The 212337-nt window shown below is 40.6% G+C and overlaps 8 protein-coding genes and 6 non-coding genes across 18 annotated transcripts; 7 read left to right on the top strand and 7 right to left on the bottom strand.

The window, feature by feature from the left end:
- Positions 1 to 8082: 8082 nt before the first annotated feature.
- Positions 8083 to 32123, bottom strand: LOC133420282 (uncharacterized). 2 transcript variants are annotated; one of them, XM_061709940.1, is made up of 11 exons: positions 31982 to 32123; positions 17248 to 18665; positions 15868 to 16112; positions 12527 to 12732; positions 12278 to 12432; positions 12041 to 12144; positions 11783 to 11843; positions 9852 to 9940; positions 9374 to 9493; positions 8930 to 9030; positions 8083 to 8795 (listed from the first exon to the last, which is right to left on the bottom strand). In XM_061709940.1, the coding sequence occupies exons 2-11, from the start codon at positions 18635 to 18637 to the stop codon at positions 8273 to 8275; spliced, it is 2994 nt and encodes a 997-aa protein (XP_061565924.1). In that variant the 5' UTR covers positions 18638 to 18665; positions 31982 to 32123; the 3' UTR covers positions 8083 to 8272. The 2 variants fall into 2 exon arrangements, with proteins under 2 accessions (XP_061565924.1, XP_061565923.1); XM_061709939.1 differs by lacking the exon at positions 31982 to 32123 and adding an exon at positions 21919 to 22347.
- Positions 32124 to 37197: 5074 nt separating this feature from the next.
- slc3a2a (solute carrier family 3 member 2a) lies at positions 37198 to 42242 on the bottom strand. The gene is made up of 11 exons (XM_061710351.1): positions 42141 to 42242; positions 41194 to 41411; positions 40927 to 41111; positions 40031 to 40204; positions 39807 to 39898; positions 39580 to 39719; positions 39197 to 39306; positions 38351 to 38553; positions 38194 to 38265; positions 37882 to 38101; positions 37198 to 37768 (listed from the first exon to the last, which is right to left on the bottom strand). The coding sequence occupies exons 2-11, from the start codon at positions 41400 to 41402 to the stop codon at positions 37629 to 37631; spliced, it is 1545 nt and encodes a 514-aa protein (XP_061566335.1). The 5' UTR covers positions 41403 to 41411; positions 42141 to 42242; the 3' UTR covers positions 37198 to 37628.
- A 4188-nt stretch (positions 42243 to 46430) lies between these two features.
- Positions 46431 to 46502, top strand: trnam-cau (transfer RNA methionine (anticodon CAU)). Its single transcript has one exon. It is a non-coding gene; the product is annotated as a tRNA-Met (tRNA).
- Positions 46503 to 47428: 926 nt separating this feature from the next.
- Positions 47429 to 54766, top strand: snx15 (sorting nexin 15). Of its 2 annotated transcripts, none has more exons than XM_061709988.1 (7): positions 47429 to 47649; positions 49211 to 49367; positions 49806 to 49921; positions 50102 to 50378; positions 50477 to 50650; positions 52121 to 52318; positions 54277 to 54766. In XM_061709988.1, exons 1-7 carry the CDS (start codon positions 47551 to 47553, stop codon positions 54414 to 54416), a joined length of 1161 nt encoding a protein of 386 aa, XP_061565972.1. In that variant the 5' UTR covers positions 47429 to 47550; the 3' UTR covers positions 54417 to 54766. The 2 variants fall into 2 exon arrangements, with proteins under 2 accessions (XP_061565972.1, XP_061565971.1); XM_061709987.1 differs by having other exon boundaries at positions 50474 to 50650.
- Positions 50860 to 50947, top strand: trnal-aag (transfer RNA leucine (anticodon AAG)). The gene has a single exon. It is a non-coding gene; the product is annotated as a tRNA-Leu (tRNA).
- On the top strand, positions 54051 to 54132 carry trnal-aag (transfer RNA leucine (anticodon AAG)). Its single transcript has one exon. It is a non-coding gene; the product is annotated as a tRNA-Leu (tRNA).
- A 12346-nt stretch (positions 54767 to 67112) lies between the features above and the next one.
- Positions 67113 to 81617, top strand: prox3 (prospero homeobox 3). 2 transcript variants are annotated; one of them, XM_061710445.1, is made up of 6 exons: positions 67113 to 67451; positions 72121 to 73961; positions 75240 to 75353; positions 77002 to 77114; positions 77819 to 77924; positions 80051 to 81617. In XM_061710445.1, the coding sequence occupies exons 2-6, from the start codon at positions 72123 to 72125 to the stop codon at positions 80222 to 80224; spliced, it is 2346 nt and encodes a 781-aa protein (XP_061566429.1). In that variant the 5' UTR covers positions 67113 to 67451; positions 72121 to 72122; the 3' UTR covers positions 80225 to 81617. The 2 variants fall into 2 exon arrangements, with proteins under 2 accessions (XP_061566429.1, XP_061566430.1); XM_061710446.1 differs by having other exon boundaries at positions 72121 to 73962; positions 75247 to 75353.
- Positions 76443 to 76516, bottom strand: trnai-aau (transfer RNA isoleucine (anticodon AAU)). The gene has a single exon. It is a non-coding gene; the product is annotated as a tRNA-Ile (tRNA).
- Positions 76804 to 76877, bottom strand: trnai-aau (transfer RNA isoleucine (anticodon AAU)). The gene has a single exon. It is a non-coding gene; the product is annotated as a tRNA-Ile (tRNA).
- Positions 81618 to 83445: 1828 nt separating the features above from the next.
- On the top strand, positions 83446 to 95642 carry tmem179ba (transmembrane protein 179Ba). Its single transcript, XM_061710737.1, has 6 exons — positions 83446 to 83576; positions 86434 to 86592; positions 89657 to 89853; positions 91089 to 91226; positions 92331 to 92409; positions 92799 to 95642. Exons 2-6 carry the CDS (start codon positions 86497 to 86499, stop codon positions 92988 to 92990), a joined length of 702 nt encoding a protein of 233 aa, XP_061566721.1. The 5' UTR covers positions 83446 to 83576; positions 86434 to 86496; the 3' UTR covers positions 92991 to 95642.
- Positions 93189 to 93270, bottom strand: trnas-gcu (transfer RNA serine (anticodon GCU)). The gene has a single exon. It is a non-coding gene; the product is annotated as a tRNA-Ser (tRNA).
- Positions 95643 to 97907: 2265 nt separating the features above from the next.
- On the bottom strand, positions 97908 to 105635 carry brms1 (BRMS1 transcriptional repressor and anoikis regulator). Of its 2 annotated transcripts, none has more exons than XM_061710736.1 (10): positions 105518 to 105635; positions 101441 to 101681; positions 101261 to 101351; positions 101066 to 101193; positions 99946 to 100025; positions 99683 to 99779; positions 98535 to 98624; positions 98386 to 98450; positions 98270 to 98309; positions 97908 to 98189 (listed from the first exon to the last, which is right to left on the bottom strand). In XM_061710736.1, the coding sequence occupies exons 2-10, from the start codon at positions 101673 to 101675 to the stop codon at positions 98182 to 98184; spliced, it is 834 nt and encodes a 277-aa protein (XP_061566720.1). In that variant the 5' UTR covers positions 101676 to 101681; positions 105518 to 105635; the 3' UTR covers positions 97908 to 98181. The 2 variants fall into 2 exon arrangements, with proteins under 2 accessions (XP_061566720.1, XP_061566718.1); XM_061710734.1 differs by lacking the exon at positions 105518 to 105635 and adding an exon at positions 102420 to 105498.
- An 847-nt stretch (positions 105636 to 106482) lies between these two features.
- ppp1r14bb (protein phosphatase 1, regulatory (inhibitor) subunit 14Bb) lies at positions 106483 to 129667 on the bottom strand. Its single transcript, XM_061709873.1, has 4 exons — positions 129075 to 129667; positions 109598 to 109681; positions 109482 to 109514; positions 106483 to 109390 (listed from the first exon to the last, which is right to left on the bottom strand). Exons 1-4 carry the CDS (start codon positions 129267 to 129269, stop codon positions 109322 to 109324), a joined length of 381 nt encoding a protein of 126 aa, XP_061565857.1. The 5' UTR covers positions 129270 to 129667; the 3' UTR covers positions 106483 to 109321.
- A 12238-nt stretch (positions 129668 to 141905) lies between these two features.
- On the top strand, positions 141906 to 210995 carry plcb3 (phospholipase C, beta 3 (phosphatidylinositol-specific)). Its single transcript, XM_061710650.1, has 34 exons — positions 141906 to 142620; positions 162120 to 162206; positions 186298 to 186366; positions 187596 to 187730; positions 188036 to 188115; positions 188198 to 188251; positions 188487 to 188565; positions 190136 to 190236; positions 190397 to 190560; positions 191212 to 191358; positions 191765 to 191922; positions 192393 to 192475; positions 192614 to 192698; positions 193681 to 193831; positions 193911 to 194009; positions 195353 to 195420; positions 195505 to 195601; positions 195771 to 195855; positions 197652 to 197776; positions 197948 to 198102; positions 198941 to 199102; positions 199187 to 199286; positions 199383 to 199487; positions 199635 to 199729; positions 200617 to 200740; positions 201111 to 201152; positions 201264 to 201373; positions 201482 to 201591; positions 203065 to 203224; positions 203302 to 203378; positions 203557 to 203646; positions 203733 to 203790; positions 203903 to 203989; positions 206194 to 210995. The coding sequence occupies exons 1-34, from the start codon at positions 142522 to 142524 to the stop codon at positions 206497 to 206499; spliced, it is 3747 nt and encodes a 1248-aa protein (XP_061566634.1). The 5' UTR covers positions 141906 to 142521; the 3' UTR covers positions 206500 to 210995.
- Positions 210996 to 212337: the final 1342 nt, after the last annotated feature.

The following is a 212337-nucleotide window of genomic DNA, read 5'->3' as shown; positions in this document are numbered from 1 at the left end:
CATTTCGATGCTGAACTTGATCTTTTTGACAACATTTTAGATCTCTAAGGTTTTTGAATTACAGCCTTCAAAAATGTCACTTTTATTTCATGTCTTTAGTCTGAGCTCAAACCTCTTAAATTATACATTTTCTGTTCTAAATTCTGATTTGAATGATAGATTAATTATAGTTACTGTATATGGCCAGATCAAACCCTATTTTATTTCTAGATTTCCATCATTATTTCTTAAACAAATCGAAGGACTCAAATGACCAAATTGGGATGTTGTGGAGATGTGCATCCGACAAATCTGAACCACATCTGTCTGACGACATCATGTCAATATGGACACAAACATTTCAGAAATGTTTTCAGCACTTTGTTAAATCTATGTCACCAAGAATTAAAGGCATTTGAAAGGCAAAATGTGGTTTGCCCTGATTATAAGGTGGTCAATAACTATAGGTGGATAGATTAGATATTAAGAAGACATAGATTAGACAGGGTAAGGATGAAGATGGTCATAATAAAAGGTGATAAAAAAACTGTACACATGGTTGTGTGAGATATCATTTATTACACAAAGAATCCAGGATATACTGTACATGAAAGATGGCATTAAGTATCAACATACCAATACAATATACACAGATGCAGTTGCACAGTGGAGTATAAGTGATTTCCTGAACTCTTTCTGGCACCAGCTGAGTGTTTGAAAGAACTATTCAATGATTTTTCTAGTCTTATGAATGAAGCTGTTAATGCATAAAAACATCTCTCAAAAGGTATTTACAGCACAATAAAGGTTTACAATGCAAAATTGTACCAAGGGGATATATACAGGGCATCTTTAAGAGCTAATCTTTATTTCATCGTGGTTGGTACAGTATGTTACATAATATTTTGAAAGGATTCAGAAAATCCAGAGGAGCAGTTAATGCTGAAACATTGAACTCTTCAAGATTTCAGTGTGCACTGTGTGTGTGGGGGCATAAAGTGCAGCAGGAACTCAGTTCATTACTGCGTTTCTCCACTGGCTAATCTAATTTCAAATGGACTTGGGTAAGATGGAAAACTGGCCTGTCCCCGATGGTTTGTGAGTACATTGGTGCACATCTCAGGGATCACTTGGACTGCTGGGAAGACACCATCAATGATGAGCAATATGTCCAGGTTTTGGAGCAAATGCAATCCTGGTGACAAGATCTTGCTTATTTCAGCAAGACAAACAACATTCTGCTTATACTACAACAGCACACCTATTTGAATGTGCAGTCTCGGTGTTAAACTGTCCCAGACCTGTCATCCACTCAATACCTCGCTATGATTTCTCATGAAATATAAAGTTTAAAGGATTTATTCATCATTGAATATACATTTTCACTGATATTTTGTACAAAATACCTTCTTGCTCTTATCATACATTTGTTTTACTTACAATATTATCTGAATAAGTTGTGAATGGCAAGTTAAAATAGATTAAATGATTAATATAAGTAAAAAGGAGAGCAAAAAAGAGAGAATGTTCTGGAAAAGATTTTATATGGTGTGAAAGAAGGGAGGATTTCTCAGCTGTAAAGGATAAGATTTGATTACAGGCACTTGAAACGGTCCTTTGTAGTACTGCTTTGTAAATCTGGACAATAGACTATTATACATTTATCTCGTGAGCCATGTGATACACGGACAAACTGCACTGCCTCTCCGGTCCTAAGAAGTTAAACCTTTTCGTTTCATTTAGCTCTAAGTAAAGAGGACTAATGATAACTTTGTCAAACATTTTCTAACTAGTACTTGCCGGACTAGCTCGGGTCCTGACATTAGTCAATGCGCAACTGATTGTTTCTCAACTCTTGTTTGTTCTCTTATCAGTTTCAGATTACAAAGTCTGTGTCTGACAGTCATCAAAGGACACATTCAACTCAATCACATTTGTGGTACAAGCAAAATTGTACATGCCGATCAATAATTTATTCCACTAGGACAAAATACTGACTGAGTTATCCCAGATTAAGTTAACTGGACTTCCTCTCACCTTTACTACCTTTTCAGCGCGTGCACTCATCTTCCCTCTCTGCAGGTCCAACAGTGCTCCAGCAGTGTCTCAAAGGTCGTGATTGCACCAGACGCCCGTAGTCACCCACGCCTCTCCCTCCGAGGCAAAGATTGTGCCTTTGAATAAATGGGTCAACCACAGCGTGCCAAGGTGTTACATCACCGTCGCTGGTGAGGCCAAGCCACACTAAAAGAATATTTATGGGTCCCTTTCCTGGCTAACTCATTCAGTATGTGTCAAAGGTAAGGCTTCTGCACCTGAGAGCGTGAAAAAAAACTTCAAAAAGCTGTTTAAAAGGTTAGACAGGTCATGGTCCGACCACATGGCCGACTACTGCCGCCGTTGCACTGATGTCCAATGGGCTGATGTTGTTCCTCTGCCTCTGTGCTGAAAGTGAAAAAACAAGTTTACCGATATTAGACCGCTGACATCATAGTATGATGTTTATCGGTGTTTGACCAGGAATGTAAATAAGGCAACAGATCAGCTGTTATCTACATTTTGCTTTCAGCAAGTGGAGCTAAATGTTAAGAACAAGCTGAACTATGAAGATGTGTTTCTTTTCTCACTTTTTTAAGAATTTGATGTTCCCAAATATTATGTATAGCCTTCTATGTCTAGGTCAAAGCCACATGTGGACTATGTCCCATGTGATAAAACTTTAAGACTTGATCCTGACAATACAGTGGGAAGTAAGCAAATAGCTGACTTCCCACTCTATTATCTTGCAGTGAGATGATGTGGTTTTATGATTCATCAGTGTGTCAAGAGGACACTATTCTCATGATGTGGAAGTTAAAATAAAAGACTGTAGCCTTGGAAACTGCTCATGTCTTATTTTATTCACTTCAGCTGGATTGTGTTTGACTTTTTCCGTCAACTCTTCCTGTCTTATTTCTTAATTATTATGTTAGAATATATTTGGAGGAGTTCACTGAATGGGAAAACACTAAACACACATTAAAGTGATGTTTTGATAACAGCTTTGAAATTAGATTTTGTGAACATGCCTCAGTCACAAGGAGGGTTTAAGGGTTTTCTGATGAGTAGTGCTCAGTTTTTGTTGGTGTCTTTCTTCCCACGCCATCGTGCTCCATAAGTTGTTTATATACTCTTCTTTGTCCAGTGTTCGACAAAGCGAGCGGAGAGCCCTGGCCTGTTAGGTTACATGTTGCAAGGAATTCAAGGTTCCAACCCCAAATCATGACACTTCCACTTCTGTGCTCCACAGAAGGTTTGAGGTTCCTCTCCTCTTTTTTTCTTTTTTTGTCTATGCACAGGCCTAGTCTTTGTCTGCATGTTCAGTTTCTTTTTTTTAAACTTACATTTTTATTATTTTTTCACAAGTAAACAAACAAAACAATACTGCAAACAAGTTACATATTAGAATAGCAATAATAATAAAATTAACAAAAACAAACTGTCTGGAGATGATCCTCTATTCAGTCCACTGTTCCATTCGGCATTTGTTCAGTTGGTGTCACGTCTCATGTAAGTATTCCATTTTTCCCAGTTCTTCTCAAACACATCCTCTTTGATCCTTAAAGGATATGTCAATTTTTCCATAACACAAATTTCCTGGACAATTTCCAACCACTGTTCTTGTTTCGGGGCATTTACATTGAGCCAGTTTCTTGTGACTGCCTTTTTACTTGCTGCGAGTAACACTTTAGTCAAGTACAGATCTTCTCTTGTTACAACCTTTCCAATATTCCCAAGATACATCACTGGGCAAGTATTTGGGATTTCATATCCCAAAATATTTTTAACTACTAAATTTACATTTTGCCAGTATATTTTAATTTTTGTACAGTTCCAGAAGATGTGTGCATGGTCTGCCTCCACATTCCCGCACTGTCTCCAGCAGTTTTGTTGTGTGGCAAGTTGTCTAGATTTTATTTTTGGTGTTATAAAATATCGAGTTAGATTTTTCCAGCAGAACTCCCTCCATATTAATGAGTTTGTGGACGTACATTGTGTCTCGCACATGTGGTACCATTCATCCTCTTGTATTTGGATCTTTAGTTCTCCTTCCCATTTTGCTTTTATATAGAGGGTTGACTCCCCTCTGCTCTCCCCCATAGCTTGGTAAAAAGCAGAAATGGGCCGAGACCCCTTCTGTTTGTATGAATCCACAATGACTCCAATCACCTGCGTGTTCAGTTTCAATCTTCATTTTTAACTGCAAAGCCTAACAGACATTGGCCTTGGGAGCGATATGATGTCCTTTTTTATCACGTTGTTGTTGTTGTCTTAACTTCAGAGTGTGACGGCGTAATTGCAGGGGCCTTTTGGGAGGGCATTCCTAAGCATGTCACAACAGTGTCCTGACTGAACTAGCTGCTTTCATATATTGTCAACACCCTGTCCGGATAGAAATAGGAGAGCAGCACTTGTGAGAAAATTTGTAAGGGCTACGATTGAGGCACAGCTTCAGTCAGTCAGTAGGGAATGACCACTGCTCAGTAACCGTCAGACCCCCCTCTACTCTCTCCCCGTTGGTGTGCTCTCGCTATGCCTCTTTAGTCTACCCCCTAACGCTCTTCTGTTCTTTAAAAAAATAAAAAGCTATCAAACAATCCCAGCTACTTCTGTTCCTCCTTTTATTTTGAGAATTTGAGAAGAGTGAGATTACGAGGGCGTTGACTCACCAGCCGTACTGCAGCAAAACTAAAGGTCACTGAAGTTTAATCTGCTTAATATCAACCTGTTCCAGATCAAATGTTAAGATAATGCTTACCATGGTTTAATTATGTATAAAAGAGAATGTTGTCTGTGCAGATGTACAAAGGAGGAAATGTATCTACCAGAGGCAGCTCACAACCTATCACAGAGGTGGGAGGTGCAGTGATGGGAAGAATCTGAGAAAAAAAAAACAGACTTCACAGAAAAGGAGGGCAGTCAAACTGTGCTAGAAAATCTGGACTTTTGAAAGCAGAGGGAGTATTTCAGAGGAGTATCCTCTTTCAACACCTTTGTTCACGCTTATCAGGGACACAAACCCAATGATTAAATCACAAATACACATATTTGTTTGACCTGGAAATCTGTTCACTCATGAAACTTAGAAGAACAAAATGCAATATTAGGAAATAGTCTGCAAAAAGATCATCATAAACATTACACTCACAACCACACAAACAGAGTTATCAAATCTGGAAGATAACCAGACATTTACCATCTTGTTAAACAGACTTCACCGCCCAAATAAACAACGGACCTGATAAGTTCAGGTGAGATAACGTTGGGACAAAGAAGTTAAGAATTCTTCTGCTCCTTCCAGTTCGCTTATCGGGCAAATAGATCCACTCAGGACGCCGTCGCCATAGCTCTACACTCTGCTCTGACCTATCTGGAGCAACAGCAGAGCTATGTCTGGATGCTCTTCGTGGACGACAGCTCTGCATTCAACACAATAATCCCAGACATCCTCATTACAAAACTGACCACCATCGGCCTACCCCCTCTCACATGTGCCTGGATCAAAAACTTTCTCACTAACCGACCCCAGACTGTGAGATTCGGCCCCCACCTGTCCTCCACCCACATGCTGAGCACCGGCGCTCCACAGGGCTGTGTGCTGAGCCCCCTCCTATACAGCCTGTACACCAATGACTGCAGTCCGAACCATAACAACAACCTCATAGTGAAGTTTGCTGACGACACTACGGTGGTCGGACTTATCTCAAAGGGGGACGAGGAGCCTACAGAGAAGAGGTCCTGAAGTTGACAGCCTGGTGCTCAGAGAACAACCTCACTCTGAACACCGGAAAAACCAAGGAGATCATTGTCAACTTCAGGAAACAGAACACCGACCCAGCCCTCCTCTACATCAACGGCCAGAGAGTGGAAATGGTCCACACCTTCCGGTTTCTTGGCCTCCTCATCTCCGACAGCATCTCCTGGTCGGAAAATGTCACCACCATCCCCAAAAAGGCTCAGCAGCATCTGCACTTCCTGAGAGTCCTCAGGAGATACAAGCTGGACCCCAACCTGCTGCTGACCTTCAACCACTCATCCATCCAGAGCCTGCTGTACTGTACTGTACTGTATTACAGGTATGGCAGCTGCACTGCTGCGGACAGGGAAAGGCTCCAGAGGGTAGTGAAAGCAGCGCAGAGGATTATCGGCTGCCCCTTAACCTTTTTATGTTATTTATATTTCTTGTATCTGTTTGCACTGTCTTGCACTGGAAAGGTGATGCTGCTTTTAATCTCACTGTACCCATGCATAGTGACAATAAAGTATTCTATTCTATTCTATTCTATTCTATTCTATTCTATTATATTCACATGGCAACGATAAGCAAGACATTTTAGTAAAATACGTCATTTAAAATCAGAGCTGTCTCTCTATCTTTTTGTCAATATTCATGAACGCGATTGCAAGGTTTGTCTGTGGTTTTCTGTCATCATACAGTCATGTGGAAAAAAGAAGCTACACCCTGTTTAAAGGTTTGTCAAGAAGTTAAAAAAAAAAAACGTGGTTAGACGGGAAAAGGTGGCAGAATGAGAGGATGGGTGCATGAAAGAGGTGCACGACGACCGTGTCCTCGGTACAGGGCACCTTCTCAGCCATGTCAGCTCTCTGGCACCCTGACTTCTGAAGGCTGGTCCTGACTTGCTGTTGTGGTTGGGAGGAACCATCCTGCTGCGTGACCCGGTTTCAAGCCAGGCTTTAGCTTTTGATCACATGGCCTCATATTTGACTCCTGAATACTTTGATTGAAGGAGGAGCAAATCTTTGTGAACACGTCTCCATCACATGGAGGGTTTAATGTGTTAAGTACGAGGTGCTTGTTTTGATTTTGTCCAAATGAGATGCGCACTATGTCCAAGCTCATTCACTTCAGAGACATTTCTGTCTGGCTTTGTGTAAGCTTTTTTCCCATTATTATGATTATGATGATTATTATTATTATTATTATTATTATTATTATTATTATTATTATTGTTGTTGTTGTTATTCTCATAATGGTAAATGAGCTCTGTATGCAGTGCTGGCTTTCATCCTTCTTTTTTTCTGTGAATTAGAAAGACTGACCTTGGAGGACATCCTCTCCTGTGGAGATTTTTTTTCTCTTTTTCTTTTTTTTAGCAGTTTTAATTTCCACTAGTGTATAAACTTTACACTTTTCAGACACTTCAAACTGATGGACTTGTTTGGAAACGGCCTTATCCTTTTTGTGAGAATGATAGACAACAACTCATTTGATAAGAAAACCTGTCTTTGTAAAATTAATCTTTTTTTAATCTTTTAATTCTTCTTTCATGGCGTATGTAATAACTCACCCTCTCAGTTTGTTGAGAAGCAGAAACCCTGCTCCACCTCTCCATGTCCTCTTAGTTTTAACTAAATAATATTAATTACATAATGTCTGGGTGTTATATAATTTTGTGATTTAATAAGGAACAGATGATTTGACCTACTGCTAAGTATCCCTCCACACTATGCCTCTTTCCTGGCATCTTCCACGATATTGTCTCACACGGATAAGGAGATGCACACACATCACTGCCATGGCCAAGGTAGTTAACCATCAACTGGGCAATTCTGGCCACTCAGGCACCTGTAAGGCAGGAAATGGGCTCCTACGGTCAATATTAGCCCATTATGGTGTTATATGAAAACCTTTCAACAAATTGTGCGTCAGCCTTTTTTGGTTACGTGGATGACGGATCTTAGTGAGGTACTGCTTTAATTTCTTAACTTAAAATTGATGATATTTTGGAATAAATGGATTTTGAACATTATTATTATTATTATAAATTATTATTATATTATATTATTATTATGGTTATAGTTGGAAGTTTAGGGAAATATTATTTACTAAGAGGAACCTCAGCTCGTTAAATGTGAAGCTGCAACAGGAAGCTTGTTAACGAATGCTCAAAACAAGGGAAAAAAAGTCTGGTCATATATAGCCATTGCTACATCTCATCAGATATGTTATATCTTTTTTTGTTCAAGCCATGTATACAGAAACATAAAAAAATAAAATAAATAAATCAGAGACTGGGATACAAATTTTATTCAAAATCCCAAATATAAAAAATTTAAATATTTGACACATTTAAGGACAAAATTTACAACAATAGATTTGTACCATCTGTTTCTTCAGAGTTTTTACGTGAGAAAAAAAGCAGTTTGATTAACATCTGAGTTTGAAAGCATATAGTATGACGTTGGAATTCAGATCTGTGATTATAATGCTTTTATTTTGGAGGGTCAGTCACTACTGCCAGCTGATCAGTTCTTTGCCCTCCGCTGACCCAGTTCCCAAATATTCCTTTCCATCTGGGATGCCGAAGAAGGTGCCGAGGTCTGAAGGGTGTCCGAAGGAGCCCCACGACTGGTGGAAGGGCAGGACAGTGTGTGTCTCTCTTCGGTTGGAGACGTCACCGTCAGCGTTATTGATAGGGATCTCATGGGAGGTTGGGGGAGCGCTGTTGCTGTAAGTTACAGCATCTAGGATACCGGTATTGCTTTGAGCAATGGGGTTGCTATTGGTTACAGAGTTGTGAGCATTGTCTGCATTGCTCTTGGTGCTCGGTGCATGACCAGAGGAGGAGAATGTCAGAGCCGGAGCCTGGGCTGGGAGCAGATTACTGCCCGGGCTGGGCATCAGGGTGGTGGGATGACTGAGGGCCAGGCGCTGCCTGAGGATTTGGTGCTGCAGCCGCCTGTCGCTCCAGTCGTCCTGAGGCTGCCGGTGGATCTTCATGTGAGCGTTGCGGGACTTGATTTTGTAGAACATTCTGGAGCAAGAGAAAGAGAAACGAGGAAATGAAACAGGAAATATTCACAAATAAAAATCATCTGTTTGCTCCCCCTGAAGCCAAACAGAGCTCTGGGTTTGGAAACGTCCTTTGATGGGACTGGTCTTACTCACTTCCCACACAGTTTGCAGGGGAAGAAGCTGGCCAATGAGGGCACGGGAACCACCTCCTCCAGCCCCGGCTGTCTGTCCACTGGCTGAAAGATGGGCGGCACCTGTAAAGCACGACCTCTCATGAGCTTGCATGCTGTGGTTGACTTGCTGAGCTGCATTCCACGCTGGATAATCATGTAATTCATTTAAGTCATTATACAAGACAAGACAAATACTCCGAATAGTCCTTATTGTGTCCCTCAGCGAGCATACTGCTTCTATTAGCTTGCTTCATACAGTTTTAGGGATATGAACGCACCGACAGAATATTACAGGAGTAGATAAACTGCAGCAGGACGACTTGAGCTAAAACTAAGTTTCAAAGAAACATCAAGGGCCTCTGACGCGTTCCTGCTAATATCAGAAAAAGTTGCAACAAAAAAAGGAAATATTCTAAAATCTTACATTTTTCTGCAGCGCCACATCTCCATCTTTATACTCCTCTTCATGCTTCTTCTGCTTGTCCACAAGCTTTTTGCTCAGGTAGTAAAACTCAACACACTGAGACACAGTCTTAGTCCTTACCTGCAACACAGAGCATCAAGCTGTACTGATTTCTGCACAGAAAAACTGTATGGGTACGAGCATGAAAGACACCACAAATGCCAATAGGAAAATACTACCTCACCTTAATGTAAACCTTTAACGTAATTATAATCACAAAGCCAGCAACAGTTAACTAATATAGTTGTGTGATTGAATATCACCTTCCAGATTCTTTCATTTTCCATAATATGTCACTTTTACCAGTAAAAAAATGCAGGCTGTGTGGTTTTGTGCTGCTGTTTATTCAAAATATGCTACTTTTAGGTGCTAGTAACAACAGATTTGAGTCACACATTCAGGATATATCTGACATTTGATGCAAGAAGGGTTGCTTTACCATCTTTGCAATGAGCGAAAAGTCTTTTCCATAAGTCCCGAGAGCTTCACTGAGAACTCTCTTTTCAGCGTCTGTCCAAAAATCACAGCCTAAAGAGAAAGGGAAAGAGGGGCAGGGGGAAAGAGGGCATGAGAAACAATGAAAATAAATACCTTGTCATGCATGACCTGCTGGGATGCAAAAAAAAAAAAATGCGAGGGTTCATTGACATCAACGAGTCTGAGGGCTTCCATGGTAGCTCTATCAACTATTTCTTCAAGTCTGTGCAAAGTTTCATTTTTCAGTTATTTGTGTGGGATGACTCGAATGGGTGAGTTACATGCCCAAGGACATGCATGCTTGCAGAGCGCTGTTGGGACCCTGGAGGGACCCAGCGAAGCGGATCCTGGAACATGACAGGAGTCTGAACTATCTAGACACTGTTTAGAGGGCCCACACTCACCTGGGGGGAGACTATGGTGTAAAACAATGCCTACTTTGTAGGGGATTCTCGGTGAGCCTAAACTAGCTGGGGGGGGCTGGATGTGAGGGAAAGAAAGTAGAGGCCTTTACAATCACTCCCATTGTACTGTACGTACAGAGGGAAGGGTCTCTTCTTTCCTCACTCACATTTTTCACACGGGTAGGAAAGCAGGAATACTGAGGTAAACGTAGTTTAGATCAACAAGTTGTAGTTGTTGTTTGAACCTTGATCATAACGTAACAATGCTTCACGTAAACAGATAACATGAGTATGTATGTACAGATGACATGAGATGGTCTCCGCCTCTAACAGTCGGTCTTGATTGAGGTTATAGTCAGGGATGTTTACTGGTGTACCCTTTTCTGTCATCTCAGACCTCCAAACCCATAAGGAGACAGATGGGTCTGGTTCTGCAGGTTTTTTCTCCCCCTTAATTAGTTTAGCTCAGGATGAGTGAATATTCAGTGCAATCTGTTGGGTCCATTATCAAGGCTTTTTTTATGATCTAGCCTTATATTTTTAATTTGTACTGCCTTGACGTGACTTTTGTTGTTAAATGCCACTATATACAAATAAGGTGAATTGAACTGAACTGAGTCAAAAACAAAGTTCCTTGGTCCTTAAATATCAATCTGTTTGATATGTGGGTCAGTGATAAGAAGTAGGAGCAGGCCAGCTGACAGTCTTGCCAGGGCCCCGGACAAAATAATCTAAGATGGGCCCCCTGCGCCCGGATCTCTCCTTCTCCCTCTTCCTCTCCTCTCCTTCTGCTCTTCAGGTTTTTATATAAGCTAATGGACGTTAACATTAGAGCTAGCCAGTTAGGTTAAGTTACAAGGTTGGTAAACGTTGGCTGCGCTGTTTCTTACCTTGCTCTACGCTGACTTTATTAATTCCAGTTTCACCGTCACCACCTTTTTAAAATATTTGTGTAGAGAATCTATGAGGCCTCTATTTTCTTCTTCTCTTCTTCTCTTTTCTCTTCTTTTCTGAGCACCGGACTTGTGCTGACCGGACATTTTGACCATTCTAATGGTTGAATTAAATGATAACATCAAATTTTGATCAGCGGCCAAAACCATTTTTGTGTTGGGGGTTCTTGACCACAAGGACAATTAGGAAGAAAACAAATAACAAGCTTTTATGTAACTCAAATACTACATATTTTTTCCACAAATAGGCATATTTTGAAACATTTTGAAAAATGATTCCATAATTTAATGAGAATTAAAAATAAATAAATAAAATATATATATATATATATATATATATATATATATATATATATATATATATATATATATATATATATATATATATATATATATATATATATATATATATATATATATTTCAGTTCTGGGCCCCCCCCCTACCCTGGGCCCGGGACAACAGACCCGTTTGTCCCCCCCTATCGGCGGGCGTGAGTAGGAGGGCAGCTACGATGAGGTCAGAGGTCAGAGGTTACCTGAATAGTGGTAGTCTCCTGTTGGCAAGTCCTGTGAGAACAACAGCATCTCCAATGTGGCCTGAACATGAGGAAGGGGAGGAAGGGAGGAGGGCAGGGAAAACAAACAGATGAGGCACGCAGCGGTGCTGAAGATGAAGACGAGTCAGAGAGGAAGAAGATTGTGCTTTGACACCAGCCATGATGTATGGGGGGGATGAGGAAGAGATGAATAACTGAGTGATAGCATAAAGAAAAAAGAATTGCATCACTTCTCACCATAGTGTTGCCCTGACGACGGTGCAGACAGTGCAGAGCCAGCTCGGTGTTACTGCCTCCTCCTGGCAGACAGCTGGAACTACACATGGACAACAGCTTCCCCACTGACAAGAGGAAACATACACAAAACATGAGGGGGTAAAGCAGCTAAGCTTTCATGAACTTTGCTTGTAATGCTGAAAAAGTCTGACACGTCTATCTTACACATTCAACAGGGGTTGGGATTGTATTATTTACCTTGGTCTTGCATGGGAGCGCTTTCGTTCAGCTCATCCCACGGTTTCCAGAGCAGCTCTTCCTGCACTTCCTCCGGGGGCCACGAGCCCGACAACCCGGCCTCCCCAAAGCAAGGAGGAACATCCGCCTGGAAGTCAGGGCCCACGTTAACGTGCCTGAGGAAAGGGAAAGAGACAGATGCCTCTTGTTAATCAGGTAGAAACTCTGTAGTGATGCTGGGCGTCTTCTGGAGTTAAGCATTTCACTCACGGCGACCCAAAACACTCCTCATCCTGCTCTCCACAGGCTGCTTCGTCCTCTCTGTGATGGAGAGGTGAGAGGGAGGAGTAGAGGCCTGTTCCCTGCCGGACTGGATTGAGGAGGGGCCGAGGAGTGTAGCGAGCCCTAATCTGAGCCCTCTTGGAGTGAAGGATGCTTGGAAATGGCATTCCAGTAAAGACTGAAGTGGGTTGTTGCTGTGAAAACACAAGAAAAAAAGAGTAGAGGTGAAATACAGAGAGATAAACAAACGCAGAGAGACCAATATAGAGCAAATGAAGATTTCAAAGATGAAGCATTTATTAGCACAGGGAACACAGGCCAGAACGCAGCTCCCGAGGCTCCAGCCTGCAAACATGCACAAAAGAGAAAAAAGGGGGGCCGGCACAAGAAACTACAGGAACGATGGATGATAGCCACAAGATATTTATAATAAATAAAAATGGTAATGGAGAAGAGAGGCAGGGAAAAGGAGAGGAGATGAAGGGTGAGAGGCACCGCCCAGCGGATCATGTCGGTGCCCTCCTGCAGCATAAGCCTATAGCAGCATATCTACCGCAAAGCTATATTTGAGACTAACTATTATAGTTTTGTTCTATAGCTGCAACTATGACTACTGACTCTAACACACTAGAGTTTACACTACCTAGAGTTTTACCAACACCAGCTAGAGGTTTACTAAACACTAACTATAGGCTTTACTAAACAGAAAGGTTTTAAGTTTAGTTTTAAAGGCGGAGGTGGTGTCAGCCTCCTTAACCCAGATTGGAAGTTGGTTCCAAAGTAATGGTGCCTGATAGCAGAACGCCCGCCCTCCAAATCTACATTTAGATACTCTAGGAACTACGAGTAAACCTGTACCCTGGGAGCGGAGAGCTCTGCCAGGAACATAAGGCACTATCAAATCTTGTAAATACTGCGGAGCTAAGCCGTTTTGGGCTTTATATGCAAGTAATAACATTTTAAATTGAATTCTGAATTTTACAGGTAGCCAATGGAGCGACGCTAACACTGGAGAGACGTGGTCTCTCCTACTGATTCCTGTCAGCACTCGTGCTGCTGCATTCTGGAGAGTAATGAAATCAGAATAATTTCCTCTCTCTGCCACAAAAGGTTCACAAAAGGTTCGGTTTTTCCGAAGTAGGAACAACAGCTCATCTATCTTGAAGACGAAAAAATATGTTTTTCACCGGCTCCAAGTCTGTGTTATTTACACGCTTTATCTACTCAAGATGTCTAAAAATAAAAACCCAGATGAAGACTGTGGTTTTGGAAGCCGTCATAAAGGTGGAGCAAACGTAATTTCTTGACAAACACCCATTCAGGCTTCCGCCCACTATGTCTGCAGAGCTCCCGCCTGCATGCTAACCAGCCTTCTGAGTCTTATAGAGCTTTTTTTAAATTTTTTTTTGCCTGAACTGAGACAGAAAACGTGCAAACCTGGCAACACGTAGAGAAGATATGACTTCTGACAGAGGTCGGTCAAGAGCCACACATTCAATTTTATTGTAGTTATTATTATTTTATTACAATTTTTTTATTTTTTTATATTTTTATTATTATTATCTTTACAATCGGACCTTAAAATGGTCACACAAATAAATATATATACATATATATATATATATATATATATATATATATATATATATATATATATATATATATATATATATATACTGTATATATAAGGCCAGTTAAAAAAGAAGAAGAGAAAAGACGTACTCTATCATGTAACTCAGGCCAAACAAAGGACTCATGTCTCTTTCTACCCATCAAGCCAGTTTCTAACTGTTTTTGTGGTAAACGCTCGCCTCATACATGCTCAGTATGTGACTGGAGTGACCAGAGATTACACAACCAGGCTTATAAACGACTCTTAAGAAACCCAGTTTTCAGTTTCACTGTCTGTTTATAGACAAAAAAGCAATAAAAGACTGAGAGCTGCTAGAACCAAACCAGAAAGAAGAGACTGCAGAGCAATGATGTGGTGGCCGTATTTCTGTCAGTCAGTTAAGTGTCTCTTTTTTAAGTTTACACATATATAGTGTAAACTTGAATAGCTGAGATGGGCTGGTGTGTTGTCAGATGAAACAGGAAGAAAGTCCCGTTGGTCCCTGGCTTGCTGTCAGCGTAACTCCCGGTAGATTATGGTCATTCATCCATGTGTAACAGAGCTGAAGTTTTTATTTAACTGAGGTAAGAACAGGCTGACCATATTATTGGTACAGTTTCAAATCCATGTCACCTACTATATATATATATATAGTAGTGTTTATTTCGAATATGAATCATATAAAAAAAGAAAGAAAATAAGACAATCGTCTTAACATGAGACATAACAAAGTACATATTCGAAAGGGAGTGAGAAGAAGTAAAACTTATAAACTCTCACCCCCTCTCCTTAAATATGAATAGCTAACACATGCGAACATAACATTATGCAAACATAATAAAAAAATAAATAAAAATAAAAAAAAATAAAAAAACAAAAACAATCAAAACAAGACAATAAAAACATTGTAGCAACATAAGCTACTGACTAGTGTAAGAAAATAAGGATAAAAATAGATAAATAAAAAATAAACACTGTATCATTGCACCCAAGCATTTTGCTCATCCCTGTACCTCTGAAAAATAATATCCTTGTATTTTATTAACGGTTTAATATTTGGACATTGCTTTAATTCCATTGAAAACTTGTTCCATAGCCTCACCCCGCTGACTGAAACACAAAAACCTTTCCTGTTTGTGCGTATTAATGTGACATTAAAATGACTTTTGCCCCTTAAACCATATCTTCCCTCATGAATACTAAATAATTTCTGTATATTTGTTGGTAACAGATCATTTTTTGCTTTGAACATTATTTGCGCTGTTTGATAGCCCACAATATCCATTACTACACCTACACCTTCACACTTTCTACGGGTAGTTTGGCCCATTATCAGTAACAGCGGCTGTCCTTTTTGTAATAAAGTCCATGAAATGAATGGATTAATACACAGTGTTTATTCCATGTGCCAAAAACGTCAGACAGGTGTTTCCATCTGAGCTTGACTCTCTCATCTAATGACCCAGCTATCAACATCTGGAGAGACTTCACCCTGGAAATAGTCGTGGCTGCTGGATGCAGTTTACGTTTGACCAGACAATACCAGAAATCATTCCCAAATGGTGAACGTTTCCTGCCTCCTGCTTCCAAGTTGACTTGTTAGCTACTGCTCTGTGTGCAGGTGTTGAAATGCTCTTATCAGTTATTTCATTTTGTACTTTTATGTCCATCGTGACATTTAAATCTTTCTAAGATTGGTGTAAGTGCCGTACTGTACCTGCAAGTGTGACTGGGGCAGACCGACTGGCTCCTTCTTTACCTTCTCCATCATTTTGGAAGCGTCTGTATTTTCTGCAGGTTGACGATTGTCAGAGAGGTGGGACGGACCAACGGGAAGATGAAGAGAGGCATGAAAGGATGGGCTAATGGGGGGACGGGGAGATATGGACGAGTGGAGGGATGAGCGTTGAGATGAAGAGGTGTTATTTGACGCTTCAGGAGACTGAAGAAGGTCACATTTGGCTGCAATCAAATAACCAACAAGAGGACATTTTTTTGAAAAAAGAGAGACAGTGGAGGACAAAAGGAGAATAAATAAATATTTGTCTGAATTTTTCATCAGAAAGTGTTCAGATGGGAAGAATAGCATCACTTTGGTTTTGGAAACATTGATCAGTTCTTGTGAAAACCCACAAAATAATTAAAATGTGGGGTAAATGTGGATAGGACAGTTATGACGTGAATATTTAAACTTTCAAATGATATAAAACTGCACAGAATACGTCACATGGTTTTACTCGTGACAGAGTGAAGAGTGAAACTGTCATTTGCATGTTGGAAATGAGAAACATCATCGCCGCACAACCCACGCCTACTGGGAATTTACATACGGGTATTAACGTGCCGTTTCTTTTAGCTGGTAAAATAAAATAAATGTGTATATGTTTTAAATATGCTACTGCATATGTCATTTTTATATTTAGAGAAAATTAAATACGGTATTAGGGGTTGCTCTGATAGGTTTTCTTATATTTGGGAACCTATTCTTTCTTTTGTTAATTCTTTGGCATCCTTGGAAGATTAATTTAATCTGATTTAACTTAATTACAGGGAAGTATGATATTGCTAACCATGTCTAATTTTTTTTTAGGGTTCCTCTTATGTCAGTTTATTTTAATTTTTATTTATTTATCTTATTTTGTTTTCTTAATTTATTTTTATTTTTTTATTTTTTTTTTGTAGCTGTTTTGCGTGTCCTGTATTTTAGTTTATTACTTTATTTTTCCTATTATTATTGTCTTCAGTCAGAGTTTGATTGGTAATCGGTACTTACTTTGGGACCTGTTTATAATTATGTATTTTGCAGTGTGTGTGTTTTGGGGTGTTTGTTATGTTTTGTGTCCTTATTTATTTTATTATTTTTTTTATTTTTATTTTTATTTTTTTTTATATATATTTTTTTTTTGTGTGTGTATGGTAAAATATAAAACGGGGTATTCTTTCGAACCCTTTAAAAAGAAATGTTTATTGTGTAATATAATTTACATGGATTACCCAATAAAGAAACATGTTTAAAAAAAATAAATATGCTACTGCGCAGTTTCAGTATTCTCACTTTCGCGCTTTCTTTCCATAAAATACCAGAACAGCACCGTACCTGCAGCGTTGCTGTAGTCGTCCCCGGGGCAGGACCTCAGGCTGCCCTCGTTAATGCCGGGGTCACCTAGCACGCGTGGAAAGCAGTGCGGCAGCACTGGAAACTTCCAGATCATCCCAGAGGAGGCGACGGCAGGCAAAGACGGAAAGCGGGGTGCGAAGAACTGAAATCCACTGACCGACTCGCCCCCCTGAGGAACCGAGAGCGCGTTCCCCACCGGAGCACCCGGAGAGTCCATTTTGGAGGGCGAATTGGACGGAGGAGGCAAAGGTGTGGGAGGAGGGCTGAGAACCAAGGGCATGAGGTGAGACGACGTGGGAGGGGACGGGAAAGATGGAAGAGAGGGATAACCGGGGGAGGACGAGGATGTGGCAGCAGGCAGGTAGGTGTCCGAGTCAAAAGCACAGCTTTGTCTTGAGGTTTCCACTTTCCCAACTCCGTACTCCCAGATCTGTCCGGAGGAGTTCCCACCGGGAATCATGGCGAATCTTCTCTTTCGCTGGGAGAGGAAAGCGTCGGAGAAAGAGTCCAGTTTCTGAGTGTACGCCTGGTTACTGACCCCGACGGGGGATCTCTGTGGAGCGTATCCTGAAGCCAAAGAGCGGGTCTCTGTTGGCTCTCTCCATCTGCGTTCTGCCTGAGTCGTGGGAGAGATGCTGAGCCATGGTCCCTCAGCCTCGGCCGGTTGGAGCTGATCCTCCCCCGAGCCACAGCTGGAGCCATAATCCTCCTCTCCTCCTAAATAGTTATCACTGACCTCTGAATCTGCCCTACAGTAATCAGCGCTCCCCGCACCACCTCTGTTATAGGACGTAGTTTGTTTAGTAAAGTGGTTCATGTTTCTGTCGTAAACTGGTTCACTTTTAACCTCTAAACCAGCGTGGGCGTAGTTATTATAGTTTGCTCTGGTCCTCTGTCCATCACCTTCCTCCACTGCAGAGGTCATTGTGTAAAATACATCATTTGTGTTACCGTAGCAATCAGTCTTACCATGGAAGTTGTCTGCAGGGCTTTCACCCTCCCTGTCATCCCATATTTCTTTTTTTTCATACCACGAGTCATCAAAATGACTCGTGGTGCCTAATCTGTTGTTTGCATCGAAATGGACTCCTAAACTAGTTTCCCCGTCCAAACTGCTACCACTGGTGCTTAGGAAGACCCTGTCACCCCCATTGCTCCCCCTCCTCGGTCCAAAGGAGGGATTTGACATCAACAGTGCGCCTAGGGACTCTTCTCCTTTACTCCCATACGGCTCCAGGGAATCCTGGGAAGGCGGGGCGGGCTGGCACCCCGCTTTAGAGCTCTGGAAGCAGGGCATGGTGAGCGGACAGGAAGTACGATGGCGATGGTGGAGGTTGGAGAGGGATTGAGAGGATGAGCAGTCCTCCATTATGGTGTGATTGATTTTGTTAGCGCACCTAAAGGACACAGAAACAAAACAGGATAGTTGCAGACTGCAGTTGAAGGGAATATTTATATTTTGGTTTCAAAATCAATGATCACTGTTTAATATCGTTGTGGTGTCATTAGCAAAACCCCACGCTACCACGATCAGCATCTCCAGGCTTCTGATCACCGGTCCTGAAACTACAACTCCCAGCATTCTTCAGTTCTCCACTTCTGTGCCCTCATCCCCTTCATCCGTCTCACCTGGTCTCATGCCTACTTTTACCCTGCACATTCCCCAGCGCTTTGTGTGATATTGTTTGGCTCACACGTCTTATGATCGTCAGGCTACGCCGCCTTACCCGTGTCTCCGTGATTAAGGGATTAAATCCTTCTTTACTTTCTCCTCACTTTTGTCCAACTGCTACTTTAAGAGGCTGATGTTAGATTGTTGACTAAAACTTTAGTCAACATTTTGTAAGATCCTATGTTTTTATCTGCACAATGTTGTCTCACATTTTTGCCTTTTTTGGGTTAACTAATATGCAGGTCTAATGCATCTTAAATTCATGAATATGAAAAAAGACTTACTGAGTTCAAGAACCCTTCATAGAGCCCTTGAATCCATCCATCCATTTTCTAACCTGCCTAATCCTACAGGTTCATAGGGGTTTGCTGGAGCCTATAACAGCTCATTACAGGTGAAAGGCCGGAGTTAGAACCTTCAATAGATTAAATTCATAACTATCAATTCAGCACCAAAAGAAAGGAGATTTGTGTTTGGTGTAATATTTATTTGTTGTATTTATGCTTCTTGGCAAAAAATCTTGAGAAGCCTGTTTATTTCCCTTTTAGATGGAGCCACATTTGTAGGAACATGTATTTGTGGGATGAGCAGCAGAGCCGAGTATGTGAGTTGGACCCATGAAAGATTTATCAAATCGTCCCTGCCAACGGCAAACAGCTTATTTTGCTGTTGCTATTGACTCCTGTGGTGGTGGCGGCAACTCGTGCACTGGAACCTGAACAAATCACCACAACAAATTCCTTGTCTGTGTTCAACAAACATGGCAATAAACTTATTTCTGATTCTGATTCTGATTCTGATGTGGAGGAACCTTATGTTCAGAGATGAGTCCAGATTCTGCCAACGACAGTTGCATCGTAGGGTCAAAGTGTGGAGAAGAAGCGGGGTACGCTGTGCTGATAGAGTACCATCTTTTGGTGAAGGCAGTGTGATGGTGTGGGGGCGGCATCTTCATCACTGGTAAACTAAGCTCGTCGTCATTGGAGGTAATCTCAATGGAGAGAGATATCAAGATGAGATTCTGAAATCTGTGGTAATCCCATATATCCACAGTCTGGGACTCAACTCTATCCTCCAAGACGACAACACTCTTCCCCACAGAGTGTGTTTATCAGAGACTACCTCCAAGATTTGGGAGTGGAGAGGATGGGATGGCCTGCCAGCAGTCCACTGAACCCTTGTGGGATCAGCTTGGACGTGCTGTTCGTGCCAGTCACCAACACAACCACGTTGGCTGACTTGTGGCAAATGCTGGTTGAAAAGTGGGATCCATCCCATAGCAGTGTGTGAGCAGACTGGTGACCAGCGTGAAGGGGAGGAGCCTGGCAGTTGTGGCTGTGTTTGGTTCTTCCAAACGATACTGAGGCTCAAGTTTGTTAAATGGATCAATTGTTAAATTGCCAATAACTGTTGTTTCTTCATATTTCAATCATGAAATCCACCAAATACCCACATCCTCAGCTCTGCTGCTCATCCCACAAATGCATGTTCATTACAAATGTGGCTCCATTTAAAAAGGAAATAAACAGGCTTTCCAACAGTATAGGATTTATTACCAAAAAGCATCGTTACAGCAATGAAATAATCTACCAAACACACATTTCCTTAGTTTTTGTGCTAAATTTAGATGCATGAATCCACATATACTATAAGTTAGTACTTAAAATAAACATTAAAGTAAAGAGTGCACAGCAAAATACTAGAAGTCTTGGAAGCAAGATGGGTACCCTTTGATTTTTATTTTATTTTTTCAAGAGTCTGGGGACACAATTAATTGATTAAACGCAATTAAAGAAATGTAATTATAAACTTCAGTCATCTGTGGTAGACAGTTTTAAATGCATGCATCTTGCATCCTCCTGATGGAGCAGACATATAGATAGCGGCATTAACAAGACATAATTTCAATCGCTGAATGCGAAATGTAAAAAAAGGAGAGAATTCTCACTTTTAAAAAGTTCACATTGAAAAACAGTCTCAATCACAGAGGGCTGAGAAGTGGTGGTGGATGAAGCATTTAGTGCTTTTGTTTTTCCTTTTACTTCACTATTTATTTATTTTGCCAGTAAATTTTAAGCTAACAAAAGGATCTACATTCTTGTTGCAACCAACAGAAAATCAGCTGCAATAAGCAAGAGGGACGTAGCAGTTTACCAGAGTATCATCCACACAAAAGTAGAAATAAACTTGCTTCTGAATTGTTTTTTTCTAGACTAGGACTAGACTGATATACTGAAAAAATTGGGTCCTAGCACCAATCTTTGGGGGACACCTTGTGATCACTCAGCAGGAGGCCAGAGCAGATACCAACGGCCTGAGATATGCTGGAAAGTTCTACCTGAAGTCTTTGTCTGCCGCATTTAGAACAAAAACTATCAATTCCCCGAAGAAATGTAACTTCAAATGTAAAATTCTTGGTCACGATTTATTGTGAGAAAGCTGCCAGTCTGAGGGATGGATGCCTTATTAATCAACTCAGATTCATTGTTTTCTGAAGCGTTCAGATTCTGTTTGAATGCTAAAATAGAACCTCAGCCGACGGTATCTGAAAAATAAGCTGCATCAAGTCGGTAGCGATTATGAATTTGTGCGGCACAGTCGAAAGAACAAAAAAGTCAAGAAATTCTGCAGGTCGAGTGACAATTACGCAGAGGTATTTCTGCAAGCAGACAACTTTCTGTTTAGCAAAGCTGCATCGACTTCATAGAGCTAACGCTTAGTGTTTCTGCTGTGATTGTTACTAATTTCCTTCTTAAAGGTTTTTAAATTATTAAAAACTTTAGATAGAATTAAACAACTGCTTTTTAAATTGCTTGGCATAAAAACTACAGACTTGTTTTATGTGTTTTATGTAACTTCTTTCCATTTTGAAACCACATTCTGCTAAATAGGACGGTGAGTGAGTCAGAAAGAGAAAGAATGAAGAATGAGATGAAGAGACGAATACACTGTATACATTTTGAGGTTTTGCTTATTACCCGTCCTTGGCGCTTAATTTCCTTTTCACAGGTGTTCTTCTTCTGCAGTTCATGTTTTTTGGCTCTCATTTGTCTTCTGATTGTCTTCATAATTCTCTCTGACTCTTTAGCTCTTTTTCTCTCTTCGGCTTCAAGTGATTTTCGACCTCTTACATAGTCCTTCCTACAGTATTTGTGTGTGTGTGTGTGTGTGTGTGTGTGTGTGTGTATGTGTGTCATTCTCTCACTCTCGCTCTCTCTCTCTCTCTTTACTGTGAATCCTTCAGCACAGAACACGGGCGCACACACACACTGTCTGTCACACACCGTGCCTAAAGCGAAGTGGACACACAAAACCAACCCTAAAGCACACACACACACACACACACCACATAGGCATGCACACATACGTACACACACACAGGCACACACCTACTTACACACACACACACACACACACTGACTTTCACACTCACACTGTTGCAGGTGTCAAAGAGGACCAGCGGGTAGTGATGTTGCCTCTCTGCCTTTGCGTCGTCGTGGTAACCACATCCTGAGGAAACAGACGCTGACGGATCTCCCTCCTTTCAGCTATCTTTATCTCTCTGCCCCCCCCCCCTCCTCTGAGCGCATCTTTCCGTCTCTCTGCCCGTCCTTATTATCGCACTACTATTTTTTTTCTCACAAACACCTAACTTTGTTGTCCTGCCTTTCTTCTTTTGTGTCTGAGTGCGTTTTGTTTTTATCACTTTCCTTTCTTTCTCTTCTCGTATAAGTTGTCTATTTTTTGGCGTAGCTGCATCTTTTTTTTTTAAGTGACCCATCCCTATTGTGAACGTTTATTGTTTTGTTTTCTTTGTTCTTTTGGGTGGGGTTAACTGTTCAGTCTCAGAGACATTTTACTTGTGGCTTTAAAATAATGTGTTAGTAAGCTTTTATTTACTTATATATTTAGGTTTAAGTGGACTATCTTTATAAACCATCCGTTCGCTGACCTCAGGAAGGTTATCTCACTATGTATGTGGCAGAAGTGTCTTTCCTGCACAGGGGTGGCGCTACACATCTGTGGATGTCCGTGTATGCGTCTTGGTTTGGTGACCTTGTTCATAGTTTTTTCGTTGTGTCTAGATGTTTACCATATCAAGATTCTCCGGCAGAGTCAGCTGACGGGAAGTGAGACAGAATGAAACAGGAAGGAAGATGGCGACAAGCGATGATGTTCAGGGAACCCTCTAAATACCCTGCAGCTCCACCCTCTCACCCGCCCACTGACAGGCACACATGCACACATGCACTAAGGCACACACGCACACATGCACACACTGACACGGCCACGGTTACACAAACGAGATAAGGAGAAACTAAAGAGATAAAATTACTTTCATCATACAACATTAAAGCCAATATTAGAAATATTCCTGCGTCATCACTTTACTTTGGGGTGAGTTCAATAGATAAGGTGATAAAAGCTAACGCCAAACAGCCAAAAAGTTCAAAAACTGCCCGACAGACATAAGATGGGAAAGACTGGACAGTTAAAAGGACTCTGGAAAGTAGCAAAAATTGCAAAAGCAGCTTAAAATGTTTGTAAAAGTCAAAAGACCGGCAGGATTTGTCCTTTGGTTGTGGTGTGGTTTGTGTTTGCTGGGTGAACGGCTAAAAACAAACAAACAAACATGGAAGATGCTGACATCGTTTCTGGTAAGAGTCGGCAACTTGGAGTCTCACCAGATTAAATACATGGAGGAAAAATATTCAGCTACCTTCTGAAATGTAACAAAGTCACAGTGCAATACTGAATACTAAGTACTTATATGTAAAGTGTCCCTGCAACCTTATATTTATTTGATTTATAAGACAGAGTATATGTATACTGTTAGAGGGAAAAATGCCTACAGCACAGCACAAATATCTCAGGGAACCGTCTACTTGTCCATCCATATATATTTTTTGAATCTCTTTAATACGACACAAATATTTGAAACACTGATAATATCAGAGGTAAAGTGGCTTATAATCGGTTATATTTTTAAATCAGCTTTTAGAAATCCCATACGGTCGACACAATGTTCTCCACTAACTGTCTCTACGAGCTGAAGTCGCCTTTGAGCAGACCTCCCTCAACACAAGTGGAAGTCTTTCAAGATGAGAATAAGCCATAGAGATGCTTGAAATGATGTTAAACATTGAGATGTAAGATTCCTGTGTTTTCTGTTTGTACCTCGACTAGACTGGAAAACATTCATTATTTTGACATTTGATGCTAAATGTTTTACCTGCCAACTAATGCACCGACCTCATCAGTGTAATCAATTGTTTGGTATTCAAACTGGACTGAAATGACCTCTGGACCTGCAGAGACGCTAAAATTACACCCCTACACCTGCGTTTCTTACATATTTTAAAGAAAGCGTTTGTAAAAGCTGACAGCTATATTTAGCATGAAATCAAGTACATGATGACAATCGGATCTGAAAAATATTCTGCTTGTTTGACGCAATGCTGAATAAAAGATATTTTTCTTACTGACTCCTTGGAATTGAGTCATTAAATTTGCAGTTGTAGTTTGCGATGCAAGACCATCGATTAAAACAAAGAATAGATATGCAAGATGACACAAATCAGTGCTGAAGAACTGAGCTGCTCCTCATACACTAAGAAAAAATACATTTTGTGACATTTATGTGAGATTTAAATGAATAAATAAATCTGAACCGTATTCACATATCCACCTCACACCTCTTCAAAGAGTATTTGAAAGGCCAGGTGTCACTCCTCTTGTCTTTCATGATCCTAGCAGCTGTAAATGAGAGGTGAGTGTGCGTGTGTTTGTGAGTGTCAGTGTCAGTGTGTGTAGGTGATCATGGTAATGTTGAGGTCATTTGTACAGTGTGACTACACCTCTGGAAACCTCATCATTAGCATCCTCTGCAGATATGTGGTGAAGACAGCCAGGGTTTGACAGCACAACCTCAACATTAGCATAGGTTGTATGCTAAATTTCAATGTTTAATTGCTAGATTATTTTATTATATTATTATTTTATTATAGTTTAACAAGTATGAGGGATTGAAGGTCAGCATAGAGTTTGAAATGTGGTTAAATGTCATTGTACATAATTATTTTGGTTAAACTGGTGTCAGTTCAGAACAAAGGTTAACAAAAGGTATTTCTAAACAGGAATAAAAATAAAATAATGTCCGTTTGAAGGCGGTTGAATTCATCCCGGTTACTTTCAAGTAGACTTGTAGTCAGGACCGCCTAAACCGAGACCAAGACACTACAGAGACCAGAGAGTATCAAGACCAGGTCAAGACCAAGACTAGTTCAGCTCAAGACGGAGACCAAAAACAAACCTAGTTATTTAGTCATCTTGCGTGAGTTGTAGAACATCTATAACACAGAGAAGTGGATGTCTGATGTTGAACTTACTATAAATGTTTTCATCCATCAGCTGAGATCAGATATGTGTGGCGACGAACTACCGCTATTTCTGCACTATTGGAGGATTGACTCCAGTACTTTTAAGGATTGATACGACTACTAACTAGTCCCAAAGTCCTCTAACAAAATAACCAGCCTCCAACACCCCCCTCCACCTCAGAAAAGTAATGAACAGTAAATGTTACTGATTTAATAGTAATTAAATTGTAGATGAAACGTGAATTTTAAATATTAAAAAGATACACATTATGGACTTGAACTTGCATTATTTATAATTATAGTAGCCAGAATACACGATATATCAGAATCATTGAAATAGACCTGATGCTTAATCAATCACAACGATATGCAAATGTTATTCAAAGGCCAATGATGCCATATATTTGTTCAAACAAGGCCGTTATAAACACAAAACTAATTAAATACAGACACACATGCAGATGAACTAAAACATTAAATCAAATGCAAAATACAAATAGTTTACAAAACTGTACATTAAACAAGAGGAAGAACTGATGATCAAAAGGTTCTGTCACCGTGGTGTGCAACAGCATCTCAATTATACGACTCCGAAACATGGAGAGACCGAGAGACCCGGGACTGAGACAAGACCAAGTACATAGACTGTCGAGACCGAGACAAGACAAAGACCACTAAAAAGTGGTCTTGAGAACTACAAGTCTACATTCAAGCTCAATCCAATTCATCCTGATAGTCCAATTTCATAAAAAACACCTATTTTAGGAACCTTGCATCAAACAATCACTTCACTGTAATTCTTGATCCCAGCAAACATGAGGCGACGGTGAAGAGAAAGAATAAAAATAAACAAGGATCAGAACGCGCAGCAGAACCAGGTTTGAAGTCTGAGATGACACTAATTCTTTCACTTCTTTGGCCATAAAGCTCTAGGAAGATGTTTAGTTTTTTTTATTTATTTAAACACTGTAACGACAACGACTTCATCGATACCAAACTGACTGTTGGCAGGGTGAGTTTCAAATTGAATTTGAACTTTTACAGAGTTCAAAAAAAGGAATCAGATCTGTGACAAATGTATACCAGAACAGAACTAAGAAGTTTATTTCCAAAACTCTGTTCATCTCCGTTCATCTAATGTGACTCCCATTGTGTTACTTTTCAGTTTTGCCACATATTGTAAAAATGTGCAAGACACGTTACATGTAATTAAAATAAAAACGTCCTTCAGATATTACATTTAGAGCTAATGCCATGAACACATCCAGAGAGACCTTTTAAACATATTTTTTTACTCTAAAATCTTGCACATCCTGACACGGCATGCTGTGAGTGAACATTTGCATACATTCATGTTTGCATGAGCAGGCAAACCTTGAGAAAAACGGCAGAATGAAAAATGTGTGAATGAAAGGATGTGAGAGGATGGAAGGGGGAGTGCAGAGGAGTGTGAACGTGGGGAGATTAGTCTCTGGTTTTCTCTCAAATTCAACGTAAAAACCTGTGGGAGCAGAGGAGGGGGAACGACATAAATGCTTCTGGACTTTTTCTCTGAAAAAGTTTTTTTTTTTTCCTCTCCGGGTCTCTCCGGCACTGAGAAAAGAAACAATCGCTGGCGGGAACAGTGGAACAACATGAATGAGAAGACTAACCAAATAACAACAAACATTGTTTATCCCAAGAATGAAACTGAGTAAAATTTGCCTTTTTGACTACCGGTTGTGAAGGGATTTAACCAAAGTGTTTGCATTAGAAACTCACAGCGTAATGGAAGATTGGAGAAAGTCGTAAAATCACCTAAAAAACATCATTTTTTTCAAAAAGGCAGAATTCTCATTTAAAGCCTTTTCAATATAACAATATATTCTAAATAAAATAAAAAGAAATAGTGTCCCCATTTTAAATTTACCCTAACGTCATACATTGCTTGTAGATGCACAAATAGAAGTTAAAAATAAGATTTGTTTGAAAAGAGGAAGAAGTGCATTGAAATGCCAAATGTCAAATATTGTAAAGTTGGGTATTATCCCCAAAATGTAAATGGTTCTCACCCTCAGCACAAAAGATAAAAGTCACATGACACTGTAACTTAAAAACGAGATTATAACTCAAATGTTCAGACCGCTTGTACGTGCCTGCGTGTACTTTTCTTTCATGTGAAAATTGTGCTTTCTGTCTGCAACAGTCAAGAGGAGCTCGCCGAGTGTTTGTAAAGAAGTCTATAAAAGCAGTTTAAAACAATAAAAGCAGTGCACACTGCCGTTAGTTTGCTTCATCACGTTGGAGCGTGTGCCGGGCCAGAAGCTGCTCAGTATAAAAGTGAAAAGTGTTTTAGTTATAATCACAACCACTCTGCAAAACCCATCCATCAAGAGTATTGTTAATGGCATTCAAAAGTCTATATGGGTACATTAAAAAAATAAATGAATAAATAAAAAAGCTCAACAAGCGAGAGACAGATGCTTTTCGCTGAATCTTTATATTTTATATTACTTCACAGTAATGTCTGTTTAATGCTACCGAGCACCTAGGTTCAAATGAGGGCGTTTGGGATTTATTTCGTTCTAATAAAGGTCACAGAGGTCAACAAGAAAATACTTTACAAATATGCACTCAATTTGTCCCAAGAGCAGGAACAGAGAGGAAGTGTTCATGTTCTCCTGTCCACACGTGGGATTACCATGACATGGATTACTGAATCAGTCGTGATCAGCTTGATCTTTTCATCTTAAGTGACTGAGGGGGGGGGGGGGGTTCTTCTTAAAAAAAATCACACCAAACTTGCAATATAAATATGTGCAATGTGAATTTAACAACGAGTCAGTTATTGAGCTTCTTCAAGAAATTCCCACTTGCAGCTCCACCTAAGTTGAGGTGACAGAAATGAAGCATAGAGCTTCATTCAAGAGCTGCGTTTACATTCTGATCATGGCAATGCAAAGATTTATCATAATTTAATAAAACACGCTCTCTAACTCATGAAAACCAGAAACTGGAGATGAGTTTATGATGGATTCAACCTTTTCCTTGGACAATCCCCAACAGGGTGGGCAGGAGTATGCTACGGTCAAACTAGCGATTAGCTTTGAGTTGCAAAATAAATACAAAAGTAATACAGTTTTTCCTGCACACAGAAACTGATATTGACAACATAATGTTATATAGTGAATCATAATTAACACGGGCTGTGTGACGAGTGAAAATGACTACATTTCTAACAAAAAGATGAACAGAGTAAATTAGGGATGACAATAGAGATCGCACGTTTGCTTTCTTTACAAAAAAATTATGTTAGTCACATTTTTCTGCAATCAAAATTAGAGCTGCATGATATTAGGAAAACATGCAACATGCAATATCATAGTTGAAAATTATAACGACGGTATGACTTGTGATATATAAATCAAGACCTCAGAGCATAATTCCAATGTCTTTTAACCGCTCACAGTAAATCACGTAGATGCAAACACTAAAACATGAAATTCATTATTTCTACCGAAGCAACATGGTTTTATTTTTCAAAAATTCATGCAAATTAACATCTAAATTGGCATCTGGGGCAGTAAGTTCTGCATGGTTGGTCAGATATGTTAACATTCAGAGAGCGAATGCAAGGCGCTTGGAAAATTAAAGAATGCATTTTTGCTTTTGCAGTCTTGATGTTTTCCATGTTGATACTGTGATGCCGATTAAATTAATTGAGCTTCATTTCCAACTTAAGTTTGTGATATATTCTGCAGCCCTTGTCGAGATACTGGTACCAACAAAAACGGAGAACACATGTTTGAAAATCTTCTTAAGCAGAAATCTTGAGTCATACCTCATGAATCCATGAAATATATATTTTTTCTGGAATCAGGAGATAAAATATAGGGTGTTTTGTTTGTTTCTTTGTTTTTTTTACTAAGAAAAAAGTGATGGTCTTGCATGAAAATCCACTCTAAAAGTAAAACTTTCAATCCTTTGAAAAAAAAGATACACGTAATAAAACTATTTTAAAAACACATGAAAAATCAGACCTTCTGCTCCCGTTGTCAAGCACTGATTTCGCCTTCATACTCGTCAATATTTTTTAATTTTTTAAATCATATCTTTAAGTATAATCTAAATATTGGCTATGATGATGCAATAAGCGAGTCGACCAAGGTTTGTAAAGTGAAAGCTTGCAGAAATATATCTTCAGGTCAAAAAGGTCAAAACAAGACATTTTAAAAACAGTTTTGAAGAGTTTGATTCATTTTCCAAAGTCATCCTCCGTCCACAAACTTAGCTGTGAGCACCCGCTCACTTTCGTGCCGGTGAGATTCCCACACTTTTACAGTGAACTTACTGTACAAACACCCCCGCGCCGTCTCCAAGTCCGCAGATACCAAACATCTCATTAGTCCGGTCACTGCAGATGATTGACACCACAAATAACTCGCCTCCAACTCTGGTAGTTGTAAACCAGATTTCCTAAAAGCAGCGTCTTTGATGTTTGCATGACTGCCGTTACACGCCACCATTATGGGATGTTGTCGATCAGTAAACAAAAATGTCGCTAATATGAAGTGGAGATTGCTTCATGTCTTATTTTTTTCCAGCTTGCAAGTCAAACTAAATTTAATGAGGATGAAAAGTACTACCAGAGAGGAGTCTGGGAGAAAAAAAGCCTCAATTGTAACTAGTACATATCGACCTTTGTTAAGTAATTATGCAAGGAAGACTTCAAGGGAGGCCGCAACAGCATTGTGTGAGGGAACTACATGTTTCCATGGTTGGTGACAAGGGAGACACTTTTCATGAAGATGCTTCACCTGCCACAGCTTCATGGCAAACCGAGTGACAAAACCGCCGCTGAAAAAAAAAGCAAGTTACGATGCATGTAGGAAACCCAGTGGAAAAAGAATCAGCGGTCTGTCTGAAGCAAAATCGAGCTTTCCAGACATCCATCTAAAAAAGCTGCACTGAACTCGGCGGCACCACTCCAACACTGAATCGGCTGAAAAGGAGCACGATTCTGCAGAGAAACATCAATGCAAAGGTCCCTGACAAACAGTTTGAAGGTAGCGGTGAAAATAAACATTGAAATTAAGAAAAAAAACTGCATTTGTTTGCAAAAAAAGACACTTAAGGCAAGATTTGTGGAAAATGTGTTAAAAATACACGACGACACCTTGTAGTATCTGCAAAGAGGCCAAACCCCAGTCTAATATGCACCAAGTCCTTAGTCACTGTTCGCTCACCTGAAGCTACTTAACTGGCCTTGAGCACTTTCATAAAGTTAGAAGATCTTTATTATCCCCCTGTGCGTAATTTGTTTCACAGCCTGCAGCCAAAACAATGTCGACAAGTGGAGAGAGACACCTCTAAAGGAAACTCTCACTGCCATCTTCTCTGGTTTCCTCGTTGCATCTCTCTCAAGAGTGTGGAGGCCAGAGACCAGAGTTAGTGGAGCCATTTAAAGGTGAAAACCTTTGAAACGGGACGGCAGCTTCACTCCACGCTGGTTCCTTGTTCTCGTTTTAATGCCGAGCGGGGACCGTGTTCGACACAGATGGTTTTAATTCGGGAACCGCTCGACGGCGCAGAAGCCAAACTTCTATTTCCTAACGTGAAACACAGAAACAGTTGTTGTCCCCATTCTGCCTCCAGATGTCAAAGAAGGTCACGTAAGCGAAGGAAGTCGAAAAATAGCAACAACACAGGGGCTGCCTCTGTATTTATGCCCACCTATTGTTGGATCCATCTCTTTAACACAATGCAAAGGCAAAACAAGTCATATCCACACCTCAGTAAAAATGCTACGACAAAACGTGATAGTTTAACACCGCTATCCAGTCAATGGCTCGTATGGTCACTTCTGATTCCCTCAGTGATATGAGGGCCTTTGGCTGAGGAAATCAAGCAAGATTTTTTTTTAAACGACACTTAATGTTTATCTGTTCTGGGTCAAGGTAAGTTAAAGCTCTTTGACACGTAATGGCACGTTTACAATGATTACAATCAGTAAAGTCAAGCGTGGGGTTTAAGGCCCCAGTTTAAAAACATGTTTGTGTGCACACCAACTAGTCGCGGGCAACAACAGTGAAATGCTACAAACCTTTTTGTCTACATAGACTTATCCACTCAGATTAAAGAACTACTGGTTTAAATCTCTGAAGCGTGTTTTCTGATTGTGATGTTGCATGAGAACAGAAATATTTGCAGCCAGCTCAAGTAATAACGCAGGATCATCTTATCATGAATCCTTGTCGAATGCTGAAGCTGTAGTTCCTTTTGTTGGCGTAACGTGCAAATATCAGGATCAATCAATGCCAAAACATCCCCACAAAATCAACAATGTCATATTTCCGTATATTAAGCACGTCTAAACTCAAGGTACCTCCAAAAATGTGCACCGTAATTTTAACCCTTTGAACCCTTGAACCCCCAGTGAAGAATCCAGAAGGCTGTAACACATCTCAGGATCTTAGGGTTTGAGTTGAGTTAAGTTGCGTATTAGAAAAACAAACAAAAACAGAAACATAAAAGCAACCACAGTGAATGATGCCCAATGAGCTGGACAAGAGTGCACAAGTGTGATAAAGGTATCATGGGGCCACTTGTTAAATTTCCTCAAGAGCACTCTTTTAAACAAAACTTCCCCGCTTCAACAAATAGTATAAAAGTGAATTCTTACCGATTAAGTTGTCATTACGAGGGCAGATGTGGGAGAGGCAGAGAAGTGTGTACGGTGCGCTGCTAAGGTACACACGTGTATGAGAAAATGGGAGGAGTGTGACAGCGGACGACAGAGATGTAGTTTCACCAAAGATGAGCGGCCCTGCCGTTCTTTCAGTTGATCTCTCAGCCTTTCATCCTCCTTGTCATAACGTCACCGCGCGCATGTGTGTGCTTATCAATATGTGTGTGTTGCGAGCTGCATCATAGTGATGCTGGAAAGAAGAGAAAAACACCACAGTGTGTGAGTTACACTCCAAACAGGCACTTACATGCACATACACACATATACAAACACACACTTTCAGTATGAGTGGGTGCTTTTTTTCTTTTCGCCCATCTCCTCCCCCATTTTTTTTTTCTTATGGTCTCCTTTGGTCTGTTCATACACACGTATGTAGAACCACTGAGGTATTGGTGAGCTGCTCACGTCAGATCCTAAACTCTTCTTTATTGCCTCAACTTGTCAGCTTATGGTTATTTTCAACTTGTCGGTGCGGTTCACACATACAGATGTTCTTATATTTTTTATTTCAAAATATTATTGTATAAATGAGACTTCCTTCTTTGATGAAGTGTAGGTCAAGAAGACCGGACAGTTGGGCTTGTTTTGATTTAGCCAAAATCATGGCACTGCCACCTCCGTGCTGAAAGATGTGAACTGTCTTAAGCTCAAATACAAACTTGTTCTTACCGTAAACAGCGTGCTCCTGAATTAAAACAAAAAAGGGACATTAACCTATTGTGGGCTATTTTGCACCAATCTCTTGAGATGAAATTTGTTGGTGCAATTTATAAAGGAGTGTATTTATGTGTCTCTGTTTTTTTTTTTCTTCATTTGTACAAAGTCTGACTTACATCTTGTGCAGCTCATTTATCTGGGTGCTCATAATTCTACTTTTAAAACTAGAATAAAAATTGTAAGATGTTTAAGGTCAGATTATTTTAGAAACATGATATTATTATTATTCAGTTCAGATGGTCGGGGCATGGTGGTGCAGCTGTCTCACAGCTAGAAGGTCCTGGGTTCAATTCTCACCAGGGACATAGAGGGTGAGCAATGCCCAGGACTGATTTAGGAAGGAGCATTGGGTGATTTAAAAAAAACATAAAAAGGGAAAAAAATCAGTGATTAAAAAAAGAATACTTTACAATGGAGAAAATATAACAGATCACCTTTGAACAGTCAGCTTGTCTTCAGAGTGCCACTGTCCTTTAACAGTGTCTCTAAACATGGACAAGCAGCAAAACCCAAATTAATCTGCTAAAGTAAAATTTGACAAATAAACTTCTGAAATGTCGTGTTTTGGGTAGACATAACTTGAACTTTGAGTGATATCTTTCAGATTTTATTCTTGTCCTTGAAAGCTTCTTACAGTGAACTCTTTAGGCGTTTATGTAAGAAAGTTAAAGAAAATCTTTTTTTTTTCTCTTACCCTGTCTGCCTACCTTACGTTGCTGCTCTGGGATGAAGCAGCAAGGAGTGCGCTGAATAACTGGGGTAACAGTAGATTAAGAAAGTTAAAATAAAGAGGGTTGAAGAAAGGGAAAAAGAAAAAAGATAGAAGCGGGTAGAAGATTTTAAAGGTTAGCAAGTATCATTCCAAATTAACATAATCCATTAATTAATTGTCTCTCCTTCTCAGTTAGAAATAAAAAAATGTACAAAAATATTGTATATTTACGGGAATAGTTACTGCTCTGAGCACGTTAATCAGAAAGGTGTCCAGCTCCACAGGTAATGTTTGAAAACATATGCTGAGTCATGTTTGGATCAAACCAAGCCTTTAAAATAATCCCATGAACAGAATACCGAGGGCAGCACATATCAACACAGAGTCACACACAAGCAGAAATGTTCATGCGTGTCGTTGGTTCATTCAAGGAAAGGATAGCGCGCATTAACAGCAGCTCAAGTGAACTGTTTAGTGGATGCTTTAATCTGTTAACAGAGGAGTCAAATCGTATATATCTTCACATCCTACACACATAATGGATGCAACACACACACACACAGACCCTACTGGCGTGGCATGAAGTCGTCCTTATTCTTATCTGGACTGATTTAACATGTAATGGTTTATAAAATTAAGCCTACTCAGCGTATTAACATACTTTGTGATTATACCAAATGTTCTGCACATTTAGTTTCCAGCCTTTAACTTCATACGGCTTTTTCAGTCTCAACTATGCCGCTTTAGTCTATTTGCCCGTTTTCAACAGCGTTCCATGAAAGCTGATAAAAGGTCATGCAACTTCATGTCACTGTGATGTAAAATGTACAAGTGTATGTGTCAGATTCAGAGTGAGAGTCGGTCATGAGTGTGCACGGCGGTGGTTTGGTTTCGCAGTGGCGTGGGGAGTACTCAGAGGTGCCGAGTTAGGCTCTGATTCCCGGTATCGTCAACTTCAAACCTCCCCTGTCATACCACAGCAACACGACGGCCCTGTATTGCAGCAGACCCTGAAACTGTGCTGACTTAAGTCTCACCTGTGAGAGGAACTCTGACATTTCGATCAAATGTCGATGGTTTTAACAAGCTTTTATCTTCTTTAGAGAGAGAAATAGAAAGCAACACACAAGAATATACAGTCAGATTGCGATTGTGTGCAGTTCCATCATTTTTAGTTTGGAGATTTGTGTATTTTGTATTTGAAATGACTTTAGCGATTACCACTGCATGTTTGCTGACATTTTGGGAAAACAGCTTCTTTCAGCAGTGGTGGCCTATAGCAAAGTCTCATTTTTAAGGTTACAATAAAACCTATGGTCTTTAATAATGTAATGTGAGTCAAAGAATATAGTTTAAAATCTCACTGCTGGTCTACAAAGCACTGAATGGTCTTGGACCAAAATAAATGCTTGATCTGTTAGTTCCTATGAAGCTCCCAGACCCCTGAGTTCATCTGGATCTGGTTTGTTGTGGTTCCAGAACCAGAACCAAGCAAGGTGAGGCAGCGTTCAGTTATTCTGCTCCTCACCGGTGGAACAAACTTCCTGTAGACCTGAGGTCTGCTCCAACTGTAGATCCTTTAAATCAGGGTTAAAAACATTAGTTTACTCAAGCGTACTCCTAAATTAAACTTACCTGCTGTACTCTACTGCCCTTATTTTTAACAGCTTGGGCTTTTTATTATTTTACTTCTTTTCTTATCTTATTCTTAATTTTTTCAATCTTGTTATTTACTGTCTAATTATGTCTTGCCGCTTTTAATGTCAATGTAAAGCACTTTGAATTACCTTGTGTTGAATTGTGCTATATAAATACATTTGTCTTGCCTTGCCTATTTACTTAATAGTAAATTTTTTCATCCATTGTCAAAGGTTTTACTATTAATTCCACTTCTTTTGCACGTTTTGCTCTTCAAGTCTTCAAATACATGCTTATAAATATGATCCTATGATGTCGATTAGGAAAAGAAAAACAGTAAAATATCCAAAAAGAGCCACACATTTATATTTAACTAACTGATGAACAGATATCTGTAATTTGATGCATCAGAATATAGTTTTCTTAATAGTTCTGATTTTGCTTGTAATTCTTGCAGTAAAGAATTTTAATTTGTCAGATTAAATTATTTCTACTTGTATTCAAGTAACAGCTATGAATTGTAGGTTTGCCAGTATTTAACAGCAAGATATTCATACATGCAGATGTATACAGATGCTTAAAGCACTCAGACGCATCAGTAGTAATACAGACCTTGTACATGATTGGGTTGGGACATGTACATGTGGAGTACTTCAAATGTATTTGTGGTTAATGAACCGTGTCATGTTGCATTCTGGTGTGGTTCATTCGAGGTTGTCTTGCAATTACATACAGTAAGGTGAAAAAGTCTGGTTTATTCATGGTTAAAAGCTCACCAGCTCTTGCAACATCTGATTTCCAGGAGTCACTAAACATATTTACACAATTGACGTTTAATGTCAGGAGAAAACCCATGAAGTCGGACGGTAAACCACGCAGCACCCTAGTAACAGTAATCATTTAAATAATCCAAGACAAATTTCTCTTTACTGAAACCCTTACCTTTTATGTCATGAGCAAAATCCCCTCATCACTTAACGCACATATTTTGGAAGAAAAAAAAAATAGATCTCTAATCATCCGATTCCCCAGTTGATAACTCAGAACAAAAACTCCTCCAGAACACACTGGAAGTCTACCGTTCCTTGGTTAGATCAAAGATAGGCCTGATTTATTTTCAAACTAATTGATATAACATTTTAACAAGAGGCGTTACTTGTATTAAGCAGAGGTGTCAAGTAACGAACTACAAATACTTCGTTACCTTACTTAAGTAGAAATTTTGGTTATCTATACTTCACTGGAGTAATTATTTTTTTCAGACGACTTTTTACTTTTACTCCTTACATTTTCATGCAATTATCTGTACTTTTTACTCCTTACATTTTAAAAACAGCATCGTTACTCTATTTCATTTCGACCTTTAAAAAAAAAAAACTATCCAGTTAAATTGCTCCATCCGGATAGAGTGAATTTGGTTGTGGTCGTTTCAGATGTTCTTGTCCAGTTTTGTTCTTACATCCGTTGCCTCAGATTTCTGCAACTAAACTTGGATGTACATTCCAATAAAGGTTAGGATAAATGATAACATGCCTCTGAAGTTTGACTTTTTGCAACACAATACTTATAAGCAACTAGTCATCATACCTCCTGCTCTCTGAAACACATGTTAATGCTCAATAGAACACATATATGGTTCTTTAATATATTTGCATTATACTAAGTTGCATTAATTTTCAATGGCTTTTGTCCTTAATGGCTTTTTTTCCTCCTTACATTACTTTTATACTTTGTTTTGAAACCAGTACTTTTACTTAAGTAAAAAACTTTAGTTGATACTTCAACAGGAGTATTTTTAAACTCTAGTATCTATACTTCTGAGTAATGAATGTGAATACTTTTGACACCGCTGGTATTAAGTGAGACTCAACTCTGAACAAAACACATGGCAGTGTACCAACATGCACTTAGAAAACCTCCAAATCTTAGACTGGCGATAATGTAGATGTGCTTCCGCTCAGCATCTGTGACACAGTTTCACACACCTGTATGTACAAACACGGAGAGCAGTAGACGTCTCGTCTGATACCATCTCTGCTTTAAACGCAGAATATAATTGACAAAATGGAGGAGTACACAAGAGTCAGTGCAGACCAGTTTATTGTTTGTTTTTTTAAACTGTTTCTGGAAGATTTTGAGTCACATGTTGATAAAAACTTTTTTGGATGTCACTTTAAAAAAAAAAAAAAAACTTTTAAAAAATTGAAGAGGAAAAGTAAAACCAGGACGTCTAAAAAGGAATGCCCAAAATAAAAATGGAATGCGTTTCACATCTCTGGCTTTTGCGTACCAAAAGGTGACAAGACAAAAAAAAACAAAAACACTCACTTAACACAGGTTTTCATGTGGATGAAAGAAAAAAAAAAAAAAACCTGTACCTCTTCATATTAGCCAGACTATTTTGACCCAATTCAGATTGTGTGACGAACATATTTCTATTCCTAAGGATTAGGATTGACTGAGAATCCTCCAACTCTAATCTGGAACAGTTTCTGCTGCAGTTTGGCGCCATCTTCAGCCCATAAAGGGGAACTGCAGGAGGACAGCTCGTCCAGGCCCAAGGGTGATTTTGTCCAGTTTAATTGAGGAATCTACCTCCAGGTTTTCATCTGTTGAAACCTTCACCTTAGCAGTTTCAGGCAGCTTTTCTCCCGCTGCAAAAATAAAAAAAAAGTTGGCTATGTTATAGAAAAAAGAAAAAAAATGTTGCAACAATACATGTTGAAGATTAAGATATAACGTTGCAGTGTCTGTTAATCCAACTTACTTGTAGGTGAGAGTAAAGGCGTCAGTGTCTCTGGCTGTGACCCCCAGTTGACAGCCGTTATGTATCTTTCACTCTGGTCCCACAATCGCAGGAAAGCAAGAGACGAGGCAGATGAATGGAGAGAGTAGTAGTCGCCATGGAGAAGGGACCGCTCTTTGCCTCGCAGATCACTGAGGGATGTGAACCACTTCATCACAGCAACCTGCTCTGTGCGATTAGCCTGTAAAATGTGAGATTTATGGATTTTAATTACACTGGAAGCAAAGCCATTTCAAAGCCTCCTGTTTCAACACTAGCAGCCTGAACACCTACCTCAGCAACCTCGTTCAACTCTTCTTTGGAAGGTTCTTTCTCTATGTCCCAAACCATCTTAGGTGATTCACCCTGAAACGGGAGGAGGAAAGGTTGTAATGTGCAATAGCTGTACGCCATGATACAACTCTTGAACATCTGGTCCTTTATAACCTACCTCTTGTGCTTGGAGACCAATTTCATCTCCATAGGTAAACACGGGCGTTCCCGGTATTGTGAACAACAGAAGCTGGTAGAGACGAAGCAGGCCTGGATTATTTGCCAGTTTAGACAGATGATCATTTCTGCTCGCACCGAGACCCCAGCCCACGCTTCTCTGCTGAGACTGAAGGGTGTCCATGGCCCTGATGCGCTCCACACCTGTAGTCAATGACCAGTTAAAACATGAGGAACATAAGAAAACTTCAACTTGGTTAAAATTGAATTTGGAGTTAAAAGAATGTACAAACATAAAACAATTTAAGAAGAAATATAAAGACGTTTATTTGAGGTATAATAAAGGGAAGACTGTTTTAAGATCAGCAGCTGTGTGTTTTTCTATTTCGTCATGTTGTTTTTGTATAGATATACGTATTATATTTATATCATAGTTACTGTATATTATATTTATGATAGAGCTTACATTTGGTATTAAACAGGTTATTTTTATAAAGATTATATATATTTATACAAATTAGTGTATAGTATAAAACACAAATACAGGTATATAATTTATAATTAGTTGTGGAAAGGGGGTGGGATTAAATAAGTTTATACTTCCTCCCACTCCTTTTCGAACATGTAACTGATATGTCTTTTGATGTGTTTTTTTTTTCTTTATGTGGTGGAATGCCCACCTGTATTTGTTTCTCTTATCTTTTTTTCTTGTTTTTTTTTTTATATACATGTTCGAAATAAATAAAAACGAACGAAATATGGGAATAGTGAAATAAATCCTCTAGTGCAAAAATAAAATATAAATAAGCACACTGAGGTAATATAGCATGATAGACTTCATCCCTACCTTCATTTTTGCTGCTGAGCAGGTCAGACAGGAGAAGATCTACACCAGTAGTATTGACCAGCAGAGACGCCTCCGGAGCTGAAACGCCGGCGGCGACACCCATCAGTACACTGAGAGAGAAAATGATGGCAGGTCACATCACAAGAAGCAAATTATTTTAGATCAAATTAAAAATAAAATCAGAATGTGGGATTTAATTTTGACTTGATTTAGATTCAAATTAAATTTAGAAGTTATTCCTATATCCCTACCACAAGGTGGCGCTTAGCCACCATTAAAACATCACATGTCTGCCAATTTTACAACTACCCCAAAAGGTGAAAAATGTTCTCTTTGAAGGAAGTTGCTCACACCAAAAAAAAAAAAAAAAAAAAGGCATTTACTTGGCCTTAGTGTCTTCCTCAGTGCGGTTGCCCTGGACAGCAGCCTGTAATTTGGGCCAGTTGGAGGCGCTGGAGGCCAAAGAGAGGTCAGGCAGCTTGATGCCATCAACTCCCAAATTTAGCCAGTACTCTGCTCCAGCCTGACGGAGAACATGAGCACGTTAGTGTCAGCAGTAACAGTAGATCACTGACACAGATTCAGTCAATACAGGAACTGGGTGACCCACCGTAACCTTCTCCATGATGTCCTCAATATTGTTGCTGAACCAGGGAGAAGTCCCTTTGTAGTCTGGGGTCAGGTCAAGCACCACAGAAATGCCTAAAAAGAAAATGGGAGAAGTTTGCTCATGTGATCTATGGTCGAAAATCTAGCAGATGCTTCCATCAACTACATCTAAGTGAGCCTTTTGTGATTCAGAAAGTCTGCACTGCTGTACGTTAAACAGCTTACCCTTCTTGTGGGCTTTCGCCAGCACAGACATGAGGGACTTCTCCGAGCCATTGGTGGGGTCGATCTCTTTAAGGTTCAAGGTGTTTGGCTGGTCAGCCTGGACAGTGTGGAAAGGACCAACAACCAGACCTTTGACCTTTAGCTGATTAATGCTATCCAGTTTTGCCTCAAGACCTAGCAGAAAACAAACAGAGAGGGGGTGGAAGGAAAAGATGTTATTGCAGTGTGAGTTTCACAGTGGGCTTTAAAACCATTAAAAGAGGAGGTGTGAATAGCAGCGGGGTTTGAGGGTTAACGGACAAATATGCCCTTTTATGTACCCGCTTAAAGCAGGAGCGTGTGAAATAATCCCATCCACACCCTCTGCTGGCCATGTGAAGTCCGAGCACAAGAAGGCCTTTCATGGGAGAACAATAGTCACGTGTGGTTTTTGGCAGTCTTCCCAAAGCTTGTTGAAAAGAAGAGTTTTCCCTGTTAACTCTCTTTAAGGATGGAACATTTTGTCCCAAATGTCCAACATGTAGCATTACAGAGGGGTACAAAGGAAAAAGGACCAACTTAAATGTTGACTGTTTCTAATGCATTAAAAAAAAAAAGTTTGGTTTTCTTGGAAAAAAAAAAAAAAGCTTGTTAACAAATCTGAACAAGTGACATGAAAGTAATGACAGATTTTTATGTCTTTGACCTTGAGTCACAGCATGCCAGTCTAGTCAGCAGTTTACTATCTAACCGGCTGATACAGGCCATGCTGAACTAAGGGAAGCCAAGATGTCACAAGACTTTTCATGTGAAAACGCTTGGTCAGAAACTGTATGAGCAATCCCTAAAAGTGTCTAAAGTGTCACCCACACAGAAAGGGTATGAAGATTTATTATAAAAAAGCAAATAGATTTTACCATCCATTCCACCCGAGAAGGCCTCAAGGTCGGAGATCTGATACAGGGGCCCTTCGTTCCACCAGTTCATCTCAGGGATGGGTTTGCAACGAGGGGCCTGGACGATGATCACGATGGCTCCGGCCAGCATGCCAACCCAGCCGAGCCAGAACAGGACGAGAAGCACCCAGCGGGTTCGCACCCATCTGGAGACAGACAAATGCACGTTTACAAATGTAGAAGTTGTCACTGGTTTCAATCTCCCCAATAATGTCTGCTGGCCCTTACCCTGGAGTGCCAGCGACCCTCATCAGTTCCTCCTTGGACAGGCCGGTAAAGGTGACCTCATCGTCAGGGACCTTCAGCTTCACGCTGCCGTTCTTCTCTCCACCTGCAGCCTGGCCATCACCTGTCATGGGCTGCTTCTCAGGGTCCAGCTCATTCAGCTTCACTTCCTCCATATCGATCTCTGTGTCCTTGCTCATGGTTCCTGACATGAGTCAGTGCTATAAAAACAAAACGAAAAAAAACAATAGCCTTTTCAGTTTCTGGACAGCTTTCAGGGTTGAACTGTGTTATTTTTAATGACTAAAAAAAAACTGACACGATGTTCTCAAAGTAATCTAAACAACTCATGAATCACGGTTAAGCAGTTACTGACTTGTATGTATTTATAGTTTTTATTTCGTGACACAGTTTTAAACAAACGACTGGGAAATTCAGCATTTCTTATTTGGGAAAAAAAAAAAACAGCCTCAACAGGTTGCTGCCTTTCAAAATAAAAGCCTAACACATTAATAACCAAGAGCTTAAAGGAAAATCGTAAAATACATTACTAAAGTTAGTCTAAATTGTGTTTCGGAACATGACATATTGTGAATGTATCAATACGCCACAGAAACGTGCGTTTAAATGTATTTATTTAACCAACCGGAAGTGTTAGTTAACCGGCTTGTCGGCTTTATCTCATTTCAGTCTTGATTTAAGTCATTTTCTCCGGGCGAAAACCCCGCTCGAGCTTTATCGACATGAACCAAGTCAGAAAATGAATTAACTACAAACAAAACTGCTAAAAGGAGTTTGAAAACGAGTGAAATGTGTTATTTGAAGATGATGAAATCGAGACGATCACTACGTCATCCGTGGATACACGTGTTGCTAATGACTCTCATGATCTCTATTTTCAGGTGACTTGGTGGGTGCCAGTACACTCGACGACATAAATTCCATATTACCTGTTAAAAGTAATATATAATCCGTCCGGGTTTGTTGCGTCTTTGTGGACAGTTTATCCGCTGGTCTGAACTAATCTGACAAAGCGCCGCTCAGAAAGTATTTATAGCCCCGCCTTAGCCCCGCCCACCGAGGAGCCGACCAATCAAATCTCTTCCCTTTATTCTCTTCCCAGAAAGCATGAACGGACGAATAAACATCATATCATCGCCATCTTTCAAAACTGAATGCATTTTAAACTTAATTTATGATCCAAACACTTGGATTATGTTATAGTCCAGCAGCTGTTCCTCTCAAACCCCCACACTCGTGTAATTTCTCAAGTGCGAATTGTACAAAATGTTCCCAGTGCCCCATTTACAGCGAAAACAGACCGCGATAGTCTTGAAGATAATTTAATCAGCACCATTAGTCGTAATGATTGATTTAATTTATCAAAGCTCCTAGAAAGACCTTTGAACCTTTGATGTATAGACATTGACTCTGTTAGTCACTGATCTAATTTAACCTTAAAATAACAATCTATTATCGCCCTCTGTTCTTCCATACAGACCTCAGTGGCCAAGTGGTTATCTTTGATTAAAGTGTAACAAACATTCACAGAACACATTGTGGCTAACATCTAAGCTTTACTCATGCTGGAAAATTGTCTCATACAAACTCTTGCAAAGGTTAAAAGATATGGACTTGCATTATACTTTTTCCCATAAAAATCTGGTTTGTTATTGAGCTTTGTGTTTTTTTGTTTTTACTCCCATTGCAAAGACTGTGTTGATGACAGAGGCCGTTGCATAATTTGACATAAATCAGACTGATGATATGTGATCCAATCTGAAAAACAATATCCTCTTGTTGCTGCTTGTACACTATAAAGTGTTTCCCAGCTGCTGTTAGACTTTACAAGAAATAAAAAAAATATTAATGTTCATAATGAAGTACGGTAAATTTCTGGCTCTGTTTGTGCAGTTTGCAGTACAATGGTTAAATTTGTCACCGCCTGAATGGTAGGATCTGAGTTAAATAGATTATTGTGTAGAATAATCATCTCAGTGAGATCTTATTGTAGTAAGGAGGATTGAGGTGAACAGTGATCATTATCACTTGATAGGATTTCGTGGCTTCAAGAGTAGGCAATCCAATTAATCAAGACAAGGGGTACAATTAAATAGCAGTAGTGTGTGAAGGATATGCATACTGGTTAGTTTCTTTCCTTGCTTACTAAATCTACACATAGTTCTCCCATAATTTGTGTCCTTTATTCTTCCTGTAAAGGATTTCCCTTGCTCATTTTCTATCTGCAAGTAAACATCTTCATGCAGCACACGTATCTACATGGATCCCACGTGTGACTGTACTCTTGCAAGTGAGTGCTTGCCATGTGTGTAAGTCGTCATTCAGTTCCAGTTCCTCACATACATTAAAAACGTGAGAAGTGTCTAATTTCACCCATGCTCAGGACACTCCTACTTGTCTTCTTGCACATTATGTAACTGTGAAAATGAAATAAAAGATGTGGAATCAGTTGTTATTTTACAGTCACTCATGCAACAGATTCATTATTATATCATATTACTGTAAATATGAATCTATATATATTTGGGTCTTGGCCAAATCTTAATCAGAAGATGGTTTATATGCTGAGTCTATTTTTAAATGAGTAATTCAGTAAGACAGCACAGACTTGTGTTTCAGGACTTAGGGTCTTGAAACAGAGCAAATGTCATTTAATGATGACCACCTAGAAGTTTCCTATAATACATTATGGCTGCTTTGTGCATTTGGCAGCTACATGTCTTTATTTAGACAGACGCTATTATCAGAATCATCCAAACGGGCGCGCTCAGGCTCATGAATATCTATCTGTGTACTGTGCGTGAGCACTAACAGAAGCCATCTGGTTCTCTTTTTATCGTGGCCTGTTGATCACACGTGAGCAGAGTCAGGTTGTGGCAGAGCTGCTGACGTGAACACGGTGTGCTGTTGATCTGAAGAGCATGCACTTCCAGCAGGAAAACTAGTAAGAGAGCTGCACGTTTTCTCTGGTATTTGTCATCACTACTCCGTTTTCCTCAATTTTTCAGTCGAGCCGAACAGCAGGACATTAAGTCAAAACAAGGGAAGAAGAAGAAGAGGGAGTGGTTATATCAAAAACCAGCTGTTAAGCAGAGGGAGGAGTCACAGAAATGAGGGGAAAGGGCAAACAGTGAGCAAGAAAGGACCTGGGCTATGTAAACATGTTTGTGAGATGTAATTGTAGAAGCTGCATGTATTAATGGAAACACAACAGTGTGCTAGAGAAACTCTATGCAAGTCTTTTCACTCAAGTTTACTGAAATGAAACCTGTTGTTTTGGTTCTGGCAATGTATTCAGCCCTGAGCAATGGAGAGAAGTTCATGGGGGACACAAATGAAATAATTCAGCGGGAGAGCTTTTCTGTGGTGCAGCCTGTGTGCTTTCTGTCAGCCCCTTGGCAGGAAGGTAGGTATCAGTCTGTAAGCCACTACACAGAGGAAAAGAGGCCAAACTGCTGCCCACTTCTTCCTGTTTTCTTTCAGACAGAAGCTGTTATTTCACAGAGACATAGTAAACCTCTCCTTTACCGACATAAAAACCCCTACTCTGTGATAATGCTCAAGTTGGTCAAAGGAAGTGCAAAAACAAATGTGCGAGTCAGCACACAAGATGTGCTTGTAATGCAGATTTTTAAGGAAAAAAACACACAGCTTCCCTTGTTTGGAGATTGAATTAGCTTCCATTCATTCACGACTCGAACCCTAATCCTCACCTTAGCCATTATCAGTTCATGCCTCACCCAGTCAATAAACTAGTATCAGTTCACCCATAAACTCTAATCAAGACCTCCAAAACGACATTGTACTATGGTACGACCAGTCCTCAGTCTCTAAAAGGTCATTGGTTATACCAAAAAAGGTCCTGATTAGGTTACAAAAACAAGAACATATATATATATATAAATATATACACACACACACATACACACACATGCACAGCCTCTCTAAATCCACATTTGATCCCCGGTGAGAAAGTTTATTTTAGAAAAAACACACAGCAGAGCAGAGCAAAGCAGAGCCAGACCAGTTCAGACCAGTCTGTGTGAGGACTTGCGCTTTCATCTCATTGTTTCAGGATCCCAGGCAAGCGCATTCGCAGTCTAAACAAGTGAACCGCAGGGAACCTGTGCTTTGATTTAGTCTAAAATAGGGCATAGCACTCGGCTGCCCGTCTATTGATTTGCTCAACTTTTGAAAGGGTTTCAGCATGTTTTGTTTTTTTTTCTGTTGGATTCCCACACACCAAAACATGTAGACTTAGGCAGTGTGCTACATTTATAGATCATTATACTGCTTTGATGGGAAGGGTGGGGGGGGCATTGCACAAGTTCATACAATACTCAGATATCAGTCATATAGTACACTTTGAGCCCTGCTGTGTAATTCTTGATATTACGTAATGCTCATAGCACCAGTATATTAGGTAGGCCAAAATTAACCCACACATACACAGTCTTGTCTTCCTAAATATACATTTTATAGTATTTCTGCTTCTAATCTTGCCTGCAGCATGTGGTTGTATCCGTGAATTATTCAGCAGCCTTCTTTTTTCTTTCTAATGTTCCCATCTTTCCAAATGAGAATGCGTGGCCTAGTTATCTGTCACAGAAAGAACATTTGGCAAGAGATGATGCAGAACAACAAAGCACCAATTAGTACACAAGTGCATTGTTCATTGAAATATGCCACACGTGGATAAAGTGTTGAATAAAATAATTCATAACTAAACTGTATATGCTGATAAACGTAATGTGTGTATGTGCTAAGCTTACTGTGAGTCTACTCTGACTTCTCACTGAAAGGAGCATTCTGTACCAGGCAGAAGATAAGAGGTTTCATCCTCCTGACCTTGAAAAGGCAATAAAGCCTAGTCTCACACACAGTGAGTGGTCAGAACTCAGCGGGGCAGGCTGACTTCTCCCTCTGCAGAGGACTATTAAATTCTGTCCCAGTCTTCTGTCCTTCTTTAACTTTTCCAGCTTGATCAACAGATCCGGGGTGATCAGCTTCGATCACAACAATTTAAAGGAATAACTAAATACAATGTAGAGCCTTTTTCAAATGGCAGAATATAGGCTTTCTTCATACTTTGACATAGCTCACATTACATTTCACATTTTATGTCTTTCCTTGTTACTACTGAAGATTATTCACCCCTCTGTACCTCTCTGCTCTCTTATTGTGGTATATATTGTGAAACTTCAAAGAAGCCGGTATGAAGCAGAGTGGCGCAGCGGAAGCGTGCTGGGCCCATAACCCAGAGGTCGATGGATCGAAACCATCCTCTGCTATGTTTTGGATTTTTTTTTGTGAGTTTTAATGTTTTAAGACCAAAGCATTTTCGAGTACTTATCTCCACTAACGAGCGACCCGAAATTAAACATTTACCTGATTTTCGCCTGCTACACATTTTCTCCCGCTATTTAGGAATCAATTACCCGAGAAAAGGGCAACAGCGGCAACCTGCCGGAAATAAACTCACACTTTTATGACTTGAAAATTCAAAGAGTGTATAAAATACTGATGTAAAACTCTTGGTACATGATTCGGTCACTGGGCATACATAACGTGGAAAATGATTAATCTTAGGTTTACAGCCAGGACAAACTGATAAGTTGTAGAGGTGAATGTTACACGATAGGAACGTTTTCTTTGTTTTGTTACAACAAACAGGCTGTGCGAAGCATTTTTATTCACTTTTCTTATTTTGGGTTCGTATTTGATTCAAGGTTTGTTTATTTGGAAGAATAGAAAAATAGATTTACTGCCGGGATATAAGAGCACAAAAATTGCATTTTCAATTTTTTATTGCGAGTTTAATTTATCTTTAGTTAAGTATCTAATTTTATAGCACCCCCTACAGTATTGTAACCTCACTGCATTTCTATAGGACGGAGACTAGAGTTGAAACCACTGAGGTTATCATAAAATCAGATTTCATAGAAAAATTGTTGGTTGAAGGTGTTTGTGTCAACTTCATTATTTTTATTTTAGGTAATACAGAACAAATCAAGTGCAAAAAAGATCACAATACAAAGTATAGAAATATTAAATAAAATACACAACAAATAGCAAATGTACTAAGAAACTTTAAAAACGACTAGGAAATTAAAATAAAGGTTAAACAACCTGAAAAGAGAACATTATTAAATGATAAACGCCAGACGTTACGTCATACGTTGATTCTGTCATGCGTAATGACGTCACTAACCAGGAAGTGAGTAGTCTGCCATGGAGAGGAGGGACTGAAATAATCACAACAGAGAAAACTCACCACAACTTTGTCACACTTCTGCTTTTCTCTCGCTGCAGTTTTCTCTGTTATCGCCGACAGTGAAAATGTCACGGAAACTCAAAGAAGAATATTATCGCTTCTTCACCGTTAGCGACCCGCGGACACACGAGAAGGGACACACCGAGTACAAAGTGACAGCCAGGGTTAGTTTCCACTATTTGTTCCTCTCCTTAAACATTCATTCACCAATACGTTGGTTCTCCTGGTTTAGCTTTAAAAAAATAAAAGGGATATGGTTTAGACTTTTCTTTCATGCAATATAAATATAATGCAATAATTCTCTTTCAGAAGGGTAGCCTACTATTGGACTAAAGACTAGTAAACACGTGGTTAAAACCTGGAAGGATGAATTTGAACCATCATCATTAAAGAGAGTGATCAGATATTACTGGGATGTTTGGTGAAATTAAATTGAAGAAAGTCAGCAGCAGAGGATTTACAGCATTGTTTGATAGTAACAGTATCTTAACAGTAAGAGCTGCAGGTTTCCAGTGAGTATTAATAAAGGTTGAACGCTGGAGTCTGACACATCCAAATTTACACTGATTTAAAGTGAAAATGGGCACATCAACACTGTGCAATAATAATAATAATAATAATAATAATAATAATAATAGTAATAATAATAATAACCACCAATCATATGCTGTAACAATGCACCTTTCAATAATCATGTCTACCTCATACTGCTGCACCTTTCACTTTTTTAAAACTGTATATGTTAATAAGAGCTGTCATTTGTCTGTTTACTGTACAGTGAGCGTAAATAACCAAGTCAAATTCCCCGTCTTGTTTGACCTGACTTGGCCAATAAACCTGATTCTGATTCTGATTCTGATTCTGGGTAAGAACAAATAGGAAAAAGTGAGGCTTCCATCATGCCTGCAGGGAGATTGTTATGACCTGTGGTTGCTTAATTTGATTAATTCCAGGGACTGTAATTATTATCCAGTACCTGCTGTATGAAAATACTGAATGACCAATCCTGGAAGGCATGGTTATATTCCAAGATGACATTTCCAGGATTTATCAAGCTCTAATTGTGAAAGATTGGTTCATGAAGCATGAAACATAATTTCTACGCATGGATTGACCCCCCCCCCCCTGGAGTCCAAACTGTAATACCACAGGAATGTGCTGGAGGAGATTTTACATAGTAGTTTTAACTCTCCCATTAAATATACAAGACTGTGGTCACAAATGAACACAGCTCTAGAATGAAATATATTTTACAGCAATGCAGAAGCTTATTGAAATCTTGCTTTAATGAATGCATGGCAGAGCCAAAGTTAAAAGTCGTTCAAAACTATATTTGAATGTGCAAATCCTTCTTTTTTACTGTCCTATGGTCAGGCAGAGTACAGAAATACACAATAGGCCTCTTATATGAGTCAGTGGTACCCAGTGAGCACTCAAGTGAAACAGAGGGAGAACTTGTGATTCTATTCATGAGCTCCAGCACCCCCATGACTACACTAATGCCCTGGTTTAGAAAGGCATGCATTCAAAATCAAAGAACATTTTTTTCTAAGTCAAGCCGCCATCACCTCCTCTCATGTTTATTTGGACTCTTACAAAGATTACCTCTCGGTGCAGGTGTGATGTTGCCAAAGATAACATAACTCATCATCTAAACTTTTCAGAGATAAAAAAAAGAAGATCTAAATTACAACAAGCTCTCCTCTTCCTCTCTTTGGTTTGCAGTTTGTGTCTAAGCGTCATCCAGAAGATGTGAAGGAGGTGGTCGCGTGGAGGAGGTTCTCAGAGCTCAAGAAGCTTCACGGAGAGCTGGCCTACACGCACAGGAACCTGTTCAGAAGACAGGAGGAGTTTCCACCTTTCCCACGTGCACAAGTATTTGGTATGTTGTGTGAAGATTGTGATGAGTGTGTGGGTGCTTTGTTTCACTCCAAGGCCTGAATGACAGCACTGAAATATTATACACCACAGAAATCTTTGCAAAATCAGAGCTGCTAATTCACTTGCAGTATGATAGGAATCTTTATGATTTATGGTTTTGTTATGCAGTTAGTCTCTTCAGGGCTTTTAATTAATTTGTGGTGATGATCTGCTTTTTATCATGAGTCTTGTGACATTTTCACTCTGGCTTCGGCTTCATTTGTAACTTGTGAGCAGTGAACATCTACAAATATCACAACCCAGAAAAGCCTTACTCACAAACAGTCTTCATTTAGAGTGAGTGACCTCTGCAGTGAGGAAGACGTTCAAATAATCCTGCCGACCTCAATCAGAAGTCTTGGTTAATCCTTGGTTATTAAAGTGTGTGTCTCTCTTTTAGGAAGATTCGATGAAGCTGTGATTGAAGAGAGGAGGAAGGCGGCAGAAGCCATGTTTTTGTTTACGACCACGATACCTGCACTCTACAACAGCCCGCAGCTCAAAGACTTCTTCAGAGTGAGGATACGCACAGATCAACTAACACTCAGAGCTTTATCATTAGTCTGTTATTATCTTTCTCCATTTTGTTGCACATTTTCTCTATTTCATCTACCGTAAAGCATCTCCTTCCATCCACACGTCCTCTGCCTTCAACTCTCTTGCAACTTCACCACCTTTTCCTTCCCCTTCTTTCAGGGAGGTGAAGTCATAAGACCTCTAGATGCCTCCCCTCTGTCCTCGACCGGGCCTCTGCCCCCCCCTCTCATCCCCCTGCCCAAGAGGAGGGCCTCGGACTGTGAACCTGCAGAGGAGGAGGAGGGAAGGGAGGCGCCCACCTTACCCCAAGATCTGGGCACCAACTTGAGCTTAGAGGTGGGGGAACCAGAGGTTGCAGCTGAGGCCTACAGCGAGATCGGAGGATCCCCGGGAGAAGAACGAGGGGAACTTAGTGATACAGACCCGGATGACCAAGGTACAGTATAAGCATCCAAGTTTGCAAGAACCTTTGTTTCCTTTCTTTACTTCTTTCTAAATGTATAGTCTTTTTTTTAATATTTCTTCTAAAAGCAGTTCCATCTTCTGGCCCATCTCCTGCAAAGTGTCAGCAATCAAAAGAGACCCAGGAGGAATTTGATTCACTGTTTGACTCTATGGCAGAGGAGCAAGTCCCATCCCCAAAGGAAGAGGGTCCTCCTCCGCTGTCTGATAATGATTTGGCCGTCTTTGATCCCTGCTATGAAAAAGGTAATATAAACCTAAATATTGATCTAATCTTGTAAAACTCCTCTCATTTTCCCAAACCTCCATGAATTAGATATCTCATGTAGACAGATGACGAAGTGTCTTGTCCTTTATATATTTATTTCTGCTTCGTATTGTATCTGCTGAAGCATCCTTGGCATGATGGTCTGGCAATCTCAAAGGAATTTTCAGACAACTGGTTGGGTTTATGTGGTAGCGTGGCCGAGTGGTCTAAGGCGCTGGATTAAGGCTCCAGTCTCTTCGGGGGTCTCTTCGTGGGTTCGAATCCCACCACTGCCAGAAAGGCTTCTCCTTTCAACTTCTAATTGTTTCTCAAGACATGCCGCCATGTTTGGTGATATGGGGAACAGACTGTGAACTGAAACTACGAAGAAATATAAAGTAATTCACCAAACTCCAATTTCACTTTTAATTTACAGATTAAAGTTGTATTTAGATTTTTTTTTTAACTACACTTTAAAGGTATTGTGACATCATTTTTAACATGCTTTTAACACTATTAAAAGTCTTGGCCAACATCCCTCAAATGTGTCTAAAAGGGTGTAACAAGAAAAACTTCACTCCAGTACTCCATTCCTGGCTTTTTATGACAGTGTTTTTTTGCGCCGTGAAAAACGCTTCCTTTCCCCCCTTTCCTGTCAATCATTGCCCCGCTCCTCCTCCAAACCTCCTCCTCCTCCAGCCATACGCTCACAGCGGCGTCGGAGAGTTAAGCCGGGAGCAACAGGCGAAGCAAGCATGCACGGAAAAGCAGCACGGAGAAGCAGTCCACCGCAAACAATCATAAAAATAAAGGCATGCAAGCAGCAGTGTCCCTTTATCTTAAGTCCAGTCAGTGGCCGCGGGTCTTTTTAGCAGTTGTCCTCCGGTGATGAGAACAAAAGAGGCTCTGAACAGCTCCGTGTTAAGCCTGATTTATGGTTCTGCGTTAAATCGACGCAGAGCCTACGCCGTAGGGTTCAGCGTACGGTGCGCGTCGCTGCGTAACCCTACGCCGTAGGCTCTGCGTCGGTGTAACGCGGAACCATAAATCAGCCTTTATGGTGCGCTGGAGAGGAGAGGAGGCAGGGAGCTGGGTGGAGGGGGCGGTGATTTAGCGGGCCTTGATGTCACGGCCCGCCACCAAACCACATGCGCCGTTTTTGCATAGTTATGCGGAAAATCCCAGAAAGCACACAATACACTGAATGTTAAAAGTTCGTTGTTTTTTGGGTGTAATTGATGTCAAAACACCCAACAAAACACAAAAAATCAAGAAAAATGTGTTTTTCATGTCACAATACCTTTTAAGTCTGGGTTGTCTGGGACAGCATTTGTCATTTCTACTTCAACAAGTCCTGTCCAGTTATTTTATTTTAACTATGAGATGGTTGCATTGGTTTAAAAGAAACCCCATCCTGAACAAAGTTTTTAACCTAGAAAATCTCTTTCTCTCTCTTTGTCCCATTTCAGACCGATCAAATTCCAGCGCTGACCACTCGGAGCTGTTTTCGTTGCCACTGCTCAGCCTGGATGGCGGAGACGAGGGTTATCTGAACCAAGCAGCCAAGGAGCTGACATCCGCCATGGAGATGGAGAAGGAGGGAGAGTTCAGTCTGGCCATACTTGGATACAGGACGGCGGTGGACATACTGATCACTGGAGTGCAGGGTGAGCAAGGGAGACCTGGGTGTACAAAAGAGTGACTGGTTCGGAGGAAATTGATCGGGTTAGGTAAACTGGTGAAATAGGAGTGATTCTGTAATTTCTGAATTATCGTCATCTTGTTATAAAGTCATGTCCATGTCATCGCTTCTTGAAATCAAGAACGTTACCTGACGGATCACCATGAAGATGAAAAAAAATCCAAATTTATCACTGTAATAATTTATTGACCACGTAGATCCAGACACGCTGTTAAAACACCGTAATCAGGAACTGTGTTATCTAACCATGTGACATCAATGCATTGCCAGCGCCCTTGTTTTATTCCTATATTTAATTTTTTACTTTCTTACTCCTGCGTCTTTCGTGTTGTCTTATTTTGCACCTTTATGTGGCTGAATGGTGGAAGGAGCTGCATTAAAGCTCACGTCTCTTTGGAATAAGCTGCAGAGTGGGGTTCTGTTACTGCTCTCGTTCAGTGCTTTTTTCTATTTTTGTGCAATTTTATAATGGTGAGATATAGATGTAAAGTGACCTATCATCAGAGACATAAACTGCTCTTCATAGCTGTCTCTGGCTCTTTGAATGACAGACAAATGGTCGTGGGAAGATGATTTAGTCATGGAATCAGAAACTGAATTAAAATCAGGAAATGAAAGTGTATGTAAAACCAGCACTAAGGCTTATTGGTGCCCTTTTGGATGCACAGTCAACAAAAAACAGCATATGCAGCATCAGGACAAAACGGTTGGTATGGATGTACAAGTTTACGATCAGATTTTTAGACGTCTAGTGTTGCTTCATCCTACATTGCGAGACTGGACAAAGGCATTTCCCATAGTAGCGTATATAAATAGCTCAAAGTAGCACAAAGGATTTTTATTCTTGTTAAAATATCACTTTCAATTTAATTGGAAAGTTTATTATTATTATTATTATTACTATTATTATTATTATTATTATTTTTTTTTTTTTTTGATTATTATTATTATTATTATTATTTAACTGGGTTTCCCTCCCCGTTGTGTCTTATGACGAGTGCATTCAGTCTTACTTTCAAAAACAGTGATATTTGTGTAAAAATCCAGTTTCTTACCCTCTCAGGTGACATGTTTAGTTTATCCCTGTAATTATTTCTCTCAATCCTGGTTGGAGAACACATGGATGTATATTTCAGGGCAAAAGCGAGTCACAACTTAACCTACTTTCCTCTAGGAGGACCCTCTGAGCTGAAAATCTGCTGCTTTAACGGTTGGACAGAACATTGAGTACAATATTTTAAAACAGACAAATAAAAAGTGCAACCTCTAAAGTAGACCTTGTCCATGTTAGAAACAAAGTTTGACTGACAAGCCATCAGCTTTTAAACAATAGTTTTTTTTATCAGTGTGAAAAAGAACATGAGTGCTAAACATGAGTAACATTAGTTAACATGAGTGTTAAATCGAATCCACCACTTCTTTCTTTTACATGTTCCAATTCCAATTTCTTAGCCATTGAGTGAAAAACCTTGAGTAACAAGTACAAACACTTTTTCATTCACAAACTCCTATTGACTTTATCTTAAATCCATTCAAGTCAAACACAAGAATTTGGCATGCTCCTACTCTGCAAACATGTCACAACTCTCCGGGAGGTTATTTGCAGTTGCTGTGCTCTTCACCCTCCCCTCCAGTTCTATTTTTAACACGCTAGCATTGATCCTCGCAGAGTAGCAGTGATTTGGTAGTTTGTGTGTGGTAGCGTGGCCGAGCGGTCTAAGGCGCTGGATTAAGGCTCCAGTCTCTTCGGGGGCGTGGGTTCGAATCCCACCGCTGCCAAGAAAACTTTTTCCAGTTTATAAATGTTCATGTTAAAGATAATAAAAAAAAAAAAAAAACACTTCAACTCTATACACAAGTACATAACGTGACATAATGTCAGATAATAGGACTAATTGTTCTCATGATTTTGTGTGTGTGCAGGAGAGCCAGATCCGGTTCGGAGGGACTCTGTTATGAGGAGGACGGCTCAGTATCTGAAGCACGTTGAAATGCTGGTCGACGAACACTCCTCACCCAATCACACGCACACACCTGCACACACACAGGCACAAGCGCCTTAAATTCACACATTGTCACTATATTGACACAACGTTCACATGCAAAAAGACGTCAAAGATACAAAGGAAAAAAATCTCAGGGCTGTAGCATACATGTACATATATCTTAAAAAACGCCCAGCTAAATCAATGAATACAAACCCAACAAATACCACTGGTACAAACACACACCCCTGAGGTACACTTTACACTACACACCGGCTCCTCAGCCGCCTCTGACATGTGAAAGATGTGTGAGACGAAATCAGAACATTTTGAAACTGGAAGTTACTGTTAACTTAAATCCAAAACACTTACTCTAACTATCTTTTTCATTTTTTTTAATGTTATTGAATACAGTAATGTGTATATATCAGTGATTTGCATTTTTGCACATTTTTTTGTTAATAAATATAATTTTAAGTGTAAAAGATATACGTTGCCTTGGTTATACTTGGACCTAACGGTGTGATCGCGACAACCGACAGTCGAGCTTTAAATGAAACTGTACCGAACAATACTATCTAGATTTGTTGAGATTTCATGTGCATCATAAGATTATAAACAAGAAGAGTTAGGGCATCGACAAGCAAGGATGTCCTGAAGTATGTGGTACCAGGGTGATGGGAAAAGATCCTTGTGTGCTGTGGGATGGGGTCTCTGTGGGTCGGGTCGGGTCAAATCTTTGTCTTGTTTCAAAGTAACATCCACGTGAATGGCAGGATGCAGGTTTTCAGCTGCAACAAAATTAGCAGTGGTTTAAATGTTTCTGCTTACGAGTGTACATTACTATTTACATGGACAAGATTGGAGGGTTTGTTTTTTTTAAGTAAAAAAAAAAGTTAGGGCAATATGAAACAAAGGCTCATAACAGGCACACACCCTGGACAGACACCGGTCAAATAACCATACATGCATCTCCGGGCAATCAATCCTACATGCATGTTTTTGGACTGTGGGAAGAAGCCCTAGTATCTGGAGAAAAAACAACACACGCGGACCCCCACAGAAAGACTCCTGCCAGGCCCAGGAGTCAAACCAGGAACTTTTTTTGCTGAGACAACAGTGCCGGCCTGTAATGAGCTGGGAAAGGCTCCAGCGGAACCCTGTGACCCTGTGTAGGATTAAGCAGGTATGGAAAATAGATGGATGGATGGATAAACACAAAGCCAAATAGCACAGATTTTAATATGTGCTCATTTTGAATTTAATAAAGGTTACAAATGTCAAAGAAGTTAAGAAAAAAAAGTCCAATGCTTAAAAGAAGAGTAAAACTAATATGGCATAATTGTGACATGACTGCATGTTAAAAAAAAAGTCTTTTAGAGGTAAAGATAGAGAGAAAATCATCACTTTATGAAAGAGTGTGCACTTTAAAGGTCTAAAATATGATATATTAAAACCATATTATGGCTTTGTAAAAAATTGTGGTGAATTTTAAATGTTCATGGAGAGCCTTTCTTCCTTGTCGTGCACATGGACTCAAGCAGGCGCAGTTCTAGGTTTTATTTCACCATTTAAACCCTGTTTAATGCTCCGTTCTCACATTTGGTTTTGGCCCAAGGTTGTTTTGGAGTGAGTTTCTGCAGGTTTCATGGGACTCGGCAGCTGCGTGTTTGACTTTTTAGAGTCATCACAAAATCACAAGATGTAAAAATTAAAACATTTTTCTGTTGTATAAAAAAAAATCACCTTAGAATAAATTATTTCATCCATCCACAGTATCTTTAGTCAAAGTGGATCCCTTTTCATCGCCTTAGTCAGGATGGCCTTGTAGCACCCTATAATGTAATAATTTCCTGATAATGTAATAACGCCTGAAAATGTAATAAAACCCAATAATGTAATAACTTAACCAATAATGTAATACATTTTTACTGATAATGTAATACCTTATTACATTATTGGGAATTTATTACATTTTTAGGTGGGTCTTTTTTTTCAAAACTGATAATGTAATACTTGACAGATAATGTAATATATATGTTTATTTTCAGTCCAGAGTTCAACATTTTGTGTTTTAAGAATCTAAGAATGTTATATACACTGGATGTGAAACACCAGAATGACTTTTGGGTTAAATTGCAGACTTTGAGTACCATACAGTCATACGCAGATATGCAGATACTCAGGGACATGCAACTACATCCTGTTCTTATTGGCTTTTATTACATTTTCGATTGAGTTAAGTGCAAAATGTATTACATTTTCAGGCGTTATTACATTATCAGGAAATTATTACATTATAGGGTGCTACAGGCCTTCCATGTTTTTTTTTTCTTCAGTGTTTTGAAATATATATAATAAATATTAAAATATAGCGAGCAAATTTAATAAGACCATCAGAAATAATTTAGTTTGGACATCTTGACCCTGTATTATTTGTAATTATATGCAAATCATTGCACTGCACTGCATGCGGTTACTGAGCACACGATTGTTGCTCAACACCAGTACAGGTCAGGTTCTCGATGCTTTTGCAGTAACTCTGCAGTTCCTGCGAGAGGCGCTGTTGGCCCTAGAATAATCTTCTGAGTTGATGTTAAAACCAGGTAAATGTCTTTTTTCTCGGCTGAGACATTTGGAGCGTTGGACATTAACATGTGGACAGAAGTAGAACAAAGGTACAGTGCTACACAGGAATGCATACATAACTCATTTGGTTTTGATTTTATAGCAGCATTTCTTGCAGGGACAAGCAGCAAGAGTCAACAAGGTAATTGATAAGACACATACAGAACATATAGATGATGTGATACCTTTAATACAAGAGTTAATGCAGTCTATTATAGACATTCACCAATAGAGAAATCTGAAATATTGTGGGACAATTTTCACTGGGATTGGAGAGTGGCTAGCTGAAAATAAAGAGAAAGTAGATCACAGCCAAACAGTAGAATCCCCTCTTTGGAAAGCAGAGAGGAGGGATATCTGGGGAAGAAGAAGAAGAGAAAAAAAAAGAAAACAACTGGAAACGGATGAAAGGTTGACGAAGAATGGAGGCCGGCCAGAGGAAAAGGCAACCCAAAAGGAAAATACGGGTTGTGTGACGAGGGTTTGCACAACTGCATCCGAGCAAACCACAAGATTTCTGGAACACTGAGCTACGGGCAGATGAGACCTAAGTGAAGTTGTTTTTCCTTAATGCCCCTTCAATGTTTGGCAAGAATAATAAATAAAAAAATCATGATACAAACATAGCATTTCAACAGAAAATATTTGTTCAACAGGCAAACACGAGGCCACCTCCCTGACAGCTAGTGTAGTCAAAGTTAAGTCATGCAATAGGACAATGATCCGAAGCACACGACAGCAGAATGGCTGAAATATACAAGAATCGAGTTTATGGAAAGTCAAAGCCCAGACCTGCTGTAGCAGTACCTTAAAGCAGTGATTCTTAACCATAGGGCCGCGGCCCACACTTGGGCCGCGAGCGCCATCTAGTGGGCCGCGGAAAAAAATCAGTTTTGTACGTGTGGGCCGCGGGGGCCGCGGGACTGCATAGTGAGCCAATGAGGAGAAGAAGACCCTCAGCTAGTTGTACGTGCTAGTTGTACGTGTAATAGTAAGAGAAATGGTGTGTATTTATAGAGAAAATCCTTCATTTTGCACAGAGTAGGTTTAGATCCGCCAGGATCAGGGATCGATTACTTGGGTCTGCGCCCAGAGCGAGCGAGCGCGGCGTGTTCATTCATCCCGACGCGTCCCCGCGGCCGGGGAGGTCGGTGCCGCTCGGGCGGCTCCGTCGTTACTGCTGAAGGATTGTACATGTAGATGTGTGGGCTGGACTGTTGTTCGGGCTCGCAAAAGCATCGGAAAGTGACTCTGCTGCAGCGGCCAGAGAGCTGCGGGTTCTGCCCGGCCGTCTCAGCTGATCAGGCTCGGATGAAATCCGACACGCGCAGTCCTGACAACTTATTAATGTAAATAAAACTTAGTAAGTTACTTAGTAAGTAATTAGCTTGACTCTTACAGAGATGAGAAGCTAAATAAAACTAAATATCGTTCCAGGCTCATCAATGAGCACCTTCTCATGAGAACCTGACACCATCCAGCCCAGATTTAAAGTCCTGACAGGAGAAATTAAAGCTCAGTTCTCTCACTGAACAACAGAAAGTGGGGACATATAAGATTATAAGGGGAAGAAAGAAAAACTGCAAAACTGTTCAATTGTTAAGATGTGTTTATATTCATTTATTATAAAAATGTGTTGAGACAATTAACAAAGAAAAGGGGAAATTCAAACTGCTGGTAAAGAAATAAAATAAGATAGCATTTGTAAAATAAAATAAAATCTATTTTATTTTTAAGAGAAAAAAATGTGTAATTGAAGTTACAGATGTTAATGGGCAAATACCAGTATGTACTTTTTTAATATAACAGTCAGATGCAGATGTTGATACAACTATGAGGTTACTTGAATATACATATATATATATATATATATATATATATATATATATATATATATATTTATTGTGATGTTCTGGACCTTCGCTTGAGTACATTTTCTCTAAATGGACCTCTTAAAGTTGAATACCCCTGCTATACAGTGTTAATATTGAATGGGCCGCGGGCCACTCTGTACTGAAAAAATTGGGCCCCAAGGTCAGAAAGGTTAAGAACCCCTGCCTTAAAGGTAGGGTATGCAAGTTTTGGATGATGTCACTTTTGTGGATAATTTGAATAAAACACAAAACTAAACAGTATGAAAGTGCATTTCCAAAGTGAAACCAGCGGCAGAAGCACAAAACCTCCCCCTGTTGGTGATTGGCTGGTTTACTCATGTGATGGACAGGGAGAGGGTAGTGACAAGTGAGGAAATATTCATTGTATGTGACAGAAAAAAGTGCACTAGGTTAGAGATCTTAGTCTACCTTTAATAAAGCTGTGCATTAGCAAATATGAGACTGAGGTGAAGAAGTCTGGGCCAAAATTCCTCTGCGGTGATTTGAGTAAATAATAGTCTTAGAGGAAACAATGTTATTTACATGGAACAAATACATTAAGAATAGCTTCATAAAGAATACAAAGTATGACGTGCATACGGGTTTTCAACCCCCGTCACTGGTTGGACTTCCAAGATTAAACAGATTTACCAAGATATCAAAATTCATGTCAGGTTGGGAGTGCAGAAAATGAACATTTTAGGGAGTATGTATGTGTAAGTGTACTTGTGCATATCTGTAAAGGTTTTATGTGATGTAGAAATGTAAACTACACACAGTGTTCACAAATTTACTTCAGTGTCAGTCATTTCTTTGTATTAAAGTAAAAAAAAAACTTTAGTTCTGTCAGTTTCTTGAGTTTAGATCATGATGCACTCCATAGTTTTATACTGAAAAGGAGTTGGTGGCTCTGCAGGCTGTGAATCGTAGAGGTACTTGGTATTGCGTGCATGTTTTTTTTTTTTTTTTTTTTGGCTTCATTTCTGTTAAAAAAAAAGAAAAAAAAAGTTAGATTCACTAAGATCAGATCATTTTTTACCATGTTTCCACACAGAGAAACACGTGACTTGTGGCTTGATAACGTAGCTGATGTACGACACATTACCTATACGGCCATCTTTTCATGCCGTTTATTAGCCGTCCACCAGCCGAAAAAAACAGAATCGTTTTGGCAGTGACGTTAAGTGGGGATGGATAGGGTTTGGTTGAGAAAAAGAGAAAAGAAATCACGGCCAAACAGCTGAATCCTTTCTCTGGAAAGAAGTGAGGGATGGAGGGAGAACTGGAAACACATGAAGGGCTGATGAAAAAAGTGGAAGCCGGCCAGAGGAAGAGGCTACTCTTTTTCCTCACCAGATGAGAGAACGGGGGGAAACACAGAGTTGGAGATAACATAGAGGATGGAGGAGAGGAAAAAAAGAAGTGATCAGATTAGAGGATAAGCAGAGATGATCCTTCCATTGTTAAAGGGGTGGAAAAAACAGACCCTCCCTTTTCCTCTATTTTCAAACCCCCTTGTATCTCTCACTCTCGTGCTTTGTTTTGACCATCACGGGGCGCTTGAAGTGGATGGAGAGATGGCATAGAAAGCAAGAGATAACATTGCTCCATCCTGTTACACATCCCTCTTTTCCTCTCTACCTTTCAATCCATCTCCCCCCTCGTTGCGGTGCTCCACCTGTGAAATGCAGAGGATGCGAGATGGAGAGGAAGAGACAAAGAGATGCGGAGAGAGAGGTTTGAAATCAGAGGGTGGGGGTGTGGAGGGGTGGGAAGGGGAGGTGTGTGTGGGGGGGGTGCTCATATTAGCATGCTGAGAGTGTCAGCACTCTCCTCTCTTTCTCTCCCTCTATCCACATCCCTCTTTCCATCCCTCCCTCTGTCTCTTTCTCCTCACTGGTCACTGCAATTATACCATCAAAACACTCCAGCCTGAGAGCATAATAGCTTCCCCGTGTGTGTGTGTGTGTGTGTGTGTGTGTGTGTGTGTGTGTGTGTGTGTGTGTGTGTGTGTGTGTGTGTGTGTGTGTGTGTGTGTGTGTGTGTGTGTGTGTGTGTGTGTGTGTGTGTGTGTGTGTGTGTGTGTGTGTGTGTGTGAGAGCATGTGAGATCACAAGAATTAGATGTGTGTGTTTGTGCATAATGTAGTGGCACACATGGTACGTTAAGTGTGCACATACAGTATGACATGAAGGACAGCTGTTAATGCACAAGTGTGTATGCCAAAACTGGATTTGCAGCATGTGTGGGTGCACACGAGTGTGTGTGAGTCCTAGCGGCTAGAAAAACTGCTTCTCCAACCTCTGACCAAACACACTCCAGCGAACCCGATTCATGTAAACGTGAACCGGGTCTATTTACAAGCACACAACCACACTAATGGATGCACACAGGCACACAGTCATGGCTCGGAGACACAAACCGCCATGACCTACATGCCCACTGGGTCATCGTTAAGCCAAACAGCGCACTGTGACACCTTTGTCTGTCCACACACACACACACACACGCACGCACACACTTTCCTGGTTTCTCACTGTTTTTATTTTTGTTCCTCCAACTTCCTCTCTCCTTTCTGTCCTCCATGTCTTCCCATTTTTCCTCTTTATCTGTCACACACAAACACGCTGTCCATCCTCTTTGAGCTAGTTATCCCTCTGTGTACACTCACTCCTCTGTCACCTTGCCCTCAGCTATTTGAACACACTTCTCTCTCTCTCTCTCTCTCTCTCTCTCTCTCTCTCTCTCTCTCTCTCTCTCTCTCTCTCTCTCTCTCTCTCTCTCTCTCTCTCACACACACAAACACACAGATTCTCTTTCCCTCTGTCTACCTCATGCTCTGTTCCAGCCGGTCTGTCTTAACACATTATCAGGCTCTTAAGGCCTGAATATTACGTGAAAAGTATCACCATCAGGTGACCCTCACACTTTTAAAAAAGCAGACTAATTTTACTGATTTAGTTAATCTGTCATCATGAGTGTTTAACAGCCTGTGGCCTTGTGAGGTATGAAAACATGAAGTACATCATCACCTCCCATGCTGAAAAACAGATATTCAAAGTTCATGATGTGTGAAAAAGAGATAAGGACCCACATGTATAACCTAGGAATCCAAGGAATAGTCACATATGGAAATCCATGCAGTAATTACCCGCAAAAATGTAGTGATTACCAAAATAAAATTGCTGTTTACCAAAAAAAAAGCAGTGATTGCCAAAATAAAACAGCAACTAAGTATAAAGCACGAATGAACAAAAACAGTACATATAAGTAGACAAACTTGGTTTTAGTTTTGGAAATAGTGACAGGAAAACAGAAAATCCTGAATGAAACCTAAACAAATGAAATTTCCAAATAAGCACAAAAAATTTAAAGAAAAAACTAAGAAAAATTTGACCTCATGAAACTCCCTTAAAACTACTCACACTACACTAATAAAAATATCTCATTCCAGGCCCATGTCTTGTATTCAGTATTTTTGTATTAAAATAAAAGTGAGTTTATGTTACATTTGCATATGTTTATGTTCCTTAAAATCACTTTGACTATTTTATTTTTATTTAGGCTCATTGCACCAGTATTTTGTATCTTTTGCAAGGTAGTTATCGAAGAGTTAATTATCTTCAATAAATGTGAAAATGTGAAACTTTGCTGTACAAAGTTTCACATTTTCACATTTATTCATGAAAAGTTCTAAACATGTATAAAGAGGACCCAACCACATCAGTGAAATAAAAATAATAAGTATTTTAGGATTAGTATTCAAGGATTTAAGGATTCAAGGATGCAAAGATGCGGAAAAAGTATGAGTAAAACTTGTTGTATGTTATATTTTTTCCAGACAGATGAGACCAAAATAAAACTTTTTGATGAGATTATTAGGTAGAAAATTTAGATTTTTGATTTTCGATCAACATTTATAGAATTAAATATACTTGATTACATAGGAACCTGGTCATGTTTGTTAATGTAGGAGGCACTGTAGTATCATGGTTTGGGCCTTTTTGTATTTTTTTTAAATTGTACCAACCATTCTAAAATATGTAGACATCTATCTTTGGTACACCGAAGACTGATTTAAGAGAAATTAAGGCAACATTTGTGAATGTCCAAATCTTAATGTTAATCACATACAAATTTTGTAGGAGCTTCTGAAACATGCTGTTCAACCAAGAGTTTCTGATGTTTTGACATCTGAAGATATGTAATAGAGGATAATTTTTGTTCAAAGATGAATGAAGGATTAGTATTGCTTGTCTCTTTTGTTTAATGTGCATGCCCTCATTTACTAATGTGAAAGTCAGACATCGCTGAAGGTATTTTTCAACCAGAAATATAACAAAGACAGCGCAGACCTTCTCTGGGTGACAAAACGTGTCTCTTTCGCACTGAACATACTTGTTTAATTGACTTTTAATGTGAAAGTATTGATTCATTTAGCTTTAATTTGTACGTTTTCCTGACCTCCAATCCAACTTGGTGCCCATCTCTTCTGTTTTGTCCTCCCTTTCCCTCCCCCACCCTCTCTTCCCCTCCTCCCCCACTCATCCCAGTCTGCCAGTAGAAGTAAATCAATGAACATACACTTTATGCCATTTATTGATCCTTTCATATGTCTGTCCTCACCCCCTCCTGTTCACGCTCTCTCTTTCTCTTTCTTTCCCCACATTAGTCTCTCCCTCACCCCTTTCCTCACCCATCTCTGCTTTCCCCTTTGAATTAGCAACCATTTCCCCCCCTCTTTCTTTTGCTCTTTCAGCTCCTTTCTCTTTAAAGTATTCGCTGTGGGATATACTATTTATACCGCTGGCACCTTCATGCCTCTACTGAAGTGTGTTTTTGTGTGTAAGAGAGATTGTTTGATGTTAGTCTAAGTGGTTAACATAATACTAGCCCTCAAAAAGAGATGATGCTCAGGCAATCACACATAATTCACATGCACAGATGTATAATTTTATGTTTTTGGGTAGATTTTCTGCTCAATCTGAGCTTTTTAGTGTCCTCCAGCTTTTGCAGTAGATACATGTTTAATCTATAACATTGCATTCTCTCACTATCTAAACACACTCTTTTGTTCCTCGATCTCCTTCCTAGACTGATAAAACCTGGTATTATCTCCTATTTATTATTGCAGATGGAGCCATCATTTCATGACCCCGCTACCTCTCGTCCTCCTCCCTCTGCATATGTTTTTATTTATTCAGACCTCTCCCTCTTTCCCTTTTTTCCCTGCCCTCTCCTCCTCTCTGCATATTTATTCAGACACATCTCCCTCTTTTTCCTCTCCATCTCCCCCCTCTACTTTCTCTCCCGCTGCACCCGTGTGTCCAGCTTTTGTTACCAGCCTTGTTTCCATAACAACTGCGACCTTTCACTCAGTGCATAACCATTTTTAATCAGAAGTAGAGAGGGACAGAAACGAGATGAGACAGAGGGGGGTGGGTGAATTGAAAAGGGTAACGTTACTCAGGTGATGCACCAGATTGGTGAAAAACACAAATTTCCTCAGGGAGCAAGATAAAAAGAAGAGGAAACAACAGAGCAGAGTGAGCGATGGAAAGTGGCCTTGGTCTCATGTTAGAATCGTGCGAACTGTGTTCTTGATGGATTTACTGCTGAGATTCACTGCAACAGGTAATGATATGCTTCTGAAGTTGAAGCATCTACTTAAACGTGTTCCTGGATTCATGATGTATGCATGAAAACGGCAACAAAGACGAGGCTGATCAAGGACGGATATAAAAGACCATTAGAACACATTGAACAGAGTACTTTTGCTCTGTTCCTCCTCCCCTACTCCCTCAACCTTCTACCGCTCCTTCATCTCTGCCTCTCTCCTTTCTCTCTTTGGCGGTATACAAGCCTAGAAGCTGGCACTGACCCCAAACAAACCCTTCCTGCACTACTTCCTCTTTTTGTTTTGTACATGTATATAGGAGATTAATTAAATAGTTAGGCTCATGTCATTGATTATGTGGACTTTGCTCATGAATCATCTTTTCATCATTTTTATTCCGTTGCTATAAGATAAAGACATGTTTCTAATCTCTGCAGTAAAGTGGTGGAATCGTGGGTAGAATAAGTTATCGTCCAGCCCAAAGGGCTGGAGGTTCAATCCCCAACCACACTACATTGTAAAGCACTTTGTAGAAGGTTAAAAAGACAAATCCATTTCATAGCTCTTTGTACCGAAGAATCAGATAAATCCGGCTTTTAGTTATGTCTTGCTGAGTTCCAGACGCGGCACTGGTGTCAGCCTGTTGCAGATGTTCTGCAGTCTTGTTGTCCATTTCTGAAGGATTTCTGCTGGGAGTTCTGGGTATGATGAGTAACCAAAAGTAAGGTTTGTGTAAATGTGAGAAGAGCTGACTGTGATTTTAATCCCAACTAATGCACAGATCAGATGGGTTAAAAAAAGAGGACACACTGAGGAAGTTGAGTAGGATAAAAGAGAGTATTGTCTCCCAAAGACTATAGAAGAAAGACTGACTACAGTGCTTATTAACAACAGAGGACTTAAACCTGGACTTGTTACTGTGAAGGAGCGTCTCTGCAACCCGGATATTGAACTGTTGGCTGTGAGTTCCCATCTATGTTTCCCCCTGAGAAAGTGTATCTGGCCAATGTTCCTTTGATGTCATCAGGTAAATTGTTGCATGGCTACGAGCACAACACCCCGTTGTGTTCGTGGTAATCATTGGAGCTTTTACCCACAGCTTTCTGTCTGGGTAAGGTAAAACTTTCCAACTATTTTTTTCTTTTATTTTTTAAGGACCTTATTCAATTAAGGATGAATTGAATTGAATTGAATTGAATTGAATTGAATTGAATTGATTTGAATTGTTTGAATCTAATTGAATGGAATTGAATTGAATTGAATTGAAGGGAAAGGAAAGGAAAGGAAAGGAAAGGAAAGGAAAGGAAAGGAAAGGAAAGGAAAGGAAAGGAAAGGAAAGGAAAGGAATTGAATTGAATTGAATTAAATTAAATTAACTTAAATTAAATTAAATTAAATTAAATTGAATTGAATTGAATTGCTGTCATTGAAATTCCCAAAACATCACAAATGCATTAGAGTGTTGGCGTTGTTGCCTAGCAACGGTTGTAATGATGATGCTGCATGCAGCATTGGCAGGTAATACAGGTGAACTCTCTCAGAACACAGTATGGATGGAAGATAATGGCAAAAACAGTTCAGCATCTGGGGTGCAGAGGATCTTCTTTACATACGTATTTACAGGATTATATCATATGTTTCTAAAAAGCACTGCAGGCACTGCCCACTTCTGCCGGTTTTGTCCACCTGTATCATTTGACATCCACTTAGAGATGCTGGAGTCCAGAACATACTCCTGCAGCCACATCACCAAAAAAAACAAACAATACTCCTGCTGTGTCCTATTAGTGCTACAAGCTCAGTATAGTATAATTATGTAGTATTAAAAATACACTATTATTCAGCCATTCACTTTCAATACCTGCTTATTCCTGTTCAAATTCAAGGGGGGTCTATTCCAGCTCTCTTCAGGCGAAAGGCAAGGGTATACCCTGGACAGGTCACAGGTCCATTGCAGGGCTCGATATATCATCATGTTAAGAATATTGTTCAATTCAATTCAGTTCGACGGACTCCATGAAAATACTGTGGTTCTCTGTTTGTCTCTGTTCACAGTTTCAGTGTAGGACCTCAGAAAAGATTCCTGCAATGAGATAAAACTGTTAATGAATGACCAGCTGACCTTCAGAGGTGAAAGAAGTTGGTGAGAATATCCCGTCTCCCGGGATACCCCAGCTGGGGGTCACCACGGTGACACCGGAGAGGATGCTATATGAGGCAGATGGATGGATGGATGGATGGATGGATGGATGGATGGATGGATGGATGGATGGATGGATGGATGGATGGATGGATGGATGGATGGATGGATGGATGGATGGATGTGGAACATGTTTCCCCACTCTAGAGGAGTTTCAGCACTTCACAGGAACTAAAGTATGCTCCCTCTCAACCCAGAAGAAGTGTTTTAATGAAAAAAATATTTCTGAAACTATCATGAACTAGATCTGCCAAAAAAAAGAGGAAGTTTAATCAACTTGACATGAATTTAAATGATTGTTTGCATTGTTGTGTTCTCTTTTCAATGTGCATAATTTGTGTGTGTGAGTGTGTGAGTGTGTGTTTGCACACACTGGGGGTCATGCCAACATGGGAGGGAACGGACCGTCAAGTGGACAGCTCTCAGTTCGCCCGCCCACCGCGCGCCACTCCACACCGGGGCGCAGCGCGTGAGGTTGATGCCAGCCAAAGATAGATGGATTGACGGAGCGAGGAAAAACCTGCATAAGTAAAGAGAGGAGGTGTCTAAAGAGTGAGACCCCCAAAAAAACTAGCAGAGTTACAGAACAGAGCAAATACACAGAAGAGGAGAGAAGGGGCGCAGGGGGGAACCGCAGGAATCACGCTGCCGGGCTGGTTCCCAAACGTCCGAGGCGAGCGGACACGCAGGACCGGGGAGTCCACAGCTCTAGGAGGGGACGGACACCGCTGGAGCTCTGCTCCGGGACTATAGGAGGGAACGGACACCGCTGGAGCTCTGCTCCGGGACTCACAGTGAGTTCATGGCTAAACTTACAACGCGGCGGGAGGAATTCTCCCGGTTTAATGAGCTCCCAAGGTCAGCGTCTGCTGCGCCCGCTTCGCTGTGTTTATCTGGTCGCTCATGATGCGACATTAGTCCCCAGAGCTGCCAATTAGTCACAGGACGGACACACACACACACACACACACACACACACACACACACACACACACACACACACACACACACACACACACACACACACACACACACACACACACACGCGGTGCGTCAGAATGGCCAAAGCGGATTCCTCTCGCGTGGCAGAGCCGGCAGATGTTACCACGCGCAGGCTGCCATAAGCTTCAAACACGGGCTCCATAAATTATTTAAAAATAATAAATAGATGCACGGATAGACACATGGAAGGAAATAACAAACATAATCAAATCAAATTTGGATAACCAAAGTTACGGTAAACTAAATCTATATTTGATTAGAATGAAATTGAATAAGAAATAGTCTCTTCTGTATTCTCTGCAGTCCATTTTTACTCTTTTTTAATTTTCATGCAACAAAATACAATACAATTTGGCCCAGTTGTGTTTTTTATGGATGTTTTTGCATTGCAGTGATGTTTGTACACCCACCATTTATAATAACTACTTGCCATAATGTTTAGCTTCCATCAGGAAATATTTGATTGCAAATGTGCAAATACAACTTGTTGTAGTCATGTATTAGGCCATTTTTTCGTGCATTAGAGTTAGACGTGCATACATTATTCAGTATCCCCTCTTTCCCCCCTCCCCATTCAGTGACAGCTCCAGCAGTCCAAGAGCATCACTCCCGAGCCTAATCTAGTGGTTAATAGCTTTCATTTTCATTGCTCAGTGCTCATATTTTGTGCAGCTTTCTACTGGCTTTGAAAAGCTAATCTGACCCTGATATAAGCGCATTGGTTGGCCTGCCATCTGGGCTGTATTATAGTACAGAGGACAGAGCATTTGAATAATTGATATTTAGCTATTTATAGGAGGATTATTCTCTTCATGTTGCACCGGGGGATCTATCTCTTTATCTATCTATCTATCTATCTATCTATCTATCTATCTATCTATCTATCTATCTATCTATCTATCTATCTATCTATCTATCTATCTATCTATCTATCTATCTATCTATCTATCTATCTATCTATCTATCTATCTATGATCAAAAGCATATATTCTGCATTTTGGTTCACCTGCTGCTCAGTTGTCAGCCTGTCCTCACATCTGTCCTCTACTCATCTGCCCGTCTTTCTGTGCAGTGAGCTGTAGTGTATCCAACTGAAGTGGATTAAAGGTGTTAAGACTACTGTTCACACACACACTCTTTCGTGCACACACACTCACACACTCACACAGACGCGTATGCACGCAGCTCTCGCCCCATTCCCCCACCAAGAGGACCATTGACCATTGTTAGCCTTCTCTCAAGCCTCTTTCCCTTTTGTGTGCAAGTGTGTGCGTGCGTGCGTGTGTGTGTTTGACGGTAAACACTCAGATCAAACAGTGCTTAACAAGCTGTCTGAACTGATAACAGAGGGGAGGGGGGCGCTGGGGGTTGAGAAAGGAAGGAAAAAGGGGCGTCAGGAGGGAGACGAGGTTATGAAAAAACAGATGGGGGTGTGTGTTTGATGCAGGGAGCTGAGCTGTTATTTAGAAGCCATTTATTTAAAAAAAAAAACAGTTTTTCAAGCCTTAGTGGCTGCTGAAAAGACATGTTGAAAGTGTTAAAAGTGCTCAAACGTAAGCTAATGAAAGAATCCCATGGATAGTGTTCTGTAATTTCATCCACACTTTTTTTTTACACATCAGATTGCAATAATCCTCCTCTGTTAAATCTTAGATGTTTCTGTTGTTTACTGTCTCAGACGGCACATGATCAAGTGCCAGAGGAAGTGGAGAGGAGAATGAAAGAGGAGAGGACGATGATATGTGGCAAAGATCATGAGCCAGATGTTAACCCAGAGAGGTGCGAGCACATAGTCCGGCCCCCAGGGTGCTGACCTGCGCTGACACCCTCTTTCACGCCGCCGTCCATCGGGTTTCGGTTAAAGCTGATTAAAGCTGCAGCGGGCTGTTTCCCGAGTATCAGCTCAAATGTGGGGAGAATTTCACTTCTCCCTTTTTGTTTTTTCTGATTCTGGCTAAGTAGTGATTGTCATATTTTAGTTTTTAGCTCTGGGTAAGGTAAAAGGCAGCCCGTTTATATTACCATCAAAGTGGAAGTGGCTGTGATTGACCAGTGACCTGTTTTGCTGTCCAGGGAAGCGGAATTCATGTTCCAGTCATAAAATGATGGGCATGAGTGGTCAGTTCACTTAAATTACAATGGTGACACATTTTTGCTGTGCAAATCAGCATCAGCAAGTGAATTTGACAGTTTTGTTCAGTTTTTTTTTTGTTTTGCTTCAATCCAGTGGAGATAAACGGGATTTGGTTTAAACTGGTATTGAAAAGGATGTTTAAAACATTCCAGTTTTACTAGAATACGTGCAGTTCCTCAAATGACCACTAGAGGCAAGAAATAAACACATGTAGAGCCTGGTGGTTTGTGTAATCATAGCTACCTTTCACAACCAAGGCAACGGTATGGTAATATTAGATAAATCCATGAACTTATGCACGATCAGGGTTCTGTTTTCTTTTTTGTTGGTTTGCTTTTTGAGTGAAAGCCTATGCCGCTCGCTGTGACATTAGCTATGCAGTTAGCATTATCATTCATTTAAAGATAATATTGCTGGTTGGGCTGTTAACTGTCATAACAAAGTGCTGCGACAGGTTCTGGGTTTCCCTGGAAAGCTCCGTGGACAAAGCTTACATAGGCAGCATGACCTCCTCTAGCTCATCAGGTCCTTACCTAATGCAGGATCTGGACCTCCTATTTCAGGACCCTTCCAGATTCAGTAACCCGACTGCTGGCCAACGGGGAACCAATTAAGCCTGAATTATGGTTCTGCGTCAAACCAACGCAGAGCACACGCTGTCACCGTGACGCCGTCCTGAACCTTTCGAACCTATTCTCCGTCACTCCATTCCGCCGCGGTGCAATACCCCCCGCGAACGCTAATTCGCGATCTTTTCCTGAATGGTTTATCCGACTTTTTCCGGTCACAGTGAATCAAAGAGATAAGGACAACTATTGTGCAAAAAAACAAAAGAAAAAAAATCACACATACACGAAAAAAAGAGTGCTGAAAGTTCACGACTGCTTCAAAAAACTATTTCAAACGTTACGACGCCGTTACTGACAGTGAAATGTGGCACGTTACTATACACTGACATGATATCTAATTGCTGTTATCCAACCTGCCTCATTCTGAGTGAGTCAGGTCAGGTGAGTCAGGTGAGTCAAGTTTGAAATAGTAGTTAGCTGTTACTGGGAAAAAGTAACAGCGTTAATAACGCTGCTATTTTTAATGCTGCTATTTTTAACGCTGCTATTTTTAACGCCGTTATTCCCAACACTGTTAGTAACTAACTCATGGTAATTACGGTGGGTGTTTCTCCGCTGGTTTCCAGGCGTTCGTTCTGCCCATTCACCCGTCATGGCATCATACAGAACCTCAAAATTTAGGCTTCTCCTCAGAAATCCTACAGGTGACATCACAAAGGGCTTGTCCAGTTCTTCATACACAGTCGATGGCATGGAGTTGTTCCAGTAACGACTGCTCAATAATGCCATTTTAGCTCTGAGTATATCCTTATAATTCTTCTATTTTATGGTACTGCACTTTTTATTTTTATTTTTATTTTTTTAATCTTTTTATCTTTATATGGATCTTTGGTTTTTGGGGTGTTTGATTTGTATATGACAGTGCTGTGTGAGTGAGATGGAGATGTTGATTTCCCCGAGGGGAACCTCCCAAAGGGATTAATAAAGTCGTCTGAATCTGAATCGGAATCTGAGTATATCAACAAAATTCATATTATCTCCACTATACTTTTATCTGTTTGTTTCCAGTTTGGATAACCCAACCCTTAAAGCAGCACAATGTAACTTTTCCACCTTAATATAATATTTCCAGAGTCATTGTGATGGTACCTCAACTTCCAACAGGTTTAATGAACCTCTGTCATGGTCTGAGGGGTCTGTATCGCCTTCACTGGCACTATGTAACTTTGAGGAGCATGGTAGGAACCCTGCCACACTAAAAAACTACAAATATTTTACGGCTTTGACTGCTTTACGGCATACGTCACTTCCCCCTCCTTCCCGATTCGCAGTCGAGACGAAAGCTGGGTGGGGCGTGGAGCACAGAGCTCAGGTTGGTAGTGAGCTAAACGCGGAGCTGGTGTCATGGCCGAAGCAGCGAAAAATCCGAAGAAAATAAAAGTTTTAACAAAGAAGGCGAAAAAAAGAAAGCGGGAGAGTAACAAGCTAAATGCCCGGACAAGAATAAACATCGGCCCGGCGTTCACTCGCTGGCGTGAGCTGAAAGACGAGGAGGGATGTCCGACCGATGGGATTTATGGGGATAAAACAAGAGACAGAATTGTTATGATACAAATGTAAATGTAGAGTTCTATGTTTAATAAAAATCAAAATTATTGGAGCCGCCAAACTCAACAAAAGCTGAAAGTTACATTGTGCTGCTTTAAGTGTAGGAACCTGCATTTAATGAAATGTTTCGTGTGGTCTGTCTCTCTGCAGGGATGGATTCACCCACAGATCTTTTTGATGATTCGTCCCCTCAGTTACATAGTTTTGCTACTGCGGTAACCCCGACGGACATCCATGGAGTTCATCCCCCAGCAACTGCTGGTCACTCTGCTCCAGCCTTCAGACCCCCCGGCTTCCCTCTCATCCACCATCTCCTCCAGCCGGGCGGAGGCCCCCGGAGGGCCCAAGGAGTCTTCACCCCCAACCCCAACATGCAAAGGCACCTGGAGGACAGAAGTCTGGAGGAAGACGACCGAGTAACAGTTCGACCAGCAGACCAGGGGATGGAAGGAGGAGAGGAGGGGGTGATGGAGGAAGATGACAACCTGTTGGGGCTGAAGAAGAGGCAGAATGATGCCGCCCTTATGGCCGAATGGAGTCAGGACATCCTGAAAGTGAAGAGGATGAAGCTGGAGAGCCGGCAGAGGGACAGGGAGACTGAGGGGGCAGGAAAGAGGCGCGAGGGAGGGAAGGAAGGGAGGAGGAGAGAGCGAGAGGAGCTGAAAGAACAGCTGGAAGAGGCGAGAGAGAGACTGCAGGCCCTGCAGGAGAAAGTGTGGAGGGTTTTCGGAGAAAAGCACATGGAAGACGAGAAGAAGAGGAAGTGCACAAGTCAAAATGACGGTGGGGATGATGGAGAAGAGGGAGACGAGGGCATGATAGAGGAGGAGGACATCGCGGGAGGGATGTATGACGAAGAGGACCTTGACGGCGGAGAGCTGGAAAAAGAGTCATTCTCCCTGCTCTCCGCCTCCAATTTTGAAAACTTCCAAAAACGGAAAGAGTGTTTGCAGAAAGATGGAGCGGGGAGGATGGAGAGAGGAAGAGAAGCGGAGCTGCATGTGATGGAAGGATCGGGGTTGTGGTTGGACTGCGGAGGGCTGATGAGAGGAGACTGGGATGGAGGGATGGAAGACGAGTGCGAGGAGGGAGGCCAGAAGTTTGCCCAGGCGCTGAAGCTGGAACTGGGAAGTGCCGTGGCGCGAGTGATCGATCGGGTCCTCCGCCTCTACACGGAAATGACGGATACCACTCCCTCCTCTCCTCCTGCCGCCATCGCCTTCCACCCACCTGATCCGGGACACGAGGGAGAGAAGGAAAGGGGGGCGTGGATGGGGCTTCTGACAAGAGGAAGACCGGAGGAGACGACGAACGGGAAGGTGGAGAAAGCAGCAGGGCAGGATGGAGAGAGAGAGAAGCAGCTACAGAAGACGAGTAACGGGGCCGGCCTCCACCCCGGACTGCCACACCGCTCCGAGCCCTCAGATCAGGCCATGTCATTGGCCGTCCACAGGTCACCTGACACCCGGAAGGCCTTCTCACTCCTCGGGCCACCTCTCCCTGCTCACCTGAATCCCTCTCACCCAAACCTCCCCCTGCACCACCCCTCCCTACCCCGCCCTCCTCCTCTCCCTCACCCTCCGCTTTTACCCTCAGCATCACAACCCAAAGACCCTTCCTCTTCCACTTTCCACCCATCTTCTTCCTCCTCTTCCTCTTCTTCCTCTTCCTTCCCCGCACCCCCGCCTCCACCTCCTCCGCCTCTCCCTCTGCCTCTGCTCCACTACTCCATGCAGCAGCTCTTCTCCCGCTCACTCCACCACCCCCAGCTCCCGCACTTACCCCCGTCGCGCAAGGACTATTTGAGCTCTGACCCCTTCCTGGAGTTCTCGTCTCATCCCTCGTTCCCTCCGCTCTCCCTGCTCGGTCACCTGGACCCGCTGCTGGTGCGGCATGGGGGTAGAGAGAGGGAGCGAGGGGTGAGGGGAGACGGGGGCATCAGAGCCGGAGGAGGCATGGACGGAGCGGAGCTCTACCTGACCACCGGGGGAATATCCTTTTAATCAGCTCGCTGGAAGTCATTCAAAGTGAGATGTGTGTGTTCAATTCAATTCAATTCAATTCTATTTATATAGCGTCTATTAGGAATGGGTGATATTTTACCGTTCACGATAAACCGTCAAAAAAATTCTCCACGGTAAGAATTTGTCATCTCGAGGTAAAAACGATAAATTCCCGTTGATGATGTTTTTGTGTAAAACTGGAAGGAAGGAAGGAAGGAAGGAAGGAAGGAAGGAAGGAAGGAAGGAAGGAAGGAAGGAAGGAAGGAAGGAAGGAAGGAAGGAAGGAAGGAAGGAAGGAAGGAAGGAAGGAAGGAAGGAAATGAGCCAGAAAGAAAGATATGAGAAAGAAAGAAAGATATGAGAAAGAAAGATGAGAAAGAAAGAAAGAAAGAAAGAAAGAAATGAGCCAGAAAGAAAGAAAGAAAGATATGAGAAAGAAAGAAAGAAAGATATGAGAAAGAAAGAAAGAAAGAAAGAAAGATATGAGCAAGAAAGAAAGAAAGAGAAAGAAAGATGAGAAAGAAAGAAAGAAAGAAAGAAAGAAAGAAAGAAAGAAAGAAATGAGCCAGAAAGAAAGAAAGAAAGAAAGATATGAGAAAGAAAGAAAGAAAGATATGAGAAAGAAAGAAAGAAAGATATGAGAAAGAAAGAAAGAAAGATATGAGAAAGAAAGAAAGAAAGAAAGAAAGAAAGAAAGAAAGAAAGAAAGAAAGAAAGAAAGAAAGAAAGAAAGAAAGAAAGAAAGAAAGAAAGAAAGAAAGAAAGAAAGAAAGAAGGATAAATTCCCGTTGATGTTTTTGTGTAACAAACATGGCGGATCTGAGAGCGAGATAGATTTATAGTTAAAAAGGTGGAGTTGAATTGGTATTTTTTTATCGTCACTTTTATCGTTATCAGGATAAATGCCAGAAATTATCGTGATCAATTTTTTAGTCCATACCGCCCATCCCTAGCGTCTATTACAACAGAAGTTGTCTTTAGGCACTTTCCAGAGACTCAGAACATGACTTAATCCTTTTAGTGTATCTTCTACAGTCTAAGACCCGGTCAGATTCATTAACTTATCAAACTATTAATCACTAACTAATCCAAATTGATACAATTGCAAAGACTTTGAATATCTCAACATCTAAAGCAGATAATAACATGGAAATAAATCAGAATGCATGGAATGCAGAAATCACTGCATGGGCTCAGGAATTACTGTCTTAAAATCATGCGTGTTTGTGTGTTTAAAAGGACATGTGTCTCCTTAACTAGTCAAATGTGTACACTCAGGAGGGTTTATCTCCCTGCCACCTGAAGAAAGCCAAGCTGATGTTCTTCTACGCACGATATCCCAGCTCCAACACACTCAAGACATACTTCCCTGATGTCAAGGTGTGTTTTACCTCATAACAGTTCTCTGATGTATCAAATCCCTGATCTGTCTACACTCCTGAGATGTTTCATCCAGAAACCTTTATAACAGGTTCAGTACGAAACAAAAATGATTAGCAGCAGACACATCTCAACATCAGCTTTTCGGAGGTTATCTGCAGATTTCTTGGGCTATGAGACCAGAGGAAATCCGGACTTTTGTCTGACGTCTTTTCTTGTTCCAGCTGCTATGGCTTTGTCATGCATGGAGAGGTACCCAGATGCTGAAATAGATGAGATTATTTTATTTCTGTTGGCAGCATTAAACCAGCCTCTGATGACAATAAATGCCTTATAATTTTAGTTTAGTTTAGTTTATTTTGTTTTGGTCATTTACATTTTAAGATGTTTGCATATACACACTGTATATGTACAGTATACACACAGGTATAAATATATATATTATATATATGTACACATTTCCTTTTTTTTTTTTTTTTTTGACCAAAAAGGTATAGGCTGAAGCCTCATGGCTTATTTTGCCTATCCTTTTCAACAAAGGCAGACAGAAACAAAAGATACTAATAAGAAGAAAACGAAACGAACGAACAAAACAAAGAAAATAAACAAAGAAGAGAAGAAATAATAGATTAAAACAGTATTCTTGATTTGAAATGTGATGTGTTCTAGATTGTTTTATGATGTAGAAATAAAGAAGAAAAGAAATGATCAGGATTTGAGCTGCAAAACACTTTTATTGGGAAAGAACATTTTATTTTTACTGTTGGGATAATTTTATTGGTGTTGTATTGTTGCTGACCCATTCCTTATGTAAACTATTGTATGGTTTCATTTGATTAACTGCAATTTTACAGGGCTTTCTGGATTAATTGAAGCTGAAATAAAACTGCTGTGAAGTGAAGACATTACCTGTAGTTTTCCACGGTTCATGAATCCCTTTTAGGAATAATTAGGATATTCAACAAAGTTCAACACAAACTAGGGCAGTTATAGAGGGTAGGAGGATTGTAAATTATTATATGAAGGAGTACATCTGAGACCTCTAAAAGCCAACAGTGGTGCCACCCCTTTTATTAGCCAAAAAGAACGTGGCCCGTACGGGGATCGAACCCGCGACCTTGGCGTTATTAGCACCACGCTCTAACCAACTGAGCTAACCGGCCGGTGGCGTGCAGGGACGTCGTGTCGGGTGAGACCCGCGTGATATCGCACCGCTGCCCATCTGTCCCCGGATAGTGTCTTCATGGGGGGGTGACATTACTACACCTTGCCAGACTGTTGCAAGTCTGTGACGAAAATTAGCGTCTCCAGTTACACAAGTTTGAGATTTTAATTATAATGCATCATGTGGACAAAGTGAAAACGCACGCTAATAACACGTGTATTGTTAGACTGTTGAACTTTCTACTTCTCTCTGATCAATAAAATGTTCATTTATACAAAACGGAAGTGGCCCGTACGGGGATCGAACCCGCGACCTTGGCGTTATTAGCACCACGCTCTAACCAACTGAGCTAACCGGCCGGTGTTGCCATGGCACTGTCCAACTGTCTCAATCAGAAACCAGAGGTGGAATGAGCGGTCTTTAGATAGATGATTTATGGTTTGCAAACACGCTCATGACTCATTTTCCTCTCCTGTCGTCTAGTTTAACCGCTGTGTGACCTCCCAGATGATTAAATGGTTCAGTAACTTCCGGGAGTTCTTCTACATCCAGATGGAGCGCTTTGCGCGGCAGGCCGTGCGCGAGGCTCTCACCCGGTGGGTTTGGCTCTGCACATGTCACCTTTCACTTCTCTGCTTTTGCAAGTTCCTGACAAGGAGGGAGACAGCTGGCATGAAATATTTATATAAAAATATATTCAGTATGCTTTGCAAATGTGATATTGTGGATGTGTGTATTTCCTTATTGATTAATTTGTGTAAGCAAAGAGTGACATAAGGCAAGGCAAGGCAGGCTTGTTTGTATAGCACAATTCAACACAAGGTAATTCAAAGTGCTTTACGTCAACATTAAAAGCAGCAAGACAAAATTAAACAGTAAATAACAAATGAAATGAAATAAAATGATAAGAAAAGAGGTAAAATAATAAAAAGAACAAGTAGTTAAAAAGTAAGGGCAGTAGAGTACAGCATGTAAGTATTTAATTTAAGAGTACGCTTCAGTAAACAGTAATGTTTTTAGGCCTGATTTAAAGGATCTACAGTTGGAGCAGACCTCAGGTCTACAGGAAGTTTGTTCCACAGGTGAGGAGCAGAATAACTGAACGCTGCCTCACCTTGCTTGGTTCTGGTTCTTGGGACACACAACAAACCAGATCCAGATGAACCTCAGGTGTCTGGGAGCTAAACATAATGCAGGAAGACATGTAAATGTAGGGCATATTAAACAGGCACGTGTTTATAATTGTGCCTCATGGATGTTGAAACATTTGCATCATTGAGTGTGTTCATCTGTAACCCAGGGAAGGTGCACCTCGCCTGGGAAGAGAGAACCAGCTGCGTGTGGGTCGTGACACTGAGCTTTACCGCATACTCAACATGCACTACAACAAGAGCAACATCTACCAGGTGAGGTGCAACCAGTCTGTTTTTGCTTTCTGCATGATGGTGATGATGGTGATCAGTCACTGAGTGGGTATTTTAACATTGTGCAGTAGCTGTAAGTGCTTTTTAGGTAACACCACAAGTTAACATCTATGTTTTCTTATAAATGGTGAGGCCGTGTAATGACGAGGAGATGGCTTGGTCAGCTTTGAGCAGGATTAATGTGTGAAGCAGGTGATACATTGGTGTAAGAGCAGACCTTGATAATGACTGTTATACCTGCAAAATGAAATAGATAAATATTCTGTTTTGTAACTCAGTCAAAAAGTGGATTTATTCAAGCACTGTCCTTTATATTTGCTACTTTCAATCAAAAAATGTGAATATATCAGCCCATCGGATGAAGCACTCCTGCTTGATCCTGTTGCCATGTGTCCAGGTGCAGAGAGTCGCTGTTTTTTGAGTTATTATAATGCCAACACAATATCAGTATGAACTGAACTTTGTGTGAAACTGACAGGAAATGATTGTTATTGATTCATATCCCGAGGCATGAGGTCTGGACACCAAAACAAATATTGCATATTGTCACAGCATTTCATGAAACTGTTACGAAAGAAGTGACGATCGGATTTAAGAGAGGAACTAACCCCTGCAGAAAGGTCAGGGAGCTCTCATGGACATCCGAGTTCGTTTGACTCAGCTTTGTCTAAATTTACTTTGAAACTTTGATCTTGTTTCCTGTGACTGTTAACGTCCATTTTTTAGAAGCTGTCTGCTTGGATGTAGGCATTACAGCTGTTTGGTCAGGGTTAGGAATATAACCACATTCACATCTCCCACCTTCCCTGCTTTTGACGGTCTTTTAAGTCCCACTTTAAAAAACGTTTATTCTTGCAACATTTAAACGGTCACATCTGACAGAGTTGTTTACGTGTTGGAGCAGTTGTTTGCAGTGTGCCAACACTACCTTTGCACTAATGCCAACTTGGGTCCCTCTTGAGGGTCCAGAATGAAACACGTTGTGGTTGGCTTGTGGTTTACTGCTTAATTCAGTCATTAAAATCCCTCCATGAAAATATAGTCTGTGAGTGCTTCGGTTGATGTGTTTTTAACTGAAAAGATGTGTTTTATTTACTCTATCAAGTCTCGGTTGTCAAATATTTTAAATAATCAGCAGAGGATATAAAGGGTGGATGTGGATGTAGTTATTAGCCCTACAACCAGCTGGGTGGAGCCACTCAGGGGTCATAAGCCTGTGCTGTCCCCAAGCAGGGGGGAACGGGAAGGTTGTACGAGGAAGGACATGTGACGAAAACCTTATTCAGAACACAATTATCCGCTGGGGTGACGACAAAAAGGGAAAAGCCTAAATAAGTTTTGAGGATCTGCTTGGATCCCAAATTGTTTACATCTGATAAAAGAGATGCTGTCCACTTTTTATCTAGCTGAGGATGTAAAATGATGGGAAAATAATGAAAAACAAAAGGTTTATTAGATGGATTTATGTTAATTTTAAATTCTGTGGATGGTTTATGTTTTCCTCGTTTAACGAGGAATTAATAGATAATAAATACTGCAAGCGCCAAACAAAATACCCTGCTTGAAGTCGGGGCTGTGATAATGTAGACGCTGCTCTTGAGTTTGAAAAGCCACGCTCACCTATACATGTTTAATAACTTTAATAATCACTTTGGCATAACCCACTCTTTTAATAAGATGTTTTTAATGAATGAATGAAAGAATGAATGAATTGTCTTTATTGTAATTGTACCAGTACAAAAAATTGGCAGTACAAACCCTTAAAGTGCAGAATAATTTAACATTAAAGTATAAAAAATAGCATTCTAGCCATTCATCTAGCCTTTAGGTTACACACACACACACTGTAGCAGCTTAAGGAAACAAAACAAAAAACAGTAAATTGCAGACTCCCTTGCATTTCATTACTATAACACAGATGGACGTTTATAGATAAAAGTTTTGCGGTGTTAAGCACCGTTATAGCCTTTGGATAAAAATTGTTTTTTTAAGTCTGAGCCTTCAGAGACCTAAAGGCTCGGATTTTGCATTTTCAGTGGCTAGTTAGATTTTTGATCTAAGTGTTGCATTACTAATAAAATCTCTTGAATGCATGTGCGTGTGTGCAGGTTCCGGAGAGGTTCATCGAGGTGTCAGAAGTCGCTCTGAGAGAGTTCTACTCAGCCATCTGGACCGGGAGAGACAGCGACCCCTGCTGGAAGAAAGGGATATATAAGATCATCTGTAAACTTGACAGCCCTCTGCCAGACGCCTTCAGGATGCCTGGTTGCCCAGTGGGCTGATGATCACTTAGCTTTACTCTTTCCTTTTTCATGACATGCATGCTCAAACAAAAGTTCTGCTCAGTAAAGGGAAATCAGTGCAAACTGCGGTGCTGCAGCAGTAGCACACATTTTAACTGAAAGGGGGGGGGGAAACAACATTATTTAGGATATTAACACCTTTTTCTTGACATATTGTGCTCAAATCAACACATTTTTCACACGAGAGACCATCACACTCAGGGCTCCAGCGGGAGTCTTGTGACTGCACTTATGAAGACGCGTCCATGCCATTGAATTAAAGCAGGAATTCCTTCTCCAAACATTCCTGGGCAGTCAGTTGACTTGTGAAATCGCAGAGCTCCTATGCAGGTTTGATAAAGGAGAGTCGCTGAAGGGGCACACTGTTCCAATAATTCATGCTACGTGATTGTTAACAGGAGCTGGGTGCAGATGTGTCGCCCAAATCTGCGAGTATTGTTCACGCTGCGACTCTTGAGGTCACATGAGCCACAACAAAAAGATTCATTCAGTCACGAAAAGAACTGCCATATACCCCCACTTCCTGTTCATTTCCTTATAAAGAAAAGCTGTCATTTTTAGAAATCCTGCACCAAATCGTAACGAACATAATCAAACGTTAAATATATTTGCTTGCTTAAAATTACATGTCATTGCTGCCTTGCAAGTGAGCATTTTCTTTTCTTTACTTTTTTTTAAAGCCACATGAAACCGTCAGGTTTATTCTGAATCTTGAGTTTGCAAAATCAGACGATAAGATCTTTTAATGAATACTTTTTTTTATTTCCATGTAGGTAACCGTAAGATATTTTTCATGAGTTTGAGCATGGATCAAAGCAGATAAGTGTCTATCAGTGGGTTTCTTTCGCTTGTAAATGTATCTTCCTGTTCAGTATTTAATTAACCTGAACTTTTGTAAATGGCGGGACTATTTAATGGACATGTAATCCAGTTATGAGGGACAGTATATTGAATTTAAAACCGAAATTTGTCTTTTTGTTGTTTACTTGGTGTGCTGTTATGTTTTTGTATGATTCTTATGTGACGCTACACCTAAATAAGACACTTGCACAGTTGCTGTATTTGGACTTTTGTTTCCCAAAGCTGTTGAAGAAAACTGTATCTTTATCTAACTGTATATCATGACTCTTTCAACGATGTTGGATTTTCTCCCATAAATATTTGTGGTGTGAACTGAATCGCATGTTTCCCAGATTTGCCTTGTAACGTCTTACATTTCCGTCATTTTCTTTCTTTTATATTGTACATATTGCTTTCTTTACTTGTAGATCCGTGCCTCAGTCAGACTTTGGTGAAATTCGATGTTTAAAGTTATCAGCAAAATTAAAGTTATACCAGCTTTGTGTCATGACGTGTGAATACCCACTGACACGTGCACTCACAACCCTGTCGTTATCTCTTTTTACGCTGCAGCAGCACACACTCACGAGTACGGGGACAAGAGGACTTTTGCACACACAAATACTTACAACTTCACTAGTATGCTTTTTTTTTTCTTGACTCGTGAGCTAAACAATGTGTCCTGTCACACCGAATATGGTAAAGAATGTGTGCATGATCTAGAGTTGTTTCAGCTTATTAGGAGCTTTCAGTTGGGTCAGATAGACAGAACCTGCAAACACGGCCCTCATTTGTGAACATCTTCTGTATGAAAAATATTCTTCTGTAATAATTTAGCAGTTTTGGAAGAAAGAAATGGACAGTTGAGAAAGAAATTGTGTAAAGGAAAAGTGTAGATGATAAAAAAAGATTTTTCCATGTGGTATTAGTTTCCCTTCAGAGTATATCAGCATATTTTGTTTTTTTTAAATTGGTTGATATGATTTACACAACAAAGCTAAATGCAGTTTCAATCAAAACTCACTGCCGAGGCCTTTATGAGGAGCGTTTGTCACGTTTTCACAGGTCCAGGATTAGTGTGGATTATTTTACTCTGAGCATGTGACATATAAACATAGAAGACTCACAATCTGTTTAATGTACATATAAACACAATATACATGTATAATAATCCTACATACACGTGTTTGCTCAAAAGGGCGTGGGAAGAAGTACAACCTCTTTATTCCCACCCCCGATAAATTCCCTCATAAAAGCCAGATGCTTGCATCTATTTACAATGAGATTACTAACAAATAAAATAAGATTATGTTATAATTATCGTGACAATAACAATTACATAACGTCTCAATAGTCCCAAATTACTAATGTTATAAATTGTATATACATCACACACATTATTAGATTCACTTTCCTCATAATCATTAATCATAACTATAATAATAACAATTAAAGGTTTTAGATACCGGTATCTAGAACGAAACAGAACAAGAAACACAGAGGACAGGTAGACTGATTCTCAAATTTGAAACTCTTCTGTTTGTTTAAAAAATCCTAAACTCAGAACATTCTTGTGGATCCTTATGAAACAGAGAAATATGTACATTAACATGCAGTGTCATAGCTATGCATGCTTAATTCAGAATCACTGATTAGCCTAAGAGCCTGTTGTTGAACTGTGACGTGGGAGGAACATGCACACTTCTCAGAAAGCCCAGCCAAGATTAAAAACAAGATTTTTTTCGCATGTAATCTAATCATATTTCTTTGCAGAGATGAATGATTTAATGTTAAATATTTGAATGAAAAGGTACATTTCTCATTCACAAGAGGATCTCAGAGGCATTTGGTTTCATATTTAAAAAAAGAAAAAAGGAGGCCTGATCAGATGACAGAAGTCACAAGGTTTGAATTCTGGAGGGAAAAGCACCACTTACTCTCTTGCACACATGCAGACAAACCTAATTCCAAGATGACATGCTTCTAAACCTTCAAATAGCTCAACTTTTCTCCAAGTCATAGTCACCTGATTCTGGATTTCGTGACACACACACGTATGTAAAAATGACAAAACCATCGTTGATGGGTTTTCTGAAATAAGGGGTTTATCAAAACTTAATAAATCCAACTCTTCCCCCATTCACCCTGCTACTTTTCACATTTCCCACAACTTTACTCCGCCTCGCATCCAATCGATCTGCAGGCCTTTGGCCAGCAGTGTCCCAGTTTACCAGGTCCGTGGTGTGACGGGGAAACGATTTTCCACGCGTTTGCGCTCTGACATGCTACATATTTTGTGATGTGGCTCAAAAGATGCAGCAGATGCAGCAGCTGCATCAGAATGAAAGCCAGCGAAGGAGGGGATTTCAAACACCGACCTGTCGCCTCAGTCCTGCATGTGAGAGCACGGCAGCAGCTGGCAAAATATCACCGGAAATCCAATAATTTTACCTTCAAAATATAAGCGGGTCACGCCCCAAAGAGCAAGCAGGTGAGTCCTTAGCTGTTAGTGACTTTAAAATGTGGTTTTATTTTAAAACTAAGAAACATAATACAAGAACAATAAGAGTTGTATTCAATTTCCCTTTTTGTAAATCACCGTGAGCTCTGTGCACAGAAAGATTCGTGGCATGTGACTTCTACAGCTTCAGAATTTAGTTGAAATGCTTATTTTTGTAGATTTCTAAGATGACAGATGTAGGTAACAATGATTTGTTTTGTTTTTACTTCACTCTACCTTTATAAGCTATTTGTTAACTTGAATAAGATTTCATTGTTGCCCAGATCACTTTGTGTGATTTATAACTTTTTCTTAATTCATAAATAACCACAATTCACTGTTTTCTGGTGTGTAAAAGAAGACACTCCCCAGATAGCAAAATGTGAGTGAATCAACGTTGAAATATGGTTAGACAGAATCTGTGTTGAAGCTGTGTTGGAGTCTGGACCGCAACGAACAGAGTACGTTGATTCAACATTGATTACACGTTGGCATTAGAATTGGATGATGGATTGATGGTTTATCCACCATCAATCCTTAACCAAAAATCAACCTTTTTGACCATAATTTAACATTGATTTAACATCTTTTGCTATCTGGGTCAGGATGTGAGCTGTCTTGATGTCTTTTATGCCTCTGCACCATCCGCTTGTGCGGCAACTGAAGTTGCAGTTGGACCTTTTTCCTTAGAAATTTTTCTTTTGGTCGAAAAAGGAACATATTGCTAAATTTTTTCACCTTTATATTAATTTATCATCAGTGAAGGATTATGGAAATATATTAATATCCAAGGGTACAAATATGTTGTACTTCTTCCCACGCCCTTTCACTACTACTACTATTACTACTACTACTACTACTACTGTCATGTATATGTATATATATATATATATATATATATATATATATATGTGTGTGTGTGTGTGTGTGTGTGTGTGTGTGTGTGTGTGTGTGTGTGTGTGTGTGTGTGTGTGTATTTACTGTCCTCTGTGTTTCTTGTTCTGTTTCTTTCTAGATACATAAAACCTATAATTGTTATTATTGTAGTTATTATTATGATTATGAGGAAAGTGATACTAATAAAGTGTATGATGGATATAAGATGTATAACATTAGTATCTCAATAGTACTATAGAGACGTTATGTAATTGTAATTGTCACAATAATTGTAACATAATCTTATTGTATCTGTTAGTAATCTCATTGTAAATAGATGCAAAGCATTTGGCTTTTGTGAGGGAATTTATTGGGGCTGGGAATAAATAAGTTGTACTTCTTCCCACACCCTTTTACTTCTACTACTACTGTCATTAATATATATCTATAAGCAGTACTCGAGTTGTAAAAACAAATCAGGGGGGATGGTGGATTTTATCATATGGGGACAGATAATTTGTGCTGATTACAAATAATATAATATATTACAAATAATAGCACTGACCAAAACACCTGCAGAAATACTGCAGGAATGACATAGCAGCAGTTAAATGCAGCCTTCTGTAAGCTTTAAATATCCACTGGGCTTACATCTGATACATCAAAACACAAAAATAAAAAACAGTTTTCTTAACTTATCAATATGACTCTGTCCTTCACAGGATAAGTAAAATGGATCACTGCAAAAACTCAAAATCTTAACAAGAATATTTGTCCTATTTCTAGTTAAAATGTCTCATTTTAGTAAAAAAAATCTCATTACACTTAAAACAAGACTCATCACTGGAAAAAACAACAATTTTCACCTGTTTCAAGTAGATTTTTATGGAGCCCCTCTGGTGACATTTGAAAAAAAAAAAATAATGCGAGGCCACGCATTAATAACTCGTGACCACGAGATAATCAATGCGTGGCCACGAGATAATCAATGCGTGGCCACGAGATAATCAATGCGTGGCCACGCATTATGTATCTCGTGCCCACGCATTATTTTACTCGTGGATGGCATTATAACCTACTGTCTGGACTTCGTGGATGCAACTTCCTTGGTGGGATGGTTATTCATCATTAATAACGGTTATTATAGTCTATTTATATTAAAGAGCAAGAGTATTGTCATGGCGAGTGTAGTAATAACATGTGACATTTGAAAAAAATTAAATAATGTGTGGCCACGCATTAATAACTCGTGGCCACGCATTGATTATCTCGTGCCCACGAGATATTAACTCGTGGCCACGAGGTTATTAATGCGTGGCCACGAGTTATTAATGCGTGGCCACGAGTTATTAATGCGTGGCCACGAGTTATTAATGCGTGGCCACGAGTTATTAATGCGTGGCCACGAGTTATTAATGCGTGGTCACGAGTTATTAATGCGTGGCCACGAGTTATTAATGCGTGGCCACGAGTTATTAATGCGTGGTCACGAGTTATTAATGTGTGGTCACGAGTTATTAATGTGTGGCCACGAGTTATTAATGCGTGGCCACGCATTATTTTATTTTTTTCAAATGTCACCAGAGGGGCTCCGTAGATTTTCACTTGAAATAAGTAGAAAAATCTGCCAGTGGAACAAGATTTTTTTGCTTGTAATAAGAAGATCTTATCTCTGGCAGATTTTCCTACTTATTTCAAGTAAAAAAATTTTCTTGAAACCGGTGAAAATTGTCAAATAAGTTATTTTTCTGATGTTATTTTTCTGGTGATGACTCTAAATGTTGAAATAGCAGTAAAACCACATTCCTTGATGAAATGACATAAGGGATGGAAAGGGGGGATGGCAATTTTACAGGGGGGATGATTTTGACCGTTTTTATTTCAGGGGGGTTGCCATCCCCCCTCACCCCCCCTCAACTCGAGTACTGAATATATGTTTTATTCATAAGTAACTAGTATTTTATTGTGAAAGCGTTAACCGGAAGCGGCGGTGTGTGCTGCGGCAGCTTGACCAGACCCGCACACGGACGGGACGATGGCGCTGCCGGTGCTGCTGCTGCTGGAGCTGGCTCTGTACGCCAGCTGCTTCATCTGCGGGATAGTGACCGCCGCCTCCGTCACCATCGTCCAGGTGACTCCTCACTAAAACTCTCTCTGCAACACTCACACACTGCTATCTCTGCTCTCTTCCGGGTGTCGTTCACTGTGTCCTGAAAAGTTCACAAAAGAGAGAAAAAAAAAAACAGAACTAAGACAGCTTTGTAGTTATTTAACTTTTTTAAAAAGTATAACATTTACATATCTTCTTAATCATTACTATTACATGACATTATCATTACGCACATCTAGTTTGCGTTTTGTCACTGTCCAAACGGCGTAATTGATGTGACGCGTCAAATGTTTCTAGTTGTCACACTTCGGAAAGACACGCGCTTTCACTTTCTCCACATTTCCTGATTACAGCCTTTCCAGTCAGACCCGCTCCTCCTTCCACACAGTCTACTCAACCTCCCTGCAACATGCTGCTGTCTTAAACACTCCGTGTCCAGGCTTTAATCTGGACTTTCTGTTGGGAAATTCGTGTGCAAACCTTGAACGCGCACGAGTTATAAATTAATCCTGTGACTCTGACGCTCAGACCTGGTGAAGTTAGGTCTGAGTTGGAGACTGGTGATACCTGGTATTTATAGTAATTTTCACACTGACATCGTGGTATAATCACCTCTGTATTTTCCAGCTGAATACTCGCAACGTTTCCAGATTGGAGCAATATTGCATCCCAAGCATTCCCACACTGGAACAATATTGCATTCCCAAATATTCCCACATCGGTGCAATATTGCATTCTCACATCGGTGCAATATTGTATCCCCAGTGTGTACTTTTGCAAAGCATTGTGGTTTTCTTAAGATGGTCCTTCCCCTGGACTTTACAGTCCAAGGCCAGTGGCAAGTCTAGTGCAGGGGTGTCAAATGTGCGGCCCGTGGGCTGCATGCGGCCCGAGAGAGGTTTTCATGCGGCCCACAAGAAATTTCCAACGCAAAGAACCGAAATGTTAATTTACTAAAAAGGAAGGCATAAATAATTGCCATGAATCGCAGCATATCCGATAATACATTTCTTCTACAAATCCATCGTTATTCCACAAAAAACATTTTTTTAGTTTTCTAGAATGCATTTGCTGATTTTATTTCTTTGTAGACGGTTGTTTATTTTTATGAACTGACTACTATTATATATTTTCGCAGGAAAAGTATCAATGCTAAAAAAGATGATAGAAGATATTTATTCGGAGAATTTCAGTTTTGAATACGAGGATAGTGACAAAGTAAAACAGTTAAAAAAGAAGTGCTGACTTTTTCGGCACACTGGCGTAAATATCACTGCCAATTTTTAAAAATAAATACACTTAATTGTACTGGAAAAATCTCTAAATCACAAAGTAACACTCTCGGATGTAATAAGAAAGATTTTGCTTTTAATTAAATTTCCTAGGATTAGATAACAATAGTAAAAAAAAAAGAATTAGAGAAAAAAATTTCCGCACTGTTTTTGTTATTTTGAACGTGCGGCCCGCGAGAAAAAAATTGGTCAAATCCGGCCCGCCAAGCAAAATGAGTTTGACACCCCTGGTTTAATGTCTGGTCACTTACTGCTTTAGTCAGCCTGTATTGAATAAAGCAGAGCAATCAATACAAACCAACAATGATGAATAAATAAAGACATCTCAGGAATGGACTGGTGATCTGTCTTCCCAAGAACAGCAGCAGTGTTAACTGAGTAGATAGTTTCTCAATTGCAGCGAATAAAGATTGTAAAGGGGCCAATCCCACTGGACTGGTCATGAACCAGGTAGTTACGTTAAGGAAAATTAACTGAAACTGAAACTCAGAGCCTTTAACTGATTTACTCTTGCACATTTCAATTGTTGGGATTATTGTCTTTAATACTGTTTTAACTTACTGCTGCACTTTTTGATACTTCCGTGTAGAGGGCAACCGGGAAATAACAATTGCAGTTCATGGACTCACCGCTGGAAGTCTCTGTGTGTCAGCACCTGACCTGAGATCATAGGCTGCAAAAAAACAATGGACAAAGCATCAAGTCGCATGACCCGTGTCAATCAAAATGATCCCTCTGAACTATCAGCAGAAATGCTCACAGACGTTTACAGCAGAATATACCGGTTAACATGACTCCACTGGGTCAGTAAAACGGCTGGTTGCTTCGCTGAGCGCAGTAGGATGATGATTACACGAGGAAGTGATAACGGCTAGCTATTGGCAGGGCTGATCGTCAATCAATCATATTAGAAATAAATGTATTGCTTTATATTAATTCTCCTGGCGTGGTGTAAAAAAATAAATCACCCCCCTCAGAGTTGTCATGGATGTTAAATCCAATGACTGAAACCAAAACTGTTTTTGAACCAGGCTGTAAATACGTTTATTTCTGCTTTAAAGTTTAACATGGGAGTCGAACGAGACTGACTCGCTTTTGCACCCTCTAGTGGATAGTTGAGGTACTGCAAGGAAGTGAGACGGTCGACAGAAGAAATAACAAACTCCACCTCTAGTGGTACGAAGTGGTATTACAAGATGAGTTTGAACTAAATGGCCCTATGTGGTCAGAAGTGTTATTGCGACACAGAGTGACTTTAAAATGTATGCAAACACTTTCGTCCAACTGAAATTGAACTAATGCATTTATCTGGACTGAACTCAGCCTACAAGCTCCACACATTTCCCCCACGGGTTACAGTTTTGCTAAACCAAAGTTTTATCTATCGTATTGGTGTGTGGCATAGCAGGTGGAGCGGAAAAGCCCAATACTAACGAGCTAAAAGCCGACTTATCGCCTGGTGACTGGGTCACATGGTGTGGGATCAATCTAAAATAAATACATGCAAAAATTAACACAATTTTGAAAATGAATAAACATGCCAAAGTGAAATATAGGAAGCACTCAAATACAGCAGAAAGTGGTGCGTCTCATTTGTCTCTTTAGTTTTGATGATGTGAGTGAATGGAAGTCATATATCCAACCCCAAACTGACTTCACCAACATGCCTAGTTTATCTGGTGAAATGCCATGTGGTGTTTCCTCTTTACAAGTTAAACAGTAACGTAGTAAACAAATCAGTCGATACCTTCAACACTTAAGAGTTCACCTCTGCCTTTCTGTATCCCTGTCAGGGTAACTTTGGAGGCCTGTGCATGCTGTACGGACGCACCAGCTACAATGCAACAGCCAACGTCATCGTCATCCAGTCGTCCAGCTCTGCGTCTCTCTGCTACTTCATATCGGCCATATCCATCATGGTGGCGGTGGTGTGTTTCTCACTGTCTCTCTACTGGCTGTACTGTGTCTGCATCGAGGGAGAGATGAAAAGGTGACCGACTGTTATGTGTGTGTGTTTCCTCGAGCACATTTCCTGGCATAATTATACTGTCTATTGTTTTAAATGGCAGCAGGCACTGCAGAAATAGCAGCCGTTTTTTATTTTAACGGTAAAATCGCTTAGATTGTAGAGTAATGACACGCAGGAATGTGTGAGCATCAGAAGAAAAATCAGTCATAATACGTGTCTTGTTTCCCCTCGTTTCATCCCAAATGGCTCTTGTCGGGAAACATGTAACAAATGCAATTAGAGGAAAATGTTTGAGCTTTCAAAAGGCTCTCCGGAAAGAGGTCGACCCGTCCCATCTCAGGAGCTTCTAGATGCCCAAACTTGCTGGACTAAAAAATGAAGCTGCACTTCTTCTCATTAGGACAGAGGTTGACATTTATGCATTTAATTTATTTTGTATTCGAACAAAAAAAGAAAACAATCACAATCATCCGAGGGAACAGGGGCAAGGCTGACCCAAACGTGAGAACGCTGGGACCTGGTTGATTTATAACTAAATAATACAACTTGATAAGAATTAGGGCTGGGCGATATTTTAATATATATGATATATTTTCAAACGCGATATGGTACGAGACAATATCGTTTATATCGATATAGCTTTTTTTTATGATTTTGATATAACTTGTTTTGTGACTAATTGACTTGAATGTTTTATTTGAGATTTGCACAAATGTTTTGTTATTTGCACAACTGTCAACCTCAGTGGAAAAGTCTGCCTGTTACTGTCTACATTGTATTAATTGCACAGTGTATTTTAATTTGATTGTTATGCAGGAAAGGGATATTTGTTTTATTTTATTCAAGAAGCATTTTTATTCTATATATGCAGGTAGTTTATTTTTATTTCATTTGTTTTATACATTTTGATATTGTGCAGACCTCTGTTAATAAAGGTACCTGTGTGACATTTGGCACGAGGCTTTGTATTAAAACTGACTGTTTTTTTAAGGGTTTGCCTCAGAAAAAAATGCTATACTATAATGCTTTGGGGGAAACCCCAATTGTGTCACAGAAAAAATATCGATATATATCGAGTATCGCCATTCAGCTAGAAAATATCGAGATATGACTTTTGGTCCATATCGCCCGGCCCTAATAAGAATGCTCCAGAGTGGTGACTGCCCTTTTTTCTTTTTTGCCACGTCTTGTCTTTCTTTGTTTTTCTTCACAGCACCGATTTCATGGCTATTCTGTTTTCTTTTGGCCCCCCACAGAGAGCGCTTGTGGATGAACCTGATCATGTTCGTGTGCGGCATCTTCCTGTTCTTCCTGCTCATCTCGGGCTGCATGCTGAAGATCGGACGCGACTCGCTCTGCGACTCGATCATACACACCGTCCACAACGTCACCAGGTGACACCGCGCACACAAACACACACAAACACATACGCACTGGTACAGACACAGGCGTGCGAGGACACGTCTACTAAAACCAGAAGCTTTCACAGAAAACTCACAGGTGAAACTAAAAACAACATTTGAAACCCGGCGAGCTTCACTTTGGGTTTGCTGGGATTCCTGTTTCTCCTTTTTCATCTCTTTCTCTTCTTTTTTCATGCCTCCTAAACCGTCAGTTTAATCATCAACAGAGGCTTCATCTTTGTCTTTGAACATTTTTTCCCCCGTAATTATGTTACACTGGTCACAAGACAGTTGCAGCACTCCTTAAAGCGCTCCTTTCCTTTTTATCTGTCAGAGGTTAACCAACAAAGCACCATAAAGACATGTGTAATGCTGTTAAACTTTAACATCATGCTGTCAGCTCAGCTGAATGTGATATTAGTGCTGTTACAGAAGCTGTTTACACGGTAACGGCCTCGTGGACCAACAAAACTACAACAAAGAATGTCGGATACAAAATAAACACAGATAAAATCTTGTTGCAGTTGCACGCAGGTCAAGTTAAAACTCCTCCTTTGCCTTGTTGTTTCATAACGCTTCAAATGTTTTCAGCAGATCATTGGTTTTGGACTCGTTTACAGTCGCGTCATTGTAAGACGATCAGAAAGTAGTCTCGCTGAAATAAGCACAACCTTCTATGGATGAAGTCATATGTTGACTCAAACCATCAATAAGGATGTCTAAAAGTTTGTCATGATTATCAATATCACAGGGTAGTTTTCCTTGAACCTCCTGACCAGACTGCAGCTGTTTTGGATCTTTTATAAATGGTATTTTCTGGCATCTCTTCATGGTAAAGTTTAAACTGTTGCCGCTCAAGCGATGACAGGATGCGTTTGCGCGCAGCTATTTCTCAGTACTATCTGTCATTACTCGGTTATTAAGCGTTGCTCAAATGTTGTTTCCCCTTTCTTGATGCATGTGGTATTTCATAAGGATTTAGAGGGAACTTTGGCAGCTTGTGCATCATTTGTTCATGAAAACAAAACCTGTTTCTTTTATCAGCGTTTTTGATTTAAAGCCTTTTTTTCTCTCTCTTTCTCTCTGTTTTTCAAGCTGTGAGCAAGCGCAGGCTAGAAACTGGTCCGCCCCGCTGCATGGGCAGAACTTCTACAACAATCTACACAAAGCTGAGGTCAGTATTTCAGTATTTTACCGCACAGGTACGATAAACAGTTATTGAAATGCTAAACATTTGTAGACGGGCACCAGCTACGTAGATTCAACCTCAACTCCCTCATTTCATACAAGTCGACTAAGCAAAGGGACAGTTATTGTATATTTGTAAAAAGCTTGAGACAAGACATTTTATTTAAGTTTTTCCAAACTTTTAATCAGCTTTGCATAGATTGATAAATGCATGTGTAGTACAGTCACAAAGACGGTGTTTATGTCTCATTTTTGCAAAAGAAAAACAGCTTGATTTAGTCAAGAAGGACCAGCTGAACTCACAACTCGCAGCGTCATGTTAAGACGGTGTCCACCAGCTCTGTCCTGTCACTTCCCTTCCTTTATCCCTCTCAGACGGCGGTGTGGGTCAACTTCTTCTTCTGGCTCTTCATCGGGGTGTTGATGGTCGTGCATAGACGTCAGAGTTCAGAGTCGAAGGTGATCGCCGGCGGCTTCCCTGCGCCGGGCGGAGGGCTTTTTGGTGAATCGGATGGGACGGCTGCAGAAAGGGAGCCGTTTGTCAACCATCCCGCGAGGCCTCAGTGAGGACGGAGGTCAGCACGAAGTCATAAATCCACAGACAGTCATGAAAAGATACTATGGGATGGTTGGAAAACGGTAAATGCATTCATAGCATATACTCTCATGTATTCAAGCTTCAGGTGTTACCGTACATGGACCGAGTCGAGTTTGTGAATAAATCTTTGTTAGAGGGTCCTAAAGTTGACAATAGATATTATCTCCCGATGAGGATGGGATTTGAACCCATGCGTGCTGAGCACAATGGATTAGCAGTCCATCGCCTTAACCACTCGGCCACCTCATCCGGAAACAGCATATCAATAAATCCGTATCTGTGCAGAACCTCTATTGATTCTGAGAGTATATCTGAAGCCAGAAACAAGCACACAGTCCAAAGATTAAGTGTCGACACGTCCATTTGCCACATCTGATTTTTCTTTTTCTTCCAGTGCTTGTCTGTGAATTTGTTCACTCGGAGTGTTTCTGGTAATATTTTGTTTACACACCCAACAGGCATTTTTTTTTTTTTTATATCTATTACTCAGATGTTTTGATGACTGGTCTTTCCAACTTGAAGCTCTTTTTTATTTTATAAATCATTAACATTATTATTTTAAATTGTAAAACTCTACACAAGCCGCAGCAGGTCAACGTCGAATGTCTGTATTTTTAAAACCACTCTATGTTGCAGTACCACTTCTGGCCACACGGGGGCAGAGTTCTTCTCACATGCGGTCAGAAGTGGTATTTCTACATAGAGCAGCTTTAAACCTCCTGGAAAGATGGAGTCTTCTTCTCTGTGCCACTGAAACTAATTTATTTAGTCTTAAACTGCTGAAGTGATCAACATCTCCAAACGTCAACACTTGTGACAGCTCAAACTAAAGCAGTGTAGGAATTTACAAACCCTTGGTTTTTCTTCCTTATTCCTAAACCTTACTCTTATGTTTTGTCACCTGGTTCATACCTGCCAACACTCCCGATTTAAGCGGGAGTCTCCCGATTTTCAACCATTTCTCCCGCCCTGCTCCCGATTTGTAATTTCTCCCGCTTATCTCCCGATTTTAAAGTGGAATGAGTCAATGGTGTTTCACGTGTCGGGGTTCCTGCATGGATGTATTATATTAACGGCTTCCTGACAAACCTGGCAACCCAACCCAAAAGCACTGCCTACGTCCAAGCTCCGCCCCATGGAGCCGCCAATACGTCAACGTCGCCGCCATATTGGATGTGGCAAGACTGCGCTGTAAACTAATACAAGTGAATGGACTTATTTTCATAAAGCGCCTTTCTAGAAAGAAATTTACGTTTTACGTCTCATTTATTCATTCACACACGCACTAATATACTTGGGAAACAGTTAGGCACCAAATATAATATGTTTAATTTTCTCAGATGGCAAAAATAAGAACTTTATCGATCCCACAGTAATTCATGTTATATCAGCTATAGAGAACAAGGTAGTGCCGAAAAACAATATATCCCCCGTCACAAAAACAAGAAAAATAGAGAAACATATTCTCTCATCAGCAAAGCATTACATAAACATATTTTAAAATTTTCAAGTTACAAAATAACATATTTGAACCATTTTTCAGATTTTTTCAGTTATTTTATTGTTTGGAAAATGGTTAAAATATGTTATTTTGTTATTTGAAAATTTGAAAATTTGTTTTGTTTGAGAAAATGCTTTGAAAAAAAGCTGAGGGAAGAGTTGGTGGAGTATCAAGTCATAGCAAGCAGGGATCTCCCACAGGAAGAGAGAGTTGAAGGTTCTGGGTTCTTCTAGGGAAAGAGGAGAGCTTTACAAATCTGGCATCACTGATGAAGGCAAAGCTCTGCATCCCTCATAACAATGAAGCTCAGAGAGGTCATTCGGCATGGTGAAAAAGATCCTCACAGAAAACACGATGAGTATGGATAATTCTACTCTTTGCGCACTCCTTTCTTGCTAGATTAACCATACCAGCCCTGGTCACAAGTATGTTCCTCCAAGAAAGTGATTGAAGCTGCAAAGTCTGACATCTACAATTACAACAGGTCCTTGGGGGACAAAGGGAACCTGGAAAATTCTACAAATATTGTATTTTATTGTTATTAATACTAAACTTATTTGGCTCCAAGAAGGCTGTAGAATTATTTTGGGGGGTACATTTTAGCACATTTCATTGTAGCTATGGATTTAAATCTCATTAAAAGTTGCCTTGTTTATATCAGGGCGGGGATGTTGTGAGTGGAGCATTCCAACCGCTACCCCAGAAAATCTCCCTCTTTTTCACAGCCCAATGTTGGCAGGTATGCTGGTTGTGTGTTTGTAATAATTGCAGAATTATCATAAGAAGAAAATGCTAAATATAAAAATGTGAACCGTTTGGATTGTGATGATGCTACTAGATGCGTTTGTCTGGATTAAAAGTGGAAATACAATGACCCCAAATTTGTTCCTTGTTTATATTTGTAGGGACTGGAAACATAGATGTGTTGAACAATGTCGCCCTCTAGCGGTTGATGATGAATTGAACTCTTTCTATTTGTAGTATTGTGCTTTGTAATGTCTTACACAGGTGTTTTGAAAGTTTTGTTTGAGATGTGATACTCCTTACATCGAGTGCCATGTTGCTTTGTTATGATTTTATTCTGTAAGTGTTGATTTTAATAAAGTTGTGGTGCATACAATTTCATAACTATTTATTTATTTATTTAGAGGATAGGGATTTATTTAGAAAGGAAAATCCTGATCGATTAATTCTTGGTCATGTTATTTGATTGTCCCAAATGAGCCGAGAGCAGAAGTGAAACATCAGAACTAGTTCATGTGTTTATATAAAAAAATATCCTCATGTTCTGTACACAAACCTGGTTATTTCAGGCCTGGTTGTGGAAAACTAACCGATGTCACTGCTTCATTTTGAGTCTTGAACTGGCATCGATCACCGAGCGTCTTACAGGCAGATTGAAATAGACCAGCAGAGCTTAGACCTTCCATCGCAGCACACCTCTTTCCCTAAATGTCTTATCTCCGTGGATTACCTGACGTGACTTTAGCCCGAGGCAGAAGATAAAGCTCACTGAACAGACCGGGAAAGATGAGGCTCGACTAGACGAAGGAGCACAGGTGAGGACGGAGGATTGAGAGGCGTAAAACGAGTGTACGTGTTGGTATTTGAAAGTAAAGACTCGTCTCTTGTCTTGTAAGCCACGTCGCAGCGGCCACATCCACCTCCTGCACTTAAAACGAGGATTCCTTCTCGGAGATACCTCGTGCTTTTTGAGATCTACAGCGAGGGCGAGGGAGAGCAGTGTGGATAACGGTGAGCAAAGGCCTGAAACCCGAGTCTCCGAAGACAAAGACCAACAAGGCCTGAGATCAGTTTGACCCTGGAGTCGATGGTGAGACAGCGTCACGCGTTCAGCTTCGTCTCTTAAGTGCTGGTTAGAAAAACAAGCTGTGTAATTAGAGAGAAATGAAAGAGAAAAAAAAAAAGAGACCAGGCAGAAGGACCGATGGCAGGATGAGGATAAAAGAGAAGCAGTGCAGCAGTGGGCACTGCAGTGGACGGAGATAAGCCATGATAAACCTCTTTAAGCTACTTCAATCAACACAGATCAAATGTTCAGTTTTAAACCTGTTGATCTGTGCTGGACTTATAACAGCCAGCGATTGATTCTCTTGATCTGCTGTTTTGGCAGGATTGCTGTAGTTGACCGGAAACTTGCTACAAAACTGAGCGGAGGGCTTATGCTTCATGTTCTAGTAAATATGCTCTTAAACAAAGTGTTTCAAGCGTGTCCCGATGGGAAGCGTCCGTTTTGACCTCTGACCTCCCCGTCTCTGCCCAGGACATGTCTAGCGACCAGTGTGACTCGGTGGTGGTGAGCGTGGAGTCCCTTCTGGGCGACGCCAAGAGGATGCAGCAGCAGTGCCGCGAGCGCAGCGAGCAGCTCTCCGTCGCCGCCACGCAGCTACGGGTGGAGTCGGCCGCCCTGAGGGAGCAGTGCGAGAACACGCAGCTCGACATGGCCCGCATCCGCCGCCAGCTGGACGAGCTGCTGGAGACCAAAGCGGCCTTCGAGGCCAGGGAGAGGCAGGCTCGTAAACTCAGCAAGCACCTGTGACGCAGCGTCTCACCGAGATGACAAACAGCCAGGTCAAAGGAGGAGAAGTCCGTAAAAACACTGATGGGGGAGAAGGAAATAGTTACCTGAAAAACTGGTGTCACTTTCACCAAAGCAAGATTATTGTTCGTAATAGAAAAACAAACCTCAACCTTTTTATTAAACTAGTCACTCAGAACAGAAGTCTGATAGAAACATCTCACTGTGTGTAGTTTATGACAGATTTGAGAGGAGAGGAAGAACAAGACATGGAAAAGAGGCACTTTATTATTGCTCACATTTCTTTCTGGTGTATCTTGGCTTTTGCTGCTATGTGAAAACACAAGTGTCATTTTTTGTCCTTCTGTTAATGTAAATTAAACACTTTCCAAACTCGTTCTCATCACAGGTCTGTTACTCATTTTGTGGCGGGTGCTCCACACTGAGATATCTTTTTACTCACTATTAAAAGATATCTGTAGGTACCTGTTTTGAAGTTTATTGTAATAAAAAACAAGGAAATCTCAGTTTAACACGAAGTAGAAATAAAAAAACTTCGGGGTTTATTCTGATTAAAGTCGCAATTTCACTGTTGATGGTTTTCTTGTCAAGAGATCATTTGTCTTTCCAATAAATGTGCATTTATTGCGTCTGGGTTGGAGGTGCTAGAGATGCCTGCTACTCCCCTTTTGGCCACTAGGTGTCAGTAATCTTCACACATCATTACACCTACCGAGGCGTTCAGGGTTTAATTAAATAAAACGGCTCAAAATCTAAAGAATATCTGTCATTAAAGTAAATTAACCCACTCTTTTTATAAAAAGAGAAAATACACACACAAAAATCTTGTATCATAAAAGATAAAAACTTTAATTAGCATTATAAATCATTCTATAAATACACGGTTGTCATATCATTAAGAATGTATTTTAAATAGCAACAAATAAGCAACAGGGTGTCGGGGAGTGGGGGGGTTCAAGGCGCTACAAAAAACTAAAATAAAATAATCCTCAATAGTCTGTTGAGTTTCAGTCAAAGACGAAACCTGAACTGTGAGTAGAAGTAGGAACTGCAAAGTTGGTAAGTGTTTTTTTTTTTTCCTGCGTGGATCCTCCCGTCATCACCGCTCTGAAAGACAGGAAGGAGATTAATCGGAGTGAAGATGTTTGCAGCATGCTCTGCATACTAAATGCTCACAGTAGACTTACTCTCTGCTTTCTTTTTTAATGGTGACAGTGCTGATTTTGCCTAAAAACAGAAAAAAAAACAACCTTGACATGGATTTCTTACTCATTCAACCTCTGAGAAAGGTGAGAAACGTCACCTTCTTGATGGCAGTCCAGTCTTCGAGGATGTCGATGTCTCTCAACATGTAGACGATGAAAGGGCCTGTGACGCAGACGCCGTGTTATTCAACCGTCTGCACATCTTAACTTAACCAAACGTGCAGGTTGCATGACCAAAATATTTTACCTGAAACCAAAGCTACTTTCTTCTTTCTCTCTGAATGACCCAGAATGGTCTTTCTTTTACACTTCTTGCCTCTCATTTCATCACTCCATTCTGAAACAAGGAAAAAAGTGTGACCTGCAGACCTTTAGATCAAAATTAAACACATACAGTACGCCGTCACATGTCTGTTGTGGATAAAGTTACAGTAAAACTGTTGGACCTCTGCAAAGACGTAGGACGGGTGAAGTTTCTGCCACCGCCACAAGTGTTTTAAACTTAAACAAATTGACGCCTCACTTTTGCAAAGAAAACAGCGTAGGCATGATCATGCATCTTTCATCTCGTATGCAGAATTTCACATACTTTCTTTCAGAAATATGTGAAAAGCTTCAACAGAATTTTGACACAAATCTAAATCCAGAGGTGGGTAGTAACGAGTTACATTTACTCCATTACATTTACTTGAGTAAGTTTTGGGAAATGTTGTACTTTTAGGAGTAGTTTTGAATCACTATACTTTTTACTTTTACTTGAGTAGATTTGTGAAGAAGAAACTGTTACTTTTAGTCCGCTACATTAGGCTACGTTGAGCTGTTACTTTGCTTTTATCCCTTTTATCCGCGTACGGGTCAATCTCATGACATCACTGAGTGATTCTTTGGGAAAAATGTTTGTTTTTGCATGTTTTGTCACATATACTGTACAGTTCTGCCTGGTTAAAAAAGAAATGTACAAAGGCTTGAAATTTTGTGCTACTTGTGCTTAATTTATTTTTTTATTCTGTTATTATTTTATTTATTTTATTATTTATTAAAGTACTTGAATGTACTTTAAGATTATTTTAATTTAAGCTTTTTTTATTTTTTATTAATTTTAATTTATTTTATTGATTTAATTTGCCTGAAAATGATTATTTTGTACTTTTGTCTGTTTGAATGGTTGTGTTAAAAAAAATTAATCAGACGTTACTCAACAGTTACTCAGTACTTGAGTAGTTTTTTCATCAAGTACTTTTTTACTTTTACTCAAGTAATGATTTGGATGACGACTTTTTACTTCTACTTGAGTCATATTATTCTGAAGTAACAGTACTTTTACTTGAGTACAATTTTTGGCTCCTCTACCCAGCTCTGTCTAAATCTAACTACACCTTTGAGAAAGACTTTTACCTGAAGTGAGGTCTACGTTCTGCCTATCCTCCTCCAGTCTCCTTATCTTTTCAAGGAGCTCCGACTTCATGGCATCAAGCAGCAACGTCCGCTCACTCTGCAACAAACACACACGGTTCACACACACTACGCTGGTTTTGTCAATACAAGCTTAAAGTTTCAGTTGCAATACATAATTTATGCTACTAGATGGCGCTAAAGCACACACACTGGACTTCAGTAGCTGAATGACGTTTGTAATGTTTTGTGAGGGTGTGAATCACCTCCAGATGCTGCTTTGCTCCTTGCACTTCACATTCATGCTTGTGTTTGATCACCTGCAGACACAATTCTCTGTACACTCCTGCAGAAAGAGACGATGACGCGATGTTATAGACCAGGGGTGTCAAACTCATTTTGCTTTGTGGGCCGGATTTGACAAATGTATTTCTTCAGGATCTTATCTTGAAATGTCTTGTTTTTTTTCAAATTATGTAAGATACTTTTAATATCATTTTACAAAGATAAACAGAAACAAGTATGTTTTTTTTATATTTCGCTTTTTTATAGGAAATTTAATTAAATTAAATCTTATTATATCCGAGAGTGTTTCTTTGTGATTTAGAGATTTTCCAGTACAATTAAGTGTATTTATTTTTAAAAATTGGCGCGGATATTTACGCCAGTGTGCCGAAAAAGTCAGCACTTCTCTTTTAACCGTTTTACTTTGTCACTATCCTCGTATTCAAAACTGAAATTCTTCGAATAAATATCTTCTATCATCTTTTTTTAGCAGTGATGTTTTTCCTGCGAAAATATATAATAGTAGTCAGTTAATAAAAATAAACGACCGTCTACAAAGAACTAAAATTGGCAAATGCATTCTAGAAAACTAAAAAAATGTCGAAAACTGCTCTCTTTGTGGAATAACGATGGATTTGTAGAAGAAATATATTATCGAATATGGTGCGATTCATGGCAATTATTTATGCATTCCTTTTTAGTAAATTAACATTTCGTTTTTTTGCGTTGGAAACTTCTCGCGGGCCGCATGAAAATCTCTCTCGGGCCGCATGCAGGCCGCCCGTTTGACACCCCTGTTATAGACAGACATTCGTCTCTGAACAGGCCGGTGACACCATCCTGACTGATAATTTAAAAGTAGCATCATTATTTACTGCAAACATAAGCCACGCTAAAGTCCTAGATGACTGAAACTGAGAGAAAACGTTTTTTTTTTTATGATGAATTCAATAAAAACGTTCAAACTTCTACGGTACTGCAGAGAAAGTTAGGTCCCAACAAAGGTTCTTAATGGCATAGCAATCTCCTACATATAAATGTAAACAGTAAACTTCAAGCTCAACTTCATCTCCTCTCTTGATCTTTAAAACATTTCTTTACCAGCTACTTGCGTTCGTATCTGCATGTTGCTCTGTAGTGCAGCCAGCGGTTCTCTGTATTCTCCAGCCTTCCCCGTCAGCACCTCGTCCAGCTTCACCTTCACCTGACTCAGGCGCTCCCGAAACAGCCTGTGGACACACCGCACGTTAGACGGGAATTATTTAAAAACATCTGACGGACATTGATTTAAATTACTTCTCTTTCAGGTCCTGAAACTGTTTCTCCAGATCCATCATCTCGTCTAGACATTCTCCCCTCCTCCGCTCGCAGTCTTCATCATCCATCTCTTCATGAAGAACAGACACAAATAAGGGGCACTTATCATACATCTGTCTGTCATTGCTTGCTTTTAGTGGAACACTTCAAATTGTTTACCTGAACTCTCTTCTTCTTCCTCCTCCTCTTCTTCTTCTTCTTCCTCCTCTTCACTGTCGTCCAAGTCACTGTCCCTCTCCTCCATACTCTCCTCCATCATCTCCTCTCCTCCCCCACCCCCTGTTCTTTCCTTCTCTTTTGGGTCCTCCACCTGCCCGTTGGCCTCAGGGAGCTGTGACTCTCCTTTAGCTTCCATCTCCTCCTCCGGCTCCCTCACAGGGGGCTGGGCGGGCATGGCAGGCTGGAAACACAGTTAGTGAAACAGAGTTAGTGAACCACATCAGTTTGTCAGGAGTTTAGTTCACCCGATTAAGCAAAAAACAGCTATTCCCCACTACACTATTTACAATATTGATATGTATATATGTATATATATATATATATATACACACACACACACACACACACACAGGTATATACATACATACATACATACATACATACATATATATACATACATATACAGGACTGTCTCAGAAAATTAGAATTTTGTGATAAAGTTCTTTATTTTCTGTAATGCAATTAAAAAAAACAAAAATTTCATACATTCTGGATTCATTACAAATCAACTGAAATATTGCAAGCCTTTTATTATTTTAATATTGCTGATTATGGTTTACAGCTTAAGATTACGATTCCCAGAATATTCTAATTTTTTGAGATAGGATATTTGAGTTTTCTTAAGCTGTAAGCCATGATCAGCAATATTAAAATAATAAAAGGCTTGCAATATTGCAGTTGATTTGTAATGAATCCAGAATGTATGACATTTTTGTTTTTGTAATTGCATTACAGAAAATCACAATATTCTAATTTTCTGAGACAGTCCTGTATATACATACAGTGGGGAGAACAAGTATTTGATACACTGCTGATTTTGCAGGTTTTCCCACTTGAAAAGCATGTAGAAGTCTGTAATTTTTATCATAGGTACTCTTCAACTGTGAGTGATGGTCTGGGGCTCCATGCAAAATCTCACCTGGTGGGGCTTCAATGATCATGAGGAAGGTGAGGGATCAGCCCAGAACTACACGGCAGGACCTGGTCAATGACCTGAAGAGAGCTGGGACCACAGTCTCAAAGAAAACCATTAGTAACACTAGGGCTGTTCAATTAATCGTTTTTAAATCGTAATCGCGATTATGTAATTAGAACGATGTTAAAACGTGAAAATCGTAAAATCGATTTTTCACTTTTTTTTTCTTCTTCTTTTTTTTTTACCTTGTCTGCACACATATTAATGATCGAATCGGAGAGGCTCTTTAGTGTAGGAGGGGGCGTTGTAACATGCCACCGGGCATCCCTCAAGCCAGATGTGGTAGACCGGCTCGTGTTCCTTGCAAAAAACTTGCAAATGTGAATAGCAAATGTAATGACTGACATTACACACCTCTACCTCCTTCATGGGTTGCATTATTATTTAGCAAGCAAAGACGCAGTTTAGTTTAATTAGAAAATGTCTTGTTTTATTTAACTGGAAATATAACTTACTGTATGTTTGCAACTGCTGATTTGCTGATTTTTTTTTTTAGAGATAAAACTTTATATTTTTTTATATTTTTTAAAACTTTTTTTCAACTTATTTTACAGAGTTTTGCACTTTATTCATTCATTTTTGGTTTAATAAGAGCAAAGTTTGCACTTAAAGCCCAATGGGTCAAATGTTCAATAAAAAAACAGCATATTTGAAATAGGAATGGGCGATATTTTACCGTTCACGATAAACCGTCAAAGAAATTCCCCACGGTAAAAATTTGTCATCTCGCGGTAAAAACGATCAATTCCCGTTGATGACGTTTTTGTGTAAAGCCGGATTTATGGTTCTGCGTTAAATCCACACACAATGTACGTGAAGGAAGGAAGAAAACAAGGAAAGAAGGAAGGAAGGGAAAAAAGAAGGAAGGAAGGAAGGAAAGGGGAGAAGGAAGGGAGAAAAGAGGAAGGGAAGAAGGAAGGAAGGGAAAAAGGAAGGAAATGAGCCTGATAGAAAGAAAGAAAGAAAGAAAGAAAGATAAATTCCCGTTGATGACGTTTTTGTGTAACAAACATGGCGGATCTGAGAGCGAGATAGATTTATAGTTAAAAAGATGGAGTTGAATTGGTATTTTTTTTTATCGTCATTTTTATCATTATCGGGATAAATGCCAGAAATTATCGTGATACATTTTTTTAATCCATACCGCCCATCCCTAATTTGAAATCATTTCTTTGCCTTTTGTCAATTCACAAAATAATCGTAATCGGATTTTGAGAGAAAAAAAATCGAGATTTTATTTTTGGGCAAAATCGAACAGCCCTAAGTAACACACTACGCCGTCATGGATTAAAATCCTGCAGCGCACGCAAGGTCCCCCTGCTCAAGCCAGTGCATGTCAAGGCCCGTCTGAAGTTTACCAATGACCATCTGGATGATCCAGAGGAGGAATGGGAGAAGGTCATGTGGTCTGATGAGACTAAAATAGAGCTTTTTGGTCTAAACTCCATTTGCCGTGTTTGGAGGAAGAAGAAGGATGAGTACAACCCCAAGAACACCATCCCAACCGTGAAGCATGGAGGTGGAAACATCATTCTTTGGGGATGCTTTTCTGCAAAGGGGACAGGACGACTGCACCGTATTGAGGGGAGGAGGGATGGGGCCATGTATCGCGAGATCTTGGCCAACAACCTCCTTCCCTCAGTAAGAGCATTGAAGATGGGTCGTGGCTGGGTCTTCCAGCATGACAACGACCCGAAACACACAGCCAGGGCAACTAAGGAGCGGCTCCGTAAGAAGCATTTCAAGGTCCTGGAGTGGCCTAGCCAGTCTCCAGACCTGAACCCAATAGAAAATCTTTGGAGGGAGCTGAAAGTCCGTATTGCCCAGCGACAGCCCCGAAACCTGAAGGATCTGGAGAAGATCTGTATGGAGGAGTGGGCCAAAATCCCTGCTGCAGTGTGTGCAAACCTGGTCAAGAACTACAGGAAACGTCTGATCTCTGTAATTGCAAACAAAGGTTTCTGTACCAAATATTAAGTTCTGTTTTTCTGATGTATCAAATACTTATGTCATGCAATAAAATGCAAATTAATTACTTAAAAATCATACAATGTGATTTTCTGGATTTTTTTTTTTTTAGATTCCATCACTCACAGTTGAAGAGTACCTATGATAAAACAGACTTCTACATGCTTTTCAAGTGGGAAAACCTGCAAAATCGGCAGTGTATCAAATACTTGTTCTCCCCACTGTATATACATACACATACAGAAACACACACGCACACACATATATATATACATACACACACACACACACACACACACACAAACATGTATATATAGAAAGAAAGAAACACTCAGGTGAATTCATATGGAGCAGAAATGAAAGGCTTCCATCATCTTTGTAAAGCCGTTTACACAAATATAGCTCTTGACCGGAAGTTGGTCTGTTTTTCTACATAATATTCTAAAGAAAAAGGAAAAATAAACTTAATTGCCTTACAAAGCATCACAAACCGAATTATAAAACCATATGAATGCAATAATAACGTCAACATTGCAACCAAATTTAGATGAAAGTTTTTTTTAGTGCTTTTATTTTGTTTTCCTACAGGAAGTGCGTCGTTATTCCCCCAAACTTGACCTCTGGTAGCTTCCGTGATGTCAGAGTAAAATGGTAAACTATAACGAAAATAAAAGCGGTACTTACGCTTAAATGAGCGTTAAACATTGGTATTAAACGCACATTTAATGTAACAGTTCTCCAAACATTAAGTTGTGACCGTGTCTTATTTGAGTTTGAAATGAGCAGCAGAGCGGACCACAGTGAAGTCAAGTGTGACACAAGCTAACAATCACATTCATCACATTCAAACTTCTCTGCTGACAGGCATCTTTCTCCAAATAGGTCTTGTGATTGATAAAAAACCCACTAAATGATCCATCTGAACATCATTAAAGACACTGGAGTGTATTTCTGATGAGCTACTGGACTGCTGACGGATTAACCAATAATGATCAGTGCGATGCTGCTTGTAAACTAAATAATCAGCCTTTCACTTCCACGCAACAGCAAACAGATGGCAAAAAACTGCTCACCGCTTCCCGTTAATGAGCTGCAGAAAGTTGGAAGTTTGATTTACGAATAAAAATGCATTTTGAGGGTACTTCCTCTTCGACTGGCTCCTCTTCAGTTCGACACTTTGCCGGACTCGGAGATCCGTGAAATCAGCCAATCAGGGCCGAGAGCGAGTGTCGCTGCAGCCAATAGAAGCAGCCATCCCGCAATCCTCTGACCAATCAGAAGCTGGGAACATGTTCGGTCAGCCAATCACATGCCAGGAAATATATATATTTATATATAATATAATAAAATATTAAAATAAAATGTAATATTATATAATATAATATAATAAAAAATATTAAAATATAATATAAGATAAAAAACATTTTTAAGGCAACTTTTGTGATTTGTGTTACATCGTTTTGTTGAAAAGCTCCCGCACGGATGGATGCATTAATACAGCCGTCAGCTTTTCCAAGCACAGATTTGGGACGTTTTGCTGATCGCACTTTTCACGTGTGGTCAGGAGTACAGTACAATTAGGACCACTACATATATCTTCACTGTACGCTGGCTGATCCCGGATGCCTCCAACAGCACCTCTGGACAAGGTTAACATAAAGGGTTCTCTCTCTATTATTAAAGCTATTTTTATCATTATTTTCAGTCAATTTCAAAGAGGTATAAATTAATAGTTCATAGAGCTTGACAAAGGCCTCCCCAAAACCCCTTTTTCATGTGGATATATCAGCTACTATTAAATGGTGTATAATTAAAAGATTAGATCACTTATGTCCAGTTTAAGCTTGAGACTTGCTCTTTGCACAGTGAAATTTCTGCAGACTCTTAACCATTTACGATTAATTTGCTTTGCAGAAGACAAAAAGTCTCTCCAGTCTTTGATTATGATTAATCTTGTATTTTCAACATCACGCAGACTTCCTGGTTTAGGGTCATCTACAGCTATAAAGACAAGTGAAAAAACACAAAACGAACAATCTCCATTTTACATGTTTTTATTAAAGTTGCATAAAAGTGTAACAAAATTGGGCAAAAACAAAACCTGTTGTTGATATTGCTACATTTGTTTGTTGGTTTGTCTAATCCTTGTCAAAAAAAAAAAAATACCACCACTCCTCCAGTCTGTATTTATTTTTCAGCTCTTGTACTTAGCATCAATATCAATAATAATCAGTATATGTATTTTATCTTTTTTTTTTTTTTTTTTGCAAATTTCCCAAACAGTAAAAAAAAACAGACTTGTCAATAACAGTCTAAAAAGGTATAATCCAAACCTGGATTTAAAAATTAAAATCCACTCAAATTCAGCTACTGATTGAAGTTGCCGGGTGCTTTGTGAGCAAAAAGGAAGAAAAAAAACAAAAACAAAAACAAATGCTGAGTGCTCAATCTGGAAACACCACTAGAAGGCAAAAGCAATCGCACCAAGATGCATCTGAATGGATTTTTGTTTAACTACATGGTTATCCAAGGCCCGGCATCAAGAAGTGTCATAATCACAATAAAAACAGACCAGTAATCAAACGGTCGATGTAAATAACATTGTTGATCTAAACAGAGTCACTGTATCAAGGCCTACAGTAAATATTACACACTTCTAAAAAAAGAAATAATCTCAAAACAAGGAGCAACAGAAGATCCATGTTTCTCCACACGCTGTAGTTCTGCTTAGTAACGCAGTTTGCATTACTTGAAAATAACATTTAAAAAAAAAAGAAAAAGGAAAAAAAAGGTCTCCTGTTTTTTGGTTTGTGTAACATAAATAATACCTAAGGCAACATCTGTTTAAAAAAACTGAAGAAAGGGAAAAGAAGGATGGAAATGGATGGGAGGAGGAAGGAGGGGATACCAAGGAGAAATGAGAGCAGCAGGATGAAAATGGGACAGTGTGTGTGTGTGTGTGTGAGAGAGGCAAACGGCCACGGTCTGCTGTCACCGCAGGTGTTCTCAATTGGTCACAGGGATCACGTGAATGTTACTGCTCCTGCTGTCGGCCTGAGAGCTTCAGCCTCCGATCCGATTGGTCCAGGACCGGAGACAGATGGCCCCTTTTTGGAAAATGACTGGCAGCTGCAGCGAAGCTCTACGCATCCCGTGACAACTGTGGACCTGTATCACTCTCCGTCTCGGCACATCTGCGTTTGCCGCCGCGGTAACATTTCCTCCGCCTCCAGGATGCCCCGAGTGTGTGTGTGTGTGTGTGTGTGTGAGTGAGAGAAAGAGAGAGAAAGCGAGATAGACAGTGAACACAATTAAGCAGCTTCGGTTCGTAACAATGACCTCCCTCCTGTCCAGACATCTTCCTGGGGGAGTCAAGAGACATTGACAGGCAGGAGAGGAGATAATCTCCACTCATAATCGAGTTGAAATCATTTCCTTAGAAAAAACAAGAAAGAGTGAGGAGGAGATGACGGGTTGGGATGCTGTGATTTAAAAAAAAAAAAAAAAAAAAAAAAAAGGCAGCTTTGTTCTGGGTTCCCCTTTTGAACTGTCAGTGTATGTGTGACAAGAAGAAAAAAATCAATACAAAAACAGGAACCAGTCCTATACTAAAAAAACAAATCTGTCATACAAGAACAGCAGAATATACAAGCCCCACCCTTCCCCCAAAAATCACTCCATACTATAACAGATGCTGCTGTACATTATGTAGCAACATACACTAGTAGCAACGAGCAGCCCGACACACACGTGTGTGTGTTCGGGCCGCACAGCAGTGGCTGCAGAAGAGCCTCTTCTGACTGCTCTACATATTCCAGGAAAAGACATACTGATGATTCTGAAATCATTCACATTCAGCCTAAAAACAGAACCACTACCCCTCTAGCATCAGATCTTTTCTTTTCGTTTTAAAGTCTAAAACATATCTGGTCACACGGCCCCAGCAGCCAACCAGTGACTTGTTTTTTTGTTGTATTTTTCAAAAGGTTCAATCACCAGTTTCCGCATTGCCGTACTAAAGATATACCATACGTTACTCTTTGTGGTCGGAGGTTGAGATTTTTCTTCCCCAAAATGACACAGTGCAGATATTTTAACACACACATGCACTCAAACGCGCACACAAAAAGAAGACAGTCTTTGAACGCACCACTGCAGCATTGCCTCTTTTCTTTTCTAAGGAGGAATAATTAGCAAAAGCTTTAACAACCCTCCCCGAAATAGGTAATTAAAATAAAAAATAATCAAGTGAAGTGATCCCCGTGCCCTCAAAAAGAACCAGGAAAAAAAAAGCGAATGATTTGCGAGGCTCGAGCATTGATTAGGCTCTGCTTCTTCTTTCCAAGTCTCCTCCCTCGTCTCCAGCCTTCCAGTAGGTTTTTTTTTGGGCTGCGGCTGGCACTTTCTCTTGTACTTCTTCCCACCGTCACCCGCCCAGCTCTCAGTAATTATGGGACTCGACTCCTCTTCCACTCCTCCTCAGACAGATGGAGGGAGGGAGGGAGGGAGGGGGGCTGGAGGAGGAAGAGGAGAGCCATATGATGGCTGCAGGAGAAGAAAAGCAGGAGGAGGGGAACGGCCTGGATTAAGACGGACAAGTCTGATTTGATTTTTCTTCTTTGCTAACGTGACAAAAAAAAGGAGAAAAGTGACATGAAAGTCTTAATCCAGGGAACCAAAAGAGGACGCAGAGAGTGCAACTACTTTGTAGAAGCAGAGACCGGGTTTAGTTGTGATTCATTTCACGATCTGCAATAGAAGAAAGCAGACATTGAGAGAAAAGAGTGGGGTGCAGTAGGAAGACGAGAGGTGAGGGCTGAAGAAGAAGAAGAAGAAGAAGAAGAAGGAGGGGACATGTAGCACGAGAAGGGGCGTTCTCATTTCTTCTGAGGCGTAGAGAGCTTCTGCATTCCTCGGATCTTGTCAAGTAGCTCTGAGACGAAGTCCTGCACGGAGACAGGAAGAACAGAACACGTGAGGTGAGGGTTGGAAGAGGAGGAGAAGGGGATGGTGGAGGGATGGACGGATGTAAATTACCTCAGTAGGTTTAAAACACTCAACCAGCAACTCCTGTAAAAAAAAAGAAAAAGAAAAAAGGTGAGATAGTGGTTTGGTTTCATGCCTGCTGGTGAATCTGTGCACATGAGTCTTACCTTGACTCTGGCTCCCCGCTCCACGTCACTGGGCATGTCTAACAGCTCGTCCACGTCTATCTCCAGCTCTGGGATGGCCTCCTCCTGCAGAGACAAGACAAGTGTGAGGATCAAGAACACCAGAAAACCCACAACGCTCTCAAAACAATCTCCTCTGAGCAGCCGTGTTTGATTAAATGAGGCATCTTCCATTGACCGGTGCATCTCCCTGTATGACATGTGGCTGGTTAGTGTCCAGTCCTGAACACTAGAGGGCAGTGCTCACCCAGCACATGTTCACAGCAGCAAAAGGAGACAAAGAACACGTGAAACAGACATGTAGACAGCTTTTGTGAGCTTTGCACTCTGAGTTAAGAGGATATACTTTCAAAGACGAAGATCTATAAGAAAATATCTGCTTAAAAACAAACGTGTTTGTCTTTTCCCCATGATTTCTTAAGAATACCCATTTTTCTTCCTCTTGTTACTTTAAATCTTCCACCAGCATCCGTGATTAAACAAAAAGGGGTAGTTTAAATTTCCAGACAAGGCCAGCGATATTTTTATAAAGATTACCAGACAACAATGACACACTGAAGAGCAAAAAGGAGAACTGTAAACATATGATTAATGTATGACTCACTGACAAAGAAATCTTCCTGCTGCAAATTTTATCATAGAGACGATTCCCAAAATAAGCAAAACACAACCATTTAACTAAACAGACGGATTTCAAGTTTTGGCTCATAGCATAATCAAGAGTAAGAGTGTGAAATTTTGAGGGAATTACTTAAGATGGATGTTTCTGCCATCTCTATCCGGCAGCCGCTTAGCAACAGGAGTGTGAGCCGGAGGAAAACACCTGGTCCGGTCCAATATGTGAAGATTCATTAACGCTGATGTTGAATCACAATGTTCAACGTGTTACTTGGCGAAAGAGATACAGAGAATAGCCATTTGGCCTCTATTCTGGTTAAAAGATTACCAACAATCAAAGGAACTGCATTTCATTCAAATTTCACAACCGTGAGTGAAAAGTAAACTAACTAATGTCATCAATTCTCCCTTTTCCTGCATTCAACAAGATAAATCTGTAAGTTTGGTTTCTTACATATTTTTTCGGTCTCTTTTATAAGTAAGAACTGATGATCAGTGAAAAAAATTTGCAAATTAATTTGAGTTTTGAAGGCATCTTTTCTTTTTAAGGTGAACTTTTTCAACGCTATAATGACGATAAAACGTTAATTTATTCAAAACTAGCCTGCAATTCACAATTAAAACTGAAACAACGGCAGAAAACAAGAGAACAAATGTTCCAACTTTCATTTCCAAGTCGGTTAGTTGTTTCCCGTATTTTAGGAGGTGATTTTGAGTAAAACCACAGTCCCTTCTGAGAAATGAGCAGTTCGGGGCACGTGCATGCAGGCTCACACCAGCGTTTCTGCCTCCTTTCTGCAGCTCAATTGTGACACCACACTCATGTCATTCTCTAGGAATCTCACCGTCCTCCCCCTCGGCTGGAGTTGCCCACGCCAGCTGTCCCTGCACCTGCCCCAAACTGCCCTCTAACTCGCCACACAAGAGCGCACAACATGCTGCGTGTGCACGTTTGTGTGTCAGATTAACCAAACAGTCGTAAAAAAAAAAAAAACTCCAGCGCCGCTCAAACCTCCCACACAAAGATTAGAGAATTATAAAATGCGGCATTAATAGGTCTGAGCTGAAATGTGCGTAAAAGGGAGGGGTGCAAGGATTTAATTCATCTCAGGACGGCCTGCATGTGCGAGATAGAGACGGGAAGTGACAGACTTACTGTCAGCGAAGTACCAAGCACACACTTTTTAGTATTAATGCAAACGCAGTATCAACACACATAACGCTTATGTGGCAGGATTTAAAAGTTAAAGATATGAAAGAAAGACACAAAAAGGTCCAAATACATATTTGGAGGGGGGGGGGGGGGGGGGGGGTTACGTCTGACACAAGATGTGCTTCCTTTCAACCGCAAATGAGGTTAAAGGAGTGCGTCTGGAAGAGGGAGCAGCTGAGTTGAGCTGCCTGAAAGAAAGGAGGAGGAGGACGAGGCGGAGGAGGAGGAGGAAGAGGCGAGGGAGATGTTGGAAAAGGCCGGAAGACAAGCTTCAGTGGAGACACAAAGAAAGCGGGGAATCACGAGGGAGGATTTCCAAAACAATCATCCAGACCGGCTCACTGATACTGGAGGGGGTTTGACTGCTGTCGGCAGATGTGCTCTCGTATCAAACATGATGTTGGCAAGCTCTGCAGGATCGACAGCAAAGCAGTGTGGAGCGGTTCAAAGAGGTCCAGAGACAAAAAAGAAGGAAGATGTCTCACTCTGAACTGTTTTTAGGATAATTGAGTATTGTTTTTCTGCATTAAACTAACAATGGTTATGTTCCCATGAATGCTTTTCATGCATATTTCAATAACAAAATCTAAAAAGGGGGAAGAGAGAAATGTTTTTATGAAGTGACTGTTGTCTTTCTTGAAAGAGCTGATGCATAAAAAGGTTAGATAGACATCAGATGATCACTTGAGCGTATGGCTTTTGCTAAATTTAGACCACAGACATCTGAAATAGCCTTTAATAATCGCAACGTGAATGAACAGAAAATGTCAAAGACGACATCTCTCCACCATCCTGTCTCACGTGTCCACGGTCTCTTGTTTTGATTCAAACTTTGTCCTTGGATTTCTGTTTTCCTCAAGGAAACGTCTTCTATCGCAGCCCTGGGAAACGCTAACCTGGCCAGACATCCTAAGTCCTTTCCTTTTCTCAACTCCCATTTCAAGCGAGGAACATGCGACGCAGACAGAGCGACAACCAGGAACGCTGGTGAACGACCGCTGTCATGCTTTGCAGTAAAAACTTGTTGATCCAAGGTCTTACTAGCGGCTTGTTTTGAACAATGACTCTTGTATGCTCCTGAATAAGTCAGGGCGTTAAGTTAAACTTTCAAATAAACCACAAAACCTCCAGAAATAGTCCTCGTAACAGGCTGTAATTGCTTGTAATTGAAAACAATTTACTCCCTTTTTAGTGTGCATAAGGCCGAGTAGCCACAGGTGACTTGTTTGTAAGAACCATCACTTTAATTTAAGCTGAACCACAATTACTGAACCACCTTTTCTGGGTATAAATTAGTGACATCGTCAGAGAAACAATACAAGACACTGTAAACCGGGAAATTGTCTGACTGTGTCCTCGCGGTTTTTAAATTTAATTACACTCTTCCTGACAAGCTTGCAAAAATATGACTTGCGCAGCACCGCCGTGCACAGAGCGAGCACCAGACAGCCGCGCGGCACGTCTGGAGGCTTCCTGCAGAACGGAGCACAATGAGATGTGACAGTATGAGAGCATGTTGTCTGAAAGCTGAACTCGCTCGCCTCCATCGTGGTAATGTTTCTCTCGCGGGGGGCGAGCGATGTGCGCGTAGTAGCATCACGCTCGGACAGAGCAACGCCGACTCGTTCACCTGAGAAACATAAGCTGCACATATGTAAGTGGGTCAGTGTGTGTGTGTGTGTGTGTGTGAGACGACAAAGGCTAACCGTGGCTTCTGCAACGAGAGAGTGAAAGCAAAGTTAATGGATCTTAAATCTGATTCAAACTTCATACGAGACTTTGATTCACTATGAAGCTATAACTCAAATTTAAGGTAAATCTAACGTTAAATAACAGCTATTAGATAACAATTCATAGCTAAGTTAGATGTGTAAGTAGGTCACCGAGGGCCTCCTGCAAGGATGCCGCAGCACGTCTTCCTGTGATAGCGCACGACACTTCTGACACATCTGATAGCATCTGAGTAAACTGTGTGCGCATGCATGTGTCGACGCACAAAGCAGTGCCTGTTCGACGCGTTAACAACCACAAGGATGAAGTTTAACAAAAGCTGCAGCCTCGGTAACAAACCGGGGTAAAAATAACCGAGCATCTACAGGATGGCCGGCCGCCCGCTCTGCAACAAAACACAACAAATGGTGCTTTTCACTGCTATGATGATGATGGAGGAGGAGGAGGGGGGGGGGGGGTATTAATGGCTGGCCTGGAGCAGACAGGATGGAGGAAGGAGGAAAAAGGGAACGAGTAGGAAAAGTAGCCGGTGTGGACACTTGTTGTGCACGTGCGTCTGCAACGTGCCACCCTCGCGCTCGGCAATGTGAGCAAAGGAAGTTTGTCTGATCAAGTTTAGCTAGGATGTGGTGTGATGCAACCGAGGACGTGCAACGTGATTTCTGACAAAGCCTGCATGCGAGCCGGCGGGCCCATGCTCAAACTCCCTCGTCGTTTGCATGTGCAGGCCCGTATCTCACATCCACGATGGAGCAAGTTGGGAAACAGAGCAAAGACTTGAGTCAAAACCTCAAACAAAGCATTTCTTTCTCTTACCTGAACAATTACACGCTTACTTTGCAACCACTATTATGCAAGTGTCACCACAGCAACAACAACAATGCCGTCCTTGCTGAAGCGACAGTTCAGAATCTGGAAGCCACCTCTAGGTGGTAATTCAAGACACCCTTGTGACTCGAGTGTTCATTTGGTCCAAAGTCATCTGATTAGCCCAGACAAGTGGATGCACACAGGAGGAAACCAGAGTGGAAGCAGTGGAAAAATACTGAGCTTTGCTTCCTGCTCCTTTATCTTTGTGTCAAATTTAATAGCCTCTCCTCTGTAGCTGGCACCGCTGTTCAGCCCACACTCAGTCAGTGGCGTTAGTAGCAGGCCTGCTCGTAGCGTTCGGGCCACATCGCTGCAGGCATGAAGCCACTTACGAGGGAGAAAGATAGAGAGGGAGTCACTGAAGGGTCAACGGGGGTGCTGGGATTAGAGATGCATCGTGTCAGTCGTCGCCTGCTGCTTTCCATCTCCCTCGTTTCGCCTCCCGTCGCTTCACACATACACACTTTATCAGGAATCTGCAGGGCTGGCGATAAAAGGCCCTCGACCGGCCGCTTCCTTTTGTAGGATCTCGCCTCCACCGGCAGGAAAGTTCAGTTTCGCTCAAAAGTCTCTGAAGGGGTTAAAACATAGGCAGCGACTTCCTCTCCGAGCACAGGGCCCTGGGAGATAATGGGGGAGGAGTAATTATGTCATTGTTTGGCTGCGTACGTGAGACAGGGGAAGAGGCCGGACTTGACAGAGCGACATTAGCTGCACTCGTACGTTTGTGTGAGTGTAATTAATGTAAGTGGTGAGCGGCCGCAGCTGCTGCAGAGACTCCGAGCCGTAAACCACGCTGATCCGTGATCAGCTGCGGCATATCTAATTCTGTCCAACAGCTTGGACGTGAGTTACGGTGCACCTTTTGTGTTTGTGTGTGCAGCTGATGTTAATCTCTATTGCACGTCTAATCAGTCAGATCCACTTCCCTGCAGGAAGAATATGACGTCCTGTTTTCAATCGTATGAAAAACAGACAGAGAGGGCTGCGGGCCGGACAACTGACCTCGAGTAGCTTCTCTGCAACAAGCTTACATACGGGAGACAAACTGGAAAATGTAATGTCATTGTTTCAGTCAGTCGTTTTAGTCACCGTTTTAACTGTGTTAATGCAATTTGACTGATTTTCTTTCCCTCTCTTGTGAAAGACAATAAAACATACGGGTGTTGCATTCGAAAATCTGAAATAAATGTTTTTTTCCCCCAGTATTTTTATTTTATTTTGAATGCACCCTTCATTTAACATATCCCACCAGCGGGCTCGATCCGTTTTGACTCTGCGTTTTATCTGCTGAGCAATAGGAACGGGGCAAAGTAAGACGCAGTTGGAGACGTTAATGCGTGGGTTGTTTCAGACTCCTTGCACAAGAACGCCAACGAAACTGGACAGATCTTCAGATCTGACACATTCCTATCATGAGGATGCGTTAGACCGGCTGCATTTGTCCAATCACACAGTAACAAAAGCCGTGATATAATATCAACACTAGAAATGTGCTGTGATTTTAGTGAAGGAGTGAATAAACACCAGTTGATGGATTTGGTCGGTTCAACCAGCTGCCTTGTCCAGCATGCTGTCAGGGGTGCAGAATAAAAGTCTTTTTTCATGGTTATTATCATTTATAAAAGCATAATGTAACACTGATGTAAAACAGAAACACTGCGGTTCCAGTATGATGTTATTTTTTGATCTCACAGACACACAGACACACACACACCCGCTCGCACACACACACACGGATCACTTTGAATTTAAAATGTCAAATGTAACCCAACCTTGACCCCTGAAAAAAGCTGCCCATGGTCATGGCTGCTCTTTGTATGGTTGACTGATTCACACATCAGCTTGTTTGGGCCGTCTGAACGCTTCAGCGGCTCCCGTGTGTGTGCCGACTGGACATGTCTGTGCTGCAGCTTCTCTGCTGAGACGCTGAGGGTCACAACCAGCCAAACGGGTCCCTGGCAACCGCGTGGTGCTGCAGCTGTGCTGATGTATGATGCTTTCCAGCAACTACACAAAAAATTTCTTTTTACATGCAGCTGTCAAGAGAAAGAGGCAAAAACTCAAATGATGAAACAATAGTGATTTATCTTGTAAATTAGCACGTGCAGATAGGGCTGTTCGATTTTGCCCAAAAATAAAATCTCGATTTTTTTCTCTCAAAATCCGATTTTCGATTACGATTACGATTATTTTGTGAATTGACAAAAGGCAAAGAAATTATTTCAAATATGCTGTTTTTTTATTGATCATTTGCCCCAAAATGAATGAATAAAGTGCAAAACTCTGTAAAATAAGTTGAAAAAAGTTTTAAAAAATATAATAAAATATAAAGTTTTATCTCTGAAAAAAAATCAGCAAATCAGCACTTGCAAACATACAGTAAGTTATATTTCCAATTAAAAAAAAAAAAAAAAAAAAAAAGTGAAAAATTGATTTTACGAGTTTCACGTTTTAACATCGTTTTAATTACATAATCACGATTACGATTTAAAATCGATTAATCGAACAGCCCTACGTGCAGATAACTAAACTGATGCATGGGGTCCTTTTGAGATAAAGGGAAATGTAAAGGGTTGGAGATGTTATCGGATTCATTCAAATTTTGTGACGACAGTAGCAATATGATAACAGGACTGCAGGTAATGAAGCTCTGATAAAAGGTGAAACAGTATGGACTTAATCAGGATATTTACAGTACATGACAGCAAAGGAGCTATCTTCCCCCCGCAGACAAATCAGATACGTCACTACAATCACATCATTAGGACAAACTGTGTGTAGCGATTACTCAGCGTTTCTCTGGATTTCATGTTACTGGCGAGTGGCATTTAGCGTCTGGATCTTCAACTGGACAAAACCAACTAGAGATTCAAATCTAATTTAAGAACAAACAAATATGGTTTGCAAACATTTTTGGATTTTATTTGCCATCCATACCTCAGATTATCATCTGGATATGCCAAAAAACAGCTTTAGGCTAAAGAACACGGCTCAAACGGGCATATGTTGAGTGGCTATGACATTAATGTGCCATTTCATGACCTGGCACTTAAATTTAAAGCTAAAGCCAACCCGAAGTGCCAGGAAATATCAACGCGTCTCTTTAAGTGTTCACAAATCAATGTCAATTTGAGCTGATGAAGGTAAAGGGAACACAAATGATTTATGTCAGAAAAATCAAAGCTTGCAGTTTACATCTAATCTTCGGTTGCGACATTTAAACCTCTGAACCCAACGTAGCCTCTGTGTTTCCATCACAATAGAGAGATTATCCAGATAATCCATTCTCTCTCCATCAGTCTGCTATTATTACAAAATCCCTCATCAGGAATATGTGACCCGGGCAGTGTTTCAAACGTCCACTTTTACCCTCCACTGCCTCTTGAGCAAAAAATGAAGGCAAGTGTGCAAAAGAGACCACAGCTGTTGAAATCACAGCACAGATGTTGTTCAGGTTATGGTTGTTAAGTTGTGTTTGTTTTAGGTAAAAGTAGTCTTGAGTAGTTCAATAAAACTAGTTTGTCCTGCTTTAAACTCAATATCCTCTTTCAGTTCATAAGCTTTTACATGTCAGAAAAACTGATCCGTTCTCGTAAATCTGATCAATTATTCTTTACAACGTTGCTTTGGTTCGCTGACGTTTATCAGCGTTCACATTCCAGACAGTTTCTCCTCTTCTCGGGAGCGGATGTGCAAACAAGTTCACCGTAGGATCAGTCTGAAACACAATGTTCAGAAAAATCTGCATCTGAACAAACCAAGAAGCTTATGAAATAATGACCTTATGGTCAGATGACACCTAAGAGAAAGGTTTTGGTTGCAAGCACAGCACCACATCTGGAGATAACCAAACACACTGTACTGACACAAATCCTTCACGCAAGGACAGTGGTGATGATTTTTTTGTGTCCGCAGGACCTGGGCGCCTTGCGGTCACTGAGTCAGCCGTGAACTTGTGTTTTAGAGTCAGATGTGAATCCTTCTGACTAACAGCTAAAGCTTGTCCAATGAGACCTGATCCCAATCACATCAGCCAATCCACAGCAGAAGGCATGAATCAAGGCATTGCAAGTGGCCCGGGTCCCAACCCACTGTGGCGTGACCTTTAGAGCGCCGCACATTAATAAATAGCTGCTAACCACGAATTGAAGCAATGTTGTTAAGAAGGGTGGGCCAAGGTTCCTGCTCAATGATGCATGAACAGTTACTACAAGTTAGTGCTGCTAAAGACGCTTTGACAAGTCTTTTCACGCGCTCCTGCTGGAGTTTGGATTAATGTTTGTTCAGTGAATGAGATGATGTCACGTATTGTGTAATTCATTGTAATTATGTCGATTATGTCTAATTCTAAGATGTCATTTATTATGTCTGGAGAGAAAAAACTGAAATAATGACAGTGTTTATTGTTCAAACAACTTAATCTTTTGCGCAATCAGTAATAAAAGTACTAAAATATCATAACACAATAAGAAAAAACACAAAAACAGAAGATCACACATTTGTGGGAGTTGATGCCACTACTACAATTGGACTGAAAAAGGCGATTACGTGCAGATTAAAGTAAGAATGCATACAAACAGGGATTACTGCAGATTACCATTATGTCACTCCTGGCGAGTAGCTCTACTACAAACACAACCAAGGGGCTCAACGTTTACTTCCTCATTTGCCATCTCATTCATCATTGAATAAAGTTATTCTGTTTTTTCTGGAGGAAATTAGACAAAAACAATCAAGTTCCTCTTAAAAATACCACCAATCCATTTTTAGTCTGTAATTTTGCAGGAACATATGTGTTAATTTGAAGAAGCGTTTCTTTTTGTTTTGTTAAAGATGTAATTTATTAGCATTTCAAAACAGATTATATACAAATATTATTCTTTAATTTAGAGTAATCATCAAAACAGCTTAAGTTATTGCCAATATATTGGTCCGGTTCATTTCATTTATCAATTAGTGACAGATGAACGAAGGTGATAAGAAGATCTAAAACAGTTCGTATGAAGAAACGAAAATGAAGAAAATGAAGAAAATTAAGAAAAGATAAACTTTTTATAAAAAACATTGTTATGCCACAGCATGTCCGTAGTATTACTAGACCGATTATACAGCTAAAATAAAACTTTCTAAGAATTACTTTGACAGCGTAGAACCATGGGGACATTTTAATTTAACCATCATCAGAGACCAAAAACAGATTTAATCTAAAACTTAGTTAAAGAAAATACGAATCTAGAGCTGTGGCTGTTCACCGTCTAAAGGATAAGCTTTTTAAATGTACCTTTAGTTAACTTGGACGATGGTCCCGCGTGCCGAGTGAGTGAACAGACATTGTGTCCATTTTTATTATTCATTAATGAATTTCCCTTCTCTGACGTTTGACCGTAGCCGGATCCTAATGCATAACTGACGCTGAGCGCTGACCGGCGGAAAGTCTAGAGCCACGTTTTAATTTTTGACACGTTCACTTAAAAGCATTAGTCAGTTCAGCATTTCAAGAGCATGAAGAAGAGTGAGGGGGTGGGGGGGGCTAGGCTGAGTCCTTTTCCTGATGATTCAGGGACCTTTAAATGGTCCTGTTAGCTGGATATGTTGCCCAAATATAGGCATTGGTTCCTTCCTGTTGAGCAATTAAATGCAAATGACCAGCGTCTAATGTTCTAACCTGACGAAAACCAGGAGGAGTAGCAGCTCAGGAGGTCACTAGTGATGAAAAAGCACTGTTTCTCTATTTATCTAACACTTCAGTCATAATCATTTCAATTCTGAGCGCAGGGACTGACTGGATCAGGTGCAGCAGATCAGCAGACCACTTCTGCCCCGAGTGACTAAACATTACTCACCGACCCAGAAACTGAAGGAACAAAGCCAGGTTAAGAATTAAACGAACGAACGTCAGAACCGCCTCATTCAATTAACATTGAAATGTAAACATACCAACCAGAAGAAGGAACACCCCGGCTACAAAGCCCGACACCATCTTCCTTCTCTTCCACTCGACTCACTGTAATCTGAATCATAATTCACCAAGAACTAGGGCTGGGCGATAAATCGAGATTTTAATATATATCGATATATTTTCAAACGCGATATGGTACGAGACAATATCGTTTATATCGATTAAAAATTTTATTTATTTATTTATTTTTTTTATGATTTTGATATACCGGTAGCTTATTTTGTGACAAATTGACTTGAATGTTTTATTTGAGATTTGCACAAATGTTTTGTTATTTGCACAACTGTCAACCTCAGTGGAAAAGTCTGCCTGTTACTGTCTACATTGTATTAATTGCACAGTGTATTTTAATTTAATTGTTATGCAGGAAAGGGAAATTTGTTTTATTTTATTCAAGAAGAATTTTTATTCTATATATGCAGGCAGTTTATTTTTATTTCATTTGTTTTATACATTTTGATATTGTGCAGACCTCTGTTAATAAATGTACCTGTGGGACATTTGGCACGAAGCTTTGTATTAAAACTGACAGTTTTTTTAGGGGTTTGCCTCAGAAAAAAATGAAGCTAACAGAGATGCTATGCTATAATGCTTTGGGGGAAACCCCAATTATGGCACAGAAAAAATATCGATATATATCGAGTATCGCCATTCAGCTAGAAAATATCGAGATATGACTTTTGGTCCATATCGCCCAGCCCTACCAAGAACGGTGTTTTGTTTTTCATCTGACTTACTTATGGGAGTCAGTCCTGGCTCTGATTTCTTTTATGACTACATAAACAACACATTTTTCTTCTCCTTTACTCAGAGGAGATAATGTGGATCACTCTTGCATGGTGTAATAGCATTCAAACAGTAAATAAGCACAACATAACAACGAGAATGAGGTCATAAACTGAAACGATTGGATGCTGCTTACCAACAGCTCAACTGATGTTAACGCAGATGCACCTCCTGGGACTGAAATACACTCCTAAATGGATCAATGTAAACTCACTCAACCTGTAGCTGCTACTAGCACAGGATTTCACGGCGGTATGGCTCCGTACATATGATCCGTGCCAGCTTCAGTCCAGACTGTTATACAAGAGAGACGAGCATTGGTTGATTTGTTGTTTTCATACATTTTAAACCTGGAGGCTGATGAAAAGGCGCGCTCGTCTCTCATTTCTGAGCCCCATTCGAAAGACAACACCCTGAGGCCACGTACAGCAATAACAAAAAGGTCTGAGTGCCAAACTGCATCACCATTGTGATCATTTTAAAAAGCCTCCTCGAGGGTGCAAGAACTTCCTCACAACTGATGGAGAAAGCACACTTAAGAGTCACAAAATGATTAATAATTTACAAATATAAATTTGTTGAAGAATGTAAGTGAAGTGTGTGAAGCCATGCAGTGAAGATCCGAGTCATAAACACTGTTAGTCTGTAAAAGGACGCCCACTTAATCTACAAACGCAACATGAAGAGTCTCTTTTGCCATTTCCTCTACTGCTCTAAATTTTTTAAGTTAAGCTGCCAGATCCGGTTCTTAAAACTGCAATATTAATCTTGCAAATCAGTGAAACTAACCACTAAACCGCCACTTGAGAGTCTGACCCCTGATGGGTGTTAAATCCTACATACTCAGCCTTCCTTCCTCTGACATGGACAACAGGTCACATCAACGTATCACACAGTTCATGCAAAGTGTCAAACTGGAAGTAGTTTCTACAGAAGAGGATTTGAGTTCCTCAGGATGGTACGGTTCTTCTCCAATCTTACCATGTTTACACAAGGCCTCGTAACCTCTTCACCCAGTACCAGCGGTCACACTGTGCTGCGTCCTGTTGTTCATACTTCACAACTCTTGCCAGAGGAAAGACAGATTCGTGCAGCACTCCTTAAACGCTCATCTAGGTTCAAATGAGTGCAACATCTGATATCTTTAGGGTTACACATACCCTCACGGTTGCGTTCATTTACTTGGAAACCACAGGTTCAAGACCAGCAACCGACAATTGCATGTTGATTTTCAAAAGTAGTGCACACACAAAGAAAGGAAAACAAGCAAAGCAATTAAGAAAAAGGAGAAATCAAAAGGAATTTACAATTAAGGGGATAGGCATTAGCAACTGAAACGTGGCAAAAGCAAAAGCAGTGACAGAATTGCATAAGCAATCAAAAGATACTAAATTAAAGGACAATCATTGCAGCTACGACATCTGTCAGTTCAGCTGTTGTCTTATGTGCAACTTAAAGCTGCAGCATCAGGACTTTTCTGCTTTATCCACGCGCACTTAAAAATGTCTGTCTAATTGGACTACAGTTCCCATCGGCCAAATAATTCTGTCCAGATGACGTTTTGAGGACAAGCTGTGAGAACCCCTGAATCAGAGCTGTGCTCATTTTCTTCTTGCAAGAAGGAACAAAGCAAAAACAAATTTCTCTGTTCTTGTGGAGAATGTAGAGGCCTTCCGCCTTCTGCATCGCAGCTATGCACGTAGGCTATGCACATCGCCTACGCCGCTTCTGGAGTTTATACTTCTGCGTTATTGATTGCGTCTCTCTAATTACACCACCAAACACCAGGCAGCAGTGTAGGTTACTTTTTCTGCAGCACCGTAGCTCTCAGTGCCGAGTTTACTCTAGTTTACTTCCTGTATGATTTTTTTTTGTTTTTTCGATTTTTTGGGCACTTGTGGCCTTTATTGGGAAACTAGGTAGACAGGAAACGGCTATAGAGAAAGAGAGGGGGGGAAAGCATGCAGTAAAGAGCGACAGGCAGGACTCGAACCTACGTAACCTGCACGAGGACTACAGCCTCTGTAAATGGCGCCTGCTCCACCCACCGAGCTACCCAGGACCCGCTACAGAGTAAATTAAGTATATTTTCCGTGAGGTGGTCTTGATGAATGTTGTGGTTTTCAGTAAACTATCGTTCTTACCAGCTGGAAAACATATATAAAACATGAACAGCTGTGGGAACATTAAAAACTGACAAAATCAAATCAAACAATCATGTTTCTTGCAGATCGTGTCAATGCATAGTTACATTTGGAGAGAGCTGCTTGTCAAAGTATTTGTAATTTAATTTGCTAATTCTTTTTGTCGCACAAGAATTTTTAGGATTTTTTAAATACCTGACATGTTTCAGCGATTCCTTTTGCCTTCATCAGAGTCACAAGATGTGTGTGACCCGCCATTTATCAGCTGATGTGAGTAAATCATCAATAAATATTTGTGTTGACGTGAATGAATCTACGTGCACTTTCAAACAACACCTTTTCAGGCCCAGATTGCCTGAAGCAGAGGTCGCCGACGAGTTGTCGTTAAATCTGCAGTCAGCACTTGTTATGTGTGAACAAGCCCAAGACTCAGAGGTGGTCTGACGCACTGCTGAGCTGTTACTGAGATGTTCAAAATACTCAAATTCAAAAGACTTTATTAATCCCTGAAGGGATCATCAGCAACAGTCGCTCACAGAAAACAGATATCTAGACTACTAAACATCGGTATCTGCCTGCCAACCCCCCATATGAGCTGCAGCCACTTAGAGAAAGAGACTTGGGGTGAGTTATTCGTGAGGAAGGTTATCCTAAAGACATGATTTGCCATGCTACAAAACAAAAGGGCAACTATTTAACTGATATCCAACTTTCTCCGTAGCACAAAGAAACCTTGCTGCCTGACTACTCTCATCCACTCACTGACCCATATTCTCGGTCATTTCTTTTGGTTTTTTTCCCTTCGTTTGTGTTCGAGTCATAGCACAAACTTCTCTGTGGCCTTAAATGCACCATGAATTCCTCCCCAACCAGAACTGGATAGTGCTAAAAAAAATGTCTGTGTTTTAAGAGTAATAAGAAGTAGTAATACTCCCGTGTACACCAACACAGCCGCTGTTAGTTTAATACGTACTGAAATGTGGTCGCCTCATGTTTCTCTTGCTCACTCACTTCCTGTGATAAAAAGCTTCGACATTCCTTCGAATGACTCAAATCCCTTACTTTACATCCCTCTCTTTTTCATCCTCGCCGTCTCGCGCAGGGCACTCTCGGCTTCCTTCCGATCTTACTCACAAACTGCCCCGAACACGTGATTGGTCTCCCTCACAGTATCCTTGGCCGCGGTCCACCGCTCTAACTCTCCCGTTTTATTCACTCAGTGTTTTTAACGGCGTTCACTTAATCAGCGAGTCGGGGCTGCAGCACATGCTGAGTCACCCCCTCGGTCAGCCAGGACGATCGCTGTGTGAACGACATGTAGGCCCACATGTAAGCTATTAGCAGGATGTGTGTATGCATGTCTGTGCAACTGTGTGTGTGTGTGTGATCATGCTGGTGAGGGGGGTGTTTACAAAGACACAGTGGACTCTTTCACACACTCTGTGCAACAACCACTCTTTGTAGCCCGTCTCTTGTGAAACAGGGTAAAACTGATTGGTATTCAGACCTTTATACGCTTAAAGGGAATGTTACACACCGTCTGTCTGCTGCACATCTGTATCCTTTTACAAACATGCAACGCCTACGCAACCTGGATCTAAACATCGCAGCTCTAATACCCCAATGTTTGACATCCAGCAGAGTCAAACTCTTTTTTTTTTCTGTGTTAGATAAGCTGTTATTTATGTTTAGTTTAAAGATAATTCTGTTTTAACAGGAAGCACAGAACCCCCCTCTGTTTTTTTTGTTTAACTGTAAAGTGAAGCTCTTTATTTAGCATCATTTCCTCTTTTGCTGTGGGAAGTGTGCCTTGGTGACGTCAGAAATGTTTAACTAACATAACATCACTTTAAACATTATATGTTTCAGTTTTAGTACCAATGTTCAGTTTACTAGAAACTCCTAACACCATAATTGACATCTCATAGCTGAGTAATGACAGAAAACTTGGTAAAAATAAATGCAGCTATTTGAAGAGCATTTAATGTGGTTTAAAGCTTTTAAAACGTTATGCCTTAAGGGAATGGGTGTTGTACCAGCCTGCTGGGCTTCTTATGCCTTTGGGGAAACCCTGAGTGACAGATGTGATGCAATGCTTGTGGAAATAAAACGTAATTAATGTCCCGAGGTAAGCGCTAACTCTGCGGGTTGATTTCTAAACACAATCAAAGCGCTTTCTGCATCCCAACTTCTTTAGGTTAGTGTGAACAAAGAGTTTCTGTTTTCCATGTAACAGTCAGAAGGCAAACTCCTGAGAAAAACATGATAAATGATAAGAAGTTTAGTTCTCGCTGCCGTTTCATTCGTTAGTCTGTGCAGCATGCAGAAGATCACAAAAGCGCTTTCTCCTCCGACTTTCCCTGCCTCCTCCTACTACTTTTTCCTTCTCCTCTTGCCATCCCGTCTTTTTTCTCCTTCCTTTTCTCCCCCCATTTGTTGCATTCCTGCTCGCCAATTCTGCATCTGTTCTCACTCATATTCCCATATGTGTGTGTGTGTGTGTGTGTGGCCACGTAGGACCCCGGAGTTTAGGGATTGGTCCACCCACTCGCTCCACTGTTAACTGTGTAGCTACTGGTTGGCTCTGGCACACTCGCAAAACGAGCTGAGAGTAAAACAAGTCTTTTACAGACAAATAAAAATTTAACGGGGCAGTTACCATGGAAATGAAGCCATGAGTGGGTGAAATGTGATTATTCTGCTCAAAAGCGGAGCTGCGGACCTGGCCGTTTCCCTAGAGTGAGCTCAAACTCACTTAGCACCTTCTGCACAAAGCCACTAACAGAGCGGGGGCTCGACAACGACGTCAACGGAGAAGAGTGCAGACAATATTTATGAAGCAGCTGTTTGAAGAAACGCTGCCTGCCAGCTTCACGGTTTCCAATTTCAAAACTACCGTGGACGGGGGTTAAAAATAAGTCGGAAGGTGGGGATCGTGGGATTTGTAGCCTCTAATGCAGCTGTTCCCCCCCCGTCCTCCCCCTCCAGACATACCGACTCAGCCAGATCAGATAACCTCAAGGACCCCCTTATCAGCATCACCCAATGCATCCCGAATGTTTTTATTTGAAGTGACTTTAAACTAGATAACAGCTGACGTTGGATTTTATCTCCTGATAACTTTTGGCTCCCTATTTGAACCGTTAATCTGCTAATTTTACTGAGAAAACTAATATATTCACCATAAATCCTATTAAAATTACACTTTGCACACCCATGTCACTATAGACGGGGGAATAAGTAAAGCCTGGCTCTTGATTTACGTGAAGGTGTTTTTGTTTTTTAATACCACATTAACATCTGCTGCCCAGGTAAAACCCTGCTAATGTTCCAACAGCTTTAATTATAATCCTGCATTAATTAAAAAAGGCTTTTAATTTTTAAAATATGATGCAATTTCACTAAGCTTTCTGCAACCAAATGCATGAAACTACTACTTTTTTTCCTCTTTCTTTCTTTCTCCCCAGTGCATGGTTAACCAATATAAACACTGAGCAATCCTTGTTGCCATGGAATCATACTAAGGCTCGACTGCTCACTAATACCCGCTGCAACTCTGGCTGATAGCCTGACTAAGTGGCTGGATGAATATCTGATGAGCCGACTGGCAGAGACGACTGGCTGACTGCTTGTAGTATGTTTAAAGGGATTATATGAATGGGTAAATAGCTCATAATAATAAAATTCCCCTGCTGAGCAAACTCCTTGTGGTTTTATTAATAGACGTGACATGTCTCAACAGAGGGAATATGAGAAGACACGGATGTGAAATAATGGAGTGTAACTATATGGTTGGTTAAAAAAAAGGGGGTAACAAAGGAGGTAAAAAGGAGTAACACACCAGTATGGTCGGTAGCGGGGTTCCCCGTGCACGTGCCCTGCTCCCACGACCTGCTGAACACGTCTCCAGTTACACTGTTAGCAACACGTGCTTCTTATCTGCTGCTCCAAATGTGTCTCCATCAGTAAATTAATCTCTTTGTTGTCTAACATCCGTGGCAGAGACGAGACCAGGACAATGAAAAGAGAAAAAGGGGGTGGGGGGGCACTATGGACAAAAGCCAGAAATAGGCATCACCATTAGAGCCGGATGAGGAATGTGTGCGCAAAAATGTGAAACAGCTCATTAATATACCATTTACATGACTATAATCTGACGTCCGCGTGACCCGGGCATAATAAATCTTTGTCAGGCCCAGGTCTTTAATGTGTAGACACGACACATAGAGCCTTGGATTGTCCTCTGGGAGGTTTTGTGGGAGTCTGAGTGACCCTGTTTACAGACCTGATAATGATCAGTGCATTCAAGCATGCATGACTGAGTGGATTATTGAATGAAAGTTTGATGTCGGACGGACAAACAACAGAGGAGAGTCTGGGGAGGATTAAAAAAAAAAACATTTTAAATCAGGGATTGGATTGAAATTTAGATCTTGGTCTCATCTCAAAACAGAAGCCAGATCGAGCCGCATTTTAAAAGTCACTTAATCTTCTGGTGAGTCGTTAAAAAAAAAAAAAAAAAAAAAAAAAAAAAAAAACAGTTTGCACTGCCAAGCTTTTCTCCTGAGCTCATTTACTCAAGACTTTTTGGACTCTCCAAGGTCCGCACAAAGCCCATTAATCCAATATTGGCTCGCAATCAAAGCACATCAATTTCAAAAATCCTTTCATCACATCTGATCCGTCATTTCACAGGATATCCCTGCCACACCATCCATCAAGAGCGATGCCCTGTTGATAGCATGAATAGACTGACAAGTAACACAAGACATCACAGACAATCCCTCTGTGTTTTTCCTGACATCACATGATCAGTTTATAGCTTTCCGTAAGTGCATGATTACACGAGGCCCGGTATAATATTTGGTTACCGTAAGTCACTGGAAGGGATTTTGGGGCTTACAAGTGTAAATATAAACAGAGCCAGACCACAGCCGACTCGTCTGCAGCTTGACAGCAACCCGTCATTACAGAAATGTCAGCTCATCTATTTATACGCTCGCATCTGCGCATCAGTGAAAGTTTTGAGGGCCTGCAGAAAGGACAACGATCATCCGGTGCAGTCCGGGCCTTTTTCCTCCGCACGCGCCTGCTGGAAATTCTTCAAACCCGTTAAGTCGTCGTACTCTCCGCACTAGGAATAGAATATGGGTCAATGCCAGCTCAATGGAGTTGACATGAGCTTACCAACTACTGACGCCAGCAGCTACAACACAGCCAGGTTGCATTGTAACTACAGGGGCGCTGGGTGAACCAGGGTTCGATGCCGTCCACTGGACATCTAAAGATAGCAAGGACCGATGGTCGTGTGCACATTGAGAGAGATCATTATGAATCATAAAAGCTGTATAACGCACATCCTAGGTCACCTCTGTACAGACTCCTTACTCCGGCACTTTAAAACCAACATGTTGCACATTTTTTCTTTTAATATTATTTGTTCTTTTGTATTGAACAAAATCACCCCAACAAATTCCTTGTGTGTGTTAAACTACTTGGCAATAAACTTCTTTCTGATTCTGATAAAGTCAGACTCCTTGGTAACATCTTATGTCTCTGCCTCCAAAAATAAAATAAAAAACTTTAAACACTACAAATCAACGTTTCCCCCATTAAATCGCTTATTATGAGTCTATTCTCTTATAATGAACCAAAGAGCAGCTATGCAACAGAAGATACATCTCAAACGTCTCCTCACAAAGAATTAACTTACAGGTGTGCTTTAAATCCCTCTCAGCCAATCAGAACAAAGAGTCGAGGCTATAAAAGCAGCATGTGCCACATTTAGCAGACCTCAGGGAGAGGGCTGGAAGTTTAACCGGGTTGCCCATTTTATGCGACTGAAATAAATGAATTACTCGTAATTGGCTTGAACGTCCACGAATGTCCTTCAGCACTTTATCCTCCAGCATGCGGCCCAGACGGTTAATAGTTCAGGGCTGTTAAATAATCAAAGCTTTAGGCCAAATGCACACACACACACACTGGGAAAAAAAGGGCCTCTGAAACGTGTCTTTATCAAGTGTTTTCTTTAGGACTGATCACCTCTGAGGATTTTTTGGTTTTTAACTCAGGGCTGATCAATGAGGCTGGTTTTGATCTATTTCTAGGCCGGTTATTGTGTGATGTCTTTACCTCGCAGTCGTACAGGTCCGTGAGCTGGTCGATGATCCACTCCTCCAGGTTGAGCCTCTTCCTCAGCTCCTTGCGGTCGTACTTGACGGTGACTCGGCCCTGCTTCCTGACGGGGGTGTCCGGCTCCTCGGCGGCCGGCGTCTGGAAGTAGACCCGGGGCTGCGGGCTCGTCTCCGGGCTCGTCACCGCGGCCATGCTCGCTGGTCCACACAGAAGATTCCCCCCGGTGTGGAACTAGGAAATGGCTTTTGCAAAATCCTGACTGATTTAATGTGTGACTTGGGGAAAAATAACCCCCCCCCCCCTTTTTTTTTTTTTTTGTGGAGAAAAGCGCCGCCGGACCTGATGCTTTTGTCTCCCGGAGCCGCTCAGAAGGACGCGGACGGGGCTCGGGGGTAAAACTCGGTAAAAACGTGGATAACAACCGGCTCACGGAGATATTCACAGCGTGCAAAACTCTGCTTAGATTAAAATAAAATAAATAAATAAAAGACAAGGCAGGCGGCGGAGGCAGAGCCGGTCCAAACTCTCAACAAAGACGGATCACACCTCGCTCTGCTCTGGCCCCACGAGAGCTGCGTGCGCGCGACTGCTCTGGAGCGCCTCTGACGTAGAGACGAGGAGGAGGTGGAGGAAGAGGAGCCCCGACCACGATAACTCCACCCACTAGGGCTCAACATTACCTGCGATTATTGGCCCTGTCCCAATACTACCACTACCCCTAGTTTTCATCCCTACCCCTAAATTTTGCACGTTCCCGTGAGGGTAGTGGTGTCCCAATTCCTCGTTCCACCTAGGGGTAGTGAAGAAAAGTAGTGTAGTGGCTATGAATCTGCCCCTTTCCGATGCACACTAGTTTGATCTAGGGACAGAAACATTTCCCAAAATGCTTTTCGTCGTCATTTGCGGACTGAATCCAAAAAAAAAACATGGCGGACATTTCTTATTTTTTAGTGAATAAAATCAATATTTTGAGTTAGTCTCTGCATAAAAATGCGTTTTGATTACATTTATAGCGAGAAATATATATTTTACTTTCATAATATTCACTCAGTGAATAATAATAATCACTCGTTTGCCTGATTGCCGAAGATCACGCCAGAATAAAGGCTGATTTATGGTTCCGCGTTACACCAAAGCAGAGCCTACGGCGTAGGTTACGTAACCTACGCCATAGGCTCTGCGTCGATTTAACGCGGAACCATAAATCAGCTCCGGAGCCGGCAGGCAGAAATCTCGAAATTTTCGGAGCAAATTTCTTAACAGGCGTAGCTACAACTGTTAGATTTCATCTATTAAACCAACATTTATCTTCCTAAATGATTTATTTCAGCCAGCGGTAATTCTCAACAGAGCTGCAGGTTTCTCCCCCGGGACGACGGCGCAGGGCGATCACGTCTGAAATCAGGCTGCTGCTCTTCTAGCCGGCGGCTCTTATCATCGGTGAAAACATCGGGTCAAATTTCTTAACAGGCGTTATTTGGATAAACTGAGCCCAGGTTTGGGATCTTAACGGTTACTTTTACGCCTGAAAAAATATTAAAACTTAATAAAGTGGCATATTAACAGCGCTACAGCTGAAATTAAAACAGCTTTTGGCTCTCAGCTGATTTTAGGGGTGGTGCTGAAAGTAGGGGTAGGGGGAGTATTGGGACAGGCCCCTGGGAAGATTTCAAGTGCCCTAAAATCTGTCCCTTCTTTTTTAGGGGTAGTGAGAGTGAGGGAGGGCTAGTGATAGAAAATAGGGCTAGTGAAAGAAAGTAGGGGGAGTATTGGGATTGGGCCAATATAGGGTTTGGTCGCCAAGGTGCATTCTGGGACTGGGCGGCCGTTTTGGCAGCGTTGTGAGTGTAAACAAACAGCACTGTAGTAGCAGTGTGGTAGCACCAAGTGAACAGACGGAATGCAAAAAAAACTTGTTAAAATGCCGGAAAGGAACTGGAATTTACCGGGATACCTTAAACAAGGAAGCCAGGGACCAATACATGGAGAAAATAATGATTATTAACGGTTTGGATCCATATGAAATGCCTTCTAAAGAGTGGAGCTCCGACGAGGACTTACTGCCGCAGTTCTGCACAACCGACGTCTTCGGCTACCTTGTTTGCGAGTGTTTGGCAGCTGCTTCGGTAAATGTTTGACTCGAAGATTGGGGTTAATCGCACCGCAGAGAGCTGGCCAGCAACTGCGTTTAGGTCAAGAAGTGGGAATAACACTCGTGTGAATGATCCGACCCCGGTCTGTGTGAGTGTTTGTTTGTGGTTTACTGTGGAAGGTTATGTTTGGCCGTCTTACAGCCGCAATCCAAGCGGGCCGACAACTCTTTCACTCTGTTATCTCAGATACTACGGCCTACGTGGTTCTGCCTCTGTGCAGCAAAGCGGTGAAAAGTTAAAGCATTAGCGTTCTTTTCCCCACGTTTGTTATGTGTGGAGCTGCTGCACCCCACAACACAGCAACGGGTTACCATGGATTTACAGAATAACGGAAAGTAACGATTACAAGTACCGGTAGGCTAAGACAAAACGAAGAGGGAACACGTCTGTACACAGTGCGCAGTGGTCCGAAGACCAGCTAAGGTAGCTTCCAATATGGCGGCTATGCCAGGTGATGACGTCAAGACGACCAAGCCCTATTCTTCTACATTTCAGGTAGTAGTGGCCAACTGAGCTGGTTAGATTAGATTAGATTCAACTTTATTGTCATTGCACATGTCAAAAGTACAGGGCAACGAAATGCAAATGCAAAATGGTTGTTATGATACAGTCTTAAGAACAATCTCTCAGTCTGGTAGACACGAACCATCCGCACCTCTTTTTATGAAATATTCACTATTATCCATTCATAAACTTAATATTTTTCACTCACGCTTGTTTGTGCATAAGTTTATCAATAGAAAACAAGATCATCCTGACACTGTCTGTCTGTCTGTCTAAAACGTAATTTTACATAGTTACTTTATATTAGTACTTTTAGGAGAGTAAAAGATACTTCTTTAACCCATGCCCCGTCACCTGTAGTGCACTTTTCTTGGTTCAGCCTACTTGGACCTACTAGAATTATCCAATACAAACACAGATTAAGAACTTGCTATAATGTGTTTTTAAATTCAAATACTTGCATCAACTATAATGAACTACTAAGACATTTTCAACTGCCTCGCTTTCAGCAAACGGACCATCCCATTAACACATTATTTGAAAGTGTTTTTGCAAGCATCTGTAGGGTTCAAAATCAGTACACTATGCAGCACTTACCGTAATCCTTTTTATCAATAGAAAACAAGACCTTCCTGACACCTCCATATCCTGCATATCCTACTAGACACAATGGCACATTTTCATTTACCCTTCTGTCGAAAACATCTGGTCAACAATTTAATATTATATTTAGAGGTCCAAAACTCTGGAATGACTTGAATGTGTTGCTGAAGTCAACGTTATCTTTTACCTCCTTCAGAAAGTTATTAGAAAAACATCTTATTCTGTCTTAACCTCAATGTCTTCATCTTTAACGTAATCCAGACCTTGTATCCATGTTCTCTATTACGTTTATATTTATAATTTTTTTAATTTGTTGTACATTATCTTTGTTACTTCATCACAGTTGTTGATGGGAGTGGAACTCTGTACAAGCCCTTGGGCTTCGTTCCCTCCTTGCACTGTTTAAAAAAAAATTGTGCTAAATAAATGAAATACATGTTCAATGTTTTACCACATACCTTGGAGTGTGTATAAGTAGGGCTAATTGCCACACTCCTGTGATTGCCACTTTTACCTGGGTTGCCACACAGAGAGCAAGCAGGGAGAGCAGAGAAGCCTAATGCTGTTTCGTTGGTGTATCTCTCTACTCATTACGTTATGAGGAAAGTTTTCAACCTTGGCAGGCGAAGCGAGGTATGCGGTATTTAAATACTAGTGGCATGTGTTTTTGTTTGGTTTAAGGGACTGTCTAATAAAGTGACTGCGTTTACATGCAGTCAATAACCCTTTTAAAACCAGAATATTAGCAATAACCTGAATTTTGACTGCATGTAAACGTAGTCAGTGTTTGTATTAAAGTAAAATGTGTAAACTTAAGATATTTTAAGTGCGCAACTGTTGATATTTTGATATGTTTTTAGTTTCACGTTGCTTGACGATGGAATAAAAAATGTTTTTGTACCAGTTGAACTCTACACTGTATCATTGATGCCAAGGGCTGTTACATCAGGTGTTCAAGTAAAAATTTGCTAAACTTATCCCTGCCTGGGATAGTTTATGCCACTTTTGAAAAGTATTACTACAACCCCAGTCGTAAACGGTGTCAAATGTAAATAAAAATGCTATGTAACATTTAGTAAAACTCATATTTCATTCCTAATAATAAACATGTTAGATGTGTGAAACTGAGACATTTTACCATTTCAGGAAAAATAGAAGCTTATTTTTGAATTTGTAAGTAAATGTTTATTTATATAGTTATTATATATAGTTTATTTATATTTATATCAAAAAATAAAACAATATCAATAATAACACAAATAAAACACTACAATAAAAGTAGAAATATGATAAAAAAACAAGACAATACCGATAAAAGCTCCTAGAATAAAAGTACATAAAATCAACATGGTGGTCATAAAACAACCTCTCACTACTAATTTGATGGTGAAAACACATCAAATCCACAAAAGGTTGGAAAAGTACGTAATTAACACAAATCAAAAACAACTGGAGGAATATTGGACAACTAAAAAGACAGGTCAAAGCACAAAGGGAACATTTCTGATATGAAGACGGACAGAGGTTCATCAATCTGTAATTAAAAACATTGGGGCCAAAGGTCGAAATTAGATGCTCATGATCTCCAGGTCCTACATTGAAAACAGCCTGGGATTCTCTCCTGGAAACCATTGCATGGGAACCCTTCGCTGCTCTGTCGTGCGAGGAATAAGCCGTACGTAAACACGAAGTGGAAACCCCACCGTCTTCTCTGGACCAAAGCTCATTTAACATGGTCTGAGGCGAAATGGGAAAGTATTCTGTGGTCAGCATGAATCGAAATTTGAAACTGCTTTTGAAAACCATGGACATTGTGTGTGTTACAGACGATGGAGGAGAGTCTCCATCCAGCTTTTCATCTGCGTTAGTTCAGAAGCCTGCATCTCTGAAGGTACGGGGTTGCATGGGTGCACGTGGTGTGGGCAGCTCACACATCTGGAAAGGCACGTAGAGGCTTAAAGCAACACATACTACCATCCAGACAACATCTCGTGCAGGGAAGGTCTTGCATATTTCAGCAAGACACTGCCAAACCACATACTGCATCCATCACAGTAGCATGGTTTCACAGGAGAGGAGGCTGTGTGCTGAACTGGTCCTGCAGACTTTCATCAACGTTACCACTCCATCTAATCAAATCACCAAAACCGTCTTCCACATTTCATACTTTCTTCTTCATTTCAATAATTGACTACTTTTCATACCTATGGTTGAGTTACAGCACTTCAAATGCTACCTGAGCCAGATGTGTCCCAAAGTTCACGAGCTGGTTTCAACTGGGATACGATGAACGCCGTGAGGACCCAGACACGGCCCAGAATACAGAACCGAGCCATGTCTGGTAGATATGCAGCCAGGTTTAGGCAGCTATGAGCAAATGCTGCCAATCAAAGCCAAATGTGGATTAAACAAATCTGCAGACATGGGTCAAGCTTTGGGAAAATATTCTTTGCTTCATGGAAATGTGCTGATTGCAATTTAAAAACAAACAAACTGCAGAGATCGTCATAGATCATCACAGATGTTTATCATGCAGGACTTTTACTTGTATCAACGTAATTTTATATAGTTATATTAGCACTTTTATTACAGTCACGTCTTCTGGTCCTGTCCTATTCTGAAAATGTATTGGTAAAGAAATCTGTTGTATTTTGAAGTTGGACTTAAATATCGATTATGAGTTTGCTTTGTTAGGAAAAATGCCAAAAGAGATAGTTAAAACTGAGGATAAGTACCTTATAAGAATTTTAAGAATAACAGCTCTTAAACTCATAACAAAAAACTGGCTTCAGAAATCAAGTCCAGTTTTAGAGAAATGGCGAGACTTAATGGAACAAGTAAAAGAAATGGAGCAGTTAACATGTAAAATCAGAGGATGGGGATGAGACACATGCTGTGGGCTAAATGGGAGAGCTATATAAAAAATGGGGGTGAAATGCTAAGATAGCATAAGACATGAAGAGATCTAAATGCACCTAAAAGCTTAGTACTCTTAATACTGAGGCGGTCAATGGATTATTTGACGGATATGGAGGAGTATAATAAAAATAATAATAATAATAATAATAATAATAATAATATGGAGGAGTCAACAACTGAACGGGGAGCACTTAATGGTTTTTTTTCTGTTTTTTTTTCTTTAATTTAATTTAATTTAATGTACTTATTTATTTATTTATTTATTTATATTTATTTATTTATTTTTATTATTATCTTTTTATCTTTGGAGGTATTGTCATGTGCTTGTTTGTTAACTTGCTCTCATGGTGCGTCTCTCTCCCTCTAGCTGTATTGTGTTCATGAAATAAGAATGGAAATAAGGATTTGTGAAAATAGGAATTTTGGCTAATACATAAAAGAGTGAAGTGTAAGGGATGTATAGGGGAGGGAGATAACAGGGGGGTTAGAAGGTATTTAAAGGCATGTTAGGCCTCTCTTTGCTTTGTTTGTGTTTGTTGTTTAGATATGTCCTTTTAATATTTTTTTTTTTTTTTTTTCTTTGTGTATATGTTGAGGTTGGTGTCTGTCTTATGTCTATATATGTATATTAGTTGTTGTTTTTTTGTTGTTGTTATACTGAACGTCACTATGGTGTGGCACATAGAAAAATAAAGTACAAAAAAAATATATTAGCACTTTTAGGAGAGTAAAGGATACTTCTTTAAATCTGCAAACACAGATTGAGAACTTGCTAATGTGTTTTTAACTTTGAATACTTGCAATAAACTACTAAGACATATTCAACTGCCTCACCTTCGGCAAACCGGTCCTCTCATTAACCGATTATTTGACAGTGTTTTCAAGCATCTGTAGGGTTCAAATTCAGTACACGGTGCAGCACTTAATCCTTGGACATTATTTACTGTGAACAGTTTGTATTTACTGATTTAGCAAAAGTCTTCGCAGTGGTTAAAATGTGTGGAATTGTATACACCTACACGTTCACGCGTCGCTCTGGCACCTTTATGCAAATACAACCCTGCATTTGCGCACATTTGCAAGCTATCTGATGGTTTCTGCCTTTGCAGATTACAATCTAGGCCACAGGTGGAAAGCAGCAGGAGTAACTGGATTTTCTGGTATGGTTTCGAAATGAAACCATACCAGAAAGGGCTGAGGGCTGCTGCAAAAACAAGCCACCGTAGGTGTTCCATTAATAGGAAACCACTCGGCATCGCTTCACAGTCCAGTCCGTTGTGTTATAGCAGCAGGGAACCCCACACCCGGGCCGGGCCGGCTTAATGACACAACTTTGAATAATAACAGCAGTGAGACGCGGAGGTGAGGAGAGGAGTTCTGGCTCTTTCTCATTTGGTGTGAGCAAAGATGAGCATGCCTGTCAACATGCTCATACCTGTGTGTGTGTGGCTCATACCAGACCAAGAAATCATTTCTCAGCCGTAGCAACAAGACACAAAACCTGAATTATTCAGAGAGCATGTCTGAAACTTACAGTCGAGTAAACATGGAGAAGCCAACACACAGTCATACTCCCATCTTCCAAAGGCGTACATGCACACGACAGCTGAACTTTGAACGTGCGCTTACATATATACAGTAAAAGCACAGCTTATCAAAGGGTACATTTTAAGGAAGAAATAAAATGTGCAACAAAAACCAGATGAAAGAGACGACTGGACTTGTGGGACCTGGCAGGGATTTGACTTTTTAACTTCCTGTTAAAGAGATGAAAACATCCACAGAGGGAGGTCAGCATGATGTTAGCATGTAATATTAAAACTCTGGTGGGCTTCATGAGGATGGAAAACGCACGCGGTCAGTTCATCTACAGATGAAATTGCATTTGTGGAGGAAGTTGTTCACTAACTGCAGGTCTGGTGGTTCGATCCTCCTTAGGAAAGACACTAAACGTCAACTTACTTCAAAAATTGCTCCACAAAAATAAAGAAAAAAAATAATGACAATGTAGAACATCAAAGCTAAAAGGCCCTCCACATTGTAAGTGTTCAACATAAACTTTAAATTCAACTACCGGTAATTGAGATTACCTCACATCAATGCATCACTACAGTTCTCAGCTATTTTGCACTTCGCTTGTGAATTTCTATTTACCATCATTTTTTTTACACCTATATGCCACTAAATTTTGATCATACATGTATTTATTGGTGACAGCTTTCAAAAACGGTGTCCATTTGCTCAGCAGTTTACAGCTTAGAGGTAAAGGTATATATGAGTCACATCAACAAATGAGATTAGAGAGATCAATTAGCCATTTTATCATTCTTAAATGCTGATGCTTGACATCAGGCAGCAATCTATTAATGAGATCTATAATACGGCTCATTCACTAGCACATTGTTTAGAGAGCCTTCGGAGACACACTTAAATGAATGACCCTTTGCTTGATGACATTATGTATTGTTGGATCAATCATCTTTATTTTGAATATCAGAAGTCAACATAATGTGCCACCATGAAACTAGCAATACTTGGATGTTCTGTCATGGCTACAATCTCTATGATGCTTTATTGTGTGTAATGACCAATTTTGTCCACACGAGGGAGCTGTTGACATGGTTTCTTATGATAATCTTGAGCTTTGCTCAGACAGAAAGACCAACGTGAGAAGCTCTTTTGGACGATATGCTCCGGTGCTGCATTGAGAACCAAAGAGAAGAAATGAAACATATCTCAAAAGCTCGAAACAAGACAACTGAAGGCGAAAATGTAAGCTTTTGAGAGCTACCACGAGTCTACAGCAACGTAAGACGTCCAAATCACACTCTTAAGTGCATGATCACGTGCTTTAAGGCCTCGCTTTCAAGTGCTGTTTGCAAAGACAGTGGTTTACATTTATCTAGTTGTGCAAACGCATTTGAGCTTTACACAGACTGCCGTGATTCGCTCGTGTACACATGCACAGGTAGGCTACACCCTGTGTATCCTTACTGATGGAGGGCTATAACTAGTCCATTCACATTCCGAACTGTTGCACAACCAATTGTGTGTCAGCAAGTGGCCACTAGAGGGCAGCAGGTGACTATATGGCATAGCCCACAAATTAGAGGGAAAAATGAATACATGCCCACAGCACTTTGAAAAATAAGAAATCACGCAAAAGGACTGACAGCTGGAGCTCAGAGAACAAGAACAGAAATAAACTAAAAAAGTAAACCTTAGTTCTGTAGGTCTTGGTCATCTGCATAGTGTATGAAAGGCTCCTCCAGGGAAAAGCTATAATCAGCGCTTTGCCTACACGCCCACATGAGTGATTTTCTCCAAAACACACTGACAATAATCCAGCAGTGTTATGGAGACAGATGGGTCCAGTCGCCAGCAGACCGTCAGCGACTTCAGGCCAAAATCTCAGCAGCACGGACTGGAATCTGATCAAGCTTTTATTGCCGACTCACTGAGTCAGGCCTTTCCCATCAAAACCAGTGTGTGCACCGAACACGTTGGTGTGTATAGAGAGGGCAGTGTGTAGGGAGACACTGAAAATGTCTGTCTTTACACAATGTGTCTTTGTAAGTGCTTGGCGTTGTGTTGCGGAGGGAGATCTGGCTGTTGCTAGACAGACATGGTGGTACAGAAGGGGCAGAGATTGATGAGTGGTCTTCATTTCTCCAAAACCCACGTCTGGCCTGTGTTTCTAGCTTTCTTTATTATCATTCTCACTTCTTCCCAATTCCTCCTTCCCCCGTAACTCTGTTGTGTCGGTCTCCACAGTTCTCGTTTTCTAACGCTGACACGTTTCTGCGATTGAAACAAAAAGCTGGAGAAGTTGTCGACTTCCTTGTTGTGCAAATTCCAGCTCATGATTAGATCTTCCTCTTATTACAGTAAGGAATTAGTATTTTCTTTTTTTTATATCCTGATCATCTCCAACATAAAAACTATATTATATTTTCCTCCCTCATGATTCTCTTATGATATAAAAGCTTCCTCATGCACCGCATTCAGATTCAGAGTCCAATCCAAAGTAGTTCTGGTAAACCAACCCTCCCCAGAGGGCTTGAACTTTGTAGGATTTAATTATGTTATATATATTTTTCAAGTCATATCTGAACAGAAGTAATAAAAGGGTTTATTTTTTACACTTTTTAAAGTAACCCACATGAAAAAAGTGCTTTTTACTCCTTAGTTCATGCATTTTTAAGTGTTGAACTATTTTTTTTAAATGTTTCCAAACATAACAGTCTTTCTTCCTGTCCCTTTAGGGGTCCCCATCGTGGGTCATCTCCTCATGAGGACTACAAGGATTGAAGGGTTGATCGAACGTACCGTCTTTTTTATGTTGTCGTTGGTGGCTCCACGGTTTGTTTCCATAACAACAGAAGAGGGTTAACTGACAGGGGAGAAGCTGACAGACAGATGTTGATGGGATGTTATGTAAGGCAGTTCATATAGCTGTTCTACGTCTTACCTGTAAGCCTACTCATCAGTTATATTGAGTTATATTTGGTTGTGGGGCCTCTTCATCGTGGTCATTAAACGTTGAGGACTGTGTTTCTTCACGGAGAGGCCATGGTTGTGTACTGCGGTCCCGTACTGGCTGGGTTTGCACAGTCGGGGAAGTGTGGGGTTCGGTGTCCTGCTCAAGGACACATCTGGGATGGGGATCAACGTGGCAACCTCCTGGCTGGAAGACACCCAGATCCCACAACGCCACAGCCTGAACAGTTTTAGCGTGCTTTATATTCTAAATTTGTGTCAAACATTTTGTCCAAGAAAATGAATCCTATTTCATTCAAATTCAAATTCAAATTCAAATTCCCTAAACAGAAAACATCAGGGCTTTGCATCCAGAGGGAAACGCACCAAGCAGCTTCTCCTTCCTCTTATACCGTCTTCCACCCTGAAAACAAAACTCTGCCTTTGAACGACACAAACATGTTTTTATTCCATATTTACTCATTCATTTGAAGCAGGGGCTACAGGGATAATCAGGACACAGTGAGTGGGTATTGCTGCCATACAGAGATGACAAAGGGATGTGGAGAAGCTTTTTTTGGGGGGGGGAGAACAGAGAGAACAGGGAGGCTATTGACACCACAGGTGCGTGCACTTCAGATCCAGCGCACAACACATCCTTGTTTGGCTGAAAGTGTGCATCTTTGTGACAGATGGGATTCGGTGTGAGCAGAGAGCTGTGTTTGCATGTTATTACTCGCCAGAGGAAAACCATATCCCCCTCCAACGTGTGCGTGTGCAAGGATGCATTTGCATGCGCCCATCTTGTTTTTGTTTGTCCACATCTGAGAGGCAAGAGCGGCTCTGCGAATGCACGAGTGTGTGTTGGGTCGAGATCAGATTAATCAACAGTCTGTCTGAGCTCACTTACTTCCTGGATCCAAACTCTTGGCTCAAATGTAGCCAGAAGACGCACGGAAACAGTCTCGCTGCTAGGACTGTTTCACGGTATATCTGCAGCCGAAGCGCTCACTCAAGGTCACGCTCCGACATGGACCTAAGTGTTCATGGTCAAAACATATGCAGTTGTGCATCTGACTGATTCTTGAGGACCGTTTTTAGTTTTCAACCTTCCTTCTCCTCTCGCGGTCCAGGAAATACACCAAGAGTCAGTCCGTCCGTCAGTCAGCAGGCTGCAGCATAGCAGACATTCCTGCCTGGTGTAGTTAGGGAGCTGGAGGACGGCATCAGTTGCCAAAAAATCTGTTGCTCTGAAGCCTTTTTTCTTTTTTTTTTTTATTGCTGGAAGTCCAAGTTGTAATGTTGCTCGGCAGCTGGATTAGGTTGGGATCTGACTGGAACTGCGTGGCCACCTTCGTTCTCACGCTTCTCAAAATGCGATATCCAGATCCCGGTCTGGGGGAAAGATGGGGACGTTACCTGATAACCCCTCAGAGCCAACCCCATGTGACAGAGAGGATGTGAACTGCTCTTTGTGCAGCCTTTTTTTTCCCAACATTGTGCAGATGTAAAATTATAAACTCTGTCATGCAAATACTCTCACGCCACCTTCACATCCTCAGTGCCAGCAGTATCCACCCTGTTTCTGATAAGTTAGCATTCTGGGAGGCAAATTTGCTGAGAAAATCAATGCTGGCATCATGTAAACAAATAAACTATTGTATTTCCCCTAAAACTTAGCATTTCCTTTTCAGTTTTTTGTTTGAAGCCACCATTACACTTTTTTGACACATGGACTGAACCTACCCAGGATGCACACCTCCTCCTGTCAGAGGACCCTGTAAAAGGGATGGATGAAGCCTTGGGACACTTCAGAGTAACATTTCCTTCAAAAGACAGACGTATATTACTTTGTATTTGTGTTAAACACTTTGAAAGTGTAAGAGCTGCATGACTTTTTTTTACTTTTTAAAAGCCCACAAGTCCAGATAAGCTTCATTTGAAACTTTTCATGAAGTCACTGAAGGGATCTGTTTGAATAAACCCTTTAAGACTGGATAAGAGGACACAAATCAGCACACTCTTCGATGTTGACTGTTTTTACAGTACAAGACAGGCAGAGGAACTGACTTAAACACACCCATTTCACAAAAACCCCAGACTCCCCCTTACTTGTGTCTCATTTCTCTTCTTTCACTCAGCGCTATCTGACGCCGTCCTTCTCCCTTTACACTTGAAACCCCTTTTCTTCTTCTCTCCCTCTTTCTTTCTTTCTTTCTTTTTTTTTTCAATGAGGCGCCTTTTTTCCTCAGAAAACATGCTGGGAGGAGAGGAGGAGGAGGAGGAGAAAAGAAGAAACGCCTCGCAGGCGACAAGAGAGTGAGGAAGCAGAGAAAGTTGCGAGAGGATCGACAGCAGCAGGGCAGATGGGAGGACGGGAGGAACGGATCTCTCCGCGGGATCAAGTGCGCGATTAAAGTCAACACACAAGTATATGAAGCAGCTTATAATAAAGATCACAACAAACGGAGTTACAGGCGAGGACGCGCACAGGACAGGACAGGACAGGACGAGGCGGCGGCGTTGCGCGTAAAAGCAGCAGCAGCAGAAGCAGCCAGGTCGCGTCTCTCTCCGGCTCCCTGCGTGGATTTTACTCCTCATGTGTTCCTCAAACTCTCCGTGACTTTTAAGGACGCGTGCGTGGAGAGAGAAAAACCGCCCCCGCAGCCCGGCCTCCCAATCAGCTCTTCCGGGTGATAAGAAGAAAGGAGGACTCGGGTGACAGTGGAGGAAGGAAGAGTTAGAGTCCGGGGTTAGGCGTCGGCACCCGGGCTGAGATCCTCGTCATGGCCGGGGCCAAGCCGGGAGTCCATGCGCTGCAGCTCAAACCCGTGTCCGTCCACGAGGAGCTCAAGAAGGGGGGCAAGTTCGTCAAGTGGGACGAGGTGAGAACACAATGATGGGAAATTTGCTATTTAATACGACCAATACGCGCTCATTTAAGACAAAAAACGGACCGGAGCTGTGTGTGTGTTGATGCAAGAGGCGTTTCTGGTGAGCCTGTACTGACAGCCTGAGTTTGACAGTAGGCCCTTTGACTGAGTTACCAGCGACCTGTCCTGCAGGCGTGCTGTGCAGGTGTGCAGCATTTATGCATCCTCTCAGGCAGTGGCGTCAATTCAGTGGAAGCTAAGGTATGGCAAGGTTACGAGTCACAGAACTTAACTAGAGTATCAATCAACACGTCCAGCAAATACTCATCACACAAGTCTGCTATGGAGCTTATCTGTGTGGTCAAGAAAATTGGAACTTTTTCAAATGCAATCTCGCTCACTGCAAAAACTCAAAATCTTACCAGGAATATTTGTCTTATTTCTAGTTAAAATGTCTCATTTTTAGTCAAAAAATCTCATTACACTTAAAACAAGAGTCATCGCCAGATAAATAACTTGTTATTTGACCATTCTCACCTGTTTCAAGTAAATTTTCACTTGAAATAAGTAGAAAAATCTGCCAGTGGGACAAGATTTATCTTCTCATTACAAGCAAAAAAATCTTGTTACACTGGCAGATTTTTCCACTCATTTTAAGTGAAAATCTACTTGAAACGGGTGAAAATGGTTGTTTTTGAGTCTTGTCTTAAATGTAATGAGATTTTTTTTGGGACTAAAAATTAGACATTTTAACTAGAAATAAGACACATATTCTTGTTAAGATTTTCAGTTTTTGCAGTGTATAATAACTAGTGAAATCGATCATGTTCTGATTAGCATTTGTAGTCATTCTATATGTATTAAGTAATAGAATAATCAATACAAATAGACACAGAGTAATTCCATAAATGTATTTAAAAAACAAACATTTACATTTTCCCTTGAAGCCAAGGTGTGGCGGCTGCCATACCTTGCCATACTGAATTGACGCCCCTGCTCTCAGGGGTCGGTCTGAGACACCGGAGCCCACTGTGCTGCCACTGCATGTAATTTAGACACTCAGGGGAAAAAACTCCCCTGTTGTTGCCAGCTGCACTTAAAATTCTCGTCAAGCCGGTTTTTCCTTTTGCCTCCGAGTCAATCCAGGTGCTCTCTTACACCTCTTATTTCTCTGCTTTTATCCTGTTTTTCATGATTAAATGGAGAAAAAAAAGCACCTGCCTCACCTGTGCTCCAGGTATGTGGCACTGTGGGGTGCAAGGTGCAAGAACTTTAAATTCTGCTGCACGGCCATAAAACCCAGTAAACGTTTCAGTTGCGTTTATGAGTAATTCATGCTGTAACTTTTTTTTTTTTTTTTTAGTTCTTTCTGTTCTAAGTTGCCTTCCCACGTGTTTTTAGAAGCGGACCTGGCAACCAGGCACACGCATGTCTGTGAAAGTGGTCTTTGTGAGTGGCTGATAGTGACCTGGGGGGGTTTGTGGGGCTCGGTGCTGGTAGGCCTGGGTGTTTCTGAGCAGAAATCAATCATTAACTGGCTGGATGACTGCAGGGCTCAAACTGCAGGCAAGTTGTAAATTCCTACTACCACTGGATGCAAAATGTTTGACTGTGTGTGTGAGATATGATTCCAATGAAACTGTTGAAGATATGAGTTCAGGGATAATGTTGACATGGTTAAAAAACCCTGCATGGAAGTGCCGTATAAGACATTCTGATGGGATCAGTGTTTTAAGCAGAAAAACGTAGGACCGCACATAATATCACCGACATCTACACCTGATTATCTTCCAAAGAAGCTTCTTGTCTTGGAAATGGCAAATGCCATGTCCTTTTGATTTCCTCTCCTCCTCTTTTTGTCAGGCACAGTAACTCTTTCTGTGTCTCTGTCGAAGGGAATTCCCAGAAAATGGCTGTGCTTGCTGATTAAGTGTGTGAATGCTGAAAAACATGTCCGCGATCCCCCTCTGGCCTATCTCTCTTTGCCATGTTCCTCAAAAGTCAACGAATGGAGGGAAGGGAAAAACCTTGATCTGATGTAAAAATGTATTCAGATCTGAAGTAGGAAGAGGCTATTTGACCAGCTCAGTTTTACTAAACCATGTTCTTTTCAGAGGAAGCATACTTATTGCATCATTGAATAAATAAACTGGAAGGGCACCCTACCAAGGCCAATGCCTTATCTTGCTGTTTCAAGAAAACTGTTGCAGATTAGGTCCAAAAGTTAATGCGTTGTTCTTTCGCCTGAGCCTCTTGTTTCATTTTCATCCTTTTTAAAAAATAAAGTTTTAATTTGCAGTCTTCTTGACTTACTGAAAAATCAAAAGTCTGGCTTGGCGAGGCGTCTCAGCGCTGTGCTTTGATCGGTTGTGACTCATGGGATGCCGTATGAATCGGAGGTGCAAACTGGGGACAGCATGATGGACGAGGAGCACAGTAGTGTCAAAGATGGATGTAGCCATCATGATGTTATCGTGACACTAACTGGTCTTCGGGAGAATTTCTCATGTTACTTTTTCAGGAAGCCACAATTATGTGCCTCATATATCACCATTTAATTTATATTTTCTGTCAGCACAAGCAAGAACAACTCTTCGGGTCATTTTTCTTTTGAACCATCGCTTTTATCAAGCTACAGACAGCTGTTTATTAGGTGGAAGGAAGGTTCAGGTGGCTCTGAAGCACCTCAGTTTGCTCCGAGAGAGCAGGATGTGGGATGGGAATGTTTTAGTCCTCCAAGTCATGTTACTGCTTATTTTTCTGCCTCTTTTAACGTAAACATTTATAGTTGGCTAGGTTAAGGAAATAAAATGCAAGTTTAAGTTTCCAGGGGAAAAAAACCCCCAATAAAAACATGGTTTGGTCTTAAATGCAGCATTTATATAACCCGCTTGCTCCTCAGAAGCCATAACTTATGTTTGAATTAGTTTCCCGTGACACACTCACCTCTGCTGCCTCCGACTTGGCAGCAGAGGTAAGTGTGTGTGTGTGTGTGTGTGTGTGTGTGTGTGTGTGTGTGTGTGTGTGTGTGTGTGTGTGTGTGTGTGTGTGTGTGTGTGTGTGTGTGTGTGTGTGTGTGTGTGTGTGTGTGTGTGTGTGTGTGTGTGTGTGTGTGTGTGTGTGTGTGTGTGTGTGTGTGTGTGTGTGTGTGTGTGTGTGTGTGTGTGTGTGTGTGTGTGTGTGTGTGTGTGTGTGTGGATGATGGTATGAATTAAAACACTAGTCTTACAACAAAGCTGTGCTGAGTTCCCACCCAAGTGTGTATTTTGTTGCGTTGACAAAGCATGACCACTACAGTCATGGGACCGCTCAAGCTGACAAATATACATATGATACAAATATGCAGTTGTTAGGATTATTATTATTATTATGTTTTTTATCAATGCAAAGAAAAACGGAACAAGTGGACTAACATTTTCATAAATGAATCCCAGATAGAAATCACCACTTCCAGTGAAAACTTTCAGAATAAAAGCCCCGTGATGCAGCGATCTGTGAGCTGGGGCTTTGAGTTGAAGCAGCAGCCGCCTGCGCGAACGCTGACGTGATCACAGCAGTTCAGCTGACTCCGGCCGCAGGATTGTGACTCACCTATTGGATCAAGTTCTGGACCGTGGTCATCTGAATCATTCGGACGTGCGCTGGCCAGATCGCCCACATCCTCTATTAATTCTGTAATGAACATGATGCTTCTGGTTAGTGTGAAGGAACTTTATTTCCCGCTTAATGTGATCAACTTTGAATGAGTGAAGGAAACTGAAAGCTTATTTCCTTTTGCCATAAAGCAACTTTTAAGATTTTCTCATTCACGACTAAATGGCACTTGTGGAGCTCGATAAAAGGATTTTTGAGACCATTTACCCAACATCAACAAGTATTTGTCGAACTAAAATTTGAGTCATTCTGCCTTTTTGAAAGTGGTGATTTGCTGTCATCTGTAATACCAAATTATATTTCTTGGACAAAACATCTAACTTTGATGCAGTTTCCCAGTATTGATCCTCTATCCTCATTTCTGTCTCAAATTCTCCCCAAAATGCAAGAAACTCAATTAAAATGTCCAGTTTTGTCATAGTCACACGTTACGAATCAAGACTTTCAGCCAGAAAAGTCACACAGACGTATTTAAATTTGTACGTGAAAAAGAAAGCTTATTACTGACTTCCAGCTAAATGTTCCCCCTTATTTTATTTTTGATAAACTAGTTAGTTAGCTAGTTATTAGTTAGGTGGAAAATGAAATTACAGCATATTTAGTTTGAAATAACAGTCTTGGGACACGATTTCTGGTTGTTTTTCTCCCAATTTCTAACTTATCTGGCTCTTTTGTGATGGAAGTTGTTTATTTACTCCAAACTGTTCAACAAATGTTTTTTTTTCCTTCCTGACTTTATTTCAGTCAATATTTTAGATGTATGTGATCCAGTACAGGAGCCGTTATCTGAAAGCAGCTTGTTACTTTTAAGTTACGCTGTGTTTCAGCAAGTCACCTTTTCCAGAGTTGGCGTGTTGAGGTATAAATACGCACAAGAAGGGACTGATGGTCGTCGACTCACAAGAAGCCCACTTCTCCCCCGTCACCATGTCCTCCCACTACATGCTTCATTTCTGCTCTTGGTTCTGTTTTCAGCCCCTCTCTCTTTTTTTCTTTTCTTTCATTCATTCACTTCTCTTGTAATCCATACACGTCAGCCATTCAGCGGCACCTGTAATCTCCTCCTAAGTACATACATACAGTATATATTCATAGTATTTTGATATCAGAACTTAATCTGTGTATGCTGTGCAATAGTCACATAAAGTAACACACACATACACAGCTACTGACTCATGCACGGGGGAGGAGGAATGCAGTCCAAATTGACTCTTTCTTCTGTTTTGGCTCGTGTACACATGTGCTTGTGTGTGTGTGTGTGTGTGTGTGTGTGTGTGTTGGGCTGTTTTGTTCGGGGTGTGTGTTTTGCGTCGAATGACTTCCTGTTCGAGCTTGTTGTGAGGCTCCAGAGCCAAAGCGTTTTCCTTCACTTTCCCTCCCTCCGTCCCTCCGTCTCTGCCACTGGTGCTGCTGCGACGCCCCGAGCGGCTCGGCCACAATTCATGTAGATAAATTCCAACTGGAACTCGGTTAAAATTCCTCCTCAACAGCCAGTTTAACAAGGAGAGACAGATGGTTTTGTCTACGCAGCAGCCTGGGTCTCTGCCAGTGTTTTGGAGATGACTTGATACGGGACGCAAAAGTACACAAACCTTATCTGAGCGCCTACCGATTCATATTTTCCCCAGTTGGCAGGTTTCTGTCAACTGGACACAGTTGCATCAAAATGCATCTTGGTTGCACAGTTTTAAACGGTGTAGGAGATCGTTTAGTTCAGAATAGCAAGAGGAAATTTTTCATTTGGGGACAGACACTTCTGCATATTTGTTTTGCTCAAAACCAGATGGGAAAACTTTACTAGTTTTTCCTATAATTGCAAACTTGATTCGTTTAATCAGGTTAACGTAATCACTTGATTAGTTTTAATCAGGACTCGTAAACAAAGTCACATGAATTTGCAGCTTGAGTTTTGGGAACCTGGCATCCTTTTTGAGACCAGCGGTCCAGGCTTCCTTTTCATCCCCTCAGTTGGACTTAAAAAAGTTGCACTTCATGGTTTTTGTTTTTGTTTTGAATCCAGCCTGGTCGGGGTAAACCTCACATACAGCAGGAACTCACAGCCATAATGTTCGCCACAGCTGATAACACTGAAGACGCAAACTAATCCTTTGCCACCGAGCTAAACTGGCAACCAGGACTGTTTTTTCCACCATTGTTTTTATGTGTCATCATTTCCTCTGATCAGGCTGAAATACATTTTTTTCATCACCTTGAACATGTAAACGTGTACATGAGGGACGGACGAGTACAAATGTGTGTTTTGGATCATTTTCAGTTTACGTCTAAGTGAGTTTTAATTAAATGTCTTTCGGTCTGTTCAGCTGCGGAGCAGATGGGAACGCAGGTTATTTGGGACACTTCCTTTTCTCCTTTTGGAGTTGCTTTAAAAAAGTCCTTGCTTTAGTTTGGTTTTGTGCAGGGACATAAATTACGACAACAGTGAGAACCTTTTGTCAGAAACTGGAGAGTCTCCTTTTGAAATCCTCAGGTCTGGTTGTGTAGAAGGTGCTACAGGACTCGATGCATGCAAGTCTTTCATGCACTCCCGGCAAACATTTCGCACTGTTCTGCTGATGTTCACATGGTACGGTAGAAACGTGCAAAGATGTGCTGCAGTTGAGCTTGAACGTGATGTCGTCAACAAAGCTGCTGAGGTTTCCTCGGGTTTCAGGGGCTCAGAAGTATTAACCGAAGAGAAGTTAATTGGCCGGATGTGGTAGATTAAGACAAATGAGGCGGATAAAAGGTTTGGAGTTGGTATCAAGAATTGAAATGCCATTTGGTAGCTGACTGGTGCTACGGATGTATGTAGTCCAAGGAGATCTCGTGCAAGTGAAGGATGACATCATTAGGGAAAGAACCAAACATACATCTCTGAGAGAGAGAACTCTATCATGGACATGGCATGGGAAGAGCTTGGTTCTTTCTACAAAACAAGGAAAGCTCTGGTGATCTCAAAACAAGTGGATGAATCCTTTCCTTGGAGAAGCAAAACATTTTACAACATCACTGGAAGCCGAGACTACTCCAGAGAACCTAGGTGTCAAAATCTAGAATCATGACACGCCGTGGTGATTGTCGTCAATGACTGGCAACATCCAAAAACAACAACACAGAAGAGGCATCAGAAATGAGACTCCCATGTGCTGGAATCAGATTCTTTGGACAGATGAAACCAAGATAGACCTGAATGAAAATGGTATGGAGAAGGAAGGGAACGGCTCATGACCTAAAGCAGACCAGGTCATGTGTCACGCAGGGCGGAGGCAGTATTATGGTACAGGCGTGTCGATTGAACGTGTTCATTGAATATGTGACTCTCTGTGCTCTCTGCTCGCATTTAGAGAAGGGATGCAAAACCTGAATGGATGATACTATATTACAGACTGACAATGTCCCTAATATGATTGATTTAAACAACTCAAGACCTGATCACAACCCGACAGAATATGAATGTAGTCGTTGAAGACAAAGCTGAAGCCAGAAAGACACACAAACAACCAGCAATAAATGTCTGGGAAAGCGTCTCCAGGGTGGAAATGCTGATGTCCATGGACTTTGACTACAAATCACTTTCATTTAAGTTTAAAAGAAGAAGTTATGACACTTTCTCTCAATTTCTCGAGCCCATAAAAAACAATGGTGGTACTTCGCTCAAAACGGCTGTTTACTAAAAAGTAAGTGCCACATTTGAGCCAAATCTCTTCCATTTAAGCCGAGTATCCTCTTTCATATTTTGATTGTTTTAATTTTTTTGTCTTTACTCAAATCTATTGTGGTGATATACTAAGGCCAAATTATAAAAACTGTCTTTGTTCGACCACTTCCGGACCTAACAACATGCTTAAGCGTTTTAAAGTGGAGGGATTGTTCTTGGGCGAGGTGCTGCATGGGGAAAAAAATAAAAATATGCATACGTATTCTAACACAAGCACTTTAAAAGAATGGAAATATCTGGGACACACTTTCAGCAACCCTAGGAAGCCGGCTGTCTCTGTTTGTTTTGACGTTGACAGTTTTCCAAGTCATTCGTCCTCTCTTTGTTAAATCAGTCGAGACTTAATTCTGTCTCCGGGCAGGGAAACCGTGGAACAAAAGCAGTCCAAGAGTGCTAAGGCTTAATTAAAAAAAAACTGGATCCGTATTGAAATTGAAAGCAAATCTGAGGTGGAACCCGCCCCATTTCTGGTAAGACGCAGACAAACAAACGGCATAAGCTCCTTGTCAGAGGTTAAGATAACCTCTTGATTCAAGTCCTTCCTTCCATGGGTCATTGAAAAAGTAGCTTGTCTGCTTTGGTGAAACATTAATATTCCACTTGGAGCTCGAGGGAGTGTATATCCAGGACCACTGAGTCAGCTCAAGTCAGACTCAACGCTGATTGTACCTTTTTGTTACCAGATTTTTGTTTGGTCTATTGGCAATATGATAAAAGGGTTTACCTTGAGCACATATTGTAAATAAATCATTGTCTGTGTGTTTCCCAAATTAGCCACTCTTTGTAATATCAGTGCTAATCTCTGGAAGTAAATGAATTAGTTGGCTCAAAAAACAATTTTCATGGCAGAATTTCCATAGTTTTTCAAAATAAAGGTCCAAATTATCCTAATATGCTTGTATGCAGTTCATGGATTCTGTTTTTCATGAAAGTGTCTTAACCACTCAATACTTATAATTGATTAAGATGCTAAAATATATGCAAAAAAAGATGTTTACGAAAAATGTTCAATGTAGTTCTGAAATTTTGTAGCCAGCGTTGAAACTTTGACACAAAATGCATTAAAATGTGGTAAGGAGAAGAGAAGATCCTATGTGTAGGGACATCATTTATATCTTACTTTCAATAATCACAGATCCATATGGAGAAGAAATAACTCAGAATTTGTTTAAGAGATTTGGAAAAATGAGGGCAAGAAGCACAGGATGGTGTGAAGGTCTGACACCGTGTCAAGAACCGCTGCCGACATCCTGACAGAGCGGTGAGAAATGAGCGCTGGATGGACAGAGGTGGAAGGTCAACCGCAGCCACATGTGAAGTGTGGGACTGCCGTCTGGACCGCTGCTCCCCACTCCTCCTCTTTGACTCTGTTGATAATTTGAGCTTCATTCATTCCCAGCCTCGCTGTCTCTCTATCTCAGACATAATCTCTTCCCCCGTTCATTATTTTGTCATCTCTTCCCCCTCTTCTGTTCATCTGTCTGCTTCCTGTCTTTTGCTTTGTTTACTCCTTGACTTTTAAATTGCTTCCCTCCTTCATCCTCCCTGCATGATAGTTCTCTTCGTCTGTTTCGGAGGCCGTCAAATCTCGAGTGTTAGCGCTGCAAATCCAAAGAACCACTTCAGATATTTGTAATCTGTTATCTATATTTGAAGGCCTCGAAAACCTTACAATGTTGCCGCAGAGTTAGTAGCAGTACTTTGTGAGATGTGACAGAGATGTTGGCATCTATTTGATTTTCATTAAGCTGCAAATTATTTAGTATTCATGAGGGAAGATATGATTTAAGGGGCAAAAGTAATTTTAATGTCACAATAATACGCACAAACAGGAAAGGTTTTTGTGTTTCAGTCAGCGGGGTGAGGCTATGGAACAAGTTTTCAATGGAATTAAAGCAATGTCCAAATATTAAACAGTTTAAAATAAAATACAAAGATATTATTTTTCAGAGGTACAGGGATGAGCAAAATGTTTGGGTGCAATAATACAGTGTTTTTTTATTTATTTTTATCCTTATTTTCTTACACTGGTCAGTAGATTGTGTTGTTACAATGTTTTTATTGTCTTGTTTTGTTTGTTTTTTTCCTTTTGTCCTATATGCAGTATGTGTCCCTATGTATACATGTATGTAGGTACTAGTGTGTGTGTGTGTGTGTGTGTGTGTGTGTGTGTGTGTAATTATTGTGTGTAGGCAATATTATGTTTGCATAATGTTATTTTTGCACACATTGCATATATTAGCTAGTCATATTTAAGGAGAGGGGGTGAGAGTTTATAAGTTTTACTTCTTCTCACTCCCTTTCGAATATGTACTCTGTTATGTCTCATGTTAAGACGATTGTCTTATTTCTTTCTTTTTTTTAATATGATATTCGAAATAAACACTAGAACCAACCAACCAACCACTACCAGGAAATTAGAAATGTTGCTTTTTAATGCGATTACACTGCAGATATTAACTTATTCCATCCAAATGAGCTCTGTTTCACATTTTCTGCTACAAAATTTGTATCCACTTTCTGCGCCTTACTCCTGTATAACGCCCAGTGTCCCTCGTTGCAGCATTGAGGCGCAGCATTTCCACTGTGGAGGTGCTCTGCCTTGATGTTGACTGCTTGTTTTACTGATCTAATATCTTCTAGCAAATTGAAAATAACAATCCTGATATCTAAATGGAAAACTAACAACGCATGAATATCCAGATGTATATCTGGCGTTCAGGTCCAGTGAAAGTCCAGTGTTTCACTTGGCCTCAGCAGCAGGCAGAGGCGTCATCCTTGCTGGAAGATGAGTGTTTCGATGACCACCATATGACTGTTGTGTGAATGAAAGTTAGTATAAAGTAGTCTCAAGTGCCGGCCATGTTTCATTTATGAACCAGAAATATTGACTTTTCACTTTTTTTTTTTTTACCTTGTAAAAAAAGAGGCTCACACCTAAACTATGAAATAAGATATAAAAACATGGGCATTTCTCAATTTTAGCCCTTTTTCCCTTAAATGAAAACTGTTTTTGTGAACTGCAGTACTTCACAGGTCCACGGTGCAGTTATCGGTGCCAGAGGCAACAATTCACAGGAATTTTTGACATTTTACAATAAGTGGAGGAATGCAATGTGCAATATTAAGATGAAAGAAAACAGTGTTAATTTCTTCAGCGTGCATAAAATCTATCCACCACAGGATCAGCGGTTCGTTTGCTGGATATATGGCCTGCTCCAAGGAAAGTTAAATGAACCCTGTGAATAAGTTAAATAGTGCATCACCTGCCAAAAAGGGTAAGAATAGGGGCGTATGCACTAGGTGAATAGGAACAGACTGCACGCCAGAGCGTCCATGTGCCCTCGCTGCTACACACGTTTAAGTGCATGGTAGTATTTAGATGATTTTCCCCTCTATCAGTCACCCTCGATACTTTGAGTTTATGGTCCTCCTAGTTTCTTTCTGTATAACTTATTTCCAGCTCTCTGGCCCCGCCCTTCCCTGTTTCGCCGTGCTCGAGTCCAAAGGTTACCTCCTGTCATTAACTTTTACCATGTTGCCAAAGCAGCAGTTGAAACACAATCACACGGAGCGCACACTGGCGCGCTCTCAAACAACTGCAGCATGTGGTCACTGAAAGACACACACACACACACATACACGCACACTGCTGGCCAAAGGTACACTTGAACCAGCCGTTTTATCAGTTTACCTCTAATGGCTTTCTTCTGACTCACATAATGCAACCACGCACACACACAGATGGACAAAATTATTTTGTGGTGAGGATAGTTGTTTAGAAGTGAAACCATATCAGCATTTGTTTGACGTTTAGTGCTCTTGCCCTTGCAGGGCATGTTTTCTCAAGAGGTGCTCATTAGCGGTAGTCTGTGTACAACATCGGCCTCAGGGGGCGACCGTCCGACTCCGTGTGTGTCCGCGGCTGACAGTAGAGGCAGGTAATGAAGGTGTTTGTGCGGGGGTCAGGGTACCTGGAGGGGGTCTGGAGGAGGGGATGTGGCCTTTAAACAATTAAGGTGGAAGAAGGGGATAACGATGTTGGAGAGAATGAATTGCAGCTCTGAGATAAAGGAGGAGATGAAAGGAGGAAGGAGAACTTCTGAAGGCTCCGACATGTGGCAGTTAATTAGTAGTGGGTTAGGTCCTAGAGACCCACCACCTACTCGTATACAAACACACACCATAGGGGTGCATGGCGACGGTAAACACGGTCTGTGTGTGTGTGTGTGTGTGTGTGTGTGTGTGTGTGTGTGTGTGTGTGAGGAGCGAACGTTTGAGTAAGTTCTAACTAAATCTTTGTTTAATAGTAAAAAATGGTATATATAGTGTAGCATAAAGGCAAGCAGGAGCTGCCATCAGTTTTGGAGCCGGGACCAAAGAATGTTTGGAATCTTACTAGATTTAAATCATTAAACTGCTCCGAGGAATTATGTAAAAGCACACATGGAGAGGCTGAACTAGCGAACAAAACCTAAAAGTCGGTCTGTTTACTCGTCAGGGTGAGAGGCAGTACTTGAAAGCATTGCAGTTATGTAAAACTCAACAGGCGTAACATGCAAATCGGTTTCGACCGCAATGTTGTGTGTGTATGTGTGTGTGTGTGTGTGTGTGTTTAATCCCCGACCAGCATTTGTTTGAAAGCTCTGTGACTGCTGATATCATATTTCTGCCCTCTTGAAGCTTATAGATCACACTCCTGTGTGTGTAAGCGTGAATGTGTGTTTGTGGGTCTGCTCCCGCAGGAATTTCCCGGGTACAGCAGCGTTACACGCCGTGTATACAGTCAAGTCATTGTCAAGAGAGGCGGAGGGGAGACGAATGTAGAATGCTATCTTTTCTCTTCTCCATTAGCCTATTAAAAGGTCTCGTGTCAGAGCGGCCCGAGTCAACTTCATTCCAATCCAGAGCTTTAAGTTCAGGGTTTTAAAAACCTTTATTGTATTTATAAGCTTTTGCAGAGCAAACATCTCAGGGAAGAATTAATGCTTTAACATAAACTTTCACATGGCTGAATGTAAAGGAGATCTCAGAGCCGTACTTGGTCTATCAGAACTGTATACTGGCCCCATATTGTGTATTGGTTTGTAAATTAACAACGCTTTAAAGTCCACTCTGGTAGCCAGTGTAAGGATCTCAAAAAGAGTAATATGTTTTGTTTTCCTGCTTCTTGTTAGAAGTGAGCCATTAAAACTCCAAGATTTCTAATCTGGATTTTTATCTTGAACCCTCTGGACTTTTATAGCAACTTTTATTCTCTCTGTTTTGTTTTCAAACAAAATTATTGCTGTCTTGTCTTGATTAAATTGAAGGAAGTTTGATTGCATCCAGCTTTTTTCAAGCACACTGAAAGAGAGAGCCAAGTAAATCTGGGTGTCTTCTGTGTAACTGTGGTGAGCATGAGCACCACTGTTGCCTATGATCTAACCTGGGGGAAGCATGTAGTGTTTGAATAACAGTGGTCCAGGTATCGACCCTTGGGGGACTCCACTGGTCATAGAAACAGGCTCAGATTTCTTCTCACCCATGGAAACAACAAAACCTTCAAGAATATGACCCAGAAGGACAGATGTTTTACCTGCTCAACAGGGCAGAGGTGCACAAATCAGTTGTTTTCACACTCAATTAAAGTAGTTTTTTTTTTTTTTTTAAAAAGAAAGAAATTGTCTTGTATCCACTAGCTGGACCAACAAGAATCTAAGGCTTCACTGCAGATGAAAGATCTGCGCATCTCTGACGTTTGCTGCATCTAGTGTTCAACTGAAAACGTAATCTCTCGTCCAGAGAAGTCCTGATATCATTGTTGTCTTTTCAACATAGATTCTGGGACTTGTGCTTTGGGTGTCCGCCAGTACCGGTGAAATGAAGTTTTTTCTCTTAACGGTTAAATACAAAAATAATACTTAGAATAATAATAATCTGAACTCATTGGAGGTCCAAATGTCCGTCGTAAAGCTGACTGGGCACTTCTTATAGCTGACATGAAATGTGGTCAGTCTTTCTAGAGCAACAGAGAAGAATTGGGATTCTGTTCAAAGAAATGCCACGTCATCAGAAATGAGAATACTGGGTAGTATTTATACTGCATCAATACCCTTGGTGGCTATTGATGCGGTACCCTTAACGTCAGCGGTATTGGCGAGTATTACTGATGCCGATATTGATATTGGGGAAAAAAGCTCTTATGAGGCCACATCTTATCAGAAACTCCTCCTGGTTTTTTGTGCCGTTTTGTCTTTTAAAAAATATCTAAATTACTTCCAATTGTTAACACGTTATAAATAAAATGTTTGAAAACTCATATTTGTTCATTTGTACATCTCCCTGTTCAATGAGCTCAGTAGTTAACAGCAGGATAAATATCCACACTCAGAATAAAGGTTATTAATTAAATTGGTGTACATTTGGAGGGAGAGATTTAAGAATGTGAATGTTTCCTTTCACTAATGTGTCGTACTTATGTCTGTACAGTAAGTCGAGGGATTTCCGACTCAGCACTTTTTTTTCCTATTCTGATGTTTTGTTTCTTCTTCCTTTTCACGGTTTTTTTTCTGCCTTCCATTCTTCTTCTATCAATCTAAACACTCCCTTCTCCTCCCTAGCCAACCTTGGAGCCTAAACTCAAGGTATGTTTAGCTTTAAGGGCAATAGTCATGTTTATAAGGAAATAAGACCAAGAGAATCATCTTAAATAATTCAGTGTTTTGGATGTGCAGCTTTTCATGCCGTGTTGCGTTGATGGCAGCTGTGTGGAAAGTCTTCTGTGGGGTCTCCTTCCTGGTGCTGATGCTCATGACGACTGGTGTCACTGAGTCATCGCTCTAATGATGGTCTGATCATCATCGTAAGGATGTCTAGGTGGCGTGTTTTTTGTCTGTCTGACCGGAGCAACGCTGTAATTAAACGTTGTGAGCGTACATGTACGTGGTTTCTTACGTGGGAATCCGTAATGATGGGTAATGGCTCCTGTGCCATCATCATGCTGGACATGAATGAAATCTTAATGCTCGCCGAGGCGTGTGGTTTCCATGCTCAAAGCAGCTGTTGTGCGGCATGTAATGCAAACCCACAGAGTTGCTGTCTGTCATCCTGTCATCCTGTCTGTCTGTCTGTTTGACATACATGTAAATCCAACATGAAGCAGCTGGTTCACCCTGCAGTGGACGTCTTGCTTCACATTTCTCCATTCATTATAAAATTAAGAGATTTTAAAGCTTTTAAATGATCATACAACAGCAGTCTTATGTTTGTCTACTTTGGCCATGTTTCTGTTGGTTGCGTTACTTTAATACAGCCTGTTCTGCACATTTGTTGTGCATCTGCCCTCTGACTGAACGACAAACTAAGAGTATTTATCTTTTTTCATTTAAACAACTATATAAAAGTGAATTCTGCTTTTGAATCACACTCTTCGTATGATTTAGTGTCATGATGATGATTCATCAGGACTTCTGTGGTTCTCTATCTTGTGCCGATGCGGTGAACAATGAGAACCTCGTTTTCTGATAGGAAAATGGAAGTATGCAGAAACTCCAGAAGCCTGGAATGCATGTTATTTAAAAGTTGGCACCATTTCCTGAGGTCTCAATAAAATGTCTGTGACATACTTTGGTCATAATATCAAAGAAGTCCAGTACAAAAGCTCCCTTGTCGACATATTTTATGTCTTTTCATCGGAGCTGGTGTTTGAGGGTGAAGCCAGGCGCTCCACTCCACTTCACCCCTCTCTCTTCTCAGTAGTTTGCATCTTTTTGAAATTGGCGCCACAGCTTTTCTCTGCCCACTTCAGAGGATACCGGCAAAGGCTTCTTTATGTGGAGGGGGGCAGAGAACATGATGTGGAGGCTTTTTGATTGGATTTCTACTGTGATCTGTGATGTCACAGGCGCCACATTTAGACCTGTGAATCACGATCACAAGTCGCCGGAAACGAGCACGTGTCTGTGTGTGTGTCTGTGTGTGTGTGTGTGTGTGTGTTGAATACTCCTGGTGCCTCTGGAGTGGTTGGACCTGATGTCCCCCCCAAATAAACTGGTGACGGTGGCAGAGAGGACTCTGGACAAACTCTCCATCATGGACCACCACTGCTACTGGATGCCTTCACCAGGCAGGGGTGTGTGGTCAGTGGCAGACATGCTGTCATGCTCAAGAACTCTTTAGTTCCCCAGGACATTAGACTGTACAACATCTCTCTGTCAGCCTCTTGCTGGACAATTTTATCCGAAAACCACCTTATTTCTGACTGTCTACTCTGTTCTCACACCTTCTGCACTACCCCAAACCCAAACACCACTGAACATGCATAAACAACATATACTTTCAGAAGCTCAACACTCTTCAATAGTTCTGCACGGGCCTAGTTACAGCTGGTCTGACCTTCCTTAACCGTTTAGAGCAGGGGTTCTTAACCTTTCTGACCTTGGGGCCCAATTTTTTCAGTACAGAGTGGCCCGAGGCCCGTTAAATATTAACACTGTATAGCAGCAAAGGTCCAGAACATCATAATAAATATATATATATATATATATATATATATATATATATATATATATATATATATATATATATTCAAGTAGCCTCATAGTTGTATCAACATCTGCATCTGACTGTTATATTAAAAAAGTACATATTTGCCCATTAACATGTGTAACTTCAATTACACATTTTTTTCTCTTAAAAATAAAATAAATAAATAAGATTTTATTTTATTTTTCAAATGCTATCTTATTTTATTTCTTTACCAGCAGTTTGAATTTCCCCTTTTCTTTGTTAATTGTCTCAACACATTTTTATAATAAATTAATATAAACACATCTTAGCAATTTAAAGGTTTTGCAGTTTTTCTTTCTTCCCCTTCATCTTATGCCCTCACTTTCTGTCGTTCAGTGAGAGAACTGAGCTCTAATTTCTCCTGCCAGGACTTTAAATCTGGGCTGGATGGTGTCAGGTTCTCATGCACATGAGAAGGTGCTCATTGATGAACCTGGAACGATATTTAGTTTTAATTATGTTCATTGTGGAGAAAGCTGCTTCACAGCTGTATGTGGACCCAAACATGTTTAAGATGGTCAGCTTATTTTCTGTGACTTCAGTTCAGACTTGAGTGGGTATGTTTGATGAAAAACTTTGTGTTTTGTTTCAGTGGCGTTTTACTTTCGCACTTTGAACGCCACGGTCTCTGAACGTATGAGACACTGGTTTTGTCCCAGTGGGAAGACTGAACCAGGATGAATCTGTCCATTCCGGGTTGAACTTCCCTTTCCACCTGTTAGGCTTCTCATCTCTGTAAGAGTCAAGCTAATTACTTACTAAGTAACTTACTAAGTTTTATTTACATTAATAAGTTGTCAGGACTGCGCGTGTCGGATTTCATCCGAGCCTGATCAGCTGAGCCGGGCAGAACCCGCAGCTCTCTGGCCGCTGCAGCAGAGTCACTTTCCGATGCTTTTGCAAGCCCGAACAACAGTCCAGTCCAGCAGACACATCTACATATACAATCCTTCAGCAGTAACGATGGAGCCCACCGCCCGAGTGGCACCGACCTCCCCGGCTGCGCGGACGAGTCAGGATAAATGATCACGCCGCGCTCGCTCGCTCTGGGCGCAGACCCAAGTAATCGATCCCTGATCCTGGCGGATCTAAACCTACTCTGTGCAAAATGAAGGATTTTCTCTATAAATACACACCATTTCTCTTACTATTACACCTAGAGCTAGCTGAGGGTCTTCTTCTCCTCATTTGGTCGGGAGTTGCTATGCAGTCCCGCGGCCCTCGCGGCCCACACGTACAAAACTGAATTTTTTTCGCGGCCCACTAGATGGCGCTCGCGGCCCAAGTGTGGGCCGCGGCCCTATGGTTAAGAATCACTGGTTTAGAGGTCTCTCTTAATGATATCCTCTTTTCCTGCACATTTCTTTATACCAGTATGAGTCTATTTTTAATTGCACTGGTTTAATTTGTAATTTGTTAATACTTAGTCATATAGGGAGCCTTCTAAATCTTGGTTTGGGTTCATGATATACAGAAGGGTGAGGGGGTGGTGATTGTTTATTGTAACTACTGTCATGTGTCCTGCATGTCTTGTATACTGCTACTGGATGCCTTGAATTTCCCTCGGGACCAATGAAGTATTTATCATCTCATTTCTGCTTTCTAACATCAAATATGGTAGGGTTAGGGTTTTTTAATTGACAAAGGCAGCAACTGGAAATAACTACACATAACTAAATAAAAAAAAAAAAACCTGGGAAAAAGATGATTTGTCATGTTTTTTCTTTTGGCCAAACTTTATTTAACAAAGGATTTTTACATTACGAATCATAGAGGACACAGTGCAAAGAAAGTTGCCATAAACATGGGCAAAATCAAATTAATCACCAATTCATCTTTACATCTAAATCTGTGTTTTTAAGCACAGGAAAAAAGTGTGTGTATATGTGTGTGTGTGTGTGTGTGTGTGTGTGTGTGTATGTATATGTATATGTGTATATATATATATATATATATATATATTAGGGGTGTAACGATACACTAATCTCACGATACGATATTGAGGTCACGATAACGATACGATATAGCAGTATTTTTTAACAACCTTGAATGAGGTACATATGACTGGAAAAAAATGTCTTTTATTTGAAAGACACAAAATACAAAACAATGCTGTGTGTTTGCCCTATTGTTACAGTTTGTAATGCTTTATAACTGTTTAAGTTTTAAAGAGAAAGCCAGGCCAACCATTTTCCACAAACTGAACTAAAAGTAAATGTCAGGTTTGCATTATGCATCTTAGTTTCATACAAGTAAAAATATTTTGCCACAAACTGAATAGTGTCTCTCATGTATGTTTTTTTTTTTTTTTTTTTTTTTTTTTTTTTTTTTCTTTTCCAGAAATTTAACAACTAAAATTAAATAAATAAATAAAAGTAAATAAATAAACTATGAAAAGTCCCAAACTGAAAATGCAACATGACTGTTATTTAGCTTCTGCCAGAGCTAAGAGCTTCAGCCACATGCTTCCAGCCTTAGGCCGTAAGGTGAACCCCGTTATCGTTTCATCCCACTCTCACCTTTGGGGACGACACAATCTTTATTTACATCATAAAAAAGATTGATTCATGCTCACCTTACAGGACTGTCTCAGAAAATTAGAATATTGTGATTTTCTGTAATGCAATTACAAAAATGTCATACATTCTGGATTCATTACAAATCAACTGAAATATTGCAAGCCTTTTATTATTTTAATATTGCTGATCATGGCTTACAGCTTAAGAAAACTCAAATATCCTATCTCAAAAAATTTGAATATTCTGGGAATCTTAAACTGTAAGCCATGATCAGCAATATTAAAATAATAAAAGGCTTGCAATATTTCAGTTGATTTGTAATGAATCCAGAATGTATGACATTTTTTTTTTTTTTCATTGCATTACAGAAAATAAAGAACTTTATCACAATATTCAAATTTTCTGAGACAGTCCTGTATAAGTAAAAGTTCGGAGCTCAAAACCCTGCAAGTCCTGTGATCGGGACCGCAAAACGGTACTAGTTTCTTCTGAGCGTAGTAAGATTGTCATCCGCGGGTCGAGGCGCGGTCGTCACATGATCTCACTGCACCAATAGGATGCGCGTTACTAGTAAACACAATATATTAATATTAGTAACCTAATATCGCGCTACAGTTTGTCACCTCCACGACACGTATCGTGACGTTTTTGTATTGCAAAATTTCGTGGCACGATATATTGTTACACCCCAAATTAAAAAAAAAAAAAAAAAAAAAAAAAAATATATATATATATGTATATACATACATACATACATACATACATACATACATACATACATACATACATACATACATACATACATATATATGATTTTTTTTTTTTTTTTTTTTTAATAATTTGTCCCTTTTTAATGTTGGAGCAGTGAGATAATCTAATTAATAATAATTTTGACCAGACATTCAACAGTAGAAGATGAGAGCCAGTGATAAAAACATTTGCATCATTGTCCTGATGCCCGACAGAAACAATGGCCACCGATGTAAAACTGAGATGTGTGTGTGTTTGTGTGTGTGTGTGTGTGTGTGTGTGTGTTCATCCCTCTGACGTCTGTCCTTGTTGTCACCTAGGAGCCCAACGGCGGCTCTCTCACGCTGGTAACCCTGAAAGTCGACCCAGAAGGATTCTTCCTCTCATGGACAGAAGGGGCCAACCAGGTAAGACAACTATATGCCCACACACACATGCACCCACACACACACTGGTTGATCTCATTGGGGTTCAAATGGACTGTTGCTCATCTTGCAGAGTACCGTGATCAAGTAGAAACGGGCCTCTCCTAAACGAACCACAATGGATTTTTAATGCACCAACTGCCCTTGTAATGTGTGTAAAACACTTGCTGGTTTACTTTGGGACCACTACATGGGTTCACGCCCTCCTCTTCCAGAAATGTCATCCGTCTTAACTGCTGTTTCTTCCTTCCCATCTTGTGTGTCTTTTAGCTGTTTTTCTTTCCCTTGTTCGATCCATTAGACCAGCTGAAATGGGCTTCTTCAATTTGTTGCGGTTTTGTTCATCTCCTTTTCTCTGCGGCTCCACCTTCTCCCTGCAGTCTTTGTGGTCTTCATCAGTCCACCCCCCGTTTCACTCCATCCATCAGCACTTCCGCACCCCCCCCCCCCCCATATGTTTCATTAGTTGTATTACAGTCTGGTTGTGCGTTTTAGGCATTTAGCTGGTGTAATTGGCCAAATGCAATAAGCCGGGGAGTCGTCAGGATGTTTGGTTTGAGATTGTAATTATGATTGTGTAGCACGGATGTATTAACCGTGTTTTATTTGTTCTAAAATCACACCAAGATTATATGAATCATGGCAAAAAAGGGCCTGGTGTGAACGTGAAATGTAGCTTGACTTGCTGTGATTTATTGGCGTGTTTCAGTCTTTTTATGCTTGATATAAAAAGACAATTTTAGATTTGTTAGATTATTCACTTTTGCTTCACATTTGGCGAATGCTTTTCTCTCTAAATTACTGGGGTTGACTTTTTGTTGAATATAGAAGCAGACTGTGCTGTGCTGCTTCACTTTACTGCAGTTAAATACATGACATTGATTTCTGGTGATGCTCGCTGATGCAGGCAGAAGATCAGGCTGTTCTAACATATTTCTGACGGACCTACCTGACTTGAGTGACATCAGACGGCCAGTTCCAGCCATTTAGGGTACTTCTACACTGGCTTTGCATGCATCATTACTCTAATTACTTTTGAACAGTAAAAAAAAAAAGCATCAGGACTACGAGCTACTTCCTTAAACAAAATGAAGTTGTCTTACATGATTGCTCAAATCTCTGTAAAGTTTCAGGCTACCAACTCCTGTTGCTGGTCAGAAGCGCAGAGCTCCACAACAGAGGACAAGTCTTTTGATTACACGCCACCGTCTCTGTTAGCGGTTCCAGTGCTGGTTTGGTGCTAGTGCCAGACTTGGCACCAGAAACTGGTGCTACACTGGCCCCAAAACCTTGCCGGGCCAGATGCGGGGGCAGTGATGATGGTAACCAACCAAAACTCTGTCAGTGTTGATGGTGGAAACTTGCATGAAGTCAGTTCTGGACTCCAAACAAGATTCTTAAGGCCAGAATCAGTGTCTGCACATACCGAAATTCAGTTTATTATTCATATTTCATCACACTCATTCAGCAAAAATCTGAATTTGCAATAAAGGTAGCGCTGGGTGGTGTCGGTGTTTCCATTGATCAGTGTTTTTCTCTCCAAGAGCGTAACTCTCCCAGTTCCCTTGTATTTGATGAAGATGAACAAAAACGTCTTTAGTCTTTGACAAATTATAGTGATTGCAGCTACCGCTGTTGCAGAAATAGTCAACAGAGGATGAAGGCAGTAGATGATTATTCAGAGGCATCGTGATTAAGTAGTGGTATACAGCTACATCCTATTAATGTAGTTAAAAAACTAGATTTTGATGACTTTACATTAACAACGTCACAATCAGCGCTGCCAGAGATGTGCAAATTCGAAAAAAGGGTTTCCATTACACTTTTTGCCCTAAACTGGATTATCAACATGTCTGTAAAACCACACAAAAAAGGTTTTGCAATATTTTACCTTTTTTCTTTAAAGGTGTTTCCATTACGGGTGTATCTTTGCAATATTTAGGTTTCAGGCAAATCTAGGGGAACCTGAAACACTATTATTATTATTGATATTCTGAGGGATTTCACGCTCCTTCTTTATGGTGATGTAATAAATGATGTTGGGTCCTGGCTCTCCGGAGCTCTCTGACCAGAGGAAACGCAAGCCAGTTATTCGTATAGCCTGTTTTGAACTGGCTCTAGCACCGGCCTGGCACCACCACTAGTGCCACCGTCGATTTTGAGTTGAAGTTATTGAAGTCCAGAAATAAAGTCTCCCACCGTACAGTTTGCCAGACCTGCGTACAAGTTTATTCATGCTTGCAAACTCGCGTTGGTTTCTGCAACATTTGCCGTTTTGACCCAAAATGTCAATCACGTGAATTGTGTATCAAAGAGTATCTTCTCAATAACATATCTTTGGTTGACCCAACACGCACATGTCAGTCTTTTAGCCAATCACAATGGAGATATGGACATCGTTTTGTTCGCATAACACGGTGAACTGAAGGCAACACCACTCACAGCAGACAGCAGCATCAGTTGTGAGACACACCAAGGAAGGAAACATGCTTTCTAACCTGACGTTAAGCAGGAAGAAAAAAAGTTGCTCGTTGCGTTCCACCAAAGATGTGCTATCGTGCAGATGCTGTCCAAGACACGGATGTACGTGAATGACACATTCTTCCTGAATGACACAATGACACATTGACAGCATATGTTCCTGAAAAGTGACACGAGTTTGCCGGCATGTTATTTTGCATAAAAATGCACCGCTTTTTTTTAAGCTTAAATTTAGATGTAATGCAAGAACCAATTGTTGCAACATTTTTGATCGGTCCAAATCAAAAACATGGCAATGTGTGGTGGTGTGTGATCATGACAGCATAGTTAACACAGCTTACCCCCTTTCATGCATGCTCTTACAAACCTTCTCCCTCTTTATTTCCGTGTTAGTGTTTATGTCAAAAGCCTGGGTTGACCTGTTGATGGCCAGTATTATCACCGTGTTGTGTCTCCATAGAGTGGATTGTGTGCACAAGCGCTGTAGTGTACATATCTGGGTCAGAGAACACGTCAGTCTGTCAGCACGTGTGTCAGCATGTGTTCATGCATTCACATAACACACGGAGACTTGAAATACTCAATTTATCCTGATGTCTTACTTGTGCATGTGTCTGCACACTCGTGTGTGTGTGTGTGTGTGTGTGTGTGTGTGATTTAGATAATAGGCCATTTGCTGCCTGAGGTGCAGCTGTGACACTGTTTAGCAAAAAGTCAAACTGTCAGTCCTTTCAAAGCGGTAAAGCCGCTCTACACGACGTCTGCTAGTAGTTTTGCAGATACACAAACTGAAACGGCGGAAAATTGTGGCGCCGCTTGAAGCTGGAGTGGATAATGTTCTTAAAGAACAGACGCAGCAGCAATGCAGAACAACCAGAGATGCCTTTTTTGTTTTGGCTTGTTTTCTTTCTAATTCTCTTTTGGCATGAATAAACCTGGGGACTACACTACCCACAATTCAACATTATCTTCAGTATTATTAATAACTTGCAACTACATCTATACCCTGTAGTTTTTAGAGGTAATGAACACCGTCTCAGATCATTTATTAGTTATCACATTGCTCTCTTTGCCGCTGGAAGAAGGTTCATAAGCAAAATCTGACGCGTAAAATAAGGAAAGTTCTCCTTTTTAAGTTATTTTTTCATTGATAAAATGTAGTTTTGCATCATTTAACCTCCAGTGTAAGTGTGTTTTACACTGAGGTTAAAACTCAGTGTTGAAAGCTGTTGAAAGTCAGCAATTCAAAGCAGAATGTAAAGTTTAGTGAGTTTAGTTTCGTTACCTGACTGATAAACAAAAAGTTGGCACACGTGACACCATTTCCTCTGCATTGAATTATGTTTTTGGGTTTATAAAGACATGTTATTTCAGATAAGCTGTTCATATTCACGTTATTTGTGCTGTGGATAATAACAGAAGGGGTGTGAAACTGTAAGAAGTAATTTACTGATAGGGACCCAACGCCAAGTCCCTCACGTCTCTGCACATCCGTGGTTTTGTTCACAGGCGTCTGACAGTTTTATAGACGACCTGCGATGATGTTTTATCTCGACAGTTTCCAAGTGGATGCAGTTCACTGAAAATAACAAACGAGAGCCAGCTCATCTGACTTGTCTGCCGCGACTGCTGCCTTTTCTTTGATTGCTGCTTTTCTTTTTTCCCTGTTAATGTTGGCGTAACTGCACCGGGCTGTGGCTGCTTTTCCTATTTCAGTAGCAGGAACACATTTTAATGATGGTCACGGGAGCAAACATGAAAGAAGACATGAAAGCATCCAGACCAGTGGGGCTAATTACAGAGAAATGGGGGTAAATACTGTCAGCATGACAGTCGGAGGCTGGCAGCTGATGTGCAACAGCAGCTCTTTTTCTGCAATTATTATTATCATCATTATTATTTCCAGTCAGTACTCCTGGTGTTTTTTTTCCTTTCTTTCTTTCTTTTCCAACTGTACTTCCTGGCAAGCACCTGTCAGTTGAACTCTGGCCGGAGAAGTGGTTTCTGTTTCCGCGACTTGAATAAGTTTATGGGCGTACTCCGGTGCAAGTCTGGCACAGAAAGTCTTTTTTTTATAAAAAAAAGAAGGAAAAGTGCTGCTCTGCTTCTTCAAACCCCGTTTTGGTCACATAAAAGGTCCTCTGCGCTGCTCAAACTTGAAAATAGGTGCACCTGGGTGTTTCAGAGTGACTGTGTAATCATTTCATTGATCCCAGAGTGAAGCTTTAATTCAGTCTTGTGGCTCCCCAGGAGGTTTCCAGGCAGAGCGGAGAGGAAAGAGGACACAGCAACACGGATATCCAGCGATTATTAATGAGAACATTTAATACACTTTCACACAGATGACAAGGGCATCCTGGATGAAACCCATTTCTCTGAATAGAGGCGCCCAGAATGTTGAATCTCTAGACTAGTTTTTATTTTTTGCTGCTCTGCTCTTCTTAAATGTTCTCTTAAATGTTGCAGGTCTGAATTAAGGATGTGGTTACTTTAAGAGTTCAGTTTTACCATCGCAATGCTGATGATCAGTGAAAAGAACTTGACTGCAAACTTGTTTTTAGGCATGCAAGGATAGCGTGCTAAGTCTGCAACCCAAAACATGCCAAAAGCACGTTTCTATCGATGCACAGCTTGACAAAAGAAGATATATGTCCCATAAATGTGACGGTGCATTTTATTGGGGGCAGCACGGCACACGTGCTTGAAAGCTCAGCCCCTGTGGATCTTAATTTGCAGGGACAACGCACACATTAGTTGTTTTTTCCCTGTTTGGTGGCAATTATGTTCCTCCACAGATATGTGGAGATCTTTGCACGTCTACTCACCACCCAGGTGTCACGGGTTGCAGAGAATCTGATCCGTGCACTTCTCAAATATCAACAATCTGTTGAGCCTGCAGCCGCCCCCCCTCTTGGGACATCATCAGAAGAATGTAAATGTTTCTACAGACCTTTTTAAAAGCTGGCCTGTTCTCAGCCTGGAGGTGCAGGTTCTTCTTGAAATGTTTTTGAATTCTTATCTGACCCTTTTTTCTTTTGGATTTCCTACATTTATCTTCTCACCTTTTCTTTCAAACATGCTCCAAAACCCTTCGCCTTTGCCCCTTTTTTGTGTATCCATTTTAAGTTGTATCCTTTCACCTTTCCTCCAGACTTTCCTCATTCACTCCATCTTATCGCCATCTGTTTCACATCATCTCATCCCTCAGCTTCACTTTGTTTAACATTTGACTTTAAATGTCTTGATACCTTCCCCTCTCCTTCTAATATTTCTTCTTCTTCTGTCGCTGTGCTGACGTTTTCCTCCTTCAAATCCTCTGTTCTTTCCTCTTATCTCCCTTTTTCCATCGGTGCGGACGTGTTGTTTTTTTCTTGAAGGGTCAGTTTTTGAGAGCTCTGACTAGCGTGTTGGTGTGTGATGTCAGAGCCCAGAATTTCGCCTGATGCTTGAGCCGGTGACAATTACAACTGGCAGCCACACTCTTGACGTGTTGGATTAATTCTCCTCTACTTTCCCGGCATGAATTAAGAGGGAAAACCAAAAAGATAAAAGTTATTTTTTGAACTTAAATGTCTGAAAGCAAAGACGCCAAGAGGAGTTAATTCTAGGCGGTAGCTCTCAGAAAAGGGACAAAAAAAAAAATAGAGATTGCACAAAATGTGCCAAGTGTCCACTGTGAGCCCAGTACAGACCTGCTTTTGCTGGTTTTCTGGATATTTTTGATGCTCCGTCGACATTACTGCAAATTTCAGTGAAAATTTGTGCGGGACCTTCTGTAAATCGTCACCCCGAAGGAACTCTTGGCGTGTAGTTTTGTAACTAAACCTCCAACAGTGGCCCTGCTGGTGCTTTGGTATTTTAAATCCAGCTGAGGCTATATTTTGAACCCTAAGTGCATGCCAGTGGCTCTGGGTAACACAAGAAGATACCACACACACGCTTGCAACTTCCTGATAATCCTGCTGCGTGCCGTTGATCTGCTCGCTGCTCTCAAACCTCTTTTTTTCTCCCTTCTGTCCTCCACCTTTTTACGTTTGCACTGGTTGGACCAAGAGCAAGGTTGAGAGAAATTATGAAAGTTTGGGGTTAAAGAGTTGTCTAAAAATGTTGAAATAGGTGTTTTCAATTATTTTATGTATACAAGTTTATGATTTGGATTAAAATTGAGAACAAATTTTGTTAAAATGTCGATAGAAATGAATGATAGATCCAGTTTGGGAATCAAGTTTCACCTTAGATGCCCTTTCCATAACAACAAATAAATAATGAGGAAGTGTTTTCAAGTGTATTATTGACTAAGACCATGCAGTGACCTCGAAAGACCTCTGCATCCAGTAGATTCTCTTATAAAAAACCATCAACTTCCAAATCTCTCACAAAATAAAAACTTGACCCCTCTGCAGTTTGATCGACGGGTGACTGCCTTGCTTCTTGAGAAGCGAAAGAAGCAGCAGCCATTGTTTCACTTATTGGCAAAGCAAAGCAACAGACACACACATCAGTTTTTGCAATGCAAGACATCGAAAGTGCCAAACAAGAGACACCACTAAAGCCTCAAGCACCCAGTGCACACGTGAATCTCACATAAACCTATATGTTTTACCCACAAGTCATTGTGGCATCATTTGGTTGTTCCCTGTCTTCTGATCAGTGTGATCCTCTGACAATAATTCCATCACCTTCTCGTACAAATGTGGTCATTTTTGGCTCCGCGGAGATCAAGACGGCGACGACCACGGAAAATCTGCATGTTTTGTTGCATAAGGCTAATTAAACGGCATCTAAAAAGCTAAATGGGGATTGAAAACATTAGTGAGCCGAGAAACTGAGCAGCTGCAAAAAGAAATGCAGGCACATGGCAAGTAAAAGGGGAAAAACACCCTAAAAGTGTAACAGTTGTAAGAACATGCATCTCAGCTTCTCTGATGTAGCGACTGCTGCGTCGCCAGCCTCCTCCCTCGAAGGAGCTGACGGAGGACAGTGAGGAGAGAAAACATATGCCAGTTTTTATGGCCTCTTTGTTTTACACTCTGGGCCATCATAACTTTGGCACATTGCATTACGAGACTGGTTGTATGAAGTTTCAGCTCATTTAGTCTGGTTTCCCGGGGAGATTCATCAAACATTTGCCACGTATTGTTTTATGATCAAATGCTAAATTAGAAGCAAATGTAAAAAATAAATAAATATGAAATACATTTCTTTGTGTTGGATTTTACATTTTAGGGCCTGGAGCTTCAGGTTTCCACCCAATATTTCCTTAGTTTTGGAAGGAAATATCTCTGTCAAACCGAATAAAGAAAACACAAATGATTCATGTTTTTTTTTTTTTTTTTTTTTTTTTGCTAAAACTGCTCTCTGCTGCGCGGCCAAACTGTGCACCTTGTTTCATTTAGGAGCATTTCTGCTTTTATTCTCTGCACAGTTGCTGCCAGGACAGCACCGTCAGCAAAATGTACCTTCCAGCAAACATGGGATGTGACGGCGAGCGGTCCGGCTGCTCCTGGCGGTGTGCAGCCTCACCTGCCGCCAGGTGAAAAGGCACCTGGCACAGCCTCTAATCCCCCCAGTATCTCCCTTTTTTTGTTTTGTTTTCCTTTCTTCTGCTGTTGCTTTCTTTCTGTGCTGCTAATCCACCTCCAGTTTGTCTTTCCCTCCCACGTTTCCTTTCCTCGCGTCTCCCTCTTTCAGGGCAGCTGCCGGCCATCAGAAAGATGAGGCGAAGTTTGTTCCTCTAATCTAAACTGAAGGATGACACTTCCTCCCTCTTTGCTCTGCCCTTTTTTTTTCTTTACCTTCCACCTCACCATCTATATCCCACCATCCATATGTCTTGTCTTCTTCTACTCCCACTGTTCCCGTCTTCCTCTTCATTCCTCATCAACGCATCAGTTTGGTCATGCAGGCTCTCCTCTCAAGATTTATTGCTCCCTCACTTCTTGCAACAACACGTCTAATCTCCCTCGTTCTCTCTCTTGGCGTGGGAAATTGGGCAGGAAGTTGCACAGACGGGGACATGGGGGTTCTGGGGAATTTCGTTGCCCCTCTTCCCTCCTCCCACTCCTACTCCAAATTATTCTCTTTTTTTATTCCTCTCATCTCCTTCCTCTTTCCCCTAGTCTCGTTTCTTCATGTCCCTTTTTCTCCTTCTTGTACAGTGCAGGTTACGCCAGAATCACCTGCGATTTATGACTGTGGCAGGGTGGGGGATTGGGCGTGGTCTGCGGGGGAGCAGCACACAGGTAGAGCGGACCTGGTCCAGCTGCTTGGGCACACCTGTGCCCAAACAATCTCTCCACCCTGCCTGGGTATTTAAAGAGCGGCTGCACACCGGCAAAGGGCTGAGAGGGATGACACGGAGCTGCCGAGTGGGCTGTTACACGTCTGTGTGTGGGTGCAAATAAAGATTAAGAATTTCTCCAGGAAACCCCGTGTCCTCTCTCCTGTCGGTTGACCCCGGGTAGCACGAGTTGGCTACAATGACCTTCAACTGATTTTACGTACCTTGAACATCGGAGGAAACTTGTTCCAGGTGTCATAAGTTGTTGTAAAGAAATGATTGGAGGTTATATATCTAACATGATGAGCAGTAGATCTACTGACGAGGCTAACTAAATCAAACGGCCTGATGGCGATCAGTTCTTTGACTATAAAAAGTACAGGACATGCTGATTATTTCTGAAAGATGTCGCTGCTCTCACCTGAACCAGGTTTTTTTGTGCAGAGACTAGGGCTGGGCGATATGGCCTTTTATTAATATCTCAATATTTTTAGGCCATGTCACGATACACGAAATATCTATATTTTGCCTTAGCCTTGAATTAACACTTTGATGCCTACAATGATGATGATGATGTCTACATTAAAACATTCTTGTTCATACTGCATTAATAAATGCTAATTATAAACTTTCATGCAAAAAGGGGGAAATCACAACTAAGTCAAACGCACGTGACTGATGTATGTAAGTAGGTGCGCTTGTTTTATGTCTCAGAGAAGGAGAGACGAGAGAGTGAGAAAAAGCCTGCAATTTAATGCCCGCGGCTAAAAGCAAATGCGTGACAATGTATACTCGAATATTCACGATATAGTCATTTTGTACATCGCACAGAGTAGAAGCCGAGATACATCGAGTATATTCGATATATCGCCCAGCCCTAGCGGAGACTTGCTGAAAGTGTCCTTCAGTGCAGTAGCATAGAGTGTGTTTGTGTGTGTTGATGAACCGGCTGAATTGTTAACACAATGATTGCTGGCAGGTGTAAATAGATGCTTATTAGACATTAGCTCCCTGGCTCAAGTTAAACAGCCACAAGGAATGAACTTGGAACCGGGGGTTTTACGTAATTCACTCTTGGTCCCTCTCGTGCAGCCACACTGCGGCTTGCAGGGGAAGTGGACTGTGTCAGCTGATAATACAACAGTTTCCTCAAAGTCTCTCCTCTCTTAAAGTTTCTTTACTCCACTGTGGTGCGTATGTTTATTTCAGGTGAATGTCGTCTCTTTTAAAGAGGGTTTCTTTTCTTCTAAATATGCAGATGAAGAAACAATGACGATCCACATGTGTATGAACAGATAACCTGACCAGCAGACCGACGCATAAGGATGTGGGGAAGTGTTTCTCAGTGCTGCACGGAGAACTGAAACACTGCGTGGTATCGAATCCATTGTCAAAGCAGATGCTTCCTGCACAGTGTTTTATTCTGTGTGGATGTGGGACTGCTGCGAAAGCCACGTATCCAGTGAGCAGCAAGGGCCAGTTAGGGCTGGTATAGTAACCCTGATCTAGCTTGTGTTTCTATCGCCGCATGGCTCCATCTACCAGTACTGCATGAAAGCTTAACGTAATACAGCTACTTCCCAGAATCTCCAGTCAGTAAAGTCAACGGGTCCTGAGAAATCCGGTCACACCAGGCATTAAAATGTGTATCTAAATGCACCTCAGGCGTTCTGAACCGTCCTGCTCTATATGTACATAAACATGCATGTCATTTTTGCTGGTGCTTTCGAGAGCAAGACTGAGACTTTCTTGCACAATTCAAAGCGGGGTGCATGCAAAACAAGGAAAGGCCTGCCGCGAAGATGAAGAAGAAAGGGCAAGAGCTGGGCAACAAATCGATCTTTAAGCCTCTTTTCAGGCGAACACAAATCCACAGCGCAGCTGCGTGTCTGTATTTTCCCTAAAATTTGTCACCAAAACAGATTCCCCAGTCGTCTGGAAGCCATTCGTGTTTGTGATGTCATGTGTGCCAACCGCTGCAGCTGTAAAGTCTAGTTGTTAGAAGATGGACAACAGCTATAGATGATATCTATTTCAGATTAGATTAAGTCTTTCATTTATTTATTTATTTATTTATTTATTTATTTATTTATTTATTTCGTGCATGGTGGTCAATCTACACACCCATGACCGAAAAGGAGCAGGATGAAGACAAGTCTTATTTTACCTGCCCCTTATTAAATACCAAAACAAAAAGAACAGTCAATGTTACCAATATTTACAAAAATATACACTTAAATAGAACCAATCACATATATTAATAATACTGCTTAAGTCCCAGTCTATTCATGATCATATAACTTAAATATTTTATCTTTATACATTTTTTTGAACCTAAGTAAATTTGTGCATTCCTTTTAAATCATTCTCTAGAGAGTTCCACAGTTTTACTCCCACAACTGATGTACACATCTGCTTGAGAGTGGTCCTTGCATGCTGATGTTTGAAATTATATTTCCTTCTATGTTCTATAACTTCTGGATTTGAAAAAACAAACAACTGCTGTAGATTACTTGGTAATACTTTTCTTTTTGCCCTATGCATAACTAATAATGTCTGTAACTCAACTATTTATTTAAATTTAATAAGTCCTGAATTAATAAATAATCTGTTGGTGTGTTCTCTGTAATTTGTTTTATGAATGATCCTCACCGCTCTTTTCTGCTGGATAAACAATGGATGTACATTGCTAGTATATGTGTTGCCCCAGACTTCCACACAGTAATTGAAATAAGGTCAAATCAGTGAACAATATAAGATTCGCAATGCCTTATAATCTAATACATATTTTGCTTTGTTCAGAACAAAAATACTGGAAATCTTTTTTTTAACATGTGATATATGAGCTTTCCAAAAATCTAAGTTCACTTACTCTTTCGATATTTACTTCGTCTATAGACAGTGACACATTTAAAATTTTTCGATTACTAAAATCATAAATTTAGTTTTTTGTAAGTTTAATGATAACCTGTTTTCATCAAACCATCCTTTAAGTTTAATGATTTCTTGTGCAATGGTCTCTGCTAACACCTTTAAATCATAACCAGAAGTAAAACATTTTGTGTCATCTGCAAACAAAACAGACTGCAATATTTTAGACACTTCACATATGTCATTAATATACAAAATAAAAAGTTTAGGCCCCAAGACCGAGCCTTGTGGGACTCCACATTCAATCTTCATACATTCAGAAGTGTTACCAGCAAACTGTACATATTGTTGTCTGTTTTCTAAATAACTTCTTAATCAGTCCAGAACTATTCCTCTCACTCCATACATATGTAACTTAGAAATTAAAATTGTGTGATCTATTGTATCAAATGCCTTTTTTAAGTCGATGAATACACCTATTGTATGTTTCTTACTATCAATCGCCGTTGTTATTTCTTCCATGATATTCATTAAAGCTGCAGCTGTCGACCGATTTGTCCGAAATCCATACTGGCTTTCGCTTTAAAGTTTAAAGTTGAGATTGAACTTTACTTATTCAAACATCTCAGGACACTTGGAGAAAGTCCACCTTCAAATATATCCTGAGGGATCAAACCTAAATCCATCCCAGGATGGATGCAGACCTTGCATTCGCATCACTTTAATTCAGATTTCCTGGGATGCATGTTAATGACAGGTCTGAACTGGGTTAAAAAGGGGGAGTTTTATTTTAAGACCTGTGATAACTGCAGCTGCTTGTTCACCATATTTATCTGCCCTTTGAGACGTTTAGCTTGAATGTGTTGTTTGTGTGCTCTTGTTTTTGTTTCTTCCTTTACTTCTCCACGCGTCTTGTGTTTATCCTTTTAGTATTCAGTTCCCTATTGTCTTTTGTTTTATTTTTCCCATCCCTAAATCTCTCCCCTTTTTCAGCAGCCTTGTTTAGATCGTACATCAGCGGACGCCTTAAATCAGTCAGGATTTAATTGTCAGCTAAGTGAATGTTAACATACTCGCTCTAATGCTCATTCTTTGTTAAGACCAGTGAAATATGAAACATATGAGGGAGGAAGAGGGTGAAATGCAGGAGAGGGGGATAAATGGATACAGTGGAGGATGGGAGAAGAGGGAGAATGAGATCTAGTTGATACATAGAGGAAACGGAGTGAGATGACAGAGTTATAGCTGTTCCAAGCTTTACGGGGGTTTTAATCGTCCCTCTTCTTGTCTTTCTCTAAACATCTTTTCAACTCGACCATCACAGCCATAAAATAGTCCGAAGCTGTTTTCGTTGTACTTTTCTGCTGTTTCTGTGTCCTTTTTTTTATTAAAGCTGTCTTCTGTCACGACCGCCTCTGCTCTCCGGTGCACTGATGAGCCCGTTGGGTCGCAGCCAGTCGGTGGACGGCACAGACGCGGTCCGTCCCACCATCCTCGGTGCTTGGCGTTTTACAAACGAGCACTCAGACGGATCGGTTTCCAATCTGCCGTCATCGTGCGTCACATGATAGCAGCCGTGATCTGCCGTTGGGGACAAATTTAGACGAGGTGATCTTTCAAACACGGTCAGGCAGGCAGGCGTGCCGCAGGAAAGGGCTGGCGCAGTCTCGATTGTTTAGGTGCCCTTTCATATTTTCCCTATCTCTGCAACGCAAATAGAAAAGGAAGGCAGGGAGGAGGGGAAGTAAGTCAATCAGAGAAATGAAGGAAGGAAAGCAGCTTGTGAATGAGGGTGTAATTATAATACATCATTATTTTTTTTTGGTGCTGCTTATTTGACCCATTATGCAACTTTTGTGTGCTTCCACCATTGGAGCCTGCGCTGTGTATTTCAAAGACACACAAAGTGTTCTGTGAAGGTCAAAGTTAGTAATTTACAATATAAACAGAGTTTGACCTTTCAGGTGCCATTTCAAGAGAAACTGTGGTAAAAGGTTAAAAGCTTTAATAAAGGCTAAACACATGAAATCAAACAAACTGCATGATCACATTTCTCATGCAGAACATCTGGAGTCTGGACCATAGTTAGCCCCTTTTAGCTTAGCATGTCGCTGGGATGTCCAGACCAGCACTAACTGAATTTACTAAAATGCAAATTAATCCTCTATCGTGTAATCTTTATATAAAAGAACTATTAATGTAAAACTAGCTGCTGTCTGCATTACATTCAGGGCCTGATTTACTAAGATCCTAAATAAAGAGTACTAAATTGCGTGTGCACTGAAAAAGTTTGCACGTGCTGTTGTGTGTTTTGCGGGTGATCAACTAAGAATGCTTGCGCAATTGATAACAGGCGCAAACCGCAGTATTTAAATGAGGTGTTGCGTGTCTGGTTTGCGCCATGGAGAGTCTGGATGGAAAGCAGGATAGTTGCAAGCGCAAAATGAAATTTGACGAGTTGGAGTTAGAGATATTAGTGGAAGAGGCAAATTGTTGTGCCGTATTCAGCACCCCTGCTGTGAAAAGCACCTCCTCGTATATTCAATGATAAGTAGACCAAGAAAAAAAACAACACACTGACACTTCAATATATTTATATATACACACTCACACAAACACATACTTAGGAGTTTATATTATATATATTTACAAATATTATGGAAGACAACACAGTAAGCAGGCTATTAATTAATGACATCAATAACCATTTACCCGATTTTTGTTATCTGTGACTGTGATTGTGGGAAAGTATGACTATTGTGGAATCCATGAGTGCATTTAAACATGAATCATTAACACAAAACTGGACGCTAAACAGAACGTGACACTGAATGAGAATATCATTTTTGTCAGACGAGGGGGTGCTTTTCACGGCAGGGGTGCTGAATACGGCACAACACCGGGGTATGACAACTGCAGAACAAGTAGGATAGGCGCACAATAAGAAACACTTTTTTCTCCATGAAAACACGTGATTTATTTATTATCACAAATAAAAAAATGAATGTGCCTCCTGTGGCAACCTTTTGCTGAATAATACTCGATTTAACATTCAAATAAAATATTTCTCCTTTTGCATGTGGAGAATCCTCACCACAAGTTGAGTCATCCCCACCCCAGTCCTCAAATCAGGCACCAACAAGCATCCCTGCGTAATGCTGGGCAGATTAGCACCTTCCTTTCGAACGTATTAAATACAGACGCAATCACAATCCCCGCAAAAACTTTCAGGCTTGGTAAATCTCATTGCGCGTGGTAAAAGGAGATATTTGCATTTTCCCCTCCCAGTATTTAGCGCTTTCTGGCGGATACGCCCCATATTGATTATTCATCAGGGCAAAAGTACTAAATGAATAGCGTGTGCTATTTTGCTCATTTGAGAGGCGCAGTCCTCTTTGCACGCTGTTAGTAGATCAGCTCGCACTTTGGTTTGCGGGTGATGTCAAGTTTGCACACGTTTTTACACACGCAAACCTTTAGTAAATCAGGCCCTCAGTGTTTTATGTTAAAGTTGTAATGAAATCCTTTATGTATTTTAGGATGTTTTCATGTTTCCTGTTCAAGGTCAATCTCATTCTTACGTCCTACATCAGCTCGGTGGGGGTTTTGGCTTAAATATCGTCATAAAATATGAAAAACAGTACAATATACGATAACATTTTTACCATCTAACAACACTTTTACAAATGTTTTGACCACATACTTGTAGGTCATGGAGAGATATAGTCATGAAAAATAAAGTGAACCAGACATAAATAACTTTATTTTATATATCTATACATGTAGTGTCTTTTAAAGATCACCTGTCATGGTTTCATATTGAGGATCTAACGTAGTACGGTTTCTAAAGGGTTTGGTTGATAATAGCTGAGTGTGACATCACACTTGAGGGATTTGATCATTCACAGAATGAGATGACAGAAATACGACAATCAGATGAGTTTTCAGCACGATGGATCCAGACCAGCATTACAACACTAAAACCACTGACAGATGCGCTGACTAACGTGTCTCATCAACCAGCACCTGTCGAGGGATATTTGAGGAGTACGTTCATTTAACCTAAATATTTCTGAACGCATGTGGACGTCTTCATGGCAGCAGGATCCCCTGATGCTCGTAGTCTCTTTCAGGGGAGGATGATGCACCTGCCGTACTGCAAACACTTAGGGACGGATTTAAAAAGGCCAAACTATCTGATCCAGCATCTGTGGCATGTGCTGGAAATACAGGACCACACCTCTGAACTTAGAGGACTTAAAGGATCTGCTGGGAAAGTCACCTTCAGGGGTCTTGGGGAGATCAACGCTCGACCGGTCAGAACCACTAACAGCTAATTGCCACAGTTTGTAGTTAAGCTTTTTTTTTAACTTGTTATCTCTGTAAAACTGTGTTGTGCAACAATTCATGTGTTTTACATTCACTCTGCAGTCGAGTTGTAATCAGCATCCTGATGAAGAACATCACGGTTTGATATTGCTAGTTTATGAAAACCTTAATATGTTAAGAGTAGACGCCGCATCGACCGCTGCTGCCTATTGGCGCTGACGAGCCGTGGGGCCGCCATCTTGGGGCGGTCACTCGCTCCACTCAGTGTAATCTGTTTGGCAGGCACAATGAACTGTCAGCGCATTTAATTCATCATAACTCGCTGAGTACTAAACTGATTGTCACGCAGTTTTTTTTGCTGCAAACTTTATACATGTAGCTATGATACAGGACACATGGTTCGGCGTATTTTAATATTCATAAAGGGCTTAAGACTAAGAGTAATAGAATATTCAGATAGAGAGAGAGAGGGATGCATATTCACATCAAAACAGCAGGAAATGTACCTATTCCAGCATTAACAGCAAATATAGCAAAGCAAACCAACACAACAGAATAAAGAACAGTGACAACTATGAGTGACTAGAACCAGAACTCGAGTTGTAAAAAACAATCAGGGGGGATGGTGGATTTTATCATATGGGGACAGATAATTTGTGCTGATTACAAATAATATAATATATTACAAATAATAGCAGTGACCAAAACACCTGCAGAAATACTGCAGGAATGACATAGCAGCAGTTAAATGCAGCCTTCTGTAAGCTTTAAATATCCACTGGGCTTACATCAAATACATCAAAACACAACAATAAAGAACAGTTTTCTGAACTTATCAATATGCCTCTGTCCTTCACAGGATAAGTAAAATTGATCACTGCAAAAACTCAAAATCTTAACAAGAATATTTGTCTTATTTCTAGTTAAAATGTCTCATTTTAGTAAAAAAAAATCTCATTACACTTAAAACAAGACTCATCACTGGAAAAAACAACAATTTTCACCTGTTTCAAGTAGATTTTCACTTGAAATAAGTAGAAAAATCTGCCAGTGGAACAAGATCTTTTTGCTTGTAATGAGAAGATAAATCTTGTCCCACTGGCAGATTTTCCTACTTATTTCAAGTGAAAATTTACTTGAAACAGGTGAAAATGGTCAAATAAGTTATTTTTCTGGTGTTATTTTTCTGGTTATGACTGTAAATGTTGAAATAGCAGTAAAACCACATTCATTGATGAAATGACATAAGGGATGGAAAGGAGGGATGGTAGTTTTACATGAGGAATGATTTTGACCGTTTTTATTTCGGTAATTTTTATTTCGAGCAACTTTGTACACATGTACAAAGTTGCTCATGAAAGTATAGCATGAACTATGAACTAAAACCCTTGAAAGAGGACTGTTTTGCAGAGCTTCTTTCTCGTGCTCCCTTTCTGCAGGTTAAGAGTCTTGAGTTTGGCAATGTGGTGCAGCCTTATTTTAAGAAACACCGACACAACCAATGACAACAGGTTGGAATGATGGTTGTCGATTCCAAACTGTGTCTCCTCAATGTGTTCCTCAAGCACAAAAACATCCTCCGTTCCAATCTCCTCCCGAACGATGTGCGTGACTGTCGTCACCGTTGGAGCTAGGTTCGTTGAAGCTTGGCGAATCACCCTCTCTGCAGCTCTCAGCACCTTGTAATGATAATAATAATAATACATTATATTTATATCGCGCTTTACACAGTGCTCAAAGACACTTTACAGAAAAGAGAAAATAAGAACAAAGCAACTTTAATATACAAAGATTAAAAGATTTAAAAAACAAGATAATAAAACCAAACCTTCACTGTGCCTTGTGATGGAATCACTAGCCCGCCGTTGTTTTTCAGGGCTAGAAGGTGGTAGTTCTCATCAAATGATGACAGCACAGCATCTCTGACCATCTGATCACAAGACAGTTTTCGCAGAATCTGCGAGATGGAGATGGGTACTCTTCAGCAGTTTCAGCAGAGGACATCTCTACGGCAGACAGGGACACAGTGTCATCTTGGGCTGCCACATTGCCTGTCTCACCAGGTGAGACACCACACCGAACCATCAGACGACAGAAGATGGCCTGGAACTGGTGTGCAGATGGATTATTATTCCAGCCACCTTGTTTGGAAAACAGGCACACAATACATATGTACATTACTCACAAGACATAACATATAAAGATATTCATCAAGTATATTTTCAGAATTTATTGTAATTAAAAGATCAACCTTACCTGACGCTCTGATTGAATTAAACAGGAGCTCCAAGTAATCCTGGCTGGACCTGTAGGTGAGCACATACGGCTGAACTTCTGGAATCATCAGCATTAACGTGTCAATGTTGATGACAAATCCGATGACAGACAAGTACCTGCAAAAGAAAAAAGTTTTATTACTCTGATCACGGCGAAAAAAGACACCCCAAGAAAGCACTGTGTAATTTTGTTCATTCAAAGCAGTAAAGTGAATTTTCCATCCCATTCATTTATAGTGTCTTATCACCAGTTCCTGAGTGCCTATTACAGGGTTGCAAACTCACAGAGAATGAAAATGGTAAACAGCTACCAGGGTGGATAAATAATTAGTTTGCATCCATGTTTTTAGGAATGTGATCTGTTCCTTTTATACCTTTTAGCACACTTAACTAACTAGGAACTATGTAATTGCAGAACTGGGAGAATTTGAGAACAAGAACACATGCAATACCTACCATTACCATATACTTACCATTTAGAAACATCTAGGTCTGAAACACATTGAATACAAGATAATTCCAACAGAAACAAAACTGCATATTGAAAAACATTTAAACAAGAGATCATATCAATATACATACCATCCTTCTGGCACCTGCATGAACTTGATGTTGTGTAATACATACCATTTAGAAGCATGTAGGACCTGAAACACACTGAATACAAGGCAATTCTGACATGAACAAAACCGAACACTGAAAATACATACTGTTATGACACTTGTGTCCAACTGATAGGTAGGTACAGCACCAGCTAACTAATAAGGACTGGCTGACTGACTTTCAACAGTGCAGAGCCAGGTTTCTAAGTCACTGAGCCTCCAGTGATACCATTATACTGCATTTATTACACTCACCAACGCCTTTCTTCTTCAGAAATCTACTCAAGTAACTTGAAGCTAAAAGTATGGTAATTTAAAACTACTCTTAGAAGTACTTTTTCCCCCAAAGGTTAGTCAAGTAACGGAGTAGCATTAAATGTAACTCGTAACCTCCCTCTGCATGTGAATAATAACATTACAGTCTGTGTCGCTACTCAATATTATACCAGTAATATTTGGTTTATTTCTACAAAAGCATTATTGTGTCAGTTGTAAGTCAGTGTTATGGAGTATGACATAAGTCTTAGTTCATAGCCGGGTGAACATCTGCACTAAACATAGCCTATCTAGCTGGCTACGATTTCACTGGTGGACATAAATACAGTACAGTAATATTATATTCACAAAACACAATCAATAATAATGTTCAATCTTACTTGTGAAAAGTAATCCCCCGATCCCTGTTCTCGATGGTCCGCCGATTGGAACACGAATATGCTGCACAATGTTGTAGCATCTTCAAACTTCTGCTGTTAACTCACTCTGCTGCTACTGTTCTGCTGCTAGGCAACGGAGTAGGACGACCGCCCCAAGATGGCGGCCGCATTTCTCGCGCACCAGCAGCCAATGCGGCGTCTAGTGTTTATGTCTATGGTTACACCCCTATGTTCACAGGAATCCAAAGCCTCTGCGTTTATATAAAGATGTTGAACTGACAGTTTGTTCATAAACATAAATGTTTTAACGGTTGTCAGTGGCTGATGTGATGGGAAAATAAGTTTGAACGTAGCTACGAAACCAACTTCATCTTCTCCAGTTAGAAATCACTATGAGAGTATAGTTGTTGTGGCGTCGGAGAGATTTCTTTCTCTTTGAAATAAATCTTTAGAGAAATAGATGCAAGAAAAAAAACCATGGTTCGTGTCACTCTTGCGTGTTAAGGAAGAGCAGCTTGTAATAAACACAAACATTTCTCTAACGCTTTTCATTTTAATTTCCTCGTATCACCTGTTGACACCACAGACTATTTAAAACAGTATGAAGCTTTCTGAAGACCGGTTTTAAAGCTTGTGCGGTGTGCAGCTATGTTGCTTCAGAAGCCGGCGGGAACACGCCCATGTATATCAATCAAGTTAGCATTGCTCCCAACTCTTTCACCTGAACCTCGCCCAAATATCTGCAGAGCAGCCGTCAGATGTTTACAGTAGGATATACTGTTTAACGTGCGGAAGTGATATCGGCTACCCAGTGGTTGGGCCGACTGTCAATCAATCATACCAGAAATACATTTATTGCTTGATTTTAACTTTCCTGGTGTTGTACAAAATATTCACCTCCTTCAGATTTGTCATGAATGTGAAATCAAACAATTGAGACCAAAGTGGCTCTTTGAACCAGGCTGTAAATATTTTTATTTCTGCTTTAAAGTTGGACATTTTAACATGGGAGTCTAAGGAGATTGACTCATTTCTACTGCCTCTAATGGTCAGTCGAGGAACTGCAACGAATCTTAGTTCTGCATGAGCGTCAGTGCGGTTGTTAGGTGGTTGGTGGTTCTTGACGCTAGTGAAAGACGGCCCCGAACAGCCTCATATTTAGTCTCTTAGCCTTTGTAAGTTCAGCTGAGTGCCACTGTCTTAAGTGTTGGTTTTAAGCTTCCTCCAGATAATTCCTCTGAGTGTCCTCGGGGGAATACAATATCTCAATATGAAGTGCATTTTGTTGAGCTTTTACACAGCTTTAGATGATAGCTAATTAAAAATATAGATCCCATTTCCCTGAAGTTATATGTCATGCATCCGTTCAGTGTGGGCCTCTTTGTGGAGCTGAAGGACAGTGTCTCCATCACTTCCTCGTAATCTAAAAACCACTTTGCTGACTACAAAGCATCGCAGCCCAAAGGGGAAAAAAAACTGCAATCTTTTTTTTTTTTTTGGGTTAAAATGCTACTCCTGCTACCAATCTGCTGGAATTGCATTCTGGGAAGTGTAGGAAGCACACAAGGCAGGCTCGGTGGAAGTTTTCTGGTTTGGAAAAACGGCAAATTAAAGCAAATCATAGCACTTCCTCACAGTGAAACTCAGCCAGACTTACTGTACTTGCGAGTGAGTCTGATGTGACGAACACGGAGAACTATGTTGTTCTTGACACAGACGGATGAATGGATCGCTACAGCTGCCATTACCAACTAAATATCACAGACTGGAACACGCAGATGCACACATCGCAGCTGAGCAGAGGGCAGGAATATGTCAGGAATGTGATTTCAGAGATGACTGACTTTCACATGGACATAGGCCGCCAGCATGCGCTCCAATAGACAACTATGTGACAAAACACACACATTTCCTTCCACATCCTCCTGCTTTTCTGATCACATGCTCACACATTTGCGCTCGCCATGAGTTAAGTCGAATGCATCCACTTCGCTTCCTCACTGAGGTTTACCACTTGCGCATGCCGCCTGCACACTCATACATACAGTACACACCCCGCGTTGCTTAACAGGTCAGGATGTTTCACAAGTCGGGACCTGCACACCGAGGATGTGCTCGTGTGCATATTACCAGGTCTTTGTAATATATATATATATAAGTGTGTGTGTGTGTTAGACATTTTTTTACTGGCTAGTGATGTAAGTTTTAGTCTCATTACTGAGGTCTCCAAGGAGTCGCCATGACAATGGCAGAATGAAACCATGGCCTGTGGGAGAGGCGGAGTGTATGTGTGTGTGTCTGTGTGCGTGTGTGTGTGTCTGTGTGTCCTGCAGAAGGAGAAGACAGAAGAGGTTTATTCCCCCAGGAAGTAAGTTATTCTCCACAGGCCAATCAGAGGACAAAGTTTGAGAAAGAATTTTGATCCAATTGGTTCAACACTTCTGACCTTTTATTTCACACAACCAATCTCCGAGGAGCTGGCGGCCTGCAGGGCGGTGACCCCGAAGCCACAGAGAGACGCTCCAAAGAGTCGGTTATCTCCTTGAAGTCGTTCATTAGGCAGTGTTTCTTGACTTTTGTTGGAAAAATGAACTGATAAGGAATATTTCTGAGGTTTTGATGGTCAATGCAACGACGCTGCGATGTGTAGCTGTTGTGTTGAAAACTAAAGTTGTCCCTACAAAAGGCTGTTTGGCTCCATTTATCCGCATTGGATCATTTTACTGAGACTTCTGTCCTCGTTTTTTATTTTGCATGAATCAAAGTTGGCCAGCGTCGCTTTGAGTTTTGAAGGAATTGTGGGAAATGATGTCCTCCTTTCATAGGGACAGTTGATAATAAAGGACGCATTGATGCTCCTTTACTTAACATGTTCGTCCATTTATCGTTGCTCCTTGATTCCACTCTGTTCCACTGCATCTATGACTTTGCTGGGTTTGTCAAAAAAACTTTTTTTTTTCTTAAATTTCTTATATTTTTACTTTTCAAACTTCCGTACAGTTACGGTGTCAGTCAGCGACGTCGCATATACAGGTTTTTCATCAACAAATCATCTTAAAATGGGAAAAATAACTGAACAACATAAAAGAAAATACCTCCTTTTTAAAAAGAAACACAGAGTCAGAGGGAAAGACGGGGAGATGAGGTAACGTGGATGAAGTAAGAAGCTTGTGGAATGAGTGTGGGTCTGAACAAATATTTACCCGAGGACGATGCTCGCATCCTCCCCTACGTTTATGGTTGTCTTTATGACCTAATGCTCTCCCTCCTGTCCTGGACACGGCTCTTCTCTTGGAGGACGCTTGTTTGCATGTGCAGCATCTGCATGCACATGTGCAGCATCAAACCTTCTTTTTTCTCTCTTAAACGTTTGTATGTGCGCTCTTTGGCCCTACGTCTCTCTCTCTCTCTGTTTTCCACTTTCTCACACAAACACACAGAGTTCATATGTCAGTCACTGGTTGTGTTTTTGTTTCTTGAGAAGCCAAAAGATAAATAAAAGAGATTTAATGGAAGGAGATGAAAGCCGACGCAGAGCGTAAGCTATTTGCCTGAGGAATTAATTTCAGCACAGGCCTTTTATTCAAGTTTTTTCTTTTTCCTTTTCCATCCAACAAAAAAAGCACTTTTTTTTTTAAAGCCTCATTTCTATCTTTTCTTCCATAAACTGAAAATGTTACTAAATTGTATCCAGAAATGATGTGACATCATCATCAGTATGCATAATCATTGTCCTCCACCGGTCTGTTGACGTAAATAGCGTGTCTATGTATCGTCTTTACTTCTGTGTGACGGTGTCATAAATGCTATTTTTGTTTTTTATTCCCGGTAATTCAAGTCAGAGTCGTCTGAGACGACAAGACAACATTAACATGCAACATTAAGAGTCCGGTCTGCAGGAATACAGGAACTTTTTAAAGGAGTAAACAGATCAGTGTATTCGTGATGAAAGTTTTTACATTTTACTTATTCTAAAAAAAGAAATTGACAGTTTTATTTTCATGCAACAGGTATTTTTGTAGCGTGAAAATCAAAACCACATTGCTCTCTTTACAAATGTCAGTTTGTGGTGAAAGATGAGTTTTGAGCTCGCTGGTGTCTTGGTTCTGATGTTTTTAGGCCACTGAGGGTGTTGGAGAGTTTAGTTTAGTTACCAGAAGAGCACGTTTCCTTAAAGCAGACTGAATGAAAACCAGCAAAGGCGTTGCATGATGGTTAGATAACGTAGTTCACAGGCTGGCTCTGCGATAATGGTTCAACTTATCGCCAGAATATTTCTTCCTGAATATGTCGCCCTTCTTTTGAGCACTTTCTGCGAGCACCTTCTGAGAGTTTGCTGTGAAACGAGCTGTCTGCTCCGTCAGGTTGAAGCTACAGTCCGTACATGGATGAAGGAGCAATGAAAGGCTACAAAAACAACTCCCCACAATTAGTTGAAACAGACCTTTTTGAACTGAAAAGTGGGTGGACTCTGAAAATATTGCAGCATGTGTGGATGCTTATACTTTTCTACATCACTCAGCAGCTGATAGTGCAAAGATTTTTAATATTTCTGTGGTGTTTTTGTTTGTTTTACAGGAGGTTGAGATCTTGGACATCAGCACCATCAGGGACACCAGAATGGGAAAATACGCCAAACTGCCAAAGGTTGGTAACGTCTCTGTGCAAGTGTTCCTTCCTTCGATAACGCTCTCAAGCATCAGTGAGAAGTGTGTGTGTGTGTGTGTGTGTGTGTGTGTGTGTGTGTGTGTGCACGTGTCCTCACTCATCTGATGGTGCAAAGGTGCTGGAGCACTAATGAGCCTGATGACAGATGGGCTGTCAGACCGGAAGTGATATAAGCAGTGACTGTTGCTGAGGAACTCATTGTGTAAGAGTGTATAACTGGATAAGATGGAGATAAAGTTGCATATTAGTGTTTTAACACGTTAAAAAAAGCACAGATCTGTTGACGCAGTGCAGTTGAGCAAACAATAAAATGTTGACTGCTGTTAGATAATTAGAAATTATTATTAGTGTTGAGTTGGAACACATTTGGACAGAGACAACATTTTCTATTATTTTCTATGCCGTATATTTGTTTACCTCACAATCTTCAGCTTCATTTTCTATGCCGTATATTTGTGTACCTCACAATGTTCAGCTTGTAGGTTCTTACACAGATTTAAGGGAAGGAAATGAAAGGAAATATCAATGACGAGTAACATAAATGATTGTTTATATGAGCTTGTCAAGACGTGTGATTATTTTTAGTTTATTGATTGATTAGCAGCAGGATGCAGAGCTGAACCGGCTTTAATGGTTGCAGATATTTCAGAGTAAATCTGCTATATTTAACTCCGGGGTTGCGGCATAACTACGGCCTTTTCAACGTGTTTTCACAGCTGTGTGCAGGGCGGAGGGTTTTTGGACTGAACTCGCCCGTCTCCTTGCGTTTCGCTGTGCAACAAGTTTGGATGTCTGGTGATGTTTCTCGTGTGTGTTTGTTAGCTTTAGTTCCTGATGAGTTAAAAGCCATCACCTCCGACGTGCCTCTGTTTTTGCCTGATGTCCACCCCACCACCCCCCTCAAGGCCCCGCCGTGTAACGTGAGCCGCGGCGACGGAACAGGAATCTTTAATCGAGGGACAGACGGTGGATGTGGGAGAAGAGTCGGATGACTAAAAAGGAGGAAAGAGTCATTTAGCTAATTAGATCAGAGTGCTACGCCGCATGCATCACATTTACTGCTCTCTGGAGACGGAGAGACGTGCACCAGGAGTTTGTGTTCGCCTGCCCAGTGTTCAAACAAGTGTTGGATATTGTTTGTGTCAGCGGTAATGAAGCACCCCAAACAAATAACCAATAAAAAAAGCTGTAAATGCGTGTTTTACCAGGACCAGAAGATGCGGGAAAAGCTGGGCATCGGTAGGGAGAACATCGAGGGGAAACTCGTGACCATCGTCTACGGCAACGACTTGGTCAACATCTCCTTCCTCAACCTGCAGGCCATGCAGGAAGACACAGCGAAGGTAACCATGGGAACGGCCTTCCTACAATGTACTCAAATTACCTATACTTTCATATGATGTTCCTTCCGTTCTTCCTTTCTTCTGTCACTCCTCCTTCTAATCTAGTTTAGTCTTTGCTCGTAGTCCGTACCGCTGATTGCTCATTTTATGATGTTGGCACAATTAGGTTTGGAGATCGTTCCGCTCATGTGTGTGTGTGTGTGTGTGTTGAAGAGTTTATACAGCCGTTGGTTGTGTCACCCAGCTCTAACGCCGCATGGGTGGTTGAGAGAACGCTGTTTAATAACGTGTGTGTGTGTTTCCAGATTTGGACGGATGAGCTGTTCACTTTGGCCACGAACATACTTTCCCAGAATGCATCACGGAACACCTTCCTCCTCAAAGCGTAAGATTCTGCGTGCGTCTCATCTTGTGATCGTGCAGGTTTTTAAACGTTTTTAAATGACACTCTCCCTGCTTCTCCGCAGGTACACTAAACTAATTCTGCAAGTGAATCAGGACGGGAAGATTCCAGTGAAGAAGTGAGCACCGTGCCCGCCTGCCTCTTAGTGAACTCTACACACGGTTTCCTCTGCCAGTGCTTGCTACTTCTTCTTTCTTTTCCACTTCTCTGTCTCTCTCTCTCCTTCCCTTTCCCGACTCCTCTTGGCCTTCCACACACATATTTTAATCGTTTTTTTTTTTTTAAATGCAGTCTCGATGTAAACCGCGTTAGCGGGGACGGTGATTTGACCGGAGCGGCTCTCTGTCTTTCAGCATTCTCAAGCTGTTTTCTGATAAGAAGCGGGTGGAGACGGCGCTGGAGCAGGGCGTCATTGTGGACAACAACAACAGGGTAAACATCCAATGTATTCACTTACCGCAGGACCACTCAGGATTTTGCGTGTGTTTGGTATCGCCTCATGCACGGCAACAGCATGAAATAGTTGGTTACTCTCCCCGGGGTGTTGGATACAGTTGGATTCTTGGCATGCTCTTGTGGTGAAATGAAAGCAACAAGGAAGGCTGCACGCCTTGGGAAGAACAGCCTGAAAGTATGCTGATATACTGCTTTTATTCATTATTTTATTAACTTTTGTTCCTAATTTACAGTTTTGACATTTAGTAAAACCCAAAATACATATCTTAGATGTGCAGACTGATAAACCTAAAAACCCCAATCAGGCCAGTACAGAAAATGTTATTTTTCTTGATTTTTACCCCCCTTTTTTTCGAATTTAAGGTTGTGCGTATAGGTTTTAACCCCAGGAAATGTAAATATGTACCATAATGACACAATGTTGATGAGGTATTGCCTATGAAATGGTTTACTCAATGTCTAGTCAGCCAGTGGTTCTCTGCGGTGCTAATCTCCAGCGAACTTTGCTCCTCGCTGCCAGCCCTGACAAGTACCGTCTCACACACTGACAGGATCAGTTCCTGAAGTGAGTCCTGGAGGAAAACCTTAGATGTATGAATCGGGGGTTGTTGTCTGAGACTGCGGTGGGTTGGTACACTTCAACTTCAAAGCAGAAATACTTTGCAGCTGAATTTACAGCTTATTTTTCTCATACGGGCTTCTTTGGAAAGACACCCTATGGATGTGCTGACTCACACACACACACAGTGGAGACATGTTTAAACTGTACAAGCGTCTTTGAGAGACTGTTTTTGCTTAGGAGTACAAAAAAAAAAGATGTAGTCAGACTTTCAAACTTTAAAATCCACTGAGAGTATCAATTATGTGTGGTTTCCGCTATTGTTTGGTGAAAATCTCTGCTTGTGCGGGCCCTATAATATATCTCAGCTTTGCAGGGTTAAGATAAAACAACCATGTATTTCGAGGAATCAGGGAAATCTTTACTTATGATCAATTCAAAGTTGCAAGGACAATTTTTAAACAGTTTAAACTGGTTTAAAGTGTCCCGTCAGCGCTTCGTTCACACGCTGTTGTCGTCTGCTGCCACCTGCTGGCTATATAAGAGAATACACCAACCAGGTTTTAACTGCCGGCTCCTGATAGCAGCATCGAACCCATATGGTGCTTGAAAAGGTCATTAAAAGGTCACCTTAATTAATTATGTGTATCTTTTTAATATAATTAGTACTTTTGATCAGTTTCAGTTTGTTTGTGATGGCTGACCTCTGCTGAAAAAAGTGGCTCCAAATCCCTGTTTTGTTGCTCTGTCGTCCTTCACAAACTCTGAAGGGAAGCAAATTATGCTCATTTAATGAGCTCAGTTAACAACCATCATATAAAGAAAATAAATTATGATGGCAGGTGATCAGTAAGTGTGAGAAGAGTTTATTTTATTTAGTATGCTTAGTGGAAAACTTTGCATACTGTTGTTTTTTTGTTCTTTTTTGTTCACTTTTCTTTATTGTTTTCTTTCCACACCACGATGCTCTTGGTCGTCCATCTGCAGTCAGAGGGAATAAGGCCTGATGAGTTTACGTGGGAAGTTTTCCAGAGGTTTCTCGACAGCTTGTGTCTCCGGCCTGAAATACAAAGCATCTTTGAGGAATGGTATGTGACATGGAAACCACACTTTCATGAACTGGCACTGCAATCTATTTCCATGACAGCTTTTTGATACAATATTTGCCCCCCCCTCCTCCTGCCTTCACTAAATTCTTTAATACTAAGAAATGCATCTTGTTAAAATGCTTTTTGCCTTCGGCTCCAGCGGCTCCAAGAGGAAACCGTTCATCTCTCTGGACCAGTTCGTGGAATTCATCAACCGCAAGCAGCGCGACTCCAGACTGAACGAGGTGCTGTACCCCCCGCTGAAAAAAGAGCAAGTCCGACAGATCATGGAGAAATATGACACAAACGGCCAGCTGGACAGAGGTCAGTAGTTCTCCTCACACAACAACCATCACTCACCACGTGTATGCAGAGTTTGAGAGCTTTGAGCGAGTCTTCACGTCCTGAGACTTGAACAAATAACACAGCAAATCTACGACAGAAGCAGCGAGGATGAAATGGCTTTGCTTGCTTTGGCTTCGCTGGGTTTGCCAAAGTTTTCTTTGTAGGACTGACTTTGAGGCATTGCTCCTTTTTCTTTCTATTTTTTTTGGTTCTTCTCTTCCAAGTTACTGAAAAGCACTTAAAGGGACTCCAGATTACTGTGATTGTTATGTAACAATAATTACAAATACATGCAGCTGTGTCTTGGTTTTGATTGTTTCTGTTTGTCTCAAAGGAGGTTTATTAAAAGCAGAACCCTGGAAATAATAGTTTTTTATTTGGTCTTCTGTGGATGATAGGAACAAAAGCAGCCGAACTGCTGCCAGACACGTTCTATAAAACCAACCCACACCCAAAGCAAAGTGTTCAAGTCTCGGCCTGTTGACGTCAAGCAGATCAAATATACGTTCATCATCAAAACCCCCTGTTGTCTCTCTTCATATTAAATTAATTTGATCACTGTGGCAGATTTTCATTGAAATCAACCACCAGAACAAGTTTCATCCACCTCCCTCCCACTCTCTGCTGCAGACCAGGTCAGTTTGCAGGCGTTCAGACGGTACTTGGGAGGAGACGAGAACGGCGTGGTACCTCCAGAGAGGCTCGACATCATCGACGACATGAACCAGCCGCTGTCTCACTACTTCATCAACTCCTCGCACAACACGTACCTCACAGGTAAAGTCTCAACGTTTCCTGAGAGCCATATTCTCATTTGTGCTAAATATTTGGTCATTGTTGCAATGCTTTTTGTCACTTTTTGTCTGAAACTCTTCATTTTAAGCTGCAAAAAATGTATTTCTAAGAAAGTAAAACATCCTTATTTCAACAAAATGTAAAGACTATTTTAGACTCTTTTGTTGGTTTTAAGAATACTAGTTGAGAAAATTGTTGTTACCCCACTGGCAAATGTATTTTAAGCAAATATATAAGATGATAACTGTATAGTATTTATAGGCATATTTCTCCAGGAGCTGTTTTTGCAGTGTACAATAACACAATTGATGCACAATAGTTATATTTTGATATCTAGCTCTCAGTCCACTTTAATGCATACTTTTCCATGTGTGTGTGTCTTGTTCAGTGGGCCAGCTGACCGGCCTGTCGTCGGTGGAGATGTACAGGCAGGTGCTGCTGACCGGCTGCCGCTGCATAGAGCTGGACTGCTGGAAGGGCCGGCCGCACGACGAGGAACCCTACATCACGCACGGGTTCACCATGACCACTGAGATCCCCTTTAAGGTGGGCCGTGCTGCCGTCCGACGGTGATATGTGTTCCTCGTTTAGTTGATTTTAACAACTTGATTAGATTAAGTGAGCTGTGATACAACAAACCTCGCTGCACAAAAGAACAAAGAAGGACCCGGTCGCACCAGGAAACGGGGATCTGGAGGTTATGTAGAGCTCTACTCTGCAGATGTTTGTGATTTTTGTCTTTTAAGGACATGTGAAACAACCCCGGCACACTGATCTGATTTTCCTCCTCTTACTGCAGAAATATGGAAATATTTTTGGAAATTTGTCATGTTTTTGCTGTTGACTCAGAAGTACTCAAAACAGTAATGGATTTATTACATAAGCTCATTTATCTGATTTATCTGATTTAATGTCCATCCGTAATCACATTTATTAAGTCATCAGAAATAAATCTTGGAGGAACGCTGTCACGATGCGACAGATCTGACTTTTCCCGTCTCTGTCTCTGACTGCAGGAGGTGATCGAAGCGATAGCAGAGAGCGCTTTCAAGACTTCCCCGTACCCGCTCATCCTGTCTTTTGAAAACCACGTAGACTCGTAAGTCCTGTCAACATTCTGCAGCTGAGCTGCTACTTACCAAGTCAGATTCACAAGTCCAGGCTGCAGTTTTGAAGTATTTTGCAGTATACTGATGCTTGAAAGCACGTTGGGTTTCTGCATCTTCTTTCATTTTAGAGCGAAACAGCAGGCCAAAATGGCAGAGTACTGCAGGACGATCTTCGGAGACGCCCTGCTCATCGACCCGCTGGAGAAGTATCCGGTAAGATTGAAATTGCAGCCAGGCGCAAGTAACAACTATTAAAGCTGCTCTTAGTCTGAATTAAATGCATTCTGCTGATTCTCAGAAAAGTGTTAAGGAGATGATCTACTAAACTGAAAACAAAAGAAAGCAAGTGAGTGACTTTAACATGTGGAAAAGCCCTGATTTGCAGCTCTACTGGCACACTAAGTGAAAATATTTAGGAAGAATTGGCGTTCTTGTTCCTGGAGCTACACAGGCTGAGCCGTAACATATTGAAGAGAGTCGAGTCTGGCTCTCCGGGCCGAGCTCAAAGACAGCCGTCTTTTGTTCCAACTCAGGACAAACAGTTGATTTAGGCTGATCCAGATTGGGTTCGGTTGGCCGTGTGACTCCTGTGACATTGTAGCATCAAATTTAGATTAAGTCACATTCCTGATCTTCTCCATCGGGCCAGATTAGTTAATAATTAGTTAATAAAATATCATAATTTAATTTGACTGGTTGTTGTTGTCTGTTTTAGATGTAATTACCTTTTATCTACCGGATTCATTTATTTATTTATTCATTTATTTATTTAATTATTTATGTATTTATTTGTTGAAGCCAAGAGACAAATTTCTGTTTTACCTACTCATACCATTTTATATCATATTCATGGGATTCATTTATAATCGTGCTGCCACCTATATATCAAATCATGCTTAACTATTACTGTATGTTGAAGTGTATCCAAATATATCCGAAGTGATGATGATGATGCACTGATGATGTGAAGGTGTGTTAACTCTATATTTAGACGTCACCCATGCGTGGGGGGGGGAGCTGTTTTGGATAGAGAGCGGAAGTGCAAACAATTTTTTTGACTGCATTTTGAACCAAATTTTCAGCTTTAAGATGAATGTTATTTATTTTTCTGTTGCTATAAAACAACAAAGAAGGATTATTGTGACACTGCGAAGAGTGAATGCGCGTTCATTAATAATTTATTTATGTATTTTAGCTGAATCCAGGTCAGCTGCTTCCGTCGCCGCAGGAGATGTTGGGGAAGATTCTCATAAAAAATAAGAAGAAGCATCATCATCACCGATCTTCTGAGAGTGGCAGCGAACCACGGCGCAAAGATCTGACCGAGCAGTCGTCAAACACCAGCTGTGAGTGTTTCACAAATGTCACATATACACGCACATCCAACGCCAGTTTGAATCTGAAGTTTTGCCACCGTCTGCGTAGACTCCCAGCTGACGGACGCTGAGGGAAGTCTCCTGTCCAACGGGGAGGAGAAGCTGGCCGAGGGGATGATCAAAGACTCGGAGCCTCGCAAGTCCATCGGTGGGTTCAGGAGCAATGAGGTGGAAATGTGTTGCCGGTGGGGATGGGCGGTATGAAAAAAAAAATGTATCACGATAAATTATGGCATTTATCCCGATAACGATAAAAATGACGATAAAAAAATACCAATTCAACTCCACCTTTTCAACTATAAATCTATCTCGCTCTCAGATCCGCCATGTTTGTTACACAAAAACCTATCAACGGGAATTTATCTTTCTTTCTTTCTTTCTTTCTTTTCTTTCTTTCTTTCTTTCTTTCTTTCTTTCTTTCTTTCTTTCTTTCTTTCTTTCTTTCTTTCTTTCTTTCTTTCTTTCTTTCTTTCTTTCTTTCTTTCTTTCTTTCTTTCTTTCTTTCTTTCTTTCTTTCTTTCTTTCTTTCTTTCAGGCTAATTTCTTTCTTTCTCTCTTTCAGGCTCACTTCTTTCTTTCTTTCTTTCTTTCTTTCTTTCTTTCTTTCTTTCTTTCTTTCAGGCTCACTTCTTTCTTTCTTTCTTTCTTTCTTTCAGGCTCACTTCTTTCTTTCTTTCTTTCTTTCTTTCTTTCTTAATTTCTTTCTTAATTTCTTTCTTTCTTTCTTTCAGGCTCACTTCTTTCTTTCTTTCTTAATTTCTTTCTTTCTTTCTTTCTTTCAGGCTCACTTCTTTCTTTCTTTCTTTCTTTCTTTCTTTCTTTCTTTCTTTCTTTCAGGCTCACTTCTTTCTTTCTTTCTTTCTTTCTTTCTTTCTTTCTTTCTTTCTTTCTTTCTTTCTGGCTCATTTCTTTCTTTCTTTCTTTCTTTCTTTCTTTCTCTCTTTCAGGCTCACTTCTTTCTTTCTTTCTTTCTTTCTTTCTTTCTTTCTTTCTTTCTTTCTTTCTTTCTTTCTTTCTTTCTTTCTTTCTTTCTTTCTTTCTTTCTTTCTTTCTTTCTTTCTTTCTTTCTTTCTTTCTTTCTTTCAGGCTCACTTCTTTCTTTCTTTCAGGCTCACTTCTTTCTTTCTTTCAGGCTCACTTCTTTCTTTCTTTCTTTCTTTCTTTCTTTCAGGCTCACTTCTTTCTTTCTTTCTCTCTTTCAGGCTCATATCTTTCCTTCCTTCCTTCCTTCCTTCCTTCCTTCCTTCCTTCCTTCCTTCCTTCCTTCCTTCCTTCCTTCCTTCCTTCACGTACATTGTGCGTCGATTTAATGCTGTCTTCGCTTTACACAAAAACGTCATCAACAGGAATTTATCGTTTTTACCGCGAGATGACAAATTCTTACCGTGGGGACATTTTTTGACGGTATATCGTGAACGATAAAAATATCACCCATTCCTAGTTGCCGGTGTGCCGAACATTTTTCTAACAGTCTTCCCCTCCTCCCATCAGGAGGAGAAGGAGAGAGCGAAGATGATGACGAAGAGGACCCAGACCTGAAGAAGCCCAACTCTGACGAGGTACGACACGGCCGGGCCGGGTTGGTAGCTGGTTCCAGGGTAGTGGGGCGGACTGATGCATGTGGAGCTCTGCTCCTCCCTCAGGGCACCGCCAGCAGCGAGGTGAACGCCACGGAGGAGATGTCCACTCTCGTCAACTACATAGAACCGGTCAAGTTCAAGACCTTCGAGGTGGCAGCTAGTAAGTGTGAGAGTGTGTGAGGAGGGAGGGATGTTTAACTTATCAGCCTCAAACACCTTTATTATGCAAATTATCCAGCAGACAGGTTCTTCTTTTGTGCTCACTAATCCCCATTCTTGCAGAAGTTAACTTTAAATTCCTCCTTTTCTCTCCTTTCATTGTCCGTCAGAGAGGAAGAAGTTCTTTGAGATGTCATCATTCGTAGAAACCAAAGGCATGGAAGCCCTGAAGAGCACCCCCATCGAGTTTGTCGAGTATCCTGATTCTGATTTGTAGTTTCATGTAGTTATTTTTTGTAGTTTTGTAGTTTTTCTTCATTAAGTTTTGTAGTTTTTTTTTCTCGAACATATGCACAAAAAAATAAATAAAACGGCACAACAATAAATCAATGACATAAAAAAGAACAATAATAATCACTAAATAATAAATGTACCATCGTAAACAAAGTAGACGAGAATTAATAAATATAATAGCATGTAATGGCATGCTCGAAAAAGGAGTAGGAAGAAGCAAAAAAACTGGACCCTCATTATTAAATATGAAAGAAAAAACTTGACATAGTTAAAGGTTGCACAAATTAATAGTAAGAATTTTATAAATTGTGGTATAGCCAAGTATTAATCACCTGACTTATTTACCCTGAGTAAAGACTTGGGTGCTGATCTATGTGACTGTATTTCTGGGTTTTTTTTAGAGAGCGCTTTGGCCGATGTCTTTAGAGACGTTTGCAAGGTCGTACCTTAGAAAGCGCTGACGACATCGTCCGCATCACTACTGATTTGAGCTGGTCCAAATCTGCAAGAACCACCCTCAGAAGTGCTTCTTTAAACTATCATGTTGAAGGTTTAATACTTAGAACCTTGGCAGAGTAGTTACAGAAAAAGTATCTAATCGGCACGCCTCCCCTAGTGGGAAAGCACAAAGGCGAGTCGGCTGAGTAGGTACTAATGTAAAAGCGCCATTAGTGATGCAAGTGGTCCAGACTTTTAAACATCCAGATGTTTCGAGGCATTCTTTTTTTTCTTTTTTATTATTGGAACTAGGGCTGGGCGATATGGACCAAAAGTCATATCTCGATATTTTCTAGCTAAATGGCGATACTCGATATATATCTCGATATTTTTTCTGTGCCTTAATTGGGGTTTCCCCCAAAGCATTATAGCATAGCATCTCATAGCATCATTTTTTTCTGAGGCAAACCCTTAAAAAAACAGTCAGTTTTAATACAAAGCCTCGTGCCAAATGTCACACAGGTTCCTTTATTAACAGAGGTCTGCACAATATCAAAATGTATAAAACAAATGAAATAAAAATAAACTGCCTGCATATATAGAATAAAAATGCTTCTTGAATAAAATAAAACAAATATCCCTTTCCTGCATAACAATTAAATTAAAATACACTGTGCAATTAATACAATGTAGACAGTAACAGGCAGACTTTTCCACTGAGGTTGACAGTTGTGCAAATAACAAAACATTTGTGCAAATCTCAAATAAAACATTCAAGTCAATGTGTCACAAAATAAGCTATATCAAAATCATAAAAAAAAATAAATAAATTAAAAAAAAAAAAAAAATCGATATAAACGATATTGTCTCGTACCATATCGTGTTTGAAAATATATCGATATATATTAAAATCTCGATATAGCCCTAATTGGAACAATAACCCGCGACCCGGGAACGGATAAAGCGGAAGAAGATGAGATGAGATTATTGGAACAATTATTTAACTCCACCAAATACAGGGGACATCTCTATATATATTTATATCACGGTATTTAGTGGAAAGAGTCAGACTCAAAGGATATCTATTTTCACTTTGCTGGAATAGTCAGTTCTGTTCTGTCCCACAAAAAAATACTGCAATTTGGATCCTGGAGTGTGTTGCAGACTCCTGAAAGGTGGTCTTACATCTCCGAACATCAGGAAGAGATTTAAAAAAAAAAAAAAATTCTTGCACCATTTCCAACATGCAATAAATCGCCGCTGCTGTGCGCCTCCCTTTCCGTGTTCGGCGTGTTAAATCCTTCACAGCGCTCTTCCAGGTACAATAAGAACCAGCTGAGCCGAATCTACCCGAAGGGAACGAGGGTGGACAGCTCCAACTACATGCCTCAGCTCTTCTGGAACGTCGGTTGCCAGATGGTGGCGCTGAACTTCCAGACTCTCGGTGAGTGCAGCTCACCTGCATGATATATCCCTGGAATATCCACATTTAACGTGTACTATAGGTTCTATTTATTTAAATTACATGTCATATCTCGTAATTATTTGACACTTTTGTGCATTTTTAGACAACTTTTTCAACCCTTCCCCTCTTCTCTCCGTTGTCTCCTCCCAGACCTTCCTATGCAACTGAACATGGGGGTGTTTGAGTATAACGGCCACAGCGGCTACCTGCTGAAGCCGGAGTTCATGAGAAGGATAGACAAACACTTTGACCCCTTTACAGAAAGCATAGTGGATGGAATAGTCGCCAATACGGTCAAAATCAAGGTAAAGAAAAACTTGTGTTTGTAACGCAGGAGGATATAGCATTTTTGATTTGATTTGATTTGATCTTTATTCATCTTGAACAAAACAATTTAAAACACATACATCAACAATAATAATAAAGCACAACCAGTTTTGTTCAAGAAGGGACAGGAAGAAGCAAATGCTTATCTAGTCCGGCCCCTTCTTGCAATATAAGAGTATCCGATATATAAAAGAATAATAGTAGCAATAACAATAATAATAATAACAACAATAATACATATATACAGTGTATACCCTTCTTCTTGACATATAAAAGTATGTCAATATAAAAGTAATTAAAAGACAAGTGAGTCAATAATAAAAGTAGCTAAAACGAAAGGCATCAAGCACAGTAGAGAAGAAAAAAAGTCAATGAAAAAAAACAAAAACAATCACCATAATAAAAGTAGCTAAAAAAGAAAGAAAAGCATCATGCACAGAAGAAAAAAAGACAATGAAAAAATAATAAAATAAAAAATCATGGTCATTATAACATCAATTGTTGGTAGTTCAGTATGAGAATCTGCTTATAGCAGCGTTTGAATAGCCTGATGTTCTTGCAGACCTTCACACTTTTATCAAGATTGTTCCAGAGTGTTATACCATACACTGAAATGCACATCTTTTTCAATGTAGTATGACTCTCTTAAAGCCACTATATGTAGTAAAATGACTTTACTTTACTACAAGGGGGCATCTAGCTCTGCTATATTGACAATACTGTGCATTTTATCATGACATGCTGCCTCCATATGTGGTATTTTTACAGAGAGGCTGTAAAAACAATGATATTTCTGTACTGTTTGACCTACTCTAGGTGATCTCAGGTCAGTTCCTGAGCGATAAAAAGGTGGGCGTGTACGTAGAGGTGGACACCTTTGGGCTCCCGGCTGATACGAAGAGAAAGTACAGAACCAAAACTTCCAACGGGAACTCGTTAGATCCTGTTTGGGATGACGAAGCGTTTGTCTTCAACAAGGTAAGTGAAAGAATGAACGGTGGTTCAGGTGTGCGTCACGTCTGATGTTGTGTCTTACGGTTTATCACTGGCATCTCCGTCCAGGTTGTCCTTCCTACACTGGCCTCTCTCAGGATAGCTGTGTTTGAGGAAAACGGCAAGTTCATCGGCCACAGAATTCTTCCTGTGTCGGCCATCAGACCCGGTAAATATTCACCCACGTTAAAAAAAACACAAACAAAACTACATGTCCATGTTAGGTTTTGGTCCATTTGTTTGTTTTTGTTGTTGTTGTTTCAAGGATACCACTACATCAACCTGAAGAACGAGCTAAACCAGCCCCTTCTGCTCCCCTCCCTGCTGGTTCTCGCTGAAGCTCAGGACTACATCCCTAATGAGCATCAGGGTGAAAACTTAACCCACTCCACTAGACTTAATGACAAGAGAAGTAGCTGTTAGCAAGCATGCTCCGTGTTGGTCCGATGCAACTATAGCAACATTGTGTGTGTGTGTGTGTGTGTGTGTGTGTGTGTGTGTGTGTTTGTGTGTGTAGAATACGCAGAGGCTCTGACCAACCCCATCAAACACATGAGTCAGTTGGCCAAGAGAGAGAAACAGCTGGCGGGTCTCATTGAAGACAACAGTGAGGTGAGACACATCTGTGTGATGTCAACAGGAAACTATTTACCCTTTACTTATTATTATCATATCATTAATTGATTATTAATCAATCATATCATTATCATAATTATTGTTACTTATTTTCCTTCTCTTCTCTGAATGGTTTAACATGTGTGTTTTTGTATAGATCGCTATTATTACTGCTTTGTCTGTTCAAAGAGGATTGTGATATTGATGACGATAGATATTTCTTATTATATTTTACATTACTTATTTAATTAATGAATTACCCCCTTCTTTTACTTTATTAGTTATTGATTTGTTATTATTATTGTATGTATGTGTGTATCTGTATCTGTATATTTTCTTTCCTCTGCTCTCTACCCAAACATACGGAGGGGTGAGGGGGTGGGGGAACACTGATCCTACTCATACATAGCCCACCCTATTTATATATATATATATATATATATATATATATATATATATATATATATATATATATATATATATATATATATATATATATATATATATGTATATATATGTATATATATGTATATGTATATATATATATATATATATATATGTATATATATGTATATGTATATATATATATATATATATATGTATATATATGTATATGTATATATATATATATGTATATGTATATATATGTATATATATGTATATATATATATGTATATATATATATATATATGTATATGTATATATATATATGTGTATTTTTTTTCCCTTTTCCTTCTCTCTTCACCACAACCCCCAACAAAAAAAAAAAACAACAGGAAAATCAATTTTTATTTATTTTTTTATTTTTTTGGAGGTTGGAGTATCGGTCTGTATTAATTCATGAAGTGTGCTTTCTAACTTTTACTCAACGTGTCTCCAACCAGCCCAAAGAAAAAGAGATCAACAGAGAGAGTGATGCCAATCCAGGAAGTAAACTCCCGTCCCCCGTTCAGCAAATCTCCTCCCCCTTCGAGGAATGCCAGGACCCCGTCAGGTTACCCGTACCAGGTCAGGACAAAACACAAGATGATTAGATGAGCAAATCCTCCCCATCCGGGCATTGATCCATATGTTCTCTTAAAGTTTTATCATGTTTAATTTTTGTACATCTGCAGTGTTGCTCTTCATTAGTTAACATGTTTGGTCTTGTAGATGTCTTGATGGGATCTTACTTGTCTTATTTCATCCAAATATGAAAACTATCATTCTGGTTTAGACCAAATATGTTATGTTTTATAATCATGTTCATGCTTTTTCTTTTTTTTCTTTTGCAGTAAGCACAAATCATGTTGATCATAATTCATTTCATGTCCTTTGTGTGTGTGTGTGTGTGATTTGTCTCTTTTCTTTCTGGGTGCATGTGACTCTGTGTGTGCAGCACAAACTCAGAAGGAGGACCTCATAGCTAGTGTCCTGGCAGGTAAGGTCATCACATGGCTGACACCATTTCATTTGTCTCTAATCTCCTTTATTTTTTAAATGTGGACTAACAGGAAGTGGCCACTTTTCAGTATTTCCATCTGTTTTTCAGACATCAAGGCTCAGACTCCAGATGAGTTGAGAGAGCAGAAGAGTTACTTGAAGCTGCTAAAGAAACAGAGGAAAGAACTCAAAGAGCTGCACAAGAAAAACCTTAAAAAGGTGCGCGGCCGATGAACTCCGACGTGACAAGTCCTCCACACGGGACACGCATGCATGGTTTTCCTCCCACCTACCAGTTACAGAGTGTTTTGGCTTTTCCTCGTGCAGGTGTGGAATCTGAGCAAAGAGCAGAAGAGCCGGAGCAGCCAGCTTCAGTCCGACACCCAGAGGAGACGGAGTCAGATTGAAAAACGTCTGAAAAGCAGCATCAGGAAGAAGTGAGTCCAGAAGCTTAATGGGAGGGAAAAGCAGGCAGTCAGATGGGAGGCAGCTCGATGCTAAAACAAAGTAAAAAAGCTGCAGAGTCCCTGAGTATCTCTGCAGGCGACAGGACTTGTAGGGGAAGTCTGCGGTGTACAGGGAGAAGAGGAAGGGTGAGAGTACAGTCCCCCGGGGTGCTCATGTGCTGCTGACCGCCTGGTCGGAGGTGGTTCCTCAGGTGGACAGTAATCCTGTAATATGGTGCATGATGGCATCTTCAACTCCACCCCCAGGACGATAAGCAAACTGCAGGGATCTTGTTTAGTTACTAAGGTGTTACAGTGTGGTAGCAGACAACAAAGTAAACACCAGTAAGATGCATGACTGAGGTGGATGATGACGAGTGACAGGGAAGCTGTGGGTCAAGGGAAAATAATGATGACAATAATAATCCATTTTATTTGTAAAGCGCTTTTAAAAGGGTACACAAAGACGCTTTACACACAAATGTTAAAATCAGATTAAAAGACAATAGCAGGATTAAAATATGCAAGAGGAGATTATGGGGCGTACAGAGTAATTTATATGAAAGCAGTTTTGAAAAGGTGGGTTTTTAGGGAAGTGTTGAAAGTGGACAGGTAGGAGGCCTGTTTGGCCAGGGGCGGGACAGGAGGATGCTGGGATTGATTCTGAACTGTACTTGTTGAAGAATGTGTTCAGTTCAGTGGCTCCACCCAGACATCCATCCATCTAGTCCAGGGGTCGGCAACCCGCGGCTCTAGAGCCGCATGCGGCTTTTTAGCGCCGCCCTAGTGGCTCCTGGAGCTTTTTCAAAAATGTTTGACCTTTTTTTTCCTTTTTTTCTTTTTTTCTTCTTTTTTCTTTTTTTCTTCTTTTTTCTCTTTTTTTCTTCCTTTTTCCTTTCCTTTTTAATCGCAACATTTCGACTTTTTTCTCGACATTTCGACTTTTTTCTCGACATTTCGACATTTTCTCTCGACATTTCGACTTTTTTCTCGACATGTCAACTTTATTCTCGACATTTTGACTTTTTTCTCGACATTTCGACTTTTTTCTCGACATTTTGACTTTTTGCTCGAAGTATTCCCCCATTAATAACTAATATAGATACATGCACAATGTGTTGCCTTCATTCTAAGGCTTACACAAGACTTTTCATTTTTTTGCGGCTCCAGACATATTTGTTTTTAGCGTTTTTGGTCAAATATGGCTCTTTTAACATTTTGGGTTGCCGACCCCTGATCTAGTCCTCGTCCTGCTCGAAGCCCGTGATCCTCCTCATCCCCAACCTCACGTATCTGGTTGTTCTGCAGGGGCCGGTTCTCCAGCTTCCCCCTGTACACCTCATTGCTGTCTGTAATCTTGACTCTTCTTGCTTGTAACGATGAATAAGACTGATATATGATAGAGGGATGGATTGATGATGCACCAGCGTGGAAAAGACGGTAACTGCTTCCCGTGTGCCGCAGTGAGCCGCAGGCCCAGGCGCAGAGCGAGCTGACAGCGCTGGATCAGGAGCACGAGAAGCAGACGGTCCAGATCCGGGAGTGGCAGATGCAGGAACTCCTCAAGCTGCGACAAGAGCTGCACTCGCTGGAGAGACAGAAGCAGCACGCACATCTCCAAGAGGTGACGCCAGAAAGTCTGTGGCCCTTCAGCCAATCCGCCGTTGCTTACTGACAAACTGTGGTTCTGTGTCTGTTCAGGCATTTAAGAAGTTAAAGGACATAGCACAAGAATGTCAAGAAGCTCAGGTGAAGAAACTCAGGGAGACGTGTGAGAAGTAAGTGGAGCCGTTTCACCCCCCGCAGGCGTGAAATAGGAAACTTTGAGACAAAAATTGGCCTGATGGCAGTGCTGTTTTGGTTTTTACAAGTGGTTTTATTATGTCTCGGATTTCTGTCTAAAACCAACAACCTGTCACTTCTGGATATAACGTCATTATTCAACCTCGTCTGCAGAGAGAAGAAAGAGCTTCAGAAGATCCTGGACAGGAAGCGACAGAACAGCATCAGTGAGGCCAAGATCAGAGACAAAGACAAAGCTGAATCGTAATAACTGTTTGTTTAACGTTTGTTTATTTACTCGTCTCTCTTTTATTTACTTCCATTCACGTATCTTTACTTTTGTCCATCAGGGAGCTGAATGAGATCAACAGGAAACACATTCAGGACTCTGTGGCCCTGATCCGCAGGGTAAGATCACGTCACACGCTCGTCCCCGAGAGGCCTTCAGAGTTTCAGCACAGCTCATTTTTACCCGTTTTTAATTTTCTCTCTCTGCTTGTCCCGGCTTTTGGGACGTCAGCTGGACGAGATGCAGACCAGGAGGCAGAAGAACCTTGAGCAGGACCAGAAGGAGGTCCTAAAGGAGATGGACCTCAAGCTGCCAGAGGTGAGCTGTCATTTTATTTTCTTCTTCTTCACTAATGCTGTTAGAGGGAGAACCGTCTTCGTGGAAAGATCATGTTAAGTTCGCACTGTGATAAAAATGCCTCCCAGACCGCCTCCGAATGTGGCCTTGACGATAAGATCCGAATGTAGATATCTCCTGAGTGGGTCCACATGTGTCTCTAAGCACTTGTAAGTGGACCCAACCAGGAGATATCTACCGGGTCTGAACAATTACTCCTCGAGTGTGAGTAATAATAGAAGAGAGAGAGAGAGAGAGGACAAAAGAAAGGAAACTGAAGAGTCAAGAGAACGGTTTGGTCCAAATGTATAGTTGTACAGAGGATGTGGATGGCGTGAACCTGCACAGTTGGATCACATCATGCTCATAATACAAAAAAAATGCTATTCAGAAAAGATTGAAAGCACTTTAAAAAAATGTTCTGGTCATTAGGAATGGGTGATATTTTACCGTTCACGATAAACCGTCAAAAACATTCCCCACGATGAGAATTTCTCATCTCGCGGTAAAAACGATAAATTCCCATTGATGACGTTTTTGTGTAAAGCTGATTTATGGTTCTGCGTTAAATCAGGAAGGAAGGAAGGAAGGAAGGAAGGAAGGAAGGAAGGAAGGAAGGAAGGAAGGAAGGAAGGAAGGAAGGAAGGAAGGAAGGAAGGAAGGAAGGAAGGAAGGAAGGAAGGAAGGAAGGAAGGAAGGAAGGAAGGAAGGAAGGAAGGAAGGAAGGAAGGAAGGAAGGAAGGAAGGAAGGAAGGAAGGAAGGAAGGAAGGAAGGAAGGAAGGAAGGAAGGAAGGAAGGAAGGAAGGAAGGAAGGAAGGAAGGAAGGAAGGAAGGAAGGAAGGAAGGAAGGAAGGAAGGAAGGAAGGAAGGAAGGAAGGAAGGAAGGAAGGAAGGAAGGAAGGAAGGAAGGAAGGAAGGAAGGAAGGAAGGAAGGAAGGAAGGAAGGAAGGAAGGAAGGAAGGAAGGAAGGAAGGAAGGAAGGAAGGAAGGAAGGAAGGAAGGAAGGAAGGAAGGAAGGAAGGAAGGAAGGAAGGAAGGAAGGAAGGAAGGAAGGAAGGGAGCCAGAAAGGAAGGAAGGAAGGAAGGAAGGAAAGGAGCCAGAAAGGAAGGAAAGAAAGGAGCCAGAAAGAAAGAAAGAAAGGAGCCAGAAAGGAAGGAGCCAAAAAGAAAGAAAGGAAGGAGCCAAAAAGAAAGAAAGGAAGGAGCCAAAAAGAAAGAAAGGAAGGAGCCAAAAAGAAAGAAAGGAAGGAGCCAAAAAGAAAGAAAGGAAGGAGCCAGAAAGGAAGGAGCCAAAAAGAAAGAAAGGAAGGAGCCAGAAAGAAAGAAAGGAAGGAGCCAAAAAGAAAGAAAGGAAGGAGCCAAAAAGAAAGAAAGGAAGGAGCCAAAAAGAAAGAAAGGAAGGAGCCAAAAAGAAAGAAAGGAAGGAAGAAATGAGCCAAAAAGAAAGAAAAACAGAAGAAATGAGCCAGAAATAAGGAAATGAGCCAGAAAGAAAGAAAGAAAGAAAGAAAGAAATGAGCCAGAAAGAAAGAAAGAAAGAAATGAGCCAGAAAGAAAGAAAGAAATGAGCCAAAAAGAAAGAAAAACAGAAGAAATGAGCCAGAAAGAAAGAAAGAAAGAAAGAGAGAAAGAAAGAAAGAAAGAAATGAGCCAGAAAGAAAGAAAGAAAGAAATGAGCCAGAAAGAAAGAAAGAAATGAGCCAGAAAGAAAGAAAGAAAGAAAGAAATGAGCCAGAAAGAAAGAAAGAAAGAAAGAAAGAAAGAAAGAAAGAAAGAAAGAAAGAAATGAGCCAGAAAGAAAGAAAGAAATGAGCCAAAAAGAAAGAAAAACAGAAGAAATGAGCCAGAAATAAGGAAATGAGCCAGAAAGAAAGAAAGAAATGAGCCAAAAAGAAAGAAAGAAATGAGCCAAAAAGAAAGACAGAAAGAAGGATAAATTCCCGTTGATGACGTTTTTGTGTAACAAACATGGCGGATCTGAGAGCGAGATAGATTTATAGTTGAAAAGGTGGAGCTGAATTGGTATTTTTTTTATCGTCATTTTTATCGTTATCAGGATAAATGCCAGAAATTATCGTGATACATTTTTTAGTCCATACCGCCCATCCCTACTGGTCATATATGAGAGTGGAGGGGAAAAAAAGCACCTAATGATGTTACTGTTGTGTTGTGTGGTCTTCTCCAGCTTCAGTCTCAGCTGGACAGAGAGCTGCAGGAGGAGTACCGGCAGCTACCTGAAGAAATCTGCCAGTACCTTCACATGGAGCTTCAGAACAAAGGCCTCAAAAAGGATGCCCTGTTCTCCTCCATCTCCAATCACAGCAGCCCCAGCTCGGACCCGCCCTCCTACTGCTCCACCCCCTCCAACCCGTCGACGCCCAAACGCAACACCTGGAACAGGAGCACGGACAATAGCATTGCCTCGCTGGCTGATTCCACCTCTTCCTCCAACACGCCCGTCGTGTCGGAGGCGGAGAATTCAATCAATTAGACTCATTTCTTGCACAAACAAAAAAAAAGTACATTCAGCAGGGGTCTATATTGATTTGTAATGTTGGATAGTAATGATAAAGATGAACTAATTTTATTTTATTTTTTGTTTTTTAAAGACAAACTGTTTTGTCCTCGTCTACAGAGCTGTAATATTATTAGTTTACTGTTTAATGAATTGTTTCATTTGTTGGACTATTTCATAACAACCATAATCAAACTTTATTTTTACGTTTTTCTCACGTTTGCTTTGCTTTCCATGTCTCATTGTGCCGTTTCTCTTTGCACCATTTCCATTTCTGTGTCCTGCAACACGGCTGTCTTTCTGTTTTTGTAGCAGCTCAAACCTCTTTGACCTTTCTGGAAAGCTTTAAAATGTGCGGAGCGAGGAGCAGCGCTAGAGAGCGGAAGTCTAACATGCACGCTCTTGGCTTAAGCGTTTTAAAAGAGATGGATGCTGCCAACATTCAAATTTTTTTGTTGATATATGACACTGGTTTTTAACAACTGTACTAGTAGCTATTTAAAATATAACTTGAGCTGATATTCCAGTGCTACAAATAATACCAAAAATATTTTTCTTTTGTGGAAATACAGTAAGAAGTGCATGAATATTACTCAAGACCTTTTTGTTTTTGTAGGTTTTTAAATTGGAGGTTTTAGCTGTAATTGCATCAGTTGACCAGCAGGTGGTGCTGTATCCTTATTTTTGTCTTTATTGATATACATTTTATTATTATTATTGGCAATTTAAGTAGTCTATTCTTCCAAATGGTTTAATCCTTTTATACTCTACCCTGAGCTCCACCTGTCTCATAATTTCCGTCATCATTGGTCAGAATAAAATCTCTGGCCTCTGTTTAAATTCATGGTCACAGTTGAAATAATCCAGAGGTATTTTACAGAGAAATGCCCAAAAGTGTAAATTATTAGATTTCCAAATTAGCGCTTAAGTGATGTAACCCTTTCTCCTTCTAAGTAGTTTAAAAGCAGACAGCTCTCTCTAAACGCCCATACACACGCTCTCTCTAAAAGCCACGGGTGTCCATCATTGGTTTAGTGTCTAAAATCCTCATCTCATCCAATCCACTTCCTGTTTAGGCAGCAGAAATCTCACGCTTGTACTCGCAGGATAAAACCTCAATAGTTGTAGAAATATTGGAGATCTATATATGTACGTATATGGGTGCTTGTGTGTAGCCAGAAGATAATCCCCTTTTTCGGGGACAGCAATGCCACGTTCCAAGTGGCACGAGTCAGTTAGACAAGAGTGTGTGTATGCGTGTGTTTGTTGGACATGTGCTGCTTTAGTTGGCTTGCTACTTTGGAAGACTGAAGAATGACATTTGCTAAATTAGCAAGGCTACTGTGGGACGCGGTCTTCTGACGATGACTTAAAGCTGCACTTTGACATCTTGATGTAAAAATTGTAATGGAGATTCTATTTCTGTCTCGTGGTAGTCATTAACTGCTGCTTTAACTTAAGCCTCAAATATCCATTACTCTGGTTATTTGATTTTTTTTTTTTTCTTCTTAATTTTCTTTTGGTAAGTGGACATAGGAAAGGTTTGATGTAATTTTTCTATTTTAGGTCAAATATACTCTCTTAGATATTCCGCACATTTCCCCCACATTTCTGCACTGTGCAGCCAGATATTGAATGCAAGCTCCGCGGGGCACAAACTAGATGGTACATTAAGTTAAATATCTGTTTTGTTACCACTAAAGCTTCTCATTTGTCTGTATTTATTGGTGTCCTCTGTGTCACGCCAACCCTTTTCTCTTTCTATCATGTGTCGTCCACTTTGACGGGGTGAATGATGGTACTGTGTATAGGCAATCGATGTAGATTTTTAGATGTACGTGAATTTTACTACTGACTACTAGTGCTTGTGGGGGATTGCGGTCAGAGGAGTCAAAAAGGGGTTCATGTTAATCTTTTGTCACCAAAAAAAACAACAAAACGTATTGGTTTTAGGTGAAATTGAGGCAAATTTGTCCCACCTCACTCCTCTCGATGAGCACTGGCTGCCTGTCTGATCGTCCCTCTCGTACATGCACTATCATGTAAACTATCATTTGTATTATACTTTAACTACTTTTAAAAAATGGTTTTAAGTCTTTAATGATGGAGGAAAGAATCCATTCAGGCTGCTGAATAATTGAAATGTTGTAATATTAAGTTTCCAACACACTTTCAAAATGTGCTTTTTTATTTTTCTGCATCAAACACTTGCAGGGGTCAGTGTTTTTTTTTATTTAAAGAAAATATGAAATCTCTGACCTCTTTATCCCCAATAGTCACAGATGGGGATTGCCAGCGTGTAACCTCTGTCCTGCACTAACGTAAAGTGTTTCTAAGCACTAATTGTACAAAGGACTCGAGAGGTGTGACTGTCAAAGCTTTACCAAAACATCTGGACACATTCCTTGCAGGCCATGTCCAAGGCAAGTATTTTAAATTGACATCTGTATTATGTTGTACAGGATTATCAGGTACTGAAAGGGTCTTTCATTCTTTGTTTTGTGGAAAGCAAACATGCCTTTTTACATTGTTTATTTGTTAAAACTTACCTTTTTTTTTTTTTTTTTTATAAATCTGATTTGGTTGTTTGTGAAACCTTTTTCTTCCTGTGATGTACTTATCAATACAACCACTTTACAATGACAAGTGTCACTCTTACGTATGAGTAGTCGTCCATTTTTATAAGATCTTAGGGAGAAAATATCTGAGTGGATTGTAAAGATTTGACAAGGTTTTTTTTTTTTTTTGCTTTTGATTTTCTCTGTGCGCTTTGAACTTTTCATGTATTTGGTACCGCTTTCACTAATAATGCAAAACGTCATAACTGCACATGCACAAGAATTTAACTGATCAAACTTGTATAATCTAAGAAGTTGTGCCTCACGTGGCATAAGAACAAACTTTTTTGTGAAGAAATCTGATGTAATAACTACACTTCAGGTGCTGTTAAAGATTGTGTTTTGCAGTTTATCCGCATCACAGTTGTTAATGTATAAGAAGAAAACTAAAAATATGAAAAAACATGGTCTAATAAGTGAACAAACTGAATTTGTTCCCATAGATGCAAACAAACTACACTTTTGTTTGCACATATGGAAAACGCAACAAAATAAAGTGCTAAATAAAACTTAGTTTGTTCAACCTGCAGACTCGACAGTAGAAATGTAGCCGTTGAAGTTTAATGTAGATGGCATGCCACGGGTCAATGTCTTTATAGATCAGAAAAGTTCAAATCAATACAGTTTACAGGTGCATATAAGAGTTCGATATTCGTTTATGGTACATACCTTCGAGACTGGATCCACGTAAAAAGTGAATTCTGGATGGTTAAACGAATTTTAGCATATTGGTGAACTGGTAACGAGGGAAAAATGTTTAGTTCAATCTTTCAGTCCCAGTAAACTATATACACAGTTTACTTAGACTTTCACTAGTCAGTCAATCAGTCCTAGACTTTTCTGAATCAACACATTTTGGGCTACCATGAAATGTAACACATTCATAATGACTTATGACCTTTAACCCCTGGTAGATACTATTATCTAAATGTGTGTTAATTAGCAGGTGTTTGCTCACGTGCTGAAATAAGTTTTCAAACATAACTTGCAGTACAACATCAGAATTTTAGCATAACGATGCTCATTATCATTTATGTGTCTCAAAACAGAGCTGTGCGTGCTACAGTTGTCTCCTTTCCACCTTTTGTGGGGACCAGATAGCTAAACGTTACGGTCACAACGCGCCGTATATTCCAGTTTCAAGGTTTCTTTTAAAAAGAAAAAAAAAACAAACGGGCGCTGTTTTTGGTCCAGTTTAACACATGCTGTTATTGTGGCCTGTGCTGCTTTGCCACACAGATTGAAGCACAGTCAGTGCGCTTACGCCGTTAGCCATTTTCCTTTCTACCAGAATGCAGCCCGAGGCTGTTTGTAGTTTCTTCTGAGTTTTTAAATCCTATTTCTGTTTTGTTTATGTGCATAACTCTATTTTAAACCGATGCACACAATATCATTACTGGACATAAACATAGCAGAGTGCTGACTTCTGCATCGCACACAAACAATCATTGACTTTCTCCTTTATTAGACATTTGGTGACCAGCCTCCCTCAGGCCCTCCCTGAGGCCTCTGGCTGTCATCTCTCCGTCTTTTCTCCCTCTTTTCTCCCTCTCTCAGCCTCACTGTCCCATTTCCTCGCCCCCAGTTTCACACAGTAATGAGACCATCTTTTACTTCCTGGCTAGTTAAATTAATTAAAAGCAGCAGTCAAGTGTGTACACTTCAGTTAGTGAGAGGCAGCATGCAATTTACATTAGACAAGATGTATAGCATGTTTTGTTGACCGTGTATATGTAGTGTATATGATTGTCAGATATAAAGGGAATACTATACATTGATCCAGATGTAATATTTTATTGTTTGTTCATAATTAATATAAAGTATATGATTCATCATTCAGTAATAAACTTCTAACTTCCAGTTATGGAGTATAACATGCTGTTTTCTAGTTTTCTTTACAATATTAGAAGATGAAGAGGCTCTTTTTTTGTCTCTTTGCGCTCTTGATATTACTTTATTTGTAATGAAAAGGGTTAATTCAATTTGACAGAGGCCGAGCTTCATACATCTTAAATTCACAGATGATGTTTGCAGCATTTAAAGACGAGTGACGCGCCTTCAAACTGCTGCACATCCTGCTCAATCAAGCCCGAGTTACTGAGCAGGAGGAGTGTGTGCTTGTTTGAGTGGAGTTATGGGATTGTAAGTAGTTTTTCATGATGTCAACATATGTCAAATTTGATCATAATGATTTTTTTTTTTTGTATTAAGTATTACCAACAAACACATAATAATGACACTGACTATAATGGCATAAACAAATCCCTCCAAACTCCTTTTTTATTGGGTGGATATGATTGGAAACTGAAAAAAATTGATTGAAAATTAAACATGAGAAAACCAACCTTTATCTGATTGATTATCTTTATTTCGAATACAAGCACAAAAAAATCAAATAAGATAAAATGGCAAAACAGTAACTTAATAAATATAAATACCACTGGGGGAGCGTAGCGAAGGTTTGTCCTCTGGCCTTCTAGACCAACTGGTTGCAGTGGTTTGTTGATACAATTTACCGCATAACAATGTATATTATCTATGAAACAAAAATGGCTATGCACTTTGGTTTTCATTCACAGATATATGTCAAGACGGTGCTATTAACCATTGCAAGCCCTTAGTCAAAAGACCACACACCTAATTATGTGTACAGTTGGTGCTTTATAGCATTTTACCTGAACTGGTACATAAAAATTCACGCCCCTGGACTTTTGCTGTGGGTTTGAAATCTAGCTATGGAGACCAAAACTTTCAATGGGATCGATGGAAATGGAACCAGCCTCTAGTGGTCATTAAAGGAACTGTATTTTTTGTTACTAAAAACTGGATGTTGCCTTCATGCCTTACACAAGGAGGTGATGCATGAATATTCTTGTGATGTGCTGCCCCCTTGTGGTCAGAAGTGGTCTTGCTACATCAAGTGGCTTTGTCACAACACTAATAAGATAGACACTTATTTACTAGTTCCCTCCTAAAGGAGAGTTTTTCCTTGCAACTGTTTGGCTTAGGGTTTTTCTCCCACTATAGTTTTTACCTGCCATTGTTTATGTAATAATTGCTCGGGGGTTTATGTTCTGGGAACTCTGCAAAGCGCCTAGAGACAACTTTTGTTGTATTAGACGCTATATAAATACAATTGAATGGAACTAGTGTAGCATGTTTTAGCAGAGGTAGCATGTCTTTCTTTACAAACAGA

This window comes from Cololabis saira, chromosome 20, assembly GCF_033807715.1.
Source record: "Cololabis saira isolate AMF1-May2022 chromosome 20, fColSai1.1, whole genome shotgun sequence".
In the NCBI taxonomy this organism is placed as follows: domain Eukaryota; kingdom Metazoa; phylum Chordata; class Actinopteri; order Beloniformes; family Belonidae; genus Cololabis; species Cololabis saira.
Note: the sequence above shows the minus strand (reverse complement) of the source record. Positions and strands in the feature narration are given on the sequence as shown.

Excerpts from the sequence above, each read along its gene's own strand:
- ppp1r14bb (XM_061709873.1), bottom strand. The coding sequence starts at position 129,269 with ATGGCCGCGGTGACGAGCCCGGAGACGAGCCCGCAGCCCCGGGTCTAC. Across the intron at positions 109,682-129,074 it reads CGGACCTGTACGACTGCGAG|GAGGAGGCCATCCCAGAGCT; the intron begins GTAAAGACATCA and ends TTGTCTCTGCAG. Across the intron at positions 109,391-109,481 it reads AGTGTTTTAAACCTACTGAG|GACTTCGTCTCAGAGCTACT; the intron begins GTAATTTACATC and ends GTCTCCGTGCAG.
- tmem179ba (XM_061710737.1), top strand. The coding sequence starts at position 86,497 with ATGGCGCTGCCGGTGCTGCTGCTGCTGGAGCTGGCTCTGTACGCCAGC. Across the intron at positions 91,227-92,330 it reads ACCGTCCACAACGTCACCAG|CTGTGAGCAAGCGCAGGCTA; the intron begins GTGACACCGCGC and ends CTGTTTTTCAAG. Across the intron at positions 92,410-92,798 it reads ACAATCTACACAAAGCTGAG|ACGGCGGTGTGGGTCAACTT; the intron begins GTCAGTATTTCA and ends TATCCCTCTCAG.
- plcb3 (XM_061710650.1), top strand. The coding sequence starts at position 142,522 with ATGGCCGGGGCCAAGCCGGGAGTCCATGCGCTGCAGCTCAAACCCGTG. Across the intron at positions 187,731-188,035 it reads TGCAGGAAGACACAGCGAAG|ATTTGGACGGATGAGCTGTT; the intron begins GTAACCATGGGA and ends GTGTGTTTCCAG. Across the intron at positions 201,374-201,481 it reads ACAAGAAAAACCTTAAAAAG|GTGTGGAATCTGAGCAAAGA; the intron begins GTGCGCGGCCGA and ends TTCCTCGTGCAG.
- snx15 (XM_061709987.1), top strand. The coding sequence starts at position 47,551 with ATGTCACGGAAACTCAAAGAAGAATATTATCGCTTCTTCACCGTTAGC. Across the intron at positions 47,650-49,210 it reads AGTACAAAGTGACAGCCAGG|TTTGTGTCTAAGCGTCATCC; the intron begins GTTAGTTTCCAC and ends TTTGGTTTGCAG. Across the intron at positions 49,922-50,101 it reads AGCTCAAAGACTTCTTCAGA|GGAGGTGAAGTCATAAGACC; the intron begins GTGAGGATACGC and ends CCCTTCTTTCAG.
- prox3 (XM_061710445.1), top strand. The coding sequence starts at position 72,123 with ATGGATTCACCCACAGATCTTTTTGATGATTCGTCCCCTCAGTTACAT. Across the intron at positions 77,115-77,818 it reads GTGCGCGAGGCTCTCACCCG|GGAAGGTGCACCTCGCCTGG; the intron begins GTGGGTTTGGCT and ends TCTGTAACCCAG. Across the intron at positions 77,925-80,050 it reads ACAAGAGCAACATCTACCAG|GTTCCGGAGAGGTTCATCGA; the intron begins GTGAGGTGCAAC and ends GCGTGTGTGCAG.
- brms1 (XM_061710736.1), bottom strand. The coding sequence starts at position 101,675 with ATGCCCGCCCAGCCCCCTGTGAGGGAGCCGGAGGAGGAGATGGAAGCT. Across the intron at positions 100,026-101,065 it reads GATACGAACGCAAGTAGCTG|GAGTGTACAGAGAATTGTGT; the intron begins GTAAAGAAATGT and ends CTCTTTCTGCAG. Across the intron at positions 98,310-98,385 it reads ACTGGACTGCCATCAAGAAG|GCAAAATCAGCACTGTCACC; the intron begins GTGACGTTTCTC and ends TTCTGTTTTTAG.
- LOC133420282 (XM_061709939.1), bottom strand. The coding sequence starts at position 21,971 with ATGAACTGCAGAAGAAGAACACCTGTGAAAAGGAAATTAAGCGCCAAG. Across the intron at positions 12,145-12,277 it reads CGCTCCCATGCAAGACCAAG|TGGGGAAGCTGTTGTCCATG; the intron begins GTAAATAATACA and ends TCCTCTTGTCAG. Across the intron at positions 11,844-12,040 it reads GTCGTCAGGGCAACACTATG|GCCACATTGGAGATGCTGTT; the intron begins GTGAGAAGTGAT and ends CCTCATGTTCAG.
- slc3a2a (XM_061710351.1), bottom strand. The coding sequence starts at position 41,402 with ATGTCAGGAACCATGAGCAAGGACACAGAGATCGATATGGAGGAAGTG. Across the intron at positions 40,205-40,926 it reads CTTCTCGGGTGGAATGGATG|GTCTTGAGGCAAAACTGGAT; the intron begins GTAAAATCTATT and ends GTTTTCTGCTAG. Across the intron at positions 39,899-40,030 it reads GGCGAAAGCCCACAAGAAGG|GCATTTCTGTGGTGCTTGAC; the intron begins GTAAGCTGTTTA and ends TTTTCTTTTTAG.